At 41.6% G+C, this 288,358-nt stretch overlaps 1 protein-coding gene across 3 annotated transcripts; it reads right to left on the bottom strand.

Moving 5' to 3' along the window:
• Positions 1-57,460: 57,460 nt before the first annotated feature.
• On the bottom strand, positions 57,461-180,114 carry CHST15 (carbohydrate sulfotransferase 15). 3 transcript variants are annotated; one of them, XM_061635730.1, is made up of 8 exons: positions 179,633-180,114; positions 96,219-97,215; positions 92,747-93,086; positions 82,705-82,842; positions 75,051-75,207; positions 61,904-62,060; positions 60,563-60,710; positions 57,461-58,010 (listed from the first exon to the last, which is right to left on the bottom strand). In XM_061635730.1, the coding sequence occupies exons 2-8, from the start codon at positions 96,759-96,761 to the stop codon at positions 57,820-57,822; spliced, it is 1,674 nt and encodes a 557-aa protein (XP_061491714.1). In that variant the 5' UTR covers positions 96,762-97,215; positions 179,633-180,114; the 3' UTR covers positions 57,461-57,819. The 3 variants fall into 3 exon arrangements, with proteins under 3 accessions (XP_061491714.1, XP_061491715.1, XP_061491716.1); XM_061635731.1 differs by lacking the exon at positions 179,633-180,114 and adding an exon at positions 179,422-179,607; XM_061635732.1 differs by lacking the exon at positions 179,633-180,114 and adding an exon at positions 101,567-101,672.
• Between the last annotated feature and the right edge of the window lie 108,244 nt (positions 180,115-288,358).

Raw genomic sequence — 288,358 nt, 5'->3', positions numbered from 1 at the left:
TGATTATTTGGTTTATAACAGATGCTATTGGAGGTCGCTGAGTCATAGGGTTGCCGTAAGACGTAATCGACTTGAAGGCATATAACAACATTTGGTTGAAGACTTTGGTCTTTAATGCAGCGAGTGAAAATACGGGAGATCAAACAGTACATTGAAATAGGGCTTCAACTTTGTGTATGACAAAAATATTGCCGTCCTGGGCTCCTGCTGGGAGGAAGGGCAGGATATAAATCAAATAATAAATAAATAAAAATATTGGGAATGATCCAGCCTAAGTGAACTATCTTTAGCTCCTATCAATTCCACGAGATAATTAATCAGGAGCTTGAATCTCTCCCACTGAAGTCAATGGAAACTCAGAGCACTTCATTTTGACTGGATTATGCCATGATATTATTTTAGTAGTGTTTACTTTCAGGGTATGAGAGCGTCTTGTCAGAAACATGGAGTTGCCATCACAAATGGCAGCCCCATGCCATGCCATATTCTCCTCCCTCACCATCCCTATAATGTGTACTTCAACTTAACCTGTGTGCCATCATCATTATGCTGAGCATTTGCTTGCTTACCGTCATTGGCTTGCCAAAGCAGCAAAGCACAGAGGTCAATGACATCCAGACACAGGGTACATTGAACAGCACAACTGGAGAGGACACACTAAAGGTGGGGCTGAAAATGTTGGCTCTGGCTGGAGGTTTATGATCATGTGTATTGTACTCCAACACTCAACTATCTCTGCACCCGAACTCCCATTGGTAACTTGTCAAAGTGGGTGTAACCAAAGTGGAAAAGTGGGCATTTTTGAAAAGACACGTCTTGAGGAGGAGGGGGTCAGAAAAAACGTTTGGCATCACAGTAGCAAAGCAAGGAACTTAAGGAAGCGATCAGAAATAATGTTTTTCAAAAAATAAATGGAAATTTTGGAGAGACCTTGAAAGGGCTACAAAAACCCTTTTGGCATCATGGCACCACAGTGGGCAAATCATAGCAGCAGTAAATAAAAAATTCAAAACTAAAAACAATCATATAAGAACATAGGAAGCTGGTCCATCTAACTCAGTATTGTTGATGCTGACTGCCAATGGCTTTCCAGGGTTTCAGATAGGGAGTCTCTCCTAGCCCTACCTGGAGATGCTGAGGATTGAACCTTGGCAGATGCTCTACCACTGAGCTACAGTCCTTCCCCTGAATGATAAATGATAATCTGAGAGGTGCAGGGGGGGACAAAAAGTATTTGGGGTCAGATATGGGCCATGGGCTAGCCACCATGGCATTACAAGGCACAGATATATAGTTAACATAATGTTTAGCTTGACTCTCACTTTCTAGCTCTAGTTTTAGCTCATCTCTCCCCTATGTTTTCCATAGTGACTTGAAGTTTCAGAGGCAGCGGGTCTGGAAATAAATTCTAGGGATGTACAACTTTTAAGAATTCTGAAACGATAATGTAGTTTGTGGGAAATGTCTCCCCAGGAAGAGCAATTATGTATTGCAGAGGTGGCTAACTGGGACCTGCAGACTATATATGGCCCTCAGAAGGTTTTGTGGCCCCCAAAAGCCCTCTAAAAGGAGAAGCTTCTTTTTATTTTATTGTTTGTAATTCTTAAAATTAATTTATTTATACCCATACCATGACCCCCCCCTGCATCAGCTTGCTTGAAAGAGACTAGTGAGCTATTCACACATTCCCATTGTCATGTCTACTTTGGCCTCTACTGTTTGTGGAAAGACAGTATGCTTTATGCAAAATATAAAAGATTGCATTTCCTATAATCAGACTTTCAGAAAATATTACTTAGCATCTGGAACTGCATATTTCTAGCAACCCCTAGTCTAGACAAAATCCTAGAAATCTCTTCATAGGCCAAACGTTTTGGATCACAATCCAAAATATGTCAAAATTCTTCTCTTATTTGGCTGGTTGGATATCTGACAGGCCTTTTTTCAAGGGATTTATTTTCTATAGCTCACTTAGGAAATGCAATGGCCAAAACAAGTTCTCTGCTTCCAGTAACTTTTTATAGTACTGGATATATTTTTCATAGCTGAAGCTCAAAAAGTATTGAAACCCTACGTCTGTCTGAGATTAAAATTCGGTATAGAAAATGGGGCACACTCACTTAAGAAAAATCTGGCAAATCTGATTCGTGTTAGCGACTTGGAGTGCATGCAATTCAACTCACATTTACACCAGGCTGAGGGACGTTGGATGCAGCAGATCTCCAGCTAAGCAGGCTGGGTCCTGGTTCAAGCTGGGCTACACCAGCCTAAATCCCTCAGCTTGGCTCAGCCAGGGCTTAACCAGGCCAGCTCAGCTCAGGTAGGACCCAGCTGGCTCAGCTAAGACTGGCACAAGTAGAGCCGGCATAAGCCAGCGTAAGGCCTGTAAAAGGGGCATGTCAGGGGCATGTCAGAAGAGAGGCCAAGGTTAGGGAACTTAGGCCACATCAAACTCATCCTTGGAGCGCACCTGCAGGTCTCAATGCAGGCGAAAGTTAAGCCAGGTAAAAGGTTGATCTAAGAAAATAAATACAATAGAAGTCAATTAAGAGGACTTACTTTCTGGTCCCTGTGTGCAGCTCCCAGCTGAGTCAACATTCAGCCGACCCAGAAGCTCCTGAATAGCAATTGGATACAGTGGAACTTTACTCCAGCTTCTCTTGCTCCAGCACAACTTACACTGGCTTCCCCTGAGTTGGATTGCTCTGACCGAGAAGTTCTGATTTGATTACTAAGGCTACAAACCAATACACACTTATCTGGGAGTAAGTTGCATTGAACCCAATGGAGCTTACGTCTGAGTAGACTTGTACTGATTGTGTGGTAGGAGCATGTTGTGTCCCCTTTAGCAATGGGAATAACACAGTCAGACACAGGTTTATGGGTGAAGTAGGGCCACAACTTTATTGATTAGAGCAAGTAAAGCGGGGTTGGCATGGTAGTAGGGCAAGGGTCCACTTCATTCCAGCAGCCCAGCATGCTGGAGGAATGCTGAAGCAACCAACAAGCAGATGGGAATACCCTTCAGAGTTGGCCCGCTTTAGACCCAAGTGCGGTGTGAACCAGAGCTTGGAAAAGTTATGTTTTTGAACTACAACTCCCATCAGCCCAAGCCAGTGGCCATATTGGCTGGGGCTGATGGGAGCTGTAGTTCAAAAAAGTAACTTTTCCAAGCTCTGGTGTGAACCCAAGGCACCTGTGGTCCTGCTGACCAACCAGTGGGAAGGGTTGTGAGCTGGATGAGGCAGAGCCCCTCCCGAGCTAGGGGTGTGGCCATCGTGTACCCCACTGGACTCCTTATGTGAGTCCCCCTTATGATTGATCCTGCCCAATGCCATTTCTGCCACAAGGGAGGGGAGCTATGCTTCCCGACCCGCCACCAACTCCATTCACTTGCTGAAACCAAGCCCATAGTCCTTTGGTGAGATTGCCAAGCCAGGCATCATTTCCCTTCATGGAAAGATGAATTCCATCCATGCGATAAAACTCAGGGCACGAGCGCCTGATGAGCGGGTGACAAACAATGAGGCCCCCATTTGCTATGGCTCTGCTGACATGGCAGCAGGTAGCCTTGATGCTCCCCAGCTCATGCACATTTCTCCACTGGAGCTTTGGAAGCCAGGCTGACCACCCCAATGACATGGATGGGTACCTTTCAACCAAATGGGTAAGGTCAGATATTGCAGACTAGTTCAAGTCGACACCCATCCGGGTGCAGAGGTCATTCTCCCCCAGGTGTATGAGCAGCAAGTCAGGAGGACTGTAGCGACGGAACTGTTGATCCAACAAGGGTCGAAACTGTTCCCACCTCATACCACGTCTGGATATCCAGTGCACTCTTGCCCAGGATGACACACTGAGCTGTTCAGACCATAGAGTGGATCTAGCATGATGCTCAACCTAATGAATTATGCTGTGACCAAAGATCCACACCCTTTTTAGGCCTGAAAAAGATCATAGGTTACTCGCAGCTTTGGGTCCTGCTTCTGGGTGGATATAGGCCTAAAGGCATGAGATCTCCAGCGCCCAATGGCCTTGATCCGAGTTGTATTCAAGCCCCACTCTGCTGCTGAAGTGGCAGCCCCAATCCTAAAGGAATGTGTGCCAAACTCCTTCTCTGGGAAGCCTGCCTTTGACAGACATAGCCTGAGCACCCCTGCAAACTGGTGCCTTGTGAGGGGAGATCCATCCTTATGAATAAAGAACTGCCCCGAGTTTGGAGGCCAAAGGCGGAGATAAACCTTGGTGTCATGAAATGGGCAAGGCCTCCCTTTTGGAGCAGGCCTGAGTGAAAAGGAAGAACCCTTTGCCATTTGGTCTGTTTTTGATTTGCAAATGGTCACTGACAGCTTGGACTCTGAAACCACAACATCATCCCATTGAAGGGATACAGCTGAGGTATCTCCCTTAGCTGGCACCATGAACTCCCCGACCCTCAGGGCCCCAAAGAAAGTTAGTGGGAATGCTGCCTTGAACAGCACAGCTTCATAGCTGGACCAGCATACCATGTGTAGTTGTTCCAGTAAGCAAGAGAGAATGTCATATGTGATGGGGTGTCGGGAGTCCTTCCTAGGTGGATCCCTTCTCTGCCATCCTTCAATGGTTCTCCGTGCCCTAGCAGAGTTGCAGGGGTCTGGGGAACCTAGTGCCATGGAAAAGAGGGAAATGGTGGCTAAATGGTATGTCACGGTCCTGGGGGCACGTCCTTGATCCCTCAGATGGGATAGGTAACTGAGGACTATAGCTTCAGATGCTGGCCAAGGTTTTAGGGATCCCTGCACTTTGGTGAAATTAACAAGTGCTTCCGCTGCTGTTGTGTATGAATGGAAAGTGGAATGTGCAACAGAATCTAATACTCCCTGGGTGATGTTATTGTCCCAATCTCCCACAGGGCTTCCAGGAATCGCTCTGGTTCCATGTCGGCCAACGGGGCGAGGGCTCAAAATCTGTCTTCCTGAAAGTGAGACAAGGCATCTGTGATGTTGTTGTCTACACCTGGAACATTACGTGCTAAGAAGGATATGTTATCCTCCAGACACAAAAAGACAAATTCTCAAACCAAGGTCATTTCCCTCTCAGAGCGAGATGACTACTTATTAATGACCCTGACCACTGCCTGATTGTCACACCAAAATCTGACCCTGTTATTCCCGAAATGTTATTTCTACAGGGACACTGCTACCACTATGGGAAAGAGTTCGAGATACGCAAGATCCCTGGTAAATCCTCAAGCCACCCAATTGCTAGGCCAGTGCTTGGTGCACTAATGGCCTTTGAATTGTACCCCCAAACCCAAGCTTCCTGAAGCATCAGATTGAACCTGAAGGTCTGTGCCCGCCTGCCAAAAGGACATCCCATTGTATTACCTGAGAAAGCGGACCCAGGCATGCAGGTCCTGCTTTATGGGTTTTGTGAGGCATATATGGTGGTGTGGTGAGGGGACCCCAGCTGTGGCGTGGGCAAGCCTTGCACAGAATGCTCGCCCCAACCTAATGACCCTGCATGCAAAATTTAAATGCCCGAGCAACAGCTGCAAATCTCAGCTCCTGCACTTTGGCTTTGCTAGCATCTCCTGCAAGAGGTTTTGCAGGTTAGCTAACATGTTGGGGGAGACTAGAGGTGGCTGCAATGGAGTCCAGCTGAATGCCTAACTATGTGAGCATGGATTTGGGCCCTTCTGTTTTGTCGGGAGCCAGAGGGACCCCGAGGCAATCGGCCAGCCTCTGGAATGTACGCAGTAGTTCGCAGCACTCCTCAGTACCAGAAGAGCCTGCAAATAGAAAATCATCCAGGTAGTGGGTGACGTGGCAGCTCCCTGATTCCTGGCAAACAACCCATTCCAGGAAAGTGCTGAAGGATTCAAATGCTGCACAGGCAATGGAGCAACCCATGTGCATAGCCTTGTCTACATATCAGCATTCACCAGACTGGAACCCAAGGAGGCTAATATCCTGGGGGTGTACCAGAAGGAGACGGAAGGCTGATTGTATATCACACTTGGCCATTAGTGCCCCTGGCCCTCATTCCCTCACTATCTGCACTGCTCGGTCAGAAGATGCATAGCGTACCGAATATAACTCAGGTGCAATTGACTCATTGACTGAGGCACCCCTCGGAAAGACAAATTATGGATGAGTCGGAATTCCCCTGGCATCTTCTTGGGAGCCATTCCCAGTGGGGAGACTCAGAGGTCCTCTAGAGGGGGTGAAGTGAAGGGCTCTGCCACTCTACCTGCTGCACATTCCTTTGTGATTTTGTTGGCTGCAATTTCTGGGAATTTGAGGACAGACTTTTGATTGGGAGCCATGGTAGCCCCCTGGCAACCCGAGGCTGGAATGCGGAAACCTTGTAGAAATCCCTCCCAGATGTACATGCTGCCTTATGATCTGGATAACTGTCAAGGTAGGTATGGATAGCCCAGGGGTGAATCGGGGCAGTGGCCAAAGCCAAGGGGCCAACTCCCGGTTTCAGGTATCCATTACTGGGAAGGGGGGCTGCAGGGTGGAGGTGTCCCTCTTATTCCCAGCAGCCGGTTGGTGAAAGCTACGAAAGGGACCCTGCCCCACCCTAGGGCTGGGGCATGATATCCTGGGATGTGGCCCCGAGCAGGATTCCCAGTCATGAGCATACCTGCATCTGGACCTGTTGCATCTGCCCTGGTTGAATTCCCAACATATTTTTTTGGACCATTCCCTTCAGGGAAGTCGGGGACCTTTCCTAGCTTTGCTTGAGTCAGGCCTTCCCCCGCTCACCTCCTGAATCTTGATTTGTTGCAAATCAAGTTCCACCCCATGCTTATTGCTGGCTGCTTTGCTACGGAATTTCTTATCATAGGTGATTGCTGCATGGTCACCGGCCTTAGCCCTGGCCATATAAACATATAAATGGTTGGATACATGCCAGCCTCGCTCAGGGTAGGCTACCTGTACAACCCTCATGTAAATTAGGTATCCCTGTGCCCAGTTGTCAAAAGTCCTCTCAACATGTCTTCTACATCCCCTCTTGTGCTTGGAGTCAGAGTGATCCTTCTCAGATCTAAGGAGAGAGAAAATGTCCACATAGCGGCAATCCAGGATCTTTTTCCTGACTCTGTGGGAAAGATGTTCACCTGGGGGGTCATCTCAGTCCTTAAATGGTGGACAATGCATCCCTTGGGATGGGGTGTCCACATTACACCCCCAGACCTCCCCTGGGGAGGCTGTGGTTCTGGTCAATTCCTTGCTTCTGTGCCATGCCCACCCCGGGAGCCCTGGTATAGAACCTCTGGATCTCCAGTCTGTAAGTCCCTTGTGTGGTGCATCCTCTTCCAAGGAAGAAGACTTGCCTGATGATCCCTCAGTCAGATTCTGATCCATCTCTACAGCCTCTCCTGCAGCAATGGTACCTGGATCGGGATGAGGATCTGTGCCATCCTGGCTCCTTCAGAGTTGGCCCCGGTGTTTCTGGGGTGTTGGGGGAATGGCTGCTGCCTGCTGCCCTGCTCTGGTCACCCCAGTGGATTCCCCAACCCCCATGGGGGTTGGCTGATGTTGACAGCTCTCTGCCCGCAACTGCATCACCACCTCTCTCATCTCCTGCATAGCCTGCCAGAGGGCTGCATTGTCTAGTATGTTATCCAGTGCGGCGGGTGCTTGAGAGGCAGCAGTAGCTTGCCTACCTCTCCTGCCGTTGACACCCTTCTTACGCGGAGGTGACAGGGAAGGCTTGCGGGCTGCAGTGGTGTGTTTTTTGGGGGGCATGGCAGCTTGAAGAAAGCTGCAGGACTAACATGTTAATTCAAAGCATGAACTGAGAACCCTGGTGCTCACAGGCGATGCACGGCTTTAGTACCGACATCAGCCCAACTCTCACGATATTGTGAATGGAAATAGGGTTGGGACGGGTCTATACAGCCAATGAGTACAACCCCCTGTTCAATGCAGGAATCCATGTAAAATTATGACAATACATGTAACAGCATAATAATGCTAATACTAATACTAATAATACTACTAATAATAAGGAAAGCAGTCATGTTGCTGTAGTTCATCACGGGAGATCATACCAGCGCTGCCCTGGTGATGATTAGATGATAGATACTGATAAGCATAATGTGGCTCAGCACTCTAGTACCTAGAGTTTTCAGTGCTACTACCAGTGGTGTGCTGGTAAATGTTTAACAACCGGCTCTCTGGGAAAAACAATCCAGGCTGGATTTAGAAAGGGAAGAGGCACCAGAGATCATATTGCAAGCATACACTGGATAATGGAATGGACCAAGGTATTTATTTATTTATTTATTTATTTCATTTTTAAACCGCCCATAGCGAGTGGCTCTCTGGGCGGTGTACAAAAAGATTAAAATACAGAATATCACAATAAAATCAACCTACCAACAGTAAACATAAACAGCAAACAAAAAAGATTTAAAATTATAACATTAAATGCTTAAAATGCCTGGGAGCATAGCCAGGTCTTAACCTGGCGCCGAAAAGATAGAAGCGTCGGTGCCAGGCGTACTTCTTCGGGGAGGCTGTTCCACAGTTCTGGGGTCACTACAGAAAAGGCCCTAGATTAAGTAACTGTCCTCCGGGCTTCCTGATGGGTTGGTACCCGGAGGAGGACCTTAGATGCTGAGCGAAGTGACCGGGTTGGTTCATAGTGGGAGAGGCGTTCCACAAGATACTGCAGTCCCACGCCGTGTAAGGCTTTATAGGTCAAAACCAGCACCTTGAATATGGCTCGGAAACAAATGCGTAGCCAGTGTAAACGGGCCAGAACAGTGTTATATGCGCTGACCGGCTGGTCCTCGTCAGCAGTCTGGCTGCTGCGTTTTGCACTAGCTGAAGCTTCCAAACTGTCTTCAAGGGCAGCCCTATGTAGAGCGCATTACAGTAATCCAACCTAGAAGTTACCAGAGCATGAACAACTGAGGCGAGGTCATCCCTGTCCAGATAGGGGCGTAGCTGGGCTACCAACCGAAGGTGGTAGAATGCATTCCTTGCCACCGAGGCCACTTGCGCCTCAAGAGACAAGGAAGGATCGAAAAGAACGCCAAGACTACGAACCTGTTCCTTCAAGGGGAGTGTAACCCCATCTAGAACAGGGTAAACATCCACCATCTGGGCAGGGAAGGCATTCACCAACAGTGCCTCAGTCTTGTCTGGATTGAGTCTCAGTTTATTAGCTCTCATCCAGTCCATTATCGCGGTCAGGCAGTGATTCAGCACATCCACAGACTCACCTGTAGAAGATGAAAAGGAGAAATAGAGCTGCGTGTCATCAGCGTACTGGTGGCAACGCACTCCAAAACTCCTGATGACGGCACCCAGAGGCTGCATGTAGATGTTAAAAAGCATGGGGGACAGAACCGACCCCTGAGGGACTCCACAATGGAGAGTCCAAGGTGTCGAGCAATGTTCCCCAAGTACTACCTTCTGGCGACGATCCGCCAAGTAGGAGCGGAACTACTGCCAGGCAGTGCCTCCAACTCCCAACTCTGCGAGTCTCCCCAGAAGGATACCATGGTCAATGGTATCAAACGCCGCTGAGAGATCAAGGAGAATCAACAGAGTCACACTCCCTCTGTCCCTCTCCCAACAGAGGTCATCATACAGGGCGGCCAAGGCTATTTCAGTGCCAAAACCAGGCCTAAAACCGGATTGAAATGGATCCAGATAATCGGTCTCATCCAAGAGCACCTGGAGCTGACCGGCGACCACCCGCTCCAGAACCTTGCCCAAAAAGGGGACATTCGCCACCGGTCTATAATTGTTCAAGTTATCTGGGTCTAAGGAAGGTTTCCTTAAAAGAGGTCTCACTACTGCCTCCTTGAGACTACTAGGGACTACTCCCTCACTCAAGGAGGCATTTACCACTTCCTTGGCCCAGCCGGTGGTACTAGTCCTGCTAGCCTTCACTAGCCAAGATGGACAAGGATCTAGAGCAGACGTGGTCGCCCGCACCAATCCAAGCACCTTGTCCACTTCCTCAAGCTGCACCAACTGAAACTCATCCAATAATGAAAGACAAGACCGTGCTCTGGACACTTCAATGGATTCATCTGTCATAACATCGGAGTCTAGGTCCCTACGGATGCATGCGATTTTATTTTGGAAGTGCCCTGCGATGTCGTTACAGCGAGCTTCAGATGTTTCAATGGTATCTTGAGGACCAGAACGTAAAAGTCCTCGTACAACCCTAAAAAGCTCTGCAGGGCGGCAGAGAGATGTCCTGATAGAGGCAGCGAAGTGGGACTTCTTCGCCGCCCTTACCGCTTTTATATACGACTTAGTGGAGGCACTTACCAAAGCATAACTGCATCCGTCTGGAGTTCGTCTCCATCTGCACTCCAGCCTCCTTCTCTCTTGCTTCATCACTCTCAGCTCCGGGGTATACCACGGAGCTGTATGAGCTCTGCATCGAAGAGGTCGCGCGGGAGCGAACGTGTCGATAGCCCGGGCCATCTCCGTATTCCACAGTTCGACCAAGGCCTCGACAGAAGCGCCAGTACTATCAGCTGGAAAAACTCCCAGAGCCCTCTGAAAACCAATAGGATCCATAAGCCTCCGAGAGCGGACCAACTTAATAGGTCCCCCACCCTTGCAGAGGGAAAGAGTCGTCATAAGTCTAAAACTCAGCAGGCGGTGATCTGTCCATGACAATGGAGTAGATGAAAAACACCCCACCTCCAGATCACCATCTCCATGACCAGTGGCGAAGATCAAATCAAGAGTGTGACCCGACACATGCGTTGGGCCAGTAACAAATTGAGACAGCCCCATGGTTGTCATGGAGGCCATGAAGTCCTGAGCCGCCCCAGATAAGACAGTCTCGGCATGAATGTTGATATCCCCCAACACTACAAGTTTGGGGGACCTCAACAATACCTCCAAGACTATCTCTGTCAGCTCAGCTAGGGAAGCTGTTGGGATTCCCAGTCTGTCTCCTTGGCCCAGCACAAGGTGGAGGCACTCTAGACCAGTCGCCATCTGGACAGGATGCCTAGTGAGAGAGAAAGTACTCCTATAGACCACAGCGACCCCGCCTCCCTGACCCTCAGATCTACCATAGTGCTGCACCGTATACCCAGGTGGACAAAGCTGAGAGCAACTCCTCCCTGCTCACCCACCCAGGTCTCAGTTATACATGCCAGGTCGGCACCCTCGTCCACAATTAAACCGTGGACAAGGGAGGTTTTATTATATACCAACCTGGCATTCAAAAGCAGCACCTGGAGATCTAAGGGCTGGCTGATAGAACAACCAGCAGTTCTGTGGCCTTGAGGAGAACCGGAACAAGGCACAGACACAACTTGTCTGGGGCGAGTTCCCCTTACCTGGCATGTTCTCCTCCTAGCGCCATACCTCCCATAACCCGTCACTACGCTAATTGGGGGCCCCGAAAGCCCCCCCGTTAAATACAAAGTATGCTCTCCCAGGCACATATTTAAAAATACTTAAACACAACAGGCACATTCACACAACAACACATGAAATGCACATAAATACATACAAACACATCCACACAATCTCATTCACGCACACAACAAACAAACAAACAAACAATTAAAATGCACCCAAACAACAGCAATAGCAGCCGGTATTAAAAATACTCCTCCGCATCAAGCTTCGTCCATAAGTAATGTCTTCAAATAAAGTTGTAAAATATCTGCCCGCAACCCAATAAGCAAACAAGTAAGCAAGCCAGAAGGACAGGACAGGTATTTCAGAAGAAAATCACACTGTGCTTTATAGATTACAGCAAAGACTTTGATTGTGTAGATCACAAAAAACTATGGAACGGTTTTAAAAGAAATGGGGGTACCACAGTATCTGATTGTTCTGATGCACAACCTATACTCTGGACAAGAGGCTAGTGTAAGGACAGAATACGGAGAAACCAATTGGTTCCCCACTGGAAAGGGTGTGAGACAGGGGTGTATTTTATCATCCTATTTGTTTAATCTATATGCAGAACACATCATATGGAAAGCGGGATTGGCCCAAGATGAAGGAGGTGTGAAAACTGAGGGAGAAATATCAGTAATTTAAGATATGTAGATGATATCATACTCTTAGCAGAAACCAGTAATGATCTGAAACAAATGCTGATGAAAGTTAAAGAGGAAAGCACAAAAGCAGGACTACAGCTGAACGTCAAGAAGACTAAAGGAATGATAACAGAAGATTTATGTAACTTCAAAGTTGATAATGAGGGCATTGAACTTGTCAAGGATTATCAATACCTTGGCACAGTCATTAAGCAATATCGAGACAATAGTCAAGAAATCGGAAGAAGGCTAGGACTGGGGAGGGCAGTCATGAGAGAACTAGCAAAGGTCCTGAAATGCAAAGATGTATCACTGAACACTAAAGTCAGGATCATTCAGACCATGGTATTCCCAATCTCTATGTGTGGATGTGAAAGTTGGACAGTGAAAAAATAAGATAAAAGAAAAAAACTCATTTGAAATGTGATGTTGGACTGCTTTGTGCATACCATGGACTGCAAAAAAGACCAATAATTGGGTGTTAGATTAAACCAGAACTGCCACTAGAAACTAAAATGATGAAACTGAGGTTGTCATACTTTGGACGCATAATGAGAAGACATGATTCACTAGAAAAGACAATAATGCTGGGGAAAACAAAAGGGAGTAGAAAAAGAGGAAGACCAAACAAGACATGGGTTGATTCCCTAAAGGAAGCCACAGACCTGAACTTACAAGATCTGAACAGGGTGGTTTATAACAGATGCTATTGGAGGTCGCTGATTCATAGGGTTGCCATTAGTCGTAATCGACTTGAAGGCGCATAACAACAACAAATTTCTGAACTCTCATACCAAACGGTGGTTGCCTTAAACCAGTCTTTCCCAACTACTGGGCCACCAGATTGTTGGACCACAATTCCCATCTTTCCTGACCATGGGCAATGCTGGCTGAGGCTGATGGGAGTTGTGATCCAACAATATCTGGTGGCCCACTAGTTGGGAAAGGTTGCCTTAGAACCACTCTGCAGTCTTCCTCAGTGTTTTTTAGCCATACGAGGAGCCTAAAATTAGAGCATTACATTAGAAAATTGGCCATGATGTGAATCACTCAAAACTAAAAGATAGAGCAAAAAAGAAATAAATGATTGCAAGATAACAAATTAAATATGCCCTTTCTTTTTAATCATTGACATTAGGCAAGTGCCTTCGTTATATTCTTTTTGGCGCCTGCTTAAAACTTTTTTGTTTAGGCAAACCTATCCAGATGCATACATGCTGATGTTTGTCTTTTTTTTTTGTCTGTTGCTGTTTTTAATTCATTTAAAAATGTTTTTAAGTGTTTTTAACTGTTTTATTGATACCTTTAATGTGTTTTGTAAAACTCTTAGAGGTTTCTTACAATCCAGCAGTATATAAAATTTTAATTAATAAATAAATATATTCATCAGGATGGAAGTTTTCAATAACTATCAGGGTTTAATTACACAGATATAAAATAACAGAACACAAAGAGAAATTTGTTAAGTCTCAAAAATTAATTGAGGTATGCTTGACATATATAACCTGGAGACTTGGTTTTTTTAAAAAAAATGAGTAATAATTCTGCCACTAGCATAGGATATTGACATTACTTCTTGTAGTTCTCCATTTCCCTTTCTCTAGCAACTCAGTCCAATAAGAGGAAATGCACATGCAAATGCATGCTACATGCACATTTTCCATCAATCATAAAAGTCCAATAATGAAGCAGTCAGGCTATGCTTGGTACCACTTATCATCCATTTAGAGTGGAGGGGGAGGGAAAGACTAAATCTAGACTTCCATTATGTCCTCTTCTCTGAACTGATGTTCAACACTATTTAACATAATAGCTTGTATCAAATGTATTAAGTCATGGTCCCATCAGTGCAAAGATTTTTGCTTGAGCGATAGGATAGGACATCCCCCCTCTCCTTCCCCCATGCACCCTCTAAATTTGTTGTAGGGGTTTCCCCAACCCTCCAGAACACATTTGAGAAAGGGGGATATGCAGAGGGTTGAGGCGGGAGTCTTGTTGTGCAAATGGAAATCCTTGCATTAACAAGATGTGTTAACTGAATACCACCCAATATGATGGCTTCTGAAATGGGCTTCTAAGCCAAGGGAAACACACCCATTTCATCCTATTAGTACTGGAATTATTTTTCTTGTACTGTTTCTAGAGAAGGGGTGGCCAGTATGGTGCCCTCCAGGTGGTGTAGACTACATCTCCCATAATCCCTGACAATTGGCCATGCTGGTTGGGGCTCATGGGAGTTTTAGTCCAAAACAATGAAAAGGCACCGTGTTGGCTAGCCCTGTTGACAGACCCTAGGGGGACTGTCAAAATTACTGTTTTCAAACAATTGCCAGTGTCAATTAAATAGTTAGAAACCAGAACCATTAGTTCTAGAAACCTGCCCTTTAAAAAAAAATACTCTCAGATTATCAAGATTATTTTAACAGCAGCTAGATTTTGCTCTCTAGTTCTGGCAATATTCCACAATCCCAGCACAATTGCAATCCATGCACATTTCCACTGCATTTGGCCCATAATGGTTAAAAAAAGAGTCCTGGATAGCACAACATGACAAAGTACATGAAAATAATTGCTGCCATCTCAAAATGAATAATGCTAATCACTATAATTATATTTCTTAAAACTACACTGAGCTGTGTCATTTGTAGCCCTGCCCCAAAAAAGACAGAAAACAAATTTGGTGTTGGGGTAGGTCAGCTATTACAGGAATTGCTTGTTTCATTATTTCCCAGTTTTCTTGTGCTGTTGACAGAAACAGAGCGAGGAGGGCGGACAGGGAGGCGAAAGAGCTGGGGTGGGGGGCAGAAGGACAAGTCCGAAGTTCACCCCTGCAAGCTGGAAAGGGTAACACACACACACACACACATCATCATCATCACTTACCTCCACAGCTCTTTACTTCCATTCTGCAGCTGCTTTCTCCTCCAGCTGGTAGCATTTTTCCCTCTCTCTCTACTTCCTTCCTCGTGCCTCCTAACACAGAGCACGAGGAAAGAGTGACGCTGCCCAGCAACAGATCATGGAAGTTACTTTTTTGAACTACAACTCCCATCAGCCCCAGCCAGCATGGCCACTGGATTGGGCTGATGGGAGTTGCAATTCAAACAAGTAACTTTTCCAAGCTCTGCCCAGAAGCCTATGCTTCTGGCACATGTCTTTTGTCCACCAATCAGAGGAGCAGAAGACTTCCCCTGTTAACAACCGGCTCGCAAAATTCTCGAAACTTTAACAATCGGCTCTCGCGAGCCCGTACGAGCTGGCTCCAGCACACCACTGGCTACTACCCTTCTAATAACAATCACAACCACCACCATTATAGCAACAATAAAATTACCAATAGTAGTAGCAGTAGCAGTAGTGGCAGCAGTAATAATGATAATGACAATAATAGTGGTAGTAATTTTAGGAGTAGCTGTAAGAAACTTTGTCTGTCTTGCACAAAGTTGGCCCAGGATGGAGAAACCCTGCAAGGTCTGTCTTGCAGGCTGGTGGCCAGCATGTGGCTGAAGAAGGAGAGGGCCTGACCACTTAAAGTGACATTTTTGTTGTTTGTTTGTTTTAAATGGGCCATTGCCTCCCCAAATGCTCTAGGGGGAAGCCTGTCTCTGCCTGCAGAGCATTTGGAGCCTTCTGCATGTAAAGGATGTTCCAGGTAAAGCTGGAAGGGGAGGGGAGGGTGACTGCCTAAAAGGAGGGGGGGTTAGGGGCTGGGTTGCTGCTTCCCCCTCCCAGTGCTCCAAGGAAAGAGCCCATCCGGGGTGTGTGATGGCCCCAATCCCCAGGTTCAGGATGAAGTTCCATAACAACCCCTACCTCGCTTGCTGGCTTTCCAGAGCACATCTCTGGGTGCCAGCTCCTGAAGGGAAGAAGCCATGGAGTGGCTGCCATAAAGCCCTTTACCATACTGGCCTTGCTCTCTACGTGGCTCTCCAACAGTCTGATCCAGCAATCTCCTTCCTCCAAACCCAACACACGAAGAAAGAAGCCAACTCTCAGGAGACTGGGGCCTTTAAAGGCCCGGGTCTGGCTCCACCCCTTGGCTGCTCTTGTGAGACTGCCCAGGATTGTGGGTGATCTCGCAAGAGCTGGGCCATGGATGGGAGGATTCTAACTCCTCCCTCCCATTGCTGCTCAGGGCGTGCGCCACCCCACAATTAGCACCCCTTGAGGAGGCTTGAGGCTTGGCTTGCAGCCAAATCATTCTTATGCCAATGTGCTTTAGGAGGTCCTATGGTGGACTTTTTTTTTAATCTCTGAAAAGCACAGCAAGAAAGAACTTAACAAAAAAAATCAGAGAAGGCTGCCAATGTTGATGCATTCATCAGGCAAGATAGTCAGTGATCTCTAAATCAGTCTGCTTCTGTTCATCTGTGGAGGGGGGAACACATCAATAATCAACATGCAAAACAAATCAGGGATAACAAGTGAAGCTAAGGCAGAGCAGCTACAGCTGATAACTAAAGGTATTTGCCTTTGAGAGACTATATAATCTTCTTCCTGTTTCTTGAACAGTAGGACCTTCTAACAATGGTGCAGCATGAGAGGGAGAAGAGGCACTAGTGCCATTTGTTGTTCTTTGTAAAGCATTCTGGGGAACCATGCTACAGCCAAAACAAAACTAAAGGAACTACTGCTTTTTGGAGGGTCTTCAGAGACCACATATTATCTTCTGAGGGCCATATTTGACTTGTGAGTTATAGGTTAGCCACCTCTGCTTTAAACCTTTGCAATAGCAGTTACAGGGGTGTGTGATTGGGTGATTTTCTTCAGTGAAAATGGCAGGGAGAAAGAGTTAAATTCTGCCTCTCGCATCCCATTGCCCTGTTCCAGAATCCCATCCCTAATTTGTAAAAGTTTGCAAAAGTTTAAGGAGACTAGTAAGGATGGAAGGATCTGTCAGTTTCAATTCTGTCTGTTTCTCATTTTTCCAGTCTTAAATTCTCCACATTTCTGCAGGAATGTGCAATTTTAAAAAAAAATTGGCTATGGGGAGGTATATAAATGTGATAAATAAATAAATAAATGCCACAGGACTCTTTATGGGGTTTTTAAAACTGAAATAAGTGGACAGACAAGTAAATAACAAACATGTGAAAGAAAACAAGTTCAACAGGAAAAAAACAAAGAGAAATCAAATAGGTATTTTGCCCAACCCAAACTCCCTAGGTTCACCAAGACTTTCTTGTTACAGCACATTTATCCAGGATTATTTTGTGATAGTACTCACCATGGTGTGGAATATGCACTCTTCTTTTTTTGTTGCCTATAGCAGCCATTTTGTGCTGGGACTTATGGCACTTTTATCAATATATTAATAGTGGCACCTCATTTTTTACCAAAAAATCACTGCATTTATCCCACAAAATCGCACCATTACAAATTATGTGTATGACTTAACATGTCTTTTTAGTTCTTTTTCTGTCCCAAAGTTTGAAGGAAGCATCCAACATATCTGCTGCAGTTCCATGAGCCTTTGTATAGTCTCTGAACAAGTCCCAAGTGGCATAATAGACCATGCTTTTAGCCTTGCCTTTAGCTAGCCTTAGGTTAAATGTCAATTTCTCAGCTATAGAAAGGTGCCATGGCCTCCATAACCGTGGTTCAAATGTTAACTGGTCTGCCACCTTCCCATTCCTAGCTACCTCCATCTGTGCAGCTGCTAGCATAATTGAAAGTGGAAGGTTTTTCTCTATTTGACTAATGAACAAAAGTTGCAGGACAGTTTTCTGAGAAGTCAGATTTTTATCCCTGTGTTGCAACAATGGTGTAGCTGTGAAGAATTGTTTGTGCAGCACCTGTCTGAACCAATACAGAAGGGCAACTATCTTCTGTAAACAGACCACCACATGATGCATTCCTGGAAGACAAGAAGAAAGCAGGAATCAAAAAGACAGCTGCTGATATTTGGATTTGCTTCTCATTTTCTGTGGATTTTGCTCTCTCAGACCTTATCACTTTCCCTCAAATGTTACCCCTTTGTCTCTCTGATGCCATTTATATGGCTGCAACAATCTGAACTTTTTCTTCTTCTTTTTGTTAGAGGCACCAGTCTCCCAAGGCTATATTAACTTTTTATGAGGTTTGTATTCCTGTGGGGGTAAAACAATTCCACATTTCACCTTTAAAGCAAAAGTTTGAAAAACAGAAACTTATAAACAGAAGTCACATTTCAAGTTTTGGCCACCCTTGCTATGTCTTCAACCGAAGTGTGTCATGAAAATATTTTCTTTGCAAGCTGTCTGATGTCGACAATTGTGCCTCTGCCCAAAACATAGCTCCTATGACATCTGTTTGCTTATCAGGCATTCTAGCAGCAGGTGCTGAGCTCTGACCCCAGGTCTTTTACCTGGTTTATCTGTGCTTCATGGTTTTAAACTTCGTATGGTTTTTTAAACTGTATATTTGTTTTTAATGTTCAATGTTTTTAATTTTTGTAAACTGCCCAGAGAGCTTTGGCTATGGGGCAGTATATAAATGCAATAAATAAATAAGTTTGGGATGTGGAGACCAAGTCAAATCTATATACATTGGCCTGGCTGAGACATAGTTTATTGGTCCAAGAACAAACTGTGTACCCTCATGCACCTCCTTGCCCCTACCCTTCTCTCCTCACCTGATTTCAAGGAAGATAGTATGGTTTGTTAAGCTACAGTTTCCTGTGATGTCTGAACCAGGAAACTGTGGTTTATGCACTATAAACCAGGTTATTAAACCAGGATCTGCTCCTGGAAGATCTAGACAATAGTCCCAGCTATATCCCAGAGAGTCAGTGGCAGCAGATACACTTGGTAGTTCTGACTTTCTTATGTTAAGGCAGAGATGTAGACCCATTCCCTTGGAAGTAATCTGTCACAGGAGAGATGCCACATCGGTGAAATGAGAGCCAAAAGTGAGCAGCTTGCATCTTTGCAGGATTGCATAGCAGTCAGTCTCTCAGTCTCTCTCTCTCTCGCTCTCTCTCTCTCTCTCTCTCGCTCTCTCTCTCTCTCTCTCTCTCTCGCTCTCTCTCTCGCTCTCGCTCTCGCTCTCTCTCTCGCTCTCTCTCTCGCTCTCTCTCGTGTCTTCTACCCCCTTACTTAACACAGGCTGGAACTGATTGCTTGTAGAGGGTTGACCTTTCTTCTTCCATTGCTCTATCCATTTCCATTTTCCCCTTCCCCATCTTTCTCCATGCTTCTCCAATCCCGCAGTTCACAGCAATTTCTTTTTTATCCAGTCTTACTGTGTTGCATCTACATCTCTCCTACCTCTCTCTCTCACACACACATATATAACACAAAAGAGGTCTGGGCAGTGAGAGTGAACCTGCAGTGTCCAGAGGGCTGCATGAAATTTATTATTATTAGTAGTAGTAGTAGTAGTATTTATTTATTTATTTATTACATGTCTATACCGCCCCATAGCCAAAGCTCTCTGAGCGGTTTACAACAAAAAAATCAATATACAATATATAATATACAATTCAGAATTAAAAGGAAAAACAATGCACCACATTTTAAATAAACATAAGTAAACAATAAATCTCAATAATATACATAACAGAATAAATAAAACAAACTAAACATAGCAATTATAACAGTATCTACAACATATTCTCCATTGTCCCATTGTGCTTCTCCCAACCTAGCCCCATCTTCCATAACCAACTATATACATTTCTTCCATTGTCTTCTTTCTCCGAAACAACCCCAAAATAACACCAAGTACAACACTAAGTGCACACTTAGCATCGCACTTGGTGCAATGCCGAGGTGCGTGCCGAGACACTGCCTCAGGCAGCTCTTCCCCTTCATATACCTGGAGCAGAAGACACAAAATGAAGGCAGGGTAGGTAAGTGGCAACAGCTGCAACAGCACCCAGAGACCTTCCAAGCACACACATATACCCAACTTCAGGCAGCTTTTTCCCTTCTTATACCTGGAGCAGAAGACACAAAATTAGATTGTGGGCAACAGGTCCCCCAGCACTGCACTAGAGCAAGCACATAATGTATTAGTTTTAGCCATTGCTACTTTGTGGGACCTTGATTATTCATGCTGGCAGGAACTGTGTTATATCTTCTTGTGCAGGCGGCTTGACTCCAGTAGTTCTCAGTTAATCACATTGGATCTATACGATGACATGAATCTCATCATGCAATCAGAGAGGTTTCATAGGTCTTTGTAGGTCATGATGCACTGCTAGTTGATCTATCAAAGATCCTACAGAGAGGTAAATTACCCCTGCCAAATGTTACTTCTGTGTAAGGTTGTTATAAAGCTGAACTAGACATCACACAAGTGGTGCCATGCTGCAAATGGAAAAAGCTTATTATTGGGGGGGGGAATGAAGGTAGAATTCAAATTGACAGCTGGAAATAAGCACCTCTTTTGCCTGCATGTGATAAACATCTTCTTCCATGATAATGCCTACAAGATGATATTATATACATGTTTGAAAGGTAGATTTCTTTGATAAAAATTTGGTATGTTTCACTGAAATTGAAAGCTCCCACATGCAGACCAGATGAACTAGAAATAGCAATCCGGGAAATATTATTTCTCTAAAAATAACACATGACTCATTCTGGGATTGCTATTTCAAGTCTCAAACCCCAAATATTTCTACATTCATTTTGGTTGTTGTTCATGCCATATTGGTTCTGTAGCCTGTGTACAGTACATTGTCATAACAGCAAAACACATGTTCCTAAAGTTTTGCATCTCTCAAATAAATACATTTTGAAAAGGTAAAGACGTGTGAACTGCAATATATTTTACTTTCCATATCAATTAGGGGAGTGTGTGTGTGTGAGAGAGAGAGAGATTGTGCTCACCTTATTGTCCGAATCAGACAAGAACAGAGAGGGAATATGAAAGGTAGAAGTTTGGACTCTGGGAAGGGAATCTCACAACACTTACTTCTTTCTGTCCACTCACCTGTTCACCATTCCTACTCCTCTCTACCAACAACAACAACCACCGCACCCCTCCTCTCCCCCCAGTCCAACTGCTTCAACTGTCACTTTCCCAACATTCTGATTTCCTTGGCAACAGTTGCCATGACTGCCCAGAACTGTCTCAACTACTTACATTTTTACTTATCCCCCATTTTCCCCAGCCTTATGAAATACATTAAAACCCAAACATAAACATTAAACAAATCTCATCTAAAAACATGAATATGCATACATTATCTGGCACAGGGTGCTTCTAGGTGTGGACTTAATATTGTAAGCAGGTTGTTCAAATATCATAAATGGGTAATTAGCAACACATTAGATTTTCACATTAGATTTTCCCCAGGAAGGTTAAGTCCAGATTAAACGGGGAAGATGCAGGCTGGCATCTTGATGCCAATGATGTCACGTGGGCCCTGCAAAAAAACTTGCATGCATGAGGTGCACCCACCCCACAATAAACCCCCAGGAAGACATAAAAAAGTTTGGCTTAACAAAAGGTTCCCAGGTTTTTTTAAAAAATTCAGCAATTTCTGAGCTCAACGAGAGAGCTATTGATTAACACATTTTCCATACCTATCTATGTCTGATTTTGTAAGCCTGACGTTTTGCTGTCTGGATGTGTTTTGCTCATTAGCTTTAGGTCAGTGCTAAGGATGTCTCCAAGATAACACAGCGTACTTTCAAATGAGAAAACCTAAAAAAAAAAAAAACCAGATTCTGTCTCCTGACCCTTGGAAGAAAATTAGAAGTGTATCATGACAACATGGGCCTAAGCAGAAATAAGAATTCAGCAATCTCTTTTAGAGGTAATTGTTTCTTTCCACTGCTGTAAGCTGTAGACCATTAGTAAATTATGAATTTGGTTCCTTGGGCATATGGTAAACACAGCAGCATTAGTAAAGAAGCTTCTTAAAGTAGTACAGCAGTCCTGAGGCCAGGTGAGCAGTACAAGGTTAACTTTGTTGTTTAGATACCATGAAGAGAAAACTGTTAATGCCTGCTTTTGCCTATGAAATCCAATACTAAATTAAAACCTGTTTATCACAAAGATGCTGCAGCTAGCTATAGCACTCTAAAATCCCAAATACATATATTTCCTTGAGATGGTTCAAATTTCTTACTTTCCCATTATGCTGTCAATGCTATGGAACAATTCATAGACCAGAAAGGTTCCTGAAGATTGCTAGGCACAATCTCTTCCCTAAGGCAGATTCTGCCATACATTCTTGGACATTGCCATCCCACCTCATGACCAGCATTGTGTATTAGAAAGTGGAAGCTAGGAAGGTTCCCTATAGCAGGGAGGCATGCTTGATTCAGATGTGTTATTCAATGACAGTAGTGGCTGAATGTTATGTTGCAACTACTATTGAATTCTAACACAGATTTTGTGTCCGTATTTTTTTTGTGGTTGTCAAGGGGTATCCATAACACATGGACAGTCTGCTGTGGCCCTTTTTGAGTCATTAGGAATGAGCTCTTTAAGCCAGCAGTCTTGCCTGGGTGACCAAATAGGTTCCAAATAGGAACCGGACTCGTGTTAGGGATTCCCAGAGTCTTGACAGATAATCCTCACTGAGGGGAAATGACTTGAACCATTAAATAAATTCTCCAAAGGATGGGGAAAGCAGAACTCTTTCATGGGACTACAGAGAATCCTCTTTGGGACATTATTGTCTGTTTCAAGTTAACTTTCCACAGAAAAGCAAAACTGCACCAGACTTGCCATCACCTCATAACAACAGTTGAACACATCTATACCACTGTTTAATTAAAACACACACACACACACCCCAGCACTCTTTAAGAACTCAGCCACAAACAGAGAAAAAAATAGAATGGGTTCTATCCAATGAAGTCACTCCATTTGTGCAAGTTTCCCCTCCCTCTCCTACCCCTATGTCCTCCACAGATCTGATCTGAAGGTTCCCCCAACCTTCCAAAGCAGAGTTTGGGGGGGGCAGAGCACATAAGGAGGGGGAAGGTCCATTGTGCAAGCAGAAGCCCTTGCATAAATGACACAACTTCATTGAATACAATCCAATATGCCTTTGTGATAGTTGGGGGGGGATACAAGGCACCAGCCCAAGAGGTCATTTTGTGAGTCCCTTAGCTAGTTCACTGAGTCCAAACTTTACTTAATATTCCCCCAAAATAACCTGCCAACACTACTTACTGAGATATAGAAAGCACTATTAGGACCCTCTTTCCATATGCTTAATTGTGTATATCAAAGCTAGCACAAGGGCTGAGACCTGTTATTCCTAGATTTGACCCAGACCAAAGCACATTAATTAATATAAGAATCAATACATATATTTAAACAGCTGTAAACACAATACCTACAGGGCAACACTTACAACAAACCCTTCAAAGGAGAGTTAAGCAAAACTGCTGATAACTGTTATGCAGCAGCTTGCTGTTTTTCTCATGTTTTACCATGTTTTGATTGCAATTTAATATAGACTGTACAAAGGTCATGTCTGTGTGAATAAATTGCACCCATTAACTACTTTTAGTTCCCTTTCTTTAACCTCCCTGTTTCTGGCTCTCTAATTTGAACTTACAGTCTGACATGGCAGTATGGCATGGGAAGGTTCTGTAAACCAAACCAGCAGCAACACTGTCTCCCACTATTTCTGGGACCAATGCCGTGATTGGTAATTATGATACTTTGTCCCTCCCAATAGCCTTCCCTTTCTCCTGCCTGTGCACAAGAAACACCAGGGCCAATGGGTCTTGAGAGAGCATGCCACATTGAGAAGCACAAATCCCTCTGTCTTTCATACAAGTCCTACTTCAACTGCACACACTTTGTTCTAGAGAAAGGCCTGGGCCAGCAACTCACTGCTCAGAATGTTGCTTGTTCTGCTCTAACAACAACAGATTGGCACCAACAAATCTCATAATATCTATATAACAGCAAGAACTACATCCTTATAACCTATAGAAATAAGTTTCCATAAATATCCGCAAGCATGATCTACAATTTAGTCTAATTTTTCCACTCATGTTAATGGCACTGCAGCCTGCCCAGGCTGGGCTGCCCTGGATCTCCAGGACCCGGCAAAGTATACCCTATGCTTGGGCCATGGATGCGGGAGGAGGTGAGACTAACATTCCCACATGCCATAGTTCTGATCAAATCACCCTGGAAGAGCTGTTTTCAGTTGCAGAGGAGTCACACACACCCATTCCCCACACCGTGACATCAGCGCAAATTAGCTACTCCCTGTGACGGTTTAGGAGGCAAAGATTATGTTTTGAGTCATAGATCTACCATATAACGTCTAGATTGGCCCAGCAGTGTGGTTCAACAACAGAGAAGTGTCCCTTGTTATAATACTTGTCTCCCATCCTGCTGCCAACCTATTGTGTTGATTCCTCCTGCCTGCACATAGGAAGTATGCTCAGAAACTAAGGAACTCTGGGACTTAGAATCATAGAGTTGGAAGGGGCCCATAAGACCATCAAGTCCAACCCCCTGCTTATTGCAGGAATCCAAATTAAAGCATACCTGACAGGTTACAGCTGTCTCTTGAATGCCTCCAGTGTTGAAGAGTCCACCACCTCCCTAGGTAATTGGTTCCATTGTCATACCGCTATACAGTTAGGATATTTTTCCTGATGTTCAGTTGAAAACTGGCTTCCTGTAACTTGAACCCATTATTCTATGTCCTGCACTCTGGGATGACTAGAAGAGATCCTGGCCCTCCTCTATATGGAAACCTTTCAAGTACTTAAAGAGTGCTATTATATCTCCTCTCAGACTTCTCAAGGCTAAACATACTCAGTTCTTTCAGTCTCTCCTCACAGGGCTTTATTTCCAGTCCCCTGATCATTGCTGTTCCAGTTTGTCTGCATCCTTCTTAAAGTGTGGTGTCCAGAACTGGATGCACTACTCAAGATGAAGCCTAATCAATACCAAATAGAGAGGAACCAATACTTCACGCAATTTGGAAACTATACTTTTCTTAATGCAGCCTAAAATGCAGCCTAAAATAGCATTTGCTTTTTTTTTGCAACAACATCGCACTGTTCAGCTTGTGATTAACAACAATCCCAAGATCCTTCTAGCATGTAGTATTGCTGAGCCAAGTATCCCCCATCTTATAACTGTGCATTTGCTTTCTTTTTCCTAGATGTAGAACTTTGCACTTATCCCTGTGAAATTTAATTCTGTTTTCAGCCAAATGCTCCAGCGTATCAAGATCACTTGGAATTTTGTTTCTGTCTTCCAAGGTATTAGCTACCCCTCCCAATTTTGTAGCATCTGCAAATTTGATAAGCTTTCCCTGCACCTCCTCATCCAAGTTATTAATAAAAATCTTGACGAGCACTGGGCCCAGGACCAAGCCCTGTGGTACCCGCTCATTATCTCCCCCCAGTTTGAGAAGCAACCATTGATAAGCACTCTTTAAGTATGATTCTGTAGCTCTTGGGAGAGGATATCACATAGGCAGGCATAGATCTGTCATAGTTTCTTATAAAAGCACACTTTCTTTCTTTTTCTTTCTTTCTTTCTTTCTTTCTTTCTTTCTTTCTTTCTTTCTTTCTTTCGTTCGTTCGTTCGTTCGTTCGTTCGTTCGTTCGTTCGTTCGTTCGTTCGTTATAGATAAGACCTGGGATTGCCATTTACTGCTTAGAAAGTTGTTTGTTTGAAAGTTGAACTGCATTGATTGGCTTCAGCAAGTTGCTGGAAGGGTCGCATACCCCCTATAGACAGACAGGAATAAATCCACAGAAACATCCTCAAGGATAATCTGCAGTTCAGCCTTAACTTTTTCGTCATACATATGAATTTACAATCCAGACTGGACCCCCATTGCTGGATCTCCAAACCTGCATAAAGAATTCCACCAACTCACTTACCCTGTTCTCTGGCACTGTGATTCTGAAAGAATTTTAAAACAACAGCAACTCAAGGTTCCAGGTGTGAACACTCTATCTCCTTCAACTGCCACAGGAGGATTGCATCCCCTTATATGTGATATAGAGTAGGGATGGGTGAGGATTTTGATTCAGTTCACATTTCAAGCAGAAGTTATCAAATTCTCAATTTCCAAAACAATATGAGAACCGAAACATAGCCATCCTTCAAGATTTACACTTATTGGAATTTGGGGATGCAATTCGCCAACTGAACAACATTTACAAAAATGCATGTAATAGGGTAAAGTGTGCATAAAAATGAATACATGAGTGAAAATAACATGCAAAAAGGTATGACATGATGAGAAATAAGCTTGCAAAAATGTGTACCTTTGTCAAAACTGCCTACAAAAATGTGTTTATTTTGAGAAATTCACACTAAAATGGTGGAGAATTTTCATGAGGATTTTAAAAAAAATTCACAGATCATTGTAGAAATGTAGAGAACTGAATTTAACATTGGAAAAATAAGAAACTGAGAGTACTGAAACAATGGGTGAATAATTATTAAAGTAGTATTTGCTGCCAAACCTGTGTGGTGAGCCACAATATACATTGAAATTGGTTGCAAATTGAGTCTGCACAAACTTCTCTTAAAAATAGTTAGCTCAGTCAGCTTTGAGTTAATTCAGGAGGTCCATCCATCTTCCTGTGATGAAGTGGTCACTGCCAACTGCTATGAGAGGAAGTCTGGACAGCTATGACTTTATGATAATAATATTTCCTGGTGCTGGGAGAACAAAGCACCAAGCATTCTGTCTACCCTACTGAGGGAGAGACTTCTCTGAGGTGGGTGAAGACTGGGATGGGGAGGAGTAACATGGCAACAGAAATGCATGTTGTCCTGTCATGCCCATGTTTTCTGACCTCTGATAAGGAATGTGGCAGCAAGTGACAGCAACTTCAGGAAGGCAATTAAAGTGTGTGAAATGCATATACCTAGCTTGCTGAGGATATCAATCCCCTGGATTTGCCTGATTTTATCCCCAGTCTCTGAATATCAAGAAAATATTATCCCACGATTCTTTAAATCCTAAGAAATGGGCCTCAATTTTCTCTTACATTCCAGCTTTGGAAGTGTGCTTACCCTTTCTTTTTTTTAATCTAGGCTTCAGAAGGCTTTGTAGTTATCCTGTCTAATCCTCTGCAGTGAGGACAGCACCTCTGTAGTCTACATGACATGCAGGTAATATCACACAGGGATGAGTGGGAACAATACCAGGTCCCAATCAAGATCCTTTTTTTAAAAAATTGTTGTTCAAGAAATGAAGCCAGGCCGACTTTCCCAGGAGGATCCCTCCGCCTGTGCAGCTCTGAGACGGGCTCCCGTCTTAGATGAAACTTTTTCAGCTTTTAATTCAGTCAGAAGGGTCTTTTCTGACTGGGGATAATTTCTTCCAGATAAGGAAGAAACGTGAGATTTCCCACATAGCTTTGTCGTGATAGTTGGAGTCTGGAATTCGTCAGAATTGTCTGCGAAAGAAAGGCTTCCAGCTGCCCAGACAGAGCGAGGATTTCTATGCTAGCTCAGCTGAATAAGTGACCCGTTTTTTTTTCTTTAAAGAACAATGGACAAACAGGCAAGCATCCTCCTGTCTATGCTTATCATTTTCTTATCTATACAGCTAAAGAGATTTGTCAAAGGAACAGCAATTAAGATAACCTAGGTGTGTTAAGACTTTTCTTCTTTACTCACGGAACTAAGGGGGAAGAAAATAAAAATAGCCTATCTTTCTTTTATTGCAAAAAGCTGATATGGAAAATAGCATTTTAAAGATTACAACGGATGAGGGATTTCTGATTGGAATCTTTTTGATTTATAAGGTTTTTGTGTAATATATGCATGGGACTATTTTTCCTGATCTACTTTTTTTTTTTGACGAATCTGCTCATTCTCTCTGCTACTAGTTATTTGGACGCTGTGAACTAAAGCTGTTTTTGCACTTCTGGGCATATAAGTGATAAGGGCTGTCTAGCGTGTGACGTCAGTTGGTTGGAAAGATTAACTCCTTTGTAACTGGATAAAGAAATAAACTGCTCTTTGCTTGGGACATTGAAAATTGAAGGAGTTTTGTTCCTTTGGCTTTAAGAATGACAATTAAGAAGATCATGGATGTACAAGAAGGGACTTTATCTTTAGACATGTTTCAGAAAATAATGAATGAGATTAAGTCAATAAAACAAGAACTGAGAAATAATAGACAAGCGTGGAAAATTGAATTTCACGAAATGAGACAGGAGCTGAAAGAAATTCAGGATTCTATGAGAAAGGAGAATAAAGATAGATCTGGAAAACCAAAAAAAGATGAAAGAGAAATTAAAGGCAAGGTTCAAACTTTGGAGATTGGATTAAATATGGACATGAAAAAAGATTTGGATTTCCTGGCTCTGACGGATCCTGGAGACAAATATTACAGTTTGGAACTCAGCGCTGTCCCTGAAGGAATTGAAGAGACTGGAGATAAAGATATTATCGGTTCAAAAAAATTCCTGGACTGGAAGGATTTGATGAAACTTGAAATGGAGAAAGTTAACAGAATTAATCCCTGTTTTGTGTCAATGGAAAAATCTTCAAGAGATGTACTAGTGTATCATGTGGAAAAGAGGAACAGAGATGCGGCTTTGCAGCAATATTTCAGTGATACGTTCGGATTTGATGGCAAGAAAATATCTGTGATGGAGGAAATTCCTATCAGACTTTTATTATATGACTATGACAGCAAGATTTTTGGATGCGTGGAGATGGAAGATGGAAGATGGACCTAATACGGATAAAGACAGAAGAGCGATTTGAAATTATTGGACTTAGTAGACTTGATGAGTTGGATTAATTGACATGTTTATTTAGAAAAAAAAGAATTGATTGACATATATCTCAAGGATTGGAAACTTCTCTTTGACTTTTTGTGGAAGATTAAAATGATATGATGTTAATGAGATTTGAAACCAATTAAGATAACTGCTAGAGGAAGGTGATTTTATAATCTATTAAGAGATAGGTTTGTTATATATTATAGATTTATAGCTGAACTATGACAAATCGGAAGTCAATATTTCTATATATTTTTTTCTCTTCTTTTTATTGTATTAGTTATTGATTTGTGTTTTTTTCTTTTTGTATTGTTTTGGTTTTGAAAATTTGAATAAAAATTAATTGAAAAAAAAAAGAAAAGAAATGAAGCCAGGCCACATGTGACTAAAGCTTAAACAAGAGAAATTGTTCAGACACTTCTAAACACCATTTCTAATCTGCCAGATCACTTTTAAAGTAAGGGGTTTGAGATCTTTGCTTAAAGAAAATCATAAATTATTATTATTAGATTTATTAGTCACTTGATACCTGAAGGTCCCCAAGCAACTTATACAATGTTAAAACAAATCAAATAAAACACACTATGAAAACATACCAATAAACAACAAACAAATTGAATGGCTGCAGGTTACCCCAGAAATGTACATATTGGATATTCCTGATCCTTTTCAGAACAGATGGCAATCCTATGCATTCAGAAAATGGTATGCCAACATCTGTTGCACTGGTGGAAAACCTACAGCTTCCATGCAGGCTTTCAGATGCTGTAGTTCATCCCAACCTGTCCCTGGAAATACTTTCTTTTCCATGTTGTCCGTGTGCATGTAAGATGTGAGAGAGATGGGGAGGGGAGAGGAGATGCTATGGAGTGAGGTCAAGAAAATAGCCTTCCAGTGCCAGAAGGTGGGGAGAGCCCAGACACAGAGAAGGGTGGGAGGGGAAAAACAGAATTGGATAGAGCCAAAACAGACAGAATAAATCAAGGGAGGAAGTCCTTGGCAAGCAATCAGCTCTGCCCTGTGCTTATGGAATGGGGAAGGGGACATGAAACAGATGGAGGTGAGAAATAGAAGGAAAGCTAAAATGGATGGAGAGATGGAGGGGTGTGCAGAGAAAGAGAGAGAGAGAGAGAGAGAGAGAGAGAGAGAGAAAAGTAATCAAGCCTGCAAACTCCACCCATAGTCAGCTATGGTCCCACCCACTTCCAGAATGTGTCCCCAAAGAAAATGCAACGGGGTAAAAAGGTTTCCCACCCCTAAGCCATTACTTGGAGAAACTATGTAGTCATTACATCTCGTCGACTTGGAATTAAATTTAGAATAAAACAAACATGTTGGCAATAGTATTATTCCAAAATTTTAAAAGCCATTCAATTTTAAAGAAGCATAGAGGCACATAATCATTCATGATTCAAAAAACATGGAAACTGCAAGTGAAGGTCTTAACTTTCATGCCATGTGAGTGTTAAACATGTTCTATAAATAGTCATAAGCATTTTCTAACTTACAACTTCATCTCCATTCACCCACATTTTGCTTTGTTCTTTCAGTCCATTCTCTTCCTTTGCAAGTTTGGGGCAAAACTGAAGATGTGATTGTTATACCACTGACCCCAACTAAAAGAGAGAGGAAAAAACAGATTGTTCTCTGCCCTTTCAAAAACTTGAGCGAGTTGCATTGTTTTCAACAGTTGCTGTCAGAAAGTAAAGGAACTAAGTGAATTCTCCTGGGTAGACAATTCAAAAATTTGGGTGCCACCACAGAAAAGGCTCTGTCCCTAGCACCACCTGCCTTACTTCAGATGGTGGCATCTCCTAGAGCAGGGCATCTCATGAAGAACTTAGCATATGAATAGGCTTATATCGGACAAAGAGGCTGTCAGGGATTCTCCTGGTTCCTCAGCCGCACTTCACATAAAACAGGCTTCTGTAACCCACACTGCCACCAATTCACCGAGAATACTTTAAACCCTCTTAGTAGTGTGTATGGAAGGCTTTACGCATGAGATGACACCACCAGTGACAGTCAGCATATATCTTGAACTGTGTTGTAGGTTTATTAAAGAGAATAGGGTTGCTTATTTGGGGACTTTACAGGTGCTTGCTGACAGGTTCTAAAGTTTCCAGAGATGCTGTTGCTGACACCAGCCCCCAAGTGGCTCTCCTCACATGCCAATTTCCCTAAACCTCCACCCGGCCAATTAATTCCACAACCCAGTCCAGCTACTGGGGCCACTCTGCCTCTGAGCCCCCAAAGCTCCTCTGATTGCTCTCCTGGCTGTGGGACAGTTTAGCCAGTGTTATCGCCCCACAGGTGTCACTTCCCTCTAGCAAGACCTGACTCCCTTCTGATCTTCACAGACCACTATTAGTGACACCCTGGGTAATTATAGATAGGCCTTGGTCTTTCCCTCAACTATTCTCATCAACTAGGGTTGCCATATTGCCCGGTTAGCTGGGTTTTACCCGGATTCTTTGCATGCCACCCGGCGCCCGGTTAGCCCATTAGGTGGCCTGGATTCTCAGATTTAATTTAAAAAAAAAAGTTTCTAGGTGGTCCGGTTCTCGAGATATAAGTAAGATTTCAATAAGAAATCAGGGTTGTGATTGATAAGGAATTATAGAGCCAAAATGTAGAGTCAAATTGATTAAGTAGATTCTGACTTATGGAGACCCTATGAACAGTGTTTTCGTGGTAAACGGTATTCAGAGGTGGATTACCGTTGCCTCCCTCTGAGGCTGAGAGGCAGTGACTGGCCCAAGGTTCAGAAATGTGCTTTTTCCTGCTTTTCTGAACATCTCACAGATTGAATAAGTAAGCTTTCAGTCTTTTTCTCTCTTGTGTGTAGGAGTCAGACAGGTTTAAATTTTGAAGGGGGCAGTATTTTGCAAACTTCCCAAATTGAAGCTTTAATCCAGTGCTTGCCTTTCCAGAGTAAGCATAACCAGAGTCAACCCCATTGAATTCAACAGGACTTCATTTTGAGTAGACATAGTTAGGATTGTGCTGTAAATTGAGGGGACTTTTGAGTAAACATAGGAAAGAATTGTGTTTGTGTTGTATATCTTTGCCTCTCCCTCCAATCCTATCTTTAAAGCAATTAGGCAGGGCTCACTTAGGTATCACTGTTTTTATTATGTAGGAAACTAATACTGATTTTTTTTAATGTTCCACAATGATCAACTGGTTTTGACAATAAACTATTATATTGGGTGTATGTATTTTTACACCTCCAGCATGTGTGAGTATATGGGAATCTTTCCAACAACCCTGTGAGGTAGGGTTGCAGTCTGGAAACCAAGGCAGCTCACAATAAGAAATAAATCCCTTTAAAATCCGATAACCATAAAAACAAGTATAAACAGTTGCAAAACAGCTTAAAGTGGCATGATTCTGAATTTTGGGTTGCGTGAATTAAGTTGCTTATCTCTTGAGGTTGCAGTTCTGTCCCTGTTGGAGTAAGCCCCACTGAATACACTGGGACTTGCTTCTGAATAAATAAAGATAGGATTGCACTAAATATCTTTACAGGTTGTGTAAATAATACATATATTTGATAGTCATGCTTATACAAATATTTCTTCATTTTTCATATTTTTGGTTTTTGGTTAGGAATCATGACTGGTTATGAGATGCTTAGTTCTCTGCCTTAGTTGTAGGGATCTTGTTGCGGTTGGTATGGTACTGCATTTAAGAAATCATCACTGTCTTTTGTACTTTTTCTATTTGCATTTTATTTACCTTTATTGTCACTCCCTTTCATCCATAGAAGCAACAACAGTGGTTCCATGCGCTGCTCCACTCAACCTTCTTAAACCCACTGGTGATGCAACTTGTTTGTTTCTTGTCCAAGAATGGTAAAAGAGAATTCACATACTGGGCAGCATGGCTGCAATTGTTGTTGTTCCCAAGCTGCTGTCTATGAAGGTAGACCAAATCATATGTGCTTTCTCTGTCAATTATGTTCACTGGAATTGGGTTGGCTGATAAAGTGAGTTTATAGCAGCCCACAGGGGAGACAGAAAAAGGTACAGAATCTTCTTACTCATTACTCAGACCTCTTTCTGAAGTGAAGGGTCAAATCTGTAAAGAAATTTGGATGTTAAAAGGTAGGGGCAGGGCATTCCAGGCAGGGGGTTGCCAACCCTACTTGGATATGGATATCTTTGCAGAGGGTCCCTAGTCAAGCTTTACCAACAACACAATCCAAACCATATCTAGTGAGAAGTAAGTCCTATTGAGTTTTATGGGGCTTAGTCCCTTAGTAAGTGTGTTTAGAATTGCAGCTGTTCGGGGGCATCCATCTTTACTCCTGAGTGCTCCCATCTAACATCTCCACAACACTAGGCTCCTTTCTTCCTACAATGGCCTTCTGGTGACTGGCCCGGCCTGCCCTGACCTGAAGGCACTTAAACCCTTTTTGCCAGAAGTGCATTGGCTAGATTAAATGTTCCCTACCCAGGCTCTCTCTTTTAGCTAAGATTTCTATCTTAATTTCCAATCTATCTGATTGTTTTTGTATGAATTGTATGTGTCAAACAACTGTGGTTGATGCTTAATGTATCATGCTTAATGGACCTGCCCCATGGCATCACTTGGACCCATCCCATGACATTACTTGGGCCTGCCCCCAAAATCTCAGGGTTTGGGATGCTTCTGACCTGGCAACCCTACACAGAGGTCATATAACATTTTTAACACAAACACATAGATAGATAGCATTTCTCCACAGAGGCCCTTTAGATGGCATGGTGGTCTGAGGTTGCCTCAGGCTTTAAAGGTCAGTGCCAGCACTCTGAATTTCACCCAGAAACCAACACAAAGGCGATGAAGATTTTTCAGTACCCAAATTACATGTTCAGAATGGTGGGTTCCTGTGAACAACCTCTCTGCTGCTTTTGGGGAAACTCTTTGCAGTTTTCAAAGGCTTTCCAATGGCAGTCCTGTGTAAAGTGCATTGCAATAGTTCAATACGGAATCAAAATAAAATGTGGCCATCACTGCCATATAGCATGCCAGTGGGAAAGGGATCTCTTTGCTGGTCAGTTTGTCAGTTGGGCTGTAAAGGCAAGAGAAGGGCTGTAGCTCAATGGGAGAGCATGTGCTTTGCATGCAGGAAGTTGCAGGTTCAGTTCCCAAAATCTCCAGCTACGGTTGTGGGAGACTCTAGTGTGAACTCCTGGAGAGCTGCAGTCAATATAGAACTTGATGGATCAATGGTCTGACTAGTAGAAGGCAGGTTCCTATGTTCCTCATTTTAATCATTCCCTACATACATTCACTCACATACTTTCTGTTGCATGAACTCTCTCTCTCTCTTTTACACACTCTAAAAATATATATTCCTGGATGTATCCTGCCCTCTTGTGGTATTCTCATCTTAAAGGCTGTATACGGATGCATTTTAGAAAACACTGGCTATTCTTTTTCCTCCAAAAGCTCCAGTCCAAATTTCCCCTGCCTTTGACAGATCAATTGACTAGCAATCCAGCACTGATACAATAGCTTGTTTTGTCATAGAGTCATATTCTCCATGTTTGGAAACTCATACATCCCTAACAAAATTATAGAATAGTACAGCTGGAAGGAGCCTATAAGGCCATTAAGTCCAACCCTCTGCTCAATGCTGGGATCCAACTTAAAGCATACCCAACAGATGGCTGCCCAGCTGCCTCTTGAATGCCTCCAGTGTTGGAGAGCCCACCACCTCCCTAGGTAATTGGTTCCATTGTCATACTGCTCTAACAGTTAGGAAGTTTGTCCTGTTGTTCAGTTGAAAACTGGCTTCCTGTAACTTGAGCCCATTATTCCGTGTCCTGCATTCTGGAATGACTGTGAAGAGATCCTTGCCCTCCTCTGTGTGGCAGCCTTGCAAATACCTAAAGTCTAGTTCCCTGATCATCCTTGTTGCCTTCCTCTGAATCTGTTCCAGTTTGTCTGCATCCTTCTTAAATTATAGTGTCCATAACTGGATGCAGTACTCAAGATGAGGCCTAACCAGTGCCAAATAGAGGGGAAGTAGTACTTCATGCAATTTGGAAACTATACTTCTGTTAATGCAGCCTAAAATAGCATTTGCCTTTTTTGCAGCCACATTGCACTGTTGGCTCATATTCAGCTTGTGATCAACAACACTCCCAAGATCCTTCTCGCATGTAGTATTGCTGAGCCAAGTATCCCGTCTTATAACTGGCATTTGCTGTCTCTTTCCTAGGTGTAGAACTTTGCACTTATCCCTGTGAAATTTCATTCTGTTGTTTTCAGCTGAATGCTCCAGCCTATCAAGATCACTTTGAATTTTGTTTCCTTCCCAATTTTGTATCATCTGTAAATTTGATATGCATTCCCTGCACCTCTTTATCGAAGTCATTAATAAAAATGTTGAAGAGCACTGGACCTAGGACAAAGCCCTGCAGTACCCCACTGATTACTTCCCCCCAGTTTGAGAAGGAACCATTGATAAGCACCCTTTGAGTGTGATTCTATAGCCATCTGTGTTTCCTTCTGATAGTTGTTCGATCCAGCCCACATTTAGCTTTTTAATCAGAATATTTTGGGGCACTTTGTCAAAAGCTTTGCTGAAGTCAAGGTATATTATGTCCACAGCATTCCCATAGTCTACCAGGGAGATTACCCAATCAAAAAATGAGATAAATTTAGTCTGGCAGGATTTGATCTTGATAAATCCATGTTGGCTTCCAGTAATCACTGCATTGTTTCCAAGGTGCTACAGACTGACTTTTATAATCTGCTCCAGAATTTTCCCAGGGATTGTTGTCAGGCTGACTGCTCTGAAGCTCCCAAGTTCCTTCTTTTTGCCCCTTTTGAAGATAGGGACAACATTAGTCCTCCTCCAGTCATCTAGCACTTAACACATCCTTCACAATTTCATAAAGATAATAGACAGTGGTTCTGAAAATTCTTCAGCCAATATCTTCATTACTATAGCATGTAATTCATCGGGCTCTAGAGATTTGAATTCGTTCCAAATAATTAGGTATTTCTTGACCATTTGTCTATCAATATAAAGCTACAATCCTGCTCCTTCAACTTGTACTTCACATTTGCCAGGAATGTCACACACCTTCTTTTGGAGAAGACTGAGCCAAAGTAGGAATTGAACACTTCTTCCTTTTCTTTATCATCTGTTATCATTTTGCCATCCTCATTAAGTAAATGACCCACCATTTCTTTTCTTTGCCTTTTACTATGGATGTACCTGAAGAAAGCTTCTTTGTTGCTTTTAGCATCCCTCACTAGCCTCAGATCATTCTCAGCTTTAGCCTTCCTGACACCATTCTTGCAATTCTGTGCTTCGTATCTGTAGTCTTCCTTTGTGGCCTGGCCTTACTTCCACTTCCTGTATTTATTTATTTATTACACTTATATACCGCCCCATAGCCAAAGCTCTCTAGGTGGTTTACAGCAATTAAAAACAATAAAAACAAATATACAAATTTTAAAACACAAAAAACAATTTAAAAACACAATTTAAAAAAATTAAAAACAATTTGTGTGTCCTTTTTTGTTTTCAGGTCACATCTAAGCTTTTTGTGAAGCCACATTGGCTTCTGCTTTTTTTTGTTGTTGGATTTGTTTGCAATTGTGCCTTTAGAATTTCTTTTTTTTAGAAATTCGCACTCATCTTACTCCTTTTCTCATTAGTGTTGCTTGCTATGGGATCTTACTGTTTTGAGTTTATTAAAATCAGCTTTCCTGAAGTCCAGGTATACATATGGCAACGCTCAGCTTTTGCTTCCTTAAAATCAAGAACTTAAGTAAATCATGGTCAGTTTCCCCCAGAGTTCCCATAACTGCCACTTCATCTGCTAAGTCATTTCTGTTGGTTAGAATCAAATCAAAGATAGCTGATTCTCTAATTCCTTCCTCCACCTTTGTAGGAGAAAGTTATTAGCAACAATAGTCAGGAATTTCTCGGAGGGGCTGTGTTTGGCAAAATTGGCCTCTCAACAAATATTGGAGTAATTGAAATCTCCTTTACTACTAACATCATGTCTCCTTGAAACACTGGCAATTTGCTTTTCAAAAATTTCATCCTTGTCTTCTTCTTGATTGGGTGGTCGGTAGTAGATTCCAACCACCATGTTCCTTTTATTCCTTGCCCATTTATTTTAATGCAGATACTCTCAGTGGGACTACCAAGATCATCTTTTACCTGTGCTTCAGGTGGGCTGTCCATCTTCATGTTCTTACATCTGAATTTTGTCCAGGTTTTCTTTAGAGCCATAACCAACTGTTTTTGAGGTCAAAAACTGTTCCAGGAAGGCAGGGAGTGAACTTTTGACATCAAAGGGTCAGCCTATCAGTGCCATACACAACTGGCTTATGTTGAAAGCAGGAAGAACCAGTTTCCTAGGTTTGGTCCTAAAAGGAAGACTATAGCCCTCTTTAAGGGGCCCATTCATGTGATTAAAGAACTGCTCCAGGAAGGGTGGGGGTGAACTTGTGATATCACAGGGGTCAGCCAATCAGTGCCATGAACAACTGGCTTACGTTGAAGTCAGTTTGGTCCTAAAGGGAAGACTATGGCCCTCTTTATGGGACTCACATGTGGTTAAAGAACTGCAGAGGGGGGTAACGGCAGCTATATGCATGGAGGAGTCTGTCTGCAGGAGTGTGAGCTCTGCTACTAATTGGGAACCCACTCACATGGACAAAATCATCTGTGCATCCAGTTGTTTGCATGGGGCCTCCTGTCAGGTGTTCAATTTGTGCATGAAAGACAGGGGCCATATGATCATTAATCATGGGATCAGAACCCCTGAAGAGGGGTGTTACATTTGTGCAAAATATGGCAAGTGTGATTTCTCAGTGGGATAAATGACTCAACATTATGTATGTCGTGCCTAGCCTAAACGTAAAAGAAGTACCACTTTTGTCCTAATAATAGAGTTGTACTATTCCCATGCTTGCAGAATGGGAATAGCAAATATCCTCCTCTATTTCTGCAATAGCATTTCTCTTCTTAATCTTGGTAGACCTGCCTTTTTATTTGTTTCACCCCCTTGACCAAAAATAAGACAGTATCACAGATAAAACCAATGAATAAAATAGAGCATCCAAAAATACATTCTGTATAACAGTAGTTATTTTTGAATTTCACTCAGTAGGCAACCAGATTGTGGAATGTGACTCAGAATAGATTTGCTATTGTTTCTGTCCTGTTTCTCCCATCACTGCTGGGTGACTTACATTCTCCTCTTACCTGCAAGACCTAGGAGCTGACCGATATGTCAGAAAGCAAAGTTTCCAAGAGAGCAGGGGAGCTGTCCAGCTGTAGAGTCACAGGAAGGTGAGCCAGATGAGGTGTTGCACCAACAACTTATATGCACCAGTTGCATCAGCACCTTCTGCCCACCACTTAACCCTGCTGCCCAACCCCTTTCTGGAGCATGAGCAGGGCCCTAACCCAGACCATGTATTATTGCCTGTAACTTCCTGCTTCCAAATAAGCCTCTTGGAAGAGAAGCTTCATACTGCCAGATGAGTCTTGTCCCTTGTGGTCTAGGCCTCCACTCGAACCCATGCTGATCTCTACACCCAGGACCCGGGGATAATTTTAAAGAGCCTGGGGTGGTATGAGTGGGACTCTTCATACAAGCAAACATACAAGCATGACCACAGTTCCAGGACAAGTTCCAGTCAGGCAAAGCTGATAAGGAATAGGGCCATCGTGGAAGAGAGGGTGTGGCCTGATTAGGATATGGTCTGAGGAGAATCTTGAGAACCAGACAGAAAGGCTTGGAGGGCCACTTTTTGTCCCCAGGCCTGAAATTCCCCATTCATGGGATATGCTATGACAGTTTTGCTATCATCAGAGAAATGTTGGTAGTAGTTCATGTATCTCCTTCTTTCATATAATCTCCTTCTTCTCACTATTCCCATCCACCCCCACCCCCAAAAATCAGTTTTCTACCAAATGGATCAGTATCTGCAGACTTTCAAAAGTTTGTAAAGAAATCCCATTTACTGCAACATATAACTAGCCTTGGAAATATTTGCACTAAAGAGAATCCTATTTTTTTTATAAAATACAACTCAGAAGTAGTAAAATCATGTGCAATGTTGTCTCCTCCCCACAGATTCAGAAACGTTAGGAGAAAGTTACCTTTTGGTACCACCCATCTACTGAAATATGGAGGAGGGTATTCCTTCAAAACTCAGCAGAGTTAAGATTCTCCTCAAAGTAAACTTAGCATAGCCCAGTAGATAGCTTCCCAAGGAATGTTACCCTTCCATATCAGATTGTTGGTTAATATAGGCCAAAGAGAATGGGTCTTTTTGTATAAACAATATGCCCCTGAAGTGTTGCTTAAATTCCAGTATAGCAGCATGCCATCAATATAGTTCCCAGCAAACCCTGCAATGTGATTGATTGAGCAGTTTTGTAACACCAAGCGTTTAATCTGGTTTGATCTGTTCACGTAAGCATAGCCTTGGAAATTTGTTGACTGGCATATGATTTAATTTAAGCAGGAAATCAAATAGACAAGATGAGCTTCTCACTTCTGGGAGCACTGCAGAGTCACTTCTCAACATAATCAGCGTGATTTGAGTGCTGTCCTTCTGTGGCCTTGTTGCTGCAGATGCCTATGCAGAGCCCTTCCTCACCCTGATCTTTATGTGCAGAACAGGATGGGCTCTGGCCATACTTGACTTTTAAATAAAAAGCCCAACAACATCAAATACTAGTTCTTATCAAATAGGATCAGATACCAAATATCAAATGTCAACAAGCAAACCCTGTCAGCATTTTTTTTAAAAAAAAGCCAGGTAACGATTATAAAAGGACTTTAGGTTATGTATGAGTTTAAGAGAATACTAGAGAATAGCTGTTTGGTATCCCCATGGTCCTTATCAGAGAAACTAGAAAGCAGTAGCTCAGGCCACAACTACATCAGACCTTTATTCCACTTTAAACAGCCACGGCTTCCCGCAAAGAATCCTGAGAAGTGTAGTTTGTGAAGGGTGCTGACAGCTGCTAGGAGACCATTATTTCCCTCACAGAGCTCAACTTCCCAGAATTTTCTGGGAAGACGGGCTAACTGTTAAACAACTCTGGCCACTGGAGCACTGTCAGGGTAATAGGAGATTCCTAATAACACCCAGCACCCTTCACAAACTACACTTCCCAGGATTCTTTGGGGAAAGCCACGGCTATTTAAAGTGGAATAAAGGTCTGGTGTGGATGTGGCCTCAGCCTTGGCATATTCTACAACCTATACCGTGCTCCTTTTCTCCTTCTTCCCTGCATTAATGAAATATCACAGTCCCTCATAACCCGCAAACTCTTTTGGACTCTGTTATCTCTTCCCTGCACTGAAAAGGATCTCCTTCCCCCGCCCCATCCCTCTGTTCCCCATTATCACAGCATTGCTACAGGGGATTGCTACAGAATCCAGGGAAGCGTGCAAACTGAATTCCAGATTGCCAGTATTGATAAGCTTTTTGGTAAGATTTCCACCCTGGGACCTTTGGTCAAAGGGCTGATTATAAGTCCTTTTAATAAATAAATAAATAATAAATATTTAGCTAGTGAGCATGGAAGCCATAAGGGGTTTTTCTACTTGGCCAGCAAATTGCAGGCAAAGAGTTGGGCCCCACATATTCTCAGCAGACCACAGAGTTATCAAAATAGGAACAAGCTAAAAGGGCAATACAAGATAAATCCAGCCTTTCATACAAAGTATACTATGAGTAGGGGTGGGGTTCGCTGCATGGTGCCGATCCGCATGCATTTTGATAGTCCATCATTTCTTAATCGGTCCGTCCTTTTTTTGTTTCCGCTTTCTCTAGCGCTTGACAATTCAATCTGCTGCATACTTTTTTGGGTGATTCAATTCGCAGGGTTTTTTTTCCTGGGTTGCAAAAATTACATAATTGTTTTTGTAGATTCTTATGTAAATGACATCATTCCACACAGTTTTTTGGCGGCAGGCAGGCAGATGGTGGCTTCACCCCACCACACTGCACAGACACTGTCTGTCACAGTCAGTCACACAGTGACACACACACATTTAGCACAGAGAGAGCAAGAGCAAGAAAGAGAGACAGCCCTTGGTTAGCTCAGGACAGCAGCAACAAAAGAGGGGAGGGGCAGGGCGAGGTGGGTAGTGTGGGTCAGTCTCATCATCGTAATGTTTCTCATGCAAGAGATTCAGAATGCTCTGAGATACCTTGTTTGAAAAACATGACATTGCAGGATGATTTGACAATTAACATTGAAGACATATATAGCCAATTTTTTTTTGCATTATATTGCGATAACGTTTTTTTTTTTTTTTTGTAATATATAATGGACAAATGGAAATCCTGTGGCTGACACAACATCTTAATTGTGAAAAAAAATAAGTAAAATAGGGGGAGGATTAAAAAAATTATTGTAGATTGCAGTCACAGCTGCAAAATCTGTGCTGATTACAGCTGCGGCCTGCCGCAAGAGATCGGTGCCACTCTGAAGGGACAGCAAACTAGAGGATTCATTGGGATCTGGTACCAGGTTCGATTTTGTTGGATGTTGTCTCCCATCCCTAACTATGAGCCAAAATATAAGAGAAAAAAGGAGGAATTCCCCACCCTACCCTCCTTGGGTCTCTCAGGTCCAACTCACACAGGTACAACTTTCACAGAAGCACCAATGCAACATAGAGCTGCAGCCTCTCAGGACACCATAAACATAGAACTGCAGCCAATCAGGGCACCCCAAACATAGAACTGCAGCCAATCAGGGCACCCTGCTGAGCATATCTGTGTAACACATGCATTTGCAAACACCTGTTTGTCAGATTTGGGCTATACATTTTAAGTGTTGTCAGAGATCAAGATCTCCTACCTGAGTTTTTTCCCTAGAATGTAGGAGGTCAGCAGCATTACTATCCTCAAATTTCCAAGGGGGTAAGAAGGCCACTATCTCAAGCAAACTGGGTCTATAACAGAGCCTTGTTTTGATAAATAACAGGGGCAGTTCTACTTATTTTTAGCCCTTTTATTATAAATAGCTATTTTCTTGTATATTAATAAAGAGGATGGAGAAACAACCTTTAACAGCTGTATGGCAGACAGAAATTCAGTAGATCAAGACTTTTCTAGTATGGAAATACAATTATGGGAAATGCTTCACCATGACTTCTGTCTAATTTTATTATGTCACACCCCCATGGCAGCCATTTTGTGACTGGTATCCCCACTACTCCCAAAATTTGAAATGTGGCATCTGGTCCAAAAAGATTGGCAACCCCATCTTAATATATCTTTGGTGCATGCCTTAAAATGGTAATGTGCAAAACATGCCCCTTGCTCACTTTTTTTAAAAAAAGAAACACTCATTTTAAAACACACAGCATATCTAACACCAGTAAGTATTTTTTAAAAATGAAGAACAAAGCAATTTTCAGAATCTGAGAAAACAGCAAGAACTTTTCTGAATACAGGAAGAACGTGGCTTTTACTTGCAACATAAAAGTGTTTTGTATGGTAGAGCTTTGTGATGCCATTAGTAACATGTGCTTAACATTTACCATGGCAACTGCTACTTTGGTAACAAGGAGCAAGCTGAGATCTCCTAGAGTCTAGCACACATTTCCATCAATTTCCTGATGCCCATAATGTGTAACCAAGGGCTAACGGCATTCTGTACCATACACAAAGAAGAAAAATCAGTTAAGGAGAATAAGGAAACTGCAAAATGTGCTTCTAACACATGTTCTGTGCTTGTTTGCCATGTGTAAAAACTTCAGAGTTGGGGGGCAATACCAAAACAACCCAGCCTTTCAAACAATAGCGTCAAAGAGAGATGGAATCTGAAAGCCTCATTGACTCAGGAGAAATGCATTCAGAATGACATAAATTACATTTATTTCTTTAATTCGCCTCAGCAAAATGACTGCCCTTTCCAATTCAAGCCATAAGTTAAAAGACAAATGGTGTGGTTTTGCTATTATTTATTATGATTTATCTTTGGTAGCTTGCTTCCCTGTCTAATCATTATGTACCACTGTCGTATACAAGGATTCCCAAATAATTGTGTATTTGTACTCCTGGCTGTTCTCCTCAAGCAGCTTTAAGGCATCTGCAAAAGACAATGCCAGTTAAAATATTTATTTTCTCCCAAAGTGCTTCCAGGGACTTCTCTTCCCCTCTTGCAAATACCCACACACACACATCTTCCAAAGAGCTGGAACATTTTGAAGGCTGAGTGTGCAGGCTTCCTGGGGTTTATGCCAAGGGGATGCTGTGTATGTCTGGAGGAGGAGGGAAGATGTTGGTGCAGCCGGCTATGCTGGCAGACATCCTCCACCTGGGTGCAGCTGGGAACTTCACTGTCACTGGACACAGCTGAGCTTGGCTGGCGCAGCCAAGGCCAGCACAGCGAAGGCCAGCACAAGGCCTGAGAAAGGGGCATTCCAAGGGTATGTCAGGGGCAGAACCAAGGGGAGGGAGACTTATGCTGCATCCTGACCCCATTCCGCTCCTTGCTGCAGCCTCCATTCTTGGTAGACACTACACTGGGAAAAAAGGTTCTGGAAAGAAAATGTATTTCATTTCCTTCTGCCAAGCCCTGCTAGCGCAGCAAGCATACTCCCCTCCCGGGGTCCTGAACTGCAGTAGGGTGTTGCGGCCCCTTATGCCACCTTCTCTTCCATAAGCTCCACTCCTGCTGGCCTCCTGCATGTTCTGCCCAAGAGAGTCCTTCAAATGGAGTTGTTCCTCAAAGGGCCACCTGCTCTCCTTGCCCACTGTGGAAGACAGGCTTTAGCACAGCCTTTCCCCAGCCTTTTGTCCTCCAGATGTTTTGAACTACAGCTTCTATCAAGCCCACCCAGCAGGGCCAATGACCAGAGATTATGGGAATAGTAGGCCAACAGCATCTAGAGGGCACCAGGTTGGGAAGGCTGCTTTAGAGCAGGGTTAGCCAATGTGGTGCCCTCCAGGGAAGGGGTATAGCTCTGAGGTCAGAGCATATGCTTTGAGTGCAAAAAGGTCCTAGGTTCAATAGAATTTAGCGTTATAAAGTTGTGTTGGTTTTTCTGTGTTATGTTGATGATTATTTTATGCATATTTGTTGTAAACAGTTTTAGTTTTATCTTATCAATAATGTTATTATATACACCACTTTGATTTGTGATTATATGGTTTATAACTATTTATAAATAAGTAAAAATAAAAATTAATTATTGGCATCCCCAGGTAGGGCTGTAAACGACTCCTGCCTGACACAGTAGAGAGCTGTTGCCAGGACAGTGTCAACGGATGTTCCATTGGCCTGACTTACTATAAGGCAGTTTCCTATGTTCAGATGCTGTTGGACTACACCTCACATCATCTCTGACCATTGACCGTGCTAGCTGGGGCCGACAGGGGTTGTAGTCCAAAACATCTGAAGGGCACCACATTGGCTACCCCTCCCATAGAAAATCTCCAGAAAGCCTTTGCAAAGCTATATTAGTCTTTATATGTGGTGGAAATAAGATTACACTTACAGGTAATGAAAAAGAAGGCAGGCACTTTACCTTCTTCTTTCTCAACTCTTTTTACAGGGCTGGCAGGACTGGGAAGCCCAGAGGGTCATATCCAATGAAGTCATCCTGTTTGCACAAGGACTTCCTGTTTGCACAAGGACAATGGAACTTCCCCTCCCTCCCCTTCCAACAGCCCTTTGGAGCAGTTTTGGGTAAGCCTGGGGGTGCACAGGGAGATGAGAGAGAAGGGAAGTTCCCTTGGTCACATGCAAGTCCTTGCACAAATGGGTCAGTTTCATTGGATACAACCCAAAGGCTTTTTCAGGCATGTCCTTTGTGGAGCTAGGTTGAATTTTCTCACAAAAGCCTGTTCTAATACATTTTCTTAAAAGTTTTCTTTTTTCAGGATCTCCCTGAAATGTTGGAGAGCTCAGCCTCCTTGGGGAATACACGTCCAAATCTCCAACTCATAATTCCATTGCCCACATATAGGGTGAAGAATTTTGGATACAACTTTCTCAGAACAGAATTTTCTGAAAATTTTCTTTGTTGTCCGCCACTACTGTTGAAAAATTCCACCACCCCTACAAATAGGCTGAGGGATTTTGGGAAGCCATTTTTTGCTTAGTGCTACAACAGAAGAAGCTTGAAGAAGTGGTTTTGCATGAGGTAGCTAAGCATGTAGCAGGTTGTCTGTGGTCAGCTTTCTTACAACACAATTCTGTGTATGTCTATTCAAAATTAAATCCCATTTGGTTCAGTGAGACTTACTCCCAGCTAAGTGTGCTAAAATCACAGTCTCTCCCTCTCTCTCTCTCTGTTACATGTATGCACACATTAAGGATGTAAAGATCTGTTGCTTTTGGCTCTCTTCATTTCTCATTTTTCCAGTCTTAAATTCAGTTCTCCACATTTCTGCAGCAATTTGTGATTCTTTTTTTCAAAAAACCCTCATGAGAACTCTCAAGCACTTTAGTGAGAATTTCTCCTAATAAATACATTTTTGTAGGAAGTTTTGACTAATGTATGCATTTTTGCAAGCCATTTCTTGTCATATAATGCATTTTTTATGTCATTTTCACTCATATATTTCTTCTAACATATGCATTTTTGTAAACATTGCTTGATTGGAGAACTGCATCGCAAAATTGAAATAAGTGCAAATTTTGAAGGATGGCTGTGTTTTGGTTCTCTTGTTTCAGAAAGTGCAAATTTGATAGAGTTGGCTTGAAATGTGTACTGAATCAAATTTCTCACCCATCCCTAGCACACATACACACCTACAATAAAGAACATCTAGTGCTACAGGGTCTGCTTTATAACTGAATGACTTTTCCCACACTGACTTCAATACATTTCTAACCGGTACATAGAAAAAACTGTAGCTCTGAGTTGAAAACAGCAACCTTTCCAGTTGGTGAAAAAGAAAGCAATAGTGTCCTCTAGTGGTGTACCAATATATCCTTAGTAATTCAATCTCTGACAATACTCAAGTTAGAGTTTCCTAATTAGTTCTGTAGAAGATAGCAGGATTCTGTAGTCCTCACAACATTGTACCTTGTGTAAGGTATTCAGGCACTCTTCCCACCTGTGATTCTCAACAACTGGCGTTCAGAGGCATACTGCCTCCAACAGTGGAAGTAGAACATCATGCAACGGTCCATGATCCTTTCAGTAGGGTCAACTAAAAAGTCCCAAAGGAATGACACAAGCTTCTGAGTTCACCAGAACTATTTTTCAGGCAGGATGTTAAGCAATTCTTAAGCAAAAGAAAAGAAAAAACAGATGGTTAAGAGGGAAATAAAGATGCTGCTGAGAATGTGCTGCACAAGTTTGAAGTTTATACTAGCCTTAATGTGGGATAGAAGAGGTGTTATGCAGACAAACTACGTTAGTCCATGTTTAATGCAAAGAAATCTCAGGCTGCAGCAAGGCATGCTGGGATTAAGGAGCAGTAGCTGTTTCCCCTCTCAAAATATAAAAGCCTGCAGCGATTTGGTTCCATCGCTAGCTTTATTCAGAGCTCGGTAGAGAACAGAAGTAAAGAAAAATGTGGTTATGTTTACATTAGCAAAGCTAAAGATCAATTTTCAGTGATGCACTACTAGGTGCAGAGTCTATCAAAGCTAATTTAGGTACCAGTGGACATACGGTATGTTTGTTTTCTCCCTCTGAGGTGAAGCTCCATCAATAGACAATAGACTGAAAGGTCATCTTCCTGCCCTTCTAGAATGGCTACTCTTGTATTCTAAACGTGACCACATTGTGTAGTGATTTATTTTTATTTATTCACTGCATTTGTATACCAGCCTTCCTCAAAACTGAGCTGAGGGCAATGTACAACAAGGGTTAAAGCAAAAATATACAGTCATATGTGCAGGTATAGTGCAGAAATTGCACTTTTTCAAGTGCCACACAATGTTCATTCCACACTGAACCTTCAGTGTGGCATTACCTATGTTCTGCAACTCCCTGCCCATTAAAGCTTGGGACCAGGATACCTGAACGATCATCTTATCTTATATACCCAATTGATCACCGTGCTCTGTAGGTGAGGGCCTCCTGCAGGTACCATCTCATCAGGAGATCCATTCCACACAAGAAATAGACCTTTAGTGTTGTGGCACTGACAATTTGGAATTCCCTCCCCTTAAATATTAGATGAGCACCATCTCTGTTGTTTTTAAGCACCTTTTGAAGATCTTCCTCTTTCAACAAGCCTTTTAAGTAGAGACTTCATCCCAGTCTGCGTCTGTGTTGGAATTGCTTTTAAAGATGTTTTTAAGATGCTTTATTTTTAAGATGCTTTTTAATTTTTTTGTTGTTAAGATGTTTAAGATGTTTTTAGTGTTTTGTCGCTTGTTTGCTGCCCAGGGCTCTTTCTGGAGGAAGGGTGGGATATAAATTTAATTTATAACAACAATAAACGTGTCTTCACTGCATTGTTTTCAGCACCTGCTAAAAGCGTTTTGTTTAGGCAAGCCTACCAAAGACATGCAATTTTAACATATAATTTTATTATGCATATTTGTACTAAACTGCTGGTTTTGTTTATATTTTGATCTTAAAATATATCAACTTGTTTTTAGTGTTTGATTTATCGGTGCTTTATATTGTTTTCTCTGAAACAGCTTAGAGGTTTTTGTTGATTAAGCAATATATATAAATCTTGTTAAATCAATAGATAGATGCCTATAGTTCACTTCATGTTTTATTCTGAATCCCTAACAGTTTCTATAATGTCACAGCTGTCTTTCTCTTTGCCTTGTTAGTATTAGGAGCAAGTATCCTCCCTACCTATGACATATGCGTGGTTTCAGGGGTTACTGAAGCACAGTACACTGTCCCTGCTGTATGCCGCTAGCAGCACTTTTTGTGACGTTCACAGAGAAATTGGAGCAGATTGCATCCACTGTCAGCTTCTGAATGGTTGCATCTTTATCTCCCCCCCCCAGATGTGTTTGTTTATCATACCTTAATACTGGGATTTCCAAATGTGCCTTTCAGGTATTTCTTCTAATTAAAGCCTGCCTGGTTGCACCAGGGTCCCACACAAAATAACAGATGTCCTATATTTGCACCGAACAATCCAATGCCATAGATTTGTAAAAAGCTCTTTGTTGTTGTTTCAGATTCTGATCTTGTACTCTGCAGGATCCCAATGGCTTCTAGCAGCTTTCAGCTCAGCAGTCTATTAAACCCCCACCAAGTTGACTTGTGTATGAATCATTGTAAGCACCATTATGTTGATACAGCACAGGGACAAGGCAGCGATTTCATAAAATGTTAATGTTTCAAAGGCAAAGACAAGCCTGGATAGGGTCTATAGGATCCTGTCACTACTGAAAATAATGATTACCATCAGCCTAGGGCAGGGAAGGTTCACACCCAAGAGCCATATTTGAAACTTAGTTACTTATCATCATCAGAAGAGGCCACAGCAAGATTGCAACTTTTTGTTAATGCATTAGGGAAATGACACAAGACATCTCTTGCGAGCTTAGTCCTCCAGTCAAATGGGAGGATAAAGGGGACTGATCTTGCCAAGCCAAATTTATGCTTCCTTTTATACATTATCAGGGGCTCATATTGCATCTGTTCATTCATTTTAAATATTTCTAGGCCACCTTTCATAGAAAAACCCTTCCAAGGCAGCTGACATATCAAATAAAACAAAGCCTAACATAACACTGCAACATCCTGTTCAATACATCACATCTATTTAAAACAGGAGTTTAGAACATCTCCTAACCCAGCCCAACACTCTTATAAAGCTAATTACACCACAGGGAAACCATTTTAAACTGGGTATGCAGACTCCTCTTCAGATCATCACATCTTCAGTGTGAAGGTCTGAGGAGTTTCTAAGGCTGAACACACACTATGCATTTAAAGCACCCCCTCCCTAGAATCCTGGGAACTGTAGTTTATCCCTCACAGAGCTACAATTTCAGCAGCATTAATAAACTACACTTCCCAGGATTCTTGGTGGGGGTTGCTTTAAATGTGTGGTGTGTACGCAGCCTTGGTGTGTTCAGTCAAGTGCACTTTAAACCATGCATACCAGTGATGGTGGCAGCAGTAACAGTGGATTTATAGTAGAGATGCTCAGTCCATATTTTTAAGTGAACCGACCAGATTCACACTTCCCAGACTAAGACACACATTAGGATGCAGTTTGATTTTTGCATTCCTCTGAATTTTGTGGTGCAGTTCTCAGTTCAAAAAAGTAACAAATGCATACAAATGAGCTTATTTTGTGAAAAAATGCATTTAAATATATTGCACATTTTTGTACTTTAAAAAATTAGGAGATTGAAGCTGGGATAGGGCAGAATTGATGTTGGAATGAACCCATGTAAAACTGGCATGGATAGTTATGCTTTTATTTTTGTACTTCTCCAAATTTGGTGATATAGTTCTCAGCTCAAAAATGTGCCAAAATGCCTAGGAATGAACAAATGTGAAATTGGCATGGAGCAGGAAAGGACTGATCTGTTCACCCTTCATTAACATGCTGTCCTTTTTCTCAACAGCTTTTAGAATAAGAGAATTATGTTTTTAAAATAATGATGAGAACACAGATTCAAATTGAGATCTTCTTGTCTAGCCTCCTTATCTTATATCTAAGGCAGTCCCAACAGACAGGAGACTCTTCTTGTAGTATTCTCTGAAAACCTCCCTTTGCTTGTGCCGTTCTGTAGCCTTTTGTTTGTTCACCGCCCTGAGAGCTATTTCGCTAAGGGCGGTATATAAATTGAAATAATAAAATAAATAAATAAATAAATACACCCCTTTGAGCTTAAACACACCACTTCTCACTCCATCTCAATTGTTAGCACTCTTCTTTCTGAGATCTTTTTAAATATTTGAAAAGAGCTAGCAGCATATATTGTCCCTCTGATATCTCCTTTTCTCTATGCCATATCTGCACAACATATGGTCCTCTGAGCTGAATGTGGCATACTAACCGTGTACTGCAGGCCCCCACATAGTTGCTCAACTTTCTGTCTCTGTGGACCCTGGAAGTACATAGCTAGGATACTGCCTGTGGCCTCAGACTGTGTTGTACAGGCCTGCTCTAAACGTATCTAGTTCCTTCATCCTTTACTCATAGGAGTTTCCTTGGTGACCCCTTGCTAACACCCTAACCCTGCACAGAAACTTTTCTAATTTTACATTGCAGTACCGCTCTTGAACTACAGTGGCCAGAAAATCTAGCTACAGTCTCTGGACCCCAAAAAAGTTCTACTGATTTTTAACCCGTCAACATCTATGACCCTAAAGAAAGGGCTCTTTCATAAATTGTCTGTTCAAACAGTGAACAGATTTACAGGCTTGTATCTGATTGGCATAGCAATCCAAACCTCTCTTATGCCAAGCTGTGAGGGGGTAGGGGTGAAGAGGAGGAGGAGATTGGGAGGCTGACTGGCAAGAATCAGAAGAAAGCACAGAAATAGGATGCTCTGAGGGAAGTGGTGGGATAGGGCTGAACCTGTCCAAGATCTGCTGAATCCCAAGCTGTTCTCTTTGCTGTTGTATGACATCATTGGCATCGATCACTGTGCCACACTGGAGCTGCCACAGTGATCAGGTCCAGATCAGGCCTGGTCACCCTGTCCCCCCCCCTCGTGCCGCAACTTTCTGTCATGGCCACCATAAGCAGCAGGCCTGCAGATATGGCAGTGGCTCCATCACTTTCCAAAGCCCTGCTGGTGGGGGATGGGAAATTGGATTGTGCTCTGTCATAGTCTGAATAGACGTATTGCTGTCAATGAAATCAAGTCCATATATCTCAGTAGATATAGTCTGTGTGTGAGTTAGTTGGATGCTACCCCCAAAACATAAGCTCATATGATTCATGGCAATTCAGCAATTTTCAGAACTCCTGGCAGTAATGAAGATTAGCCCTTTTTTGTAATAAAAAATGTACTTCTATTCAATTCTAGTCCAGATTTCTATTAAGTGACAAAGGTTTGCACAGGAATGAATCAAAATAGCAACCTCCTTTCCACCGGACAGATCTAAGCTGGCTTGAAATAATGTCAGAAAGTAGGAAAAGGTTTCCAAACAATAATACAGGCAAGCAAATTCACTGTAAACAACATTGCTCCCCATGTTGAACACAAGATGGCACCACAGCGTAAGCTTTTCCTCTTTTGAATCTAATATTTCAAAGGCCTTGCAAAAAGAAAGCACTTTCATTGGGGACAGGCATTGTTCAGGGTAACATTAAACACATGTCCATGCTCAATCTGCATGAGGTATCTAATGTAAATTGCTTTCCAGCGAAGAGTTTAGTGTCTTCTTATACACATACAAATTGCCTCTGGCTTAGTTGGGAAACTTGATTAATTCTTGGCAAGGTGACAGATGCAAAGCTGAAGGAACTTCTTTGTTTATCTTGAGATTATTAGGTTGAAGAAAGACATGCCTGAGCACTGGGATCATCAGCCAACAATGCCTTGTTTTCTACATAAATATAAAAGTCTGTTTGTCTTGGTTCAAGGCTAATTTTTATTTATTTTTTGTATGATTAGACTTTGTTTCTTCTTCCAACTCTCCCAAAGGTCATGGATTTAGGGCGGGGGGGGGGACTTTACTAAAAACATATTTTGTATCGAAGGCACATAATAGAGGTTAAAGGATGTTTTGAAATCCACTCTTTTCTTAATAACTCTAAAACCAGGATATCAATGGCTTTCCTTTCATTCCTGTAACTGAAGGCGAATTAGTAGAACTAAATGATGAGCCATAATTAATTTGTATTTTGACAAATTATGAAACTTGACCACTACCCTGGCAACAGCACAAAACCTTCATCCAAGAAATGCTCATCTATTAAACCAAAGTCCTATTCTGAATGATAATGCTGCTAGATTATCTTGGATTTATTTGACTAGTCTCAGTCCCCCCCAAAATTGCAATGCTCTGTAGGTTACTTGCTATCTCCTTACTGTTGAGAACAGTGGGGTGAAAGCTCTGTGGCATGTGAGATGAGGATGATCTTTGAAAATAAAAAAATAGTAAAGAATTATCATGGGACAGACTATAAGGAGAATATTTTTAAGAACTTGTGGGGAGATGTTCTTTTATCAGATATAATCTATTAACAAAATAAAAGCTAGCAGGCTGTGCGTCAGAACCTTCTCAGTGGTGCCTCACATGTTGGTGAATAACCTCCTAAAGAAGCACACCAGGCAACTTCACTACTTAGGGTTGTAGTCAACAACGTCCGAATCAGAGTACACCCACTGAAATTAATGGACCTGAGTTAGTCATGTTTATTAACTTCAATGGATCCACTCTTTGTAAGAATACCACTCTTTGTTCTGGCATGCTGTTAAAACCTTTTACTCAAGAGTTTGTTCATCAGTGGTGGAAATATTTCTCTTGCCACTGTTTCTTATCTGCTATGATGTTTACCTTATTATTATTAATTATTATTGCTGGTTTGATTGTATTTTGCCTTGAGTATCTTCTTTTTACAGAAATGTTCTGAATTATATATCAGTGTCACAGGCAGAGCAATCCTAAACCCTGATCTGTGCTACTGGGTAGGTAGGTATCTAGGATACAACAGAGATTTCCATCCACCAGGTTTCCCTAAACTCTGCCAGTAGAGGGAGCCCCTGGAATAGATTGAGGAGAGGAAGAGCTAGGAAGGACAAGGATCTGCTCAACCCTAATCCAGCCCAGCAGACAGAGATCTCTGCTTCATCAGCCTGTAGCTGGCAAAGCAAAAATCAAGAAATATACGGAGAGGGAGTGGCTTCTGCCCTGGGTGGCAAGAGCAGCAGGACTTCAGATGTGGCAGCGGCTCCACCATTCTGTTTAGACCAGCTGCTCTCCAGTCCCTTAGGATTGCTTCCTATAAAACTATACCCCTAAGCATATATATATACACATTGAATATCAGTTAACTTCTGCTTCCAAGTAAGAATTCATCTATTCTAGACAATATATTCACCATGAGAAGTGACATCCTACACTTAACAATGGTGCATCATAGAACTCATTCTGCATGGGGCCCATCAAGTTTCTCAGCCTCTAATCCATTTTGATGGCCTTCTCTATGAGAGGTGAGGAAGTTCACTACATGTTGGGCTAAGCCATGATGCTAGATGGCATGGATTTGGGGAGAGAGAAATGGCTAAGTTTAAGGCAGACCAGAGCCTAATGTCCAAACTGCACGTTACATAAAGCACGCTATTTAAACATTCCATTAGCACCTGCCACTACACTTTCTTAACAAAAGCAGGAGGGCCATGGCAGTTTGGGGAGGGGGCTCAACCTTCTTTTCCCTGCCACCATTTCCCCACCCACCTCCAAAATCTCCCTTTTTTCCAAGGTGCTATTTGCTCCCAAAGGTGCCAGATGATGTACATAGCACCTTTCAGGGAACTTTGTTCTTGTGGAAAATGTGGAGGAGGGAGGGTTAACCCCCTTATCCCCACATGCCACAACCCCAGTCTAGACCTGAATCCCCCCTTGCTTAAGAATGAGAACAGACAAGACCTAGCCGTGTGTTGCATGAGTACTTAATGTAACATGTAGCTTGGCCCTAGGATAGCACTCTAATGTCCTGGCACTGAGGAACCTGTGGGATCTGCAAAGAATTACCCCACCATTTCCCAATAACTTTGTTCACAACCGCACTCCAAGAAATATTACTTGTCTGCTTTTGTCTCTCCCTCAGGCGTGGTCTGCATGATCTTAGGTATCTTTTTACTACACGTTTCATTCCTGGGTTTCTAAGCAATAATCATGAAGAAAAGAGGTCTTTCAAAGGGGTCACCAGTCAGGAATTGTAGGAGAGAAAATGGAAGTAAAACAATCAGAAGATCTCAATAGGGGTGTGCGGATGAGAGAGGGAAGAAGATGGGAGGGAGATATTGAAAGATGGCTTCAAGAACAAATATCTGTGACGATGAACTCAGAGCATCCTAACTCCCTCCAGAGCCCTGCAGGGATATTTTCCTTTGGGATTTATGATGATAATGTTTTTTTGCAGCACATGATATGCTTTTTTCTATGCCTGCTTAGCAACAATACCTTTGTGTGTTAAAATTGATCTTCCAAATCTCCTTGCTTTAATGTTTTGTATGCTACAGTTTATTTCAGTTTTGGAATCAGTATCTTTTTTTGGGGGGGGGGACCAGTTCTCTATCTCTTATGTTTCTGAACTTTCATGTACTGTATGAAACTGGGCTTCCAAATAATTGGCTTGGGTTGACCTTCTTAGTGCTCCTGGAGACATGAAACACCTGCAGGGGGAGTGTGCATATTTCTAGCATGTTCACTGGTGCTGGAAAGCAGCTGAGGATCATTCTTCCTCACCACACTCTTTCCCATCTCCTTGAAAACCATGTGGGTGCCCCACAAGGAACAGCTTAAGGAAAAAGATTCCAGTGAGGGGAATTTTTTCTCACACTGGAATCATTAACTAGAACACCAGGGAGACTGCACATTGCTACCTCTTCATCTTCTCAGTGTGACATAAGGCTTGTTATACAGGGCACAGATACAAGTTGTATCTACACAGAAGAAAGTAAGAGCCCTGCTGGATCAGCCAAAGGCCCATCTAGTCCAGCGCTCTGTTCTTACAGAGGTCAGCCAAGTGGCCATGGGAAGCCTACAAGCAGAACCTGAGCACAACAGCACTCTTCCCACCTGTGATTCCTAGCAACCAGAATCTTCCATGAATTTGTCTAATCCTCTTTTCAAGTCATCCAAGTTGGTGGCCATCACTACTTCTTGTGGGAGCAAATTCCATAGTTTAGCTATGCACTGTGTGAAGAAGTTCTTTCATCTGCCTTGAATCTTCCAAATTCAGCTTCAGTGGATTTCCCGGAGTGAGAGGAAGAAAAACGCCTATCCACTTTTTCTGCACCATGTATAATAGTATACAACTCTGTCATGTTCCCTGTAGTGTACAAGTATTTATGTGGAAGAGTATTCACTTGATTTGTATACCTCCACTGTTATGTACACTCACTGAACGTTACATGTGTGTAAGTCAACTGTGTACACAGGTACACAGCTTGTACATTCATTGAATGTAATGTGCAAACATGACAATTCAGCTGGTCAAATGGGAGTTAGAACTGAATACTGTACCTGTATTGACATGTTTATCTGGATTTTCCCTTGGCTACACCAGGTCTAGTGACAACCCCAGTGTATCCATGCTGGAACCCCTAGCAACTGGTCCAGCTTTGTTGAAAGCAATGGATCCACTTCTCAATTGGTTAGACTATCCCACCAAAAAGTGAAAAACTGCTCCTTGCTTGCTGCTAATAACACCAAAATCATCTGTCCAATTTTTTTTACAGAACTATCTCATGTTTGTGTGTGGTTGAATTTCAACTCCCATCAACCCATCCCACCATGGCTAATGGTCAGAGATGATGGGAGCTGTTGTCCAACAAAATCTGGAAGACCCTACAATCATTCTTGTGGCAACATGCATTGAGTTTATGGATGAGGGAGGCACTCCAGATGTTGCTGAACTACAACTCCCATCATTCCTGGCCATTCACCATGCTTGGGGGGTTTATGGGAGTTGTAGGTCAACAACATCTGGAGAGCCAAAGGTTCCCCACACTTGCTATAGACTGTGACATCTTCAGTAGATTCCTGCAACTGTTACGTCTATTGGTGCCTTTCATGAGTAGCTAAGTTGAAGGCCTCATCAAGATCAACACTGAGATTAATGGGCAGAGACCTCATTGCTAGGCAGACTGTTATTATTTTCTCTTTTTCTGCAGCTATTAATGATGTGGCTGTTAGGGAAGCACAGAATTTTAACTAGTTAATTTCAACATTGATCCTTGATTGTGTAGACCAGAGGTACCTAGCATGCAGACTTTATCTGGGCCCCTAAGTGATTTTGGTGGCCTTCAAAACCTCCAAGAATTTGATGGCTGTGGTGGCAAAAAAAAAAAAAGGTAACAAACCACTCTGCAGTTGCCTGGAGTAGTGTGTAATCCCCAGAGGTTTTCAGGGGTTCAGCATTTATGGTTGGGGAGCCAGTAGCAGAGGCAGCATGAGCATCACTGGTCTGCTGCCTGTTGCTACTGCATTCACAGCAGTTTGCATCAAATACACTCCTCAGCAAGCACTCTGCCCCTTCCAGGGGAAAGTTTTGCTTTACTGTGATCTGTGATGAGCTCTTTCCAGCACCACTTTGAGTCCTCCCTGGACAAAGCTCCTCTTTCTCATGCAGTTTTTTTTACTAGTAGCCATTGATAGCCTACCTTGTCATTATGTTTTTCTCAAACAAAATGTCTCCCCCTTCTTGCCTCTCTGAAGATCTCCACCTCTGAAATCAAGCTCACAGACTGCCCGCTTTGGGATCAGCCTCCTTATGTGAATGCACAGAGAGAGCTTTGCACTGAACTGGGGAAAAGAAGGAAGGGGGGGAAGGCAGAGAAAAAATGAAGTAGATGGGTGGATAGTGGCGGGGGGGCAAAGGAATTTGCCCAAGTGGGATGGACAGAGAGAATGGGGGGCTTCAAATAGCAGAAGCATGCTAAACAGAAGCCTAATTCTAAATCTGGGTAGAACACATTGTAGGCATTTTAACACATGGAGGGAGAGAGATCTGGAATAAAGCAAAATGAAGTGATTGGATGTGTGAAAGCCTTTTGCAAGGACTCCTAAGAAGCAGACGTATTTGTCTTTTTGTGATTTAAAACTGCATAACTCACTTTCTGACCTATATAACAGGGATCACATCATAACTGCCACCTTTAATTTGACTATAAGGATTTGAGCAGTCTGAAGACAGCATCTAGGCGAGATAATGTAAGTACCTTGTCTGAGCTCTGTGATGAATTCCTTGGACTCTAAGCACCAACTTGGTTGGAAAGATTCAAGGAGTTAATCAAAGAACCCATTGATCAAGGACTGGATGACAAGGGAAGCCAGCTCCCTGTGTGTGTGCATACAGTGTGTTTGCCGCCCTGAGCTCCTTTGGAAGGAAGGGCAAGATATACATTAAATAAATAAATATGTGTTGTACGTGTGGTGAATGTGTGGTCTGTGTGTGCCTGCACAAGCAAGAGTGAATGCATGCCTGCTGGCCACAACCATTTTGTCCATGAACATCTCCTTGCATGTGGCATGTGGCCCTTGTATTGAAAAGGGTTAGCCACACCTAGTCTAGACTTTGGGTTGTTCAGTGTAAGAATTAATCATTAGGATTTTAGGCTGTTTAATAGAATATCATAATTATTCCATTATAATGTTGCTGTTTTAATCAAACTCCCTGTGCTTTCTGTAGCCTTTAGATGAGACCTATTTTGGATATAGTTAAAATCAGCATGTAAATAAATCAAACTGAAAAGCCAAACTAAAGCTTTCCCTCTCTTCTTTTATTCTGTATTATTGTAAGCTTGTCCTGAATTGATCGTCTTCTTACATTAGTGTGATAGTCTTGTGTCAGTTCTCTTTCCAAATAATATCTTAGAGGAAGCCATCGTTGAAAAAATTCTTCTCTTGATCACTGTTACAGTGGATGGATTAATTTTGCTCTGGGCCTACTACTAAACAATAATCCATTAACAAGTCACTTCATTTTGATTTTCTCCTTTAAGTTACACAGCTGAGGCAGATTTAATAGGTTTATCATGGGCAAAGATTGCATAGTAAAGAGCTTGCTGAAATTAAAAACAGACTTCTGAATGAAAATCAATTAACTTTTAATGGTTTAAAAGCTATTTTGAATAGTTTCAAAAGAATGCAAGACATATCTTAAAAATGATAATGATTTTGCATTTTTAGGTGACTAGAGCTAATTTCTGTATTGTATTAGCTTTAAAATGATGTTTAAAAAACCATAACCAGAGAATGTAAGATTGCTTCGTATCAAATCTATTTGCACACTGTCTTTTGCTGAGAGAGAGAAAAGTTACAAAAGAGATTGACAGAGCTGTATGTTCTTCTATGGCAAATCTGATATCATTTCTTTGACATATTGTATGCTTAAACATGGGGATAAAGATTTAACTGCAATAGGCTTTCTTGATTTCAGAACGGGCAATTACTTGCACCTGAAAACAGTTTAAAAAAAAAAAAAACCAAGAAAACCTAAGCACTGCATTTGTGGGACTAGAACCGATCAGGACTTTTTCCATAAAAAAGCTTCATCAGAAAGAACTTGAGCCAATTTTGTGTTAAAAGGCTGATAGAAATCTCGTAAAATTTCCTTTGTGACTGGTAACATAGGACCCAAATTGCGATCTTCAGGCCTTCTAGTGTTTGATGCTGGACTTTTGGTAATTAAAGCTTCTTCTTTTTCACTTAGAGCACCTGTAGTAAAAAGGTAACCACAAAATATGCATGTATAACTTTTTGTTATGCATTTCCCAAACATTACTAAGTTAAACAACGTGAAATGAACAAATGTTGTTTTGGACATTACAAGGAAGCATAATTTCATTGCAATGTCTGAAGTAGATCCCATACCATCCTCCCTTCAGTTAGGACCAAACTACACAACATGAAATGTGTGTAAGCATTCAACGCACATTATTTTTGTTTTTTAATTGTTGTCCTTTTGTTCTTTGCAGCTGATGGGGAGAAGCAAGATACGGCCCTGTGGCATGTAGGGAAGGAGTTTAGTCTTTTCTGTGCATGCTGTGTTCCACCAAAAATCCCCCTTGAAGCTTCTATTAGTCCATTGGTGCCAACAAAAGCTTCTCTGCTAGAGCTAATATAGCAACTTTGGAGAGGGGGCATAAAAAGAGCGCTGCAGGACCAGGCCAAAGGCCCATCTAGTCTAGCATCCTGTTCTCACAGTTGCCAACCAGATGCCAATGGAAAGCCTGCAAGAAGGACCTCCCACAGCATTCTTCCTATTTGTGATTCCCAGAAACTAGCAGAGGAATACTGTTTCCAACAGTAAAGGTGGAGCATAGCCATCATAGCCAGTAGCCATGGATAGCCTTACTCTATGAAGTTCTCATTAAGTGCCTTTTTCAGTACACATACATCATGTGACAAAAGGGTTAACTCTCCCCTTCTCTTTCACTATGGTCCTGGTTATATTCACTTCCTTCCTTCCCCTCATATCCATTATTAAAGAAGAAAAATAATGCACATTAAGCGCTTGCATGTATTTAATAATTACATGTAGTTTGTCTTTTAGGAGCATGAACTTACTGCAAAGGGAATGTGTGTGAAAAAAGGAAGATTGTAGCTTCTATTTCACCCGCAATTTGTATTGTGCAAGCCATCCTAAGTAAATATGTATGAAGAAAAGAACACAATGTAAGAAAAGCTCCCTGCTGGTGCTGGATCAGGCCAGATATCCTTCTGGTTCTAATTCCCACAGGGGTTGCAACTTTAATGCTACTCCAGGTTATGTTCTATGGTATTTAGACAGTTTTTAAATATTTAAAAGTCAATTGCATTTAAAACATAAGATGATTCCGTCCCCCATGTATCACTTAGTCATTTTGCATCATAAGCAGCATGAATTATTTATTTATTTTTTAAAAGTCTAAACCAACCTTCATCCAAACAGAATCAATCTTCATTGCTGATTGTTTTCTCAAAACAATTTATGGAGGTATAAAATAATCATGACTGAACAATTTCTAAATGTTTATCCTCTTATGATAGAGTTACCTGTCAGTCACTCATAGACAGAGGTCCAGCACACATCATGCAAAGATTATTTTCAAATACATTATGCTACAACTTTTTAATAATCTAAAGCAGGGGTGGGGAACAGGATCTGGATGGCAGACCAAATCCTGAGCTTCCCCACCCCCTGCTGTGGGGCACTTTGACAGGTGGGTGAAGCTGAATGCAAGCCCCCCTTGTAACAGGGATGAGCTCCACTTGGGAGCTCGCAAGCAGAGCAAATCCCAGCACAGCTTGCATCTGATGCCAAATTTAAAATGTGCCAGATGCAAGGTCCATTTGCAGAGGAACAATCAGGAGCACACTTCAGTGCTCCCATTTATTCATTTGTAGCTGCAACTTTACCTGACCCACACCTGACATCAGGAGGTGTGGGGTAGATGGGCATGGCTGAGGAAAGATGGCCTCATGGGCCTAATTTGGCCAGTTGACAGAGGTTCCCCATGCCTGATTCCCATGTATAATGTAAAGGTTCATCTTCCATGCAGCAGCTTATATTGGTCTATATCCACAACCCACACAGAGCTGATTCACAGAAGGCTATTTCTTATATAGAAAATCACTAAATTGCTCCCATGTAGAAGAAAACAAGTCTGCAGCCATAACTTGTAGCAACTGCAGTGTAGGTCAGTACATTTGTCATTTTTTACATTGTACATCCTATTTTCTTAAACTGCAAGCCTACAAATTAATATCTGTCTAGAAAAACGTGCAAAGTGACCTATTTTAAATTAAATTAAAAATAGCATACCTATTCGTTGACAGACAACAAATAGCTCAATTTAAGTAACTTATTAAATTTCTTTAAAAGTTTGAATATATGTGATATTAGTAAATGCTAATATTAATATTTCTGAATTAAATAAAAGGCTAACAAATTATACTCTGCTTACATATTCCCAACAGGCAAAGGATACATCCAGGCAACTCATTTACATGGTTTCCATTTTTGAAGCTGAATCAGCCAGTGTATGGCAACTGAATTGGTCAAAAGACCAAATTTAAAGCCATGAGCACAGAAATGTGCCACTACAACTTTCTCCCAGCATACCAAGGTGAAACAACTCTATCCCTTCTTTGCTGTCATCTGTGTCTTTATACTAACTTAAGGATAGATATTGGACTGTCTGATAGTGGGAATTGAAGGGAAATCTTAGAAAATATGTCGGTGTCATCAAATGTACTTAACTCAGAAGAGTCAGAAAATTTCCTACCTAAATCCAGAAACTGGAACACCATGTGCATAGTAAACTTAACATTGGATGCATGATCCTCCAAGCGGAGAACTAATATTTGATCTTTATTAAAAACTGTCAGCCAGTCCAGGAGGAAAACAGCATACAGACCAACTTGTAGCCTTACCTAAAAGAATAAGGAAAAAACACAACCAAAATAAATTCTGGTTTAAAACTATTTTTTAAAAACATACAAATATGTTAATATTAATTATGCAACTTATATACATCCTTCTCCACTTCAGTCATCCTTATTGCCCTCCTTCCCAGTCTTAAATATTGTCCATCATGATGCTTTGTTGGTTTTTCATGAGGTGTTTCCCAACTCTGAGTTACATTGATGACATTTTAGAAAAGGGATAAATGCTTACTATGTTATTAGATTTATTCCAGGAACATAGCTCAAGGGTCACTATTTTGGTGCCTGCAGGCCTAAATGTGCCAGCAAAGGCTTTCCCTGACGTCTACAGCATCCTATCCCCCCCATCCCTCCCATCACTGAAATCAGGCTAGGGAAGATAAACTCTTCCCTCCCCCTGAATTAGGCTTGAATTAGGCAATAGCTGCTTGCCCCCCAACAGATGGTATTCACATTGGCTTTGATACTGGAGACAGCATGTAGCCACCATGAATAGTATCCTCCGTGAATTTGCCTAATCCCATTTTAAAACATCCAAGTAAGTGGCCATCCCCATATCTTGTGGTAGTGAATTTCATAACTTAACTGTGCACTGTGTAAAGGACATTCTTTTGTCTGTCCAGAATCTTACACCCTTCAGCTTCATTGGATTCCTGGTTGTAGACTAGTATTATGAGAAAGGAAGAAAAATGTGTATCTATCCACTTTTTTCTGCACCTTGCATAATTCTAAATGCCTCTAGCATGTTCCCCTTCCCTTGTCTTTTTAACCAACTAAAGAAGACCCAGAATAAACATTCTGCATAGGAGAGGAAAGGGCTTCCCAATTGGCTGTATCAATTCATGCTCTAGTTGGGTGCTCATTTGATTGAATGCTCCCTTCTTACAAAAAGAAATTCAAAAATCCGCAACTTAGACAATTAGGTGTCAGAGACAGCTTTCTTCTTGATATATATCTTCTATGTGGAAAGTTTTTTTTAAGGGAGAAGTACTCAATCACATGAACGAACAAGCCCAAACACAAGTTTACTACAATCGCAAAAATTAGAATTAGGCCTTGTTTTTGTTTTGTTTTTAAATTTCATAATATATTTATTTGTTACACATTCTGATATATGATAATACTAGCTTCTTATTCCATTGACTAAGCATCATAGTAAGTGTGAATTGAAATGTACATACTGGCATGGCATTATTAAGAGTGTTGTTGTAGATACAGGTTCTCAAGGAGTAATCTACCAGGCAATTTTCAAAGAGCTGCAGTGATTCAGCCACTTTTTCATGGAAGTCTTCTACAGATTTGTTAGAATTTGCAAAATAAAGATAATCAGAATACAATCTGTGAATGAAAAAACAGGAACAACTGAAACATAACTACAGCCAAGCAATGCCTAACAACAACCACCACCAGCAGCTACTGTCTCAACAAGCAACACCTGCTTTACACTTGTCCTTTTTTTTCTTTTCTTCCAGCAGAACTTTGATGGCTCGGATGTCATAGGAAGATAGTGAGAATCACTGGCAACTTGGGGGCATCAGACAGACAGGCTTCATCCCAGAGAAAATTAAATTGCCAGGCTGGTCCAAGTTGCCTAGTTAGGAAAGGGATCCTATATATACCTTACACTAGTGGGGTCTATTTCCCAAACCATCTTCCCACCATCTTGTTTTTCCCACCAGAACATCTCTGACAGATGAGGAAAGGCTCAAAGAATAAAGATCTAATAATACCATTACTTTTGTTCTTTGTTCACTCATCATTCTCATCTCTCCAACTATCTGTCACAATCTCATGTGACTCAAATTTGGGCCCAGTACTGCTTTCTGTATACTGTCTTCCTTGCTGCCATATTAATTCTAGTAGTTTTTTCTACCACCTTTTTATCGATGACTCCAGAATAATTACCCTAGTCTCACAACCATTCTCATTAACCTTGCTTGCTCCTTAGGCACTCCTTTCTTCAGCTCTCCATCTTCTCTGTTCTTTACCTCAAGCCTCCTTTACCTTTAAATGCCCTTCCTTCAGGGCCTTCTTTTTTATTTCAGTGTCTGCTCCTGACTCTTCCTCCAGCCACCTTTCCTCCGGTCTTACTGTATTCCTTCCTGCTGCAGCCCCTTCCCTGACCTGTAAAGTTACTTCTATCCCTGGTATCTATATGAAGCAATTGGAATTGATATGCACTTTAGTTCCGCCTGTTGTTAACATTTATTTTAAAATATGTATTAAGGATAACACCTTCTAGCAGCTTCAAGCGTTTTACCTTGAAAATGTATTTTTCCTTTCTTGTGATGAATTAAAAACTCAGATTATTTTCATGGTAAGAAGGAAAAGAGACTTTAGCAGAGATGTCAGAACAGGCAGAGGTGGGACAAGTAGTCTGACTGTGTGGTATGTTAGAACAACCACCCAGCCATGTAATGTGAATTACAAATTGAAAGTTCTGTCTGTCAGTGTAATGCACATAAACAGAAAAAATGTGCCACTCCCAGCTTATATTTCACTGACAATACACAAACATGGAATATTTGGCTGTGCTTAATATTTTGCTGCCTTAGGCAGCTGCCTGTTTTACTGTGCATGAAATGGTTGGCTGTGAAACTGGAATATATTAGAAAACCAGGATGGATGGAGCCAGCTGATTTCATTAAATGCAGCACTTTGAATCATAAACAATTTCCCCCCACAGTCCCTGGAAATTGTATGCATATAAGAAGATTAGAGCACACTAATATCACATTATCACAAGAGATCAAGAAAGCTAAGTGTGCAATGTTTGCCTCAAGTAACAGTAGAGGCTAATAGCTCTTGCTAGCTAGGCCACAGATAGGAGAGAAGGTGGCTGGGAAAGTGAGTAAGGAGGATAGTTTACATATGCAGTGTATTTCATTTCAATAGCTCTCCCTTGCCAACACCATTTAACCACATTCTCTAGATCAGAATGGGAAACCTGTGGGTCTCCAGATGTTGCTGAACTACTCGTATCCCTGACTGTTAATCATTCTGACTGGGGCTGATGGGAGTTGGAGTCTTAACAACATGTGGAAGACAACAGGTTCTCCACCCCTGCTCTAGATTGTAGGAATCTTAAGGCTTTAAAAGAAGGTAAACAATAAATTGCTATCAAAAATATACACCATAAAATAGAAAGAATGACAGCAAAAAATAGGCACATTCTGAGCACATTAACTTTGGTTTAGTTGGGAATAGTGATGGTCAAGAGGGTATATCAAGTTGATATATAACATCACAACTGAACATAGGGCCAACCGTTTGGTAATTTATAGATCAATGTCAACATTTTTAAATGAAGCAAGTGATCAGTTATCATTAGGAACTTTAAGAACTGCTGAGTTCTTAAAAGATTTTGTTTTTTATTTTGTCTTTTTTCCTTATGTATTTAAGCTTCCAATTTTAACATGATTGCATTGACCCAGTGGCTTCTTGGGTGTGAATGCAGGGATTGGGGGGGGGAGTTGCTGTGGTCTACAGAACTTCCATCTCTGTCACCAGGAAACAACTCTGTTTGGAGTTGGCTGTGAGGGCCTGCACCTGGTGTCAGGCCAAGGAGACAGTAAACTACGGTTGCTGCTGGTGTACTGCCCACCCTGCTGCCCAGCAGCTTCTCTGACTGAGCTGGCGGAGGCCATCTCGGCTGTGGTGTTGGAGGAGCCTAGAATGATAGTGCTGGGTGATTTCAATGTCCGTGCTGAGGCTGCCTCTAGTGTTCTAGCTCAGGACTTCATGGCGTCCATGATGACCATGGGGTTGTCTCAAGTTGTCACTGGCCCGACACATAGAGCAGGGCACACCCTCGACTTGGTTTTTGCTCCAGATGGAGGAAGGGGTGGTCTGGAGATGGGTGGTGGTGGATGTCACCCCATTGTCATGGTCAAACCACTTCCTGGTGAAGTTTAGACTTATGGCCCCGATCCTTCACTGCAGGGGTGGTGGACAGATTAAGATGGTCCGCCCCCGGAGCCTAATGGAATCCACAGGATTCCTGAATGCCCTGGGGGAGTTTCCAGTAGGTAGAGCAGGTGACCCTGTTGAAGCCCTTGTCACATATAGAACAGCGAGGCATATTGGGCTCTTGAGACAGTTGCCCCTGGGCGCCCTCTCCGGCATTGTGGAGCCTGGCTTGTACACCAGTGAGCTAAGGTCAATGAAACAGGCTGGACGACGGCTAGAGCGCAACTGGCGAAACACATGCTGTGAGGCTAATCAGGCACGGGTAAAACATCATAACTGTGCCTACTGTGTGGCAGTGAGGGCGGTGAAGAAGGCCCACTTCTCTGCCTCCATCACATCCTCAAGTAGCCGTCCAGTGGAGCTTTTCCATATTGTCAGGAGTCTGTTGACATCAACTCCAGAAAATTGAGTTTTAGACCCTTCTGAAGCCCATTGTGAATTGTTTGGAAGGCACTTTGAGGGTAAAGTTGTTTGCCTCCGTAACAGTCTTGATGCCCCCTCCACATCTACTGTAGTCCTCAATGAGGTGTCCAGTGCAATGTCTGCTGCAGCTTCTTGGGAACGGTTTCAGTTGATGCGGCCTGATGACGTAGACAATGTGCTTGTGATGATGTAGCCAGCAATGTGTCCTCTTGACCCTTGCCCTTCTTGGCTTATTAAAGCTTGCTGAGGGGGGTTGACCGAGTGGATCCAGAGTGTGGTCAATGCATCATTGCGGAGGGAATGGCTCCAGCCACCTTGAAAGAGGCAGTGATCTGACCACTCCTGAAAAAGCCCACCCTGGACCCATTGGTTTGTGACAACTACCGACCGGTTGCAAATACCCCCTTTTTAGGGAAGGTGATTGAGAGGGTTGTGGCGCAGCAATTGCAAGTACTCTTGGATGAAACAGATTATCTTGACCCATCCCAGTCTGGGTTCAGGCCTGGTTATGGGACTGAATCAGCCTTGGTTGCCCTGATGGATGACCTTTATCAGGAGGACAGGGGGAGTGTGACCCTGTTATTTTTACTCAGCAGCTTTTGATAACATTGACTATGGTATCCTTCTGGGCCGACTTGGTGAGATGGGTATTGGAGGACTGTTCCAGTCCTATCTCTAGGGTTGTTCTCAGAGAATAGCATTGGGGGACTGTCTTTTGCCCCCCTGGCAGTTGTGCTGTGGGGTGCCACAGGGTACCATCTTGTCCCCCATGCTGTTTAACATCTATATGAAGCCCTTGGGAGCGGTCATCAGGAAATTTGGGTGAGGTGTCAGCAATATGCTGATGATACCCAGCTCTATTTCTCCATAACATCTGGATTGGGAGAGGCCATGCAAGCCCTGGACCAGTGCCTGGACTTGGTGGTGGGCTGGATGAGGGCCAATAAACTGAGTCTGAATCCTAGCAAGATGCACGGTGGGTTGGTGGTTCCCGAGTTCAGATGATTGGTCAGTTGCCTGCTTTGGATCAGGTCATACTCCCTCTGAAAGAGCACGTTTGTAGTCTGAGGGAGCTCCTGGATCCATCTTTGTCACAAGAGGCCCAGGTGACCTCAGTGGCTAGGAGTGCCTTTTACCAGCTTCGGCTGGTAAGACAGCTACGGCCTTTTCTGGACAGGGATAGCCTGACCACTGTTGTCCATGCACTGGTTACCTCCAGGCTAGATTACTGTAATGCGCTGTATGTGAGGCTGCCCTTGAGGTTGGTCCAGCTGGTGTAAAATGTGGTAGCGAGACTGCTCACTGGAGCAGGGCATCGCCAACATGTCACCCCGCTGCTGAAAGAATTGCACTGGCTGCCCATTTGCTTCTGGGCCAAGTTCAAGGTTCTAGTTTTGGTGTACAAAGCCCTATACAGCTTGGGACCAGGATACCTGAAAGACCCTTACCCCTTACATACCCAGTCGATCACTGCAGTCTGCAGGTGAGGGCTTCCTGCAGATACCATCTTATCAGGAGGTCCATTCTACACAACATAGGAAATGGACCTTTAGTGTGGTGGCGCCTACCTTGTGTTATTCCCTCCCCTTAAATATTAGGCAGGCGCCATCTCTGTTATCTTTTCAGAGCCTATTGAAGACTTTCCTCTTTCAACAAGCCTTTTAAGTTAAGACCTATCCCAGTCTGCGTCTCTGTTGGAATTGATTTTAATATGGTTTTTAAAAAAACCTTTTTTCCCCTAAACAATATTTTTAACCCTTTTGTTTAAGATGTTTTAAAAGCTTTTTTAAAGAATGTTTTTAAGCTTGTTTTGTTTTAATGTATTTTAAGGTCTGTTTTTATGATGTTTTAAATTGTTTTTACTGATTTTCTTTGCCACCCTGAGCTACTGCTGGGAGGATGGGCAGGATATAAATTAAATAATAAATAAATAATAAGTGCTTTAAGTTTCCCATTTTCCTGAATGGTGGGAACATGTCAGATCACACATGCTTTTATACATACTAACAATGTTTTCTGTAAGAAATTATGGGGAAAGCAGCTTAAAAACACAAAAGCAACCATCAAAATTAACACAAGACAGACCTAAAATTGACAATTAAAACAATAAAATGCAAGCATCAAACCATCCTTACAGTGCAATTCTATACATCTCTACTTAGAAGTAAGTCCCATAAAGTTCAAAGGGGCCTACTCCAACCTAAGTTGGTATTAGATTACAGCTTTACAGGGACAAAAGAAGAAAGAAGAAAGCACAAATAAACGCCAAATGTAATACCTTGTTATATGCTTGTGCCAGCCATACAAGTTTTTTAATAATGAATTATATCATATTAAATCACCATTCCCAAAATTGGAATTCTAGCCTGCTAGCCAAGATAGCAAGAAAAGTGAAAACAAATGTCCCTGAATATAAATAGACATAAACAAACAACACAATGCACTATAATATGTATCTAATCCAAAACAGAATCAGACTGTGAAATTTTGTTAGAATTATACAGCCACGAGAGTGGCTGTTTACTATAGTCAGCATGGATTTTTCGCATTCCACAATGTTAAATTGAAAATAACCCCCATGCCATTCTGATGCTTTCCATAAGCTCATTTCAAAACAAAATCTTACAGAATTTATAGTACTGAACTCAGAAACGCTTGCTTAACAACCTTCTAAATTTTCATGGCAATACACAAAACAGTCAGAGAGAATCGAGAGTTCAAAGCGTAAAAAGACAGGGGGAAAACACCCCTTTTCTTTCTGTCAGAGTTCTCATAATTTGTGGAAATTAATTAAAAATCAGCCATGTTCACAGAGAATCTGCAATCCTATTACTGACCTTGTCCCATACTCTGATCTTCATCTTCTGCAGTTTAAAAGTTAAAAAAATGCCTGGCTGATTTTTAATTAATTTAAGAAATCTTGGCTTGAACTAAATGATAAAGCTGGGCATGCTCAGTAAGAACCAACTGTCAGTGTTCTAAAAGCCAGACTCACAGCTGCTTGGCTTGGCTAATCAGGGGGCCACACCCATACCAGACCTTTATTTCACTTTAGACAATCATGGCTTCCTCCAAAGAATCCTGGGAAGTGTCATTTGTGAAGAATGCTGAGAGGAGACTCCTACTTCCCTGACAGAGCTATAGTAGCCACAGTGGTTCAACAGTCAGCTATTCTGATTGAATCTCTGTGATGGTATCTCTTAGCAATGCTCAGCACCCTTCACTAACTACACTTCCCAGGATTCTTTGGGGGAAGCCATGACTGTCTAAAGTGAAATCACTAATAGGCAAAAAACCTTGCGGTTTACGAATGTACCTATAGCCAACAGACATTTCAGGGAAATTGGTCACCTATAGTGAATGCACCAGGGTAATAGGAGACCTGACCTCCTCTCTGAGCTAGTGTACTACCCTACAAATTTGTCAAAATGCAAATACAATTTGGGTTTCACTATAGCTGCCCAATTTCCTTTTTAAAATTTGATAGAAATATCTGTTGGCTATAGGTACATTCTTAAACTGCAAGGCATTTTACCTATTTGTGAATTAAACTCTAATCTTATAAGAAAAGGAGCCAACTTTCTATAATTTCATAACAATGAAGTTACCCCATAGAGCTCAGGTTTGTTAAATTAGGACTGCAACTAAAGCTAGTCACAGTTGTGATGACTATTGTGCAATGGTAATATTTACCATTACACCTAAACACAAAACAGGTCACATTTTGCTTTATAACAATGGGCATTTCTCGATCAATTGAGATCTGCCATTCCTTTTGGCTAGGATTAATTTCACATAGTTTACAGGGAAAGCAATGCTGGATATCAGTGCCCAACTTTTCCAGACCTAGAACCCATCTTTAACCCCAATCCAATTTAGAAAAACTAAAAGTCCTTTCTCCTCCCCTACAATTTCTCTCAAAAGAAACTTTAAAAGAATTAATGAAAGAAAATAGTGATGGTAATGTTGGTACAACCTGCCTTAGATTAGGATTCAACCACTATGTGGGTCTTGACCCCACCAGTGAAATAATTATGTTGAGTATGACAATCAGGGCCAATTTAGGGGTGGATGAGCTGGGTGGTCACCTAGGGCTCCAAGCTGAGGGGGACACCAAGCTGAGCTTAAGGGGATGCCAAGGTGAGCTTGGTGGCTGTATGTTTTTTAATGTACTGTGTGCAGTAAAGTAGCATGGCAAAAAGTGTCTGTAACCTTGTTTTCAAGGTTCTACAGGTAATTTGGTTACTAACTACAAGAATGATTTTCCTTCAATTAGCTTCAAATTATGTTTATTTTTCAATTTCCACTTTGATGTCATTTGTGCTAAGTAAAAATCAGTTGAACACAGCACTTAGCACTTCAAATACTATAAACACCGTAAGTACATGGTTACTACAGCCATATATGTTGGGGTACTGGTAATTTTCAACATTATAAAAAAGCAGCAAGGGAAGCAGACTGAAGAAGCTGGGAGACTGTAGTATATCGCAATACCGTCCCATTAAGGCTAACTATACCACTCCAACAGAGGACCTACTTCTTGTAGCTAAGAAGGGAGTGTTGAAACGCAGGGAGGAGAGCTTGCAGCAGAGCCATTGTGTGTACATCTGAACATAATAAAGAATATAGGTATATAATTCCATGAGAGCCAACCTTTGAGAGCCACCCACACCACATGACAGACTTCATTGGGATCCTAGAACTGGAGCAGAAGTGCACTGAAAGCAGAGTAGTTGAGAGGAGAGAAGGAACAGGGAAGGCATTAAGGAGAGATTCTGTGGCAGAGAAGACAGCCTGTTATTTTCACCAGAAAGAACTCCAGGCTCATCAGGGAAAGAGTTCAAGTAGTGAGTAAGCGAATGATACCTAAAATTTCTTGGCTAGGTGCCAGTGGAGAATAATTTACTGTGGCAGTTACCACAGGGAAAAGTGTAGGAGTGGTGTGAGGCCAGGTCTTAAGGGAGGAATCCTTCTTGAGGGACTAATGGAGAAAGCCAGCAGCAGGCCACAAGAAGACGACCTGTGAGAGTGAGCTCCAGGAAGCAGAAAGCTGTGCCAGAAACTTCCAAGCTTTGGAATTTGGAGGAGGTATTCAGGAGAAGCACAACCTAATCCCTATTCCCTTCCACATGTAAGAAAAAAATCAAGCACATCTATCATTCTGCTTGATCCCAGGGCAAGGAGGAGCTGCGGTGAGAATTTTCAGGTGTAGTCCATGCATGCAATAATTCTTCCATGTGCCCCCCCGCTTTGTACCCACATGAATGGGTCTTTAAGTGGACAGCAGCAGGGGCCCCAATACCACATCTTCACCAGACCCCAAATTCCCTCCTGGTGGCCCTGCAAAACTGACTATGGGGAGGGGCTGAAGGCACTCCTCACCCAAGGTGCAATTTATCCTAGGGATAGCCCTGAATCCAATATTTACAATTCAGAAGTATTGTGCTGGATTTATCCATTGTGAGAGTAACAACAATTTATCATAATGGAAACTGTTTCCACTGCACCTGAACAAAATCTGATTTCCAGATTCAGGGGCATATTATGATGTAAGGCATACAAGCAGTAAACAGCTGGTGAATATTAGAGTCACACTGCAGAGCATTTCTAGATCATTTACAGAATAAAGCCCCTTCACCCAGCTCTCTTCCATACAATTACCATCTGTTAACATTCAGAGGCCACAAAATATATTTATCAAATCAGCTGTGCGTTGTTTGACATGCAGGGTGGCAAGAGGTGATTTGGGCAATGGGGAGCTATACTGTTGACAGCTCTTATCCTATGCAGTGTTTACGAGAACAAAATTTGAATAAGAAAAACATTCACATCAGGGGGGTAGTGTGTTTATCATATCTCTATTTTCCCAAAAAATATGAAGGAGGGAAGAGTTTTTAAAAGCCACTAATATTCTGATATTTGACTTCTATATGTGGGGCCATAACACAGGAAATGCTGATGGCATGGGAAACTGATGTAACACAAACAATGGGGGGAAATCTACCACCCATGCATTCTTCCATTGTGGAAAAATGACTAAATTGGAGAGAGGCAGATCCCATAAACACAGATCAATGAGCTAAGGCAAATAGTCCATGAGCCTGATCAGATATTATTTCCTACCCTACACCCAACCAGTACTGTACCTGCTTTTCTCCTTACATCAGGGGAAAAATGAATAAACCAGAATATTGTACATTATTTGAATACAGCATGTTCCTTGAGCCTAAAAAACTTCTTTAAAGGAATTTAATCTCACAGAATCAGGAGACATTTTATCTTCAATAAAGGTGTGATGGGACAGTTTAAGATTTATAACACCTCTTGGGTTAGGAAAAGATCGTATGGTTCTGCATAAATCCAGAGCCTATTTCTGAGCAGGTTAGAAAACAGCTGTGAACAGATCCTTACAAAAGGGATAAATGTTATCATTTCCCTACAAAAATAATCACAGTGATAGATTCCAGAATTTACTACTCTCAACCAGTGGTGCAGTTAGATAATTACAGACTATGGACTTAATGGTTTTATACCCTGACCCCCTTCTCTTTAGATGGCAATGTATATTACTTTACTTACTTTAAAATGTAGTAGACCAGCCCTTCTATGATTAGGGGCTCTCTTTCTCATTCTAGTGAGTTGGATCCTTGAGTCCTATGTTAGAGGTACACAGTCAGCTCCAGCTTGAATATTATTTAAGTTTTGCAAGCATTTTCACTGACTACTCATGAAAGCTTGGGGGCTTTTGTGAGTGCTTGAAAAAATGTTCACAAAAATCCAATATACCCACTGAAATCAATAGAGACATGATGCCTCCATGTGATTGAAGTCTACTGAATATTCCAAAGTGGTACATAGGGGACAAAAAGTGACCCATGCTTGAGCCTCCTATCCCAAGTGTGCAGTGGTGTGTTGCTTCACTAACACTAACACTTCACTAACACTAGCTGTTTGAGGGCATGAGGCAGTTTAATATGTCTATTGAAATCAGTAATGTCTCAAGTTAAATCCCTGGCATCTCTATGCAGTGCTGGGAGAGACTCCTGTTTGAAATCCTGGAGAGCTGCTATCAGTCATTGTCAACAATACTGAACTCGATGGACCAATGGCCTATATGTTCATATGTTTCAATGATTTCAACAGGTAGATTTAAACCTGCTGCATTCTCCCAAATAGATGGCAGGAGGTCAACAAGCAACGCACTGTTTCAGAACCTTGGGACTATGCCTTGGGAACTGAAGCCTGAACTCTTTATCTAGGGCTGCAAAAGGCAGCTGGCACAGCAGAATCTTTGGGAAGAAGGAACAGAATTGAGGCAGGGGGCTTGCTCAGTGTGGTCAGTCATTTGAGCACAGATGTTTGGCTCATAGAGACAAACATTTATTTGCAGCAACAGAATGAGCTTCCTCCTGCAATGGCAGTGCGATTGCAGCAGTGAGCCCTGTTGCAGTGGAAGGAAAGCCTGCTTGCTTTGTTTAACATATAAAAAAGGGGGACATGTGCCATAAGGGTAGAAAAGAAGAGCACATATTATTCTGGGGGGAAGGGATATAATAAAATATAAAAATAGGGGCTTAAAATGGCAGGAGATTGGTATGGGTAAGAGGTGGTCTTGCACTATATTTTTCTTATTAAAGGATTACACAAATGCCTATGCAGTACTGTGGCAGGAATGCAGGAGGCATGAAAATCAAAGATGATAGGACCAAAAGAAGGAACCACAATCACAAATACTCCTTAGAGTGTATAAGCCAACATCTAAAGATATAGCTGAGGATTACAGGGGGTACTTTTCTTCATCATCCTTGCCTGGGGCCTGCAGTCTCAGAAGTATATGTTGCCAGCCTCTGCCTACAACTTACACAAAAGAATAAAAAATGAAAAGAATTGAACGTGTCTTTAGTAGAGTGAGGAAACTTACAAACTTCTTGGAAACGAATGTTATCACTTCAAGATAAGAATAAGCAAAAACCACTGGAATAACAGGTGGTGGTAATAACAATTTTAACTGTCTGGCCTTCCTTATATGCCGAATGTCCTCTACAGCTTCACCTCTTTCTGCTCTAACAGTAAACAAAGAAGGGTGACAGTCATAGAATCCACTCCTAATCATTATATACTTGTGAGATATGGTTGTGTGACATTTCAGAACCTTGGGACTATGTTTCAAGATTTGTTCTAATTTATTCCATACTAATTATAAATAAGTGTGAGGAAAATTACGTCTCCGATCAGATCTTACTTTCTGAACTGTATGGCAGTTGGGAATATCAGGTCTTAGTATAAAAGGAATTTTAGGGCTAGCATTCAAGATTGCTGCTAAATACTAATCCCCAAATGGGCTTGTAGTCTAGGTTTGCTGCCTCAGCAACAATTCATGCCATCGACAGACCTCAAGGGCTCTGGTGATGGCGGGCCTTTGCAGCCATGTCAGGGGGACCTTTTCAAAGCCCCCCTTTTCAATGGTGGCGTGGCCATGCACACCGCATCGCACAGGGGATGGGACAGGGGGGCTATTTAAGCCCTGCTCCGCCCTCCCTCAGCCTCTTTCTTTGTGCGACACCCACTCACCCTCCCTTAGGGCAGTACAAGTTTAACTGGTCACCTCGGGGCCAGGTAGGAATATTTAGCTCATCAGCCTTCATTTGCTGACAAGTTTTTTGCCTACCCTGTACTGTTCTTCTGATTCAGCTGACTGGCTCATCCTTATTTGGCTATTCCAGCTTAATTTGATTTGGCTGATTTGTTGCCTGGCCAAGTACTTTAATCCTGTAAATAGGTTAATTTGGTCACCCCTTAGGCACCCTTTAAGGTGATAGGTGGGATCTGATGCCTGCCTTCTGGGCTGTGAGGCCTGTTGGCAAGATAAGGCTCACCTTTGCGGCTAACTTGTAACACCCATTCACAGCGGTGCAGCCCTGGGGTGGGGGGTGGAGTAGGAAGGCCTCCCTAATCACCCTGTGGGGATGGGGCCTGGAGAAGGGGATTGGGCTTGGGCCACCCCCTTTTCCATGGCAGGGTGTCCTCACCTGATTGAGTAAGTTAGGTTCTGCACTTTTCTCTGCAGATCATTTATTATACAATCAAGCACTTAATTGCTTAATTTAAATAAACGTGGCCCTTGATTTACCCACACTTCACCGTGTCTTGCCTCTTCATTTCCCGGCTATGGGCTGCAATGTCTATTCTTTTCTTCTTCTTAAAGACTGTACTTCACAGGTCAGTGGTGCCTATATATAACTTGTTTTCATCATATACCAGAGTTTGGTTGGAGTTGGCTCCAGGTTTTAATGTGGCATTGTGGGGGCCCATAACACTGGCTTTCCTAGTAGCAGTGACAGATAGATACAAGCCACCATTTTATATTTACCACCATGCTCTTGATGCCTTGGGCATCGTGGTAATTTTAAATGGCTTCTACTGGATACGATTCATCAATTTCCTATCTTGCTCCAATTCCCCTTCTGCAATTCTACAACATATTATTGTAGGAAATTAAAAATGGTGGCTCACAGACACAGTTACTAATGATGGGGGCCTCAGGAAAGTATCAGCACTGGTGGGCTTTGCCAGGATACAACCTTGAGCAAGAGCACGAGGTGCTAATATTGAGCCTGGATGTGGTAATGTTAATAGCAGATTACTAATATCTGTCCTTTTACAGAAGGCGAGATTTCTTTTGAATACAGCCCCACATAATGAGGTCTGAGCTTAAGCATACCCTGGAGTTCTTTACCTACGGTTATATTAAAAATAAGGTGTTTTGTTTTTAAAACAATGAATTCAATGAGGTGGTGACTGTGTTTATTGGGGAGGGGTAGAGAATTATGCTGCTCTTGACTAACAAATTTCCAAGGCAGCTGACTACTATCCACAAAAATAAGAATAAAAAAAATATGACATTTCTTTGATAGTTTGTAAATATTGGTTGCTAACCTTTCAACAGGATCCCTAAGCATAATAATCAGCTTTGCATTTGGCTGGAAGGCATGGATAAAGTCCTGTATTAAAAATGGAGGCTCTCCTTCTGTACTGTTGTCATAGAAGAAAATCCAAGCGTTGTTATCCCACATTGTTGAAGCACTTGCCTCTCCTAGGAATGACAAAAGCTGCATGTTACCATCACTCCAGATCATTCTAAGCATTGTTATACAGGCTTTGCAGGACTAGAACATTAAATGAAATATAATGATAGGTAACATCTACTGGGGCACAAAATTATAGTTAACCATTTATTTAAAACATTTAAAGTCTACCTAATATTTTTTTTAAAATGGGAAGGGCTACAGCTTAGTGGTAGAGCATCTGATTTGCATGCAGGTACCAGGTTCAATCTCCAGCATCTCTAGGTAGAGCTGGGAAAGATTCCCTGCCTGAAACTCTGGAGAGCTGCTGCCAGTCACTGTAGACAATACTGAGCTAGATGGACTAATAGTGTAACCCAGTACAAGACAGCTTCCTATGTTAAAAAATCTCTTAAGTATTGTACAACATAAAAACAGAAAAACAATAGTATAAAAATAAACAAACAGGAATTGAGGGAATGCATACAGGGTTGGGGAAAGCCTGGGGAAATAGAAATGTCTTTACATAAGTTTATTCTAGAGACTTTTATATGAATGCCCTCAAATGTTAGGTCTGAGAATATGTTTAACTTAGAATATGTGGATTTACATTCCACTAGTTTTAGATTGTAACACACTTACCAGGAGACAAGCCCCACTGAATACAGTAGGACTTGCTATTGAATAAACATGCATAGGGTTGCACTATAAGACTGCCATCCTCACTACGTATGCTGGAGAAATCTCTCCTAGTTTCGACTTCTTTTATTTATTCAACTAATAGGCAAAAACCTTATGGTTTAAGAATGTACCTATAGCCAACAGATATTTCTCTGAAACTTTAAAAAGCAGGGAAATTGGGCAGCTATAGTGAATGCACCAAGGGAGCAGGAGACCTGACCTCCTCTCTGACATATTGTACTGCCCTACAAATTTGTCAAAATGCAAACACAGTTTGGGTTGGTCTTTCACAGTTCTATGCACTTCCTGTGCAGCTTGGAAGAATTTGGTAATGTGCCTCTGAGCATATGGTGAGTGGTGGCAACACCTGCCATCTTCAAAGAATTACATTTTTGGATGTTTGTTGGTGTTCTTCTTACTTTGCTTCTGTTCTGTGTTACTACTGTTTCTACAAAGAATCTAATCTAGAAAATTATATTTCTCTCATTCATCCTAGAAATCTGTGTCCAATTTATTTTTATTAATTTCAAAGCCGTTTTATTAGTCGATGTCATATGATGGTGAAGATAGCCTTTTGTGATTCAAACTGGAGATTATGCTCTATTTCTATATTGGGCACAGTAACAGTTGAATCTGAAATTGCAGTTTGATGTAAAACCAGACTGATTACAATATTTTGCTACTTAAGCCATGAATCCAGCTGTTGGAAAAAACAAACTTGGCCTGCCGAAGATATATGTTCTCAGCCTGCTCTGCTTAAACTACTCTACTTAAGGAAAGGTGGGCATGGCCAGTTAAAAACATAGAACACACCTAGAATTTTGCTAGAATATATTTCATCACCCACTGTTTTATCTTGTGCAAACTGAGACAGACCTCATGTCCACTGGAAACTATTCTGCAGAACAGTCAGTGCCATTATTCCACAACTGTTTTTGCAGCTTTTTTTTAGGATCGCAAAGTGTTGCTGTAGTTCACATGTTCACAGAAACAGAAGCAAAAGAGAATGATTTACTATAGGAAACTTCACTAAAATTGCAAAGTAAATCAAACATATTTTAAGTGACTATCTGAAAGATATCAACTGTTTTAATATTGTTGCTTCCTCCCTGCTAAAACAAGATCAGCATGGCACATGTCTTGTTTCTGTTATTTGGGCTGACTGCAGGTGTTACTACCACTCACCATATGCTCAGAGGCACATGTTACCAAATTCTTCCAGGCTACACAGCAAGTGGATTGGACTGTGAAAGACCAACCCAAATTGTGCTTGCATTTTGACAAATTTGTAGGGCAGTACAATATCTCAGAGAGGAGGTCAAGTCTCCTACTCCCCTGGTGCATTCACTATAGCTGCCCAATTTCCCTGGTTTTTAAAGTTTCATAGAAATATCTGTTGGCTAAGCTACATTCTTAAACCACAAGGTTTTTTGCCTATTTGTGAATTTCCCTGCTTTTTAATCCGGGAGGTAAGAAATGGGATCCTGTGCAAGTTTGCTGAGAATGGATTGATCATTTGTATGCTTATTGAGTTCAGTGGGATTTACTCCTGTGCAATCATGCTTAGGATAGGTGAAACTGACCACAGGGGGAGGGGAGGGGAGGGATAGGAGCAGGCAGGAGGGGGAGGGCAGGTTTGATCATTTGCATGTTTATTGAGTTCAGTGGGATTTACTCCCATGCAATCATGCTTAGGATAGATAAAACTGACCATGGGGAGGGAAGACTGGAATGGGCAGGGGAGAAGGAAGAAGGAAGAGGGGATGAGAGGAAGGGAGGAGGAAGGGAGAGGAGAGGGAAGGAGGGGAAAGGCAGGTCTGATCATTTGCATGCTTGTTGAGTTCAATGGGATTTACTCCTGTGCAATCATGGCTAGGATAGGTAAAACTGACCATGGGGGGGGGAGTAGAGGGAAGGAAGAAGGAAGGAGAGGGGAGCAGAAGGAGTGGGAGGGGGAAGGAGGGGATTGGAAGGGGAGTGGAGGGATGAAAGAAGGGGGAGGTAAGGGGCAAAAGGGAGGTGATGGGAAGGAGGGGAGGGTGGGTTTCATCATTTGCATGCTTATTGAGTTCAATGGGATTTATTCCCGTGCAATCATGCTTGAAAATGAAATGGACTGCCTTCACGTATATTCTAACTTATGGCAGCTCTATGAATAGAGTTTTCATGGTACGTGGTATTCAGAGGTAGTTTACCATTGTCTTTCTCTGAGGCTGAGAGGCAGGGACTGGCCCAAGATCACGCAGTGAGCTTCATGGCTGTGTGGGGATTTGAACCCTGGTCTCCCAGGTCATAGTCTAGGATAGGTAAAACTGACCATGGGGAGGGGGAGGGCAGAGGAAGAAGGGGATTTGAAGGGGATGAGGGAGGGGAAAGGAGGTGTGAAGGGAGAGGGAAGGGGTAAGAGGGAGGGCAGGTTTGATCATTTGCATGCTTTGTGAGTTCAGTGGGATTTACTCCTCTGCAATCATGCTTAGGATAGGTGAAACTGACATGGGGGAGGGGGAGGAAAGGGGAGAGGAGGGCAGGAAGGGGGGAGGAGATTGGGTGGGTGCTCACTGGGCAGAGGGGAAGCCCCTTTCTTTCCAAAAGAAAAGCATTGTGAACAGTATCATTGTTTTTCAGGGTTTCCCCACCTTTTTATTCTACAGCAGGCACATGTAGGCTCTCACCCAAATTTAAACCAAAGCTGTCCCTGGCCACATCCACACCAACCCTTTATTTCACTTTACACAGTCATGGCTTCTCCCAAAGAATCCTAGGAAGTGTAGTTTGTGAAGGGTGCTGAGAGTTGCTAGGAGATGCCCTGTTCCCCTCACAGAGCTTCAGTAAGAGTGGCTGACTGTTGAACCACTCTGGCCACTGTAGCTCTGTCAGGGGAATAGGAGCCTCCTGCCAGCACCCTTCGTAAACTACACTTCCCAGGATTCCTTGGAGGAAGCCATGACTGTCTGAAGTGAAATAAAGGTTTGGTGTGTTTGTGGTCCTGATTAGCCAAGCAGCTATTAGTCTGGCTTTTAGAACACTGACAGTTGGCTCTTACTGAGCATGCCCAGCATTATCATTGAGTTCAAGCCAAGATTTCTTAAATTAATTAAAAATCAGCCAGGCATTTTTGTAACTTTTAAACTGCAGAAGATGAAGGTCAGAATATGGGGCAAGGTCAGTAATAGGATTACAGGTACTCTGTGAACATAGCTGATTTCTAATTAATTTCAACAGATTATGAGCTCTGACTGAAAAAAGTCCAAAAGGGGTCTGTCTGGTTTCTCTCTCTCTCTCTCTTTTTACACTTTGAACTTCCGATTCCTCTGACTGTTTTGTGTATCACCATGAAAATTTAGAGGGTTGTTAAGCAAGTGTTTCTGAGTTCAGTACTATACATTGTGGAATGTGAAAAATCCATGCTGGCTGTAGTATACATCCACTAACCTGGCTGTATAATAAGCATGAATAGGGATGACGAAGGAAGCAGTTTTAAATGGATTTATATATGGAATTTGGTGCTTCCAACATGATTGAGCATTGCCCTCACTGGACCACCACTACTGTCTGAACCACTTGTACAGTCAGTTTTTCTTTTAAAAAGCCCAACTAATGCAACCTTACACGTAAAAAGATACATATATTGCTTTTTAAAAAATGTGGTTTTAAATTTGTATATTTGTTTTTAATGTTTTTAATTGTTGCAAACCACCCAAAGAGCTTCGGCTATGGGGCAGTATACAAATGCAATAAATAAATAAATAAAATGGACATGACCCATGTGGTACTATATTTCTGCAGCATAATGTTTTAAGTATTCTTATACTTATGATTTTTATACTTCTTATTTATATTTTTGCATTGTTGTATTTGTTTTATGTGCTAGTTACTTTAGGAAACCTGGAGGGTGCATGTATATAATATTATACATACAAATAATGCATACAACATATAATTGTTTATAAAAAAACTTGCTTCTCATTGAGATCAAGGAACAAGACAGAATATTTTCAAAAAATTGTGCAGATAAGTCTGATATCAAGATTTTCAGAAAATCCATCCCAAAACATGAGCCACAGCCCTTCTTACATCTACTGTATAGAGCCAAAATTTGTTACACTTGCTAAAACAAATAAAATACTTATGCCCTTCCTCTAGCTGTGTCAAATGGACTCTATACACTAAATTCTCTGCTCCTCAAGAGAGACTATATCAATGAAAATTACTTTTTGGCACATCTATCTGCTGCAGCACACAATGATGGGGGAATCAGTAACTCAGTTCTTCTAATCACTTATAGAAATTAAGGATACATAAATAGATAAAGGACAGAAGGGTTACAACAGTATAGCACCTCTGAGTCTAACCAGAATTTGTGCTGACTATGTTAGCACAGGGTGTGGCTGGACGTTAAGATTCCAGATGGTATTTCCTTAATTAGCATAGCCCCCATCTGAGATTGGCATTTTCACTGCTTATTTTGTCATAGGTTATATTTAGCAGTCAAATCTTCAAAATAGATTGACTAATTAATTCTGCTCTCCACTAGCTCCCTTGAAAATTTCTTCACTATGGCAGCCAAAAATATATTTCCAACTGCTTTTATCATCTCTCTCCCCATCACAATTCTGATTTAATATTTGTGAGGAGGCCATGTTCAGCCCATGATAAAGTAACCTCTGCTACATTTATATATCAAATGACAACAGCACAGTCCAAAATATACCAATTTTTCACAGAAGCTAAAAGCACATAGCATATGATTAAACTGTCTACTTCCATTGGTTGGCTGTAGAATGTCCTTATCCTGAGATTAATGAAATAAAATCATGTTGTGCTTTCATAAAACATTCTAGTGAATTTATCATAATAATAAACATAAATAAATAAACCCTGTCTAGAATGCCTGGAGCTACAAGGGTAGTATCTTATGAAGTGCTTCTGCAATTTCCATGGCTTCATCTGGCAATATAATTATAACCCAATAAAGATTTGATTCAGAGATGTCTTTGATTGGAAAATTACATTCCCTGGTAAAGTTAGAGGGATGTTTATAGTTTTAATTATATCTACGCTTTTTAATCATCTGAAGTTTAATAACACGGCTCCCAAAGCTAATCTGTGATTTTCATGTATCCTACAGATGCATTCTTGACAAAATTGTATTTTTAACAAGGTAATAAAAAAGTTCAACATAATGAGCATATTAATTCAGATTATTTCCTGTAAACTTGATAGAAAAGGCACTGTAAACATTTTCCTTAACAAACGTTCACTTTCCTGCAAAGCTGTAATAGAAGGCAATTGTTCCAAAAAAAGAGAAAAACTTGAGAATTAATTTGAATTATTTATTTAGTATTATGTATACAATTTAGATATGCTGCCCTTCCTCTCGAAGAAGGCCAGAGCACTGAAGATATCAATAATAAAACATTTTATAAAAACACACAGAAATTTCAGCAGGTATAGCCAGGGCCAGCGCCAAAGGATGGCCTGGTCGGGTCCTGGCCGAGGGCCCTTGTGGCCTAGAGGGGCCTCTTCTGCAATCCACAGCAGGGGGCCTGCCACAGATCACAGGTAGGGAGCTTCCAGGCTGCCTGCCTGTTTGCTCGCTCGACCTACCTCTCTCTCCTGTTTTCTGCTGCTGTGCGTGCAGAGCTGCCATCAACCAAGACGGTGATGGAGGCTTCCTTAAGGGGGTAAAGCCCCTACTACCATCTTGGTTGATCGCAAGCATGTGTGCACGCATAGCATACTGCACATGACTGCCATCAACCAAGATGGCAGTGGGGGCATTAGCCCATTAGAGAAGCCTCCGGCACCATCTTGGTTGATGGCGGCCCTGCACACGCAGCTCACACAGCAGCAGGAGACAAGAGCGAGGTAGGTGGAATAGGCAGGAGCTGCACACATGGGACAGGTTGGTGCCCAAGGGCCCAGTCATGCCTGGCGCCAGCCCTGGGTATAGCTTGCATTTAGAGCTTGGAAAAGTTACTTTTTTGAACTACAACTCCCATCAGCCCAATCCAGTGGTCATGCTGGCTGGGGCTGATGGGAGTTGTAGTTCAAAAAAGTAACTTTTCCAAGCTCTGCTTGCATTCAAGCTACACCTGCTGAAATTTCCTCTTCTAGACAACTTTTAAAGGTGCAGGAATTCTGTCCTCTTTTGTAGGCCACCCTACACTGAAAACATCCTAAGGAAAACAAAAGAGCTAAGGTCCCATATGTCTTTGAGAATGCCTTAGCCCATTTGTTCTTCCATGCCCATTAAGAGCATTAGAAGATTACTTGCTTACTGCACATTCTGTCATTTGCTAAGGATACCAGAGTGCGTAGAGCAGTACATATAGCGAGTGAATGCATCTAGGCTCCACCAGCATGTGAACAAAGCCTTTTGCCAGATTCTGCTAAGCACGTTTGATTTTATTATTGTATTTCTTAGTAGTTATTTTATGATTTTAGATGAACTGCATGTTGCAATGAATACTAAATATATTTGACAGGTGACTAATAAGTGCTATAAATAAATAACTAAACAATAGTGCATATTTAAACAGAATCTATTTACATTGAAAAGCAAAGTACACAATTTAAAGAATTATAATGTTCTTGTTTTCAGGCAGATTTTTTTCAACTTTTCATTACTAGTTGAAAACACACTTTCATGATGCTGAAAAGCTTGCATTCCATTTTGCCAACAAAAGTTGTTCTAATAAAATGCTATTGCTTTATCCACATTTTTGCTATCTCATACATAGCTTACACATTGCTAAGATACAGAGGAGATGAGTGAACTTAGTACAGATAACTACAAATATTGTTACATCAACATATACCCCCATAAGCAGTAGTTTCTGTACCAATAATTATGTTGTTAGAGCCTTTTGCAGTGTCTCCCTGCAGCACACTCTGAATCTGATGAGCAGCCAAGTCAAACAGATCCAGGTAATCTTCCACAGGATAGCGATCATGAAATCCATCCCTCAGACGAATTATCCCTGAAAGCAAAAATAACAAAGTAAGCTTGGAAACAAAGTCTACTGATCTGCATTTTGGAATGATGGAAGAGCCTGTTTAAAGAGCATAATCATAACAGGATATAATAATTATTAAATTATACTGATAGCTCAGTAAGGAAAGAACACAAAGAACTATTTTCTTACATGGTAGCTGAAGCAGGAATATTGCTTACAAGGAAATAGAGGTACACCTAATATTAATGAATAGATAGATAACATTTTGGAATTCACTTTAATGTTTAAGCCGACATATTTTTGAAGTCAAAAGAACCAGGACAAAGGCAACATGGGTTTGTAGCAAATTCAATCCCATTGCTCAAGTGTTGCCAAAAGAACTTTTTTTCTCCCAAAGATATAGTCCTGGTTTGAGATGTTCTCAATTTTAAAGAACTGGTTTTCCCCCCATTATCAATCTTATATTGTTATTCTACTTCATATGCATTGTATTTCATGAACGTTTCAAGTTCCTTTTCACTTCTTTGTACAATTAATGATAGTAATAATAAAATATTTAAAAACCAAAATAAATAAAATAATCAGCATATGATTTTAAAAAGAGCCTAAATGAAAGGTTGCATAATAAATTTCTACATTATCCATTTCATGTAGTAAATTTGGTGTAGTCAACATGTATATAATCATGCATGGAACATGAATATGTGTGTACAAATAAAAAACAGAAAACTGTATATTTATTACAGGTGAGGGTGCAAATATTTATATCCTGGCCAAATAGTAACAGAAACCGCCTTGATACTTGCAGCTCTTAGCAAAATATCTAAACAGTGTAACCTTGACCACAGTGTCAAGATAAATAATGGAGTGCATGGAGGTTGCATTATAGAACCAAGCCAGTAACCCACAAAAGGCACAAGGAAGATCCAATACAATATTTTATTGGAATATTCCAATAAAATGAATTTTTTCTTCCTAGAGGATGGTTGTTTTGTTAGGCAAAAAAGGGTAAGAAAAACATGAGCCAAGGAATGTCTGCCTAGCATCTTCTGTACTAAGCACAGTCTGTCACTGTAGAAATGAATGAAACCTTAATAGGCACCCTCTCTGATATGTTTGTGGCACCTCCTGAAGACCTTCCTCTTTCAACAAGCCTTTTAAGTAGAGATCTTATCCCAGTCTACGTCTATGTTGGAATTGCTATTTAAGGTGTTTTTAAAGATGTTTTTTAAAGCTGTTTTGTTTTAATATGTTTTAAAGTCTTTTGTTTTTAAGAAGTTTTGGGGCGATTTCAGTGTTTTTGTTTGCCGCCCTTTTTCTCCGCTGTTTTTTGCGGTTTGCCATTAATCATGATGGTGGCCGAGGTTTCCCTAAGGGGCTGAAGCCTCTGCTGCCATCTTGGTTGATGGCACGCATGCGTGCTACACACGCGCATTGCTGCCATCAACCAAGATGGTGGCAGAGGCTTCAGCCCCTTAGGGAAACCTTGGCCGCCATCTTGATTGATGGTAAACCTGCGCACGCATATTGCTGAAGAGGAGAAGGGCGGCCCAAACACCAATCAGCCTAGGGGCCCTCCTCAGCTTAATCCGGCCCTGGCTGAATTCCAAATATATGCAACATTTGGAAGCATACCTACTTATTATATAACTTGGAATTCTGCATAAGCAAGCAATGGAAAAAGTGGATGTTAACATGACTCTGTCTAACAGTTATGGTATGCTAACATACAAAGGTGCAGATGAAGTGCTGCTGTATACAACACTAAATGAGTCCAACACTGTGCTCCATTTATGCCAAGTAGCTCTGTAGGGAGCTAGATCTCTGCTGCTATAAGAAAAGAAGTGACTTAGTTGAAATATTTTAGCCATGTGCCACCCATATACATACCTTTGTGTGTGCTCACAGAAAATGATAGCTCCCTCTATATGACAAAACCCTTAAGCATCCTCTTCTTATCCTTTGGGAATGGTGTGATTAAAGGCTGCTTTGTGGGTACCCTTACATATTGTTACATGTGATTTGTTAGTATGCCTACATTCTGCTCCACTCACCCCAATCAAAGCAGCATGCATAGTGTTCTCAGACATCTTTCCATCCAACTGGCCAAGCCAAGAGTTGCTCATCCTGAGAAATGTACCTGGTACTTTCAGACTCTTCTAAAACACAATTGTTTGCATATAGCCTCAAAACATGGATTTTTAAAAAAAGAATTAAATTCTATAAATTCAGAAGTTGTTTTATTGGACCAAGTACAGAATTTATATGAGAGACAAAGTACTGAGGATGTGGTTGAAATAACACCACATACAAATTAAAATCCCATTGAAGTTGGTCCAGCTCAATTTTACTGAGTTACGGCCTCAGTTACCTTAGCAAAGGAAAACAGCTATACCAGTTTAGTTCATTTCACTCTCATTTACTTCATGAGCACTTGAAGGAATTATCAAAGATGACCTAAATCTGAAAAGTTTGCTATTCAAACCAACTTGGTGACAAATGAAGATCTGTTATGTGTTCCTTTTAGGGCTCTCTTTGAAGGGGGAAATGCCCAATTGAATCTATGCCCATTGCAAAAATATATTTCTGTGTGGTATAATCTTCAGTCTATTGGGGCACAGGGGTGGCCTATCCAGACTAAGCAGAACCAGGCTGAGCAAAGAAAAGGGGGAAAGCTCTGTTCAATAACAAACCTAATAAAAATGTATTCTCTACTGCTTTGAAATGTCATGATTTTAAGCTTTGCAACTTTTAAAAGCAACCCCCCCCAAAACACCACCCTTGCTTCCTGATTTCTAAACCTGTCAGAAGAATGATAGCAGGGACAGTGTCAGCATCTGTGGGCAGCTGCCCACCAAGATTCCAGGTGCTGACGCTGGTCCTGCTTTTAGACAATAATTGTAATTGCGCCCAACATTCACTCTTGCCAACTGGCAGTCAAGCAAGGTAGATATTAGATACCGTTGTCACTATGTCCTTGAGTGAGCTTACCATCAGATGAGAACTAGTACTAAGTCTCTACACCTTTCAAACATGGCCAATACAGATTGTGGAATCAAGTTCCATTATGCAGCATTATGCAGCTGAAGCATCTGGACAGTCTAAGCATACATGTCTGTCCCATGCAAGTGGCACCTTTCCTCCAAGAGAAAGCCCATGCAGTCTGCCCCAACCTTGCGGTTGCACCATTCATATGCAGTTGCCAGCCATATGCCCAGCATTAGCATTCCACACTGTTAAGCAGTTGCCAATGGCATGGACCCTCAGGAAGGCTCACTGATGACCCTAACACTAATCTAAAATGCCAGCTCCAGTTCTGGGCAAAGGAAAACCAGCGGCTGTCCAGCACTGCAGCCTAGGCAGCTGAGGCTAGCACTCAGCATTTCAGTCCAATAAAATAGCATTACTCCTACAATGAGGCCAAAGAGTAATGTGGGGGGGGGATTAAAATAGTGAGGACTAGAAACAGCACTTGCTGGCTGGACAGACTTCTTTTTTGCTGCTTTTTTTGCATGTGCCTGACACTCAAAGCTAAGGGGAGGGAGACCCAAATGGCACTGGTCAAGCCATATGGGATTGGCTAAATAGAAAAGCAGCTCTCATGTTCCTGCAACTGAGTGTAAAGGTCACCTAGTTCTATTTCAAGGTATTGCTATTAGTTCAAATTCAATATCTTGCTAAGAGCATATAAAGCCCTGAACAACTTCAGATTTAAGTACAGAGTATCTTCCTTGTTAGCAGCAAACTCATTTTTACAATCAAAACACGATGCCCTAACCATTGTCCCATTCTTGGAGGAAGTTAGGAGAATAGCGGCATGAGACTAGGGATGGGCAAGGATTTCACTGGAATTGAAAATAAAACCAGACTCCCCAACAATCTGCATATTCAAATCTCTGTGAAACAGTACAGAATGCTATGAGCTTCCGCAGCTTTTTCCAACACTGGATATTAAACTGCATTGGGTGTGGGTGTGTATGCTGGGGGTATGGGGAGGAGGGGGGATAGAAAAGAGTTTTTTCCCCATCTCTCTTCTTCTCCTCACTTCTGGACCTGGCTTTTCAATTTCCTCAGCCCACTTCACCCCTCAAGCATCCTGAACTGAACTGGGCTTCTGCAGCAATCCCCCCACCTCCCTCACTCTCAACTCAGGAGCTCCTTGCCCAAATCTAGCCTATTTTATCAATATTTTCTTTCAAATTATCAGTATTTTCTTTCAAAATATTGATAATTCAAAAGAAAATATTGATACAGAAAAAGAAAGCCTCCTCCTCCATTATTTCATTGGAAAGGAAAGCAGCTTTCAGTGCCCCACCCACCCAATCAGTTTCTGCCCTTCAAAAATATTAATATTTTCTTTCAAAATATCAATAAATGAAAAAATCAGTATTTTTTAATATCAATGTTTTTAAAGGGGGAAATAGATTGGTAAAAGCAGGAGCTAGGGAACAAAGGATGAACACAAATCAATACCGTCTGTTAGGTTGGCGGAATGCTTTTGAAGTGGCACCAGCCCACAGATCCCATTCTTACATGAGACAGGATTTTTTTATGGAACTCCTTTCCATAAAATTCTGTTTCTGATTCTGTTTCGATTTGTAATTGAGCAGAGCAGAGGGAGCTGTGTCAGTTGGTCCAGAGGAGATACTAGCGAGCCAGCTCTTAGAGACAGTGAACAGGGACAGCTAACAGGAGTTTTGCAGAGGAGTTTGGTGGGGGAGTTCGGCAGGGGAAGTTCCTAAAAAAAAAATCCCCTTGTACAGCGCACCACATACCAGTGGGACTCTCCTATTTACTCTGAAGGAGGACAGGACAAACCACAGGTCATTCCAATACAAGTAGAAAGAAAGAAAGAAAGAAAGAAAGAAAGAAAGAAAGAAAGAAAGAAAGAAAGAAAGAAAGAAAGAAAGAAAGAAAGAAAGAAAGAAAGAAAGAAAGAAAGAAAGAAAGAAAGAAAGAAAAGGCAGTAGAGACTATGGGAGGGAAGGACACTCCAGTGGTGGTGACCTGCAAAGTGTGTGCAATGTTTGTTTTCTTGCCTGAGAACAACATAGAATACAAGTGCAACAAGTGCAAGCTGGTGGCGCTGTTGGAAGAAAAATTGAGGGGCCTGGAACAGCAGGTGGCGACACTGAAGAGTATAAGAGAAGATGAAGAGTTCTTAGATAGAACTCTGGAACAATAACAGCAAAGAGAACTACAGGAGCTGGAAGAACAACAGCATGCTGAGGCAGAAGAGGAGACTGTTGTAGAGAGCAACAGCAAAGTGGAGGAAACTCTGTGGGAAAGTGTGACAGGAGCAGAAGAGCTTGAAGACACCCTTCACCGGTGGAACTATGGAACCGCTTCCAGGCACTTGATGAGACTGGAGGACAGCCTGCAGGGGAAGAATTAAAAGAGACCCCATGCAACAGCGAGCAAGAGGCTTAAGCTCAGTCAAGCAGACACAATGAAACCACGCCCCACAGCAAGGAGAAGAAAAGAGTAGTAGTAGTGGGAGACTCCCTACTGCGTGGGATTGAAACCCAAGTATGCCAAGAAGATCCATGGATTCACCAGGTATGCTGCTTCCCTGGAGGGCAGATTAGAGATGTGACGGAAGGGTTGCCATCGCTCACAAAGCCCAGTGACAAATACCCCTTTCTGTGCATCCATGTGGGAATGAATTATACTGCCAAGCGGAGCTACAAAGAAATCATGTCAGACTTTGAAGCTCTGGGAAGGAAACTCAAGGACTTTGGGGCCCAGATAGTTTTCTTGTCCATCCTTCTGGTACTCAGAAGAGGAGTGGAAAGGGAAAGAAAAATACTCTGGGTGAATGACTGGCTACAAAAGTGGTGCCGAGGCAAGAGATTTAGATTCTGGGACCATGGGTATGCTTCCTGGAAAATGGACTGCTGGCAAGTGATGGGTTGCAGCTCACAAGAACTGGGAAGAATGTGTGGCCACAGCATGGAGAATTTCATCAGGAGGACTTTAAACTGAATCCTATGGAGAAGGGAGATGTAAACATGGTGGTAACGACAAACAAAGGCTTGTGCACAGTAAGAGGAATTGAGGGAATGGCTCTAATGGGGCCCAGTAATAGTCTTCATAAAAATGTACGAAGGAAGCCAGGCTGTGAATCGCATGGTCTTTGATGTCTGTATACTAATGCCCAGAGTATGGGAAACAAACAGGATGAACTTGAACTCTTAATACAGGAGTGTAAATATGACTTCATAGGTATAACTGAAACTTGGTGGGATGACTCCCATGACTGGAATACACCACTTGAAGGATATAACTTGTTCAAAAAGAACAGAAGGAATAGAAAGGGAGGTGGAGTCGCATTATATGTTAAAAATATATATATCCTTGCACAGAAATACAGGAGAATGAGCTTAGTAGCTCTGCCAAGAGTATCTGGATTAAAATTAATGGGGCAAGTAATAAAAGGAACATGGTAGTTGAAGTCTACTACCTACCACCAATCACGGAGAAGAAGAGGATGAAACTTTTGCAAAGCAAATTGCCAATGTTTCATGGAGGCATGATATAGTAGTAATGGGGAACTTCAATTACCCCAGTATCTGTTGGGAGACAAATTCTGCCAAACACAGCCCCTCTAAGAAATTCCTGACTTGTGTGGGAGATAACTTTCTCCTACAGAAAGTGGAGGAAGCAACTAGAGGATCAGCTATACTTGACTTGATTCTAACCAACAGAGATGACTTGGTGGATGAAGTGGCAGTTATGGGAACTCTGGGGGAAAGTGACCACGCTATACTAGAATTTTTGATTTCAAAGAAAGCAAAAGCTGAGAGCAAAAGCGGAGACCAGCCATACCTATATCCTGGACTTTAGGAAAGCCAATTTTTATTAGCACAATGGCAAGTAAGGTTCCATGGCAAGCAACCCTAATGAGAAAAGCAGACCAAGATGGGTGGGAGTTTCTAAAAGAGGAAATTCTAAAGGCATAATGGCAAAAAAAGAGGGGAGACAGCAAAAGAAGCCAATGTGGCTTCACAGAAAACTTAGAGATGACCTGAAAACAAACTAAAAGAAAAGAAATGATGGTACACCTACTCAATGAGGAGGGTAAAATGGTAACAGATGACAAAGAAAAGGCCGAAGTGCTTAATTCCTACTTTGGCTCAGTCTTCTCCCAAAATAGGGCCTATGACCATCCTGGGAAATGTGAAATTGAAGGTGCAGGATTGCAGCTTGAGGTTGATAGACAAATGGTCAAGGAATACCTAATCACTTTGAACAAGTTCAAATCTGCAGGGCCTGATTAAGGGCATCCTAGAGTATTGAAGGAACTGGTTGAACTGCTGGAACTGCTATCTATTTTATTTGCGAAATCGTGGAGGATGGGCAAAGGGCCAGATGACTGGAGGAGGGCATGTGTTGTCCCTATCTTCAAAAAGGGCAGAAAGGAGGAACCAGGGAACTACAAATCAGTCAGCCTGACATCGATCCCTTTGAAAATTCCAGAGCAAATGATAAAGCGGTCCATCTGTAAGCACCTTGAAAACAATGCAGTGATTACTAGAAGCCAACATGGATTTATCAAGAACAAATCCTGCCAAACTATCTCATTTTTTGATTGGGTAACCTCCCTGGTAGACTGTGGAAATGCTGTGGACATGATATATCTCGACTTCAGCAAAGCTTTGGACAAAGTGCCCCATGATATTCTGATTAGCAAGCTAGCTGAATGTGGGCTGGATGGAACAACTATCAGGTGGATCCACAGTTGTCTACAGAATCATATGCAGAGAGTTCTTATCAATGGTTCCTTCTCAAACTGGGGGGAGGTAATGAGCAGGGTACTGCAGGGCTGTCCTAGTTCAACATTTTTATTAATGACTTGGATGAGGAGGTGCAGGGAATGCTTATCAAATTTGCAAATGATATAAAATTGAGAGGAGTAGCTAATACCTTGAAAGACAGAAAGAAAATTCAAAGGGATCTTGATAGGCTGGGGCATTAAGCTGAAGACAACAGAAAGAAATTGAACAGGGATAAGTGGAAAGTTCTACACCTAGGAAAAAGAAACTAAATGCACAGTTGTAGGATAGGGGATACTTGGCTCAGCAATACTACATGCAAGAAGATCTTGGGATTGTTGCTGATCACAAGCTGAATATGAGCCAACAGTGTGATGTGGCTGCAAAAAAGGCAAATGCTATTTTAGGCTGCATTCACAGAAGTATAGTTTCCAAATTGTGTGATATATTGGTTCCCCTCTATTCAGCACTGGTTAGGCCTTTATCTTGAGTACTGCATCCAGTTCTGGACACCACACTTTAAGAAGGATGCAGACAAACTGGAACAGGTTCAGAGAAGGGCAACAAGGATTATCAGGGGACTGGAAACAAAGCCCTATGAGGAGAGACTGAAAGAACTGGGCATGTTTAGCCTGGAGAAGAGAAGACTGAGGGGAGATATGATAGCACTCTTCAAGTACTTGAAACATAGAAGAGGGCCAGGATCTGTTCTTGATCATTCCAGAGTGCAGGACACGGAATAATGGGCTCAAGTTACTGGAAGTCAGATTTCAGCTGAACATTAGGAAAACGCCCTGACTGTTAGAGCGGTACAACAATGCAACTAATTACCTAGGGAGGTGGTGGGCTCTCCAACACTGGAGGCATACAAGAGGCAGCTGGACAGCCACCTATGGGGAATGCTTTAACTTGGATTCCTGCATTGAGCAGGGAGTTGGATTTGATGGCCTTATAGGCCCCTTCCAACTCTGATTCCTTCCCAGGGGATATTTAGTTTGCTCTCACAATTGACATAGTTAAAAGGCAGCTGAAAAATGTTCTAGTTTATCCAGACATTTGGTCTGTGATTTGTTTTAGGTTGGGGTATGGCCCCCTTTGGGTATTTATTATTGGTGCTCATGTGTATTTTTAGTGTAATGTATTAATTTCCTGATTGTATCTATTTTAGATGGCTGTTTTAATGATTTACTAAGTGAAGCTATCCTGTGCTCCGGATCAGAAGAAAGTTGGTCTATAAAAACTCCTAACAAATAAATATTTACAAGTAGTTTCAATGTTATTTTGCAAATGTTGCTGTATTCTAGAAGTGTTTTAAAGGAATTGGAACTCTGCTGTTTAAGCACTCAGAAGCTTGGGCACAGGTGAGGTGGCACCTGAAATCCCAACTCAGTCATAAAGTTCCCTGGCTGACTTTGGCCAGCCATTATCTCCCAGCCTAACCTACTTTGCATTAGTGTTGTAATTGGAAAATCAGGAAATACAATAATATATGCTACCCTGAAGGGATAGAATGGTGTAAATGCAACTTTAAAAACCAGGGTGCAATGCTCAACAGTTATACAATACGGGTTTACTACGAAGTGTTGCCTGAAACTCAATTTTTGTACCAACTCCTTTACTTAAATGGTAGCAGGTTTTGTGAAAGAACTACATAACAATCAGGTTTGTACAGACATCTTCTTATACCCAACAAACAAATAATGCTACCCCTACTTGGTACTTTTCTGCGTTTCTAGTTGTTGGCTGCTTTGGCTCTATTAATTTTAATATAAAATTCTGCATAAAACATCTTGTTTAATGGAATTGATATGTATACAACTTTGGGAGCAGTAGCTGACAAGCAACCTAGACATTCGATAAATCAATTAATTAATACTGGGGCAGGCTGTTTATACCAATACAATCCAGCTGATAGGTTTTATCCATATTAGGCTGCTGATTTAAGGGCTTGTTATGTGCACTTCCAATGAGTATCCAAGGCAACCCGCAACAGATTCAAACAATGAAGCCAGATCTCTTGATTTCCAGCATTAAGTTTATTGGTTTCTGGGGACTGAGAAATTGAAAAATGAAGAGATACTGCTTCCAAGGGAAAGTTAAGAATTCATTTCAGCAAACACAACTCTGAAATGGAAGATAGTGTGTTTACTTACCAAACCGCTTTCTTGTCCACCAGTGAGGCTCTTTAATTGCTGAGAATCTCACATCAGGATGTAACCTGAGCCTATCATAAAGGTCTGTTGTTCCACACTTTGGCTGGCCTATGATGTAAAAGTGGGGAAGACAGCGAAGCCGATAGTGTTTGTCCTTGTAGTGATACAAATGGTTCCAAAACACCTTTCTAAGGTAATCAAATATTGCCCGAAAACGTTTAGAATACAATGCATAAGAGTTTGTAGCATAAGGATCTCTAGTAGTATTTCCTTTGTATTCTTCGTACCAACAGGGATTCTTGCTGTTTGGAAGAAACTTGTCAGGAATTACTGAGAACATCTGCAATACAGAGAATAAAGGCTTTAGTTAAAGCAGAAAACAAAAACAGAACAAAACAAGGTAGCATTTCCAGTTATAATAATCCTATTGTTTACATATTCCAGTCATTTTAATGCTTAGCTATCCTATGCTGCTTCACAGATATAAGACCAGAGAATATGTAGAGCTGGCAGAGAAGATGATTATATTTGCATACTCCTGGTTTTAAACACAGAAAATATTGATAGTTACCTAACCTAAATACTTATAATAGTTATCTAAACCTGAATACTGAGTCAATACAAGCTTCCATATAGACAACTGCATCTTCAGATATTAATTCCTAAATCAGATGGAATTCATCTAGGGGTCACCAACCCAGCAGCCATGGGCACCATAGTGCCCACAAAGGCCTTCTTTGCCAGTAGGATGAACCATAAGTCTCAGATTCCTAGATTTCATTTTTGTAAAAAGTTTCTAGCAACTTTAGAACCTGATACTGTATATGAGGCTGTTGTGCGCCTCCCCAATCTCTGAGTGGTGAGATTTCCGGGGTCCCTGCGCTCCTCCAGGGTTTGGTTTCCTTTGGGAAGAAGGTCAGCGGAGACTGAGGTGTCTTTATGAAATATGGTTTATTTATTTACACACATTCCAACCTGAGCTTAGGATGGAGGGGGTTCAAGGCATCAGCAGTCCAATATCCAGTTTTTCCATCAGTGTTACAAGAGGCATCCTATAGCCATGATGCAGAGAGCCAGCCTCTCTGCCTGCCTCCAGTCTCCAAGCATTCTCCAGACACAACTAACACCACAAGCTTCTGCTGGGCTCCAGGAAAGGGGGGGATGCTCTCCTGAAGAGTTTCAATGACAAAAGGGTCTTCCTGGCCCATTCACCATTGCTGGGCAACTGATAGGCCCATTATCTTACCTGGCCATTCTATTTGTTTAACAAAGGAGAGACTCATCTGACAAGCAGAGTGAGTTCCTCATTCCCAGGCATAGGATTCCAAATCAGGGGCTGGAAAGGGGACTCTCAGGGATCATCCATTCCAATCTCCATGCTCATAACAGAGGCAAAATGTGCAGACACAATCTTTGTGTGTGTGTGTGTGTGTGTGTCTGCTCCACCCTTTTAGCATTTTACTCCCTCCCCCCGGAAAAATTCCTACAGATGCTCATATGTATGCATGTGAGAGAGAAGCACTCCAAAGAGGAGGGGGGATAGAGGTGTGTGTGTGTGTGAGAGAGAGAGAGAGAGAGAAAGGGAGTGTATGTATTTGTTGTCTGTGAGAGGGAGAAGAATGTGTGAGACAAGTGTGTATGAATGTGTGGTCTGTGTGGCCTGTGTGAGGGAGGAGATTCACTTGGGCAGAGGGAGAGATGTGTATGAGAAATGGGTATGTGTGAGTGAGGGAGAGATGCACATGAGCCTGTGCTCTGTATGTGTGCAAAGGAGTGGATGTGGTGTGGCCATCTTGTATATTTTTCCTGGTGCTGGGGAATGCTCCCTGTTGTTATGAGACAGCAACAGCATCAATTTGTGCTGGTGAGAATCAGTATTATTTGATCTCCAAAATCAGGACCAGCAGGACATCAATGACTTCTCATGGCAATCATGAAGTTATCTGTGGGTGGGGGGAGCAATTACTATACTCTCTGTAATGTTGTGTTATGCGACACTCCCATGTCTGCCTGTTTGTCTCATGCCATGTCTGAAAGCCTGGAGAGCCATTGCCCATCTATGCAGACAATACTGAGATACATGGACCAACAGTCTGACTCAGTATAAGGCAGCTGCCTGCTTGACAGCAGCTTTCTAGGATTTCAACTACTAAGCAAGCATTCATAGTAACACTAGCTCAATGCTTATCTAAGTGAAATAAATTGATAAGGATTGAGCTACTGTTTTTGATATCACAAATTATGGATATAGTGCAACAGGGTACAATCACTCCAAAGAAAAGATCTCAACTCTATATTGTGAACACAGGAAAATCGGATATTAAAATGCAAGTCCAATGAAATGTGCAAGTCCAATTAGATTAAGAGATATGGAAGATGATCATGAGAGGAATAATAATTAGGAAACACTGGTTTAAATAAAGATGAAATATGCATATCAAATTAATGTTCAGGTTTAAAATGTAAAATTGTAACACGTTCATTGTTGAGAAACATCGATTTCTGATTGTTAAACAGAAGTGTTCTATCTTACTGAAACATTTGAGAATTATTTCAAAGTCATAAAAGTCTTAGGGATAGAGACTGTGCTTCAAAGTGTTCATATAACTCTTTACGTTTGTTCCCAACCAATACTTTGCTGTTCCTGCTGTTCTCAAACACTCCCAAACATCCATTAACACTATATTTTTCTGAGCATCTATAAACTCCATTGTGGCAATTCTACATAAGGAACTGCTTAGAAGAACTAGCCTAGCCTAGATGAAGTATCCCTAGAACTTTGCTTGCTCATTCATTTCAGAACTGATTTAGCAACAGCAATAACAACCATATTTTCTATACACTCATGAAGTGATCAGGAAGGATGTGGTGATAAACCAGTTTTCGTGCCTGGGATTCTTACTATGGCTTATATATACAACTGTTGGAAATCAAAGTCACCTACTTTCAAGGCCTAATCCGACCAGCAGAATGTCCATATCACCCAGCTAGCTGCCTAACTCACTCTGTGATCTGGCAATCCCATATTCTCCAAAGGAAAAGTAGAGAACACCATAAGGGCTTTTCTTAGGCCTCAACATGTATGTTTTAGTCAACCTTCAGCTGACATGCTAGTATAGAGAGCAGTAAGACACTATACAGACTATATATTGTTCTCACTCACAGCATCTACTATTGAATAGTATCAGAAGCATGAATGAAGAGAGGCAACTATACCATTGATCGGGTGTCCATCATCTTCCCTTGCTCCTTTTGAGAGGAAGGACAGGCTATACACTTAATAAGTAAATAAATAAAATGACAGTGAACTTTAACTGAAATGTGTCAGCCTTCATTTCCCAGTCAGTGCTGACTTATAAGTGGGTTGACTTACTGGTATCATTGCATAAGTGTAGAGAAGTTATTTAAAAATGTAATGGTCAAAGCTAGCTTTTTTTAATGAAGCAAAAGGTTCTGCCTCTTTTATACTCACATGCATCTCTTGTTTCTTCAAATCCTCTAAATCTGGAAGATGTCTGGTTATGAACTCAATGTTTGTAGCAATTGTATCAATAATTAATTTAATGCTTGGATAATCCTTTGAATATGAAATATTCATTTTAGATGTTTGGTAATGGTCTTTCATATCACAGAGGCTTTCATTGTCCATTAAGTCTGAATTGTTAGTAAAAGCTCCATAATGGAGTGCTGGCTGCATCAGCAAGAGGCCATGTTTAGCTCCAGTCAGTATATATGATGCTGTCACTAGCATCATTATTAATACTCCAAAAATTAAACTGCATAGTTTCCCTTTTTTCAAGCAAAACAATCCAGTCCAGCTTTCACTGTGATCAGTCCTCACTTCTAACACTGCAAGCAAGTTCATCTGTTTGCTATCCACGTGCAACAGAACTTTATTTTCTCCTCTGCACAGAGAACACCTTTGACTATTGTGACTTGGCTGTCGGCACTTGAAACACCGTCTGTGCAAGTCATTTGGTAACAATGCCATGCAACACTGAATGCAATGCTTCATAGTATTACCACTAAAGTATTGGTACAAGAAGCCATTTCAAATGGATTAAAGTCATTTTTACAAGCAATCAAGTATTCTTGAGTGATCAGGTTGTTTTTAAAAAATTACTAATCAAAATAGGTAGCAACTACTGAAACTGATATGGTAGTGTTATACCTGATCTGGACATACAGAATATTATTTTTATCCCCTTAAAAAGCCTAAAGAACTAGCTCAGGTTTTTCCCATTGAACAAAATGAGAATGGGATTTCACTGTACAGAGTGAAGAGACACAAAAAACAAAATAAGCTCATTGTCCTTGGATTTCATCACAAGTAAAGACACTGAAGTATGTGAGAAAGTAGATTCCTCTTGAGAATTAAATATATTCCTGTAAAATGTAGATTCCAAGATAGAGAAATGGTTCAGAGATCTTCATCTTTATAATCATTTTGGAGTATTCTGTTGTATAGCCTAAAAGAAAACAAACAGAAAATGTGAATAAAGATACATGTTATTTGATTAAACCAAAGTGTTAATCACTTTATTAAGCAACTGACTACTGAAAAGTTAAGCCTGGTTGTTAATTCTTTGCTAAACTGAGTAGGAAGGGGTATAGAAAATTCTGAGTACTGGGAATAAGCCTTGATGATTTGAAAAGTTTTGGACAAGGTGCTTGAAGGACTAACTACCTGCATGAACTTGCTCTTCTTCAGGTGACATCTGCTCACAGGGCCTTGTAGGCTTGATATCTTAATTCTGTCACTCCCTCCATTGCCCATTCATTAGCCCCCCCTCAGATGATTTTTTTAGAAAACAAATTAAATTGTTGCATTTTGCTTTGTTTTTAATAGGGTCTGTTCCATGTTTCGGTACTGAATTTGTTGTATGCATTTATCTGCTTATTTTTTTATTGATGGTTTTGTGTTGTTGTTAGCCATCTAAGAAAACCTTGTGAGTAAAAGGCAGGATATAAATATCTGAGATAAAGAGATGGAGAAACGAGAAACACAGAAGGAAAAGGTGGTAAGAGCGTGAGCAGCCAAATTTATAGCAGAGTTTGCTGAGGACTGTGGTACAGATTGCAAGAAGTATGTATCTAAGCAATTATCTGAGCAAGATAACCCAGTGGGGCATTTTTAACACCAATCCTACTGGGCCTGCTGGTGAAGGGCAGGTAATCTAATCATCAGCATCATCAGGACAACAGAGGGATAATTAGTAACAATTTTATAAACTAGAATACCTCTGGAGAGGAAGTAATTGAATGTCTCTTCTTCTCAAGATCTATAAAGAATATTCAGTACTACCACCCCCTAAAACACATTAAACTATTGCAGATAAAATGTAATAGAGTGAAGGTAACATATTTCAAGAATTCAAGAGGAAATGGGAATCTGGCCTTATCAGAGCAGTACATTATCTTTTCTCTAATGTGGAATTCAGGAAGAACCACTTGGGCTTTTAGGGATTCATAGCGTTGGGGTTTTTCTCTTCCCCAAGCCATGAAACAAAGTCATGGGACTCTAACACCTCACTATGTGCACAGAGCCAACAACACATTTCTTTGGAACAGAGCCTAAACTAATATTAAATTAAAATGTTTACCACAATTAGCTTTCAATGGGATAGCAAAGCCTCTGATTCCATTTTGACATTTTTAAAAATATCTAAACCATCACATATCTATTGATGTCACAGTGAATTTCAATATATATATGATTTAACACAACTAACATTACCTGTGCTACAAGAAAAAATATAAACAAAAAAATCACTGTAACAGAAAATTAAGACATGTAAATTAAACCAAGCACTGTTCCTGCTTAGGGATGCTGTGCTCTACGATTTCATTTAGTCAACATTTATTTAGCAAACAACTGATCTGCAAGTCCCTGATGAATACACAGATTGTAAAACAGTTATAGTTCAATTTTCACAGTTCTCAATTTTGTGATATAGTTCTTGGATCAATCAATATACCAAAAGGTACATAAAATGCCTATTTTAGTTTAAAATGTATATAAATGTGTATTTAATGTCAAAATGAATAGAAAATGTGTATTCAGGATACTTATGTACAGAAATGCATATTGGGTGTTGGTGGGGGGAAATCATTCAAAAATGTGAATTTTCACACACTTTCTAAAAATTCAGAATGATGTAGAAATAGGATGGACTAGAGTTATGAACAGGCTTATGAATGCCAAATTGAAGCACCAGAAGTAGATGTCCATCCATTCCTTCTTTTGACCCACAGAAATAAATGTAAAATTTTGCTCAAACAGTTTTTTACCGCAGACAGGGTTCCCTCTGCTGGCTACAGAGCTTGACAAGAACAAAAAACGCTTTCTACTAGAGCAAAAAAAATGCCCTGCCTAAATTGCATGTTTGATGACACAGAACGTTTTGTTAAACAACTAAGCAAATTGTACCAACACCAAACTGTTTATCCGCTTTTTGTTGAAATGCTGAATATTCTCTGGACCCAGAAGATCTTAATAACAAACACCTGGTCATAAATCTCCCATTCCTTGGGAAGGTGATTGAGAGGGTGGTGGCCTCTCAACTCCAGACATCCTTGGAAGAAATTATCTGGACCCATTCCAGTCTGGATTCACCCCCGTTCATGGGCCTGAATCAGTTTTGGTCACTCTGACAGATTACCTTTATCAGGAGAGAGGCAGGAGTACAATCCTGTTGATTTACCTTGATCTCTCAGCAGCTATCAGTGTCATTGACCATGATATTCTCCTGGAGTGGCTTCAGGGAATGGAAATAGAGAACACTGTTTTACATTGATTTTTCTCTTATCTTCAAGGCCATTTCCAGAGAATGGCATTGGGTGATGATTTGTCAGCCCCTTGGCAGCTTGACTGCAGGGTTCTATAGGGTTCAGTTCTGTCCCCAATACTATTTAATATCTATATGAAGCCATTGGAAGTGGTCATTGGGAGATGTGAAGTAAACTGTCAGCAGTACGATCATGTCACACAATTCCATTTCTCTGTAACATCTGAGCCAGGAGAGGCCATGTAGGTTCTGAGTCAGTCTTTAGTTGCAGTGGTGGGGTGGATAAGGGCCAATAACCTGAAGCTCAACCCTGACAAGGTGGAGACTTTGTAAATTACAGTCCCCTTGTCTGGGAATTGGGGAGTTGGCATGTTCTTGATGGGATTACACTCAACGTGTTACAATTTTACATTTTAAACCTGAACATCAAAGACTGGGAGTACTCTTCAAACCATCTATGCCCATGGAACCTCAAGTGACATCCACAGCTAAGAGTGCCTTTTACTAGTTTTGGGTGGTTCACCTTCTTTTGGACAGGGATAGCCTGGCTACTATAGTTCATATATTGGTAATTTCAAGGCTAGATGTTATAATTCACTCTAGGTTGACCCATCTTTGGGTCTGGTTCAGAAGCTGCAGTCAGTACAGAATGCTACAACAACACTGCTTGTGGGAACAGCTCACCATAGAATCATAGAATGATAGAGTTGGAAGGGGCCTTGTAGGCCATCGAGTCCAACCCCCTGCTCACAGCAGGAAATCCACAGCTAGAGCATCTCCCCCAGATAGCTGTCCAGCCTCTGCTTGCAGACATCCAGCGAAGGGGATCCCACCACCTCCCTAGGCAGTCGGTTCCATTGCCGAACTGCCCTTACTGTCAAGAAGTTCCTTCTAACGTCCAATCTGAACCTACGCTCCTGCAACTTAAAACCATTAGACCTAGTCCTACCCTCTGGGGCAGCAGAGAACAAATCTGTACCCTCCTCTATGTGACAGCCCTTCAGGTACTTAAAGAGTGCAATCATGTCACCCCTCAGCCTTCTCTTCACCAGACTGAACATGCCAAGTTCCTTCAACATTTCCTCATAAGGCTTGTTCTCCATACCGGCTATCATCCTTGTCGCCCTCTTCAGAACCTGCTCCAACTTGTCTGTATCTTTCTTAAAATGAGGCACCCAGAACTGAACGCAGTATTCCAGATGAGGCCTGACTAATGCAGAATATAGTGGGATTATTACTTCCCTCGACCTGGAAACTATAGCTCTGTTTATGCAGCCCAAAACCGCATTTGCCTTTTTTGCCGCAGCATCACACTGCTGGGTCATGTTCAACTTGCAATCCACTACAATTCCAAGGTCCTTCTCACACGCACTACTGCTAAGCCGGGTATTTCCCATCCTGTACCCATGCATTTTGTTTTTGTGGCCTAAATGCAGAATCTTGCATTTGTCTTTATTGAATTTCATTTTATTAATTTCAGCCCAATTTTCTAGTCTATCCAGGTCCCTTTGGATTTTATTCCTGTCTTCCATTGTGTTAGCTATCCCTCCCAGCTTCGTATCATCCGCAAACTTCATAAGGCTTCCCTCCACCCCGTCATCTAAGTCATTGATAAAAATGTTGAAGAGTATTGGCCCCAGGACAGAACCCTGTGGCAATCCACTCAAAACCTCCTTCCAGTCCAAAGCAGAGCCACCGACGACAACTCTTTGAGTACGGTTTTCCAACCAGTTGTGAATCCCCCTGACAGTATTTCCATCTAGTCCGCATTTGACCAGTTTGCTAATCAAAAGGTCGTGGGGACTTTGTCAAACGCTTTGCTGAAATCTAGATAGATGACATCTACAGCATTTCCACCATCTACTAAGCTAGCGACCCGATCAAAAACAGAGATGAGGTTAGTTTGACAGGATTTTTTCTTGACAAACCCATGCTGGCTCCTACTAATCACAGCATTGTCAACTAGATAGTTGCCAATGGACTCTTTTATTATCTGTTCTAATATCTTTCCCGGTATTGAAGTCAGACTGACCGGCTGTAATTCCCCGGATCTTCTTTTTTACCCCTTTTAAAGAGCGGGACGACGTTTGCCCATCTCCAATCCTCCGGCACTTCTCCCGTTCTCCAGGATTTCTCAAAGATGATGGCAAGAGGTTCCGAGAGTACATCCGCAAGTTCCTTCAATACTCTGGGATGCAGTTCATCAGGCCCTGGAGATTTGAACTCATTTAGGTTAACTAGGTATTTCCTGACTATCTCCTTATCAATCTCGAACTGCAATCCCGACCCCTTACTGAGATTGCTACTGATGCAAGGTTGTACAATGTTCCCTTTTTGGGAGAAAACGGAGGCAAAATAGGCGTTGAGCAGTTCTGCCTTTTCCTTGTTATCTGTCAACATTTTGCCATCCTCACTGAGCAGCAGTCCCACCGTTTCCTTGGTCTTTCTCTTGCTTCGAACATATCTGAAAACCCCCTTTTTGTTGTTCCTCGCTTCCCTCGCCAGCCTCAGCTCATTCTGGGTTTTAGCTTTCCTTATGCTATTCTTGCAAGCCCGAGCGGCTCGTCGGTACTCTTCCTTGGTGATGCGTCCTTCCTTCCATTCTTTATACATGCTCTTTTTTATTTATCAACATATAACATTGGTGCTGAATACTCTGCACTGAATTCCAAAACATTACTAAGACACAACTGAAAGATTGCCTGTTCCCTTATACTCCTGTCTGAATGTTGAGGGCATCAGGGGATGCCCTTTTCACTGTGGCACAATTCTCTGAGATACATTATGTGCCACTCTCACTTTGGAATGTCCTCACCTCTTATGTGTGAGCAGCACCAATGCTAATGGAGTTTCAATATGAGGTAAAAGAAGTAGCTATTCACCCAAGCATTTAGTTAGAGAGATGCTATTCAATTGGCTGATGAAATTACATTGTTAGTATATTGTCCATTTTTATGTTGAGTTTTATTTCAATTAAATATTGTTTTAGTGTATTTTAATGTTTCTTGCTCTGGAATTGTGTGGACAATGAAAAACAAGTTATACATAATTTAATTAAAAAATAATCACTCCTTGGAGAGAGCTGTCCAATAGCTTTCCAAAGTTGGCAAGGCACTGCTCAGAGAAGCTCCTGGACTCTGGGACTAAAAGTAATGTACAGTTCCTGAACTTGTATGACCAATATCAGTGAAATCCCCAGTCTAAGCTTAGGCAGATTCCATTTATTTGCTATTTGTAAACCTTCTTTCAAGGCTGCATTATTCTGATTCTGAACTATTGTCCTGATTCCATAGTAGTTAGAATAGGGTTTGATTAATTGGTCAGAGGAAATTAGATAGGATTCAATATGGTTCACACAATACATTTTATTAGATACAGTATTTTATCACATCTGTGTTTATAGGCATATTTTAGTTTAGCACAAAGTTTTGCAGGCTGGAATTTGTCAAAGAAGACAAAGAGCATAGCATGTAAGTAACCCTGATTCATAATAGGATTGCCATTGGAAACAATGTACATTCCAGTTGTAACTTTGTAAATCTAGCAGATTATATAAAATAAGACAAAAGTAAGATATGAAACTTAACCCCATGAAGTCTCCTTACAAATATATCAAACTGAACCTTCATCTACGAACTGCTTCTCTAAGCTTACAACACTCTCTAATAGTTCTTATGAAAACTAGCTGAAATCCTAAGGGCTTAACAGTGCCTACAGGCATAAGTATTGTATGTTCAAAAAATGTCCATAGTGAAAAATCAGCAAATAACAGAAAGTGAATTTCCTGCATTGGATCTCTTCTTGCACTGAGCACCCACTTGTGTCCAAGTAGAATTAGAAAACCCAGAAGGAGCCTTCAAAAACATACTCTCTCACTCTGGTTTTAAGAACATAACATAAGAACATAAGAAGAGCCTGCTGGATCAGGCCAGTGGCCCATCTAGTCCAGCATCCTGTTCTCACAGTGGCCAACCAGGTGCCTGGGGGAAGCCCGCAAGCAGGACCCGAGTGCAAGAACACTCTCCCCTCCTGAGGCTTCCGGCAACTGGTTTTCAGAAGCATGCTGCCTCTGACTAGGGTGGCAGAGCACAGCCATCATGGCTAGTAGCCATTGATAGCCCTGTCCTCCATGAATTGGTCTAATCTTCTTTTAAAGCCATCCAAGCTGGTGGCCATTACTGCATCTTGTGGGAGCAAATTCCATAGTTTAACTATGCGCTGAGTAAAGAAGTACTTCCTTTTGTCTGTCCTGAATCTTCCAACATTCAGCTTCTTTGAATGTCCACGAGTTCTAGTATGATGAGAGAGGGAGAAGAACTTTTCTCTATCCACTTTCTCAATGCCATGCATAATTTTATACACTTCTATCATGTCTCCTCTGACCCGCCTTTTCTCTAAACTAAAAAGCCCCAAATGCTGCAACCTTTCCTCGTAAGGGAGTAGCTCCATCCCCTTGATCATTCTGGTTGCCCACTTCTGAACCTTTTCCAACTCTATAATATCCTTTTTGAGATGAGGCGACCAGAACTGTACACAGTATTCCAAATGCGGACGCACCATAGATTTATACAACGGCATTATGATATCGGCTGTTTTATTTTCAATACCTTTCCTAATTATTGCTAGCATGGAATTTGCCTTTTTCACAGCTGCCACACACTGGGTCGGCATTTTCATCGTGCTGTCCACTACAACCCCGAGGTCTCTCTCCTGGTCGGTCACCGCCAGTTCAGACCCCATGAGCGTATATGTGAAATTAAGTTTTTTTGCTCCAATATGCATAATTTTACACTTGTTTATATTGAATTGCATTTGCCATTTTTCCGCCCATTCACTCAGTTTGGAGAGGTCTTTTTGGAGCTCTTTGCAATCCCTTTTTGTTTTAACAACCCTGAACAATTTAGTGTCGTCAGCAAACTTGGCCACTTCACTGCTCACTCCTAATTCTAGATCATTAATGAACAAGTTGAAAAGTACAGGTTTTGAAAGGAAATTCTGGGGAACAATACAAAAAAGCATTAATTAATGTTATAATGCTGCTGTATAAATAAAAACCCTTATATAAAAACTCCTGAAAGTAAGCAATATTTGAATAGGATTATTCACATTAGTAAAAGACACAAAATGATGATTTTAATGGTTCTACAGGTTTTTAACAAAGATATAAGAGAAGTGAAGGAAAAGAGAATGGCAAAAATAGTAAGTGCTCTTCATTATGATTGTATAATATGAATGCAAGATATCTTAATAAGTAGGATGAACTATTTAAATAAACAAGATGACAATTATTACAATGGAGTTTTAAATTTTACAAGGGTTTATTTCATTGCAATGTATAAGTATTTTACAAGGGTTTATTTCACTGTGATCACTCACCGTACACTTGACACTACACTTGATCTTAGCCAAAAGTGATTACTCTCCCAGAATAACTATGAAATACTACTAATCTGCTATAGAAAACAAGAAGAAATAACTAGCCCTCAAAAGTCAGCTATTTCAAAATCAGATGCAAACTAATTTAAAGTGTTGTGAATAGCTGTTACACGCATTCTACAACATGGTGTCTGGGCATACATCACTTGCATTTTTAAAGTTAAAGCTCACGTTAAAGCAAATAAACCTTACATAGCAAACTCTACAGAAACCTTCAGTGGTCTGAGAATAGGGGTAGAGGGGGAATCCATTTTAACTGGATATATACATGGCATTTGACAGTGCTGAGCCAAATGAGCATTGCCCACATCAGACCATTTTTTGCATTGAGTCTTAGCCACTTGTGCAGTTTTTTTTAAAATAGCCGGACAAATTATACCCAAAATTATACACAAAAATGATGTACATTATACATATAAGACATATAAAAGGGGCCAAGCTCCATGTGGTACAAAAGTTCTGCAAAATAATTTTAGAAATGTTAATACAACAGTATTTTTATACAACTGCATGCATTCTATTTGTTTGTGCACTGGTTACTTCAGGAAACCTGAAGTGTATACGCATATAATATTATACACATAAGAATGTATTATAGTATATATAACAATGCATATAATATGATATTTTTAGTGGAACCAAATAAAAGTAGCTCTCTCCTCTGAGATCAAGGAGCTAGTCAGGAACTAGAAAAAAATCTGTAAAGATCACATCAAGATTTTTTTAAAAGTCCATTACCGCCTGAGAATAATTCAGTTAGTAGTTGTAGAGTGGCCCACTTGGTGCTTTTTTTTAATGTAGGAACTTCTTCCAACAAAGACTATCCACAAAGGAGGTGGCACTTAAAACAAAACAACCCCCACTAAACCAGTTGTGACTTTTTCCCTATTGTACAGACCTCTCCTTCTGTCATAATTGCCTGGATTTCATTTAAATGAATTCATTTGATTCATTTAAACCTGCCAACCTCCATTTGTTCTATTACTTCTAACGTTTTCACCTTTCCCACTATTAGCCACTTGTCCACTGTGATGTCTCCAGTTTCCTATGAGGAACTCATATCTCACCCAAGTAGCCAAATATATTATGTTATGTCAAATAAGCAAAGTGAGGTAGCAGAGTAAATAGGATTCAAAAAACTTATTTGCATACTACCCTAGGAATGGTTAGTTCTTCAAGTCTTCCCCATACATTGGCCCTTTGTGGCCAGTCCTGACAGGATACTCTTTTAATCCCAAAGAACATTCAAATAAACTCTCTTAGCAGATCAAAAGGGAGAGTTCTGTTTTCCAGTTGTCAATGTGTTCCACCATATGATAAATTCCTTTTTCCTCTGGTTTCTTTTGTTCTGAAAGAACATATAGTTGACTCTTTTGAAATGGTGCAAACAAATTTTTGAAAAAATATGCACAGCCTTCCATTTGTTTGCTCACCATGATGAATGTGCTTCCATCCTTTGAAAAGTATGACAAACCTCATCCTCCTTCCCAACTTTGGAACTGAAGAACAGGCAGGATTCATCCTGGCGGTTGTGCTTCAAAATTTGAAGGTTGGGAGAAAAGGGAGGGGGCTTCCTTGGAACTGTGCTGCCAAGGCGCCTAGAGTGCCTCAGCCAAACCGATAAATTTCTTGCCACCCTTTCCTTCAAGAAAAAAATGGCAGGGCATTTCCTTGGCAGCACAGCACACTTAACCACACAGTGACCAAAGCAGCAATCCCAGCCATTCTTTCCAGTTCTGGAGAAGGAAGCAAGGGGTTGACCTTCATCTTGTGCAGACTTCTCTATCCTTCTAATAATTTAGATACAGAAATGGCTCCATTTTCATCATCACTCCAAGGAAACAATTCATTTCTGTGGTAACTAGGTGGTACAATATTGAGACTTGTTTTTTTCTTGAAGAATTTGCCTCCACAATTTAGAATCCACACTCCAAGTTTTGTGGTATGGGAAGAAGAGAGACATTCAAAATGGGGCTACAATCTTGTCTAGAATAGTTGCTCATTACAAATATTTGTGTCTCACTTTATCAGTCCAAGATTGTTCAAAGAACCTTAACATTTTTAAATAGTTTAAAACAGCAGTAAACACACAAAAAGCTCCACAATTGTAAAGACCAAAAGATACACTAAAGGGCATGGTGAAATATTTATTTAGTTTCTATCCCAACCTTCCCCTCAAAGGGAGGAAAAAGACCTTCAGCTGGGAACCAAAAATACAGCAGCGTTAACGCAGGGAAGCCCCTCTGGGGTTCTGCTGCAGCAGAAAGGCCTTTCCCTCTTCAGCACTTAACAAACGCTGGAGAAATCAAAGGGGCATTTGAGGATGATCTTACTACTTAAGCAACTTTATGAAAGTGGTCTTTGAGGTACAGTAGGGCTCTGCTTTTCGATGTTTTGTTAATACGGCGCCAGTGGGGTGATTAGCTGGAGGGGGCCTGGAGCTCCCTGCACTCCAGCTGATCGTGCTGGAGGAGGGGAAGATCAGCTGTAGCGTGCTACAGCTGATCTTCTCCTCTTCTGGCGCGATCAGACTTCCCCGCTCGAGCTGATTGCGCCGGAGGAGGGGAAGATCAGCTGTAGCATGCTATGGTGGTCAGACTTGCTGATCGTGCCAGAGAAGGGGGATATCAGCTGCAGCATGCTACAGTTGATCTTATCCTCCTCGGGGGCAGTCAGACTCGCTCACTCCAGCTGATCAGCTAGCAACTTCCTATTGTTGTTGTATATGTAAAATGCCAGTAGATAACTGATTGACTTTGGAGTGGAATACAAGTAACTGCAGTCATGTATGCATTCTAACCCTGATCCATCATCCTGCTCTCATTATCCCATTATTGTGATGCTGTGTAAAACACTTTGTTAATAGGAGATTTGAATTTCTCTTCAAGGACCATAAATGGAACAGTTTTGTTACACATCCCATTATTTAAGCCAGACAAAGCTAGTATTACTGATGCTAATTCTTATTCTTCCAAAAAAAGATCTGTCAAAACTATATTACAGAATGCAGCACTATGAATCCTGCACAAGGGTTCCAAATTTATTGTTACACTTATGGCACGTTATATGAAAATAAAATGTTTAGGAATTTATCGGAACTCTAGCAGTATTTATATTTGACTATACATATAATCCTCCTTTAGGATTCACACCTTAACACGGTGAGGGGGTTTGAGAGTGTCAAAGAAGCTGAGATCAATGCCTAGCAGGGTCGCCCAAGGCAGAATGGTCAAAGCTGAGACACCAGACTAAGATGCATCCAAACTCACAGGAAGGCAATATTAAACCACCTCTGAATACCTCTTACCATGAAAACCCTATGAACAGAGCATCCAAAATGCAACACGAGATAGTGCTGGAAGATGAGACCTCCAAGTCAGATGGCACTCAGCAAGCTACTGGGGAAGAACAATGGACAAGTACAAGTAGCGCTGTGACTAATGACGTAACCGGGTCAAGGCGGAATGGAAGCCCAGATGCTGATGTGCACAGATGCGAAAGGAGAGTCCAGAGTTGTACAACGTACACAGTATGAACATGGAATATGAGAAGCATGAACCACAGAAAGTTAGAAATTGTCAAGCAAGAAATGAAACGCATCAACATTACAATACTTGGTGTGAGTGAATTAAAATGGATGGGAATGGGACATTTTCATTCAGACTACAAAATATTTTATGCACGAAATGAGCAATTAAGAAGAAATGGGGTTGTTTTAATAGTGAAAAGTGATGTAGAAAAAGCAATTAGGAGACAATGCAAGGTCTGAGTGACATTAATGAGATTAAATAGGAAACCTATTAACATAACCATCATCCAAGTCTATGCTGCAACGGCAAACACAGAAGAAAAGGAATTGGAGAGATTTTATGGAGAAGTACAGGAAGAAATTGATCACACACCAAAATAAGATATTCTGATAATCATGGGGGACTGGAATGCAAAAGTAGGGATCAGAGAAGAACAAGAAATTGTGGGGAAATGGGGCTTAGGAGACAGAAATGAAGCAGGAGACTTATTGAATTATGTGAAGACAATAATTTGTTTCTTGCGAACACATTTTTTGAGCAACTGAAAAGACTGTACACGTGGACATCCCTAAAGGCAATAATAGAGCGACTAGTACGTAGGGACAAAGAGAACTATTACAATAGTTATTGTATAGAAATAGAAGAGGACAACAAAAAGGGAAGAACAAGAGCCGTATTTCAAAAGATTAGAGAAATTACAGGGAAATTTAAAACAATAGTAGGGATATTGAATAATCAACAGGGGAACACACTGACTGACTGAGATGAAATAAAAGAAAGATGGAAACAATACAATGAAGAACTATATAAAAGAGATGCAAGGATAACAGTTTCATTCACAGGGGAAATCGTATGATGAAGAACCAGAAATTTTAGAATGTGAGGTGAAAGTTGCTCTTACAATACTTGGAAGAAACACATCATCAGGAACAGATGGCATACCAATAGAATTGCTACAAGTTACTGAGACTGAATCTGTCCAAATATTTACAAAGTTTCTCAACAAATATGGAAAACTAAACAATGGCCCACAGACTGGAAGCGTTCAATATATATTCCAATTCCAAAGAAAGGAGATCCCAGGGAATGCAGTAATTATCCAACTCTTGCCTTAATATCCCATGCCAGTAAAGTAATGCTCAAGATTCTACTACAAAGGCTGTTACCATATATGGAGCGACTTAGAAAAGGAAGAGGTACCAGTAATCATATTGCAAACATAAGTTGGATGATGGAGCGGACCAAGGAATTTTAGAAGAAAATCACCCCATGCTTTATAGATTACAGCAGTGTTTCCCAAACTTTTTTTATTTTTTTGTTGCTGGACTACAACTTCCATCAGCCCCAGCCAGCATGGCCAATGGTCAGGAATTATGGGAACTGTAGTCCAACAACAAAAAAATAAAAAAAGTTTGGGAAACACTGGATTACAGCAAAGCCTTTGACTGTGTAGATCATGAAAAACTATGGAATGCTTGAAAAGAAATGGGAGTGCCACAGCATCTGATTGTCCTCATGCACAACCTATACTCTGGACAAGAGGCTACTGTAAGGACAGAATATGGAGAAACCGATTGGTTCCCCATCGAAAAGGGTGTGAGACAGGGATGTATTTTATTACCCTACTTGTTTAATGTACATGCAGAACATATATGAAAAGTGGGATTGGACTAAGATGAAGGAGGTGTGAAAATTGGAAGGAGAAATATCAATAATTTAAGATATGCAGATACCATACTCTTAGCAGAAACAAGTAATGATTTGAAATGAATGCTACTGAAAGTTAAACAGGAAAGCACAGAAGCAGGACTACAGCTGAACATCAAGAAGACTAAAGTAATGACAACAGAAGATTTATGTTACTTTAAAGTTGAAAATGAGAGCATTGAATTTGTCAAGGATCATCAAAACCCTGAGGCATTCATTAACCAAAATGGAGACAACAGTCAAGAAATTAGAAGAAGGCTAGGACTGGGGAGGGCAGCTAGGAAAGAACTAGAAAAGACCCTCAAATGCAAAGATGTATCACTGAATACTAAAATCAGGATCATTCAGACCATGGTATTCCCAATCTCTATGTATGGATGTGAAAGTTGGACAGTGAAAAAAGTGGATCAGAGAAAAATCAACTAAGGTGTTGGAGTAGAGCTTTGCAGATACCATGGACCACCAAAAAGACAAATAAAACCAGTACTAACATTAGAAGCTAAAATGATGAAACTGAGGTTATCATACTTTGGACACATAATGAGAAGACATGATTCACTAGAAAACACAATAGTGCTGGGGAAAACAGAAGGGAGTAGAAAAAGAGGAAGACCAAAGAAGAGATGGATTGAGTCCATAAAGGAAGCCACAGTCCTGAACTTACAAGATCTGAATATGGTGATTTATAACAGATACTATTGGAGGTCACTGATTCATAGGGTCGCCATAAGTCGAAATCGACTTGAAGGCACATAACAACAACAGTCATACAATCTGAATGGGCATGCAATGCAGTGATGACAGATGGCACTTCCTAATATAGATATACATCTGAATCTCTTTAACTGGATTAGAGTAATTTAACAGGGAAGCAATACATGCCAAAATCCATGTTAATGCCTACAATAGCCTTCATCAACTCAGTGCTCTCCAAATTTTGAACTACAACAATCAGTCTAGCCAGTTGGGGTTGATGGGAGATGTAGTCCAAAACGTCTGAAGGCCACCAGGTTGGTAAAGGCTGATCTAGAAACATCTAGATGTTGGCTACTGTGTAATGCCAGAACAGATGGACTTGGGGATGATCCAGCAAGACTGTTCTTATTAGGCATATCCTTTTGACTAGTCAGTGGGAAAAGTGTGCATTCAATGGCACCACACGACCTCCTCCAGCTCCTTTAGCCCTGTAGCTACATTACTATGCCATTGCTATGTATTTATGAGATACTACATTTATTTTTCTCCTCAATAACTCTCAGAAGAATCAGCCATTCTTAATTAGCTCAACTGATGCCCTTTGCCATATTTCAAATATACTGTTTGTCAATAGTTTGTTAACTGTCCTAAACAAGGATTCCAAATTTTATTCATACTTTATTGTCCGATGTGTCAAATCAGAAACATATGTGCAATTAAGATTCCAGTCTGTGGTACTAATACTACATATTGTTGTACAGAGGTTCCTTAAGTAATGTAGTAGGCATTAGTTGTTCTCTTGGAGTAGCAACTGTTCCCTATTTATTAATATTTTACTTTCAAGAGCTACTATGAATTCAGCATGATAATAAATTTACAAAAAGGATATCAGTAACTAAGTGAAAAGGTTTCTCACAGCTATATTAGAATATTAATAATGAATTATTATTTCAAGTTTTCAACTGAAACTGATCCCAAGAAGTTGCAGAAGATGTGGTACTAGACACCTCACTGGGGACTTCAGTAGATGAGGATGGGGCATCAAGATTGCTACAGAGGACAGCAACTTTACCCCCAAAGTGCCTTGCAAACAATTCACAGTAGGCCATATAAGGAAAGGTGTTCTGATACTACTACTCCCTTTGAACTTTATATTTGGTGGACTACAAATCCATATTATTGTAGCAATTTCATCATACAATAAATACATCCCAAGCCATAATATGCAAAGGACACTAGCATTAGTCCTTGAACAGTAGGGGTTCATGTGCCAGTGAGAAACTGGGAGTCCTGGTATTATTATTAAAAAGGCTGTTTTTTGGGAAAAAATTCCAAATTCCTATCTTAGATGCAGAGAGTGATATAGCACTGCTCTGCCAATACTTTCTATACACTGTAAATTATGGTTAAACTTTAATGCACTAGGAACAAATAAGACTGATATTTAACATACCTGACAACATATGATTGAATATGAGAGTAATTTCACTCACAATAGTACATGTACAATGCATACATGAAGCACTTGTGAAATATGTTCCAGGTGACCAAGCTGAGTGAAATTTCTCAGAAGGCGTATTTCGCAGAAAAACAGATTTTGTTTTCTTTTTCTCATAACCCTTCCCCTTTTCCCCACAAAAAGAATGCCACTTTGAAGAATTCTGTCAGCATACTTGGATAAGCTACCACCTCCATCCCCCTGCCAATGACCTGGAATGACTCTAGGTTTGGGGCATTGTAGAGCACGCAAAAATGTGACCAAACTACCAACACAGGTGCTGCTGTTGCCACCTGAAGCAGCAGCAGCAGATTAAAAAAACCGGGGGGAGGGAGAAAAAAAAACTGTGCTACTGATAACGGTGAGCCTCACACCTGAAAAACTATTAGAAAATTTCTCCTCTCTGAAGAAATTTGGTGATATAGTCCCTCCAATTTATCTGCCCAAAAATAATGTGGAGAATTTCAAGAGGCCATTTGCAAACAGCTCTAGACCGAACCTTATGAGGCATCATGTTCTGTTGTCCACCAGCAAAATGGTTGCCAAGTGTTTTGGGGGCCTTCCAAGATGCTGTATGTTACAGAAGACCTCTCTGATGGCCCTGATCACTGTATTCCACATATACCCCACTCATAAGTACCCTACATAGTTGTCAGGAATCCACCAATTCAAGCAGCTTGACAAATCACAGATACTTTTGCCTATGTGTGTTTCTACTAGGCAAAAAGCAGCCAACACAGTTTGAAAGAGTTTAAGTGTTGTGCATGTTGCAGCTTCCATGATTCAACTGCATGAACAATTAAGTGAACTGTAAGTACAAAGCAGAGATGTTGTGGATGGGATGGACTGTTCAATAATCAGTTGAATGTTTAACATACACAATTTCTCTGATTAACCTTTTGTTAATAAACTTCGCATGAACTTGTAGCTATTTACTTCTGAGCAATCAACTGTCTGCAAAAAAAAGGAAATCAGTTATATGAGAAATCACTCCCCTTCATGACTGCACCACAAAAAAGGCTTGAGTAATTGTTTTGAAAGCCCATATGACAAGTTATGCAGGTCAGTGACCTTCTCCAGCTAACGTACTTCCTCACTCTGCCAATATAACAATTCTCACGACTCAACCTACCGGGGGGGGGGGATTTGTAACATGTCTGTGAGTTTCATAAAGGCAAAAGTAACAGTTAGTGGGGTTTTAAGAGGGTTTTTAAAAAGAACAGTCAGGAAAAATATATATACAACCTACATAACAGTTGTTCAAATATAAACTTGCCATCATAGTTAAGTTTTACAAATGCTACAAAACACAGCAATTTTGCTTAAATAATGTTTTTATGGATTGCACTGTAAGTTATTACATTTGTCCTAAAAGATTCAATCCAAATATGTTCAAATTCATCACTGCTGTATTTAGACAGAAAAGGAAGCCATCTGTGTAAATCAGCATAGCTTTATAGCTATCAAAAGGAAAACCAGCTATTTAAATCTGCTACGCTGGATCATTGTTGCTAAAGGTATTCCTTTTACTATTGACTACTCTAGTATGCCACAAACTCTTCCTCAACTGTGCTTCTATAGAATCTGTTCCTCTGTTTCTAGGCTTTATTTTCAAAATAAAAATATACATCCTACCGGGATATATAAAAGGAGTGGTTTTAGTGGCACACTCAAAGCTAGATTAATTTGAGATTCTGCTTGAATTTTTCTAACAAATCGCAGGGTCACCTCTGACCCAGAATGCTACATAATTTTACTCTGATTCAGGGGGAGTTCACATTACATGTCTCTTACAAAATAGATTGAGAACTAAGCTTACTGACTTGGCATCAAAGATACAGCCATTTTAAAAAACGTAAGCATAAAAATATGCATATTGTTGTACATATTAATCTCTGACATTTTTCAGCTTATACATTCATTTATTATTTATTTATTTATTTTATATCATGCCCTTCCTCCCAGAAGGAGTCCAGGGCAGCAAACAAAAACACCAAAAGCACTTTAAAACATCTTAAAAACAAAAGACTTTAAAACATATTAAAACACAACATGGCCAGTGCAATTCTTTCAGCAGCAGGGTGACATGTTGGCGATATCCTGCCCCAGTCAGCAGTCTCACAGCTGCATTTTGCACCAGCTGCAGCTTCCGGACCAACCTCAAGGGCAGCCCCACATAGAGCGCATTACAGTAATCCAGCCTGGAGTTTACCAGTGTGTGGACAACAGTGGTCAGGCTATCCCGGTCCAGAAACGGCTGCAGCTGTCTCACCAGCCGAAGCTGGTAAAAGGCACTCCTAGCCACGGAGGTCATCTGGGCCTCCAGTGACAAAGATGGATCCAGGAGCACCTCCAGACTACCAATCTGCCCTTTCAGAGGGACTATGACCCCATCCAAAGCAGGAAATTGACCAATTATCCAAACTTGGCAACCACCAACCCACAACACCTCCATCCTGCTAGGATTCAGTCAGTTTATTGGCCCTCATCCAGCCCACCACTGAGTCAGGCACTGGTCTAGGGCTTGCATGGCCTCTCCTGATTCAGTTACAGAGAAACAGAGCTGAGTATCATCAGCGTACTGTGGACACCTCACCTCAAATCTTCTGATGATCGCTCCCAAGAGCTTCATATAGATGTTCAGCAGTATTGGGGACAAGATGATACCCTGAGGCACCCCACAGCACATTCATTAAAGGAAAGCACACAAATGGCACATATTGTTAAAAATGTTCAAAATTATGTGTGTTTGAAAATGTATATATAAGACCCACTCTTGCAGCCACACTGAGCAATCTTCCCAAGCATCCCATGCTATCATGGAGATCACACACCAAAATGAGATGTTGGGGTTAAAAACACATTCCATCTGCAATCTCATAAAGACAGTTTGAATATATTGCTGCAACTATTCATAACAACTTGTACATTTCTACAGCATAAACTTTGTGTCTGTTTAAATGGTGCTGAAAGCTTGAAATACTTCAGTCCTTTTTCAATGGGAACTAAATAAACCACACGCTTAAATGTTATAATATGCTGTTTATGGGAACTAATTTTCTCTCCCTTCTCATTGAAGTATTCAGCTGATACAGAATGACAGCTAGAAAATGTACAGAGACCAACTGAAAACAAATTATGATACAAATTATACCAAAGTAATTTGCATATTCATGAGTTTAGTGCTACTGAGGGTTGTACTGCTTTTTTAGACAAAGCTAGCATAATTTTATTTTGAAATGTAACAGAATGATAGAGATCTCTCTCAAAAGCCAGATTAAACTGAAATGGAGAGAAATGACACAATTGATCCAATTACCACTAAGAAGTTGTAGTACTAGCAGACGATACCATACTACTAGCAGAAACTAGTAATGATTTGAAAGGAATGCTGATGAAAGTTAAAGAGGAAAGCACAAAAGCAGGACTACAGCTGAACGTCAAAAAGACTAAAGTAATGACAACAGAAGATTTATGCAACTTTACAGTTGACAATGAGGACATTGAACTTGTCAAGGATTATCAATACCTTGGCATTGTCATTAACCAAAATGGAGACAATAGTCAAGAAATCAGAAGAAGGCTAGGACTGGGGAGGGCAGCTGTGAGAGAACTAAAAAAGGTCCTCAAATGTAAAGATGTATGAGAACATAAGAACATAAGAAGAGCCTGCTGGATCAGGCCAGTGGCCCATCTAGTCCAGCATCCTGTTCTCACAGTGGCCAACCAGGTGCCTGGGGGAAGCCCGCAAGCAGGACCCGAGTGCAAGAACACTCTCCCCTCCTGAGGATTCCGGCAACTGGTTTTCAGAAGCATGCTGCCTCTGACTAGGGTGGCAGAGCACAGCCATCATGGCTAGTAGCCATTGATAGCCCTGTCCTCCATGAATTGGTCTAATCTTCTTTTAAAGCCATCCAAGCTGGTGGCCATTACCGCATCTTGTGGGAGCAAATTCCACAGTTTAACTATGCGCTGAGCAAAGAAGTACTTCCTTTTGTCTGTCCTGAATCTTCCAACATTCAGCTTCTTTGAATGTCCACGAGTTCTAGTATGATGAGGGAGAAGAACTTTTCTCTATCCACTTTCTCAATGCCATGCATAATTTTATACACTTCTATCATGTCTCCTCTGACCCGCCTTTTCTCTAAACTAAAAAGCCCCAAATGCTGCAACCTTTCCTCGTAAGGGAGTCGCTCCATCCCCTTGATCATTCTGGTTGCCCACTTCTGAACCTTTTCCAACTCTATAATATCCTTTTTCAGATGAGGCGACCAGAACTGTACACAGTATTCCAAATGCGGCCGCACCATAGATTTATTCAACGGCATTATGATATCGGCTGTTTTATTTTCAATACCTTTCCTAATTATCGCTAGCATGGAATTTGCCTTTTTCACAGCTGCCGCACACAGGGTTGACATTTTCATTGTGCTGTCCACTACAACCCCAAGGTCTCTCTCCTGGTCAGTCACCGCCAGTTCAGACCCCATGAGCGTATATGTGAAATTCAGATTGTTTGCTCCAATATGCATAATTTTACACTTGTTTATATTGAATTGCATTTGCCATTTTTCCACCCATTCACTCAGTTTGGAGAGGTCTTTTTGGAGCTCTTCGCAATCCCTTTTTGTTTTAACAACCCTGAACAATTTAGTGTCATCAGCAAACTTGGCCACTTCACTGCTCACTCCTAATTCTAGGTCATTAATGAACAAGTTGAAAAGTACAGGTCCCAATACCGATCCTTGAGGGACTCCACTTTCAACAGCCCTCCATTGGGAGAACTGTCCGTTTATTCCTACTCTCTGCTTTCTGCTTCTCAACCAATTCCTTATCCACAAGAGGACCTCTCCTCTTATTCCATGACTGCTAAGTTTCCTCAGAAGCCTTTGGTGAGGTACCTTGTCAAAAGCTTTTTGAAAGTCTAAGTACACTATGTCCACTGGATCACCTCTATCTATATGCTTGTTGACACTCTCAAAGAATTCTAATAGGTTACTGAGACAGCACTTTCCCTTGCAGAAGCCATGCTGGCTCTGCTTCAGCAAGGCTTGTTCTTCCATGTGCTTAGTTAATCTAGCTTTAATCATACTTTCTACCAGTTTTCCAGGGACAGAAGTTAAGCTAACTGGCCTGTAATTTCCGGGATCCCCTCTGGATCCCTTTTTGAATATTGGCGTTACATTTGCTACTTTCCAGTCCTCAGGCACGGAGGAGGACCCGAGGGACAAGTTACATATTTTAGTAAGCAGATCAGCAATTTCACATTTGAAATTTCACATTTGAGAACTCTCGGGTGGATGCCTTCCGGGCCTGGTGATTTGTCAGTTTTTATATTGTCCATTAAGCCTAGAACTTCCTCTCTCGTTACCACTATTTGTCTCAGTTCCTCAGAATCCCTTCCTGCAAATGTTAGTTCAGGTTCAGGGATCTGCCCTATATCTTCCACTGTGAAGACAGATGCAAAGAATTCATTTAGCTTCTCTGCAATCTCCTTATCGTTCTTTAGTACACCTTTGACTCCCTTATCATCCAAGGGTCCAATCGCCTCCCTAGATGGTCTCCTGCTTTGAATGTATTTACAGAATTTTTTATTGTTGGTTTTTATGTTCTTAGCAATGTGCTCCTCAAATTCTTTTTTAGCATCCGTATTGTCTTCTTGCATTTCTTTTGCCAGAGTTTGTGTTCCTTTTTATTTTCTTCATTCGGACAAGACTTCCATTTTCTAAAGGAAGACTTTTTGCCTCTAAGAGCTTCCTTGACTTTGCTCGTTAACCATACTGGCATCTTCTTGGCCCTGGTGGTACCTTTTCTGATCTGTGGTAAGCACTCCAGTTGAACTTCTAATATAGTGTTTTTAAACAACTTCCAAGCATTTTTGAGTGATGTGACCCTCTGGACTTTGTTTTTTAAACATATAGCTTGCACTGCCAATGTGCCTCTTCTGGATCAGCAAATACAAAGTTATATTTCTTTGTATATGCTCTAGAACAATGGTTCCCAGACTTTTTTTCCCCCATGGACCACTTGAAAATCACTGATGGTCTTGGTGGAGCTCTTAATGATTTTTCTGCTTGTTGTCACAATTGTAATGTGCTGTGCTAGATGCTGTGTTATTTTTAATTGTATTTTATATATTGTATTCTTGTATTTTATTCTTACATATTTTATTTTCTTGTAAATTGTATTTTATTGTATTAGTTTGCATTCCATAGAATTCAAATAGTAATACAATAAAATAGTAGTAATAAAAGAGGCAATAAAAATACAGTTAAAATCAATATGAATATTTAATATGGATATGCCGTGGACCACCTGAATGAAGCCTAGGGACCACAATTTGGGAGTCCCTGTTCTAGAAATCAGCTGGTTTTTGTTATTTGGTTTGAGACTGGAATCTGATATTCTACATAATCCAACGCAAGCTTCAGTCTCTAACAGGAGCTGTAAGAGTTTTTCAGCATCTGCTAGTTGTAAAATAAATGTAAATGTCTACTAGGAAGATCTTGAGGTCATTGAAATTTAAAAATTCAGACCTATACCTGAAATCTGGCAAACCAGTTCAGAGGGTGTCATTATTGTTTTTAAAAAATCTGTTAGTATTTTTAAACATGGATGACTGACTAGCCTTCACCTAAAACTGCATAGTAATCTCTTGATTCCTGTTGCAAATCTTTCCTCTATATCTTCATATACTTAAAAGAAATCTGCAACTAATTTTATAATGCGCAACTACAGTTACATCCGTTTTGGTTAATAACAAAGGTCCTTATTTGAGGTGACAAGGGATTAACTATTAGCCTTCTCTGCCTCTTACCCCAAAATCTTATGCATGCTGAAATGCAAGAGTAGTCTATATATATAAAACACTGATATTGCATGCAAGACTCTCCCAAAGAATATCATGCATATTAACGAGAGACAGTATTTTCAAGCAGAAAAATGTAAATGTACTACCTTCAAGTCAATTTAAACTTGAAGGCGGCCCTATGAATAGGGTTTTCATGGTATCAACTAAATCGAGGTGTGAAACTGGAGGAATGCTTGAGCTGTGCAACCAGTCCATTTCATCTCCGTTTCCTGTGTCTTGCATGCATGTAGACCTGAAAACGCAAAAGTGTCTAATGCTCCTCTTCAATTTTAAGGCATGCCTTAGACTTATTCATTCTGCTCTCTCCTCTTGCAGCTTGCCTGTTTCCAGACTTTTTTTTTTTTTTCAATAATTTTTATTCAGATTTTCATAAAACATACAAGACAAAATCATAAAACATTCAAAGACAAAAAACAAAATCAAAAATAGTTAAACAAAAAGAAAAAAAGAAAAAAAGAAACAAAAATAAAAAATAAAGAGTAAAATATTGACTTCCCATTTGTCAAAGATCAAATCAGTTATAAGTCTATAATATATAACAATCCTGTCTCTTAAGTCATATTATAAAATCACTTTCCTCCAGTAGTTATCTTACTTAATCATCAAATCTCATAAACATTACTTTATTCTTTCCACAAAAAGTCAAAGAGAGGTTTCAATTCTTTAAGAAATATATCTATCAATTTTTTTTTCCAGATAAGCATATCGATTAATCCATCTCATTACTAATTATGATAATCTTATTGTCATAACCATAGTCAAAATAAACATTTCAATTAATCCATCACATCAGAATCTGTTAGGTTCAATAATTTCAGTAGCCATTGTTCTATTATCTCTATTAGTTCCATTTTCCATCTTCCATCTTCAGTAGTCTTGTTAAGTCCAGTAATTTCAATATCCAATCTTCCATTATCAGTATTCCATAATAATCTTGCTGTCAAAGCCATAGTCATATAGTAAGAGTCTGATGGGAATTACCTCTATCCCAAATATTTTCTTGCCATCCATTCTGAATAGGTTGCTGAAATACTGCTGTAAAATCATATCTCTGTTCTTTTTTTCAAAATACACTGGGTCATCTCTTAAAAGTTTTTCCATTGTCACATGGCTGCAGTTAATTCCATAGATTTTCTCTATATTGGGCTCCATCACATCATTCCAGTCCAGAAGATTATCCATGCCATTGATAACTTTATCTCTAGAATCTTCATTCATTTCTTCAGAGATGACATTGAGTTCCAAACAATAGATTTTATTTCTAAAGTCCATAGACTCCAAATCTTGTTCCTGTTCCACGTTGGTTCCAATCTCCGGGATCTCCTCTCTCACAGGGACCCCTATTCCAGTCTCCAGGGTCTCCTCTCTCACAGGGACCCCTGTTCCAATCTCCGGGGTCTCCTCTCTCACAGGGACCCCTTCCAGGGTCACCTCTCTCACAGGGACCCTTATATCTTTAATCTCCTGCTTCATTTTACTCAATTCAATTTTCGTTATCTCAATCTCATCCATTATTTTCTGAAACATAGTTATTTCCAGATTTTCAGCCACTTTCTTAATTGCCATTTTAAAAGAAAAATATAGGAAAACCACTTCTTATTTCAGCAACAATTGGGTTAATACTCCAAACTTGGTGACATCACAGTATAAACAGAGCAGACAGCCTTATCTCTCCAATAGTTAAGTAAACAAAATGCAGTTCCCAGGATCGAAACAATTAATGGCAATCGTCAAGAAACAGATTCGTCAAAATAAAATAGACCAAAAAGAGAGTAGTCTCAAAACAGTATAATATTTTTCAAAATAAAAATCTGGAATAGAAATCCCTCTTCTGTGTATATCTTTAGAATGCAAATCCAGGACAGCTTTTTGCAACAAAAACAGAGATAAGCTATTAATTAGTGCGTAGCAGAGAGAAGTTATGGCTCCCCAGTGAGATGTCAAAAACCGATCAATCTGGCAAATCTCTTTTAAACAGCAACAATTTAAGTCAAGTAAAAGAAAAATATAGAAAGAAGGGTGCTTGCCTGTTAGTGCGTTCTCTCTTAGAAGATAAGATGAACGTTCGCTTTTCCAGATAGAGCTTGTTGTTAAAAATCCGTCCCACCTTCGTCGGCTGGACCTCGTCCCATAAATTAATGAGATCTGGTCGTCCCAACAAAAATAGGCTTTGAGGTTAATCTCTTCGTTTCTCCCTACCCGGGAGAAGTTTAATCAGTCAAAAAAAAAGAAAAAACTGACTGATATATCTGAATAAGCTTCTTTTGAGGCAGGAGCCCGTCTCAAAAGCAGGCACAGGCTAAGTCACCCTTCCCGGAAGTCGCCTGTTTCCAGACTTAGATGAGACTGAGAGTAAACTTTATTTTGTCTATGATAATCGTCCAGTGGTTCTAACAGTTTTTTCCTTTGACATGTATATTTAATAGGACATAATTTGCAGGTGATTGTGATACTGTAATATGTGCTACATTACAAAAACAATCTCTGGGAAATTGAATAATAAGAACCCCCTGAAAATTGTCTATTACAAATTAAGGAATAGATGTATCACTGAACACCAAAGTCAGGATCATTCAGACCATGGTATTTCCGATCTCTATGTATGGATGTGAAAAAAGCGGATAAGAGAAAAATCAACGCATTTGAAATGTGGTGTTGGAGAAGAGCTTTGCGCATACCATGGACTGTGAAAAAGACAAATAATTGGGTGTTAGAACAAATTAAACCAGAACTATCACTAGAAGCTAAAATGATGAAACTGAGGTTATCATACTTTGGACACATAATGACAAGACATGATTCATTAGAAAAGATAATAATGCTGGGGAAAACAGAAGGGAGCAGAAAAAGAGGAAGGCCAAACAAGAGATGGATTGATTCCATAAAGGAAGCCACAGACCTGAACTTCCAAGATCTGAACAGGGTAGTTCATGACAGATGCTCTTTGAGGTGACTGATTCATAGAGTCGCCATAAGTCGTAGTCGACTTGGAGGCACATAACAACAACAACAAAGTCATTTTTATGATTACTTTTATTACTTGTATAATATTTTATGTTTTATTGTACTTGTATGTGAAACCAGCACGATGGTCTCTTTCTTGTGAACACACAGGATTGAGGGTTCTTACTTTCTCCCGTTTGCCTATTGGCTATTCAAAGTCCTTACATGTCAGACATCATGTTCACCTAGGCTTACATATTTATTTATTTATTTAAAATATTTCTATCCCACCCTTCTACCCTATAATAGGGCAGTCAGGGCGGCTTACAAAAATAAAATCAGACGTGTACATAATAAAATTGTAAGCAGTAAAACCACAAAAAACATTAAAATAAATTAAAATAGATAAAATACAATTAAAATACATAAAATACAATATATATATATATGCACACATATATACATATATATAGGGAATGGTACTAAAGGGACTACAAAGGTAAAATTTAGCATAGAAGACATAAAATCAGTGTCAGGCTCTACCTTCAGTCCCTCCCAAAGGCTCTCCAGAACAAGAAAGTTTTCAGAAGTCTCCGGAAAACCAACAGGGAGGGAGCAGAGCAAACTTCTTGGGGTAGGATATTCCAGAGCTTGGGGGCCACCGTTGAAAAAGCTCTCTCCCGCATGCCTGTCAATCTAATATCTTTCACTCCATGCACGCAGAGGAGAGCAGAGGCAGATGATCTTAAATCCCAGACAGGTACATATGGGTATAAGCGGGTACATTGGTGTAAGGCCGTTTAGGGCTTTAAAGGTCAGAACCAGCACTTTGAATTGGGCCTGGAAACAAATTTGGAGCCAGTGGAGTCAATAAAGCACAGGGGTAAAGCACATAGTTTCAGAACAGCAGCCATATGAACAGGCAGGCTAATGGTCAGCGGTCCCACCCACATATCTGTGGGCCTTGGGAGACAACAGGAAAATAAATAGGAAGCTGACAGCAGAATATCCTTATCATGTTCTATTTATTCATGTCTTATATACTACCACTATTAAATGCCTTGGCCAACATATCAGAATCAGAAATCAGAAATCCATATCAGAACCAGGTATATTGCAGTATACAATCAATATATTAAGTGTAGAAACTTTCAACTTTGAAGTATGAAATCTTCATGGCAAAGCATCTATTAGGCTAAAATTGCACAACAGTGAGTCCAAGCTCAAAGTCTTACTAAGACAGAGTTGCAAAGTAGCTGGAAATATAGAAACATACAATAATACTTCTCACCATCATATGGTATGGATGGGACACATGCTTCTTGTTTTGACTGGTTAAAAAAGCACTGGTAGCTTACTGTCTAAAATCTCCTCCATTTATAAGGGTATTCCAAGGTTATCTCTTGGTGTCACAGCTGTTTGAGCTCCATCCCTAACCACCATCTCTGAGAACAACTAGCTAAACTAGCAGGGAGGTATCTCTCACTGTCCTCTGCCTGGACTGTACGTTATCTTATATTTACGGAACAATGTGAGTGTTGGCTGCCTGCCCAGAAATTGGGGGGGGGGGACACAGAAGGGACACATCTCCTTTTACTTTAGCTGCACATGCTAAGAAGGAAAACCTCAGACTTTAAAATCTCATACATAAGGACTAATATATACATTTTCAGGACTCTTAGAGGTCAGTCTGCAAATATTTTTTATAAATAAATATATATTTATCCAGGTTTTTGGTGGTTAAGTTATCCCCTTACTGTGGTGCTCACCTTTTACAGAGATTTGTCCTTACTGTATTATAGGAGCAGCATTTTTAGGAATTTTGTATTGTATGTCATTTTGAATTTGGCTTTTATTAATTTTATCTGTTTAAACTTTGTTCTGTTAAGCTGCTTTGAAACATTTCTTTTTTGTATAAATCAACTAGCAAATGATACCTTTCAAAAGAATATGGCTGCCATCTATGTGTGTGTACTTGTCATTTTTTATGTTTGGATCTTCCTCCAAATAACTCATGGTTGCATAACTACAATTTTTCATTCAAAGCAATCTTGTGAGACAAATAAGGATAATGGTCCAAGATCAATTAGCAAGATTTATGGCTGAGCAGAGTCTCACATCCAGGTTTCCCCAATCCTAATCCAACATTTTACCAGTATCCTAGCTGTGGCTATCTTAGCTCTTTTCACTCCTTATGCAACAGTTAAATTTCACTAAAATGTGTATTGTACATATATAGCCACATAAAACATGCCATACCATATAAACATCCCATGTTATCATTTAGGCCTGATTGGTCTGATTCCAAACAGTTATTGGTTTCATCCACCATAAGGATATTGCTGAAGCTATAATTCCAATGGAAATTCTGCCCTTCACAGTCATAACGATTAGGAGTAGCTCACATGAAACAGAATAACCTATTGGGAGCTTTCCTACCTTTACTCCATGCCAATGACAGCTACTAGTGGGAATGGGAACAAGGATCACTTAGGGCACAATCCAACTTGCATTTACATTAGGCTGAGGGGAATTGGATACGGCGGATCTCCAGCTGAGCTGGCTGGATCCTGGCTCAGCTGGGCTATGCCAGCATAAATCCCTCAGCCTGGCTCAGCCAGGGCCCAGCCAGCTCAGCTGAGACCAGCAAAAGCAGAGCCGGCATAAACTGGCATAAGGCCCAAAAGAGGGGCATACTGCGGGCATGTCAGGCAAGGGACTGAGGTAAGGGGACTTGCGCCACATCCAACTCGTGTTCAGAGCACTCCTGCAGGTCCCAATCCAGGCAAAGGTTTTGGTGGGGAAAAGGCAGGTCTAAGAAAATAATTGCCGTAGAAATAAATGGAGAAGGCTTACTCCCTGGTAGGGATACTTAGGAGAGCAGGCTTTTTCTTTCTGGTCCCTGCTCACAGCTGAGCCAGTGTTCAGCCAGCCAGCTCATGAGTGGCAATTGGATGTGGTAGAACTTTGCACAAGCTTCTCTTGCTCCAGCACAACTTACATCTGAGTTGGATTGCTCTGTTAGTGAGCACTGCTAGATGTCATATCAGGGAGGGCAAGGCGAACTACAGAAATACACGTTTCTAGGGTGGCAAGTTGCCACCCTGGGCTCCTTTGGGAGGAAGGATGAGATATAAACGAACAAACGAACGAACTGACAGATAGACAGACAGAAGCCAGGGCACTTATCATAATTTGGACCACTTAATTCCTGCCATCTGGTGAAGAAAGAAAGAAAGAAAGAAAGAAAGAAAGAAAGAAAGAAAGAAAGAAAGAAAGAAAGAAAGAAAGAAAGAAAGAAGCATTATTCAGTGGAAGAACTAGCTCTCTCAATCCACCATACCGTTTCTATTAAGATGTATACTTTTCAGTGGAATAAAAAAAAATTAAATGCAAGAGTTAAGGCAAGGGAATGCAAACTTACAGTATCTGATACCTGGATTCTGTTTTAAACTAAGTTTCTGCTGTTTAATTTCAGTGTTTTTGAAGTCTTAAATTATGATACATGCGCACGCTGTAGTAAAGTGTTTCCTGGTGATATGCACTATTAAATTAAAAGAATCACTTATACATGTGTAACATCATTGTTTTGCTATGATAGAGTGGATTTTCAAAAAATGCCTCCATGGCTCTCTTTTGCCCTGAATCAATGGTGCAAACAAGATTTTTCCAAAAACTCCCAAGACCAAAAACTGGCCTCATTTCCAGCTCTGTGCTCCTAGCAAGGCCTGGGAGATCAGGGCATGTCTGCTGCCTGGGACTCAAGTCCAGGCCACCATTTGACAAGGGTAGCTAACATGGCCATGACTTACACTTACATGCCGTGCGTGGTCACATGGGAGGCAGAGCAGTGGAGCTGATTCAAGCTTGCGCAGCCCATGATCCTCCCTCTTTGGCTTGCAACAGCTGCTGCAGGTCTCCATTGCTGGAGCGCGTTGGACGGTTGCATCGTGGCTTCCTTGCTGGGGTCTGGCAATCAGCTATTTTGGCCTTGGTTATTGGGAGGGGGCTGAGCAGCATCCAGCCCCCACCTTGATCAGCTGGGCAATGGTCCGCCCCCCCCGGGGGAAGCCAAACAGCTGTTCCGTGGCCCGAGTGCTATGACGGCCCCCTGCGAGTGCTGGTGGCATGATTTGCCGCCCAACAGCCATGCTTACTGGACATTTGCGGCCCATGTGGGGCACCAGCAGGCCTTTTGGGCGTGGCTGCAGCAAGCATAACGGTCACCATTTTGAGCTTCAGCGCCATTTTGTTTAGCGTTTTGTGCCATTTTTGGCTGTTGCAGGAAGTGGGGGGGCAGTCTGGGACAAGTGGGTGGGCTGCTCTGGGTTAAGGCAAGGCCAGCATGGGCTCTTGCTCATTAGGCCGGGGTCCCATCTGGGGTGACAGTGCCCTTTAAGCCCCCCTTTTTTACATATTTGGCTGGGTATGCCTCCGAAGAAGGGATTGGGGGGTAAAGGTAGGGCTCCCACGGGCCCCTTAAATGTTCTCCTCCAGCTGCTACATTGGAGGTGGTGGAGGAGGAGGAGGAGCAGCCGTTGGTTGCAATCCTAACCAGCCTGGAGGGACTTGAACATCATAATACACAGGCCAAGATGCTATCACAATCTTTGGCTAGGCAGCCAACTAGGCAGACCAAAGTGGGTAAGAAAGATGTCAATCAGGGGGCTAACCAAAGTGCTTTGGCCTTAATTTTAGCCAGGCTGGATGCGCTAGAAGCAGGACCTAGCAGGGTTACTCCGGCTCCAGTGAGGGGTGAGGCAAGTGTTCAGCCACCTTCAGAGCAACTGCCTATGGCAGAGCCAGCCTCAACCATATTGCCAAGTGAGCCTGCCTATTCAGCTCAGCAGTGAAGCCGGCCTGGGTGGGGGATTTCTCCTTGGGGTTTAGTAAGTTGTTTTGGCTAATTTGGCGTACCTAAAGTCTAATGGGATTGTTTGTATTCTGGTCATAGTTGGTCATATTGGCAGGAAGGTACTGGAAGGAACCTGGTAAGGACAGCTAGGTGGCCCCTTTAGGCCCCTTTGGGGGTGATGAGCTCTATGGCTTGGGAGTAGGATATGGGCTGCTTTTGGGGTCAACTTACCTCATCCACCTGGAGTTGTATGGCCCCGGGGGGGTGATGTGAGAAGACCCCCCTACTCACCCTCTGGGTGGGGCAGTGGTAGGGGGTAAGTGGAATGGATTGTTCTTGCCCTGGCAAGGGTGGTCGTCCTATAGCTGTAATTAGGCAATTCAGTTATAACCTGGCTCCTGCACCTATGTTTTACCTCTGCAAGTTATTTTAGGGGTTTAGTTTAAAGTTTAATAAAGTGGTCCTTAGGTCAACCCAGAGATCATGTCTGTGTGCTTATTTCAACCCTCGGCTGCAAATTCCCAGTACTAAGTAGTCAAGCAAAGTATTATAGATGAGGCATTATTATTATTATTATTACTCCCTTTCCTACCTGTCAAGTTTTTAAGTTCCTGTACACTTCTCAAGTCTTTGCACAGAGTTCCTAAAGATAGCTAAAGGAGATTGTTTATAGAAACTGGCACAAAAGATAACATTTCCCCTTACTTTACTCATTTTAGTGTGTAAGATGATATATTTCCTTTTATCTGAACACAAAGGCTTTATGCTTGATCTATACCTGGGTTTTGACCAGGAGGAAGAAAACCCCATGTCCTTGATATTTCCATCTAACTAAATGATTGTTTTAAATGTTATGCTCACATGTAGAAGTGAGAGGGTCTACGTCATAGCTGGTGTGTAACATGGGCTGGGAAGAGGGGAACATAGGGAATTTTTTCTGGAAAGATTTGTGGAACTTATATTCCTGCATGTAGATCTATATTCACTGTCATGAATGAAAATTGCAAAAGGGTTTGTTTTCTGAAAGTACATGTGTTTGTAAGCGCTTCTATGGATCTATCCCTATAATATTCTACCTTTTCTATATTACTTCCCGGTCTTGGTTATTTACCTGCTTGCTGCCTGTTGGCTTTTGTATTCCTAAATCTAATTCTATTACTTTCTCCCTTTCTTGCTTCCTCTCCTGCTTCTTCTGTGATCCCCTATACCATTTTAGACCAGGATTTGAAAATCACCAACCCTGGCTCTGTTCTATAAATATTCCAGATGCCAGAGCATTGGTGCCATGTTTTGCATTCATGTTCCAGTTCCATGATTAAATCTTTATTTAAGATGTGCCATCTTTGTGACACAGGGCTATACCCTCCAAAATACAGAGTGATTTTGCTTATCTGCATTAGCCATTAAGAAAAGAAAAACAGTGGGTGGCATTAATTATGAAATTTAAAAATTCAGTTGAAGAGACAGAGTTACCCTGCATTAGTCTCACAATAAATCATGCAATTGTTAGGAAGAAAGATGAGGATACAGCTAACTAGGGATTTTTAACCTAGATTGGCTGTATATAATGTGAGTTAATGAGCTGGATATCTAAACCAATAACTGGAAAAATAAGGTAGCATTTGATCTTAGGCTCATGTATTTTCACAAAAATATCTGTGGAACATATGAGTCCATAGTTTCCATCAGCTCTTGAAGTGCTCAAGTAATTTTGAGTTGACCACGATAAAGACACTGAAACATGATATGTTTCTTATATTTTTTCTTCCTAACAAAGTCCAAACATAACTTGCACTTAATATGCCACTGGAGAGAGAATATATGAATGCATAAAACAAAAAAAAATACCATTTCCCAGCAGCATCACTGCTAAAATGAAAGAACCATAAGAAGATAACTATTCACTTCTATTTTTAGTGGATTTTGCACGTACAAAGAATTGGAACATGGAAAAGTATTATACTACAGCATATTTTCTGGGAATAGATTATTATTATCTAAAATTTATTCGACGCCTATCTGGCAGGACAACCTGTCACTCTAGGCGACTTACAAAGGGATAAAAATACAAAAACAACATCAAAATAAAATCAACAGGTACATAATAAAAATACTGTTCACATAAGACCCCAAAAATCAGACCACCCCCTTAGCCACCTAACTGTGGCATGTTCATTTATCTGACTGTACAAAAAGCCATGTCTTCAACTGCCTCCGAAAACCCAAAAGTGAAGGGGCTAAGCGAGTATCAACTGGTAAGGTGTTCCATAGCATGGGAGCTACAATGGAGAAGGCTTTAGATCTAGTACCACTTAATCTGGCCGCTCTGATAGATGGAACCACAAAAAGTCTCGTGGCTGAGGACCTCGTACGCCCATCTGCTCCAAGAAGAGAGAGTTTGTTCTTCAAATAGATTGGACCAGCATCAAAAAAGGACTTATAAGTTAAAGCTAGTATTTTAAACTTCACCCGCAACACTATCGGGAGCCAATGAAGTTCCCGAAGGATTGGGGTGATGTGTTCTCTCCTATGGCAGCCCTTAATGAGTCGTGCCGCCGCATTCTGGACAAGCTGAAGCCTACGCAAGGTTCCCAAAGGGAGATCAGCATATAAAGCATTACAGTAGTCCAGACGGGAGAGAACCAAGGCACTGACTACAGTTGGTAAAAGATGCTTTGGGAGGTAGGGGCAGATTTTGCGAATGAGGGACAGGTGGTAGAGTACAGTCCGACAAACTGCCGCTATCTGAGCCTCCATCGTCAGTTGGGAGTCCAAGATGACACCCAAACTACGGACTTGGTCACTCAAGGGAACAGAAACTTGGTTGAAGGTCACTTGAGTTATTCCTAGTTTGGACTGATCACCTACCAAGAGGATCTCAGTTTTATCAGAATTTAGCCGCAGTTTATTCTTAAACATCCATTCCCCTATTAGTTCCAGCCCTTTAGTCAGTTGTGTTGCAGCAGCCTGTGGGGAAGATTTAAAAGACAAGTAGATTTGGGTATCATCTGCATACTGATGAAATTGCAGACCCATACTACGAATAAAGTCACCCAATGGTTTGATGTAAATGTTAAAGAGCATTGGGGCAAGAATCGAGCCTTGTGGCACGCCACAATCTAGCGGCCACGATTCCGAGATCTCATCCCCCAATGCTACTGTTTGGGTTCTCCCGCTACGATAAGAGCGGAACCAATGCAGGACATCTCCTTGGATGCCCATGGTCATTAAACGATCTAGAAGAATGTTGTGATCGACCGTATCAAAGGCTGCTGACAGATTGAGAAGAGCGAGGAAAGTATATTCTCCTCTATCTAAGGCTCTTCTCAGATCATCAACCAGTGCGACCAGGGCCGACTCAACCCCATGCTTTGGTCTAAACCCTGACTGAAGGATGTCTAAGTATCTACCTTCATCCAGATGTGATTGCAATTGAATAGCCACTGCACGCTCAATCGCCTTCCCCAGAAAAGGAAGATTTGAGATCGGTCGGTAGTTATTCAAGACCAGAGGGTCCAGGGCCGGTTTTTTTAAGATAGGAGTTACCACAGCTGGCAACAAACCCTCTTCCAAGGAGACATTAACTATGTCCTTAATCCTGTCCCCCAATACGAGCTTGGCATCCATCACCAGCCAAGATGGACAAGGATCTGATAGGCAGGAAGAAGGGTTAAGAGAACCAAGAACACTGTGGATATCTGCAAGAGATAGAGGTTGAAAATGGTCCCAAATAACGGCCACATCCAAATGTAAAGGTGGATCAGGATCCGCGGCCGATGGTATACAAGTGGGGATGGAGTCTTTTATCTTGCTGACCTTGTCCGCAAAATGCTTTGCCAGGTCATTACAACTGGCCTTTATCGATGTCGCTGGACCAGTGCCTATGGGTCCCGCTAAGCTTCGAACCACTTGGAACAATTTTCTGGAGCAGTCTTTAGCCGCCATAATTGAGTCCATAAAAAAGGCCCTTTTAGCAGCTCTTAGCTACTTACGATAGATCAACAAAGCTTCCTTCAGTTGTAGACGCAATAGGGGGTCGTGCGACTTCCGCCAAGAACATTCTAGTTGCCTTGCCGACTGGCGAAGACTCCGCAGAGGTGCATTAAACCAAGGAGAGGACCAGGTGCGATTTAGTGGAAGCGGGCATCTAGGAGCTAAGCGATCCAGAGCTTTCATAATCTCTACGTTCCAGCCATCCACAAATGACACTACAGAGGACTCGGCGCTGCCGATCAGTGAGTCCCCAAGCTCACGAATAAGCCCTTCTGGAGTCATCAGTCGCCTGGGGCGAGAAAGCCGCAGCGACCCTTTAGTTTCATGAGGGGGCAGATGAACCCCAATGTCCACCTTTAAAAGTTAGTGGTCCGTCCAAGAGATCGGTGTCAGCTGTACCTTCTCCATTGACGTCTTGAAACCCTCTACTGTAGACACAAAGATCAAATCCAGAACATGTCCAGCTACATGAGTAGGCCCCGTCTGGATAGAAAAGAGCTCCCAGTCCGCCATTGTGGTCAGAAAATCCCTTTCCACACCTAGAGAGGGAGCCTCCGCGTGCACATTAAAATCACCAAAAACTGTAAGATTTGGGGAATGTGAGCGGGCTTCCAAAACTGCTTCTAATACTTCTGTTAAAGATTCCAGAGCACATCGAGGTGGACGATAAACCAGAAGAAAACCCAGTTTATTATCTAGGCTACTTTTACAATACAGACAATCAATGAACTTAAACTTTTGTAAAGGATGTCTAGTCAGACATAGAGATCCTCGAAAAATGAGTGCCACTCCTCCCCCTCTGCCACCAGTTCTTGATTGAAAAATAAAGGAAAAGTCTGACGGACACATGGCTAATATAGTGGGGGTGGCGGCATCATCAAGCCAGGTCTCCGTTACATCCGCTTGTTCAGATAAAATTAGATCATAAATCAGGTGAGTCTTTTGTGAAACTGATCTAGCATTGAGCAACAAAATTCAAAGGCTAGTAATCCTGCAGGATTTAGCTTCAGCATAGATTGGAGGTGGGTTCTTCAACTCAAGGGGTCTTAGATAACACCCTCTTGCGGCAGTCCGATGGTGTGAATAAGATTTAGGTTTCCTCCCATAAAATGTAATCTGAGTGGGGATATAACAACCCTCAGCAACCCCCGACTTGCTCTTTGACAGGCACATGAAATGAATAAATGAACAAATTGCTAGAAGGCAAAACGATAAACAGGCTTTAAACAGCCCAGGAAAGCAGAGTGGTGGATCCTTTAAATTGAAATCTACTTTGTCTGCTCAATGGAGCTGTAGCAGACACAGATTGTATTGATTTTAATGGAACTTGCTTCCAAGTAAAAAAGCTTCACTTTGTAGGCCATTCACCTTTGACACATGCCACAGAAAAACCTTTCCTGGCAATTACATGGGAAAACTGATGGCACATTAATGGAAGAGGCCCATATAGATCCTTGCCCTTTATCCATAAGTATTTGGAGCAAGAAACGAACACTAAACTGAAATGGAAGTTCTCCTTAAGGGAAAGTAAGTTTTATTCATTTATTTATTGCCTAAATTCATGCAAGAATGTTAGATTGGCATGATTCTGACAGCACCTTATTTTAGAAACATGCAAAGCAGGTATAATGAAACAAGCTCTTCATCAATAACTTGCTGAGATGAAAGCATACACTGTGACTATGTGCGTAGAAGACTAATTAACTCCAAGGGTAATGAACAGCATACAGGAAAACACCCAATGTGAAGCCAGGGTATACATAACTTTAAACTACTTGAGAGGTAGACTCTGCAATCCAAGATGTGGTTATGCTTGCCCAGAGTCAAGATAGATTATTACGTTAATGATACAATTATAGTAGGTTTACACAAGCATGTTAGTAACAGAATAAATCAGACACCAAGAAATCATTTCTACTAGGCTGTTGAAAGAGTCATTGCCATGTCTTACCCAAGCTATATAACACAGAATAGAGTTTGAGGTCAACCTGCTGCTACAGTTCGGTATAGCTGCAGAAAGATAAGGCACTGGAATAATGCCGTTAACCGATGAACCATGTGCAGCATAATTTTAAACATGTTTACTCAAAAGTAATCTCAACTGATTTCTTTGTGATGGATCCTTGTGTGGGTACTTGCTCCCTGAATAATAATAGAAAAAAAGGCAGCTGCACAATAGATATGGCTCATATGAGCTATAAAAGGCAAGTTCCCAGTCTGGGTTGCAACCACGGCATGGAAAAAGGCTACAAAATCTTTTCTCTCTCTTCACACTGATTCTTCCCACCCATGTCACCAAAAGCTGGTGTTTGCCCTTGAACTGTATATATTCTGCAAACAACAGCTTTGGAGGCAAGCAGCAGCTCAGGGGAAGGAAAGCAACAGTGTGGGGTCCTACATAAAAGTTCAGTTTGGAAGTGGGAAGTGCACAGCTGCTTTTTATAAAGAAAAAGACAAGGGGAACTCCCTTGTAGCTGAATCCTACATTATTTGCATTATGAGTTAGCATAGTTGTAGTCCTCCAGAGGTGCAGCTGTAGTATATAAATCCTAGATTTAGCTGCAACACTTAATTCTTGCACCTAGATTAACAATCACTAAAAACTGAGGAAATCAATAGTCATTTGATGAATGGCTGAGAAATGCATAGAATATTTTGATAGTATCTAAGAAAGCACCTTACAAGCATTTGAGGAAAAGAAAAATAAACAAATATTTTTGTAATTGGATTACGTTTATTACATACAGGGACAGCAGATGTAACAATTAGGAGCTGAAATCTATATATTAGCTTTGTAAGTGATATAGTGATATAATAACACAAACATGGTACTGGTGATATTTGTGATTTGACATTTTAATATTAGTTTGCACAATCCCTTGTGTATTTTTTTTTACTTTGCTATAAAAGTTTAAGTTCTGGTACTGAAGGCATTCCCTAATTTGTAAAAAAAAAATTAAAATCTGGGGGGCCCACCCCCAATTTCAATCCTGAGCACATGGAAAACCTTGACTTACATACATTCATATGTAATTAGCATTCTGTTTGTCTGTAATGCAATAAAACTTAGATGAACGCTGAGATACTGGAATGACATTTGGTAAACACCTTCAGGACAAAATTACATATCTGAAATTCAATCACCAACTTAGACCCTACATGCATTTTTGAAGTGGTGGGGGGATTTAAAAAAAGAACATAACACCAGACATGTCTTGGATATCAGAATTAAAATGTGGAGTCCATGCTCAAGACCCCATTTTGTATTTCAAGTGTACAAATTCCACTTGAACACATTAAACTGCCTTATACAAAGTCAGACCACTGATCCATCTAGTTCCACGTAGGAATGGGTGAGACTTTCGCTAAAATCAATGCTGGCAGCGGAGTCCCCGATAGTTCACACATTCTCTATCTTTGTGGACTGATCCTGAATGCTGACAGTTTCTGCAGCTTTTCCTGACACCAGATTTTGTGTCCTTGCTTTGCTAACAAGAAACTGACCAGGCTGCTCTTTGCAAAAGACACCAAAAGCAGAAGACAGCAGAAAACAAACATGCAACAGAACCACCTGCCAGTTTGACAGAATGAGACTGAACCAACACCAACAAGCGGATCCCATCCCTAGTACAGTTTTGTGTATTGTGACTGGCAGTGACTCTCCAGGGTTTCAAACAAGAGTCTTTCTCAGTCCCGGATTGAATCTGGGAAACTGTTCATACAAAGCATGTGCTCTACCATTGAACCACAGCCTGTTCCCTATTCTGTACCCATATTTCAGACAAAACAAAGCACAGAGCATCATCTCTTTGAATAGTGAGTCATCAAAATAAAAGATGGTATTTTCAAGACTCATGACAACTATTAACTCCAGCACAAACTCCAACCCATTTTAATCAGGGACAGAAAAGATGTCAGATGCAGCACAAAGCAAGATCTCACTTAAAATCACAGTGGGCCATTCACACAACTGGATAAGCTAAACAAACTTTGCCTATAGCTCATAGTTAGTAAGGATAGAGCTTAACCACAAGCTAGGGTCTGGACAACACATGAAGCCAAACCTTAGCTTAGTTCAGTGTAGCATGGGAGTAAAAAAGACTATGGGAAAGCAAAGCAGCTGTAGACTTCTTCCAGTAGCCTGCATGCTTATGCAGTGCCGGTAAGCCATAGTTCAGCTTACCATGACATGCGAACCAGGCCAAAGAAAGAAGGTAAATCTGTTTATGATATAATTCCGACCTCCCATCATCGGGAACACGTTTCTAGGGTGCTGGACATCAACACCGTCCGGGAGCTGCGCTGCAAGATGCCAGCCCTTCCTTGGAAGAAGGCTGTGAGGACCTTGCGTCAGGGTGAGTTGCTGCCACCATTATTACCATCATGGGCATGGAGGCATGCGGGCCCAGACCTCGGACGCTGACTTTCCAGGACACGGAGGAGGCCGAGTTGCTGGGCGCCGACACCCAGGGCTCTGAGTCTGAGGTCTGAGTTTGAGTTTGCCGACTTAACTTTGCCCAGCTAGACTCGGATGCCGCCTGAAGTGGGGGGTGATGTGGGAGATGGCGGCAGCAGCGGAGAAGGAGGTTCTGCGCAAGGCACCCCTGGAGTCCCCAGAAGGCAATGGGGTTGCCCTCTGTCGCCTCACTGGGGCAGCTGGATGCCCAAGAAAATCAGGACATTCCCCTCCCAACAACAAACATATGAAACTATAGACGTGGTTGCAAATGCAATTCAGCTGGCTTTGAGAAGACTGGAATTTAACACAGAAAATGCAGTTACTTGTACCACGGATAAAGATTCAGAGCTACTTTGTGTATCGTTATTTAACTTTTGCAAATTGTATTTTGTATTGTTTTATTGATGCATTTTTATATTGTATTTTATATTTGTGTTTTTTGTAAGCCGCCTTGAGGGCCTTTGGCCAAAAGGCGAGGTATAAATAAACTAATTATTATCATCATCATCATCATCCATAGTCACTTGCCCCACACATGTATTTCCAAAGGCAGAGAAATGAAGCATGGAAATTATATTGCAGTATGATACATGTTTGATATGATACAGAGCCTGAGATATTACCATGAAAGCTGGTAGGCACATTCAGGACAAAGGTTTCTTTAACCTGCACCTCCTTCCATGAGGTAACACACAACTGTTTTTAAGAGGACTATCAAACACTGTCACTACAATTCTTGGAAGGCCAAAAACAAAAGGCTTGTTTAGCACTCGCTGTTTCATCAGATGTAAACCCTCTGCATGAGTAATGTCATTTACATGTGCCTAATTAAATGTGTTTGTCTTTATGAAAGAATATTATGAATTAAATCTGGACTTGTCATGATTTGAAGCATAAGCAAGATGACTTTACTAAACAACAAAAGCTATTTTTTTTAAAAAATATATCTTTTGACCTCTCCACATATAGTGCAGCTGGAAAGAAGCCAGAGGAAAAGCTTCACTAATTCTACACAGTTTTTTATGAGCTAGAAAGATTCTGGCTTGTTCTTATACTGAAAAGAAAAATTCCCACCACAGCACATCGGCCATTAATAACCAAACCAAGGCAAGCTCATTAATATGTTTTTCAAATGTTTTATCCTGTGTTTAACCATTTCACTCTTATTAAAGCAGAAAAAAACCATTTATATCCATACAGGGTTGCCAAGCTCCGCCACCCCCATGAGCCTTTTCTAGAATTTTGAGTGATGCAGCAAAGAGAAACATACAATACTAATTCTCTAGGAGCTGCACTGGCTGCCTATGTGCAACCAGGCCCAATTCAGCTCCCTCCCTGTGATCTGTGGCAGGGTCACAGAAGGGGAGCGCTACTACCCCACCCTAACGAGGGGGCCTTCAATTGAATATTGTTCTTAGGGTGAACTGTGTGTATTCTACAATTTTGTGAAAGACAGTGCAGAATGTGATTCTGGAATTCATCTTCCTGAGAATCTCAGTTTTTTTAAAAAAATGTTTTATTGAGTTTTCCAGTAACAGATATCAATAGGTAACAAATAATCTACCTCCCCTCATCCTCTCTCCCCAACAAGATGGACAAAAAAGTAAGCAATATTAAATGATAGCACCAGCCCAAAGTTGTTCATGCATCAGTGGTGGAGTCTAATTCTGTCTATTTTCAGTCGCAAAGTTTAGAAACAGATACCAAATTTCCAACTATACTTCTGTGATCATACAAAGATTTTACGTACTTTGTTAATTTTTCCATTAATGCAACAGTCCATACTCTTCGTTTCCAGATTTCTATATTTATATTGTCCAGTGATTTTCCAGTGTTGCGTTATAACTTGTCTGGCAGCAACTAAGAGGAAAGTTATTCGTTCTTTGTGTAAAAGATCTTCTTGATTTTCATTGAAAAGACTCAATAAAGCTAACTGTGGAGAACTAGCAACCGCTTGTCATGTTATAATACTTATTTCATCAAAAACAACATTCCAAAATTGAGTCAAAGCATCACATGTCCACCACATATGAAATACAGTGGGATCAGATGCCATCTGTGTAAAATTCTCAGTGTATTTTCACAAATTTTTGCTGAGGCTGACATCAATGGCTTCTTAGCCCATATGTTGCACCAATCACCCTGATTAATTTCACTTCTGAAATTGGATTCACATTTGAGTTTCAATGAATCAAGATTAGAAGTATTTATTTATTTTATTATTTGATTTATATCCCACCCTTCCTCCCAGCAGGAACCCAGGGCAGCAAACAAAAGCACTAAAAGCACTTTAACCATCATAAAAACAGACTTCAAAATACATTAAAACAAAACATCTTTAAAAACATTTTTAAAAATTTTCAAGATTTTTTTAAAAAAGGTTAAAAACATTGGGTTTTTTTAAAAAAAAAGTTTAAAAAACATATTAAAAAGCAATTCCAACACAGAAGCAGACTGGGATAAGGTCTCGACTTAAAAGGCTTGTCGAAAGAGGAAAGTATAAGTATCACTAAGTATTTTATATAGTATGGATAACTTTTTATTGGTGTATGAAGATGTGTTTTGGATTAATTGTTACAACGGAGTTAAGGTGTGTGTGGCTTGGGTAAGAATGGAGTTTGTGGAAATAAAGTGTTTTACTTGATGCACCTGAAGCCATTGGAGTCTTTTCATACCAAATGTAGCTATTCTTTGTTCCGCTGTAAAAGGGGACCAATCTTCATATAGATCTCACATCCTGAATGGTCCAACTGTTTTCCATTTGTGAAATGCTCAATGTCTGTCTTGATCCACAAAAAATGGATGGAACACAAATGGGATCATAGTTGATATTGGTGGTGCCAGTCTCGTTATCCAAGATTTCCACACCCCAAAATCACCTCCTGCAAAAGGATTGCTAAGTCCCTTAAGCAGTGAAGATTTATGGGCCAGAAAGGGTAATGCTGAAAATCAACAGTGATCTTTTTTATCATATTCCATGCAAAGCCAAGAGTAAATGCTGGGATCCCGAACCATTTTCACTGTATTGTGGAGATGTGTGGCATCATGATACCATTGGAAGTTTGATATGCCAATGCCCCCTAGATTTGAGGATCTATAAAGTACAGATAAGCTCAATCTGGGGCGTTTCCCCTTATGTATAAAGGAAATGATGGACTTTTGCCATGAAAAAAACAGTCATAAGGGTATGTGTATAAGGAAAACTTGAAATAAGAAAAGGAATTTGGGAATTGCCATCATTTTGATGATCACCACCCTTCCCAGCCAGGATAGGTTCTCCAAGGACCATCTCTTGAAATCATTTTTAACTCTTTAAGTAAAGGACCAAAATTCAATCTGTATAGTCTTGACCAATGTTTTGGTATCATTATTCCCAGATATTTAAAATATTTAAGACATAATTTGAAACCAGTCAACGGATGTAATCAGAGTTGAGCTGCTGGTGAAACATTCATGCATAGCATCTCAGATTTGTTATTTATAGTTAAGCCTGTCACCATACCATAGTCTTTAATCACTGATGGCCTCCAACAATGAGGATTCCTGGTTGGAGACCATCAGGCTGATAACATCAGTGAAGAGATTCAACTTATGAGATACCCCATGCCTTTTAATTCCACAAATATTATCATTTCTTCTAAGGGACTCAGCTAAAGGTTCCATAGTTAATGCGAAGAGTAAGGGCAACTAGCCCAGCCTAGTGCCCCCTTGCATCTGAAAACAGTCTGAGTCCTGGCTGTTTATATCTGAATATAATTTCTGTAGAAGTGAATCCTGATCCAAAATTCAATTTAAGCAGTATGGGAAAACATAAAACCCCAATGTGCCTTGTCAAAAGCTTTATATGGTGTCCAGGCTCCCATGCGCCCCCTCCTATGCAGAGCTCATACAGCTCCATGGTATACCTTGGAGATGAGAGCGATGAAGCAAGAGAGGAGGAGGCTTGAGTGCAGATGGAGGCGAACTCCCGATGAATGCAATTACACCTTGGTAAGTGCTTGTTCTAAGCAGTATATAGTAGCGGTGAGGGCAGCAAAAAAGAGATATTTTGCTGATACTATTAAGTCATCACTCTCCCGCCCAGCGGAGCTCTTTAAAATTGTGCGAGGGCTTTTACATTCTGGCCCTCGGGATATATAGATTCATCTGTAGCCCGCTGTGATGAGTTCGCCGAGCACTTCCAAGATAAGATCGCATGCATTCGCCGGGACTTAGACTCCAATGTTATAGCAGTTGGACCTAATGAAGTATCCAGATCACGGTCTTGTCCTCATTTATTGGATGAGTTTCAGTCTGTGCAGCTTGAGGATGTTGACAGGATCCTTGGACTGGTGCGGGCGACCACGTCTGTACTGGATCCTTGCCCCTCTTGGCTGGTGAAAGCTGGCAGGACCGGAACCGCCAGCTGGGCCAAGGAGGTAATAAATGCCTCTTTAAGAGAGGGAGTGGTCCCTGACTGCCTAAAAGAGGAGGTGGTGAGACCACTCCTGAAGAAACCCTCCTTGGACCCAGACAACTTGAACAACTATAGACCTGTGGTGAATGTTCCGTTCCTGGGCAAGATCCTGGAGCGGGTGGTTGCCGGCCAGCTCCAGGGGCTCTTGGATGACACTGATTATCTTGATCCATTTCAATCCGGTTTTAGGCCCAGTTTTGGCACTGAAACAGCCTTGGTCGCCCTGTATGATGACCTCTGTCGGGAGAGGGACAGGGGGAGTGTGACTCTGTTGATTCTCCTTGATCTCTCAGCTGCTTTTGATACCATCGACCATGGTATCCTTCTGGGAAGACTCACGGAGTTGGGAGTTGGGGGTACTGCTTGGCAGTGGCTCCGCTCCTACTTGGTGGGTCGTCACCAGAAGGTAGTGCTTGGGGAACATTGTTCGACACCCTGGACTCTCCATTGTGGAGTCCCGCAGGGATCGGTACTGTCCCCCATGCTTTTTAACATCTACATGAAGCCGCTGGGTGCGGTCATCAGGAGTTTTGGGGTGCATTGTCATCAGTATGCTGATGACACGCAACTCTATTTCTCCTTTTCATCCTCTTCAGGTGAGGCTGTTAACGTGCTAAACCGTTGCCTGGCCGCGATAATGGACTGGATGGGGGCTAACAAACTGAAGCTCAATCCTGACAAGACCGAGACGCTGTTGGTGAGTGCCTTCACTGCCCAGATGGAGAATGTTCATCCTGTTCTTGATGGGGTTACACTCCCCTTGAAGGAACAGGTTCGTAGCTTGGGAGTTCTTTTCGATCCTTCCTTGTCTCTCAAGACCCAGGTGCCCTCGGTGGCACGGAATGCTTTCTACCATCTTCGACTGGTAGCCCAGCTACGTCCCTATCTGGACAGTGACGACCTCGCCTCAGTTGTTCACGCTCTGGTAACTTCTAGGCTGGACTACTGCAATGCGCTCTACGTTGGGCTGCCCTTGAAGATAGTTCGGAAACTACAGCTAGTCCAGAATGCAGCAGCCAGATTACTGACGCGGACCAGAAGGTCTGCTCATATAATACCTGTTCTGGCTCGTCTGCACTGGCTTCCTATTTGTTTCCGGGCTAAATTCAAAGTGCTGGTTTTGACCTATAAAGCCCTACACGGCATGGGACCGTAATACCTGGTGGAACGCCTCTCCCAATATGAACCTACCCGTACACTGCGCTCAACATCTAAGGCCCTCCTCCGGGTGCCATCCCATCGAGAAGCCCGGAGGGTTGTGACTAGAACTAGGGCCTTTTTGGTAGTGGCCCCCGAACTGTGGAATAGTCTCCCCGATGAGGTACGCCTGGCGCCGACGCTGCTATCCTTTCAGCGCCAGGTGAAAACCTTTTTATACTCCCAGGCATTTTAAAGTGTATTTTAAATTGTATTTTATAGTGTATTTTATCAGTATTTTCATTATTGTTGTATTTTGACGTTGTTGGTTCTTTGTTATTGTTTGTTTTGATCTTTGATTTTGTTATACTTATTGTATTTATATATTGTGCTTGTTTTATCTCTTATGTACACCGCCCAGAGAGCCTTTTTGGCTTAGGGCGGTATATAAATTAAATTAAATAAATAAATAAATACAACACAAGGAACTCCAGATAGTTTATCATAGTGAATGACATTAAGCAGTTTTCTTATGGGATCTGAAATATGTCTGCTTCTTACAAAAGCAGTCTGATCTTTATTTATCAGTGTTGGTAAAAAAGCAGCTAGCCGATCAGCCAGGATACCAGTAAATATTTTGGCATCCTGTCCAATCAGCGATATGGGGTGATGAGATTCCAGGTTTTCAGGGTCTTTGCCTGGTTTGATTAAAACAACAATTTGGGACAACTTCCAAGATTGAGGTATGTCTTCCACCCTAAAGGTTTGCACTGAACAATTGTAGAAGATGAGAAGAAAGTGTATCTATGTATTTTAACAAAATATACCTGTCAAGTCATCAAGTCGCAGAGCTTTTAGAGGTTTAATTTGTTTAATGACTTGTGCCAATTCCTCTTTCGAGATTGGAGCTGATAGAAACTGCTTTTGATCAATGTTTAATCCTCTTAGGTCTTCAGAATGTAAATATTCTTGTATTTTTGTCAAATCCACCTTTTGTGAGGTGTAGAATCCAATATCTGACCCTCTTTTTCAATTTTCAGTGTATTAATCTCATTCCTGATTGACCATTTTCTTAATTTATGAGCCAAAAGTCTTGAATGTTTGTAGCCAAATTCAAAGTATTTTGTAGAGAAGCTGAAATCTTTCCCACCTCTAGCACTCACAATTCAGTCCTTTTATGTGTGAGCTCACTATAAATTCTGGCAGAACCTGTCCTTTTATGTTTTGCTTCTAAATCAGATATTTCTTTCAAGAACAGATTCTTGATTGTATCTCTTTCCCTCTTCAAATAGCTATATTCACTAAAAAAAAAATCCCTCATTACCGTCTTCAGGATGTCCCATAAAAGGACATCATTGTGGGTGTAAAACTCCTTGATCTTGATTTTTAATCTGTCTACTATTTCAGTGTGTTGCATAAATACTGGATTTAGTCTCCATGAACACTGTCTCACAGGTTCAGGTTTGAATTGTAATTTAGTCAATACCTGACCATGTCTGAGGTCAAGATTGGGCCTATACCAGAATTCATAACAAGTCCAGAAAGTGTCTTGCTGCATAGCAAGTAATCTATGCATGAGTAGGATGTGTGGCATCTAGAGAAAAAAGAAATCCACTTACATGGGGTACAATAGGTGCTATGCATCCACTAGATCATAATCATGCAACAGAGCCATGAAATTGCCAGGTTTATTAGTATTTGACTTCTTTGCATGGCCCCTCCTGTCTTTCCTCAGGTCAAGAACCCAGTTCAGATCCCTACCAGTTATTCTCTCCTTCCTGAAATCCTTGTAAATTATGAAGTGTGGTTTGTAAGAAATTTTCTTGACCAGAATTTGGGCAGTATATGGATCCAACTGTAACCATTCTGTCAAATAGTAGGCCTTTTATGAACATAAAATGACCCCCAGGTCCTTGGGAAACCCTATTACTTGAAATTGGAGGTGCAGTTAGACCCAGATGCTCATCCCCTAGCTTTATATGTTGCTGGTGCAGAGTACCAGATGCCTATAGTGCCATTTATTAATGGGTGAAAACCTAACTTGTGTTTCTGATGCATTTCTTGTAAAATAACCCAAATATGGCCTCTCTCTTTTCAATGTCCCCATACTCTCCTGTGGTTAACTATATTCCCAAGTCCATTTACATTCCATGAACAGATATTAACACTAATTTGTTTTCATGAGAAAATATAGCAATGTAACCCTTAATGGAAATCTTAAGTCTGAGCAATGAATATTATTTGGTACAGAAAAGACTGTCCATCTGTTCCAACCCTTAAACTCCCCCCTCAACTTCACACCCCATAACCAATAAAGCATAAAAATTCAGAACAAATTAGCAGAACTTCCCCACAGGAACACGAACAGTTAGACTCCTTCGCAGCAGTGAACCATATATGGGGAAGGATATAAAAGGATGTTGTTTCCCTTTATATCCTCCCCCACAACCGTTCATATATATATATTTCAAAGTGAAATATTTGTTATGTCTGCCAATTTTGTGGATAGATCTTTCATCTCCATTTTCAGGGGATGTATGCATTTCTCTAAAAGCTCTTGTTTAAATTGATTGAGGAGCTCCATAATGGGTTCACAGTCCTCTTTAGAAAGACACACAGATTTTCTAGTCATATTGGAACCTAACTCTTCGTCATCCCTGTGCTCTTCAGCAGCTTCACAGACACCAAGATTATGTTTATGGATACACTCTATAGCTCTGGGAATTATCCCCTATTTGAAGAAGCACAGTGTCTGAGGTTTCTCTCGCTGGTAGTAATTAGTTTATCATTTTAATGATCTGTTGGGTTTGGAGCTAAAGGGCTATTCTGCCATCTTGGGTGATGATGTCACCACCCCCACTTTGTTATCTTGAAACAGCCCTGTCCATAATCTTTGCCATGTCCTGCCAACCTGTTCCTTCAAAAAAACTCCACCCTTTCTCTCTTGCTGCCCTATATACTTGGATTTGCCTCCCAAAACACATGTATACCACCTCATACTCCCCTGAAATCTTTCATCAAAATCCTTTTTTTAATGAAGCTCTTGGCACAACCACTTAAGTTCTATGGTCTACTGTAAATTGTCTTGATGCTAATCCTAAACACATGAAACTGAAATAACTGCAGATTGCTTCACTGCTTACCACTGTCTCTACTTTTTCCCTTTCCTTTGTTGGACTTTAGATTATAAATTCCTCTTCTTCTTGTACTCTGCAATGTGACATGCACAAGAATAGTGCTAGATGATAAAATAACACTAGTATATTAGGTGATCTGAAGATGCAGAACTTTATGACATCTTATACTCACAAATAAGGATTAATTGATAATGAAAAGATGGAATGTAGTCAGGATGAAATCAGTCAAGAGATGACTGAATTTATGACCCTAGGGAAGGCAAGAAAGGGCAAGACAAAGAATTTATGACACTGAGGAAGGCCAGAAAGCCAAAAGTGAACTTTAAGAAAGCTAATTTAACTAACCTATGAAAGTGGCAAGGAAGATTTAATATGAATCAAATTTAAAAGGTAAAGTTCTTTTATTTACTTCCTGAAAGAGATTCATCTGAAGTCACAAGGGAGAACAACTGCATCTGAAAATAAGAGAAAGCCTACCTGAGATTCATGTTGTTTTAATATCCAAACATAAACTCTGTAATAACTAGAAAGATGGAGATGGCAACACAACCACACAGAGACAAAATTTAAAAGGTAAAGGCAGAATATAAAATATAATTGGCAAGGGGCACAAAGAACAACAAAAAGGGATTTGTAAAACATTTAAAAAGTGAGCAACTAAACACAGTGGTTATCATGGAAATCCATAGTTTATTGTGAAAAGAACAGCAGAAAATCTCAGGCTTATGCGCTCACCTCTCTTCTTTCAGCACAGCCATAAGAAGGAGTTCAGAAACTTTCACTTCTATTTTTGCTTTCCCACACCTCATTGTACCATCTGAGCCAACAAACTATGGTTAATGCTAACCATGATTTGTTTGCAACAAGCCAACTTAAAACAAGCTGTGGCTTGTTTAAACAAGTAAACATCAATCACAGTTTGAAGTTTGGTCAACACACCAAACTGTGGTTAATTGAAATCAGAAGTGAAACTTTCCAATTATGCTTACAGCTGCACCAAACGAGAGAGGTAGAGGAGCATGCAAGTTCAGTGATAAATCTGATGATAAACCATGGTTTAGTGTGACTGCCAAATATGGCCAGTGTGGGGCCTGTAATTATTATGTTTACTACTACACTCTTGGTAACGTAAGTGGTTGCAGTAGCCTCAATCACATTAGTCCTGGTTTCTGTATATTAGCAAAGGTTGAAGCTTACCACACCCTGGAGAAACAATGAGAGACTGAAGTGCCCTCAGGCCTAGTCAGTCACCAGAACGCCACTGTAGGAAGAAGGCAGCTGAGTGTTGTGGAGATGTTATGCGGGAGCACTCAGAAGTAAAGATGGTTGCTCCTGAAGGCTTCCATTCTAAACACACTTACTAAATGACTAAGCCCCATAGAACTCAACAAGACTTACATCTGAGTAGATATGGTTAGGATTGTGACAGCCAACCCACTTCCAGTGAGTAATAACTAACTGACAGAGAGAAAACGCACACGGTTTGATCTACCTTCATAGGCAGCAGCTTGGAAACAACAGCAGTTGAAGCCACACTTCCCAGTATGTGAACTCTCTTTTACCACTATTAGGCAAGAAACAAACCGTCATGCAACCAACAAAGTGCGTTGAAGGGGATTGAGCTGAGAGCATGGAACCACTGTTGTTGCTTCTATGGATGTAAGGAAGTGAGGTTAAAGGTAAATGAAATACAAATAGAAAAAGAAAAAAACAATGATGATATCCTAAATGCAATACCATACCAACCACAACAAGATTCCTGTGAGTAAGGCAGAAAACTCAGCATCCCACAGTCAGTCAGGATTCCTAGCCAAAAACCAAGCTAAAAAAATCCTGGCAGCCAGTCAGCCAAGGTCAGAGAAATCCCCAAATAGCACAACCTGACCCGGGGGCTGCAGTGAGTGTAGAATGCTGCAGCATGATTGGTGACATGAGTGAGATCCTATCAGCACATAATACCTCTGCTCTGAAATCTGCACTGGTTGTCGGTTTGCTACCAAGCCAAGCTCAAGGTGTGCTTTCCATGTTACAGGTTCTCCATAGTACTTGTTCTGCTCTTGTAAGAAATCTGTTCTTTAGTGCGGCAGCACCTACACTTTGGAACTGCCTGCCTATTGACATTAGGCAAGTGCCTTCATTGTAGCTTTTTAAGCACCTGCTAAAAACATATTTTGTTTAGGCAAGCCAACCCAGGTATGTAGAAGCTATTGTGGTTTTCATCTGTTTTTAACTGATTGTTGGTTTTATTATTTTGAATGATTTTATATACCTGTTTTTAACTGGTTTTATTGTTTTAATTCCTTCTGTAAACCACTTTGATATTTTTTACAATAAAGTGGTATATAAATGTTGTAAGTAAAATACATAAGTTTCGGAGTCACTGTGGCCCTTTGGTCTCTTTTCTCTTTTAGGAACAAAGGAATCTGCCTTATACCAACTAAGACCATCTGGTACCATCTAGCTCAGTACTGATGACATGGATTAGCATTGGCTTTCCAGGATTCCAGTTAATAATCTTTTCCAGAGACTGAATTTTGGACCTTTGCATGCAAAGCATGTGCCCTACCACTGAGCTACAGCCCTCCCCATTTTAAAAAAAAGTATCTTTAAAAAAAATTCAATTCACCAATGAATGCACAGCATACCTAGGGCAGATCCGCACCATGCATTCAACATACATTTGAAGCACATGGATCCCACCACAGAATAATGGAAACTAGTTTGTTAAGAGTGGTGGGAACTATAGCTGTGAGGGGGAAGCTACACTTGTAATGAATAATCAAATATTGGGGATTTTTAATCTTTGATTCACCTCAGTGAACCAGAGTTTGGGAAAAAACTGCAACAGCAAAGATTCCTGGGAAACAGCCTCTCTGTGACCTCTGAGTAGCTACATATCTTGAAAGCCTAAGGGTATAGACTTACTGACTCCTATGAAAATGTGGGGAATCAGGTGCTCCTTTCAAGCAAAGCAACAGTTTGCATTAGGTTTCTGATCATCTTAACCTTTAGGAGAACACAAGATAATGATTATCTGAAACATCAGGAATTAACAGCAGGGAGATTGCAGCTATTATCTGGGAATTCATCGGGGAATGGTTTTTGGAAAAAAACAGATTCCTTGACCAGTACCCCCAAACAGAGCTTGGAAGTAACTCATTACAAACGACGAGTTACTTGTAATTTATTACTTTTTTGCGTAACGAGTGGGTAACTTCGTTACATTTTGCTTGTAACAGAACGAGTGGTAATTTCATTACTTTTCAGCTGTAACTGTAACGTTTCCAGCATTACATTTGGACATTACTTGGGGGAGAAACAGGGGAAGTTTGTTCCTATGATTGGTGGACAAAAGACATGTGCCTCACACTGGGCTTCTGCACAGTGTTGCTCTTTCCTCGTGCTCTGTGTTAGGAGAGCACCTCCCTAAAGAAGCTTCGTATAGCCAGCAGGCCAAAGGCTGTATACATGCTTGTTTGTACCACATTACATTTCTCCACATAGTCCTATGCCTGGACATGATTAGGAAATATTGCATGGGGCATGTGTGTGTGCATGTGTATTTGTGTGAGAGAGAATGTATCTTGCACATATGAATCAACTCTTTTTTACACAGATAGATATAAAAGGAGAGAAGTATATCCTTAAGCATTATGAAAATTGCTCCATTTTTTTTAAAAAACAAACCTTCACTATTGTATACTTAGCTGAAGCTACTACTGTGAACAATGTCATTCTCATTGTTACTTAACCATCCACTTCTACAGAGCTACCTTCAAAACTAATACTTGTAATAATTATAGTCCCAAGTACCTCTATTATTCTGCTTTATATAAACTGGATCCAGGCAGCCCTTGAGAGACTACTTCCCTAAAATCCTTACAGAGCATACAATTTCCCAAGCAATTTAACTTGCACATTTCCCAAGGCTCCAAATATGTTTCTCTTTTTTTAAAAATAAAGAATGCGAAGAGAAAGATTTAATACACTGTGGGATTGCTTCTGTTTTCAGGGCAAATGAGTTTAGAAGTCTTTCTAGGTGTTGTGGGAGAATCTCTGGCCCACAGGCCAAATTTGGCCACTGAGGCCATTCCTCACAAACTGTGCCCATATGCCACGCACCTGCTGTTATATGTGACATCAGGTGTGGGGGAGGTGCTGCTGTGGCTACAAAGATGCAGTTGGGAGCTTAAAGTGACCTCCCAATTGTCCCTTTGATGAAGTAAGGCATGCTCCAGCAGCACATCACGTCATTCCTCCATTTTTGCAGTGGTTTCATGCAAACCATTCCCATCGCCCTGTCAATGAGGTCAAGCCTGCTAGAAAATCTGCACAACCAAGTTCCCCATTCATTTGTGTACCTGAACCTGCAGAAAGCAGGTGCAAACTCACCCCCATCAGTTGGTAAGCTTTGTAAGCCTTATGCTTGGCATTTCCCAAGTGCTGAGCATAAGGCTGGCAAAGTCATTTGTGCTGTGGTTCCCAAGCATCCAACAACCAGCTGGTTGTTGGACCCTTGGGAAGCGGTGTGCAAGGAACTCTCACAGGTGGGTGGGATAACCCATATGTCAATCATCTGACAGCAAAATGATGTCAAATGACTGTCAGGTAGATTGCTCACCCACCTGTCAAAGATGGCCTGCAGGGGTGAGGGCAGATAAAGATCTGGCTCATCAGGCCACAAAGGTTCCCCACTTTGGTCTAGGGTCTTATATTTCTCTAATCACAAACACTTATTTTAACCTAAACGTGTGTCCCGTCCAGATCTAAGGAATGCAGGCACGCACAGTTCAGTAAGGTTTTCTCTTTTTATTAAAGTTACAGTTATATCAAAAGCTTTTCGACTCATTCACCTAACTATGCTTTCTAAGAACTATTTCACTGACTAGTGCTGACTAAGCAAGCCTCTGGTTACAGACGCTGACTCAGCACCCCCTCCTTATTAATGCCCCCTTAAATCGGTTTCACTTTCACGCACAAACAATGGCTCCTCCTAACCATCACCAGCTGTTGTTCTTCACTTCTCTGAATTCTGTGAGAGTGGGGGGAAAGGGGCTGGACCTCAACTTCTCCCTCTGAATGAGGGGGGCTAGCTGACTGGATAGGTGTGGTAAACTGCTGAGCCCTTCACTAGGTTCCTTTCTTCCTGCAATGGCCTTCTGGTGACTGGGCTGGCCTGAGGGCACTTAAATCCTTCTTGCCATAAGCAAGATTAAATGTTAGGCTAGGTTAAATGTTCCCTACCCAGGCTCCATCTTTTAGCTTAGATTTCTATCTTAATTTCCAATCAGATAAATGTTTTTGCTTGAATTGTATGCTCCAAGCAACTGTGGTTGATGCTTAATGTATCATGCTTAATGACATCACTTGGGCCCACCCCTGAAATCTCAGGGCTTGGGATGCTTCTGGCCTGGCAACCTTAGTAGTGGTTCTGGGCTTTGAGGGGGGGGTCTTAGATCCCTTACTTTTTTGGGAGCAGGGTCCCAATGTCCCCAGCATCCTATGAGCCAATCAGCATGAAAGGGGAGTGTATTAGCCACTGAGAAGAATCTTCTTACATGGTTCCTTGTTCTTTTCTGCTGATTGGAGTCAATCAGAGTGAAAGGAGGTGAGCCAGCTAATGAGAAGACTCGTCTCAGTAGCTAACACACTCTTCTTGCATACGAATTGGGTCCTATGGACCTCTGTTGTTCTAGGAGAAGGTGCATGTGGGAAGGATTGAGAAGTGTGGAGATGACAATGGAGACCTAGTAAGTGAATGATGGGATGTGGCCATTGGTGGCATGGTGTGACTATCATGAAGGGACCCTGCACTTTGAACTTGTCACTACACTACTGTTTGTGTCACTGGTGTGCAGTATCCATTCATGCAAGTAAGTCCTCATCCAGCTACTCATATACATGCAGAAACCTGCTTCTTCATATATTTGCCACATAACTGGATTAAGAGGGATGTCTTTGGCATCGTCATAGCAAGGATGGGGAAGGAACAGAGTGTACATTCATCTGATATCCTAGAAATGTGATGTTTTGTACTGGTGGCTTTATAGATATATTTTAGTATTTGCAAACATTATCTGTCTGCCTTTTGAGAGATATCTTCACCAATATGTTTACTTTTCACATCCTGTTTTGCAGTAATTATCTACTTAAAAATCTAAATGCATTACTATGTGTAAAAGACTGGTAGTGTTGATTATGCAGAGAAAAAACAAAGGCAACAGCTCAGAGGCAAGGACTTCTGTCATTCTTACAAATATCCTTGCTACAAATGAAATGAGAGTCACTTTGAGAGGAAAGGAATAAGGAGGCAGAAAACAATCGGTGGGATTGAATATACAACTTTAATAAAGAAACATGGCATAATACACCAGATACAGCACTGGCACAAGACATTATGATGCCTGGGCACTCCCCAGCATTACACATATAGAAGCTAACTGGTGTCAGACTAGTAACGGGAGACCGTCCTCCTTTAGGCAGGGGAATGCTGAGCAGCCCTGTCCTCCAAGACCTTGTCACCACTCCCTGTCCCCCAGTATCTGCTCCCTGAGGTAGTGCCAGCCCTGACTCTCTACGAAAACTGGTACATGAAGGAGTGATTGTAATCTATCCTGCTAAATTCCAAGGGAGATGGGCATTAACTGCTAGTTAAGATGTCCCTCTGGTACAACTCATCACCCTGAAACTACACTAGACAAATTACTCATTCTACTTGTGGGGAGAGGCAGGTATTTCCACTGAAGCAACCTGTAACTCTTCTGTTTGGGCCATACTTTTATTACCATAAACAGCAGCCTCATTCACGGGGTGTTCTAACCCTGTGAGTAGAGATGTGAAGGCCTGGGAAAAAATGGAAAAATTGGGTGAGGGAATCCATTTAAAAATAATTCTAGTTTTATTCCAGAAAAAAATGGAAACACCCAGGGAGAAAAAGCAAAAATTGAAGAAAAAACCCATTCCCCACAAAAAAATTATCCCCCCCCGGCATTCACATCTCTACCTGTGAGTGTATTGCTTCGTAGCCAGACCCTCCGGCCTGCACTAGGACCCCCCCCATTCTTCAACTAACCCGATACAGTGGTCCAAGATCCTGTCCCTCTTTCCTCCTTAAAACATGTTCAGTTCCCTATGCTGATTACAAAGTCCCTTCCCTACTATCAACGAGAAAGTTATTTAAGAAATGTGTCCACAGTTATGTTTCCTGTTCTTTCCTTCTAAAAATGAACTAAATTGTCCAAAGGCTGAACAATAAATAGACCTTCCTGTTATAAGTACTTTTCAAAATAAAGCCCATCTCTGAAAGCAAATGCCAGAATATCAAAGTCATCAGGATTTACAGTCAAAAGTGTGAAAGCAGATTTTATATCAATAAAATTCTGTCATAAGATATCCTGGGCATAAAAATATGCACCAGATACTAATTTCAAATACTTGGCCGTATGGAATCATAAACCCAGTTATCAAGCTGTTTTTTAAGAACATCACATTGTTCCTCTTGGGATCATAACTCACTCAGAGAGGCTAGCTCTTGCTTCCCTGTGCAAAGGCATTGTTGCCTCAGTCATCTCCTTTTATTCCTGGTTATTTCATGCCTATTGCCCTTTGTTGTTTCTATCATCCTGCCATGTTTTTCAAGATTTTGTTTTAATATATTTTAATGTCTGTTTTAATGATGTTTTAGAGTGTTTTGGTGTTTTTGTTTGCCGCCCTGGGCTCCTACTGGGAGGAAGGGTGGGATATAAATGTAATAAATAATAATAATCCCCTAAAATAAGATGAACTAGGGTGAGTCCCAATGAAACCTGCACACTCATGCTCAAATCTACAAAATGCTTCCCCATATCTTAGTCTGTTGTATTTTCTTTGTTTTCATGTTGATTGAATTTTATATTGTTACTCTTTTTTTAATGTAAACCACTCCAGTCTTTCCTTGATGATGGTTGGTATGTACCATTAGAAGTCTATTGCTCAACATCATGAAATGATATATGAGCCAAAGGAGAGAACCACCCAAAGGCCTAGAATGGCTGCTTAGAACTGCAGTCCACTACATCAGAATTGGTTTTCTTCATATAGAAGCAGAACTCCTGATATGCCTGCATGCCTCCCTCAACTGATGGTTAGAAAAGGCAGGAATCAGATTTGTATAGGTTTCATTCTTGTCATTTTTCCCCAGTCTTGCAAGACCCCAGGGCTAGACTATGGATTTTGCTAGACATAGTGAAGCCATCCAAAGCTACCTTTTCTTCTCTCTCAGCAATCTCCCACTCTCCTCACAGGCGACACTACAGTTGAGGAGGGGTGTGTTTACCTTGCATGGGGGGGGGGGGTTAACAGCCAGTTCTGGAGCACTATGCCTATATATTAATGTGCCATTCTTTAGTGCTGTCACAGGCAGGTCTAAATTATATGCATATGTTTTCCACTGTTTATAGTCACCACAGCAGATCATAAAAGGTGAAAAGCTGACAAGGAGAATTATTAAAAGAAAAGTGATGAGAAAAAAATGAGAATGTCAAGAGTGATAAGTCAGCAACCACAGGTGCCATTTAGTGAATCCATTTTTAAATCTGATTTATAAACTATAGCTGTGTTGAAGGAATTGGCACTTTGAGGATAGAGACTGGCAACTGCCAGAAAGGGAAGACCAATCTCCATCATGGGCTGAGGAAGTTCCAGCTGCTCAGCCCTTCTCCCTTGCTTCAGTAGACTCTGCTACCTAGCAGGCAGAACAGTTGAAAGGACTGTATGAAGGAAATCTAAAGTTGAAAGCAGGAATAATCCTGGAACCGCAGGGACACCATGATTGTGTCATTTCTGTTTCTGATTTCAGACATGAATTTTATTTTTAATGTTAGAATGTTTTGTAAGTTGCTACGTTAATTTTTAGGAGCTCTAAAGTGGGACATAAGTATTCTACATGGACAAAAAACTTGTGAAAAACACTGGATTGGATCCAGATTGGCCATTCCACAATGAAGGGCTCCTGCTGCTTAGTGTTTTTGGAGATCCAGCAAAGGCTCCCCATTGGAAGAAACACTTCACCAATTGCTCCTTGTGGTACCTCTCTTTTTAAAAAAACATATATTTCTCCCCTTTCTACTGTCATAGGACCCATGGCAATGTACATGTGGATTCCAGGTGGTTACCCATCCAGGCACTGACCAGACCCAGACCTGCTTCACTTCAGGAAGGTGGCTGCCTTCAGACCATGCCCTGCAATTTATATAACTGTGGAGAGCTCTCAAGACCGTTTTGTGTTTATTAATGTGCGACAAAATGCATGTGAGCCCAGTTTGAGGTAAGCAGGCGGACTAGTAATATTTATGGACTATTAAGCAGAGCTTGGAAAAGTTACTTTTTTGAACTACAACTCCCATCAGCCCCAGCCAGCATGGCCCCTGGATTGGGCTGATGGGAGTTGTCGTTCAAAAAAGTAACTTTTCCAAGCTCTGATAGTAAGTACACATTTATTTGGAAACCTTAATTAAAACATTAATTAGTTTAAAAAGTTAGCTAAACAGAATTTCTAAACATAAATGGAAATAAAATTTACTATTAGTAAATAGTAAACACTATTTCTGTTAAATTTTGAACATATTACATGCCAAGTCTTAGCCATGCAACTCCAATTAAAGTCAAATGGAGATATGCAACAATAATCCTGATGACATCACTGAGTTTAGAAGTTTAATTAATCTAATACCATTTTCATATTTTCAGAATACTATTATCTTTTCTGAGAACCTTCCTACATACACAGCACCTCTAATTTTCATGCTGATACCACTAGCACAATATTGTTAACAAAATTGCTGTTCCTGGTGAAGTTTAGACTTATGGCTCCGATCCTTCCCTGCAGGGGTGGTGGACAGATTAAGATGGTCCGCCCCCGGAGCCTGATGGAATCCACAGGATTCCTGAATGCCCTGGGGGAGTTCCCAGTAGGTAGAGCAGGTGACCCTGTAGAAGCCCTTGCCACGCTGTGGAACAACGAAGCGTGTTGGGCCCTTGACATGGTTGCCCCCAAGCACCCTCTCCGGCATTGTGGAGCCCGGCTTGCACCTTGGTACACCAGTGAGCTAAAGGCAATGAAACAGGCTGGATGACGGCTAGAGCGCAAGTGGAGAAAGACGTGCTGCGAGGCTGATCGGGCACGAGTAAAACATCCTAACCATGCCTACTGTGTGGCGGTGAGGGCGGCGAAAAAGGCCCACTTCTCTGCCTCCACTGCATCCTCAAGTAGCCATCCAGTGGAGCTTTTCTGCATCGTCAGGGGTCTGTTGACATCAACTCCAGGAAATGGAGTTTTAGACCCTTCAGAGGCCCACTGTGAATTGTTTGCAAGGCACTTTGAGGGTAAAGTTGTTCACCTCCATAGCAGTCTTGATGCCCCCTCCACATCTACTGTAGTCCCCAATGAAGTGTCCAGTGCAACGTCTGCTGCAACATCTTGGGAACAGTTTCAGTTGATGTGGCCTGATGACGTAGACAAGGTGCTTGCGATGATGCGGCCAGCAACGTGTCCTCTTGACCCTTGACCTTCTTGGCTTATTAAAGCTTGCCGAGGGGGTCTGACCAAGTGGATCCAGGGTATGGTCAACGCAGGAGGGAGTGGTTCCAGCTGCCTTGAAAGAGGCGGTGATCCAACCACTCCTGAAAAAGCTCACCTTGGACCCCTTGGTTTGTGACAACTACCAACTGGTTGCAAATACTCCCTTTTTAGGGAAGGTGATTGAGAGGGTTGTGGCGCAGCAATTGCAAGTACTCTTGGATGAATCAGATTATCTTGACCCATCCCAGTCTGGGTTCAGGCCTGGTTATGGGACTGAATCGGCCTTGGTCGCCCTGATGGATGACCTTTATTGGGACAGGGGGAGTGCGACCCTGTTATTCTTAGTTGATCTCTCAGCGGCTTTTGATACCCTTGGAGATGGTATCCTTCTGGGCCGACTTGGTGAGATGGGTATTGGAGGCACTGTTTTACAGTGGTTCTGATCCTATCTCCAGGGTTGCTGTCAGAGAAAAACATGGGGTGAGTGTCTTTCGCCCCCCCGGCAGTTGTGCCGCAGGGTACCATCTTGTCCCCCATGCTGTTTAACATCTATATGAAGCCCTTGGGAGCATTCATCAGGAGATTTGGGGTGAGGTGTCATGAGTATGCTGATGATACCCAGCTCTATGTCTCCGTAACAACTGAATCAGGAGAGGCCGTGCAAGCCCTGGACCGCTACCTGGACTCGGTGGTGGGCTGGATGAGGGCCAATAAACTGAGTCTGAATCCTAGCAAGATGGAGGCACGGTGGGTTAGTGGTTCCCGAGTTCAGATTGGTCAGTTGCCTGATTTGGGTGAGGTTGTACTCCCTCTGAAAGAGCAGGTCCGTAGTCTGGGTGTGCTCCTGGATCCATCTTTGTCGCTAGAGGCCCAGGTGACCTCCATGGCTAGGAGTGCCTTTTACCAGCTTCGGCTGGTAAGACAGCTGCGGCCGTTTCTGGACTGGGATAGCCTGACCACTGTTGTCCACGCACTGGTAACCTCCAGGGTGGATTACTGTAATGTGCTTTATGTGGGGCTGCCCTTGAGGTTGGTCCGGAAGCTGCAGCTGGTGGAAAATGCAGCAGCAAGACTGCTCACTGGGGCAGGGTATTGCCAATATGTAACCCGCTGCTGAAAGAATTGCACTGGCTGCCCATTTGCTACCGGGCCAAGTTCAAGGTTCTAGTTTTGGTGTACAAAGCCCTATACAGCTCGGGACAAGGATACCTGAAAGACAGTCTTACTCCTTATATACCTGTTGGCTATTAAACCGAGGAAGCAGAGGTTAAATTTCCACAAGTGAGCTACGTGGATTAGAAGCGAAAGTTGGCAGAGCTCGAGCCATCTTCAAGGAAACGTTGCTATGCAACCTAGGCTCGGGCAGCTGGCCTTATCTATATAGAGGGCCAGCAGACACTTGCAGAGTGTGGGGGTCGAGGAGTTTGTATAGAGAGAGCTTGTGATATATTGTCAGTAAAGTAACTCTTAAAACTTATTGCTTGTCCGGCTCATTGCTTCAACTGGCATCTAGCCTGTCACTATACTGTTCTGCATCCGGGGCATCTGCTTGCGCCAGACACAACATCCAACAATACCCAGTCGATCACTGCGCTCTGCAGGTGAGGGCCTCCTGCAGATACCATCTTATCAGGAGGTTCATTCTGCACAATATAGGAAACGGACCTTTAGTGTGGTGGCACCTACTCTGTGGAATTCCCTCCCCTTGAATATTAGGCAGGCACCATCTCTGCTATCTTTTCAGCGCCTTTTGAAGACTTTCCTCTTTCAACAAGCCTTTTAAGTTGAGACCTATCCCAGTCTGCATCTGTGTTAGAACTGCTTGTTAATATGTGGTTTTTTATAATATGTTTTAACCCCTTGTTTTAAATGTTTTTAATGTTGTTTTGTTTTAATGTATTTCAAGGTCTGTTTTTATGATGTTTTAAAGTGTTTTTAGCATTTCTGTTTGCCGCCCTGGGCTCCTGCTGGGAGGAAGGGCGGGATATAAATCAAATAATAAATAATAAATAAATAAAATGTGAATTATTATGGGAACATAATTATGTGGCTGTTTTCAGTTACTTCATCTGGAAATTCCAGTACTTGCCAAATCATATACCCCTAATAAAACTGCAATCTTGAACTCAGGTACCAAAGCCAAGCATTTTTAAATAGTAGACAAGTGAGGGTCTGCAACAAAATGTTGCAATGTAGAATGCTTCTGGTTCAGGCTTCAAGCCACTCCATTCCATCCCGATTCCCTCACATTTTTGTTCCCTCATAGCATGCTCAGACTTCACTGGACTGACCAGGGGGAGGAGTGTCTTCACGGGAACCTGTTTTCTGTTTTTGGTTTGTTGTTGTTCTTGTGGGACCAGCATGGGGTGCCATGAACACACTTGTACTCTCAACTACCTTAAATTCTTTAATTTCTACAGTGATGTCAGCTCCCTCTTTCATCCCTGGAGACAAAAAAAAGCTTCTTATTTGAAACAGGAAGTTACCTCTCCAGAATGATACAATTCTTTCTACTCTTACATGTATGTCTCTGCCCTCCTGATCTAGCCGGTTCATTCTATCCTCCCTCCCACCAAGATGTCAGTTATTTACCCTCTCAGTGTCTCAACAACCCATTCCACTGAGTTATCAGAGGGCTTATTTGGGGTCAATTTGTCTCTTGGTATCTTTCCTGCAAATTTTTTTATGCTTGTGCATATCTCGGAGTTACCTCAAGTCTGCTGGTATGTCTTTCCTGTGGTGCAGTTTTGGCTACAAAGGCATAAGCATGGGAAGACTCAAATTAGAATTTGTATACAAATTAGATTAAAATAGTTAGAACAACAGACCTCGCCAACAATAATAATGGCACTAAACTATGAGCAGATTTGTGATTCAAATCTTACCTCAGTCATGAACTCACTGGGCAGCAGTAATAATAGGCTATTGTATAGGTTACCATAGGCCATTTTATGCAAATCAATTATTTCCTGTACTATTTAAGACAGCAGTAACTAACATGGTGCCCTAGAAATGTTGTTGGACCACAGCTCCCATCAGCCCCAGCCAACATAGCCAATAGCCAGGGATGATGGGAGTTGTAGTCCACAACTTCTAGAGGACACCAAGTTGGCTTCCCCTGATTTAAGGCTATAGGCAGGAGTTACACATCTAAATATACCCTAAATCAATCTTGTATGTTCACCAAAAATCAGCATGCACTGGATCTAGCAGGGCTTAACCCTTTCCCCTGACATACTCATTTTCTAGAGGATGCCACTGGTGTGACATATAACCAAATCAGTCCTATCCATGATTGCTTCTTTCAAGCTTAGCAAGAATAGCATGGACAAAACATGTTGCAGTAGTTCCTATACTCTAGCTCAGGAATAGCCAGTTTAGCACCCTCAACTCCATCTCCCATTATTGCTAACCAAAGCCCATGCTCACTGGGGCTGATGGCAGCTCGAGTCCAATGACATCTGAAGGACATCACATTGGCTTTCCCTTCTCTATCTGTTAGTGCAGAACCAGGCCTGAATTCCAGCATTCTTATATAACGTTGGATTCAAACAAAGTTAGTTGAAGTTAGGTCCCAATAAAATCACTAGGACAAGTTAGCATTGCTTTAAATGGAAACTAAGTGTGACTACTTTAGTCTGGATCTAGCCCATAAACTACATTTAAACCAGTTGTATTTTCATATTTGTTTTAAAGAAACTACCTTTGCAATGAGCTCTATAGGGTTACCTTGAAAAAAGATTTATCCAGATTCTGGGAAAAAAACATTAAACTACAGATTTTATGAAAGTTTTATGAAATGAACAAAGCCAATTTTCTAAACATGTCATGCTTATGGATTTCAAATTTCTGGGTTTGCACAGACTTCAGACTCTATGGCTTATACCCTCTCTAATGGCCAATGGTGTGTGAAATCTGTGTATCCTTCAAAATATACATCTTCTTTCCCTTGTTAGTACTCATTGGATTTCAGCAATACCAATATTTTACATACTTTCTGATGTCTTTAAATGTTTGAAACTGTACAATATTGACTGTTACTCATCCCAGATACATTATTGTTCTTTCAAAATACAACAGGGAAAGGAACCCCGGCTTAATGGAACCGCCCAGAGAGCCATAGGCTAGGGGCGGTATAGAAATGGAATGAAATAAATAAATAAATATGTGCTTTGCATGAAGATCAATACTTGGCATCTGCAGTTAAAAGAATAAGAGAACAGATGTTGGGAAAGACCCCTGCCTGAGCCCTGGAGAACTGCTGCCTGTCAAAAGGGTGTATAAATATTCTGACCTGGTAGAAGATAACTTCATATGTACCTAATAGGTAAAAAATCTTGGTTTAATGGGAAAGTGCATGATTTCACAACTCGAGATTCTGTAGATTTTATTAAATGATTCTACAACCTACTTGCATGCAAATTTCTTTTTTAAATGTGTAGCTTTTCATTAAACAGTAATTATTTTGATAATCTTAACTGCCTAATACAAACACACTTGAATCTTGATTCAATATTATTAAGATATTTCAAAGTGATGCTTAAAATGATGTGTTTTGCCTATATATTTATCTTTTTCACATAACATAAAAGGGAATCAAATTAAACAAGAAAAAAATCTCAAGGGTGAATATACAAATGAACACAAAATATTTTTAAAATACATTCTTGAATGCTTTTGTCATTTATAACACAATGTTCCAGAGCTGGAGGAAAAAGGCCTGAAAAACTGGGAAATTATTGTGCCCACTTAAAAGGCCACCATTAAATAACTGTTAAATCCTAGCTGAAACTTTTTATACATTTCATTATATAATGCCAGAGTAAGATATCCCCAAATTGTAGCTTGTGCCATCCAAAAAGTATACATTATTTAGTGAGAACACTTTGATATGCTAAAACTGTTTTGAATAATTGTGAATGAGTGGCTGTGGAGGAGACTTCCATGGAGTATATTTCAATCATAAAATTACTTAAATTTAACAAAACTGTATTGCAGTGACATTAAGCTAAAAGCTACTCATAAAACATCGAGAAACCTAAAAAAACTAGTCAGTTACAACAGACTACTCTTACACTTTTATTATCTTAAAGACATGCATTTATTTACACAGAAGCAGCCAGTGAGGTGGGACAGCCACTGAGTGGCTATTTAAAAGGGGGGGAAAGCCCCATGCACTTAGCAGCAACCTTGAGCCAGCCAAGGCTGGGGGCAGATTATGCTCCCTATATACAACTGATGAAGGATCAGTGGCCCTCCAGATTTTGCTGGAATACAACTCCCATCACCCTGGGCCTTTGGTCATGCTGGCTGGGACTGATGGGAGCTAGAGTCTGATGACATCTGAAAGGTCACAGGTCCCCCAACCCTGATATAGACCTACTACTGATGAAGATCATTGTCCTACACCTCTTAAGGTTGCTGCTAGTTATTCAAAAGCAGTGCACTTGTGTCATCCTGCATTAAGCCATCTTTTGCTTGAGCAATCTCTAACAGATGCTCATCAGAAAGGGTTCAGGTTCTGCTGCCTCGCAGTCACTACTTGATCATGGCCAGTGATGTTTACTGCCCCACCTTATCAACCATCACTGAATCCATGCCGTTTCTGAGACACATTGTATGGATATAAATTCATCACACAGAATCTGCATACAGACTGTCTGAAGACTTTAGTTCTCAATCATCAGAAATTAGCTAAAGCAGAAGATGGACTTTTTGCCCCCAATAAGAATCCCACAACAGTTTGTAGGCACATATCTATACACTATTTAAGTCGTGCCTGGGAAATGGCAACAGGTATAAAAATCTCTTTAAGAAAATAACCAGCTCTGATGACTGAAGAAAAGAAAGGCATATGGACAGCAATGAGGCAGAAAAAATGGCATTTTAAGTGTTAGTGCTATCATTGGCGATCACTTGTGGCTGAGTAAGATTTGTCTTCCAAGATAAGGTCTTTAACAGTGGGCTCGTAAGTGACTGTGGAGGCTCCACAGCCTCCCACAGTGAGGACATAGGTTTCCAGATGGAAGATGGTCACGCTGAGGATTTGTTTGATGTGCCTTCCACTTAGCTCGTTTGTCCCGTTAGCCCTGTATTCGTGCTGCTTCGAAAAAACCACGTGGAACAGTGATAAGTATTTACATTAACAATTATGCAATTTTTTCCCATCACCAGAAAAAAAAAGTGATCGAATCACCAAAAAACACACAGCAGATCAAATCAGCCAGTGCCAGAGCAGGCAAGAACAAAAAAAGGGTGGATTGGGATCGAACGACAAACTATTGGAATGCAAGCAGATGAGAAGTAGAGCAAAAGCCACTCCTATCTCTAAGCAGTCGCAATTTCTTTTTATTATTACAGATCTTGTGCAATTCTATTAAATCAGAATGTTATAAAGATATATTTTTTACAAAACGAAGAAGCAAACTACAGCTTAATCTTGTAAACTAACTGAGTGAGGTGTAGAGGAGTGATTGTGGGGAGGTTATCCAGGATATTTTCTGCCAAGCTCCAGCCAGCAGTGTGGATGTCTAGCAGAGGAATAGCAATGAAAATATTGAGTGAAATAATGCGAGTGTGTGGATCCTCACATGCCATTCACACAAACAGAAGAACTGAATCTGAACTATCCATTTGCATGAGAACGCCTCCATCATGGACAACACTCTTGTCTCTATGAGATATAATGCTACAGTATAAGCAGCCTGCAAGGTTCTGGATTATGCTCCTATAAAGGCTCTATAACTTGAGGCTGAACCAAACACTCATGAAATTACTGGTTCTCCCAAATTGAGATGTTCCATTTCAGCTCCATCTAAAAAACGAGGGACAATTTCAGGAGGTTTAGGGCCCAAAACATTTCAGGGCTTACTGGGGAGGCTTCCTCTTTCCTACAACTGTTAAGAAACTGTGCCTGTATTTTTTTGAAAAAAATAGTTGTAACTGTTATCACCAGTGTCAATTCTTCTGCATTTCCTCAATGCAAACCAATATATGCATATTGTTGTTATGTGCCTTCAAGTCGATTATGACTTATGAATCAGTGACCTCCAAGAGCATCTGTCATGAACCGCTGTGTTCAGATCTTGTAAGTTCAGGTCTGTGGCTTCCTTTATGGAATCAAGCCATCTCTTGTTTGGCCTTCCTCTTTTTCTACTCCCTTCTGTTTTTCCCAGCATTATTGTCTTTTCTAGTGAATCATGTCTTCTCATTATGTGTCCAAAGTATAACCTCAGTTTCATCATTTTAGCTTCTAGTGATAGTTCTGGTTTAATTTGTTCTAACACCCAATCATTTGTATTTTTCGCAGTCCATGGTATGCACAAAGCTCTCCTCCACATTTCAAATGAGTTGATCTTTCTCTTATCCGCTTTTTTCACTGTCCAACTTTCACATCCATACATAGAGATCAGGAATACCATGGTCTGAATGATCCTGACTTCAGTGTTCCATGATACATCTTTGCATTTGAGGACCTTTTCTAGTTCTCTCATAGCTGCCCTCCCCAGTCCTAGCCTTCTTCTGATTTCTTGACTATTGCCTCCATTTTGGTTAACGAGTGTGCTGAGGTATTGATAATCCTTGACAAGTTCAATGTCCTCGTCAACTTTAAAGTTACATAAATCTTCTGTTGTCATTACTTTTGTCTTTTTGATGTTCAGCTGTAGTCCTGCTTTTGTGCTTTCCTCTTTAACTTTCATCAGCATTCCTTTCAAATCATTACTGGTTTCTGCTAGTAGTATGGTATCGGCATATCTTAAATTATTGATATTTGTCTCTCCAGTTTTCACACCTCCTTCATCTTGGTCCAATCCCACTTTCCGTACGATATGTTCTGCACATAGATTAAACAAATAGGGTGATAAAACACACCCCTGTCTCACACCCTTTCCGATGGGGAACCAACTGGTTTCTCCATATTCTGTCCTTACAGTAGCCTCTTGTCCACAGTATAGGTTGCGCATCAGGACAATCAGATGCTGTGGCACCCCCATTTCTTTTCAAGCATGCCACAGTTTTTCATCATCTACACGGTCAAAGGCTTTGCTGTAATCTATAAAGCACAGGGTGGTTTTCTTCTGAAATTCCTTGGTCTGTTCCATTATCCAATGTATGTTTGCGATATGATCTCTGGTGTCTCTTCTAAATCCAGCTTGGACGTCTGGCATTTCTCGCTCCATATATGGTAAGAGACTTTGTTGTAGAATTTTGAGCATTACTTTACTTGCATGGAATATTAAGGCAATAGTTCTATAATTACTGCATTCCCTGGGATCCCCTTTCTTTGGAATTGGGATGTATATCGAATGCTTCCAGTCTGTGGGCCATTGTTTAGTTTTCCATATTTCTTGACAAATTTTTGTCAAAATTTGGACAGATTCAGTCTCAGTATCTTGTAGCAATTCTATTGGTATGCTATCTGTTCCTGGTGATTTGTTTCTTCCAAATATTTTAAGAGCAGCTTTCACCTCACATTCTAAAATTTCTGGTTCTTCATCATACGGTTCCTCCATGAATGAATCTGTCATCCTGGCATCTCTTTTATAGAGTTCTTCAGTGTATTGCTTCCATCTTTCTTTTATTTCATCTCAGTCAGTCAGTGTGTTCCTCAGTTGATTATTCAGCATCCCTACTCTTGGTTTAAAATTCCCTTTCATTTCTCTAATCTTTTGGAGTTGGGGTCTGGTTCTACCCTTTTTGTTGTCCTCTTCTATTTCTATACAATAACTATTGTAATAGTTCTCTTTGTCCCTATGTACTAGTCGCTGTATTGTTGCATTTAGGGTTCTAACTGTGTTTCTATTCCTCTTGCTTTTGCTTTCCTTCTCTCTTTAACCATTTTAAGAGCTTCTTCAGTCATCCATTGAGGTCTTTCTCTCTTTTTAACTAGAGGTATTGTCTTTTTGCATTCTTCCCTGATAATGTCTCTGACTTCACTCCATAGTTCTTTTGGTTCTCTGTCAACTAAGTTGAAAGCCTCAAATCTGTTCCTTATTTGATCTTCATATTCTTCTGGGATGTTATTTAAATTGTATTTTGGCGTTATGATTGCTTTGTTGTTCTTCTTTAGCTTTACTCTGAATTTCGATATGACCAGTTCATGATCTATACCGCAGTATGCTCCTGGTCTTGTTTTTGCATCTTCTGCTACCAATTATATAATCAATTTGATTCCTATATTGACCATTTGGTGATGTCCACGTGTACAGTCGTTTTTTCAGTTGCTCAAAAAATGTGTTCGCAAGAAACAAATTATTATTCAATAAATCTTTCTCCTCCTTCATTTTTATCTCCTAAGCCCCATTTCCCCACAATTCCTAGTGCTACTCTGTTCCCTACTTTTGCATTCCAGTCCTCCATGATTATCATCACATCTTGTTTTGGTGTGTGATCAATTTTCTCCTGTACTTCTGCATAAAATCTCTCCAATTCCTGCATAGATAGATTGTTCCCTGGATGCTTTTCAAGTGGCAGCTGTCCCAGATGTATCACACCTTTTGGAAGATGCACAGATTTGTCTATGCATTTATTTAGGGTTTAAAGCCTACAATGGACAAGCTTAGGCAACAGATTTGTCTATGCACAGATTTGTCTATGCATTTTTTTAGGGTTTAAAGCCTACAATGGACAAGCTTAGGCAACAGTTGAGCAGACAGCTCGCTATACCCAGTATCAGTGAAAGTTTTCCTCTCTGGCTCTTAAGAGTCAGGTTAATACAGAAAAAAAAATATTCAAAACCCATTGGATGCCTGCTCACTTCTGCACCTTAGACCTGACATACAATAGCTGCATATTTGGTACTGTGAGAACATGTCTATACCATATGCTTTGGGGATGGGGCGTAACACCACCACTCTGGAAAGATGCTCCACTTATATATGCATGGTTCTCAGTCTGAAGATGACCCAAAGTTCCACCCCAATAGAAATGGCTGGACCCTTCAGATATGGGGGCTAAGCAAAAATCAAGCAACCTGGTTTCAATGGGTAGTGATAGTTGCCAAGAGGCTGATCTTGCAAAAATGGAAGGTCCAGACAGGATCAGACACAGATTGCCAGTCTCATGACCTCTTGAAAGAGACTTATATAGCTAGAGAAAATCAGAATAAGGGCTCCTTTGGGAGGATGGGTGGGGACAACAACAATAATAATAAAGTGTCAGGGCTTCCTTGACTCTTTGATGATTTAGGTGTGTAAATCCTCTGATTACCTGGAGTAGCTGTGGAGAATCTAGGAAAATATCTCTCTGCTTTATTTTCCCCATCATCCTTCTATCTTTCATTCAATTTTTTTAACCTGTAATGTGAAATGATATTTATTTAATAAAATTTATATGCCACTTGATTGTAAATAGAATCTATGAGATGTTTACAAAAAAAACCTACAATTTTTAGTAAAAGACAGAGTTGAAAACCAGAATTCATAAAATTTGAAAAATGGTTACTGTCTACAATGAACTAAAAACAAATTAAACACACATATTGACCTACATGTCTGTAGAAGTCACGTCAAATGGGGTAGCACAGTTTCATAAGCAAGGATTAGATGGGTTGGGGAAGAGGAAGATTGCATTTATTCTGCACCAAATGGTTTGGAATACACATTCTTTTATTGGTCTGATATATTTCTTGAAAGATTGGATCATTGTGCTAAAAACAACAGAATGAAATTTAACAGGGATAAGTGCAAAGTCCTACAGCTAGGAAAAAGAAACAAAGCACATAGTTATAAGATGGGGGATGCTTGGAATTGTTGTTGATCACAAGATGAACATGAGCCAACAGTGCAATGTGGCTGCAAAAAAGGCAAATGCTATTTTAGGCTGCATTAATAGACATTTAGTTACCAAATCACTTGAAGTACTAGTTCCCCTCTATTCAGCACTGGTTAGGCCTCAACTTGAGAACTACATCCAGTTCTGGATACCACACTTTAAGAAAGATGCAGACAAACTGGAACGGGTTCAGAGGGGGGCAACGAGGATGATCAGGGGACTAGAAACAAAGTCCTATGAAGAGAAACTGAAATAACTGAGCATGTTTAACCTTGAGAATAGGATGGGAGATATGATTGCACTCTTCAAATACTTGAAAGGTTGTCAAACAGAGGAGGGCCAGGATCGCTTCTTGATCGTCCCAGAGTGCAGGACACGGAATAACGGGCTCAAGTTCAGGAAAACAGCTCTGCTCCAGTCATCTGGCACATCACCCATCCTCCATGGTTTCACAAAGATAATAGACAATGGTTCCAAACATTATTCAGCCAGTTCCTTCAATACTCTAGGATGCAGTTCATCAGGCCCTACAGATATGAACTCATTCAAAGTGATTAGGTATTCCTTGACCATTTGTCTATCAGTCTAAAGCTGCAATCCTGCTCCTTCAACTTCACACTTGTCAGGAGGGTCATAGACCCTATTTTGGGAGAAGACTGAGCCAAAGTAGGAATTGAGCACTTCTGCCTTTTGTCATCTGTTATCATTTTGCCATCCTCACTGAGTAGCTGTACCACCATTTCTTTCTCTGTCTTTTAGTATGGATATACCTGAAGAAAACTTTTTGTTGCTTTTGGCATCTCTCACTAACCTCAGCTGATTCTCAGCTTTAGCTTTCCTGACGCCATCCCTGCAATTCCATGCTACCTGTCTATACTCTTCCTTTGTGGCCTGGCCTTCCTTCCATTTTCTGTATGTGTTCTTTTTTGTTTTCAGGTCATCTCTAAGTTTTTTGTGAAGCCACACTGGCTTCTTCTGCAGTCTTCCCACTTTTATCCTTGAAATTGTTTGCCTATGTGCCTTTAGAATTTCCTTTTTTAGCAACTCCCACCTATTTTGGATTCCTTTTCTCTTTATCATTGCTTGCCATGGAACCTTACTTACCAACTGTTCTGAGTTTATTAAAATTGGCTTTCCTGAAGTCCAGGGTATGTGTTTGACTACTCTCAGCTTTTACTTCCTTTAAAATCAAGAACACAAGTACAGTGTGGTCACTTTCCCCCAGAGTTCCCATAACTGCCACTTCATCCGCCAAGCCATCTCTATTGGTTAGAATGAAGTCAAGGATAGCTGATCCTCTAGTTGCTTCTTCCACTTTCTGTAGGAAAAAGTTATCTCCAACATAACTCAAGAATTTCTAGGAGGAGCCATGTTTGGCAGAATTTGTCTCTCAGCAGATATCGGGATGCATAAGAACATAAGAAGAGCCTGCTGGATCAGGCGAGTGGCCCATCTAGTCCAGCATCCTGTTCTCACAGTGAGCAACCAGATGCCTGGGGGAAGCCCGCAAGCAGGACCTGAGTGCAGGAACACTCTCCCCTCCTGAGGCTTCCGGCAACTGGTTTTCAGAAGCATACTGCCTCTGACTAGGGTGGCAGAGCACAGCCATCATGGCTAGTAATTGAAATCCCCCATCATGTCCCCTCAAAACATTGACAATTTGCTTTGCAAAAGTTTCATCCTCATCTTCTCCTTGATTGGGTGGTTGGTAGTAGACTCCAACCACCATGTTCCTTTTATTTCTTGCCCCATTTATTTTAATTGGTGGAGCTACCAAGCTCATCATCCTGTTATTTCTGTGCAGGGATGTATATTTTTTAACATACAGCACAACTCTGTATCCATTTCTATTCCTTCTGTTTGTTTTGAACAAGTTCAACTCCTTCAATCACTGTATTCCAGTCATGGGAGTCTTCCCACCAAGTTTCAGTTATACCTATCAAGTCATATTTCCTCTCCTGTATTAAGAGTTCAAGTTCATCATGTTTGTTTCCCATACTCTGGGCATTAGTACACAGTTGCCATTTTTTAAAATATTACAAGTCATAAGATAGGAGAGATGTGCTAATAATTTTCAAGAAATATTTCTTAATAGTAATCCCCAGCATTTTATGTTGGACATAAGCACATAAGAAGAGCCTGTTGGATCAAGACAGTGGTCCATATGGTCCAGATCCTGTTCTCACCCTGGCCAATGAGAAACTTATGGAAAGCCTGAAAGCAGAACCCCTCATGCAGCCTCCAGCAACTGGTATTCAGAAGCATATTGCTTCTGACAGTGGAGGCAGAGCAATAGCCATCATGACCTGTATCTACTGATAGCCTTATCCTCCATGTCTGATCCACTTTTAAAGCTATCCAAGTTGGTGGCCATCACTGCCTTTTCCTCTTGAAGTCCATAATAATAGTATCATGCATCCTAGCCCTGAAACTCACAGGAAATTATCATCTGACACAAGTTAATCTTGACATAATAGCTGTATGACACTAAAGATGTTCTGTTCAGTTGTTAGTTGTGTTTTATAGACTGTCTAAATTCTTTGGGTTTGGGTGTTTTGTTTTGTGTTTTGTGCTTTCTGTTTAAGAAGTTTGAACTTACGTTGTAAACTGCTTAGGGTTTTGTTTAAATATGTGGTATAGAAATTGTCCAAATAATAATGATGACGACTGGCAAAAAAGGCATAACCCAAACTGTTGGTGTGAAAACCACAGCATCTGGCAAGCCTGTGCAACAAATACAGCTTATGTCCTGTCATATTAAGTGTGTGTCTGGAACACCACTATCAACATATCCAGGAATGTAATTGATGAACTTCAGTGTCTCTATTGAATGCTAGCAGGCTGCCTATGTTGCTCATGTAATTAATCAGATAGAGCTCTCCCCACCACTCCTTTTCGCCTATTTTTCTTTGATTGCCTGTTATAGTTGAGAAAGGTTCTTCAACTGCTAAATGCTTACATATACCAAAAGAAACAATGCAGACAGTCATAACAGGACTCAGGATGGCCTTCACAGACCATAACATGGTACAAGTACAGAATAGCTCAATTAAACTTGCAGGAAGGGCTGAATGGTACCAAGAAGAATAACAGCTCTGGAAAATGACCAAAACTTAAGATCAAGGGAGGCCTTATTGTCACCTACTGGCAACTTTTTCTTTACCAAGCAGAAAATCAAAGTTAATTGCAAAATTATTATTTATGAACCTCAGGATCCTTGTTACATCATTCAGCATTTTGGACACTGAATGCCCATATAAGCATACAAGCTCCTAGAAAAACACCACACTCTTTTTTTATAACACAAACATGGCTAAGGACATCAGAAGTAGATAAACCTTTTAGATAAATATTAGACATATGTAGTTCCTTCAGTCATCAGCCAACTGAAAAGATGTAAAATGACAGTCATAATATTTCTTACTTTCCACACATATATTGTGTTCAACGTGATATAAAAATGCATGTAACAAAATACTAATGGTCTTTTTCTTTTAAAGATGTACCCACAGCCAATAGGGAGCACACTGTGAGCTTTCTTTCTTCTTAAAATAAAAACGTTACGTATTTAGCACTCCTAGAAAGTTATGAAGCAAAATGTGCAGGTACCCTTCTAAGCAATCTCTGTGAGATGAGACAGCATAGCTGCTACTGACATTCAGTGTTTTTAGCCAATGAGTGAAGTCAGAGCTGTGATTGATGAGGGCATTGTTTCGATACCAGGCAATAGGAATCTCTGTGGTCCTAAACAGCTGCTGTTTCCCCATCACATTTAATGCACTTTTTCTCTTCCTTTTCTAGTCCTTGGAATCTCTGTAGTTTGCCCTTCCTTTTTTCCTAGCTACCAGGAATTCCTAGCTACCGGGAATTCCTGTGTTGGATTCATCTGAGATCAGGTACTACACAGAAGTTATTTTCTGCAAATACTCATTTTTTCATTCATTCATTAAGAATTTGCTGTATAGTTAACTTACAGTTCAATTGTATACAAGTCCACTCTGAGAAGTGAAAGTTTCTTTGTTTTTAATGGAGCTTACTTCCAGGTACTGTGTACAGGATTACAGGCTAGGCTTTGGTTTAGATTTGGTATTGGGAAAAAGCAGAGTTACTGTGCCTTTAACAGCTGTGTTATGCAAAATTTCAACAGGTTAAGCCATGCAGAAATTCAATACAAAATTTCCAGTAAGGAAATTCTGTACAATTATGGAGAAGCTTCACCTGTTCACATTCCATCTGTCACACATTTTATTACACGTGACCACTGATTTATTTTTGCCCCCCTCTGCTGTATCTGCATATACAAATTTGTGTCGTCTTTTGCAAGTGGGTCAGAGGTCCCAATCCACATACAGTATATTGGGACCAAAATTTAGTTGGCACCCCTGTCTGCGGCCAACATAGAAGCCCAGAGTGCTCCATTTGTTTTCAAGTGTTCTACACACAACAGAGGTTCCTTCCACAGCAGTTGCCAGAGAAGGAGGCATGCTGAACAGGAAGAGATGCTAGTAGACATACGGCTAACATGTAGGAAGGGATGTTGCTAACATAGAGAGCGATAGAAAAGCAAGCGTGCTGACCAAAAGAATCACTGCCCTGGGTTCCTGGTCAACATACATTATTTTCTGTCACTCTGCAGAGAGGGAAAGCTCTTTCCATGCTGAATGGTACATAAGAAACTGGTGTTTATGTGTGTGAGCAAAACTGGGGTGGATAGCTTGAGGTGAGCTGTGCTGCTTCCTGCCCCAATATTGCTTGCAGAAATAGAGCAGGGCTGTTGGTCTGTTTGAGCAGCCCTACTCAATTTCTCAACAACACAAGAAATAAGTTCCCACAATAACTTCACTTAAGTTACTAACCTATGAAAACTTGCCTATAAATATTTAGGTGAATTTAAAAACTACTTCTTTGAAGGAAAAAGACCCTCTTACCTGAGACCACAAAGCAGTGTTGTTTTTTTCCAAAAAACTTCTGTAGTCTTTAAAATGTATTTTTAAAAAACAAAAAATTACTCAAAGGGAGAAAATTAGAGAAAATAGGAATATTTGTTCTTTATTTTTGCTGTAACGTCAAATAAATGCAAAGGCACATTGAGAAAAATCATGATCACAATGGCACAGGAGTTTCTGCTGCTTTCTCTTCACAGAACATAACTACCCAAAGAAAAAGAAAAACTATTATTGTCCAGACTGCCTCCATTAATTTGAGTTTGCTACAACTCAGGGCACAGCTAGGGCTAAGTCTAATAAAATGTTAAGTAACAGGTAGCCAGTCTAAGCATTAGTAAAATGCCTATTTAATCACTCAAATTCATTCAAATGAATCATAGAATAGTAGAGTTGGAAGGGGCCTATGAGGCCATCAAGTCCAACCCCCTGCTCAATGCAGGAATCCAAATCAAAGCATTCCCAACAGATGGCTGTCCAGCTGCCTCTTGAGTGCCTCCAGTGTCGGAAAGCCCACTACCTCTCTAAGTAATTGGCTCTATTGACGCATGGTTCTAACAGTTAGGAAGTTTTTCCTGATGTTCAGCTGAAATCTGGCTTCTTGCAACTCGAGCTCATTATTCCGTCCTGCACTCTGGGACGATTGAGAAGAGATCCCAGCCCTCCTCTGTGTGACAACCTTTTGTGTACTTGAAGAGTGCTATCATATCTCCCCTCAATCTTCTCTTCTCAAAGCTAAGCATGGCCAGTTCTTTCAGTCTCTCCTCATAGGGCTTGGTTTCCAGTTCCATTATCATCTTTGTTGCCCTCCTCTGAGCCTGTTCCAGTTTGTCTGCATCCTTCTTGAAGTGCGGAGAACAGAACTGGACGCAGTACTCAAGATGAGTCCTAACCAGTGCTGACTGGAGGGGAACTAATACTTCATGCAATCTGGAAACTATACTCCTGTTAATGCAGCCTAATATAGCATTTGCCTTTTTTGCAGCTACATCACACTGTTGGCTCATATTCAGCTTGTGATCAACGACAATTCCAAGATCCTTCTCATATGTCGTATTGCTGAGCAAAGTATCCCCCATCTTATAACTGTGCATTTGGTTTCTTCTTCCTAAGTGTAGAACTTTGCATTTATCCCTGTTGAATTTCATTCTGTTGTTTCAGCCCAATGCTCCAGCCTATCAAGGTCCCTTTGAATTTTGTTTCTGTCTTCCATGGTATTAGCTGTGCCCCCCAATTTTGTATCAGCTGCAAATTTGATAAGCATGTTCTGTACCTCATCCAAGTCGTTAATAAAAATGTTGAAGAGCACTGGGCCCAGGACCAAGCCCTATGGTACACCGCTCATTACTTCTGCCCAATTTGAGAAGGAATCATTGATAAGCACTTTTTGAATACGATTCTGGAGCCAACTGTGAATCCACCTGATAGTTGTTCCATCCAGCCCACATTTAGCTAGCTTGCTAATCAGAGTATCATGGGGCACTTTGTCAAAAGTTTTGCTGAAATCGAGATATATTATGTCCACAGCATTGCCACTGTCTACAAGGGAGGTTACCCGATCAAAAATGAGGTAAGATTAGTTTGGCAGGATTTGTTCTTCATAAATCCATGTTGGCTCCTAGTAATCACTGCATTGTTTTCAAAGTGCTTACAGACTGACTGCTTTATAATCTGCTCCAGAGTTTTTCTAGGGATTGTTAGACTGACTGGCCTGTAGTTCCCCAGGTCCTCCTTTTTCCCTTTTTGAAGACAGGGACAACATTAGCTCTCCTCCAGTCATCCGGCACTTCACCACTTCTCCATGATTTTGCAAAGATAATAGACAGCGGTTCTGCGAGTTGTTCAGCCAGTTCCTTCAATACTCTAGGATGCAGTTTATCAGGCCCTGCCGATTTCAACTCGTTCAAAGTGATTAGGTATTCCTTGACCATTTGTCTATCAAGCTCAAGCTCCAATCCTGCCCCTTCTATTCCATGTTTCCCGGGAGGGTCATAGACCCTTTTTTGGGGAGAAGACTGAGCCAAAGTAGGAATTGAGCACTTCTGTCTTTTCTTTGTCATCTGTTACCATTTTGCCATCCTCATTGAGTAGCTGTGCCACCATTTCTTTTCTCTGTCTTTTAGAATGAACGTACCTGAAGAAAGCTGTTTTGTTGCTCTTAGCATCTCTCAATAACCTTCTCAGCTTTAGCCTTCCTGATGCCATCCCTGCAATTCCGTGATACCTGCCTGTACTCTTCCTTTGTGGCCTAGCCTTCTTTCCACTTCCTGTATGTGTCCTTTTTTGCTTTCATGTCATCTCTAAGCTTTTTGTGAAGCCCCATTGGCTTCTTCTGCTGTTTCCCCCCTTTTTTCTTTGTTGGAATTGCTTGCCATTGCGCTTTTTGAATTACCTTTTTTAGGAACTCCCACTCACCTCTGTGCAAAACTCTGTGCAAAAGCAGTTTATGAACTATTTCCCAGTGAGAGGCAAAATCCTATCCCAGATTCACTTTTCATTGCAGAATTTACATAGAAATAGACCTGTATTGTCACCTGTTCCCATTTCAGTCGCTTACCATTTACAGTTTTCTTTCTGGAAAGCACCGGGACACAAAATACACAAGAAATCTATTTATTTTTGCCACTGGGCTGCTTTTTTGAGCCAGACAATTTAAAATATTGGAGTTAAAATGTTCCCTGTGTTTATTCAAACAAAAACTGATCAAGGGGGAGCAAAGTTAAGAACCCTTCTTCTGACACCACACACATGAATTTGTTTTGGAAGGTTTTAATATCCCAAGATACATTGGAATTTGGTTTTTGGTAGTAAAATGTTCCAAAATCCATTTGTGTAAGGTCCCCCCCAGTGTTGTATGAGAGCAACTGCAGATGCAACAAATGCAAATAGCTTATTAGAATTCAAACTTTTCCTTATGACTCACCCTCAGAGCAAGGAAGTGGTAAGGAGAACGAGGTGAGTGGTCCTTCCAAAGATTAAGATTATACTGAAACCACATGCAATCTGCTGAGTTATTTTAGTATTTATCAGCAGAAACCCTTGTACAATAAAGCAGGAAGCTTCTCTCACAAAAGTATTCACTTGAAAAGTGATGAGAGTTCAATGAACACTAAACTCAGCATGTCCAATGGATTTTTTGTCAGTGCAAGGATTTCTGCTTCCACAATGGAACTTTCCCCCCATCTCTTTCCCCTGCCTGTTCCCTGCACCCTCCCCAAATCAGCTCCGGAGACTTGGGGAAACCCATGGAACAGATTTTGGGGGTGCATGAGGAGAGAGGGAGCTCCATTGCACAAGTAGAAATCCTTGCACTGATGGAATGATTTCCTTTGTGCTAATTTGGATACAACTCACTGTTAATAAAAAATACCATATTAAATTTCCTTTGTAGGAAAGCCTCTGTAAAAGCTGTGCCCTTAACATGGTGTCAGGGCTGCAGTTATACCCTTCTAGTTATCAAACAAAATCCTGAAGCTTGCCATGCCGCCTACATCTATTTCTGTGTCGCTGAATCCCATGCAAAGATGGAAACTGCAATCTAAACATAGAGGAGGTATTCAACAAAACCTGTTTGTGTCAAAAAGGTGATTGAAAGGATTGAGTGGTTCTTTACATTCCAAGCTTCAATATGCCTTTATTTGTTAAAATAACAAAATAATGATGTATGCAGTGTGTGTGAAAATTATCTCTGTTTATGCCTACCCAAGAACAGTTCTGGTATGTAGAACTTTAAAATAACAGTAATTTATTAAGCAGTAACTTTGTGGCTCAAGACCCCAATATCTTCTGGAACATCTCTGCTGATATGAACCTACCCAGACCCTTACATCTTCCTCTGAGGCCCTTCTCCAGGTCCCCCCTCTAAGGCTCAGAAGGTGATGACAAAGGAGAGGGCCTTTTCAGTTGTGGCTCCCCATCTGCGAAATATGCTCCCTAGTAAGGTATGCCTGGCGCCTTCATTGTCATCTTTTCAGTGCTAGGTAAATATGTACCTTTTGTTCCAGGCATTTGATAAATCGAGACGATGTTTGTTTTAATATGCTGCCAAACCCTCCTGCGGCTGCATGGGGGTGCTATTGCTATTGTTGTGTTGTTATTTATTCTTATATTTTTATAGTGTGTTTTATTTTTGTTTTAACATTGTGTAAGTTGCTTGGGGGCCTTTAAGTATAAAGTTAATAATAATAATAATAATAATTTTATTATTTTAATAATAAAATAAAATAAAAAAACAACTCCAACTCTCAAACTACATGTGTGACTGTAAAGGCTAGAACCTGTATCATGAGAGGGAAAGAACAAAAGCCAACCAGCCAAACCAACACCGCCTTTTTATTAACTCCACTGCCAACAACAAGCAGGTATCTTTCTGTTTCTCTGTCTGCCTCTACTGAACAGCCCTTTAACCTTCTGACCCAAGTGCTCCCAATAGAGTCATATGGCATGGGGTAAATAACAAGGCCTCGGACCAATTTTTCCCCTAAAGTATGCTTTTATGTAAGGATTTAGTAAGACAATAAATTAAATAGCTTTGGAGAAAATGATTTTACAAAAAACTAATTTTATAGTTTGAAATAAATACATCAAGCAATACCTGTGCTAGAATGCTCTCTAACCAAGTCAATATTTATGAATTTGCATCCCTCAGTTCAGCTTCTGGGTCCCTTTGTGATCTCAGAAGGTCCCTGGCTTCTTTCTGCTGCAGTGCCCTACTGTGCCCTTTAACATTTTCCAGAGTCCCAGCTCTCTTAAAGTGTTTCAGTCCTATCTCACTCTTGAAGCTCTTCAGCTCTAGTTCTCCAAATTTCTAACTCCACAGTCTTGATTACCCTATTTCCTAAGTCAACTTATATACAATATTTTCACTCCCGGTTCCAGCTGTTTAGCCAATTTTCTGTTTTCCCTTAAATGTCAGGTTCCTAGGGTGAACCTTTGACTCTCCTGTGCAAAACATTCCTATGTAAAAAAAAGCCTATGTAAAAAAAAACCCTGGCCAAAATGTGCCCTTCTGCTTTTAACCTTCCTGTGAACTTTTCAGCCATCTCTGTATGAGGGCTTTTAAAGCAAAAAATAACCATTTTCCACCAAAAACCCAACACAAAATGGCTGTAAGACCTATTCCTTCACAAACTGCTATAGAAAGTTTTTTTAAAAACCCTGCCTATTACTATCTAAAATAAGGGTGGCCAACGTGGTGACCTCCAGATTTTATTGAACTACGACTCCTATGGTTCCTGACCATTGCCTATACTGAGAGTATACTGAGAGATGGAGTCCATCAGCATCTGGAGGACATCATTGTCCTGTCCAAACTGAACTCGGACACGAATTGAGAGGTGTGTTTTTGTTTAGTAGTTTTAATAGAGAGCTTCAGTTCAGAGCGCTTCATGAATCAGCTTACAGTTTACACAGGATTCAGCATCGTTACTAGGATTAACAAGGCACAACTACACTGCACTAAGACGTTGTTGCAGCAACGAGACATGTCTTCTTACCGACCTTACATAAGAATGGGCAGGCACCGTATTTGCATGGACCAAGTGTCACTGTGGACAGTGTGTGCGCAGATGAGTGCTCCTCCTCAGAGGGACAGTGAGGGCTTATTGAGATTGCCGGTGCCACAGCCTATGAGACCAAGGCGCAGGAGGCTGAATTGCCTCAGCGAGGTCCTTCCCAACAGGAGGAGAGGAGCTGTGTGGTGGTGACACTGGAGCAAGCGAACGAAGGGGGTGAAAGGTAGGCAGAGAATCATCTTCCTGATTGGGTTGGGCTTCCCCGTTGGTAACTGTATCTGTAGGGGTGGAGCCGTCACTGGCTACAATGCAGGAACTCTCAGACTCCAGCGCGCCTATAGACACATCACTGGTGCTTTCTTCCCATTCAAAGTCTGACTCTTCCTAATTCTCTCCATCCCATACCCTATTCACGGGGCTCATGACAATCATGTTCCCTACCCTGACCTAATATATAGGTTATTAAATTATGACAGTTGCTGTTCCAAATACAAATATTCCCATATGAAACAAAGGTTGATCAATCCAAACAGTAGTGCTTTTTAACATTTGTTTGGGACAGCCATCCACATCTCTTGGTTTGCTAATAATTTCATGAAGTAAGAGGAACAAAAGGAATCCAGTCCTCTCAAATTTCAAAGTATCTGTCATTACAGAGCAACAGAAAAGTTAGTAAGCTAAGAAGTGAGAAGTTGCACTTAGAAGAAAATGTAACAGTATTAGTTGAACAATATACTCCAGGAATCAAATAAAAGCTAAGACTGAAAGTAAAGATTTATAAAATGGTTCCATTGATCATGAAGGAAGATTAATAATAAGTAATTCTGAACACCATATCATGAATCATAGCATTATATAGCATTAAAGAAGCACTCCCTGTAGTTCTTGAATGAACTGTTGTACTATAATTGATTACAGGCAACAAAAGGAAATTACCTGTAAATGTGTTTGCTGCCTTAAAGCCCAAGCCATTAAATAGATATTTGCTTTGTTTCAATAATTATGATACTCTTAGGAATCTGTAGAATTTGGTTTTCTATGACAGTTTTAAAATAAAAATATTTTTTCAAGAAAGGAAAGCAGTTCTTTTTTTAAAAAAAGGAAACATGTTATGTGGGGGGAGGAAATTATGGGACTGCCAAGAAAAATAATCATTTCACTAAGTTTAACAACTTTCTCAAGTACTATTTACATTTGGAACACAAATGGCAGATTGGATTCAGTAATCTTTCTATAAAAGCAGCAATGCTACAAAATTAGCTAATAACCTAATGGCATGAGCCTTTCTCCAAGTATGTGGCTAGAGAAGCAGAGGGAATCTTCTCCCTCCTGCCACTTCTGAGCTCTGCACTCCTTTGTCTACAGCAAAGCAGCATGTCGCCAGTGACAGAACCATATGCAGAAACACAGCTCTGCCCAAATTCTGCTGATGTAGAAAGACCACCTATAGACACATTCGTAAACCCAAACACATGTGTATTTATATACAGATTGATCCATATCCATGGGCATTTCCATATCCATGCTCTACAGGTGCCTCGGAACTACTTGTTTGCTCAAACGACATTTTAAGAATGATTATTATATCGGATATCACTAGAAGCTAAAATAATGAAACTGAGGTTGTCATACTTTGGACACATAATGAGAAGACATGATTCATTAGAAAAGGTAATAATGCTGGGGGAAACAGAAAAGAGTAGAAAAAGAGGAAGGCCAAACAAGAGATGGATTGATTCCATAAAGGAAGCCACAGACCTGAACAGGGTGGTTCATGACAGATGCTCTTGGAGGTCGCTGATTCATAGGGTCGCCATAAGTCACAGTCGACTTGGAGGCACATAACAACAAATTATATCGGATAGGCTTATTAAAGCTGGTATTTGTTTAAAAACTACAATGATCTAACAAAAACTTCATCCATAAACAAATGAAGCACTATACATCCTTGAGGGAATAAAATACAAATGCCCCTGGGTCAGTATAAAGTAAATGCTATCAATTAGCAATATAGAATGTGCTATGCATGTTATAATGTACGTATCACAATCAAATATGCATAGCTTTCTGAAGCAATGGGGACTTATACAATCCTGATTGAATGTCTGCTACTGCATTGACAGAATGCCGCTTCTGTGTCCTTAATGATTTTGCACAGGTACGATTGACCATACCACACTCCCCTATATAGAATTCCTATAAGTAACCATGGCTGCAGCATGCCAGCTCAGCATTTGTAAGTGTCAGTACAAATATCTCAATCAAAACTATGCTTCTGGGGACTTTTCATATGAGTGCATTATATCTCTGGCCCCATCGCTTATCACCATGCTAGTCTAATATACCTTGCAAGCCTGAAGAGAATGCATTGTTTTTCTCAGCCCTACAGTCTGCCTTGGCTATTGCTGGTGCTAAGTAGATGTCAGTACAGCTATCAGTGGTGACAAGTGGGCAGGAAAAGAAAGGTAGAAAGAACCAGTAAATCATTATGGAGTTCTGGGAACATAACTCATCCATGCTGCTCACTGAGTACGGTACCCTCAATAACCTGCATATGTTTGGGTTAGTATGATACAATGATTATTCTAACCACTTTGACTTTCTGAGATGCATCATTCAGTAATTGCAATCTCTGTAGCCTGCTGTCATCATGGTATATGTTAGAGGGAACCCAAATTAAAATCCCTGCTCAGCCAAGAAGCTCACTGGGATAGCCTACGGCAACTCACTGTCGCTCAGACTTACCTATGGCAAAAGGCTGTTAAGAAAAGAAAATGCTGGCTAATCCCATGCAGACTGCCTTGAGCTCCTTGGAACAAGAGCAGAATCGGCAGCGAAATTTGGGCGGGGGGGACACAAAAGAAGCAAAATATATTTCTAGGTGGGCAAAATATACTAGGGGGCGCAAGCTCGTTGTTTGGGGGGCGCTTGCTCCCCCGGCTACGCCCCTGAAAATAAAATTAACATGGGTCAAGTTTTGTTTTGTTGCTTTTTACTCTACACCTGTGTGCCTGCGTGTCCTGCCAAGAGAGCACAGAGACAATAGTGACGGCTTCAGAGGTGCCCGTTATGTTTTCAACCACTCTTCCTCATGCCCACTTGGTCACGTTCAGCTCCGCGGCCACAATGCGTTCCTCTGTACCTCCTCGGCTCTAGAGAGGGGCAGCGCTTGGTGCCACCTTCCCAAGCATGTCCTACGCCTGCGCACGGAGACTGAGACAGACACAAGCACACGCGCCCCCGCGCGCGCACCGCCCCCCCCCCCATGACTTGCTCAGCACAACTTCTTCCCACAAAGTGAAGAGAAGAGAGCCTGGGTGGAGCCCCAGTCGGGGCGGACGCGAGAGCTCTGGTCTGCACCTCTAGGCTCGCCACCACTGACCTTGGGGCGCTTCCCTGGTGCCGACCGCTTAGCAATGCGGGTCCGAAACAATGCACTGGGCACGTGCAACGGCCTTCTCCCCTTAACTTCTTCCCTCCGCGGCTCACGAGTCACAAAACGCACCTCTCTCCGCGCCAGTCCCTGAGTCCTGCTGCCTCCCGCAGCTCCCGCCTGGGGCTACCGCGCGCGCGGCGCCCTCCGCTCCACTTACCCCGCTTGCTTTCTTTTCCCCTTCTCCTCACACTTTCCTGCCCAGGGGCTGGGATGGGGACGGTCGAGTTTCCTTCTCAGTCAGCTCAGCCAAGCCTCGGCTCCGACTCGCGGCGGTGCTGTCGTGCCTCCAGACGCTCGTTTGTTCCGAAGCCCGGCTCTGCGCCACACACACCGGGCAGCTGGGAGGGGCGGGGAGAGAAAGCGGGAGGGGGGTGAGAGGGAGGCGTGGTGCCTCTCTGACCTGCCGCCTCCCTCAGCAAACTGGCGAAGCAAATTGTCTGGCGTTACGGTGAGAGTGGAGGCGACGGCCGCGGCTGGTGCTGCTTTTCCTTACTCTCTTTCGGGGCTGAATGAAAGAATGAAGCCGTTTCAGCCAGTCACCGGCAGCGTCGATTGCCACGAGCCAAGACAGCCCAACCCAAAGCTGCGGGCTGGTACTTTCCGAGCCCGCTGCAGCTGCTCTCGAGTCCCCAAAGGGCAGGGAATGAGCATCCGCAAGGCCCCAGCCCAGGCTAAAAATAAAGAAGTTTGATTAAAGTTCCTTGGCGCTTTCCAGAGCATGGGTCGCAGCAGCTGCCAAACCTAAATGTGGAACCCTTGCGACAGCACCGCGAAGAAAACTAGTTACTCTGGGGCTAGGCTAGCTAGCCCCTTTATCCAGAGCCTTCCATGTCCCCAGAGAACACTGTGGAAATGCAGGCTCTTAGAAAGCAAAGAAAGCACACGTTTCCCCATATGGAAATGTGCTGCTCAGAGCCACAGCCTATCAAGAGTTTCTGGTGCCACATACCTCTTTCAAACGTGTGCAAGATATTAGCTACATGCTGTGTAACATAAAATGCTGCTGCCCTTCCTTTCAGCCACTTCCATACATCAGCACTAGTTACAATGTCAAAATTTTGTAATGGGTTTTATTATCTTTGCCTAAGGACAACTGCTTCACCTGTCACATGGGAAAGTACTTTCTGGGTAGGATTTGGCATGCAACCCATGCCTGGGCCATCGCATGCCACAATTATGCACTCATACAGATGTTGCTGAATGGCCACACACCAAAATTCACGTAAGTGCTGTTGTCACACTCAGCGATCTAAATGCAGGGTGGAAGCACATTTTTATGCAGAAATGCTTGTTCAGTGCATTAGCCAGTTGTGCAGGAAATGGTATCAGGTAGAATATGTACATCATATCCAACACTTAAGTTGTGCAACACTTACACTGTGCAGTAATGGGTCTCGCCCTGGAAGGAACAGATAAAGTAAGACTATTTATTTAACCAAATATATCACAAACTTCATCCTGTGGATTTGGGATGGTAATGATACGGGGGGTTGGGGGGGAAACTTTATTACCCGCCCTTCATTCCAAAGTCCCAGGACAGATTGCAACAGTTTAAAATACACCCTTAAAAAGCATTAAGAACAACTTAAAATCACAACATCACAAAAAATAGGGTGAATCCTAAAAGTTTACATCTCAGGCCAGGTTAATTATCTTACTCAGCCTATCCCTATTGGACCACCAAAAGACAGTTTGAATTGAAATGTCGTGCACTACTTTTGGAATATCTGTGTCTTGGGCAAATCTCCATGGCAAGAGAAATCTTAAAATGAGTGGTAGCTTCTGATAAGCTTATTAAAGAAAAATAATGTCCATGAAGATTGCCTTTAACTCGCACTGCTGAGTAATCTTATTCAGGACAAAAATATATATTTCAAAACAAATGTGGGAGTACCTATGCTGTGTTTGCCTTGCAATTCTAATGCAGGGCAGAGGGCATTTGGAGGCACAAATTAGCAAGGGAGGATTCTTGACCATTTCCTCCCACTGATTTTTCCCTACAAATGCCCCCTAGCCATTTTTAACTTAACCTTTTCACTCCCCATTTCAAGAATAGAAATATGTTTGAGTTGGGGGAAACAACCTGATTGGCATTTGCAGGGGAGAACTGACAGGCTTGGATAGGATCAAACACACCCTGCCTACCAAATCTTCCCTACAAATGCCCTTTGCCCATTGATGTGGCCTCAGATAGCAGAGGATGGAGAAAAATACATTGGCTAGGATAACATTTAAACCCTTCCATACTCTACTTCTGCAATTAATGGTAATGATTTTTTTGAACTGAGAGTGTGACACACACAATCACCTCTCATTTAGGAATAAAGCAATGAAGACTACTTCACACATGGTGATTTTCCTGCAGAGATATTTCACCTATGCAGGGAGAAGTATAGATCATGAAGTATCATGAACTGCCAAATGTCTATACAACTGGCAAAAAGTATGTGTGGTAGAAAATACATGATGCTATGCATGTTTTTTCCTACATGGAAGTTACATCCATGTAAACAAAACACTGAGAAGAAACGAAGTGGGCATAATGAAAGGGGATTGTGTTAGTTTATAATTCCTTCTCTCCTGCTATTTGAATCTGCATCTGAACAGATGCCATGCAGCTTCCAAAGACGGTTCATACTAGACAACTAAAAATCCCATATGATCTCAATATTCTATCCAATTTGGTCAACACCCCTCATCATGGCAGTTTTTAAAAATCTGTTTATGCATTCAATCCTATGTGGATAAGAGTAACATCTCACACAGCTGATTCTTATTCAGTGCTGTTTTAATGCTCTTTTTCCATATTCCACCGTCACATATTATCATGTGATAATTCAGGCTGTTTATGTGAACACAGCTATTAGATAAGAAATTTCGATCACGATACAAACTTATCAAAATATGTGCTTATTTCCCCCCCTCCATTTCTGATGGTCAGTCTTTGAGTGCCATTGTTTAGCTTATGTAGCCAAGATGGCACCACCTGAGCACAAGAAAGGGGAATCAGCAGGCTTGAGAAAACCCCAAGATTTGCAGGAGTGTAAAATATCCTTAGAAAAAAAGCCTTAAAGTGGAGGGACCCTAAAAAAGGAATCTTAATGAGTGGACACTGAACATTCTGTGGCTGGGAAATGGAAAACTGGGGGCAGAGGGAATAGAAGGGGTGAAATGGGGTGGCTTGAATCTTGAAAAGCACACACTGGCATATTGTTGCAGGTCCCATTTTTCGTTTATTAACAACCATCTCAACATCTTATATTAATTAGCCCAAGGTATATATTAATAACTGCTGTAAACCACATCCACTATTTTTAATATAACTTATTAAGGCATTTGTTTACCTATTTTAACTGTGAAAGGGAAAATTTAAAATTCCTGTTGCTTTCTTGTGTGCCATTTATTTTCTTTACTGGCTATTATTATTATTATTGTCTTTATTTATACCCCACCATTTTCCCAAAACTGGAACTCATGGCTGCTTCCAGATAAAAATACATATAATTAAAAACATACAAAATCTACATTAAAATAAGACTAAACTATTTCCAATATTAAAACCATACACACATATAGCTAAAAGAGTTCAAACTAGCTTAAAAATAATATAATAGACATTAGCAATGCAGCACCCTTCATGCCCTATCCTTAGCCTTCAATTCCAAAGGCTTGTTGGAATAGGAAGGTCTTTGCTTGTCGGTGGAAGGACTGCAAGGAGGGGGTCATTCTTACCTCCCTAGGAAGGGAATTCCAAAGCCTAGGGGCAGCCACCGAGAAGGCCCTCTCACGCGTCCCCACTAGTCGTACTTGAGAAGATGTGGGTATTGCGAGAAGGGTCTCTCCTGAGGATCTCAGGGCCCCGGCAGGCTCATACAGGGAGATACGGTATGATAAATAGCCTGGACCTAAGCCGTATAGGGCTTTATAGGTCATCACCAGCACTTTGAATTGTGTCTGGAAACAGACTGGCAACCAGTGGAGCTTGTTTAACAGGGGGGTAGTATGGTCCCTGTAACCAGCCCCAGTTAGCATCCTGGCTGCAGCACATTGCACCAATTGAAGTTTCCGAACAGTCTTCAGAGGCAGCCCCACGTAGAGCGCATTACAGTAATCTAAATGGGATGTAACTAAGGCATGTGTCACCGTGGGCAGATCAGACGGCTCAAGGAACGGGTGCAGTTGGCGCACTAATCTTAACTGTGCAAAAGCACTCCTGGCCACTGCAGAAACCTGGGACTCCAAATTTAACGCTGAGTCCAGGAACACACCCAAACTGCGAACCTGTGTCTTCAGGGGGAGTGTAACCCCATCCAGCACAGGCTGTATCCCTATTCCCTGATTCACCTTACGACTGACCAGGAGCACCTCTGTCTTGTCTGGATTAAGCTTCAATTTGTTCACCCACATCCAGTCCACCACTGACGCCAGACACTGGTTTAAAACCGAGACAGCTTCCTTGGCATTAGGCGGAAAGGAGAAATAGAGTTGGGTGTCATCAACATACTGATGGCACTGAATCCCGAACCCATGGACAACCTCTCCCAGGGGTTTAATGTAGATGTTAAATAGCATAGGGGACAAAACTGAGTCCTGAGGGACCCCACAGGCCAACAGCCAAGGAGTCCAACAGGAATCCCCCAGCACCACTTTCTGGGTTCGTCCCTCCAGGAAGGAATGGAGCCACTGCAAAACAGTGCCCCCAAGTCCCATCCCATCAAGGCGGCCCAGAAGAATACCATGGTCGATGGTATCAAAAGCCGCTGAGAGGTCCAGCAGAATCAACAGGGACACTCTAGTCTCCGTCTCATTCGTTTCATCACCGCCAGCTCCTTGGTAAACCAAGGGGCTGTTTTGGCTCCATTTCATGAGAGGGGATGCTCAGGGGTGATCGTGTCCACCGCCCTGGCCATTTCCCCATTCCAGAGGTCAACCAGAGCTTCAACAGTTAATGGGCCAGTGGGGAAGGACTAGGACTCAGGAGAAGACTACTCTGGGGTCTTGAGATAAGGGATCTCACCCTGAAATTTGAGACATGTGTATAACCCCCCTACATCTCAGATATGTTGGGGCTGGCACTGCTGGGAATTACAAAGAATACTTGTTGCCTGTTGCAGATCCTTCTAAATTTGCATGCCATAAACTTTGTTGCTGATTTCAGTTCCAAAGAACTGCAGTGCCTCTCTTTTGCAGTGCCTCTCTTTTGCAGGGGTGCAGGTGGAAAAAAATAAATTTTGAAATATGGCAGTGTCTTGATTTTTGATATTTTGTACATGCTGTGACTTATTACTTCTTATTTTCCTTGTTTGTTTGTGACACCATTTTCTCTTCCTTCGAAGATTTGATATTGCTGGCTTCCTTAATGGTCTTTTTTTAAAAAAGCATCTTGTTGCTTCAGATTCTGCAACAAGAAGCCATAAAACCTGCTCTTCTTGATGAAGATGAAGGTTAACACTTGGGCAGAGCTTGGAAGATTACTTTTAAAAAGTAATAAATTACAGTTACAATTACTTGACCAAAACAGTAGTAATTACTGTTACAATTGCAATTGCTCTGAAAGTAACTGAATACTTTACTTTTTCTCAAAAGTAATCACTACAGTTACATTTCAGTTACTTTAAAAAAAAACGCCCACAAGGTGCTGGCCTTGGCTGCTGCACATCTAAGTAGCCTAAAACAATATTAAAAATAAACACACACACAGGGGGTAGTAGAATAATTTTTTTATCCATAAGATTAACAGAATGGCACAACAGAATCTCACTGATACCCCAACGCTTGAAATCAAATTTTATACTTGAAATGCTGCTTTTATAATACATTCTCACGATGCTGCTCACTCAGAACTCAACAAAACCACATATTAGTTGCTAATTAAGATTGTACATCCGGTCAGCTTGAATGATGACTCACAAGTCCCCCCCCCCTTTTTCCCCCATAGTAAATTGTGGCATACTTCACCTGTTTGGGCAATTTGTCCTAGAAGCTTATAGGCGGCAAATGAACTTTGGAGCCTTTGCCTTGTAAAATAATCTAATGTGGTCTGATGACAGCAGGCCTTGTTCTTCCAAGAAAGACTTCAGGGTTCTGTGGTACATGATGGGTCCTGCCACTGAGAAGGGTTTTTGAACTAGATGTCTCTTTCAAGCCCCCATATCCCCCATTACTACACTTCTATTAATCACTTCCTCTTTAACCCAATCAGTTACTACTAATGACTGTGCACTTTTCCTGTAAGTTAAAATCACCTCATGGCTCATGCCTTTTCCATGGCAAGTAGGAGGGGCAGGGGGTGGGAGAAGGAGAGTAGCACTATTTGCTAAAAGCAGCTAGGGAGAAGCAGGAGCAAACTTAAGGAAAGCGGAGGGGGGCAGGGAGAGAGAGGAGATGCACATCAAACCTTTGAATGAGGAGAAACAAAACAGAGAGAAAGAAAGATGGGGAGAAAAGAAAAGGGGAAAGAGAAGGCCAAGTGAAGAGCTGAGGCAGAAAGAGAGAAAACTTTAGGGCAATTGTACTTAGGAAATATTTAAAAAGGAACGCCTCTGAGTATTATAGAGTGTCTGCACCTCACTTGAGGTCAGCTACACATATTACATAGCAAAAGCATATGTCCTCCTCCGCTCTACATACTGTGGGAAGATATGATTTGAAAGACGGAGCGAGACGGAGCGAGCAGCTGGGTCATGCCCGCGGCTCGCAGCTCGCGGAAAGTTTGTTGGCTCGTTTATTTGGTTGGGAGGCTGGATGGGTGCAGTGGCTGGAAGGGTTCTCGCCGCCGCTGCTGTTATTGCTGCTATTGTTGTCATCTCGAGACAGCTGGCTTTGTAAAGGAAAGAGACCTCGTTGGCCTCACCGACCCTTTGTTATCATTGTGGCATATGAAAGGAGAGCATTGCCGCCCAGGGAAGACGGATCTGCTGCTGCTGCTGCTGCTGCTGCTGTTGGATTATCGCCTTTCCCTGTGGGATTCTTGCTGTGTACGACTATCTTGCAGGACTGGGCCCAGTTGGCAGAGACTGATCTCTACCATCTGTCCCTCCTGAGGGATATATAAATCGATTGGAGGGACATATAGATTTGGAACATCTAGTGCCGCAAGAAGAGGAGAATATCATCGCACAGGGAAGGAGAGTCCTATGGCTGTTACAGCTGCTGTTGGATTACCATCTTCACCCCATCTTTTTTGAGGGGGTTGTTTTAAGAACAGGGGTCTGCCTAAGTGGTAGAAGCCTACACTGGGGCATGTGTCAATCAAAGTGGAGTGATGAGAGAAGGGTGGAAGGCCAGTGTATATCGAGGCTGGGCAGCAGATGCTGGAGGAGAGCTAGAGGCAGGTCATGTCAGGTGAGAGGAACTAGGGAGAGATGTAGAATATCTGTCCGTTGTTCCAGACCTGCCCGGAGCCAACAGATAGCTGGTGGATGCCTGACTCCAGACTCTGGCCTTCGAGTACTGCTGTGCAATGCCAGGTCTGTTGTTCAAAAAACATCACTCATCCATGATATGATATTGGATGAGGGCGCAGACCTGGCATGTATTAAGGAAACCTGGCTGGATGTGGCTGCTGCTCCTATTCTAGCGGCCATGTGCCCGGCTGGGTTCTCGTATGCACAGCAGCCGAGGGTCGGTAGTCGGGGAGGAGGAGTGGCGGTTATTTACCGAGGGTCCTTGCTTCTCACCAGACCTCCTCTCTGTGAGACCAAGGTGGTTGATTGCATGTACTGGAGGTTGGGCCCAAAGGGCAGTCTAGGGATTCTGCTCATGTACCGTCCACCCCGCTGCACGGCAGACTCCCTGGCCGAGGTGCTAGAGGTAGTCTCGGATGTGCAAGTGCAGTCCCCAAACCTTCTGGTGTTGGGGGACTTCAATGTACATTCGGAGACCAACCTCACCGGGGCACCTCGGGACTTCCTGGAAACCATGGCTTCCTGGGAGCTGTGCCTTATTTTAACGGGGCCCACCCATGTAGCAGGTCATGCACTGGACCTGGTGTTTGTCTCGGGAGAGGAGGGGAGTGATCTGAAAATTGCGGGTACTTCCATCACCCCCTTGTCATGGTCAGATCACTATCTGGTGAGAATAGATGTCTCGATGCCACGAACCCTCCGTGGGGGTGGAGGACCTATTAAGATGGTCCATCCCAGACGTCTGATGGATCCTGATGGATTCCTGAATGTGCTTGGGGATTCATTGGAGCATGCACACGGCCACTCGGCTGAGGCCCTAGTGGAGGAGTGGAATACCGCGATCGCTGGGGCATTAGACCGGGTGGGTCCAAAACGCCCTCTCCCCCGGAATAGAGCTCAGACGGCACCGTGGTTCACCCTACGGTTGCGAGTCCTGAAGCAGGAGGTGAGATGGCTAGAGCACCGGTGGTGGAAATCTCGCTCTGAAGATGACCGAACACATGTTAGAGCGGCTGCAACAGCCTATCATGTGGCAATAAGGGCAACAAAGAAAGATTTTTTTGCTGCCTCTATTGCATCTGCAGAGTGCTGTCCCAGGAGACTGTTCCAAGTGGTCCGAAGCCTGGTCGGTCCAGTTGCTCCGGAACCAATGGAACATGATAAGGTCTCCTGTGACGAGTTTGCTAAGCACTTTGCGGAGAAAATTGATCGTATTAAGAGTGCTATACTATACACTGTGGACACAGTGAGTGAGCCAGAGGTGACCAATGGGGCTCCGGTGTTGTGGGATCGGTTCCAGCTTCTTCCATCCGATGAAGTGGACAAGATGCTTTCAACCTTAAAGCCAACCACCTGCTTACTCGATCCCTGCCCATCATGGCTCATTATGAGCTGCAAAGATAGACTGGGTGAGAGGATCAAGATGGTGGTAAATACATCACTTCAAGAGGGAGTAATGCCATCAGCACTCAAGGAGGCAATAATAAAACCAATCTTAAAAAAGCCCTCCTTGGATCCTCAAGATCTGAACAACTTTCGCCCAGTCTCAAATTTACCATTCATAGGCAAGGCGGTTGAACGGGTGGTGTCAAAACAGTTGCAGGCACACTTGGAGGAAGCGGATTATCTAGATCCATTTCAATCAGGCTTCAGGCCTGGACATGGGACTGAAACAGCCTTGGTCGCCTTGGTGGATGATATGAGGAGGGCATGGGATAGGGGCGAATGCACCTTCCTTGTCCTCCTTGATCTCTCAGCGGCTTTTGATACCGTTGACCACGCTATCCTCTTGGACTGCCTAAAGGGGTTGGGTATAGGGGGCACTGTATGGCAGTGGTTCCATTCCTTCCTCCTCGGTAGGTACCAAAGAGTAGCATTGGAGGAGGAGGTTTCGGATCCTTGGCCTCTCACTTGTGGGGTCCCACAGGATTCTATCCTCTCCCCGATGCTGTTTAACATCTATATAAAGCTGCTGGTGGCAATCATCAGGAGATTTGGGCTGCAGTGTCATCAGTATGCGGATGACATGCAGCTCTATCTCTCATTTAAATCTTCACCAAGGTTGGCTGTGGAAACCCTCTCCAAGTGTCTGGAGTCGGTGAGTGGCTGGATGGGAAGGAATAAACTGAAGCTGAATCCGGATAAGACCGAGGTACTGTTTGTGGGAGACAAGGGAAGGTTAGGGGATGTGGACCTGGTGCTCAATGGGGTACGTTTGCCCCTGACAGACCAGGTCCGCAGCCTGGGGGTCATTTTGGACTCCCAGCTGTCCATGGAGGCTCAAGTCTCAGCTGTGAGCCGGAGGGCGCTGTATCAACTCCATCTGATATGGAGGCTGCGCCCCTACCTTCCCAACCATCTGCTCCCACCGGTGGTACATGCCTTGGTCACCTCTCGCCTAGACTACTGTAATGCACTCTACGTGGGGTTACCCTTGAAAACGGTCCGGAAGCTGCAACTGGTACAGAATGCGGCGGCTCGTCTGATTAAGGGCAGCCGCCGGCAAGATCACATCACTCCTGTGTTGAAGGAGTTGCACTGGTTACCGGTTGTTTACCGAACCCAATTCAAGGTGTTGGATTTGATCTTTAAAACCCTATACGGTTTTGGCCCAGTCTATCTGAAGGAGCGCCTCCAGCATCGTCAGGGATGCCGCTCAACAAGATCAGCCTCAGAAGACCTTCTCTCGATCCCACCGGTAAAAACAGTGAGACTGGTGAGGACTAGAGAGAGGGCTTTCTCAATAGTGGCCCCCACCCTATGGAACTCTCTCCCAAATGATCTCCGTCATGCCCCTTCTGAGATGACCTTCCGCCGGACTTTGAAGACCTGGCTCTTCAGGAAAGCTTTTAGGATGGGTTAGGCTTTTGTTATGTTTTAAATTTTAATGCTTAATGTACTGTTTTTATCTTGTACGTCGCCCAGAGTGGCTGGTCAACCAGCCAGATGGGCGACTAATAAATTGAATAATAATAATAATAATAATAATAATAAATCTTATTTCCCTGGCACAGGTACCTGCAACCATACATATGCATAGACATAAGTAGCCCTAAAATAAAGCAAAGTAGTTGCCTAGGGCAGTGAATTTAGGCATCACTAAAGATAGCTGAGAAGAAAATAGGTCTAAAGCAAAGGCAGATCTCTTGCAAGATCCCACTGAAGTTAATGATATTTGTGCAGGAGAAGTTTCCAGTCGTTTTCTAGAAGGAGATGGGAAGGGGGAGAGTTTTACATGAAAGGTTATGCCTCATTAAAGGGATCCATATTTTTCTTCAACTGGTTCTGACAGAAGTGAACGTAGTTTTCTTTCTCTCACACTTCCTTTACCATTTTGTGCCATTCATTCATTCACCAAAATGAGCTTATTTTTTCTGCTAATTTCTTTTAGCTGAAATCAAACCTGCACACACCCCCATCCAGTCCCAATGATCCTAGAGCCCAGCTGTTTCACCATTCTGTCTTGTGGCTCACCCCACTGTTCAGAACAGTTTTGCCTAAAATATAATAGGATATACATGGGTGCAATGGCACCATTTCATGATCTTTTAAAATTTTCCAATAAAAATCTGAGCCTGCTTATGGAAAGCTTAGTATTGGATGAGGAACAAAACTGAACTGATAAGAAAAGCAAGTGTCCTGGCGAGGATACCTTTTTATTCTCAAGGCAAGTCTGGGGCATTTTGGGTGCATTCATGCCTTGTTGTGAGGAAATTACAGAAGCTTGTACTTTCAGCTATTTTACAGCCCGATCCAATCTTAAGTGATTGAAGGTAATCCAATTTATTCTAAGTGGTGTTAAATTGACTCAGATCCTAGTATTCACTTAAAATGGGTTGCAGTTTAAGCTGTTGGCATCATTCTTTCATGAGGTTTGAAACTCTTCCTGCTTTATTGCTAGATGATAAAACAGGGCAGGATTTGATTCTTTAGAAATGCTGCTTGACGCTGCTCATCTAGCTCAATGGTAATGTCTTTTTTTCTTTTGGCGGTTTGTGCTTTTATGTTGCACATTTTGCCTGGGATCTTTGCCCATCATTGCACTCCCCACAATTACAAACATCCAAATGGAATGTAAAGTAGACATCAGTGTGCTGTTCTGTCATTGTACACCAACAAATGAAGTTTGCATGTGTGTTTGTTAAGAGTTCAGTTCTGTTTGCTCAGGTATAAAATTTGACTCTCCTGTAAATGCACAGCTATAGATGGCAATGCACATGTCTTCAGTGTATTTTGTTTGCTTCCCCCCCCCGAATCATTAAAGTTATCAAGACAAAGGATCATTGTTGGACTTTTTCCCTCCCACCCTTAGGATACCAACTATGATGTATCCTCATCTTTAAATGTGGGTATGCCACAAATCACACACAAAGTGGAGGGCAGGGGGAAATTTAAGCAGCAAATGTTACATGAATCACAGGGCCTAGATACATAGGAAGCTGCCATATACAGAGTCAATGGCTGCTAGCCACAATAGCTTTATTCTGCCTTCACTGTTGAAAGCAGTATGTTTCTGAATATCAATAGCTGGGAATCACAGGTGCGGAGAGTGCTGTTGCACCCAAGTGCTGCTTGAAACCTTCCCATGGGCACCTAGTTGGCCACTGTGAGAACAGAATTCTGGACTAGATGGGCCTTTGGCCTGAACCAGCAGGGCTATTTGTACGTTCTTAGGCCATGGGTCCATCTAGCTCAGTACTGTCTACACTGACTGGCAGTAGCTCTCTATGTTGGGATATTTCCAGCCTTACCGGGAGATGCTGGGGACTGAACCTGGAGTCTTCTGAATGTAAAGCAGATGCTCTTACCACTGAGCTATGGTACTTCCTCCCCTGCTCATAGCTTACCTCCCTGTGGCAGGTCCCTCATCTAGCATTTGTCCATCTGGCTTCTGTTATCACAAATAAGTCCAACTCAGAAAAAAAAATAGGACAAAACAAAAAGAGGGGGCAATTTCTGGTGCTCAATGAAGCAAAATGCTTTATTGTAGGTCTACACATTTCTAAGTTAAGAACTCCTTCAGGAGCTATTGACAGAAACAATGGACCACAATAGTACCGTGATTCTTAAAAATACAAGTTACATACATACTATAGGAAGTTTACAAAAATGTTCCAAAAATCTTTTACAACTAAAATCTAGCCATCCTGAACATTTAAACATATCAGGCTTTTAAATTTCAAAATAAGAACGGGGGGGGGAGGAAACATTTGCCAGGTACTAAAATCAAACCTTAGGCATTAAATGTAACAAATCTTACATTTTTCTAAGTAGTACACAGCCTAACATTTGCCAAATGAACAGAAAAAACTGCCTGAAATGAAGGTAGGTACATGGTGGGGCATGGTGAAGGTTCTGCAGCCCTCCCCCCACCAAGGCAGACCTATATGTAATGAGAGGTCAAATCACACCTAGAGTTTGGTCCTTGAGAGATCCATTCATATAATGCTGGAACCACTCTGAAATGTAAATCAGCATAGGAGCAGCTTTGCAATTCCACTGCTGAAATGTGAGTGACAATATGTAAACCAAGCTCTATATCAGGCTTTAAACAGTTGGGAGGCAGAAACAATTGCTGATCTATTGCCAATCACCCAGCGAATGAGAGGTGGGGTGGTGGTGGGCAGCAGGAGGTGTGGCGGTGGTGGCGGGGGAATGAGTGGCAGGGAATGAGAGGTGGGTTGGGGGCGGCAGGAGGTGCGGCGGCTTGGGAACAAGAGGAAGGGTGATGCTGGGGGGCGGCAGGAGATGTGGTGGCGGCAGCAGCGGCGGTGGCAGCGGGGGAATGAGAGTCGGGGTGGTGGGGCCACAGGAGGTGCAGCGGCAGCGGGGGAATGAGAGGCAGGGTGGTGGGGGTGGCAGGAGGAGCAGCAGCAGCGGTGGGGGAACGAGAGGCAGGGTAGTGCTGGGGGCAGCACGAGGTGTGGTGGTGGTGATGGCGGTGGCAGCGGCAGTGGCAGCGGAGGAACAAGATGCAGGGGGCGGTAGGAGGTGTGGCGGTGGGGGAATGAGAGGCAGGGTGGTACTGGGGGCAGCAGGAGGTGTGGTGGCAGCGGCAGTGGGCGAACGAGAGGTGGGGTGGGGGCAGCAGGAGGTGCGGGGGTGGGGGCAGCAGGAGGTGCGGCGGTGGGGGAACAGGAGGTTCGGCGGTGGGGGCAGCAGAACATGCTGTGGGGACAGCGTGGGACACAAGCAGTGGGGGGGGTGGCATTCCCTCTGGTATATCTGTGTGCCATTTGAGATCGGATCCATATTACAAGGGCTATTAAGACGAAGACCAAAAAAACTTGACATATTAGAATCACCACAATGGCATGCATTAAAAGGTTTAAACCTCCTTTGGCACCTCCTCCCCAGCCAAACAGGGAATCCCACCATTTATGTGCCCCTATCTGTTTGATCTTGGCTGCTATATTGGTAATTGTATGGCGCTCGTGTTTTATCTGGAGTGTAGCTTGCTCTCCCATTTGTTTAACTGCTTCTAATTATTTCTGTAACATAGGATGAGAAAGTAACTTCTGAAGATCAGCTAGGCCATACCGTAATACAATGGGTTTGAGGTATTGAAACAAATCTGGATTAACTAATATTCTCTGGATGGTCCATACAGGGACTTTAAATGAAAAATCACATCCTACTATTTCCTCAATACTACAAAAGCATCTATTGATATATCTTAGCATAGGTTGTATATAATACTTATCAATAACAGCATAATCACAAAACGTTCTAAGGCAAACACACCCATGTCCAGAATATACAATGGTTGAGCTTGATTCATTTCTTAGCATGAAAGAGCAATACAATACATTAATCATTCTGAGAGAAAAGCAATCTTGATGGGATTCCAAACTATCATCTTCACAAACAAATCCTATCTTCTTATGATGTTGACAACCTTTCACATTAATGGTTACCCATCTTGCATGCTTAATTATGGCCCACTGGTGAACTTCCTGGGCATAAAGAACTAAATCTTGATCTACAGTGAATCCCAATGGAATTACAGGATATACAGTAATGATTTCAGATGCTTCTACCATTACAATAGACAATCTTAATGCATGATTTTCCTTATCATGTGTGGCATTGACAAGGCTCCACCAGTCTTCCAATTTTCTTTCTCCCTTGGACACTTGATGTCGAATTAGGGACTTAATTTCCTTGGGTATAAACCCACTATCTGTCATGTGAATAAGTTCCAAAGCCACTGTATGGGCCCAATTCTGCATTTGGGTGCATGTAATGGCCAAGGAAATTGTTGTAAGGACTATATGGTGTTTATCATGTCATGGTAATCTTTTTCCATTCTCTGTTCCCACATTGGAAGTAAACTGGCTATGATTTGGGGAGTTTCAGCAGTCTTTTCCAGAGCCCTATTGATAGGTTCTGTCATCTTACTTATTTCTTCAGTGGTATAATGTAATTTGTTGGCTAATATTTCAATATTGGTAGCATCCAGAAAAGCAGCTCCAGTACCCAGCCACCCTGACAAATCCCGCTTATTTCTCTTCCCATTCTCCCCTTCCCATAATTTAACCCAATTATCCCATCCCTTATTACTCATCTCTAAATATGATCCACAAACAGGGAATTCCTTTGCAATGTTTAATTTCTCAAATGAGACTACCACTTCCTTAAGTGCAGTCCCTGGTTTTATCAATAATTGCTGGGGGTGGTTCAATTTAATCACGTGATATCCAACAAGATCATAACCTATTGAATTAAAAGGAATATGATATTGTCCGTAATGGCAGTACTTTTCCTGGATAGATTACTGATTACTTTACTTTTACTCAAAAGTAATGGCTACAATTACATTTTAGTTTCTTTTTTTTAAAAAAAATTGCCTACAAGGTGCTGGCCTTGGCTGCTGCACATTTAAATAGCCTAAAACAACATTAAAAATAAGCGCACACACACACAGAGGGTAGTAGATTTCCCCCCCTTAAGATTAACAGCATGGCATAACAGAATCTCACATCCCCTCGCCACACCCCCAGCAATGATGATACCCCAACACACATATTTTTTGTATATATATATATTGCCTCCAGCTCTTTTCTTCTTCCACTCCTGTCAATTTTTAAACAATTGTTTTCTCCACCCCGTCTCGCTCTCCGCCTCCTCCCTTGGTGCCTCCTAAGCACCCATAGAGCATGAAGAAAGAACAACACTACACAGAAACCCAATTTGAAGCACATGATTTTTATTCACAAATCAGTGGAGCTGAAAACTTCCCCTGCTCCCCCCCAAGTAATGTGCAAAAGTAATGCTGGAAACATTACAATTAATCCTCAAAAGTAATGAAGTTACTATTTGTTCTGTTACCAACAAAATGTAATGAAGTTACCCACTCATTACTCAAAAAAGTAATAAATTACAAGTAATTCGTTACTTGTAACTAGTTACTTCCAAGCTCTGCACTTGGGGTGGTATGAAATGAAAGTCAATGAAATTCACTAAACAAATTAACTATCAACGATGATCCAGAAAAGAACGACAAAGCTGATTAATTTCAGAAATCTTTGGCTGAGAAAGCAGCGGAGAATCAGGTTTCTTAATCATGTACATTTACGTAACCTCCCTAAAACTGAACCAACGTCAATTTCCCATTTGTCCTCCAGATTTGAGGCTTATAATTCTTTTCTTTTCCCCTCATAAACAAGTTGCAAAGGTCAGGATGATGACTATTTATGAAGGGGAAATGCCACCATAAGATAGATTTTCCTGACACTCTTGCAAGGTTGAGTTTTCTTCAGTATGTTATGTTGTGGGATTTCTGTCTGAATAGGATAGTTATTCTGGGTTTTGCCTTGAAAAATGTTGGATCACAGATTGGACAAAGGACTGTTAATGACAGGGGTGGGGGTTGAAGAGTCCTCAATGGAAGCTCATGGTTAGGAAAATAGTTGGAGATTTTTCTTGAATTATTTGAATTGGAGAGGATACTGGGTCAACCTTTCCCCACCAGCACAGCCACAACTAAATGAGGGGGGCTGATTGAGAGAGAGAGAGAGAGAGAGAGAGAGAGAGAGAGTTAGGGGTGGGTGTGAAATTTCATTCAGTTCACATTTAAAGCTGAATTGATCAAATCTACACTTTTCAAAACAACATGAGAACTGAAACACAGACATCCTTTGAAATTTGCATGTATCCGAATTTTTCAATGCAGTTCTCCAACTAAGCAATCTTTGCAAAACTCCATATATTAGGGGAAAGTGTGCATAAAAATGAATATATTCATGAAAATAATATACAAAAAGTGCATGAAATTTGGAGAATGTGCTCAGTAGGAGAAATTCTCACTAAAATGCTGGAGAATTTTCATGAAGATTTTTTTTAAAAAAAATTGCAAATTGTTGCAGAAATTTGGAGAATTGAATTTATGATTGGAAAAAAAATGAGAAACTTGAGAGAGCCAAAACTGCCAGATACTTCCAACCTGTGTGTGTGTGAGTGAGTGAGTGAGAGAGAAAGGCTAAAAGCATCTCCAGACTCACTATTTTATAGTTCAAGTTCATTCAATTAAAGTGGATTGCAGCGCTCTGTCATCCCAGCACAACAAATCAACTTTAAACAACAAAAAAGTTTGTTTGCACTGGGATGAATGGATGATTCATATAGCACAGGGTGGGGAACACTTTTTAGTACCAGGGAGCAGATCTCTTGTGTGGACCCAACCTGCAGACCAACTTTGACAGGTGGGTGGGGCCCTATACCTGTCAATCACATGATATCACTATGACATTGCATGATTGATCAGGCAGCAGTGACGAAACAGATGCTTGTTTTGCAGAACTCTTTGAAGCAGTCTTTCTCCCTTAAAACACTTGTTTTAAGGCAAACTGTTTGAAGCAGTCACAAGAAGTCTTTAAAGAGGGGGAGACTGCCTCAAACAGTGCTTGCTTGGATCACTCTTCACATCAGCTGATGCAGTGGTGGCAATCCTGCTTAGCGCAGAGTTTGGGTGTGCAAGAGAGCTGTTGTGCACCCAAGCCCAGTGCTAAGCAGGATTGCTCTCGAAATCAATCCGGCTTAGTGCTGGGTTGCTGTTTTGCACAGCGCTTTAAGAACATAAGAAGAGCCTGCTGGATCAGGCCAGTGGCCCATCTAGTCCAGCATCCTGTTCTCACAGTGGCCAACCAGGTGCCTGGGGGAAGCCCGCAAGCAGGACCCGAGTGCAAGAACACTCTCCCCTCCTGAGGCTTCCAGCAACTGGTTTTCAGAAACATGCTGCCTCTGACTAGGGTGGCAGAGCACAGCCTTTGAAGGCTTCTGACAACCAGCTGGTTGTTGAGTGCTTTGAGAGCTGCACAAAGTGGGCTTTGGGCCAGCCCCACCCTTTGGAGCAAACCCTACCCTATATGAAACATCCTTGTTTTTTATCATTTATTTTATAACAGGGGTGGGGATTATCTAGGCCAGCTTTTCCCAACTAGTGGGCCACCAGATGTTGTTAGACCACAACTCCCATCAGCCTCAGCCAGCATTGCCAATGGTCAGGAAAGATGGGAATTGTGGTCCAACAACATCTGGTGGCTCACTAGTTGGGAAAGGCTGATCTAGGCTGTGGGCCAAATGAGGCCCTCCAGGCTACTCTTATCTGGCCCTCAGGACTCTCCCCCAGGGCTAAGCTCCTCACCAGCTAAACTCCTTGAGTGTTTTTGCCTGTTTTAGATGTTTCCTTTAAATGTGCTTATGCTTTCTGCTTAAATTGATGGAGAGATAGGGTGGTGGAGTAGTAACCTCTGGAATAGTCCCTTCTGTACAAAGATAAAAGTCATAACTGTTGCTCCACTTCCTTTTACCTCTGGCCTCACTTTCCACTAGCATGAGGTCCCTGTAACATTGGCCACAAGGGAATGCAGCCATTGGGATAAAAAATGTCCCCCACTCCAAGTTTATGGTGTGCCCTTTCCTAGTATCAGTGCAGAGCAGGAGTGGGCTATAAATCTTTTAAATAATAATTAAACAAATCACTGCTGAGCTGCACCTACAATTTTGAGATTATAGGAGGTTCTGATGATGTCTTCCCAGCGGTTGCCATTGGCTATGGACTGCCTGTGATGTCACAAAAGCACATGACAGTTGAATGGCCAATTCAACTAACCAATGACCAATGGAAAAGCCTTTGTCTCTTGGCTAACAGAGCATGGACAGTGGGCAAAGTTGTGACATTCAGCCCTGGGTGGCCTCTTTGGAGGCAAATTGGCAGATGGAAGGAGGTAATCATCCAGCAGAGGGATGCTGTGGAACAATGGGAAGACACGTTTACTTGCTGAGTGGAATTGCAGCTGATATCTGGTCAAAAGCTCGCAATGGATATCTCATGATGGATTTAGCAGAAGCTGGCAGATGTTGTTCGGTGAAAGCCAGTGGAATTCACATTCAGAAGCCAGTGGATGCCACAAGGATGAAGCGGGCTGATGTTGCTACAAATTGCTACAGAAATGTGGAGAACCAAATTCAAGACTGGAAAAATGAGAAACTGAGAGAACTGAAATTGACAGATCCTTCCATCCCTGGGCATGGGTCCCATCTGCACTATACAATCATGTTTGATTTTCATTTCCTTTTCTCTCTCCCCCTCCCTCCCCAAAATCTTGTGCAAAAGCTTATACCTCATTGGAGAAGTAAATATTTCCAACGCAATTAGTCAACAGAATTATTGCAGTTGTAGCCAGTCTCACACTCAGGGCCGATTCTAAGGGGCGATGATGTTGGGCACTGGACCGAGGGCCCAGGAGCTACAGGAGCCCCTGAGGGGCCTCTGTGGGGCCCTCCGCTCCCCTTCTGTGATCCGCACCCCCCCACACCCCACTTACCTGTCAGATGGCTTTTTAGCATTGCCCTTAATGAAGATGGCGGCCGCAGCTTCCCTAAGGTACTGAAGCCGCTGCCGCCATCTTAGTTGATGGCAGAGATGTGTGCGCGTAGCACGCACGTGTGCCATCAACAAAGATGGTGGCAGAGGCTTCATTCCCCTTAGGGAAACCGCGGCCACCATTTTCATTAAGGCAATGGTAAAGACTAGACAGGTAGGGGGGCCAGTACCTTGCACTGAACGCAGAGGCTACTTAAAATCATTACAGACTATGCAATATAAGAGGCAGAAAATGGGAAGACAGGCAAACTGGCTCTTTCAATCAGCTCATGCAATTGCAGACCTACAGCTCTTCTGTTAATTTATTCTTGAAAGGGTAAATAGGGAGATTCTTCTGGTTGAAGATATACTAATACATAGATGATTATTACGGTGATGACAACAATGATTATATTAAAATTCTATTTATTTATGAATTAAATTTATATCCTACCTTTCCTCCCAGAAGGAGCCCAGGATGACAAACAAAAACACTCTAAAACATCTTAAAAACAAAACATTAAATCAAAACATTAAAAAAAACATTTTAAAAAGCAATTCCAACACAGACACAGATTGGGATAAGGTCTCTACTTAAAAGGCTTGCTGAAAGTGTAAAGTTGTCCCAAAGAAGCCCAGGGCAGCAAACACAATACAATCAAAAAGTTAAATAAAATAAAAATATTTTGAACACATTTAAAAATGATTAAGAACATCTAAGAACATTTTAAAACACTATGAATATTTAAAAACATTTAAGAACAGTCACATACTCTCACAGCTAATCATTTCAAGGTTGTACAGAACAGTATCTTTTAGTCATCAAATGCCTGGATGAACAGGAATGTTCTTAAATTCCTCCTGAATGTTAATAATGAGAAAGATAGATGCACCTCACCAGGGAAGACATTCCGCAAATGGGGTACTGTCACTGAAAAGACCCATCATAGGTCAGTGCCAACTGGGTAGCACTAAGCTGTGGCACCACCAACTGGGCCTCCTCTGCTGATCATAGGGCCTGAAATGACTGATGTTGGGGAAGGCACCTTTTTAGGGAGTTGTGTCCCAAACCATTTAGGGCTCTGTACACTAGTACCAGCACCTTGAATTGGGTCTGGTAGCTCACTGGCAGACTGTACAGCACTTTGAGGACACATGGTCCCATTGGATTGCCCCACTCACCAACTAGCAGCCACATTCTACACTAGCTGCAGCTTCCAGACTGCCTTCAATTTATATAAATTAATTTATATAAATTATTAATTTATATAAATTAATTTATATAAATTAAATTAATTAATTAAATAAATAAATAAATTCAAGGGTAGCCCCACTTACAGTACATTGCAGTAGTCCAGGCAGGAGGTCACCACAGCATGGGTGCTCTTAGACACAGAGGTCACTTGGGACCCCAATGACAGGTTGGAATCTAGGAGTACTCCCAGACAATGAACCTCTTATTTCAGGAGAAGTGCAATGTCTCCCAGAACAGATATGCCACCTAATTCCTGGACACGGTAATTGTCCACCCATAGCACCTGTCTTATCAGGATTCAGCTTCAGTTTATTGACCCCCATCCTGCCCAACACAGCTTCCAGGCACTGGTCCAACACCTGTATAGCTTCTCCTGATTCAGTTGGAATGGAAATACAGAGTTGTGTGTCATCACAGCTCTATCCCAAATACACAGATGACAGCTGCCAATGCATATAGATGTTGAATAGCATAGGAGACAGAATGGACCCTTGTGGGATCAAACAGCTCAAAAGCCATGGGGCCAAGCAAGAGTCTTCTAGTTCTACTTTCTGGTAACGACCTTGCACAAAGGAGCAGAACCACCATAATACAATGCCTCCAAACCCCATCTCCCTAAGTCATTCCAGAAGGACACCATGGCCAATGGTGTTGAAAGTCACTGAAAGATCAAGGAGAACAAAGAGGGTTGCTCTTCCCCATCTCTCTCCCAATAAAGATCATCAATCAGGCTAACCATTTCAGTGGTAAAACCAAGCCTGAAATCAGACTGAAATGGGTCAACATCATCTGCTTGCTCCAGGCATAACTCCAGGTGGCTGGCCAGTGGCCACCACCTTCTCAATCATATATTAAAGACTGGGCAGTACTGGTCTAAAACATCTGGATCCAGGGAGGAGCTCTTCAAAATGTTAAAAACAATTCTGCTGCAGTGTTATAATGGCAATGTACGCACTGCATGATGCATGCAGCACAGTCCAAAGCATTTCCCTTTCAGCTGAGTGCAACATACAGTACAAATCCTTTATGCTCAATAGGGCTTATTCTCGGGTAAGCATGTATCGGACTGCAGCTTTCGTTTCTAGCTGGGATAGCCAACATGGCCCTCCAACTTTTGTGGAACTTCAATTCCCATTAGTCCAAGCCAATGGCGACCAATGGTCAGAGATCTTGAGAGTTATAGTCTGACAACATCTGGAGAGCACAATATCAGCTCCTCCTCTAATGTATTTATGCTATAGTGTTCATGTGCATGCATTTCCATGCATGTTTGTTAGAGACAAGATGCATCTACCAACACTCAGATTTTACCACTGTAGATCCAGGAGAGGAAGCTAAAGCCTGAAAAATAGCCCTTTTTAAAAAGGCAGCTCCAAAATCCCCATCCAAAATAAGTATGGTGAGGTACCAAGGACAGTTACCCAAGAATCAAGATTGTCTTCTCTTTTTTAAAAAAAAGAATCATATGAGAGCCTAAGGCTGTCACTGTCCAGAAGTGATATCTACCAGCGAAGAACAAACCTCTCTCTTTCTGTTGATGTTCCTGCTCTTTTATTAAAACACATAGTTGTAGGCCATTTGTGGACCCTGGCCAGCCATGTGCACATCAAGAGACATTTTTTCCATAAGTCTGGAAGAAGGAAGCGAATGGCTTGGACTGTTGCCTGCTGCTGCACTGTCTCCAGTTGAAGCTCTGTGAACTCTGCCTGCCTGCAAATAGGAACAGGAAGGGGTAAAAAAAAAAAGCAGAGAAAATCAGCTCATGTTAATGACCCCTCCTTGCCCCAAAGTGATTTCTATATGAACAATTCCTAAAAATGGTTTAGCTAAAAACATTTTATAAATTGTTATTAATCAGAGAGGAACAGTGTGAATAGAATTTTGTTTGTCTGCTAAACCCTTCACATGCAGCAACTTTGTTACACCCAAGTAAGCATGGTGATTTAAAAAAAAATAGTCTGAGGAAAATTATGCTGCCAATTTTCCAGCTGCACATGTGTAAGGATAGAATGACCCCTTGTAAATGCTGCATGTTCAGCAACACTGTCCTTGATTATTCAAATATTGCTTGCAATGGGTTTGAATTATTTCCTAAACAGGTGTTTCCTCACACTTCCAGCAGGAAGACTTGCAATGGATTTAACTGAATGGAACCAGTTTGTATTCACTAATAGGCAAAAAACCTTGCGGTTTAAGAATGTACCTATAGCCCACAGATATTTCTACCAAACTTTAAAAAGCAGGGAAACTGGGCAGCTATAGTGAATGCACCAGGGGAGCAGGAGACCTGACCTCCTCTCTGAGATATTGGACTGCCCTACAAATTGGTCAAAATGCAAACACCATTTGGATTGGTCTTTCACAGTCCAATCCACTTGCTGTGTAGCTTGGAAGAATTTGGTAACATGTGCCTCTGAGCATATGGTGAGTGGTGGCAACACCTGCCATCTCCAAAGATGGAGAATTATATTTTTGTATGTTTGTTGGTGTTCTTCTTACTTTGCTTCTTTCCTGTGTTACTAATGTTTCTACAGAGAATCTAAACTAGAAAATTTCATTTCCCTCATTATTCATCCTAGAAATCTGTGTCAAATTTATTTTTATTAATTTCAAAGCCTTTTTATTGGTCAATGTCATATGATGGTGAAGATAGCCTTTTTTTTGTTTCAAACTGGAGGTTATGGTCTATTTCTATTTTGGATGCATTAACAGTTGGACCTGAAACTGCAGTTTAATGTAAAATCAGACTGATTACAATATGCTGTTACTTTAGCAATGACTCTAGTTGTTGAAAAAAAGAGGATGCATGTTTTCAGCCTGCTATGTTTAAACCACTTTATTTAAGGCAAGGTGTTCACGATCAATTAAAAACATAGAGCACACCTAGAATTTTGCTAGAATATATTTCACCTCCCGCTGTTTTATCTTGTGCAAATTGAAACACTTCTGAGGTCCACTGGAGACTATTTTGCAGAAGTTAGTGCCATTATTCCACAATTATGTTTGGAGTTTTTTTAGTATAAATTTTGCAAAGTGTTGCTATACTTCACATATTCATAGAAACAAAAGCAAAAGAAAATGATTTCCTATAGAAAACTTCACTAAAATTGCAAAGTAAATCAGACATATTTAAAGTGACCATCTGAACTATATCAACTGTCTTAATAATGTTGCTTCCTCCCGGCTAAAACAAGATCAGCACAGGACATATCTTCTTTCTATTATTTGGGCTGATTACAGGTGTTGCCACCACTCACCATATGCTCAGAGGCACATGTTACCAAATTCTTCCAAGCTACACAGCAAGTGGATTGGACTGTGAAAGACCAACCCAAATTGTGTTTGCATTTTGACAACTTTGTAGGGCAGTCCAATATCTCAGAGAGGAGTTCTGGTCTCCTGCTCCCCTGGTGCATTCACTATAGCTGCCCAATTTCCCTGCTTTTTAAAGTTTGGTAGAAATAGCTGTGGGCTATAGGTACATTCTTAAACCGCAAGGTTTTTTGCCTGTTAGTGAATTTCCCTGCTCTTTAATCCAGGAGGTAAGAAATGGGATCCTGTGCAAGTTTGCTGAGAATGGATTGATCATTTGCATGCTTATTGAGTTCAGTGGGATTTACACACACACCCCAGGCAATCATGCTTAGGATAGGTGAAACTGACCACAGGGGATGGAGAAGGGAGGAGGGGGAGGAGGGAGGGGTGGAAAGGCAGAGGGGCGGACTGGGATGGGAGCAGGCAGGAGGGGGAGGGGAGAAGAAGGACAGATGTGGTCATTTGCATATTTATTGAGTTCAGTGGGATTTACTCCCGTGCAATCATGCTTAGGATAGGTAAAACTGACTGGGGTGAGGGACGGAGGGCTGGAGTGTGCAGGGAAGGCAGAAGAAGTAAGAGGGAAGGAGAAAGGGAGAGGAAAGGGGAAGGAGGGAAAAGGCAGATCTGATCATTTGTATGATTATTGAGTTGAATCGGATATACTCCTATGCAATCATGATTAGGATAGGTAAAACTGACCAGGCTGGGCCTGCCAACCAAGACGTCTTCTGTATCTTTCACAGTTGGGCAGGGGGAAGGGACAATTCTACCTTGTGGCTTTTTCCATTACATTGTTGCAAGAACACCTGCACTTGGCTGACTTTCTCTTCTCCTAAAGATACAGGATCAGTCTCAGGACCTGAACCTGGCAACCCTACCTCCCACCCAAATTTAAAACAAAGCTGTCCCTGGCCACATCCACACCAGGCCTCTATTACACTTTGGACAATCATTATTTATTTATCTATTTATTTAGTGTATTTATATACCACCCCATAGCCGAAGCTCTCTGGGCGGTTTACAATAACTAAAAACATTAAAAACAAATATACAAATTTAAAAACACATCTTTAAAAAACAATTTAAAACAATTTATCATGGCTTCTCTCAAAGCCATGGTTCAAAGCCAATCATGGCTTATCTCAAAGAATCCTGGGAAGTGTAGTTAGTGAAGGATGCTGAGAGTTGCTAGGAGATGCCCTGTTCCTCTCACAAACCTTTAATCAGAGTGGCTGACTGTTAAATCATTTTCTCAGGGGAATAGGAGTCTCCTCTCAGCGCCCTTCACAAACTACACTTCCCAGGATTCTTTGAGGGAAGCCATGACTGTCTCAAGTGAAATCAAGTCTGGTGTGGGTGTGGCCCTCTGATTAGCCAAGCCCAGCAGCTGTGAGGCTTTTAGAACACTAACAGTTGGTCCTTACTGAGCATGCCCTGCGTTATAATAGGCTTCTAGCCAAAATTTCTTAAATTAATTAAAAATCAACCAGGCATTTTTTTAACTTTTAAACTGCAGTAGATGAAGGTCAGAGTATGGGGCAAGGTCAGTATTAGGATTACAGGTACTCTGTGAACATGGCTGATTTTTAATGAATTTCAACAGATTATGAGAACTCACAGAAAAAAGTGCAAAAGGGCTCTGAGGTTTTTCTGTCTCTTTTTAGACTTTGAACTCTCAATTCTCTCTGTTTTGTGTATCGCCATGAAAATCGACAGGGTTGTTAAGCAAGCATTTCTGAGTTCAGAACTATAAGTTTTGTAAGGTTTTGTTTTGAAATGAGCTTATGGGAAGCCTCAGAATGGCATGGGGGGATATTTTCCATTTAACATTGCGGAATGTGGAAAATCCCCGCTGACTATAGTATATAGCCACTCTCGTGGCTGTATAATAAAAGAAGGACTCTCTCAGTGCAAAAAGATGGCTGTGCCACTAACCTTGTCATGTCTGTCTGTAATGACTACCCAAAGCTTTGATGTCTCCACTCTACACGGGACAGATAGGGGGGAAAATTCAGCTTTGGAAAAATATACCACAGCAACACCCAATATTTGTCTAAGTAATGCGGCTGGAAGGACACATGTGGTGCACATGTACACACACACTTTTTTAAGGCAATACAGAATTCGAGAGATGCAGCTGTTTACCAAACATTTTGCAGAATAACAGATTCCACTCACTCGTGCAGCCTTTAGATTTCCTCATAAATATATGTGAATGTATTTAATCTTGAGCCACAGGTAAGGAGGTATTGTAGGCCACTGGGCCATTTTGTGTGCACTTTAGTACCCAGCATAATTTGTTCTTCCTTGTGCATTTATTATTCCTCCCCATCTCCTGAATACAAAATGCAGCCTTTAAAATTTGATCAGAGTTGTATTATGAGTTGTCCTTGAATCATTCATCCACCACTGACCTTCTGCCACTTACCTATCTTTCCTTAACCCATTCGGTTTATGCTTGTTCAAGTCATAACCGTGTGATGCATTTTATATATTACTTGTTACCATGGCAATGTTGGTGTGTGTGTAACTTTTCCTGTCTCTTTTTCTGTAGTTTAACTGCTGTTAATACACTCTTCCATCAATTTCTGTGAGGGTCTAAACATTTAAGATGTACAAATTGTCCCAATAATCAAAAGACCTCTAAGTTAGGTCTCAGCAAAATGAATATTCTGTTCCTCAGGTTTGATGCTTTTCATAAGCCACTTTCTAAGGCCAGTCATACTCATGGGCTGTACAATAGTGCCTCTTCAACATATTTTCCACTATCTTTCCTTAGAGCCTAACAATGCACAGCAACAAGTGTGTAGAGCTGCATGTGTGCCTATGGGTTATAACAAATGCTGGCTTCATGCCAGCATAAAGTACTGCCACTCATGCAAGGCAAGGCAGCCAATTTTTGGTGACTCTTGAACCTACTGCAGTCCCTTCATGCTATTGTATATCCCATACTGCTCAGCGGACCCACAGGCTGCAGTGGGCAAGGGGCAGATCATCAAAAATTGGGTATCCCACCTTGCTTGAACAGAACTGCTTTCCGTCAGCATAAAGGCACAATTGGATACAACTTTATATTTCTAAGACAGAGAGAGAGACTGGTTCTGTTACAAATACCACTCAAAAGCAAGCCACAGTCTCAACTTCTATGTAAAAGAAGCAGAGCCCCTTTCTGAAGCTGTGATGCACTACCATGTTCAGTCAGATTCCATGATGGACAAAATGGAGGGAAACTGCCAGATATCAGAAATGTATGAACTCCTTAACTGAAAAAAAATCTAAGTGTATAAAATAAAGTAAAATAATTCTCAATATTATACAGGAAAAAATCAGCAAAAAATGTCATCACAGGAAGTTTCAAAGTCAAAGAGGTGGTTTGAACCTCATCCTATAAAACTCATGGACAGACTTCTTATTGCATAGATATGTTTGTAACATAATATTATAATATCATACTGGAAGAGAGGAATTCTTTTCATTGCAAAAATATAAAGCCAGTATATTTAGTGGTGGAGGTGATGGTGGTCATGACCTGGGCCATTTTGGATATTTTTGTGTGTGTCCTTTTATTAAGGACAAGACCATCCCCATTCCAGACTATCATATTATTGTTTGGGGTGAATGGTGGTGGGCATGTGTATATTTTCATGTATTCCTCTTCACATATAAAATGGAGAGTGGAGGTCTTATTTTAACAGAGAAATGAGTGTATGGCAGAGGAGCCCTGAATCCTTCCCCTTCCTTTGCCTTATCTCCTACTTAGTCCATTCCTCCAGACACTTTTTTCTGCTCCCAGCTCACTTCCTGCATTGACGCCAGGAAGGCAGAAATGTGCTTGAAGCAACTGTGTGTGAAGAGAGGGCATGGCAAGTGGAAAATTCCCTTGCCCTCTCATATGTGTTCCTAAGATTCTCCCACTTTGAATGCAAAAGGTGGTAGACACATAAACAATGGCCTGCATCATATGTAACCCTGTCCTTCAGAATAGCATGTTCACCAAAGAGCAGCTTTGATCTAAATAGTTTCGTTTTGCAACAGTTCCTTGAATGCAATTTCAAAGATACATTTATTGAATATCTATTAATTTGTGACACATATTTTCAACCATGTATTCATTTTTTCATATCTCTCCAAGTTGTAATGAAATGCATTGCTTAAAAATATTAATAGAAACACAGGAAACTAGACTGATAAGTTCAACTCTGTTGACAGAAAACTGCAAAATGTGATTGGAATAGAATTCAGGAGTGTTTGGGGGTTTGCCTCTGATTGTGGGATAATAGATTAAACTATAAATGCTTACTGTTTGTTGTTGCACAGATAGGTGTGTTTGCTATCTTTCTATCAATATGCTGGAAATATTGTCATTGCCATATTGATATGTGTTGTGTATGATTTCCTCATATTGATAACGTGCCTGTGAAAGGCTCTGGGTTCAAATCAAAGATACTGATGAATTTCATATTTCCTTGGTTCAGAAGACAAACCTCAGTGACTTAAAACCCTCCTAAACTCTGGCATCTGGAGCACTGCTGCAGCAGCAAAACAGGCAACGGTAGTCCTGGAAACACAGTTTCCTAGGTCTACTGACATTCTGTGGTTATCAGCTGCTCTGGGATAACCACATTAGAGCTGTAGCAGTGCTCTGGGAGATGGAGGGGAGTGAGGAAGAGATCTCCTTTCTTTTCTGCCTCCTGACTTGGCCACTTGAGGGGGAAAAATCTACAGTAGATGGAGTGTACGGAGAGGTAGTTTGTTTGGAGACTCACTGGGGGAGCTTGGCAGTCAGACTGGACCCTGTGGCTCTACTAGTGATATCATTTGGGGCATGACATATAATTGGGCCCAGAATAAACTGAACTCTTTCTTGATAGGACAGGAACAGCTCAGTTGCTCAGGCTAATTACAAATCAAACTGGCAGATGGGTTCAAATTCTGGACAAGTGCTGCCTAGAGAGATTGGGTGACTGTAACTCAGACTGGCTTGTTGATCTAGGCTGGGTATGATTCTTGAGTGCAAGACTTCCTGATCCAAATCCCAGACAAACCCTGCCTAGTGGAAGGATGCCTATCCTTTTAAGGGGGAGGACCCCTAGCTCTACATGCAGAAGGTTCCAGGCTCAATCTCTGGCACCTCCTGGGAAAGCCATTACTGCTCAGGGTAGAAAGTACTGGGGCAGATGGACCATTGGCCTGACACAGTATAACACAGTTTCATGTATTATTAGTGACTGAAAGAGCAAGGGAGAACTGAAGGGCTTCTGCACAGTGGCTAATTTCTTGCTGAATCAGGCAGCCTGGTATAAATCCAGTTTCTATAGTTCCTCAACCTAGCATGAGAAATGGCAACTGTTGAATAGAACTTTGAATGCAGGGATAACCTGCCTAATAGATGGATGGGATATGTAAACCAGATATTAAGCAACCAGCCTCTCCTGCTCCTATTCAGGCAAGCTAGACATTTGGTCATTCAGGGGAGGAGGAGGAGGAAATCAGAGCTGTGGTTGCTAAGCAACCACAGGATCTGCTTGCAAATTACCCTCAATCCACAGTAAGCTTCCCTTCTCCCAGTGGCATCACTAGGGTTGGTGTCACCCAGTGCGGTAACTCATGGTGTCACCCCCCATGGACCTCCTCTCATACCAGACCTAGGGTGCCAAGGGGCGGGGCGGCTCTGGGTTAGGGTTGTCATATTCCAGTTCCACAAATCCGGGCAGGCTAATTTGCATATTATGCAAATTATTTGCATATTCATATTTGGATTGTCCAGTTGTTTTGTTTTTGTGCCTAGGAATTACCACCAAAAACTGGGGAAAGATGTGAGAAATCTTTTTTTTAAAAAACTTAACATTTTCAGCCTTAAATGCCTAGACTCTAGTTTCCAACACTATTGAATGTTGATTGATTGATTAAGATGATTTATATCCTGCCCTTCTGCTGTTAAAAACAGAGCTCAGGACAGCTTACAAATATAATAAAAACAATAAAAATGCACAATCAATATAAAAACATAATAAAAACACAAAATAGCAACAAACATAAAGTAAGTCAGGGCAGCAGTACGGTTAACCATTACATATACAATATATTTCAGAGATGTGGTGGGTGGAGAAAAACAAGCCAAAATGTTAGGAAAAGGAGTCTTTCGTGCCACATGCTCAGTTCTAAATACTGTTGCAGCAAGTTTTACAAGTTCCTCCAGTATTCCACTGGTGCAGGCACTCAGACATTCAAAGTATCTGTATGTTTCTTAGGTTTTATAAAAACAGAGCTTTGCTTAACTCAAAATTTCTTCTCCCTTTGATCAACCACATCTACACAGGTTTCACCTCCATACTCAAAATGAAACTGGGCCTGGAAGTGTGCAACAACCCCACACATACCTTGCTAATTAGATTACCAATGCCAGGATGTCTGTCTTATCGACTACTCTCCTGCTCTCCCCCCCCCCACTGGGCATCATGAAAGACCCAGTCCTGGGCTCAGAAAGAAAATAAATATCTGGTCCTCTTCAAAGTACTGATAAGCCTCTTGTTTTAATTAAAATAATAATTATAAGTTCTTGCTGTTATCACTAATGGGAGTTAATTATCTTGCATATGCTGCTGTTGCTTCTATGGCCGTAACGGAGTGAGGTTAAAGATAAGTGAAATGCAAATAGGAAAAAAACAACACAAAAGGCAGTAACACTTTCCTAAATGTAATACCATACCAACCACAACAAGATTCCTATGAGTAAGGCAGAAAACTAAGCATCTCACAACCAGTCAGGATTCCTAACCAAAAACCAAAAATAGGATAAATGAAGAAATATTTATATAAGCATGACTATCAAATATATTTATTATTTACACAAACTGTAAAGATATTTATAGTGCAATCCTAGGTTTTTTATTCAGAAGCAAGTGCCAGTGTATTCAGTGGGGCTTACTCAAACAGGGACAGAACTGCAACCTCAAGTGATAAGCAACTTCATTCACACAACCCAAAATTCTGAATCATGCCACTTTGTGCTGTTTTGCAACTGTTTATACTTGTTTTTAGGGTTATTGGATTTTAAATGGCTTTATTTCTTGTTGCAAGCTGCCTTGGTTTCCAACCCTACCTCACAGAGTTGTTGGAAAGACTACACACCACACACACGCACACACACACACACACACACATACACACACTGCAGATGTATAAATACATACAGCCCATATAATAGTTTATTGTCAAACCAGTTGGTCATTGCAGAAAAATCAGAATTAGTTTTTAAAAAATCAGTATTAGTGCAGAATAAAAGCTGTAATACCTAAGTAAGCCCTGTCTACTTGCTTTAAAATAGGACTGGAGGGGGGGGGGGACAGAAAAAGAACACAAACACAATTCTTTCTTACATTCACTCCAAAGTCCCATTAATTTTCAGCTCATTCATAACCATGTCTACTCAAAAGTAAATCCTATTGAATTCAATGGGATTTACTCTGGACATATGGGATTAGCAATGTTTTTACCCCCACAAAAGCAAGTATTGGGAAGGTTTTCAAAACACTGCCCAGGATATGACTCCTACACACAAGAGGGGAAAAAACTGAAATGTATATACTTACCCAATTTATGAGATTTTCAGATAAACGGGGGGGGGAACCACAATTTTCTGGCTTTGCAATGAGGTTTACTAGACACTGCCATAGGTCAACCAAACACTTCACTGATTGGCTGCAATCCTAAATGGGCGGGGTTAAAGCTACGAAGTGCTATACAGTAGTTTAAAAAAAGATTTAATGGGGGTGGGGGTAGGCCTGATGTTTTTATGTATATCTCCAGAACCGGACCACCTAGAAACTTAATTTTTTAAAAAATTAAAGCTGAGAATCCGGGCCAGCTAAGGGGCTAAACAGGCGCCGGGTGGCATGCAAAGAATCCGGGTAAAACCCAGCTAACTGGGCAATATGGCAACCCTACTCTGGGTGACACCCCCCTCTCATGGTGTCACCCTGGTGCGGTCCACACTCCCCGCACCTGGCTAGTGACGCTGCTGCCTTCTCCTCTGGACTTGGCCAATGGTCAACCAGGCCTAGTTCATCCACAGCCCCCCTGAGCAATGTAGAGCCGGAACATTAATAGTGGAAATAGTAAGATGGAGGTCTGTCTTCACAGGGTAAAGAAAACATATTTCTTTCTATACCTCCTCCGCCCGCCCCCCCACCACCAATAGTTCAGTGTGTTCCTTTGTGGCTGCCTTGTGTTTCAAAAGGCAAGTTAGGTACAAAGTAAGATTGAAGGCGGGGCTCTTCACAGGATGTCTCACATGACTCCTTCCTGTTTTGTGCATTGGATGTCTGGTGTGCATTGCCTGACCTTTTCTTACCTAGAAAGGTTGTCCAATGTTGACATGACTTTTGAAGGGCAGAAGGGCGTCTAGAAACTCACCAGAAATTCAAAATAATGGGGCAGAATCTAGAAACTGGCTTATATAGTGACAGAAGTTTGTTTTCTCCTATAGTTACATAGCTGAAGGAATTTTTGCAGTTGTTGCCTTTTTCTACCCCTACCTAAAAATCTGTTCTTGCTGACATTTACTCTTCCATATTAGAGATACAGGAACTTTGCTGGCTAAAGCTCTGTCTCTGAGTTGATTTGAAATGTTCTTGCAAGGTGTTTTGTGGAGGCTTGACAGTGCAGATCATAGGGTCAAACCAGCTATTATGATGCCACGAAACACCCATTTTAGGTATTATCTTCCTTAGCCAGCCACCACTGATTTCTTCACAGAAGCTGGGACTTCAAATTTCTGGTTGTGTTCAACTGAAACTCAGGGTTTCCAGATGTGAAGAAGAAGGCAGGGCCCTTGCACCTTTTCAACCTGTAGTTGTGTAGAAGGAGTTTTAGGGGCTCTTGCTTTCTCCATCCCTGGATGGACCATCTTCCACATCACAGTGGTGAAGAACCAATTAGGTTCTTCTGTAGGTTTATTGAATCCAGTGCATTCCTGAATGCCTTTGTGGAGTTTCCATTTGGCATGGGTGGTGCTCCTGTCAAAGTCCTGTTCTTACTATGGAACAGTGAGATAGAGCAGGTGGTTGATAGGATCACTCCCAAGCATCAGCCCCTGCAGTGCAGAGCCCGCCTAGCTTCCTGCTTTACACAGTGAGTTGAACCAATGAAGCAGGCAGGAAGATGAGTTGAATGAAGTGGCAAAATGTGCCTGAATATGAGTAAGAGCTCATGATTGAGCCCTCTCTATGTTGGTGATGGTGGCTAATTTAATTAATTAAATAAATAAATAAATATTTCTCTGCCACCATGGTAACCTCAGGAAGTCATTTAGCAAAGCTATTGTGGATGGTTTGGAGTCTCTTTCCCAATGGGAGAATTTGCTGCATATTTTGAAGAGAAAATTACTCATATCCATTCTGATCTAGATACTGCAGTTGAGGCCACCTCCTTGCATGTGTGCAGAATACTGTTCAGTCCAATCAATTTGAGTTTCAGATGTTACATCCTGATAATTTGACAAGGTGCTTGGAATGGTTTGGCTGACCTCATGACTGATTATATCTAGCAGAAGGAGATTGGCTGTGCATCCAAGAGGTAACTGATGCCTCTGTGAGAATATGTGGTTCTGGCCACTTTTGAAAATGGTCTTCTTGGACCCAGATGCAAATATCCCCTTTTTGGACAAACATGGCAGTCCAATTCCAGGTGGTATTGGAGGAGCCATATTATCTAGACCATTTCAATCCAGCTTCGGGCCTGGTTTCAGCACAGAAAACAGCCCTGCTGGGTTGCCCTGCTGGATGACCTCTGTTGGAAGAGAGACAGGGGTACTGCATCCCTGTTGATTCACCTTGACTTCTTGGCAGATTTTGATACCATCAAGCATGATATTGGCTTTTTGTATTGAGAGCTGATGGTACAGTATTGCAGTGGTTCTTTCTAGGGTTGTTTCTAGAGAATTGCACTGGAGGACTTCTACTGAAAACCTTGGCATATGTGCAGTGGAGCTGGAGTGAAGTGTCACCAGTATGCTGATGACATCCACATCTACTTATCCTTGTCCTTAAAGTCAGGTGGTACTGCAGAATTGCAGAACTGGTGTCTAGAATTGTTAATGGTCTAGATGAGAATCAATAAACTGAAATTTAATACTAACAAGATGGAGGTCATGGGTGAAGAAGGCCCTCTAGTTCAGGAATATGGTATTCAACCAGTTCTGCTTGAAAGAACAGGTTCTCAGCTTGGGGGTAGTCTTTGATCCAGCCTTGTCTTTAGTGGATCAGGTGACCTCTGTAGCCATGGAGTGTCTTTCACCAACTTTGGCTGCTACACCAGCTACAATCTCTCCTGGCCAGAGATAAGCACCTGACCAATACTTGGAGCACTGTTCCTATTGAAATCGGACAGGTACCTTCAATGCTGATATTTTGTCATCCATTGAAAACATTTCTATACCACTAAGCATTTTTAGATAATTAATTTTAGTAATTAATTAATTTATTGTACACCACCATCATATTTTATAAGTGGCAGTTTATATCATCTGGCCATGGTTATCCATGCTCTGGTAACATGCCATCTGGATTACTACAAAGCATGATATTATGCAGGACCGCCTCTGAAAACTTGGCTCCATCCATTGGTTACTGGGAGAGATCTATGACAAACTCTCCCCCTCCCTCACAGGGAAAAAATCCCCACTTGGCTCTGACTACCAGTAGTTCAGGGACTGGGGAACTGAAGGGCAGCATATTTTAATCCCTGCCACCATACAAGGGTCTAATGGCCACTGGGAGGTTTCATCCCCTACCTCCTAGGAAGAACATCATAGCAGAGAAGAGACCATCCATTGGCCAGAGAAGGAGAAGCTGAAGAAGTCTGTCTCCAGCAGCACCACCCAGCAGAAAGCTCTAACTGAAAGCTGCAGGGCAGCACACTCTGTTCTCTGCCATTGGCCCAAGGGCGTCCCTGCCTTGCAGGAACATTATAACAACCTGGCCCCATCCATCATCCAAAGAAGAAGCAGGCACAGTGAACTTTCTTCTTCCCTATAAAAAAGAACACTGATATGAACTTTGTAACTAGTGCCTGAGTTCCTTTTTTCCCTCTTCCCTCCCAATCCTGTTCCCTTTTTGTTATATCTTTTAAGTTGTCAGCTAGAGGACAGGGGGCATATTTGTACTGATTGTTGCAAGCTGCTGTGGGGACCTTTTTCTGCTGAATAGAAGGGTAAAAATTTAAATAAATAAAATGGTTTGGAATCAATCAGTACAGAACACAGAGAGCAGTACTGCTCATAGGGATCATATCTCACCAGTCTTAAAACAACCTTATTGGCTGCCTATTCACTTCCAGTTCCAACAAAAAGTACTGTTGCTAATCAATATGGAATGAGATGTTCCTTCTTTAGGAATGGGGAACCTGTGGCCCTTCAGATGTTCCTGGACTACATCTTCCATCATCCGTGTTCACTTGCCATGCTGGGTTGGGTGGATGGGAGTTGAAGTCCAGTAACATCGGTAAGCCCACAGATTCTCCATTCCTAAAGAAGGAACATCTCATTCCATACATGTATGGTATCTGGAGAAGAACATGAGGTTCATGGTCTTCTACAAATACCACCTCCTTAGAGATGAAGTTAGTCACAATAATGGTTAGGGTTTTTCTTTCTTTGTTTATTAGTGGCACCCCAGTTTTGGAATGTCCTCCCTGGAGAGGTAAGCCTGGTGGTAACTTTCCTCTCTTTTTCAGCAACGGGCAAAAATGTGTTTGTTTATTCAGGCATTTTAAAACACTTTTACCAACTTAAGTTTTTGAAATGCTCTGACTTTTGATTGCATTGTATCTGCTGTTTGTCTTATATGTATTGTATTACTGGTTTAACTTTTGTAAACCTCCTTGAAATCCTTGAGGAAAGGCAATATATACTTTCAATACAAATAAAAAATAGACAAACAGGAGCCCTCCTTTGTATCAAAGCATCCTATGCAAAAGAAAAAAAAGTGCCCTGCAGTGGGAAGTGGCCAAATTCTCATTTGTATCAATGAACAAATAATCCATTTACAAAGCACTCCAATGTGTGTGTATGCAGAATTAAGATCTACTGAGTTCATTTGGAGTTATTCCCAGGTAGTGCTTTACTCATTTTCAACTCTTATTAGTTCTAACATCTTTATAACCTTATCATTCATACATTAACACATTGGTATCTCACCTTATATTTTTGTGGGAGAATCAAGGCGGCTGCTAATTCAATAACTAGTGATTTAAGAAGTAGTATCTGAAGAAGCACGGAAACAGTTTTTACAATCTGGAATAGCTGTCATAGTGTTACACTGTTTTTGGCATTTGCAGCGTATTTTACTGTCTGTTGTGATTTGTCCTGTATTTTTGTATCTGTAGCATATTTCACTATCATTTTGACCATTTGTAACATTTGCTTGCATTGTATCTCAGTTACATGCTCTATTGCCTCTTGTCTTATTTGCACATTCATTCATCTACTGGTAGTGTCTTCTCCCCCCTTTTTCTAGTTGTTTTGTGGAACCTTCTCCTTTTTGTCAGTTCAGTTTCCTTCTGACTCCATTATAATCAGATGAATAATGCTATGGATGTATGGAAGCACTAGGGTTGCCAACTGCTTGAGGAGGCCATAGATACACAGAATATATAAGCACAACTCCAGAACCTCCAAAGCTATGATTGCCTGCTCTCATCCTTTTCATTTATTTTATTTGGTTGTCCTCATGCTCAGGATCACAGGTTTTCTAGAGTGCTTTGAAGATTACAATATTAAAGTACCGAGACACATACAGAAGATGGCATGCATACAATTTTCCTGTTCCAGTACAGTGATTCTTTTTAGCTATTCAGTAATTATGGCTTGCAGTGTTGCGTGGGTGGTGTTCAAATCAAAGATGACATGACCCTTCTACACTGATACCAGCTTACTATCTGTTTAAGTTATCGTATGAGTCCTACTTGTTATTCTTTACCAAGAAACATGCATAGTGCTCTGTTCCCAGTAATATATTCACCCTTCAGTGCAACCATTATTAACATTGCCATGCCAGGCACCTTTCAGAAAGAATTTTCCATCCCATAAGGGAAATGTCCCACTTGCTTCCATCGGTGACCATGTATTAAATGTGCTATCATCATAGTGTCATGACTTCTTTTTTATATTATTAGAACACTCTATCTCAACTTCAAATACCTGATGCTTTTAGATATCAAAAATTCATTATACATCATCCTGGTAAACTAATGCCACCTTTAACTTGTATGAGCCAATCTCCTACTTATTTATTTAGGGATGTCTATACCACTCTTCACCAAACTGTCAAAAGACAGCTTACAAATTTAAAAGATTATAAATACATAACATAAAACATTTTTTTAAAAATGGGCAGAGCAACCCAAACCTGCAGCTCGGTTACAGCTGTGCAGCCCGGCCACTCATGGGAGCAGCAGAGGAATTGGGGGGGGGGACATGCAGATTGGGCCTGATTCTGGCATCTGCTGCAGCCTCCACATGATCAGCTCTGAATTTAACCCTATGCTGGCTAGTGCCAGCTATGAGAGTGGGTTGGAATTCAGCAGATACCAAACCAGCTCATACATTCAGCAGACAAAAGAGAGGGGCTTCACTGGCAGGAGGCCAACTAAACTGGCAGAAGCAGATAGAGAGATGCTTCCAGTCACTCCAAATCCTCATTCCCCAGTGTAAGGGGGATTGGACTGCAATATAAAACAGCAAACTGAAATAATAACAATATCAGCAAACAGTAACGTTTCCAGCAATTACAGAATTCCATACTACCTGTATTCCACATCACACTTCTCCACCAAAGGCCTTGCAAAAGAGGTATGCCTTTCTCTATCTCCAAAATGAAAGCAATGATGGAACAAGATACAGCTCCGTGGGAAGGTTTTTCCAGAGTTTCAGAGCTATCCACATGGAAAATCATTTGAATGTTATGAATAAATCTAATAAAGTTACATTAGACTAGGTTTATTTGTTTGTTTACTATTTGCATACCAGCTTTCATCAGTGATTTCAAGGTGTCTTACAAAAATTAAAACTAAACAACTAAAATAACAATACACAATCCAAACAATATAGCCAATAAATAAAAGAACAATTGAATTCAAAATATTCGAGGTATGACACGTTTTTGTTTTTTTAAAAAAAGGTTTTGCCTGACACCTAGAAGACAGCAATATTGGCAGCAGATGTATCTTCTACTGAAAAGGTTCTCTTCCTTGTAGATGTAATCCTAACCACTAATGGAGATAGAATTTGGAGGAGGACATCAGCTGATTGCTTTAGTACAGGTGTGGATAATCTGTAGCCTTCCAGATGTTGTTGGGCTACAACTCCCATCATTCCTGACCACTGATCTCGCTGATGGAAGTTTCAGAAAGACCACAGTTAGCCATCTGTCTTACTGTGTGGGCAGGCTGATATGGGAGAAGGCCCTTGTCCAAGTACTTCCAAGCCCATTGGTCCATCTACTGGTCCAGTACTGTCAACTGCAGCCTATCCCAACCTGTTTTGGCCTACAATTGCCATCAGGTCCAGCCACCATGGTCAATGTTCAAGGATGATGGAAGGTGTAATGCAAAACATCTGGAGAGTACCAGGTTTCAGAAAGCTGGTCTGCTCTGACCAACAGCAGGTTGCCATGGTCTCAGGCAGAGATCATTCCCACCTTTGCTACTTCAGACATTTTCCATTGGAGATGCTAGACTGTGAGCATGGAATCTTCTTTATGAAACACATGTACTCTGCCACTGAGCTATTCCTCCCCCCCCCCATGGTGAAGTAGTTTGTCTTCTTTGATATCAGGTCATTCTGTGCTCTTTCTGGGAGGAAGGACAGAATATAAATTTAATAAAGAAAGAAAATAAGAAAGAAAATAGTAACCACCATATTAATTTGAGGTGTTACCAAAGTAAATAAGGTTAATAAACAATTTGATTCTGTGGTTAGTATCTTGCCTGTTGCATCCCTTTTTTGTGACAAAGCCAAGCCAAGAAAACTTCATACACTTATGGTGAAGCTATAGCAACCTGTAATTTTAAATGTTAGTAAATTCTATTGATTGCCTCCTATAAGAACCACAATGTATCCAGACTGTATGTACAGAATTATAATGGATTATTGTTTATCCAGTTAAATTAATACCTTAAAAATTGCTGTGAATGTTCATGATGTACTTCTGTCTCTAAGGACAATTGCTGTTCAGAGATATCTAAAATAATTTGCTTACATAAAAATTTCAAATAATTTTTATATTACCTTCTTACAGAAAACCTGATATCAGGGATTGTGCTAGGATTTATTTTTAAAAGTTGGATGCTCTCACATGCAAAATGGGTAGAATTTCCCCAGCTTTTATTTGTTTATTTAGAAATATTATAGCTTGCTCTTCATCCCAAAAGCAAACCCAGGGTAGGAATGGAAAAATCTGTCAATTTTGGTTCTCTCAGTTTCCCATTTTTCCAATATTAAATTTAGCTCTCAATATTTCTTCATCAATTTGCCAAAGAAAGGTTTTATAAAAAAAAATCCTCATGAAAATTCTCCAGCATTTTAGTGTAAATTTCTCCAAAAAACACATATGCAGTTTTAACTAATATACACATTTTTGCAAACAATTTCTCCTAATATAGTGCATTTTGGTATATTATTTTCACAAATATATTCATTTTTATGCACACTTTCCCCTAAACATTTTTTGTAAACATTGCTTGGCTGGAAAACTGCACTGCAAAATCCAGATAAGTGCAAATTTAGAAGGATGGCTGTTTTTCAGTTATATTGTTTTGGTAAGTATGAATTTAATAGATTTGGCTTTAAATGCCCCATCCATATCCCAGGGTAAGGTACAATAAAATAGGGTTAAAACCAAAAGTATTAATAATAAATCATAAAATCAGGAGCAGGTAAAAACAACAGCAGAAGTAATAACAATAACAATGCTACAACCTGGCCAACATCAGTATCCTGTAAAGCAGGGGAGAGGAACCTCAGGCCGAGTGACCAAATGTGTCTATATTTGACCTTCAGGACTATCCCTAAGCCACCCCCTCCCACAGGCCACACCCTCCTTGAGGGCTTTTGCCTGGCTCCAATGTGTCCTTGAACTGTGATAATCCTTCTTGCTTGCTTGGAAGGAAGATGGAGGGGTGTGTGTGTGTGTGTGTGTGTGTTTCAGAGAGAGAGAGAGAGAGAGAGAGAGAGTGCATGCATCTGTGCATGCATGACTAAAGTGTAACCTTCAATACACAGGTCAGAATCATATCCATTGTTCTGCCACTTCTGTCTCTGGCACCACTCACCCATCGTCATGGAAGGTCACCCATGAGAGAATATGGCCCTCAGTCTGAAAAAAGTTTCCACCCTACTAGATAGTCTTGCTCAAATAAGTTTTTTTTACATGCACACAATGTCACAATGACCATTTTTCAGTGAACCTGAATTTGCATTTTCCCTTTAAGAATTCCGTCAGCTTAATTTCATTTTTGACACTAATATATTAAAGGAATTGCTTATAGGTAATGGAATTATTCTACAGAGAACTTGGTCCAAAGGTATTTATTTTATTTTACACATGAAACCATGTCATATTGATACCTGTATTGTTTTCATAGCTACCAAAATTGTCTTTACCTGAATTTTCACATGCAGTATGTACACTGAAGACGGGGGTAAAAATGCCACAAAATCTATTTGAATATGAACAGCTCTCCCCACACTGAATTTTCTTCTGTATCAAGGTTACTTCTGACTTTATTAATATACATTTTCATTTACACTATTGCAAAGTCATTAATGTGATAAGAGTCTTACTATCGTTTTCAAGAATGTATATTCACTGAAAGCATGCACACAGCAAATTGTTAAGATGATTGAACATTGCAAAGTACAATGCAAAGAAGCCTTTAGGAAAAATAATATGGATTTCTCATTCTTTTCAACAGCTTCAGAGGAGCCAAGCAAGATATCACTGAAGAGTTGAATTTGTCAGAATTTGCAAGTGTTCCACATGTTCAAGCTGCCCGTAAAAAAGACCTGAATAGAGGGGGGGAATCCTTTTCTGGAAGACAATCACTTCCTTAACTTTCAGGGAACTTTTTTCCTGCAGTTTTATTTAATTTAAAGGGCCACTGCCTGCTTACATATAAGAGAATGTGTGGGAATGAAGAGTCCATAAAGCATTTATACAAATAAAGTTGCACCTTATTCATTCTGCAGTTCCAAAATGAGATTGGCTCCCCTCCATTTTTAATCACATTCAAGATTGGTGCAACTAACAGGGAGAGTGAGCAGCAGATGTTGGGCATCATTAAATGTGGTAAATTGCCAGTTATATAATTTATTATAATAATTTACCATATTTTGGATTTTGTGATGCAGGCACTAACATATCCAGTCAGCCTTGGTTATATTGGAGATACAGCTTGCAAATTTATCAAAATAAATGATTTAAATGATCCATAGAACTCAAGTTCTAACAGATGGAGTGGTGATGTTGTATAACTTTGGACATGGTAATTTCAGCATACAAAATGTTTTGTAACTCAACCACATTATCAGGTAGGTCATTATTTTTCTATTTCACAGAGAGAAAGTTGGGGGGAAACAGATTTAAAATGCTCTATCAAGGTTAACTTCAGTTTACCTAAAGGAAACATTTTTTGGCTGTTATAACTGCTAGCACCTCACATGACAAAGGGTATATCAAGCTACATCATACAATGCCCGATACTTGCTTGAGATATTTTGCTGGGTATACAGACTGCTTTCATATGCTGTGGGATTGTCCTCCTCCCCCTCTCCCCTAATTTTGGACAGGTCATTCTCCCCCAGGTGTATGAGCAGCAAGTCAGAAGGGCCATAGTGTTGTTGATCCAACAAACGTCGAAACTGTTCCCACCTCATACTACGTCTGGATATCCAGCGCACTCTCACCCAGGATGACACACCGAGCTGTTCAGACCATAGAGTGGATCTAGCATGATGCTGGGCCCAATGAACAATGCTGTGACCAAAGATCACACCATTTTAGGCCTGAAAAAGATCATAGGTTACTGGCAGCTTTGGGTCTTGCTTGTGAGCAAATATAGCTTCTAAAGGCATGAGATCTCCAACGCCCAATGGCCTTGATCTGAGTAGCATTCAAGCCCCACTCTGCTGCTGAAGTGGCAGCCCCAATCCTAAAGGAATGTGTGCCAAACTCCTTCTCTGGGAAGCCTGCCTTTGACAGGCATAGCCTGAGCACCCCTGCAAACTGGTGCCTTGTGAGGGGAGATCCATCCTTATGAATAAAGAATTGCCCTGAGTTTGGAGGCCAGAGGCGGAGATAAACCTTGGTGTCATGAAATGGGCAAGGCCTCCCTTTGGAGAAGGCCTGAGTGAAAAGGAAGAACCCTTTGCCATTTGGTCTGTTTTTGATTTCCAAATGGTCACTGACAGCTTGGACTTGGAAACCACGACGTCATCCCACTGAAGGGATCCAGCTGAGGTATCTCCCTTAGCTGGCACCGTGAACTCCCCCACCCTCAGGGCCCCAAAGAAAGCTAGTGTGAACACTGCCTTGAACATTGCAGCTTCATAGCTGGACCAGCATACCATGTGTAGTTGTTCCAGTATGCAGTCGTTCCAGTATTCAGTGGTTCTCCGTGCCCTAGCCAAGTTGCAGGAGTCTGGGTAACCCAGTGCCATGGAAAAGAGGGAAATGGTGGCTAAATGGGATGTCATGGTCCCGTGGGCCCGTCCTTGATCTCTCAGATGAGATAGGTAACTGAGGACTATAGCTCCAGATGCTGGCCAAGGTTTTAGGGATCCCTGCACTTTAGTGAAATTAACAAATCTGCTGTTGTGTATGAGCGGAAAGTGGAATGTGCAACAGAATCTAATACTCCCTGGGTGATGTTATTGTCCCAATCTCCCACAGGGCTTCCGGGAATGGCTCTGGTTCCATGTTGGCCAAGGGGGCGAGGGCTTGAAATCTGTCTTCCTGGAAGCGAGACAAGGCATCTGTGATGTTGTTGTCTACACATGGAACATGACGTGCTAAGAAGGATATGTTATCCTCCAGACACAAAAAGACAAATTCTCGAACCAAGGTCATTACCCTCTCAGAGCGAGATGACTACTTATTAATGACCCTGACCACTGCCTGATTGTCACACCAAAATCTGACCCTCTTATTCCCGAAATGTTATTTCTACAGGGACACTGCTACCACTATGGGAAAGAGTTCGAGAAACGTGAGATCCCTGGTAAATCCTGAAGCCACTCAATTGCTAGGCCGGCGCTTGGCGCACTAATGGCCTTTGAAGTGTACCCCCAAACCCAAGCTTCCTGAAGCATCAGATTGAACCTGAAGGTCTGTGCCCACCTCCAGGCTGTCCTGCCAAAAGGATATCCCATTGTATTGCCTGAAGAAGCGGACCCAGACCCACAGGTCCTGCTTTATGGGTATTGTGAGTCATATATGGTGATGTGGTGAGGAGACCCCAGCTGTGGCACTTTGGCTTTGCTAGCATCTCCTGCAAGAGGTTTTGCAGGTTAGCTAACTTGTCAGGGGGGAGACTAGAGGTGGCTGCAATGGAGTCCAGCTGAATGCCTAAGTATGTGAGTATGGATTTGGGCCCTTCGATTTTGTCAGGAGCCAGAGGGACCCCGAGGCGATCGGCCAGCCTCTGGAATGTACGCAGTAGTTCACAGCACTCCTCAGTACCAGAAGAGCCTGCAAATAGAAAATCATCCAGGTAGTGGGTGACCTGGCAGCTCCCTGATTCCTGGCAAACAACCCATTCCAGGAAAGTGCTGAAGGATTCAAATGCTGCACAGGCAATGGAGCAACCCATGTGCATAGCCTTGTCTACATATCAGCATTCACCAGACTGGAACCCAAGGAGGCTAATATCCTGGGGGTGTACCAGAAGGAGACAGAAGGCTGATTGTATATCACACTTGGCCATGAGTGCCCCTGGCCCTCATTCCCTCACTATCTGCACTGCCTGGTCAAAAGATGTACAGGGTACCAAACATAACTCGGTTGGAATTGACTCATTGACTGAGGCACCCCTCGGGAAAGACAAATTATGGATGACTCAGAATTCCCCTGGCGTCTTCTTGGGAACCGCTCCCAGTGGGGAGACTTGGAGGTCCTCTACAGGGGGGTGAAGTGAAGGGGTCTGCCACCATTCCTTTGTGATTTTGTGGGCTGCAATTTCTGGGATTTCAAGGACAGACTTTTGATTGGGAGCCATAGTAGCCCCCCGGCAACCTGAGGCTGGAATGTGGAAACCTTGTGTAGATCCCAGCGAGAGCTGGGCCATGGATGGGAGGATTCTAACTCCTCCCTCCCATTGCTGCCTGGGGCGTGCTCCACCCCACAATTAGCGCCCTTTGAGGAGGCTTGAGGCTTGCCTTAAACTATAGGGCAAGGGAGAGATCCCTAATTACTGCTCCCTAGAACAAAGACTCAACACATGTGGCACAGGATTTATTGAACAGCATCCAGAAGGAGATCTTGAAAAGGGACAGACATATGCATTCATTAGCCACAAACAGCCAAAAAGTGGGGAAATGGCCACAATCAGAAAGGCAGGACTGGAACATTGCCTTTAAACGCACTTGACAGAAAATTCCCTAAACCCATTAGCCTAAAGCTAAGCATTCCAGAATGTCATTCCATAGTGCTTAGAGGAAGAAATGGGGATAGACTTGGCAAATCTTTTGGAAGTAAATGCTTCCTAGATCCTAAATGGGACATCAGATTAAAATTATTCAAACAATGCCCTACATATATTTGTCTAGTTCTGTTTTAAAGTGAATGATGCCTTTTGTTCTTCAGATATATTTTTATTTTTTACATCTATTTTATGGGCATCTGTGACATTGTCCCTGATAATGAATGATGAACAAAGAGTACATCTATGACATGACTGGCTGTTGATGTACAGTTTCAATAGAGTATACTTCTACTAATGCAGCTCAGTCCAAAGCATAGTTAAGCCTGTATACCTGTGCTTTCAGTTAGGCCAAATCAGTTTAAAGATGCTGGCTGCGATGTGTGGACTAGACCAGTGGTTCCCAACCTTTATGAGCACGGGACCCCCTTTATAAGCTGAATTTTTTTTGTGACCCCCTCCCCCCAGGGAGGCAGGCTGGCTGCCAGGAAGGAAGGGGGAAAGCAGCCTTTCTTTGCAGCCTTGCTTCTTTTTGCTTCACAAAAACCCCTCCCCTCTCATTCTAAGTAAGGGTGTTGTCAGTAGCAGCAGTGCAAGGAGACAGGAATCAGTGATAGTAATCCCCTCTTCTTCCTGGTAGCTCCACCCTCAGCCTCCTTTGGCATCTGCCATGTATTTTATAGGCAGATGCCTGCCCTTAGTGCTCCTGAAAGTCACTCTGGTGCTTCAGCAAAAGGCCTCCCCTCTTGTTTGGAGCAAGGGGGAGGCGTCATCTGCAGCGGCAGTGAAAAGCACACAGTGTCGAGGAAGTGAAGACTTTAAAAAAAATAAAAAAATAATTCATTTCTTTACTGTTCACGGCCCCCTCTGGATTACTTTGCGGGGGCCCTGGGGGTCCCGGCCCCCAGGTTGGGAACGACTGGACTAGACTATAAGAAAGTGTCTTTATAGCAGTAGTGTGGGAATTGCTTTCATCCCACAGCACAGCTATTCAAATGCTCCTATACCAATTGCTCAGGTCTTTCCCATGCAATCATTGCCCAGCAAACAGGATCCAGGGAATGTGGTGCTGGGCATTTCCAATGTGACCACAGCACTGTGGGATGAAGCCAAGGAAAAGTGCTTCCTGCACCACTGCTGCAACATTAAAAGGGTCCCCAAAACTGTCCCAGTGATATAAGAAATTCAATGGCTTTCTGCTTATTTCAAATCTTCATTGTTACAGTTCCAAAACCAAGCAGGTGCAGTTTCCTTTTCTATACTGTAACAAAAGACAGATCTATTTTAAAAGGTGTAGGCCTAAAGTTGTTCACTCATGAATGGCCACAATGAACCACTTGCAAATGAGCAGTTTCAAACACTGCAACATTTCAGCTCAGTTAAAAAAAAAAAAGCAGCATCTTGGATCGTTATTCTTATTATTAATTAATTTTTTACTTTTGCCTGCAAATAGCCAACCATCATGTCACATGTTTCCATAATTTGTTGTATTCATCTCTTTTGAAGCTTTAAGGCAGAGAAGTGGGATTGCTTTTTAATTTGCAAACTTTTTTAAAAAAAATCAAAGACAATCTAAAATATATTACTTTCTCTAAATTCCTTTTTAAGTGATACTATTGCATTTTTAAACTATTTTAATGCAGGACCATCTTCATTGAAATGCTGATTCACATTTAAATGACAGTAAGCATAGGACAGATGGGTAATGTGAATGAAGAATATAAAATGCTTATATTGTATATATCTCAGATGGCTTTGCATTTTGCTAGCCTTCTGGATTCATTTAGGCTGCATATTATTCTTTTGGTTTTCATCCTTGCCTGTAAAACCAATCTTTTGTAAACATTCTTTTCAGCCAAAAATATAAAACTAAAATGGAACTAGCCTACAGGCTTAGGGGACTAAACTACATTTGATTGTCACATGCATCTGTACATCAGGGTTTTTGAAAATGCAAATTGCATCAGCTGGTAGGGCTGATGATTAATAGGACCAGAGAAGGGATGGGGAAGGAATTTAACTCTGTTGATTCCTCCACTGAGTCATAGAATTGTACAGTTGGAAAAGAACTCAAAGCTAGTATTTGCACTGGGCAGAAATCCCTGATTGTTAACCCTAGTTTACTCAGCAGATGCTGGTTCATTAAATGGGGCACCATCCACCAGGCTCATTCTGCCCTCAACCAGACCCCAGCTACTTCCTCCTCATTATTCTCAGTGCCCCCCCTTCTACAACTCAGCAGAGAGGAGGATGGGATCAAAACCAGAATTAGTTGGCTCTGTCTATCATTGGTTGTAGCTCTCCTTGTAATTTGCTCTGGCTCCACCTACTGTTGGTCTTCCTGCCTTCTGCCCTACCAGTCCCAACAGGCCCCAGCCATCACTGAATTTACCCATGCACAAAATAGTACGAAGGCCAACTGAAATGCAATTATATGAAGGCAGCTCATTGTGGCAAACCATTTTGTGGGCTGAACCAAAAATAGCATTGTTTCTTTCCTACTGGTGTATCCTGCAAAGAAAAGCCTAAGTCTGAGCGGCTTTTATCAGACTTTTTGTATCCCCATAATGGCCTGTGGCATCCAAGATTACTAAACCATGTTTTGGACTAGGAAACTTGCTTAGGAAAGCAAAGTGATGTCAGTATGCCTCTATATTACCTACTATTGTTGATGTTATCTTGTGTGTATCTGGGATGGAAATGTATACAGTGTAAATGTGTGTATTCATAACACCTTTTTTGTCATAGTCAAACAATGGCTGATTAAGAGCCCAGGTTAGCCTTCAACCAGGGAGACATGGGTTCAGTTCCCTTTTTGGACCTAAAGCTAACTGGGTGGCTTTGGGCCAGTTATTTTCTCTTAGGCCACCCCACCTCACAGTATTATTATGAGGATAAAGAGACACAATGTATGCTGCCCTGAGACAATTAAAGAAAGGTCAGTGTAAAAAACAGGGTTGATAGACCGAGAAACAACATATATTCCAGGTGAAAGTTTTGTCTTATCAAATTCAGCTTGTGCAGAATTTAGTGCAAAATTATAAGAATGCCTCCTGTGTTGGAAGTACAGCAGCAGGGACTATTCAGTCAATAACTTAAGGAATTAATACTGTTATTGGTCTGACTTACCACATACTCCAGTTGGCTGGAGGTTCTAGTAGTCATTTGGGAGTTAGCTGCCAGTGAGGAAGACAGTTCAAATCTGACAGTTTGTGGAGCTGGAGGGAAAGTATAGCTCTGAAGGAATTTTTCCCTTGCGTAGACCTGACTTCAGAAAGACAAAGCTCTAGGTATATTTCTCCTCATATTATGTGCTGTGTTTTGTTCAGTTTACCCTCAGTAAAGTATTTTTGGTTTCTTTTCTCTCTGTAGACTCCATCTGTTTTATTCCAGTCACTCTGCTAACACACTGGACATCTACTGGATAAAGAATTTGGTCCTTCACCCCAAAGAGTTGCCTGAATGTGAGTATGAGGAAGCAAAACCATGTTCAAAACAGCATATCCATAGCCTCACTAAAGACAAAGTAGGCATAAGTGTTGTATGCTTTATATCAATAGCAGTTGGGCTACCCTGATGCCTAATCCTGTAGTTACTGATAGGGCATATTTTAATCTTCCCATACGTGTAATTTTGATTTGCTAGTTGTGGCGTGTATATACATGCTGGTTAGCAACACAGAGCATGCTATAAAATCAATCCTCTTTTCCCACTCAAAGTGTATTATGATAGAAATGATGTTCTATAAATGTGGAGTAAACAGCTTTTTCCCATGTTGTCTTGTACAATAAGTAATTTCCCAATATTTGGAAAAACAAAATTGTTTTGCTCAGGCATGTCCAGAGCTTGAAGATGCTGACAAACATAATTTGTGGGGTTTGTTCTTGATGTTCTCAAATATTTCTGACTGTGCCTGGAATAAAGAAACCATGAAGCATTCTTCCATACAAGACACAGTTCAGTGAACTTTTCAGAGGCTACTTGCTCTTTGCCTTCATTACTGCATATTTAGAGCTGAGCCAAAATGTCTCAGAAAAGAATTTTCTTTTTTGCCTCCCTAACTATAGAAGAATTCCACCACCCCACAGAATGTTGTGGGAAGTGTCCATACATGCATGGCATTTCACCTACTGCACATAGGATGGAGAATTTCAGGGTTTTTTAAAATCAGCCCAGTGCTCCTTCTGAACTTTCAGAAGCCTGACAGTATTCCAGATCCGGGAGGGGGGGGGACAAATTGTTTCTGGAGACATTTTTCTATCCCAAACTAAATCCCAATGTATCTCAGGAAAGTAAAATGTGCCAAAGTCATGTGTTCTGTGTCAGAAGAATGGCACTTAATTAAACAATCATGACACCAGACCAGATCCCAGTAGGGTTGAATGGAGCAGTGAAGCTACCACTTCATCTGCAGCGCTGTTGCCCACAGCAGCCAAGATAGAAGGTGGGTTTTTTTCCTTTTTTCTTCTGTGTTTCCCCCCCTACTTTTTCCTGTGGCAGTTCCAGGGTGTAATACCTTTTCACATGCAGTATCTGGCTATAGCAGTGGGACAAACAGTCCAGGACACTAGGGTTTGAAAGTCGAACAAAGATATTATGATTTATAAAAGCTTAACTATAATGTAAAAAAATAAGTTTGTCTACAGATTAGTTATATAACAATATTTAGTTCTGATAACTGTGCTGCTTTAAAGATGTTCAATTTACTGTAATAATGTTACTGTTGCTTTAAAGAAGTGTCTATCTCTAATAATTAAACCATGAACCAATTACTCTGTTTAGCTGCACCCTAGTTAAATTACTGGCTTTTGAGAGTACTTTACCTGAAGTCTTCTGTCTGGCTAGGTTCTCTTTCCTACAGTTACCTTACAAACTACTTACATCTTTACCAGAACTTTGGTCTCCAATCAGAGACTTGCTGGTTCTCCAGGTTAACTGTCAACCGCTGACACATTTGTTCAGCTCTTCCAAAGAACAGCTCCCAAACAAACTATCCAACTGACTGATTCTTAAACATTGCTGACCCTACCCTTTTATTTTGTCCAGTCAGAACTCTCCAGTCAATTACCAGGTTATTATTGGAATTAAAAAACTTCATTGGCCTATAACTATGGACCAGTAACTTTGAATGGAATGTCTACAAAAGAGCCTATCACATTCTGACCTAGATTCCACTGAATCGTATAAAAGCTGAATACTATGATCAACTGTCATAACTAAAACTTCACAAGTTAGATAGGCATTTCTTCAGCAACTGCTTCTTGGCAGACTGCCAACTGAATCCCAATAAACTGTCTCTCTCTTGCTTCAAGTAGGACAAAAATATGCCTTTCTTTTCACACAGTTTACTATCTACCATCTAAACCAGGGATTGCCAACTTTTTGGGGACAATGGGTACATTTTGAGAAATTGCCATGGGCATCAGTAGGGATGGAAGGATCTGTCAATTTTGATTCTCTCAGTTTCTCATTTTTCAAACCTTAAATTCAGTTCTCTACATTTCTACAGTAATTTGCAATTTTTAAAAAGAATCCTCATGAAAATTCTTCAGCATTTTAGTGTGAATATCTCCTAATAAATACATTTGTGTATGCAATTTTGACTAATGCACACATTTTTGCAAGCAATAATGCATTTTTGTATGTTATTTTCACCAATATATTAATTTTGTGCACACTTTCTTCTAATACATTTTTGTAAACATTGCTTACTTGGAGAATTACATCACAAAATTCAGATAGGTGGTATTTTCAAAGGATGGCTGTGTTTTGGTTCTCATATTGTTTTAGAAATTGAAAATTTGATAAACTGAATAGTACTTACATCCCTAGGTACCAGTCACAAACTGGTGGCAGTGGAAGTGTGGCTTAACACAAAATAGCTACCATGGGTATGTGGCATAATACAAAATGGCTGCCACATTTAAAAGAGCAGGAAAAAAGAGCACCACAAAATGGTGTGGCCATGCCCCCCCATGAAAGAAAGGCACCTATGTCAGCCGCTGCTGCACTCATAGAGAGAAGGTTGTTGCACTTCTCCTCTGCTGTGAACAGAAGGGAGGGTAAGTGTGCAGTCATGGAATTCAGTGTAAGGTGGGCATGTTTAAGGAGGTTCTTTCAATGTAGGAGAGGTCTAGCCAGTGCAAATAGGAAGTGAGCAGGAAGAACAGTGTGTCATGCATTGTGGATTTTTTGAGGTTATATGTGTTGAAACCTTTCACGGGCACAACTGAATGTGCTGGCATGCATAATGTTGCCCGCGGGTGCCCTGTTCATGATCAAAACAAGATTTAGTACATAATATTCTTACAACTTTATCCTTATAAAGATGCAGTTTTTTCATATGTGCCACTAAAAGTATTTTGTAACAAAGGGTGGTATTCAATGCTAGTCCTACTCTGAGTGGACCCATGGAATTTAATAGCCATAACTAATGTAGGTCTGTATTCTGGTTTCTCTTCAGATTGTATAACACTTACGTCCATTAATTTCAATGGGTCTTTTCTGAGTAGGACATAGTTGACTATAAGCCAAAATCTTAATTTAAAAATGAATGCCTTCTTACAGCCTAGAAATCACCTTCTTTCTTTTTGCAGTTATGTACTGTTTACTGACATTTTTATTGTCACACAACATTTCATCCCTATGGAATAATGTTATTTCAAAATTCAGACCACATTAGTTAAGTCGTCATATCTATTTCACCAAAAAAGGCAGATTCAGATGTGTACCCTCAAATGGACACAAGTATTGGGTGAATTCTAGCACTGGCTAGCAAAAATTGTGGCAAAAATAGCACTGAACCATACATTAAAATCAGCTTTGGAGGCTCTGCTTATACGGATGTCAATTAGGTTGATGAGCATGAGATAGAGGGTCTTCTTGATAGTGGCCCCTCAATGGTGGAACTCCCTTCCAGCTGAACTGTGCATGGCTCCTACAATACAAGCCTTCAAGATGGCCTTAAAAACTCACCTGTTGAAGATGACCTCTTCCTAAAGGCCTTAGGGCTGCTGTTTTTGTTTTTGTTTAGATTTCTGCTTTATGGTTTATGAAAATCTTTATGTAATGTTTCTGGCTTTTTTTTGAACCTGCTGTTTTAAAACTTTTTAAAAAATCTATTTTTTATTTTGTCATATAAGCTGGCTTGTGAGGGCTGTGTCCTAGCAGGCAGCCCAAAAAGACTTAGTTAAATAAATGAAAGGGAAGGCAAGATGGTCCTGTGACTTGTTGTCCAGCTTCCTTCCCCCCAACTCCTTTCCAACAGTCTGATCAGCTGTTCCATACTAGAGTCTGCAACTTGTGCCATCCACATCTGTCAACACTACCATTTTATAGTGTGCTGCTTCTCACCACTCATACCTTGACCCGCATCTCACTTTTTACTTGCTCTTTCCACTCTTATTCCTGAACAAGAAAGGTTCTGAGAAAGCCCCTTTTATCTACTGTTGCAGCAATATTGCTTTCCTAGCCTACTCCAGAACTGAGTCCAGGATTAAATAAAGTAGTATATGAGTTCTGGTGTCTGTATTTATGCAAAGGCTCAGTATAGATAGGTAGATAATTTATTATTTTTAGCCAATGGCCATTACAATGTAAGTATCAATACAAAACATTTGGTAAAACATACAAGTAAAACATTTATGTGACATTAGGAATCTATCCCATGATGCATAGATAAAACCCTGAGTTTTCAAAAACTAATTAAAATAATTGTAGAAATGTTGATATTTATTTCATTTTTCATATATTAAGATTAAAATGTGCTCAGGTGAATCTCCCTTTGTTGGTAGGACTTGTGTGTTTTAGGAGTGCCATTGTTATCTTCGCGGCAGCTAATGCAAACAGGGCTACCTGTAGGTGACGAATTTGTCTTTGTCTGCCAGGAGCCATCTTACCCTAAGGTCATCTGACTGCCCTTCTAATAAAGACTGAAAGGGAATTATGAACTTCAGCCTTGGTGAGTCGTATAGAACTCTATGTAATATATAGTGCTCCATGCCTTCTATTTGACCTGACCCACATATGTACAGTCGATCTTCTAGTGGTTTTTTTGAATATCTGCCAACCAGATGTTCAGTGGGCATCAATTTGAATCTGAGTCGGGTAAAGGCACTTCTTATGGGGAAAAAGGTTAACTCCCGCAGATAGGAGGCCCTTTCATGATCTAGCTTAATTTTGCCAAACCGGATGGCCAATTTACATTTTTTTAGATATTCAAGGTCTTTCTGGTCATCTTTGACGTAGACAAGGTCCCTGATCATGCTTTCAGATATGTCCTGGGTTAACATGGCAGGGGAGAGCAAAGGCTCAGTAGTTATTTTTTTTATTTCATTTCTAGTAATCATTACCCTGAAACCAGTTAATGGATATGTCAGCATTTGCCTGTTACACTGTTTTTTTCACTCCTATGATATATATACTTACCCTTTGGCTGTTGAAATGCTTGCCGATAGACAACAGTGGTTTTTAACATTACTAATATCTTCCATAATGCCTATTCATATAAAGTGTCTTCAAAAGGCATTAGTAACCATGGTAGTGTGCTAACAGTAATATAGCTACTGTCGAAATGGCTGTAAAGCTAGAGCAAGGCTGCTTTCACTCATGGGACTTATTGCGTTAGTTTAACAGATTAAAATGGTAGCGCTTCTGTCCCGATTTCTAAAATTCCTTTCACACTGCAGTACCTGATATACTGGCATGTTGCACAAATGTCTTTCACACTGCTGCAACTGGAGACACCAGAATCAAGTGAAAAAGGCAAGAAAAACAGCAAGAAAGCAAAAACTCCAAAAAGAGTCAGAAACAAAGCATTGAGGAAAAGGGGGGAAAAGGGTCACTTTAAGAATACAAGCTGCTGCGGCTCAGGTTAAAAAAGACTGAGGAGAGAAGGAGGGTTTAAAAAACAATAGAAAAGGACTTTAAAAGCCTCATGTCTGAAAACAACCAAGGGAAACCAGCTGGAATAAACTGAACACAGAGAAAAAAGGCAGGTACGATCTTTTAGCAGCTGCAGGCTTCATGGGGGGAGGAAGAGGTGGGAAAGAACGGGACTTCCACAGCACAGATCAGAGGTAAAAGAAAAACAATGTAAGGAGGACTCACCAAAGGCAAACAAAGGCAAATAGGGAACAGACACGGGCAGGAACAAGTTTTAAAAAATAGAAAACAGAAAAATAGTGAGGCTAGAGAGAGGAAGGTTAAATGCCTGTCATGTGACAGGCTGCTGGTACAAATCTCCTGCAATCTTCCAGGTGCCTAGCTTTGCAAATGGATTCTTTCTGGTATTACTTATCATAGAAATTAGCACTAAACATGCACTACATTCCAGTGAATTTCTGGAACTAGTTAGTATGTCGTGTGAAAGGTCAAATATAATGTGCAAATTACCATGTAAGAAATCATCAGAATAATGGAATAAAGTGCAGTGTGAAAGCAGCCTAAGAGGTTATTCTTTTAAATGGGCACAATTTATTCTTATCACTGTGTTGCCGACACAAATTAGTTTGCATCCTCCATGTCAATTGGCTAGGAATAGCACATATTGTGCTAGTATATCCAACCATCCTTTTTTATTTACAAAATTTATTAATAGTTTGTATTAGAAATGACAAAGGGGGGTGTCAGGCTTATTCAAAGCTTAATGTAAGGGGGGGAATTTCACCTGCAAAGTTACTCTTCAATGGGCAACAGTGTATCAACATCCTAAGAAAGGATATTTGTTTGTTCAAAAGACAGGAGGCCAAAAGCAAAAGTGGTATGGATATCAGTAAATCCAAAATCTTTTCTGGGCTATAAGAGCTCACAAAATCCACAGTTTTTGTCTTACCATTAATCCCCATGCTACAAGAATATAATTTAAAAGAACATGAACATCTGCAAATATCAAGGATTTCAACAATACAAAATTGATACTGACAACAACTTCAGACCAAAATGAATATATCACTTACTGGACAAGCCCACATCATATGCCTCAATGCGGCGTTTTCAGCATTACACCTCCAACATCTATCTATATTAGACAGTGCCTTCCTATACAAATGTTGTAGAGTCCGATATAATCAAAATCATGTCATTTGAACCTGTTGGTCCAGGTCCTATCCTCTGGACAAATTTGCTTCATTATCTATGTGGCAGCCCTCCAAATATTTGAATATGGACAAGATGTTGCTTCTTAATGGTCTCTGCCCCAGACTAAACATACCCTTTTCTATTAACTTTTCCTGATAAAATTTAGTCTCCAAGCACCTCACCATCTTTGTCTTCATCCTCTGGACATTCTCCATCCAATTTGTTGATATCCTTAAACTGTGTTGCCCAGAACTCAACAGAGTATTCCAAATGAAGTATGACCAAAATGTATCAATTCCTTTATATTAAAAATGTCAAAACAATATATAAAAAAGGAAGAAATGCTGGAAATTTAGTGATCTGGCCACTATATTAATGTTGATACAGCTTAGATTTGTATTAGGCTGCAATCTGCAACACACTTTCTTGGGAGTAAGTCCCACTTAACTCAGTGGAGCTTACTTCTGAGTAGACATGTATGAGATTGCAGCCTTAGTGTTTTTAGTCATCACATCACTTCTGACTCGTGTTTAGCTTTTGGTCTACTAAAATCTATTGGAATTAAAATTGGGGAGGGACTTTAGAAAATACTTGGATGGTAGATATCTATGACAGAGATAGAGGACAGAGAAGAGCAAATCTATTTCCAATCTGTGCTCAGTCTGTAATCTTATACTATAGCAATACTTTTTTCACTAAAATGCTATCAGATTATCGCCTTTTTCAGAGATGTCAGACTCTCTGAATTAAATTGATCTGCTGATCCCTTGTATGCGCTTCTAGCTTCAGCTCACATCAATTCCTCCAAGTTTATAACTCTATTTTTTATTACTTAAAATTCAAATTTAATAAATCAGTGTTAAAACAGGGTCTTATTTTCTTGTCGGGGGATCCAGATTCTTACATTTCAAGAAATTTTACATTTATTTTAATTTACTTTTTGTTTGAACAAATGATAATTTGGATTTGAAATGCACAAATTCACAAAGTAGTAAGACAATTTCAGTGGCATAAATCAAATAAGTAATATCTCTCAATCCAAATCCATGTTATGTGGATTTATTAAAATGATCAAAATTGGTATTTTCTTCAAATATTTACTTCACCCCCATTTATAACTGAATCTGAAATGAACTCTTAGAAATTGAAATGGTTTGGATCCAGATTTTGCCCCTGGCTTGGCAAAGATATTTACATTTTTAGGTCTGGGGAACCATTCTGCATAACTGATATTGGAACATCACCTCCAGCCACCTTTCTATCTAGTGCTTATGAAAAATCAATCTTCTGGATGGGATCTATAATGTGCAATGAAGGATGTACTCAACACCCACATTGTTTCTTTAATGGTGCAGACTTATGTGCCCAAAGCAAACAAAATCCACTCCAGTATTAAGTATTCACAAGTAGTTTACAGTCATAAAGCCTTAAACAGAGTCATCTGAACATGCAGTCTATTGCCAAAAGATGGTAAACCTTGCAGAGCATTGTCTGCTGGAGAGGTTGTGGCTATACCGGTGCTTTTAGTTTCTGTCTAATAAATTAGATGTTTTAATGACTTTACTGGGGCTCATCATTTCTTCCTATGCCAAAGGATCTATGAATTTAATGAGCACAGATATCTTATTGTTATCCAGGCACTTATTGGAGGGAGAGAATCTACAGTTTGAATCTGATTTCATCATGGGCAAATAGTGACACCACTCTGCTATAATTTCATGCTGTGTGGACTCATCAAACATAGAGAAGCAATTTATAAAGATGGAAAGTGGATGATAGATGCACAAAGGCATTAAGGTTGGATTTATTCAAAAGGCCACTGATTGTCATCTGCTACCACTGACTGACATTTGCGAGCTTTGCCACATAATTACTGATTGCAAATCAGACAAAGGTAAACCCTTGGCTGTCCAAGGGATAATTTTGGCACTTTAAAAGTTATCAGCACATCTAGTCTTCAGTCCTGGCAACGTGCAGACATCTCTGCAACAGTAAATAGTTATGTCTGAGCACGGACTTATATATACATATAACAGAATTCTGTTAACAGAATAGAGATACATATGCAAACATGAAATATGGCAACTGAAACTTTGACATGGTATCTTCTGTACCTGAATATAAACTGTAAAGCAAAAAGCAGCCCCTGGTGCTGGATGAGATCATCAGCTTGAGTAAATCACACCCCAAATTGTTATATTAAAGGGAAATCCCAATGGCAAAGCAAAGCATATTATTGTTTTTTTTATTTAGTCCCTAGACAAAAATCCTTCAATACCGATACTTTATCCAAAGTTCAACAGACACATTTTAACTTTTTACAGAGTACTGTAAAACCAAAATACCATACACATGTTATACATTCTTACTGAACAGGGCATTTTGTGTGTGTCTATGTGAAGTGATGCACAACTGTGAACCATCCAAGCTAACCACACACAATAACTGCCATGTGGGCAGAGCAATCCAACTCAGGGGAAGCCAGTGTAAGTTGTGCTGGAACAACAGAAGCTGGAGTAAAGTTCCACCACATCCAGTTGACATTTGGGAGCCTCTGGAGTTGGGCGCAGGGACCAGAAAGTAAAACCTGCTCTTCCAAATACTTCTACTGGGAGGAAGCCCTCTCCATTGACTTCTGCTGCAATTATCCTCTTAGAACAACCTTTTTTCTGTCATAACTTTTGCCTGGATTGGGACCTGCAGAAGTGCTCCGAACATGAGTTGAATGTGGCCTAAGTCCCCTCACCTCAGCCCCTCCCCTTTTTGGGGCTTTACACCGGCTTACTCAGGCTCCATTTGTGCCAGTCTCAGCTGAGATGTCTGGGTCACAGATGAACCAGGCTGAGGGACCTACGCTGGCATAGCCCAGCTGAGCCAGGACCCAGCTGGCTCAGCTGGAGATCTGCTGGATCCAATTCCCCTTAGTCCAGTGTAAATGCAAGTTGGATTGTGCCCTAAAGTAGGAAAGAAAAGGAAGCAATCAGGAATGGAGATGGAGAGCTGTAGGAGGGACCAGCATGAGAGCAGGAGAAGGCATCTAGAGTGACTGGGAAGAAGTGGAGGAATTCAGACTCCTTGGCCTCCTGTTCTGGGGGAACCCCTGCATATGAGTTTCTTCTCCCCCTGCCTTCAAGTTAGAATTGAGAAAAACAGAAACTAAACTAGCCATGCTATGATGATGATGATGATGATTCAGTTTTTTACCCAACATTCACCATATGGTCATAGGGCAGGCTACAACAATATAAAAATACAATATTACAATCAGTCAAAACAATTTACAATAGAAAATTGTGTGGGTCCTAATGCATGTATGTATGTATATATATGTTAAGTTGTGCAGTTAATGTGCACAATAACCAGCCATTGTGCATTTCACCAGGCACATTAACCTTACATGAAGAGGGATTAGTGGACATTTCCCAATCAATATACATAATCTCCAACAGGCCTTGGGAAATGTGCTTAAATCGCCTGAATCTTGTAGGTTCTCTGGTTATTATGCATAATTTCAAACAGGCCTTGGGGAATGTGCATATCTTGGCTAAATTTTGTACATTCTCCAGCCATTATGCATAATCCCCAACAGGCCTTGGGGAATGTACATATTTCGACTGCATTTGTACATTCTCCAGGAAGTATGCACATTCTCCAATCAATATGCATAGTTTCCAAGAAACATGCCTTTTTTCTGTCTCTTTTCAGCAGTTTGCAGTCTGTGTGCTCTCAGGATGCTTCTGGCCCACTACCTAATCTTACATGACACACAACATACCCTCCCACTAATCAGCAGAGCAGCAGGAAGAGGGGAGCCTCCATGTAAAGATTTAACATTTTTGTGCAATCCAGCCCCCTTTTCATCTGTTCCTCAATCAGTGGAGCAACACAAAAGGGGGTTGCATGGAGAGGAAAGTTTTAAACCTTCCCTCCCTGTCCACAATTCTGATGGAAATTGCTCTGCCCATCTAGCAGCTATTAAGCCAAGGAAAAAGCTTAATTGCAGCATGGTGTCAGTCATCATGGGATTTGCAAGGGAGGGAAAATTTAACCAGTTGAGGAAGGGTTACCCTACAGGAAAAAGTGGGCTGAGAGAGAACCACTGTTAACTACAAATTCCTGCCTCAAGCTGAAAGTCCACGGTTAAGTCTTTATTCTCATGTAACAAGCCAAGAACACCAGGTCATTAAAGAAGGCGTCAGTTTTAAAAACCTATAAGTCTATATTGAAATGTAGTTTTGAGTTCATTAAACATATACACCTTTTGTCCTTCATTTTATTAGGGGAAAATGATTCCAATATAAAAGGGATTAATGAGTTAATTTCTGAGTTAAGGAGGTAGAAAAGTCAATTCTGGCAATCATATTGTGGCAGGTTATACTATTTCATATAATTAAGTTCTTGGTCTTCTGAAACAAAGTCCTCATGACTGGCCTTGAATAAGAGATTGGCATCTTTTAAATAAATTGGGAGAGGCTGGAAACTTATACCTGAACTCTTAAAATGCTTGAAAAATATGTGGTTTTTTTCTCTTTTCTGTTTTATTTTTATCTTCTTCCATATCCCATTATCTGCCTGCACTCTATTTTCTGTTTATTATTTCCCTTATGAAGGACAGAGATTGAGTCAGCAGTTAAACGTATTTCAGTTTCCTAAAAGTTTGCTATAAATAAAATAGTATTCTTTCACTATCCCATCCTCCTATTTTTGATATTGTGTCATTTGTGACCAGTGGATTATCTTTCATTGAATCTCAGACAAAATTTATATATATAGCCTACAATGATTAAAATAATGATAAAAATAAAACTTGTGTGAACTGATTTTATGGGCCCTGCACTATTTGACCATTTGTGTCCCTAGCTTGTATCCAATGCAGCTCTAAATAAGCGTCCTGTCTGCGCAAGGATTTCCACTTGCACAATGGGACTTCCCCCCCGCTCCGCCACAATCTGTTCTGAGTTTTCCCCCAACATTCCAGAACAGACTTAGGGAGGGTGTGGGGCACGCATGAGGAGAGAAGAGAGGGGAAATCCCATTGCCCTGCATTGGGTACAAGCACCTATATCTGTCTCCCAGAAAGTTTTAAATGTTTTTGATGAACTGCAGCACAAGCTGATTAGTAATTTATATGGCAAACCTAAACATACTTACTAGAGAGTAAATCCCATTGAATGTAGCATGTTCAACTAAACACGCATAGGGTAGGATTGTGCTGTTATGCACTCTTAAGAACATCGGTTTAGCCGTTAGTGTGGGGTTGCCAGGTCTCCAGTTTTCAACCAGAGACTCTAGATTTTGGGGTTTCTCGCTGGGTGAGTCACCCTAATCTCTGGACTCTCAGCTTTCATTTTTAAAAATTAAGTTTCTAGGTAGTCTGGTTCAAGAGATATGCACCAAAACAGCACACACACACCCAACTTCTGTTAAATGAGCTTGTAGCTGGTTGCTCTAATGCCCCCCTTTCAGGTTTGCAGCCAATAAGTGAAGTCAGGGTTGTGATTGACAAGGGATTTGTTGGCCTCCAGGCTATAAGTAGAACCCATTGCAAGGCCAGAAAATGATTGTCTTTTCCTGCTTGTCTGAAAATCTCATAAAATGAATAAGTTTATAGGTTTCAGCAGTAGCAAAAGTTCCTTTCTCTCTCTGTGTAGGAGATGTAGAACAAAAAAAAATCACAGCAGGATCTTGGTAGGGAATTGTTTACTGTAAACAATTTCAGTTATGATTATAATAAAAGTGTACATGCAGAGATTTTTAAATTACTTGCAAAAATAGCATATTATACATTTTATCTTTCAAATAATCTTTGAACAGAAATTTAAAATAAGTGAACATGCAGTTTAGGATTACAATGTGTTATACTTTTCTAATTATGAAGAGTCATACGTTTAAATTTTCCTGGGTTGTTGAAGAGGACAGCTTATTCGTCTAATTCATAGCTTGTTTTGAAAACCTTCCCAATAGCCTATACTTAGTTTTCTGGAAGTAAAGCTACAATACTAATCCCATATCCCAGGAGTAAACCCCATTGAATTCAATAGGACTTACTTTTGAGTAGTCATGTTTATGGTTCTGCTCTAAATCAATGGGACTTTTGAGTGAACATAGCAAAGTTTGTGTTGTAAATCTTTCTGTCCCCCACCAATCCATTTTTAAAGCAATTAGGCAGGGCTTACCTAAGCATCACTGCTTTTATTTTGTAGGAAACTAATACTGATTTCATTTTATTTAAAAAAATGTTCTGCAATGACCAACTGGTTTTGATAATAAACTATTAAATGGGGTATATGTATCTTTACATCTCCAGTGTGTGTGTGTGTATGGAATCCCTGTGAGGTAGTGTTGGAAACCACGGCAACTCACAAGAAGAAATAAATCCATTTAAAATCCAATCACCATAAAACAAATATAAAACAGTTGCACGACAGCTTAAAGTGGCACAATTCTGAATTTTGGGTTGCGTGAGTGAAGTTCCTTACCATTTGAAGTTGCAGTCCTGTGCATGCTTCCTGTTTGAGTAAGCCCCACTGAATACATTGGGACTTTCTTCTGAGTAAACATGCATAGGATTGCATTATAAATAAATAAATAAATATCTATACAAGTTGGGTAAGTAATAAACATCTTTGACATCCATGCTTATATAAATATTTCTTCATACTACGTCCCGATAAATATCTGATTTCACACTATTGTTGTATATTATTATTTCCTCTATATTTAAGTGTAGCCTTCTTCCTTGGGGTGGTCATGGTCCCCCCATGTTGTTTTCACTCTGAGAGGCAGATTGAGAGATGGTGACTAGCCCAAGGTCACCCAGTAAACCTTTTAGCTGATTTCCATTTTAAAAAATTAATTAAAATTAATTTGCATATCATTTACCTCTGACCTTACTCCATTACATCCATAAAAGCAACAGTGTTTCCATATGCTCAATTCAACCCCCTTAAACCCACTCATGATTAACCTTGTTGTTTGCATGATGGTTTGTTTCTTGCCCAATAGTGGTAAAATAGAATTCACATACTGAGAAGAGTGGCTTCAAGTGCTATTGTTCCCAAGGTACTGGCTGTGAAGGTAGACCAAACCATGTGTGTTTTCTCTCTGTCAATTATTACTGAGTGGAATTGGGTTGGCTGTCAAAGTGAGTTTATAGAAGCCCACAGGGTTGGCAGACAGAGGTAGAGAATCTTCTTATTTCTTATTCATTTCTCAAACCTCTCTCAGCAGTGAAGGATCAAGTCTGTAAAGAATTTTGGAGCAGGCACATTAAAAGGCAAGCAGGGCATTCCAGGGGGTGGCCAACCCAGCTTGGATATTGATATCTTTGCAGAGGATCCCGAGCCAAGCTTTACCAACAGCACAATCCAAACCATATCTATTCCCTAAGAAAGTCTTATTGAGTTCTATGGGGTTTAGTCCTTTAGTAAGTGTGTTTAGAATTGCAGCCGTCAGGGGCATCCATCTTTACTCCTGAATGCACCCATCTAACATCTCCTTTTTGTAAGATGAGTGCTCCCATCAAACATCTCCCTTCCAAGACTAGACTCCCTTTTTCCTACAATAGCCTTCTGGCTAGGCGGCAGATCCTGGAGAGGTGTGGGTGGCAGGCCATGCCAGTTTAGGGGAACAAGGGATAGATGCATAATACCCATCCCCTGTTCCAGGCCTGTCCATAACCAGAAGATAACTGGGGGATGCAAGACTCCATCCAACCTCCAATTGCTGTTGTGTAATGCCAGGTCTGTGGTACCAAAAACAACAATCATCCATGATATGATTCTGGATGAGAACCCAGACCTGGTGTGTATTACGGAGACCTGGCTGGATGAGGCCTCAGCTCCTATACTTGAGGCCATGTGTCCGCCCGGTTTCCGATATGCACAGCAGCCGAGGGTTGGTAGGCGGGGAGGGGGAGTGGCAGTCATCTACCGGGGGTCCTTGGTTTTCTCCAGACCCCCTCTCCATGAGACCAAGTTTGTTGACTGCATGTACTGGAGGTTGGGCCCAAAGGGCAGTTTAGGGATTCTACTTGTGTACCGCCCACCCCGCTGCACAGCAGACTCCCTGACCGAGGTGCTCGAGGTGGTCTCGGATGTACGGATGCTTTCCCCCAACCTATTGGTTTTGGGGGATTTCAACGTGCACGCCGAGACCGCCCTCACTGGAGCACCTCAAGATTTCATGGAAACCATGACTTCCTGGGAACTGCACCTTAGTAATATAGGGCCTACCCATGTAGCCGGTCATGCTCTTGACCTTGTATTTGTCTCGGGAGGGGAGGAAAGTGCTCTGAAAATGGGGGTTGTTTCTTCTAACCCCGTGTCATGGTCAGATCACTATCTGGTGAATATAGACCTCTTAATGCTGCACACCCTCTGCAGGGGACAAAGACCTATTAGGATGGTCCGCCCCAGACGCCTGATGGATCCTAAGGATTCCTGAATGCGCTGGGAGATTTGGAGCCGGCTGAAGGTCGCCCAGTCGAAACCCTGGTGAAGGAGTGGAACAGGGAGATCACTAGGGCGGTAGACCAGGTGGCTCCGAAATGTCCTCTCCCCCTGAATAGAACTCAGATAGCACCCTGGTACACACCACGGTTGCGGGGTCTGAGACAGGAGGTGAGATGACTTGAGCTCCGGTGGCAGAAATCTCGCACTGAAGACGATCGAACACTGGTTAGAACAGCAATAGCTGCCTACCAAGTGGCAACAAAGGCAACAAAGAGGGACTTCTTTGTTGCCTCTATTGCATCGGCAGAGTGTTGTCCCAGGAGGTTGTTCCAAGTGGTCCGAAGCCTGGTCGGTCCAGTAGCTCAGGAACCCATGGAGCAATCTAAAGCCTCCTGTGACACATTTGCTAAACACTTTGCTGATAAAATCGAGTGCCTGAAGAGCACGATTCCGTACGCCGTGGACACAGGAAGTGAGCCGCAGGCGGCCAGTGGCACTCTGGTCCGGTGGGATCGGTTTCAGCTTCTTCCTTCTGAGGAAGTGGACAAGGTGCTCTCTACTATGAAGCCAGCCACGTGTCTGCTGGATCCTTGCCCTTCATGGCTCATTATGAGCTGCAAAGAGAGGCTGAGCGAATGGATCCAGGCAATGGTAAATGCATCCTTGGAAGAGGGGGCAATGCCATTAGCCTTCAAGGAGGCAATAATAAAGCCCATCTTGAAAAAGTCCTCCTTGGATCCTCAAGAATTGAATAACTTTCGCCCAGTCTCTAATTTACCATTCTTGGGCAATGTGATTGAGCAAGTGGTGGCCAAACAGTTACAGACACACTTGGATGAAGCAGATTATCTAGATCCATTCCAATCAGGCTTCAGGACAGGACATGGAACTGAAACAGCCTTGGTCGTCCTGGTAGATGATATGAGAAGGGCACTGGATAGGGGAGAACATACCTTTCTTGTCCTCCTGGATCTCTCAGCGGCTTTTGATACCGTTGACCACAGTATCCTTTTAGATCGCCTGGAGGGATTGGGAATAGGGGGCACTGTTTTACAGTGGCTCCGTTCCTATCTCTCAGACAGATGTCAACGGGTGGCATTGGGGGATGAGGTATCAGACCCTTGGCCTCTCAATTGTGGAGTGCCACAAGGTTCTATCCTCTCCCCCATGCTATTCAACATCTATGTAAAGCTGCTGGGGGCCATCATTAGGAGATTTGGGCTGCAGTGTCACCAATATGCGGATGACACTCAGCTCTATCTCTTTTTTAAGTCCTCGCCAGAGTTGGCTGTGGAGACCATGTCCAAGTGCCTGGAGTCCGTAAGTGGATGGATGGGAAGGAATAGGCTGAAGCTGTACCCCGACAAGACCGAGGTGTTGCTCGTGGGAGACAAGGGAAGGTTGGGAGATATAGACCTGGTGTTCAATGGGGTAAGATTACCCCTGAAAGACCAGGTCCGCAGCCTCGGGGTCATTCTTGACTCCCAGCTGTCCATGGAGGCTCAGGTTTCAGCAGTGAGCCGGGCAACTTGGTATCAATTACACCTGATACGAAGGCTGCAACCCTACCTTCCTGTCTATTTGCTCCCACGGGTGATACATGCCCTGGTTTCCTCCCGCTTAGACTACTGTAATGCGCTCTACGTGGGGTTACCCTTGAAAACGGTCCGGAAACTACAGCTGGTACATAATGCGGTGGCACGTTTGAGCAAGAACAGCCGTCGCCGTGATCATATTACCCGAGTGTTAATAGACCTACACTGGCTACCAGTTGTTTACCGGGCCCAATTCAAGGTGTTGGTGTTGACCTTTAAAGCCCTATACGGTTTCGGCCCAGTTTATCTGAAGGAGCGCCTCCAGCATCACCAATCATGCCGCCTGACAAGATCAGCCACACAAGACCTTCTCTCAGTCCCACCAGTTAAACTAGCTAGACTGGTGCAGTCCAGAGAGAGGGCATTTTCGATCGTGGCTCCCACCCTCTGGAACTCCCTTCCTTTTGATCTTCGCCATGCCCCCTCCCTGACAAGTTTCCGCCGGACATTGAAGACCTGGCTGTCCAGGCAGGCCTATGGGATTTCTGGGGTGGGTTAGTCTTTTAATTGCTGTTATTAATTGGGGTTTAGATTAATTATTGATTACGGTCCTTCTTGGTTTTATATGTATTTTATGGTATTATGTACGTCGCCTAGAGTGGCCGTTCACTCGGCCAGATAGGCGACTCAAAAATAAAATTTATTATTATTATTATTATGGTGACTGGCCTGGTCTGAGGGCAATTAAACCCTTCTCACCAGAAGCAAGTATGCTAGATTAAATGTTCCCTACCCAGGCTCCCTCATACGGAAAGCGGGTTTGGATCAAGATAAAGGAGGTGTGAAAATTGGAGGGAGAAATATCAATAATTTAAGATATGTAGATGATACCATACTACTAGCGGAAACTCGTAATGATCTGAAATGAATGCTGATGAAAATTAAAGAGGAAAGTACAAAAGCAGGACTACAGCTGAACATCAAGAAGACTAAAGTAACGACAACAGAAGATTTACGTAACTTTACAGTTGACAATGAGGACATTGAGCTAGTCAAGGATTATCAATACCTTGGCACAGTCATTAACTAAAATGGAGACAATAGTCAAGAAATTAGAAGAAGGGTAGGTCTGGGAGGGCAGCTATGAGAGAACTAGAAAAGATCCTCAAATGCAAAGATGTACCACTGAACACCAAAGTGAGGATCAGACCATGGTATTCCCAATCTCTATGTATGGATGTGAAAGTTGGACAGTGAAAAAAGTGGATAAAAGAAGAATCAACTCATTTGAAATGTGGTGTTGGAGGAGAGTTTTGCAGATACCATGAACCACAAAAAAGACACATAATTGGGTGTTAGAACAAATTAAACCAGAACTGTCACTAGAGGCTAAAAAGATGAAACTGAGGTTATTATACTTTGGACATATAATGAGAAGACATGATTCACTAGAAAAGACAATAATGCTGGGGGGGAAAGAAGGGAATAGAAAAAGAGGAAGACCAAACAAAAGATGGATTGACTCCATAAAGGAAGCTACAGACCTGAACTTACAAGGTCTGAACAGGGTAGTTTACAACAGATGCTACTGGAGGTTGCTGATTCATAGGGTCGCCATAAGTCATAATTAACTTGAAGGCACATAACACACACACAACCCAGGCTCCCTAAACAGGTGAGAAGGAATGGTCCTGTCACTTTAGCTGGACTTGGGAACATCCTCATATAGCTAAGATTTCTATCTTAATTTCCAATCAGAGAATTTTTTTTAGTGGTATGTTCCAAGCAACTGTGGTTGATGCTTAATGACATCACTAGGCTTGACCCTGCGACATCACTAGGGCTCGACCATGTGACATCACTAGGGCCCACCCCTGAAATCTCACCATTTGGGATGTTACTGACCTGGCAACAGTAGTGTGGTGTAGCGGTTAAAGTTTTGGATTTGGATCTGGTAAATTTAGGTTCATGTTCCCACTCAGCCATGAAACTCGCTGGATGACTTTTGGCCAATCACTATCTCTCAACTTAACCTGCTTCACAATGTTATTCTGAGGATAAAATGGAGGCAGGAAAAGCAACATGTGCTGACTTTTGCTCATTTGAAGAAAGACAGGGGGTTAATCTACATGATGATTTACTGTGTATTTGGTGCTACTCACATCTCCTTTAATTCTGCAGGATTCACATGTTACCAGTAAACAGAAGCTATCACGCACTGAAAATCTGTACTAACTCAATGCAATGTTAATGCAGAAAAGGAAGAAAAAAAAGTCTTCACTCCCTTTCTCTAGTGCTTGCAGGCATTTTGCTCTGATGCTTTTAGGTGGGCGTGTCAATCATTCCTCTCTCCACACCCACTCCTCCTCCTCCCTTCATTCATTTTATTTCCTGTAGGCTAACAAGCAACTTCCAGTTACTCTCTTGCATTCTTCTGGCCTTTTTTGTGTTGCTGCAAATGGTGCCTTTATTTTCTCTCCCCCCCCCCTTGTATGCAAAAGCATAGTACTGCTCAAAGATTTGTATTTCATCTGTATCCTACCAGGGAAAACATAGATATTTGCACTTCTGGGTTTCTTTAAAAGGAACCTACTGCAGCTGGTAGAACATACTGACCATGCTTGATCACCTTAGCAACCAGAGGAAGTGGAAATGTATATAATTAGAGGGCAGGGGCACAAGGAAAAAGCAAGACTTATCCTCCCCAGAAGAAAGCCTGCTTGTGTGAATGGGAAAAAGCGATTGGCAACTAACATTGATAAGGAACTGCTGACAATGCAAATAAAAAGCAAAGGTAAAACCAGTGTATTTTCTATAGAGAAATGCTCCCATGTAGATGAGCCCAGGGTGTAGAAGTAGCAAACAAATATAGTTTTTAATAAGCATTCAAAATCAGTGCGAAGATAGAGAGGATCCACATTGTGACACACCATATATATGTGTACTGTATCATAATACAAGAGGTAAGTCCACATCCCTATTGAAGTGACTATCTTGTGTGAAGCAGATGGTGTCGGTAGATGACAGCGGTACATTGTGCTAAATTAATTTGGTGTAACTATATTCTTTTGCAGATGATGTAATGTTTAATAAAGTTGTGATCCAATTCAAATCCAAATGCTGCCTCTTATCTATCTTCTGTGGCATGGAGCCAAATATAACACCCTACAATGGCTATTGCCAGCTCAAAAACAGGATAGTTCCAGAGGAAGCTACTTAAGTAGTTGTATCCTACTGACAAGTGTAAGTGCATTGCAATTGCATTATCAGCATGGTATGAATGAATCTTCTGTGGCTTAAAGTCTCAACATTAATGCATAATGTTCTGTGCATCATTTTAAAAATTAAGGAGGCTGCTGCAACTTCCTGCCCAGTGTGGTGCTCCTTTCTATTTGTTGGAAGAGAATGAGATGTGTCCCATTGTTTTTAGCTTCTCTCTGCTCTTTTGTTCCACTTATTCATGAGGGCATCATTCTTTTATAAGGAAAAGATTGTGTGTGTAATATATCTATTTTGCAGAAGTTATTTTGTTTCTGCAAACACACATATACAGTGTGCTTCTGAATTCCAGTTGTGGGGGCAGTGCTCTTGTGCTCAGTTCCTGCTTGCAGGCTTCCCATGGGCATCTGGCTGGCCACTGTGAGATCAGAATGCTGGACTAGATGGGTCACATTCTTATGATTAATCCTGTATTCCCAGCATAATTGCAATGAGAATACCCACAGGAGTTGGGTTTAGAAAAAACATCCAAAAGCGTCACATAGTGAGAGCTTTTTTTTAACTACTGGATCTAATCCAAAGTGATATTATTGACAGGCGCCACTTCCAGCCATTATTTTTGTGTTGGGTATAATTTGTTTTCCCTGCCGTGCTCATGAGAATCACTGATGGGAATTGACTTCTATAAAAGTGGCTGTGCTAGGTCAGACATTGCTTTGCCTATGCAGCTGTATATCCATGGGGTTTCGTACATGGAGGATTTTATACCATCTTAACTGGGCAATAGTGTTTGTTTGTGTGTTTAATCTGGAAGGTGAGTGTTCTAGGAGACTGGTTTTGATCTGGGCTGTTAAAAAAATGACAAGTTCAGGTTGCCATACAGTGGAGTGTATGACACCCCTTTCCCAGTATGTTTCACATCCAGAAATAAATTCCTCACTCTCTTTGGTTTCTGAATATACCTCACAGAAATTAAAGGAAGCTTCTTCTGGTAAAACCATAGAAACATGATCCTGTAAGTTAAATCAGATGACATGATTGAGTAAAATGTTGTTCTAAGGGTCTGTAAAAAAAAAAATCCGTTGCAGATGTTTTTTATTTCCATCTACCATACATTAAAAGACTTATCCTGTGCTGCTGAAAAGTAAGTGGTTTCTATTGATGTGGTTTCTTTCAGTTAACATAAAAAGAAATCAAAAGCATCCATCAATGTTTATCTGATATCTCTAATCTGTGGATTGCTGCAGGCTGTAGAGATGTGCCCTTTGCATTCCAGAAGCAAAAGGATCTCAGCTCAGAATGCAAATAGTGGTTTCTTCCTTTCTTTTAATCATTTATAAGGTTAACTCAGCAAAATACCTGAAATAGTTTGAAGATGCAGAGTCAATGCAGCCTAGTAATTCAAACCAGTTTCCAAACCACCCAACCTGGTACCACAAGCCTGAAAAAGCCACAACATTATGACTCACAGGAAGCTAATTAATTACAGGCCAACTGCCTCAAGTACTTCATGACTCCCAAGTTCTCCACGGGCAATTTGGCCATCCTGTGCACAGCCTACTAGTGAGTTCTCTGCTTTCAGGTTCACAAAGCTGTATTGCAAGTTGAAACCTATGAGAAAATTGCAGTGAATGTCGGGAGGATAGGGACACTTCTAGACAGCTGTCCACTGAGCATTCATTCTCATTTGTTTGCTGGGAGATTTGATGATATTACCTCAAAGCAAGTGTTATCCCACAGCAGGGATGGAAAGATCTGGTAGTTTTGGTTCTTTCCATTTCTCATTTTTTTCCAATCTTAAATTCAGTTCTCCACATTTCTGCAGCAATTTGCTATTTTTTTTAAAAAATCCTCATGATTTTAGTGCAAATTTCTCTTAATAAACACATTTTTATAGGCATTGACTACTGTACACATTTTTGCAAGCCATTTCTCGCCATATAATGCACTTTTGTATGTTATTTTCACTCATATATTCATTTTTATGCATGTTTTCCCTTATATATGCATGTACATAAACATTATTTGGTTGACAAACTGCATTGCAAAATTTATTCAAGTGTGAATATCAAAGGATCATGTTGTTGTTGTTATGTGCCTCCAAGTCGATTACGACTTATGGCAACCTTATGAATTAGCGACCTCCAAAAGCATCTGTCATGAACCACCCTGTTCAGATCTTGTAAGTTCAGGTCTGTGGCTTCCTTTATGGAATCAATCATCTCTTGTTTGGCCTTCCTCTTTTTCTACTCCCTTCTGTTTTTCCCAGCATTATTATCTTTTTTAATGAATCATGTCTTCTCATTATATGTCCAAAGTATGATAACCTCAGTTTCATCATTTTAGCTTCTAGTGACAGTTCTGGTTTAATTTGTTCTAACACCCAATTGTTTGTCTTTTTCTCAGTCCATGGTATCCGCAAAGCTCTCCTCCAACGCCACATTTCAAATGAGTTTTTTTCTCTTATCCGCTTTTTTCACAGTCCATCTTTCACATCCATACACAGAAATTGGTAATACCATGGTCTGAATGATCCTGACTTTAGTGTTCAGTGATACATCTTTGCATTTGAGGACCTTTTCTAGTTCTCTCACAGCTGCCCTCCCCAGTCCTAGCCTTCTTCTGATTTCTTGACTATTTTCTCCATTTTGGTTAATGACTATGCCAATGTATTGATAATCCTTGACAAGTTCAGTGTCCTCCTTCTCAACTTTAAACTTACATGAATCTTCTGTTGTCATTACTTTAGTCTTTTTGACGTTCAACTGTAGTCCTGCTTTTGTGCTTTCCTCTTTAACTTTCATCAGCATTCATTTGAAATCATTACTGGTTTCTGCTAGTAGTATGGTATCGTCTCAATATCTTAAATTATTGATATTTCTCCCTCCAATTTTCACACCTCCTTCATCTTGGTCCAATCCTGCTTTCCGTATGATATGTTCTGTGTATAGATTAAATAAATAGGGTGACAAAATACACCCCTGTCTCACACCCTTTCCGATGGGGAACCAATCGGTTTCTCCATATTCTGTCCCTACAGTAGCCTCTTGTCCAGAGTATAGGTTGCGCATCAGGACAATCAGATGCTGTGGCACCCCCATTTCTTTTAAAGCATTCCATAGTTTTGCATGATCTACACAGTCAAAGGCTTTGCTGTAATAATCATAGAAACGTAGAGTTGGAAGGGACCTATAAGGCTATTGAACCAACCCCCTGCTCAATGCAGAAAGGCTGTGTTTCTGTTCTCATATTGTTCCAGAAAGTGTGGATTTGATAGATTTGGCTTGAAATGTGAACTGAATCAAATTTCAAATATCCCACACCTTCCAATGCATTTCTCATCACTTTTGTTATCACAAAGAATCCAATCTTTTGGGGAACCAGATTGGTTGTGCAAGAGCTTCAAATCAGCTTTAACTGTGAAAACAGAATTTTCCAGTATTGATTGAATCTCACCCCAAAATAGTGACAGTCTGGAAGTGGCCTGGGAGAAAATGAGATGAAGAAGCTATCACCATTATCCAAACTTCCATATTATTTGTGAAATGTGCCAAACTCTACTGAGTCAAATTTGTGTATTATGCAATCTCCAAGTGATCCTCTTAGGAAACGGATGTAAAAATGCTGATTCATGCAGACATGCTTCTCTGCTACACATGTGGCAGACCAGTATGCATCCCAAGTGATTGCATAGGGCCCACCATGATGTTTGAGTTAACCAATACTGAAAAACAGCTTCCTAGATTACTAAATGAGCCTCCCCTCCATAAATCTCTGAAGAAACTGGATGTGCTTTAGGTAGTTTCCTTCTCTATTTCACTCCAACTCCATCCTTACATTTTAAAATGAAAGGTGCCAAGACTGATTCCTGACTGGAAGCCATATCTCAGATATTCCTAGTCCCTAAAGCAGAAGGTAAGAAAACAGCATTCATTTATTTATTCATTCATTCTATTTATCAGTCACCCAGTAACAAGATACAAAATAAAACAAATTAAAAATCACAATAAAACAATGAAGCAGTAAATATATAGAAAAACTATAAAAACAAAACAAAGGAGAGATTAGAGAGTGAAACATCACAGCAACAATCACCTAATGCACACAGCCAAGAGGATAAATTACACATAGTTAAAACAAGCATACTAGAACCACAGCACAATGCACGAACCCCACACATATTCAGGGGCACCCACATTTGTTAGCAGTTCTAGCTCAAATTGATTTTCTTCTGAATTCATTTTGATCTGAACATGATCTAGCCATCTAATCTGAAGGATATGTTGTGTTTTTCTGAATGAAATCTGACTGGTAAATGAGCTGCCATAGGCTCTGTTCTGGTACTTATATACTCTTGTAGAATAGCAACTATCTGGGAGAACCAAGAGTGGGGGAGACCCCATTAGGCACTGGCATATTACATAATTTTCAATAATTGGTTCCTAGGATGGATACCTAAAGAGTCAGTGTAGTGTAGTGGTTAAGGTGTTGGACTACAACCTGGGAGGCCAGGGTTCAAATCCCCACACAGCCATGAAATTCACTGGGTGACCTCTCAGCCTTAGAGGAAGGCAATGGTAAACCCCCTCGGAATACTGCTTATCATGAAAACCCTATTCATAGGGTCGCCCATAAGTCAGAATCGACTTGAAGGCAGTCCATTTCCATTTTGGATGGAATACAATTTCCAGCCTCAAGTAAAGTTCTGCTCTCTCATTCACAGACAGATGGCATTATTAACTGGTGGCTGCCTAGCAAAGTTGAGAATCAGGGTGGGATAGTTCAGCAAATGCATGCAATCTGATATATGAGGTGCGGTAGCAGGATGAAGGGTCTAGAAGGTGACTATAAATAGCCTGTTTGAAGTGGTAGATGAGAGAAGTGAAGAAGAAGTTGATACAGCTGGAGCAAGGAGCTAAAGCAATTATTCTAGTAGCAATGTTTCAAGCAGGCATAAGGGGCAGGACAGAAGTAGCTGACAGAAGGCAGAAATGATGGAGTTGCACTGAGAAAATCAAAGCTCAGAAATGAAGCCTTAATATTCTGGTCAGAAAGGAAAGGGCGTATTGTAGTAAGACTATTGTCCTCATTTACTAAGAAAAAATGGTTTCTTGTTCCGTAAGTATTTCCCTTGATGAGTTTCCAACGGCTTATTAGATGGTCAGAGATGCAGCAGTATGATCGTACTTGTATTTCTGTGGGGACATTCCCAAGCTGATTCCACCATATGCCTGAGCTTCATACTCCTGGACATTTCAACAAGAAGCAGGACATTATATATTTTTTTTCTTGAATAAATGTAAGGAACCAAATCATGCCCCCCTCCTTGGAAGCTTCTAAAACAACTGCTAAAGATAGCACCTCCCCCCCCAATTCAATTCAAGTACTGCCTTTTTGGTGAAATGGTAAGAGAATATTCACTACCACAAGTGGTAGTGATGACCACCAGATTGTATGGCTTTAAAAGGGGATTAGGCAAATGCATGGAGGATAAGGCTCTCAATGGCTACTAGTCATTATAGGACTTGGAATGAATTCGTTCCGATTAAATAATTCATGGAATTAATTCAAAAATCTCTGAATCACACCTGAAAGTAGTTTCTGGGAGAACTGAATGTGAATTAAGGATCTTTTGTGATGGGACTTGGGGCAATTTTAATTCACCTATATTCTAATTTTAATTCAATAATTGATGTATAGGAGTTGCATAACACATAACACTGTGTTTTATTGTGATGATTGCATTTATCATTTTTTACCTATCTGAAAAGTGATGCTGCTGTTTAAGCTTAAAGATAATAAAATAATTGTTCACATTGCACTGTGTGTATGTCTTAATGTTTTCTTAAGTACATTTTAATATCTAATATTAAATTTAATGTCTAATATCCCATTTCTGGGCAAGGTAATAGAGCGTGTGGTGGCCTCCCAGCTACAGGGATTCCTGGATGAAATGGATTATCTAGATCCATTTCAGTCTGGTTTCAGACCTGGTTATGGGATGGAGACGGCTTTGGTTGCCTTGGTAGATGACCTGTGCAGAGAACTGGACAGGGGGAGTGTGTCCCTGTTGGTTCTGTTGGACCTCTCAGCGGCTTTCGATACCATCGACCATGGTATCCTTCTGGGTCGCCTTGCCGGGATGGGACTTGGGGGCACCATTTTACGATGGCTCCGTTCCTTCCTGGAGGGGCGAACCCAGAAGGTGGTGCTGGGGGATTCCTGTTCAACTCCTTGGCCATTGGCCTGTGGGGTCCCTCAGGGTTCAGTTTTGTCCCCCATGCTATTTAATATCTACATGAAACCACTGGGAGAGGTTGTCTGGAGGTTTGGGGTTCAGTGCCATCAGTATGCAGATGACACTCACCTCTACTTCTCCTTTCCACCTAATTCCAAGGAAACTGTCTCTGTTCTAAACCAGTGTCTGATAGCAGTGGTGGACTGGATGAGGGTGAACAAGCTGAAGCTTAATCCAGACAAGACAGAGGTGCTTGTGATGATCCTGTATTAGTATAAATAGGGTAAGTGCTGTTTGTTTAGAAGATACTTGGTAAGTGGAGTGAAAGAGGAGGGGGAGTGAGTGGGCAGTAGAATGCTGGATGATTGGCTGAATGTTTAAAAGGGCTGACAGTATAAAAGTAAGAATGTCAGGTAAATCTAGGTGGATGTGGTGTGGATGTGGTGTGGACGTTGGTGGACGTTGGTGGACGTTGGTGGACTTGAGAGGGTTGTTTTGGTGGGTTTTGAGAGGAGATTGTGTGGAGAGTTGGTGGATGTGAGGAGAGGGTGGAGTTCGGATTAATACTAAGACCAGTACCTCAGGAATAGATGTAACCATATGCTTAAGTGCCTTTTAAAGAAATCTTGTTATATCTGTTATATAATAAAATACTTATTTGGTTTACCAAAGGCCTGATCCTTGGCTGGGGTTTCACAGACCAGAAGGGAGGGTGAGGTAAAATACCAAGGCTGAAGAATAACAAATGGTGGCAGCGGGGAAGGGTAGAATAACACCACAAGCAGTCTGAGTAAATCAAAGGGATTGGGACAGCTTAAGCACGCAGTCACAGAGGTAACCTAATTGAGGGAGACTCAGGCAGAGTCTCTGGGAATACTGGTTATAGGACGTGACTGGTGGTGCTGCCTAGCAGGGGGATCTGTTGAGATCTGTGCTAGAGCGGGGAGAGAAACCATATAAAAGGACAGTCCGGACTGGTGGGGTCCCTGGTGGTGCCTAGAGACAGGCAGCAACCACGCGCAGGTAGGAACCTGACAGGGAGATCCAGGGAAGGGCGTCACATGTGGTGGCAGTAGCGGTGGGATACGAACAACAGAGAATCCAGATACGAACACAGGAGAATACGTCACAGGTGTTGGCTGTAGCAGTGAGATACGAATACTAGACAATCCCTACCAGTGGTGTGGCAAACAGAAATAACAAAACAAGATTACTTGTGAGAGTGACTGGCAAAGAGTGTGTGGCAAAGAGTGAGTGAACTCAAACACCATGGCTGAATATATAAAAATGAAAAGAGAGGAGCTGGTGGAGAAGTGCGTAACATTCAATTTACCTCACGAGGGTAAAGGGGTAGATGCACTTATAGGATTTGCAACTGCCCAGCAAAAACAACCTGTCAGGAAAGAGACCCCAGAAGGATATTTAAGCAACCCCGCTTATATAGAGTACTTGAGAGAGAAGTTAAGATGGGAAGCTGAGAGATTGAGGATGGAAGCTGATGGGAAAGACAAGCAGAGGGAGTTGGAAGCTGAGAGATTGAGGATGGAAGCTGATGGGAAAGATAAACAGCGAGAGTTGGAAACTGAGAGATTGCGGATGGAAACTGAGAGAATGAGAGTGGATGCGGAATTACAGGCAGAAAAGGTAAAATTTGAAAGAGAGAAGTTTCATTCTGATGAGACAAGGAAAGACACAGATGGAGCAAAAATAAAAATTACTCCAAAGGACTTTGCTGTCTATGAGCCTGGTCAAGATCCTCAAATTTATCTCACAACCTTTGAAAAGGCAGCTCAGTTGTGGGGGCTACCTGAAGATAAATACATGCGGTATTTATCAAACCTGATCAAAGGGGAATTGGCTGAGGTATACCAATATTTCCCCTCAGACAAGCCCGTCACCTATGCTGAGTTTAAAGAGGCAGTCTACAAAAGATTCAGACTGGGGCCTGATTATTTTAGAAAGCTTTTCAGAAACTGCCAGATACAGACAGGGAGGTCTTTCGTGGAGCTAGGGGCAAAACTGATGGACATATTTGGGAAATGGCTGACAAGTGCAAAAGCTCAGTCTGTGGAGGAGGTGAAAAACCTCATGATATTGGATCAGTTGTACCATCAGTTACCACCAGAAATAAGGCTCCTGGTCAAAGACCATTCCCCTACATCTGTGCAGGAGGCCGCAGAGATGGTGGATCACTTCACCTCCAATAGAACTGGCTGGGTGGGGAAAACATCAAGAGAGTTTAAACCCAGACCATATAATGCTGGCAGAAGGGATGTGGTACCACAGCGAGTGAGTCCTCCATTAAAATCTGAAGGGCACAGGACACCCCAGAGTGGATCTGTGTACCCTAAAACAGAGGAGAAATTATGCTACAAATGTGGTAGACCGGGGCACCTACGTTTTCAATGTGAGGTTGCCAACCCCATTAGTAATCCTGCTCAGACAAGGGCAGTGAAAACAGAGCCCAAGGCTTTAGAAACAGCGAAAAATGTTCAGTTTTGCCAGATAAACTGGACAGAAGTAACAGACCTTGATTCAAGTCTGAGAGAGGAAGTGAGTGTACAAGGGGCAAATTATTGGGCATTGCTTGACACTGGTGCCGCTCAGACGTTACTGAGGCCAAATTTAATAAAATCTGAAGAAATATTACCTCAGGAAACGGTGAATATCCAAGGAGTGAGGAGTCAACCAGAAAGCTTGCCTGTGGCCCTGGTGAAAATGGTGTGGAGAGGCCGAGAGGGCAAATATAAAGTAGGCATTAATGCCCAACAACAAGAACCAGTGATATTGGGAAGAGATGTTATGGGAGCCCAAGGGAAAATATATGTGGTGACCAGACAGCAACTTGGCAGAGAAAAAGAAGCCATGTTAAGGGGGCTTGAAGGAAACAGGGTGGAATCTGTTTCCGAACCTCAGATCCCCATAGCAACCGTTGGTAGGCCTGCTGAAGGAGACAAACTGTATCAACTGGTCTCTGGGGAAGAGACAGAGCAATTCAGAGAAGAATTGAATAAGGATACCAGTTTGAATCAAATAAAGGAGCAAGCCCTGACCCAACAGATTCCTTTCACTGACAAACTGAGGAATCAAGTTGTGTGCGAGAATGGGATTTTATATAGACTGTGGATGCCTGCTGAGAGAAAGGATGAATGTGAACCAGTGAAGCAATTGATAGTACCTAGCAAATACAGAACCAGATTGCTAGAGGTAGCCCACGATGTCCCATGTGCAGGACATCTGGGAATAAAAAAGACCAAGAGGAGATTGGCTGCACACTATTATTGGCCAAACATCTCCAAAGATGTAAAACAACATTGTCTATCTTGTGGTATATGCCAAAAGGTGGGAAAAAGTGGAGTAAAGACTAAGGCACCCTTAAAGCCCCTTCCTATAATTGGACAACCCTTTTATAGAGTGGGAATAGATTTGGTGGGCCCTTTTTCCAAACCCACAAGGCATGGCAAGAAATATCTAGTGGTGGTGGTGGATTTTGCCACCAGGTACCCAGACGCAGAAGCACTAAGATCTGTAGAAGCCCCCATAGTGGCAGAGGCTTTATTAAAAATCTTTATGAGGCTGGGTTTTCCTCATGAAGTGCTGACGGATCAAGGCAGTGTATTCATGGGAGAAGTGATGCAATGTATGTGGAAATGTTGTGGTCTAAAACATCTAAAGACCACTACTTACCATCCCGCCACTAATGGGTTAACAGAGAGATTCAATGGCGTTTTGAAGGGCATGATCAGAAGCTATGTTCAAGATCACCCACAAGACTGGGATGAACGGTTGGGATGCTTCTTATTTGCATACAGAGAAGTCCCTCAGGAGTCAACAGGCTTCTCACCCTTTGAACTCATGTTCACTAGAAAAGTGAGGGGACCTTTGGAACTATTAAAAAATTCATGGGAAGGAACCCTGGGAGAGTACAAAACATCTGTAGTAGATTTTGTATTGGAATTCCGCAATAAATTAACATCAATGATGGAGGTGGTGAAAAAGAATTTGAGTCAAGCACAGCAGAAGCAAAGTTACTGGTATGACAGAACAGCCAGGGAACGTGTGTATGATGTGGGAGATATGGTTATGGTGTTCATACCCAGGAAACATGACAAATTACAGGCTAACTGGGAAGGACCATATACCATCAGAGAAAGGCTTGACACAGTGACGTATGCAATCACCACAGACCAATTAAACAAAAGCAAAGTGGTTCATGTAAATATGTTAAAGCCTTACCATACCAGGGATGCACAGGTGTTGCAAGTTACCTTATTCCCTGAGGGAAGTGGGCCTGAACTTCCGGATTTGGTACAGGAAAGCAAAGACAAAGGAGGGGTAGATCAAGTGGAATGGTCAGAAAAGGTGAAGGAGGAAGTAAAAGAAGAGATTCTGAGAGTTTTGAAAACTTATAGGAATCTCTTTAGAAATAAACCTGGCCGAACCAGTATAGCCAAACATTCCATTAATACTGGAGATCATGCCCCAGTCAGATCTGTACTGTGCTGTGTGAATGGGAAAGTTGTGAGTGAAGTAATCTGTGTAGGACATAAGGTGGGGAGTGGGAAAATCACCCCCTTATGGAGCAAGGTAGAGGCAGTGCAATCGTGGCCTATCCCCTTGCATGAATTGACAAAGAAAAAGTGTTCTGAGCGTGTGGTATGGACGGATGAATGTCAGAAGGCTTTTGATCTGCTGAAGCAAGCCTTGTGCCAAGGACCCATATTAATAGCACCAGACTATGAGCAACCATTCATCGTGGCTACAGATGCGTCAGACCTCGCGCTGGGAGTCGTCTTGCTGCAGGAGAGAGAAGGCACCAGACATCCAGTGGCGTATCTGAGTCGCAAGCTAACGCTGAGGGAGAAAAACTATTCGTCGGTCCAGAAGGAGTGCCTAGCGGTCATGTGGGGACTGAATAAGTTGCGCCCATACGTGTGGGGACGAAGATTCACAATAACAACGGATCATCGGGCCTTGTTATGGTTGCAGACTATGAAAAACCATAACACTATGCTGCAGAGGTGGTCCTGGGCCCTACAGGACTATCAAGTGGACTTCCAGTTCATAAAAGGCAAGGACAATGTACTGGCCGATGGACTTTCCAGGCAAGTGGCTGGGACTGCAGTGACGTGACCAGACGGAGGAACAAAGACATTTTCCCCATAGAAACTTTTACTTGTTAACGCGACATATAAATCCTGGAACAGGAATAATACTCTGCTGTTGTTTAAGGGGGGGGAAATGTGATGATCCTGTATTAGTGTAAATAGGGTAAGTGCTGTTTGTTTAGAAGATACTTGGTAAGTGGAGTGAAAGAGGAGGGGGAGTGAATGGGCAGTAGAATGCTGGATGATTGGCTGAATGTTTAAAAGGGCTGACAGTATAAAAGGAAGAATGTCAGGTAAATCTAGGTGGATGTGGTGTGGATGTGGTGTGGACGTTGGTGGACGTTGGTGGACTTGGGAGGGTTGTTTTGGTGGGTTTTGAGAGGAGATTGTGTGGAGAGTTGGTGGATGTGAGGAGAGGGTGGAGTTCAGATTAATACTAAGACCAGTACCTCAGGAATAGATGTAACCATATGCTTAAGTGCCTTTTAAAGAAATCTTGTTATATCTGTTATATAATAAAATACTTATTTGGTTTACCAAAGGCCTGATCCTTGGCTGGGGTTTCACAGACCAGAAGGGAGGGTGAGGTAAAATACCAAGGCTGAAGGATAACAAATGGTGGCAGCGGGGAAGGGTAGAATAACACCACAAGCAGTCTGAGTAAATCAAAGGGATTGGGACAGCTTAAGCACGCAGTCACAGAGGTAACCTAATTGAGGGAGACTCAGGCAGAGTCTCTGGGAATACTGGTTATAGGACGTGACTGGTGGTGCTGCCTAGCAGGGGGATCTGTTGAGATCTGTGCTAGAGCGGGGAGAGAAACCATATAAAAGGACAGTCCGGACTGGTGGAGTCCCTGGTGGTGCCTAGAGACAGGCAGTAACCACGCACAGGTAGGAACCTGACAGGGAGAGCCAGGGAAGGGCGTCACAGTGCTCCTAGTCAGTCGAAAGGCGGATCAGGGAATAGGGGTTCAGCCTGTGCTGGATGGGGTTACACTCCCCCTGAAGATGCAGGTTCGCAGTTTGGGTGTGCTCCTGGACTCAGCCTTAAACCTGGAGGCCCAGGTTTCTGCAGTGGCCAGGAATGCTTTTGTACAGTTAAGACTAGTGCGCCAACTGCACCCGTTCCTGGAGTCGTCTGATCTGGCTATGGTGTCACATGCCTTAGTTACATCCCGCTTAGACTACTGTAACGCGCTCTATGTGGGGCTGCCTTTGAAGACTGTTCGGAAACTTCAGTTGGTGCAACTAGCTGCAGCCAGAATGTTAACTGGGGCTAGTTACAGGGACCATACAACACCCCTGCTGCAACAGCTCCACTGGCTGCCAGTCTGTTTCCGGACACAATTCAAAGTGCTGGTTATGACCTATAAGGTCCTATATGGCTTAGGTCCAGGCTATTTATCAGACCATACCTCCCTATATGAACTTGCCCGGGCCCTGAGATCTTCAGGAGAGACCCTTCTCACGATCCCAACACCTTCACAAGTGTGACTGGTGGGGACACGAGATAGGGCCTTTTCGGTGGCTGCCCCTAGGCTCTGGAACTCCCTCCCTAGGGAGGCAAGAACGGCCTCCTCTGTGCAGTCCTTCCACCGACAGCTAAAGACTTTTTTCTTCCAGCAGGACTTTGGAACCGAAGGCTTTAAGGGCAGTGACTGAAGAGGATGCTGTATGTTATTGTTTTACTTGTATACACCTAAACTAGGTTGCGGTATTTTAAGTGTATATCTAATTGGTTTTAACATCTTAATATTTTAATCCTGTTTTAATGCTGATTTTATATGTTTACATGTTTTATATGTTTATAGGTTCTTAATGATATGTACTTATTTTTATCTGGAAACCGCCTTGAGTTCCAGTTTGGAAAAAGGGTGGGGTATTAATAATAATAATAATAATAATAATAATAATAATAATAATAATAATTTTATACTTAAGCAGAGCAGCTTATACAATTATGAAGTCTGTGGGGAAAATGCCAAGGACCATATGAATGGATTGTGAATTGAACTGGAATGGAATTTGTTCCTTTTCCAAGGGGCAAACTTAAACTGGAACTGAATCCTATTTGGACAGGTTGAACTGAAACTAAAACTAATTCTTTATTAAAATGACCTTTCCAAGCACAGGCCATGATAGCTATATTACCTCCAGTATCAGAGGCAGTATGCCTCCAAATATACCAGTTGCTGGGGACTGGAAGTGGGAGTGCACTGTTGTGCTCCTGTCCTGCCTGTGGCCTTCCCAGAGGCATCTGGCCACTGTGAGAACAGGATGCTGGACTAGAGAGTTCTTTGGTCTGATCCAGCAGGGCTCTTTATTATGTTCTTACATTCCTTTTGTTAGACCTTGTGGGGACACTCCCAGAACATTCTCAGGTTGCTTCCTCTATGTGCCTGCTTTTCAAATTCCTGATGAATGCAACAGGACAGAGGAAATTGTGATCCTATTGGCAGTCTCTGTGGTGATTAGGGTTGCCAGGTCAGAAACATCCCAAAACCTGAGATTTTAGGGGTGGGCCCAAGTGATGTCACAGGGCGGGCCCGAGTGATGTCATGGAGCGGGCCCAAGTGATGTCACAGGGTGGGCCCAAGTGATGTCATTAACTTTCTTATGGAGTTGTAGCTGTGAACTTTTCTTGTTTTTTAGTGTTTTTAACTTTCAAGCAAATAAGGAACTGGGAACTAGGAACCAACTTCAGCATCATGACAACATAACCAATTATCAGGGATAATGGAAATTAGTCCTACAACATCTGGAGGGCACCACGTTGGCTATCCCTGATCTGTAAAGCCCCGCAAGTACCTTTGTTGTTTGTTACAATACATACAAGAAAATAAGAAGTACCTGCTGGATCCAACCAGTGGCCCATCTAGCTTTGCATCCTGTTCTCACAGTGGCCAATCAGATGCCCTAAAGGGAAGCCCATAAGCAGGACCTGAGTGCACAAGCAGCACACTCCTCACTTGTATTCCCAGCAACTGATATTCAGAAGCATACTGTCTCTGACAGTGGAAGTAGAACATAGACATCATTGCTAGGTGCCACTGATAGCTTTATCCTCCATGAATTTGTCTAACCCTCTTTTAAAGCCATCCAAGTTGGTGCCCATCACTGCTTCTTGTGGTAGTAATTCTATAGTTTCACTACATGCTGGGCAAGACCACATTTTTAATTGCAGGAGAAGGGATAACATTTATGCTGGTGGATTACTTTTGATATGTGCATTTTCTGTTTACTGTTAAACATTCTTCCTTAAAAAAAATAATGAACAGCTGTCAGCCCTGCAGCAAGCAGCCTCCCTGCTTTCCTTGCTTATAAAGCCCAGCTGAGGACATCATGGGGTTTCCGTGAAGTGCAAGCACCTGGAAAGACTGAGAAGTGTAGACCCATGGGGAGATGATTTGAAAAATAAAAGAAAGAACGCTCACCAACACTCCTTGGCCACCTCAAAAGTCTGATAAGTGTAACAAAAACTCTATATTCCATCCATGAGAAGGTGACTGCATTTTTTAGATCCTTTTGATATTTTTAATCAAATTTTGTTTCCCATGAATTAATTGGTAATTATTTAAAAATGTGGAAAAAAATTGGCACAGCACTAATCTATGTTCAGAGATATCGAAGGCATTCATACTCAGTGGTCAGGCTGATATTCCCTTGTTAGTGTTCTTGCTTAGATACGGGTGGCACAACTTTCTAGTGGCCTATGTCTGTTTAGAATACCATCACTCACCTTGTATGCCAGTTCTTCCCCCCCCCATTCCCCAAACTTAGAAATGAGGGGGGAGGAAGAGCTAAAATAGCATGAATGGACTTGTAAAAGTTGTGAACTGTTTCCAACTCTCTAGAGCAGGAGTGGGTAGAAAGTACAGCTGAGTCTACCAGACGTCTGGCTAACTTTCAGTAGCCAGCAAGGATTTCTGATTCCAAACTAACAACAAAATGACACCTCACCCCCAGGTGCCCTACATTATACTAGTGAAACAGAAAGAAACCCTCTTAATATAACCAGGAGTGGGGTTTTGTGTGAAGGAACTGTGAGTTGCTAAACATCACAAGTGGGGAGAGTGCTGTGGCACTTGGGTATTGCTTACAGGCTTCCCGTAGGCATCTGGTTGGCCACTGTGAAAACAGAATGCATGACTAGATGGGCCACTGGTCTGATCCAGCAAGGCTCACCTAATGTTCTTATGTCCCTCTTTATTCACCTATCTCCCAAACTGAAAAGTGCCAACAGTTATAACCTTTGCACATGGGAGAATTGCTCTAGCCCCTTGATAATTTTGGCTAACTTTAGTTGCTGTTTTCCCTTCTCCTCCCAGCCCCTCTCATATTTTATTAAATCTGTGAAAATATGGGAAATGGATAGAAGGAGCTTGCTTCTGTAACAGCTGGCTATGAGCTTTTATGGGTTGGACAGGGACAAAATTGGGAGTAGAGAGGATGGGTGGAGCTAGTGATAGCTAGAGGGTTTATGAACAGGGTTTCATTCCCAAAATTCTTCTCCATCCTTAAGAAAAAATGTTCTTACTGAATTATGGGGGGAAGGTTCAGATGTAGTGTACTTTCTTTGTGAAGATAAATTTGTTTTTGACATAAGGATGAAAAATTGCAAAATCGCCAGTGAGGTCAGATATTTACAAGTTTCTATTTTAGTAGCTAGATCAAGAGGCACTTCACTTGCTCTCTCTGTAGTTTTTCATTCTAAAGATAACTTCAGTTAGAGGAGAGAAAGCTCATTTAAATACATTTCTTGGGGGAAAATGAATAACCTCCTGTGCAGAATTGCCTTTTGGGCACAAATCACTTTCTTTTCTTCCAAGGTGACTTCTTTAGAAAGTTTAATTAAATTTCCATTTGGATATTGACAATTCTTCTGTGCCACCATACCTATAGTTGAATGATGTGTGATTACGCAATTTCCTGGATTATAATTGGCATATATTCCCATTTGCTTTCTCTCATCATTCCTCAAAATTGTCTTATTGCTTCTCGATTACCAGTTACAATATTAGTGTATGATGCAATGAAGCCCATTTTCAATTGAACTGAATCATCAAAGGCTTCCATCAATATAAATTAGAATCTCAGAGACAGGAACTCATGAGATATGAATGGACTGGCCAACCACATGAAAACCCACAGATTAATATAATGGTTTGCTATTGTCTGATCAGTCCATAACTTAATTGTGGATACTGAAGGACAAAAGATGTACACAGCCAACTATTTTGGAGGAAGAGTGATGGAGAGAACTAGTGAGTGGGCCTTTCCAGTCTCAGAGTTCAGCTGGAGAGAGAAAGTGGTCATTGTAGTGGAAATATAATTTTCAAAGTGATCAATATTTCAGAACATGTGAGATGTTCAGAACATGTGGTACAATGGAAGATTCAGGACAGACAAAAGAAAGCACTTCATCACACAGTGCGTAGTTAAATTATGGAATTTGCTCCCACAAGAAGTAGTGATGGCCATCAACTTGGCTTTAAAAGAAGATTAGACAAACTCATGGAGGATAAGTCCTGGCTCTCTCTGAGCAGTTTGATTCAGACCAGGAGTGGGAGGCACTTGAGAACAAGAATTTAGAATGGGAGGAAGGGAGATATGGGTTATGCAGCCCTCCCCCCGGCCTCCCGATGCACCCAGATCTTCTGGTGAGATGAAAGTGCAAGGAGCTGCTCCTTCCCTGTCCATGGAGGACGAGGAGAACTCAGGGGCGTGGCATGTTCTGACAGAGTGGGAGGATTCAGAGGAGGATCCAGGGAGACAGAGTGCATCAGGACAAAAGAGGGGACAACTCCCTAGACAGAGCACCTGCCTGCAGACCAGGAATTCCCACAGAGGCAGGGATTCTCATAAGTAGCTGGGCATTCTCTGCCTCTGCTTAAAAGCTTTGTGGGTAGGCGGAGAAGAGGGTTGCCAGGCTCAGGTCCTGAGAATGATTCTGTAACTTTAAGAGAAGAGAAAATTCAGCCAAGTGCAGGTTTTCTTGCAACACTGTAATGGGAAAAACCACAAGGTGAAATTCTCCCTTCCCCCTGCACAACTTTTGAAGATACAAAAGTGTCTTCTTGATGATTTAACCATCTATAGGAGGAACAGAAGAGATCTGCAAAGCACTCCAAGTTGTGAACCAACAATGGAGGAGACTACTGAGACTGCACCTGCAGCTCCATCTGAGGTAGACCTATCAAATACTCAAGACAACAAAAGTGGAACAGTTGTAGAACAAAATGCCAGTGAAATGCCAGAGAGATTTTGGATTCTGAGTTACCTGTTACTACATCGAGAGGCAGAGTGATCAGAAAACCAATTTGATATAGACAATAGTTTCTATCTTTTTTAAAATAAAGGGAAGATGTAAAGTGAGTAGGAACTCAAGTGATTTAGAAATAGTTGTATGGAGGAATCAGTTGTGGATGAGACCAGCAAGTAAAGAAGCTAAGACTTATCTGCCCCAGTTTCAGTTTTATATATATACTGTTCTGTAGCAATACATTGTTAAGTAAAGTTTCTTCTTTCCAATCCAGTATTTGTGGTTCATTTATAATCTTGCAATTATTACACTGTTAAGGCACAATTGGGGAATCTGTGAGCGGTGGGCTGCAGGTAGGCCTAGCTGCTCTGTGTGGTCACCAAGTCTCCGGGAGACGGGAGCCATCAGGACGGTGGTAGGGAAAGATAGTTGTTCCTATTCTGTTAATAGCAGTGTGGGGACAGCAGTTTTTTGTGCACATTAGAAGCACCAGTGCCCTCCAGATGCTGTTGGACTATAATTACCATCACCCCTGATTATTGGCCATGCTGACTATGGTTGATGGGAATTGTAGTGCAACATCTGCAGGGTGCCACATTGGCTACCCCTGGTGTGTGTGAATGACTCTGCCCACTCAGTTCTCTCAGGCTGTTTTAATGACAGTGGTGAAACAGATTGTTGTCAATGGCCATTTAAACAATTACCAGGTGAAGGCCAAATTTTCACAAGGAGCATTACATGTATATGTTTCAGATGGTCATTTGGCTATCTTCCAGAGATCTTGTAGCATAGCGATCCTGACTGCCTGCCCAAATGACACAATTCTTTCCTCTTGGAAAACTACAGGTGTCACATACCAGGTAGAGGTGTGTGACAAGATGGTTGCTTCTATCCATCAAAAGGGGAATGGGACAATAGGGTTGCCAGGTACATGGCCTCAGACTGATCCTGTATCTTTAGGAGAAGAGAAAGTCAACCAAGTGCAGGTGTTCTTGCAACCCTGTAATGAGAAAAACCACAAGGTGGAATTTTCCCTTCCCTCTGCAGAACTTTTAAAAATACAGAAGACCTCTTGGAGGCTGGGCCTGGCAACCGAGAGGTCTTCTGTATCTTTAAAAGTTGTGCAGAGGGAAGGGAGAATTCCACCTTGTGGTTTTTCTCATTACAGTGTTGCAAGAACACCTGCACTTGGCTGACTTTCTCTTCTCCTAAAGATACAGAATCAGTCTCAGGCCCTGAACCTGGCAACCCTATATCTCACACTATACACAGTTTCTTTTCATATGCAAAACTCTTAAGATCAAAGGCAAAATCTCTGATGTACAGGTTTGAAAACAGCTGTCCGCATTGTTTTGGCTTTGGAGTCTAATCATCTCAGAGCAAATTACGACTCCTAATTATGAAACTAAGCTGTCCAGTTTCATTTTTCCTTCCCCTTCCCTCTTTTGGTTTTTTATATCTATTCACACCAAAGTAAAAGACAGCTCCTAAATTGATAGCGGTAACTCTGAATTTGTAATATATATTCAAATGCCATCACAGCAATTTTTCATTCAACATGACAGAAATTGGCCTCACTGTACAGGGGTTATCAACCAGGGCTGACCGATGTAGAGGGGCAGCACTGTGCACCTGGTCCCATGTCAGCTGTGGCATTGTGCTTACTGGGAGGGAGAAGGTGGCAAGGCAACAAGGAGGTTGGGGTAATGCGAGTGCAGTGGCAGAGTCGATCTGGGGCTCCCACCACTGCACTCACACCACAGCAACCTTCCCACTGCCCCATCCCTCTCCCTCCCAGGAAGCTCAGTCATGTAGCTGATTGGAAAGCCAGGTGTGCAGCACTGCCCATCCCCACTGGCCATCACTGTTGTTAAAGTGGTGCCCAAGGGCACAGTGGTATCCTTGAACTCTTTCTTTGTCACCAACAAAGGCTCTGGAGCTTCCCCTCCCTACTGTCCCTTTGGCCATGAAGTGGTGAGGATGATTACCCTTTTCTCCCTTGAAAGGTACATAGAGCTGAAGGAGGAGGAGTGATGCTCTTTCTCACTTTCAGCTCTATGTACTTTTCAAGGCTCAGATTAATTCAGCTGGATTTTACTTTTATTCTGATCCCTTGGGAAAGTGTGGGCTTTTTCTCTCTTTTGTCCCATTTTAGGATTGGAGGCTGATCCAGAAGAGGGTCAAAATAAATGACCAGAATGTTCTCATGGGTCTGATTCCAAAATAGGATATAATATGTGGAATTGGCCTCCTCTAGGATGCACACCTTAAAATGGTGAGGGGGTTTGAGAGTGTCAAAGAAACTGAGAGCAATGCCATCAGGAGTCTAGACCAAGAGGCTAGACTCCTAGCAGGGGCACCCAAGGCGGAATGGTTAAAGCTGAGACACCAGACTAATATGCATCCAGACTTAGAGGAAGGCAATGGTAAACCACCTCTGAATATCTCTTACCATGAAAACCCTATGAATGTCGTTTCTGTTAAGGGGCGTTTTTTGCCTCCACCCAAAATGTAGGAGAAGGCTCGGGAACGATCTCGAAGCTTCTAAAGTGTGCCACGTGAGATCAAAGGGGCCAATCAGGTTTGGGATTGAGCGGAGTATTTAAAGCCGCTCCTTCCCTTAGTGTTTGCCTTTTTTGCCTCGCAGCACCCTCCCTCCCACCCTCGTCAGTATGGGCTCTGCTAGTCGCCATAATGGGGCTGAGTAGGAATTTTTTGGGGGGGATCCTGATTTCAGAATCCCTTTGGTTTTGCCTACTCCATACTGCTTGGGTTTAATTCAATTGGCTTGTTGGGATGGGTTGTGGTGTTTTAGCTTGGCTGGCATGGAATTCGGGCAGGTGAAGTATATTGGGTTATTTTGAGGCGGTTAAGGTATACAGGTAAGGGGCACTCCCCAGGGAACCATCAAAGCTTAATGCCTGGTGGCGAACTGAGGAGTGTCCTTGTGGGACCTGCTTGCGCATCATGGTGAATGCCTGTACGGCGGGGCCATGGTGCGGAGGTTGGAACCACAGCTGACTTCAGCAGCAAGGAGGGAGGTTTTCCCCCACGTCCTTGACTATGGAGTTAAGGTCTGAAGAGAGTTATTTGCCTTTAGAAGGCGTGGGAGTATTCCCACATATATAGGTGGCCTCACCTGCCCAAAGCAATTTAATCTGATGAATTGGCTTATCTGCATTTGATGTAGAATGTTATATTTAATAAATATAACATTATTCCAACTTGTGCCACGAGTCTTCTTGGGTGTGGGGGCAACAGTGTATCCAAAATGCAACATGACATAATGCTGAAAGATGAGACCCCCAGGTCAGATGGCACTCAGCAAGCTACTGGGGAAGAACAATGGACAACTACGAGTAGCGTTGCAATTAATAACGCCATTGGCTCAAAATTGAATGGAAACCCAGAAGCTGATGTGCACAGATGCGAAAGGAGAGTCCGGAGTTCTACAATGTCAACAATAGGGACATGGAATGTGAGAAGCATGAACCACGGAAAGTTAGAAACTGTTAAGCAAGAAATGGAAAGCACCAACATTACAATAATTGGCATGGGTGAATTAAAATAGATGGGAATGGGACATTTTCAGTCAGGCAACTACAAAATATTTTATGCAGGAAATGAGAAATTAAGAAGAAATTGGGTTGCTTTAATAGTGAGAAGTGATGTAGCAAAAGCAATTAGGAGCTACAACACAAGGTCTGAGTGAGTGATATCAATGATATTTAATGGGAAACCTATGAACATAACCATCATCCAAGACTATGCTGTAATGGCAACACAGAAGAAGAGGAATTGGAGAGATTTTACACAGAAGTACAGGAAGAAATTGATAACACCCAAACCAGATGTTATGATAATCATGGGAGACTGGAATTCAAAAGTAGGGAACACAGAAGAATTAGAAATTATGGGGAAATGGGGCTTAGGAGATAGAAATGAAGCAGGAGAAAGACTTAATGAATTCTGTGAAGCCAATAATTTGTTTCTTGCAAACACATTTATTGAGCAACCAAATAGATGACTGCATATGTGGACATCACCAAATGGTCAATATAGGAATCAAATTGATTATATAATTGGTATCAGTAGATGGAGAAGTTCCATACTTTCTGTGAAAACAAGACCAGGAGCAGACTGTGGTACAGATCATGAACTGGTAATATTGAAAATCAGAGTAAAGCTAAAGAACAACAAAGCAATCAGAATGCCAAAATGCAATTTAAATAACATCCCAGAAGAATATAAAGATCAAATAAGGAACAGATCTGTGGCTTTAAACTTAGTTGATAGACAACCAGAAGAACTATGGACTGAAGTCAGAGACATTATCAGAGAAGAATGCAAAAAACCCACAAACCTCTAGTTAAAAAGAGAGAAAGACCTCAATGGATGACTGACAAAATTCCTAAAATGGTTAAAGAGAGAAGGAAAGCAAAAGGAGACAGAAACACAGTCAGAACCCTAAATGCAATAATACAGCAACTAGTACATAGGGACAAAGAAATATTGCAATAGGTATTGTATAGAAATAGAAGAGGACAACAAAAAACTTAGAAGAGCCCTATTCCAAAAGATTAGAGATATTAAAGGGAAATGTATACCAAGAGTAGGGATGTTGAATAATCAACAGGGAAACACACTGACTGACCGAGATGAAATAAAAGGAAGATGGAAGCAATACACTGAAGAACTCTATAAAAGAGATGCAAGGATGACAGATTCTTTCATGGAGAAACTGTATGATGAATAACCAGAAATTTTACAATATGAGGTGAAAGCTGTTCTTAAAATACTCAGAAGAAACAAATCACCAGGAACAGATGGCTTACCAACAGAGTTGCTACAAGTTAGTGAGACTGAATCTGTCCAAATTTTGACAAAAATATGTCAACAAATATGGAAAAGAAAACAACGGCCCAGAGACTGGAAGTGTTCAATACACAGCCCAATGCCAAAGGAAGGGGATCCCAGGGAATGCAGTAATTATCAAACTATTAGCTTAATATCCCATGCAAGTAAAGTAATGCTCAAGATTCTACAACAAAGGCTCTTACCATACATGGAGCAAGAAATGCCAGATATCCAAGCTGGATTTAGAAAGGGAAGAGATACCAGAGATCATACTGCAAGCATATGTTGGATAATGGAACGGACCAAGGAATTTCAGAAGAAAATCACACTGTGCTTTATAGATTACAGCAAAGCCTTTGATTGTGTAGATCATGAAAAACTATGGAATGCTTTAAAAGAATTGGGGGTGCCACAGCATCTGATTGTCCTGATGTGCAACCTATACTCTGGACAAGAGGCTACTGTAAGGACAAAATATGGAGAAACCGATTGGTTCCCCACTGGAAAGGATGGGTGTATTTTATCATCCTATTTGTTTAATCTATATGCAGAACATATCATATGGAAAGTGGGACTGGACCAAGATGAAGGAGGTGTGAAAACTGGAGGGAGAAATATCAATATTTTAAGATATGCAGACGATACCATACTACTAGTGGAAACTAGTAATGATTTAAAATGAATGCTGATGAAAGTTAAAGAGGAAAGTACAAAAGCAGGACTACAACTGAAGGACAAGAAGACTAAAGTAATGACAACAGAAGATTTATGTAACTTTAAAGTTGACAACGAGGACATTGAACTTGTCAAGGATTATCAATACATTGGCACAGTCATTAACCAAAATGGAGACAATAGTCAAGAAATCAGAAGAAGGCTAAGACTGGTGAGGGCAGCTATGAGAGAACTAGAAAAGGTCCTTAAATGCAAATATGTGTCACTGAATACTAAAGTCAGGATCATTCAGACCATGGTATTCCTGATCTCTATGTATGGATGTGAAGGCTGGACAGTGAAAAAAGTGGATCAGAGAAAAATCAACTCATTTGAAATGTGGTGTGGGAGGGACTTCCGGGAAGGGTGACTTAGCCTGTGCCTGCTTTTGAGACGGGCTCCTGCCTCAAAAGAAGCTTATTCAGATATATCAGTCAGTTTTTTCTTTTTTTTTTGACTGATTAAACTTCTCCCGGGTAGGGAGAAACGAAGAGATTAACCTCAAAGCCTATTTTTGTTGGGACGACCAGATCTCATTAATTTATGGGACGAGGTCCAGCCGACGAAAGTGGGACGGATTTTCAACAGCAAGCTCTATCTGATAAAGCGAACGTTCACCTTATCTTCTAAGAGAGAACGCACTAACAGGCAAGCACCCTTCTTTCTATATTTTTCTTTTACTTGACTTAAATTGTTGCTGTTTAAAAGAGATTTGCCAGATTGATCAGTTTTTGACATCTCACTGGGGAGCCATAACTTCTCTCTGCTACGCACTAATTAATAGCTTATCTCTGTTTTTGTTGCAAAAAGCTGTCCTGGATTTGCATTCTAAAGATATACACAGAAGAGGGATTTCTATTCCAGATTTTTATTTTGAAAAATATTATACTGTTTTGAGACTACTCTCTTTTTGGTCTATTTTATTTTGACGAATCTGTTTCTTGACGATTGCCATTAATTGTTTCGATCCTGGGAACTGCATTTTGTTTACTTAACTATTGGAGAGATAAGGCTGTCTGCTCTGTTTATACTGTGATGTCACCAAGTTTGGAGTATTAACCCAATTGTTGCTGAAATAAGAAGTGGTTTTCCTATATTTTTCTTTTAAAATGGCAATTAAGAAAGTGGCTGAAAATCTGGAAATAACTATGTTTCAGAAAATAATGGATGAGATTGAGATAATGAAAATTGAATTGAGTAAAATGAAGCAGGAGATTAAAGATATAAGGGTCCCTGTGAGAGAGGTGACCCTGGAAGGGGTCCCTGTGAGAGAGGAGACCCCGGAGATTGGAACAGGGGTCCCTGTGAGAGAGGTGACCCTGGAGACTGGAATAGGGGTCCCTGTGAGAGAGGAGATCCCGGAGATTGGAACCAACGTGGAACAGGAACAAGATTTGGAGTCTATGGACTTTAGAAATAAAATCTATTGTTTGGAACTCAATGTTATCTCTGAAGAAATGAATGAAGATTCTAGAGATAAAGTTATCAATGGCATGGATAATCTTCTGGACTGGAATGATGTGATGGAGCCCAATATAGAGAAAATCTATGGAATTAACTGCAGCCATGTGACAATGGAAAAACTTTTAAGAGATGACCCAGTGTATTTTGAAAAAAAGAACAGAGATATGATTTTACAGCAGTATTTCAGCAACCTATTCAGAATGGATGGCAAGAAAATATTTGGGATAGAGGTAATCCCCATCAGACTCTTACTATATGACTATGGCTTTGACAGCAAGATTATTATGGAATACTGATAATGGAAGATTGGATATTGAAATTACTGGACTTAACAAGACTACTGAAGATGGAAGATGGAAAATGGAACTAATAGAGATAATAGAACAATGGCTACTGAAATTATTGAACCTAACAGATTCTGATGTGATGGATTAATTGAAATGTTTATTTTGACTATGGTTATGACAATAAGATTATCATAATTAGTAATGAGATGGATTAATCGATATGCTTATCTGGAAAAAAAAATTGATAGATATATTTCTTAAAGAATTGAAACCTCTCTTTGACTTTTTGTGGAAAGAATAAAGTAATGTTTATGAGATTTGATGATTAAGTAAGATAACTACTGGAGGAAAGTGATTTTATAATATGACTTAAGAGACAGGATTGTTATATATTATAGACTTATAACTGATTTGATCTTTGACAAATGGGAAGTCAATATTTTACTCTTTATTTTTTATTTTTGTTTTTTTTTCTTTTTTTCTTTTTGTTTAACTATTTTTGATTTTGTTTTTTGTCTTTGAATGTTTTATGATTTTGTCTTGTATGTTTTATGAAAATCTGAATAAAAATTATTGGAAAAAAAAAAAAAAGAAATGTGGTGTGGGAGGAGAGCTTTGCACATACCATTGACGGCAAAAAAGACAAATAATTGGGTGTTAGAACAAATTAAACCAGAAGGTAAAGTGATGAAACTGAGATTATCATACTTTGGACACATCATGAGATGACATGATTCTCTAGAAAAGACAATAATGCTGGGAAAAACAGAAGAGAATAGAAAAAGAGGAAGACCAAACAAGAGATGGCTTGATTCCATAAAGGAAGCCACAGACCTGAACTTACAAGATCTGAACAGGGTGGTTTATAACAGATGCTATTGGAGGTGGCTGATTCATAGGATCGTCATAAGCAGAAATCAACTTGAGGCACATAACAACAACAACAATGTGGAATTGGTAAGGGGGGGGAAGCAAATGCAGGCACAATTTTTTTATGACAGAGTTCTTATAATGACCATTACAAGATGTGAAACCATAATTTTTAAGTGGATTTTCATAGTATGTTATGTATTAACCATGGCTAAATTTAAAATCTTCACAGTGCAAAACCATGGTTTTGTCATCAATTCTATCAGTCTTTTTACAAAAGAACAAGAAGTTAAAACTGCCTTTCCCTATTCACACCCATATTGTTTGTATGTTTAAAAGAAAAAAATATGGTTAGCATGTTTAAGAGTTATGTATATACTAGACCTTAATTTATAAGAGCATGGGAGTGCTTCTGTAATTGAGTAACAAAAACAAGGCTCCATGATTGTAAGCCTTTTATAGTTAAAAAAGACATGTTGGGCAGTACCTCAAACCTTAGTACACCCCACAATGACACATGTGCCCTACTTTGTAAACCCCTAATCCCACCACACTGCAAACCCCCGAATACCTGACCCATACACACAAAACGTCTGCCCCACTTTGGACCCCACAGACCTCAGCCTACACTGAAATTCTTTCTACACATTCAAACCTGTTCATACAGCCCCACACGCACAGTGGACTACACACACCACAAAACATTGAACCCCCCTCCACAAACCCAGCCACTCCTTCCTTCCCATCAAAATGTGGACATGAAAGACAAAGGAAACATTTGGGTGCATGGAAGTTGTAAACAGCACAATTTGTGACACTGCACAACTTTATTGCTGATCATAGGGTATATCTATTAAGGCTTCAGCTGTAACAGTTTCCCAGTTTTGTAGAGCTTGAGCCAACATGAAATAGTTTTAACTTTGATCTTAAACCAGCAGGTTTTTTAATCATTGAATTCATTATTGAACAGTGCAGAATCCTTAGCTAAAGGACAAAAGCTGCAGTTCCATGCTAATGCTTGTTTGACAAGTGTCTGATGCTGAACTGGTGACTACCACCAATGCTTTACTATTGAGAAAGAAAGGTGCAAGAGAACATAAGCACACCTGGGCACCATTCTGTCAGAGCTACTATCTAATCCCAGATGTACAACTACTCAGAGATGAAAGAAAAGACTCTTCTCTGGTTCCTGGGCTGAGTAACAACATTAAAACCTTGAACTACAGTAGACCCTCGCTATAAAGCAGCTTGCTGTACTGCACATTTGCAAATACCATGGATATGATTATGTCCAAGAGTACAAGACTGTATACAATAGCATGGGTTTTGTTGTAACACAGAACTCCTACAACGTGGGTGCATCCTTTGCCCCTCGATCCCCATGTTATAACAAGGTTCCACTGTATTTGAGAACAGAATAGAGTATGTCTCTGAGATCACTGTAATCAAGCCCCATGAACCAGAAATTCTCATTTGGGGGGCCAATATCTTTATTGCAAAATTCAAAGAAGTGTGAAATCCAAAACATAATTACATTCCAGTCCATGTATAAGTCTGGGTGGTGCATATTAGATCAATTCACTTAAAAATGCAGGCTGAATAAAATTCTCTTCCACCCCTATTTCCATCTGAGCTTCTCCACCTAAGTATTTGATCCCTCCATTCAGCAAGAGTCATTATCCATTGCTGCATATGAAGTGCTTAAATTTTTCCTCCTTTCGAAGTAGTGAGTTTGATCATACCCAATAATATTTGAATATTAGACAGGCACCATCTCTGCTATCTTTTCGGCACCTTTTGAAGACTTTCCTCTTTCAACAAGCCTTTTAGGTTGAGACCTGTTCCAGTCAGCATCTGTGTTAGAATTGCTTAATATGTTTTTTAATAATGTTTTAACCCTTTTTTAAAGTTTTTTTTTAAATGTTTTTAATGCTGTTATGTTTTAATGTATTTTAAGTTCTGTTTTTATGATGTTTTAAAGTGTTTTTAGCGTTTTGTTTGCCGCCCTGGGCTCCTGCTGGGAGGAAGGGTGGGATACAAATTAATTAATTAATTAATTAAATAAATAAAATATTCACAGAAAGTGTTTGTTTCAAGTGATCGTGGCCATTTCCTCCTCACTTGAAGCAGATGTCAATCTAGTTTCTCACACTATACGCAGGATGGAAGATCATGGCTTATGAATTAGGGTGACACCCAGTAGAATGGAAAAGCAGCAATACTTTGAGACTGTTTCAGTTTGGTAGGTAAAGGAACTACTCAAATAGGAGAGAGTGTGACAAAAATATACAGTGAAAGTGGTGTGTGTGCAGGGGGTGGATGCCATGTAAGTTCAACCATCAGGGAAACAGGGTTATTGCTGAAGCATGGACCCTAAAGACTGAATTGACTGAGGGTCACAGCAAAGAAGTCCTAGAGTACTGCATGCTACAAAAATTCGACTCTCAACTTTATTGAGATGATTAGAGTTCTGAGGTCAAAGCACCAGACAAGTTCTCCCCGATAGTCTGCAGTATTCCTGAGTATATATTTGTAGTATTGCACTATGAATCAAACAATTTTCTGCCATCTTCATAAGTTTAAAGGCACGAAGACTAGTATGATAAACTCAATTTGCAAATGTAAATAGAATTTACAAGTGTAACAGTGGTTCAACCTTTGTTGTTGCTTCAGCAGCTAAACAGGTCTGATGTCATCTCATACCTTTCTTGTGAGTAAAAGGAAACATCAGATTTTTTTTTTATTTGCTTACCTAAAACACTTTTGTGGCTTCTACAGAATAATCTTGGCTAGATATAGGTCATCTTGTTACCTAGTTCTAAATACTGATATGCTCTGGAACCAACAGTGAGCATGCACACTTATAAACAGGAATTGGCCACATTTCCTTTCTCCTGGAATATAAACTCATACAAACACATCTTCTTGTATGCATAATGTGTGTAAGAGAGACATATGATATTTATTCTGAGACTTAATTATTTAGTTACTAGGGCCAGGAAACAAAGTACAGAAAGCTTCCATATGTGCACAGGAGCTTCGGAGACTCACTTTTGAATCTAAGCTCACACCACCTGACAGTTTTTTTCTCCAGTCTTGAGCAGCATACAATGGCCACAATGAGGACTAAACCAGACATTACTTTAATTGCATGGCTAGTAGCTATTTGCGAGTGAAGGGGCGAAATAAGACAAGGACACATCAGCTGGGTTGAACAAGGGCCACTTTATTAAATTATACAAAAACCCAATTTAAAGTGACCTGCAGAGGGAAACCTAGGTGTGGAACTACCTATAAGCAAGCATCTTGCCACACAGCTCACGGGCAACCAGCCCCTGCTGGGGACCAGGGCAAGCCCCCTCTGCTTACCTCTTCCCCTGGCCACACCCAGTAGGTGAGTAGGGGGGCCTTCTCAGGTCACCATCCCCCGGGGCTGCACAACCCTTGGGTGGATGAGTTAAGTTGGCCCCAAAAGCAGCCCATATCCTGTCCTCAAGCCGCAAAGCTCTGACAGACAGGCCTCTGGAACCGCCAATCACCTCCAAAGGTGCCTAAGGGGGCCACCGAGCTGTCCTTACCTATTTCCCTTTCCGCACCTTCCCGCACCAGTGCCCTAATTATAAACTGCCCTTTTAGGGCAATTAAACTTCGACCATAGCAAATTAGCCAAACTAACGTATTAATCACAACGCCCCCTAACCCGATTCCATCCCACTCTCACAGTGTGGAGTAGGCAAAAAACCTGCCCGCCAACAAGGGTGGGCAGGATAAAAATTCCTACTCAGCCCCGAAGCAACCATCAAACACACCATAAATAGAGGGAGGGCGGGATGGGCGTCGCTTGCAGAAAGAGGAGGTAGGAGGGGCGGCCTGGCCTTAAATAGGCCCATGGCCCCTCCCCTCCCTGCCGCACGTCATGCGTGCATAATGCTACGATGCGTGATGTTGCCCTTAAGCAAAATGGCGGCGGCAGCATCACTCCCTCCTCACAACCAGGCCTCGCCTATCCACGCTGAGCAGGTAAGTGAGGCCTCATATCTGTGGATTTTCTCTCTAATACCAGGTGTGGGGTGGGGCCATTTTCATTGGGACCACACACGTGAGGACAGAGGTTTAACCCCTCTCTCCCCAGCCACACACAGCAATCTTGGGGCCAAAGAAATGATCCGGTATAAATGTATACATATGAATGCAGAATCTACACAAGGTTGATGCAAAATAAATTCTGCTATGTCCCTCCATGCTACATGAGGGAAGTTGACTAAGAATGTGATCTAGACTGCCATCAATGTGGCATCCAACTCTGCTTTGTCATCTGAATAGATGAAGCAGTGGAATTTTGACTGGATGCCTGGAGATGGTAAATGGGTGGAATGCGGGCTAATAAACTGACTCTTTAGAGAAGATGGAGATTAAGTTCTCCATCTTTACTGGTGCTTTACTGTGCCACCTTCTGCTTTAGTTCTTGCTTTCCTTTTACAGCTGCTTTATTTTAATTTTATACTGTTTGAATTTTTGTGCAAGCTACCATGGAAATCTTTGGACCCAAATGTGGGATAGGCCTCATTACTTAATGAATTAATTAGCTTGCTGTTGTAGTGGTAGCAATAGTGATTCCATCTGGAAAAAAATTGTGGAATGGAAAGGGGCCTGAAGCCTACCAAGCTGAATGATTTCTACCAGTTTTCTCAACCTGGGCCCTCCAGATGTTTTGGACTTCCTTCAGCCCGAGCCAGCATAGGCAATCATCAGGCATGATGGTAGTTGTAGTCGAAAACATGTGGAAGGTACCAAGTGAGGGAAAGCTCATCTGCACCAAAGGAGGGTCCTCTACAGAGACTCTACAGAATTCTTTACCACCACATTTTAATGCCTGTAAAATGTTATATTATCTTTAGTGTATATGTGTTTAAGATGTTGTATATATGTTTGTATCTCTCTCTCTCTCTCTCTCTCTCTGTGTGTGTGTGTGTGTGTGTGTGTGTGTGTGTGTGTGTGTGTGTGTGAGAGAGAGAGAGAGAGAGAGAGAGAGAGAGAGAGAGAGAGTAGGGATGAGATCCATTGGCCGATGCTGGTTCAAAAGCATTCCGTTGACATAACAGGCTGGTATCAATGTGAATTCATTCTTTATCTGCTGTTTTTATCCCTTACAAAAAGATTGATATTAATATTGATAATTTGAAAGGAAATATCTGTTTTGAAAGGAAATAGTGATAATATTAGTGTTCTTAATATCAATGTTTTAGAGACAGATTTTTGAAAATAGCCATGGAAAATCGCTTCATAAAAATCTGATCTGCAACAATAAAGAATAAGTGAATTAATGGAAAATCTAGTACTAAATACAAATTGGGCAGAATTCTAGCACAGCCATAATACAAACACACACAGAGAGTGGGTTGAGGCAGTCATGTGAACAATGAAGGAAGCCTGCAAGAGAAGCAAACGAAGCCCTATTCAAGTATTCTGTGCACTGCGTAAGAGCTGAATCTGGAGAGGAGAGTGGGAGCACACACAAGCCATGCCTTCTACATCCCCCCACATGTCAGCACAGGGAGGAAAAGGTTAATGTGTTTCTCCCCCCCCGCCCCATTCCACATGCTGTCGTCCTAATCTGAATCAGGTCCTGCAAAGTGGCTGCTTCTGAGAAAAAGTGGCAAGGGTCGAGGATGCTTTTGTAGTGCCTGTGTAATATGGTTTATACATTGGCCCTTGCTACCCTCTTCCCTCTTTTCATCTTTGTTGATGTCTGGCCTACTTTATAATGAGCACTGGGTGCCAGGGATTAGCAGAAGATATAATGTATCTAGCAAGAGGCCCCACCATCAAGCTGAGTGAAGTGGCCATCTGCTTGGAAGTTGTTAAAGGGGAGCAAATTGTTGGTTATTTTATTACTTAAAGTACTTTGACTTCCATGAAGAGGCACTTGTGGGATCTTTACACTCAAGGAGAGGCAATTGTTGCAGGTGCCAAAACACATCCTTGGGGCTATGTGCCAGAAGTGTGCTGCCCAGTGGGGTGGAGCTGCAACAGTAGCCTCCAGCAGCTGTGTTGCTGTTTGCCAGGAGGAGGAGGCAGCAGTGAGTTTGGGGCTGCACATCAACAGGATACCTGGTTGTCTCTGCCAGTGTGTCCATGTAATCCCAACCTTACCCCTGCCCCTGCCCCTGCCAGTAAGCAGCAGTGACACCACTACTAAAAGGCAATTGCTGTGTTTCCACCCAGCAAGCAAGCTACTTCTGCTATGCACCTTGCCTTGGTGGGATGTGGGTAAATGCCATTTGGAATTCTGTCTCAGGCATCAAAATGTTTTGGGCCAACCCTGCTTATTTTACAAGTCTAACATGATATCATTCTGCGTATCCAAAAATGGGGGGGGGGATTCACATTTATATGAGCTGTCTTTTTGTTTGAAAAAAAAAGTCTGGTTCCATATGATGGTATGGAGCAGCAAGTCATTTTGCATAGTCCTCCCAAAGAACTATACAGCCTACAATTTCCTTTCACTTCTGCAACCTGGTTTTACTTACTATGCCAATGAAATATCATTTAAGAGTAGATTACATTTTCAGCCTGTGGCCATTGGCAATCCTAATCCATACAGGTCTCAAAGGACTGGGAGGGTCTGCAGTAATGTTTGTTTATTATAAAGGATTTAATGTATTATAAAGGTCTTTTAAAAAACAGTCAGAAAATCAGGTCTGACCTTAGTAAGGTTAAATCATACATATGTTGCAATGTTTCAAAACATGTTGCAGAGAGTCACTGGCTTCTCGCTCTCTCACCAGCCTCTTTAGGGAACTAGCTTAAACAGAACTGACAAAACACAGATTCCTTTTTCTCAGTCACTCAGATTTTCACAGTGGTATTGATTTTTTTTTTTTAATCAGTATAAATGAAATATTTTTTAAAAAAAATGAAGAAAGCAACCTTTTTCTGTTCAGTTAGATAAGATTAACTATATACAATTCTCCTCTTCATTGAATCAAACACAATTAGAAGATGTTTGATTATATACCAGGTTTTCAAACTAGAGTGGAGCTTTATAAGTATATCACCAAATCAGATGTATTTGGCTGTGAGCCAAGAAAAGGAAAAGTATATGCATTTTTAACAGATGAAGCTTGGAAAGTCTATAATAGGAGTTCAACAGCTGAGAGCGGTGGTATGATATTAGTTATTCAGGGGGAGTCTGCAAGTTTCCCCCTTTTTTCCCAAACATTTCAACATGGAAAGAACTGACCATGAGCAGCAATGTGGCATGGGAGAGGTTTCAAAAGAGGTAAAGCTTTGTCTATCAACCTAAAGACACTGGCTTGCATTCTAAGTTTACTTAGTCCTAAAGATTGGATTGGTGGGAGAATCAAAGGCAGGCAAATCTCCACCCAGGGCTGGCGCTGGTGTGTTCGGCGCCCCCTGCAAATTATAAATTGGCGCCCTTACATTTTATAATTTTTTTTGTTCATTTTTTCAATTCAAATGTTATAAAAAATGTAACAAGGCAAATAAGGACAAATAAGAAAATCGTTATAGAGTAGGAAAATGTTTTGTGTGAACAGTAACATAAATAAAGTAAAAAGAAAACGACCTTTTTGTATTGCCTTTATTTAGCAAAAAGATACATAGTTACACGAATTTAGCCTTACGTGCTTTCATGTTTGCGAACTTATGAATTAGTTCACTAATGTTTAATTGGGAAAACAAATCATTTTCATTTGCAATCATAGCTAGGTTTACAAGTCCATCTTGTGAAATACTTGACCGTAAATAATTTTTAATTATTTTTAATCTAGGAAACGATCTCTCGCCACTTGCCATGCTCACTGGAAGTGTCAGTAAAATTCTTAGTGCGAGACTCATATTTGGGAATGTCAGATGGTTGGTCTGAATGAATTTTAGATTTTCATAAGGATTATGAAATTGACACAATTCAGATTTAAACAGATCTTTAAAGGCAATCGGCTTAAGGGTTCTTGAACACTCTCCTTTAGAAACTTTAAAAGAAGAAGGGGGAGTGGAGAGAGACAGAAAGGAGGAAGAAGAAGGCTTTCTTACTCCTAAAGAAAGGGCTAGGGTGGAGTCACGTTTTATACCCTCCTATGCCCAACACCGCAATTCTGTACAGTCAGGGAGTAAGGCCCATTGAACGAAGTGGCTCTGCCTACTAAGTCAACATACGAAGGAGCACTCTGACAACCGCTCAGGAGGAAAAAAATGTAACCATTCACACAAACAAAATACAGAAGGTGAGGAGGGGGGCATTGTCTGATCTAAGCGTGTCAAAGAAAAATGCCAGAGGGGTCAGTTCAGCAGAATGGACCTCTGGAGGGCGAAGAGAGAAAAGTCCTGGCAAGAAGAAAGAGCAACCACAGGAAAGGTTAAGATTCTGGTGGGAGTAGACCCACCACCACTACCCCTGGGCAGAAGAAGCAGGCGACACGCATGTCATTGCACGTGGGAACCGCGGTTATTTGCGGGTGGGGTGAAGAAGAGAAACCTTCCCTCGATTACTCACCAATGCCATATTTCTCTCACTTAGTAGGGATCCAGCGGGCGATGCCAGGACGCAGAGGATTCCCCCCCACCCCTCTCTCTTGGCGTTACCCAGCCAGCAGGCATCTCCGCAACTCACCCCCCTCCGGCCTCAGAGGCTCCCAGCTCCCCCACCATACTCAAAGGGTCAGATCCAGACCACAGCATTCCCCCCTTTTCCTTTGAGAGTTGATTCTCTGGCAGCTGCAGGGCACCGCTGATGGGGAACTTTCCGACCTAATCCGCTTCTGCAGCCACCGGAGAACCACCACCAGCAGCAGATCCAGTGCCGCTCCTGCAGCTGCTGGGAGGAATCACCTGCCCCGCCTTTGCCTTACCCGGGACGGGGATGGGCTTGCAGCTACTTACTGGGCAACGGGCCAACTCACCTCCAGCGCCCCTCAAGTGTTGCGCCCTCCTGCTATGCTTACCTTGCTTACAGTGTTACGCCGGCCCTGTCTCCACCTCCAGCATCCTACTGTGCTCCCAGCAGCATGGCAGAAGTGGAAGACAAAGCTATCAATGGCTATTAGTGTACAAGGATGGGGTAAAGAGCCCCTCAAATGAACCAAGCCAAAAAAAAAGAGGGGAAACTCTGGTACCCATTTCTTCAAGAAATCTTTACTGTAGCTCATGAACAAGTGAGTTTTCTCTTCCCTTTTTTTCCTCCTTGTTTTATCCATGGCTACTAGCCAAGATGGCTAAGATCTACTTCCACTGTTGGAGGCGATATGCCTCTGAATACCAGTTGCTGGTGAACACAAGTGGGGAGAGTGTTGCTGTGCTCAGGTCCTGCTTGTCGATTGCCTGTAGGCATCCAGTTTGGTCACCTTGAGAACAGGATGCTGGATTAGATGGGCCTTGGGCCTGATCTAGCAGGGCTCTGTGTTCTTAGGGTACTTCCAGACTGTCACTATTTAGGGGTGCGTTTGGGGGCCACCCTTGTTCTGCAGAATAGCATTCCTGTTGAGATATGACAGGTGCCCACTATCGGCACTTTCCGGAAACAATTGAAGACATTTTTGTTCCAAGGGGCTTTCCCAGCTGGATGAATGGGTCCCTGCCATGGGTGTCTGTATTGTATTGGTTTGGTTTGGTTTAAATATATCTGCCTTTTTGTGAGAATCTTAAACTATTTCTTGCTGTTTTTATTGTCCATCACCTTGAGACACTTGTGTAGAAGGCAATTAATAATATTAATCATATCCTTGCAAATTCAGGCTGCTCAAATAAGGCTGATTTGGAGCTCTTGCAAAGCAAGCCCCCAAAAGATCAGACTTTTTGCCATAAGGAAAGAGACCAGAAAATGCACCAGAAAGTGAAGGATAACACTTGCTTTGACACAATATCATCTAATCTCCCCACAAAGAAATTAGATTGAATGTTCACTCAGCAGATCATCTGGAAGTGACCTTATGTTTCTTAATTAAAAGCAGAGTGGTGGTCTTGCACTCTTTGCTCCTTTTCCAGGGAATATTAATTCCCTTAGTGATTTCCATTTGGAACAAAAGGAGAGAATTCACTTTGCCTACTCCAGGACCAGTGTAGTTGGCTGCCCTGGGCTCCTGCTGGGAGAAAGGGTGGGATATAAATCAAATAATAAAAAATGAATAAAATAAATAAATAGTTCCATGCCTGGTTGTGTGTGTGTGTCAGAGGTCTGGGATCCTTTGGATTCACACTTCCCCCAATCTACCCCAGCATGCCCATGATGATGTCCCTTTCACCTCCATGGATGACAGGACTTCAACATCAGTGGAGCTAGGGCTGCAAAACTTTCCATGATGGGTCTCCACCTCTGAAAGCGGGCTGTTTCCCCTCCCTCGGAGAGGGGTTCTGGTTTGTCACAAGGATCCTGGGATTGCAGGATTAAGGAAATTCATAAGAATGGAAGTATCCCCACCCCTTCCTCCCCATAGCAGCCACCCCTATGGAGGGCCCTCCCAAACAATATGGGGTGAGGTGTAGGCAGAATGCTTGGGGGAGGAGGAAATGGGAAAATTTCCTTTCATGAACTTCCTTAAGTTAACTTAGAGTTCTATCCAAAATAGTGCTAAGGAACAAGTCCTAACAGCACAAAGATTTCCACTTATGCAACATGATTTCCCTCCCTTCCTCCCCCTGTGCACCCCCTAAAACTATTCTAGGGGTTCCCCCAAGATTCTGGAAGAAATTTGGAGTGTGCAAGAGGGGGAGGAGAGGGAGGAAATCCTGTGGCACAAGTGAAAATACTTTGCTGATGGAACATGTTACTTGGATACCGCCCATAAGATCCAAGAACAATTTTGGGCAATTCCCCATCTTCCCCCCCCCCCAGCAGCTCACCTTGCCCATCTCATATTGTTCAGGAAGGCCTCACTACTCTCTAGATAAGCCTTTCAGGGGAACAGCTGGCTGCACAGGGGAACAGGAGCTGAGGAACTTCCATTCAATGCACTTTCTCAAGTAACCTTAGCTTAGTATCCAACATGTCATGGTTGTCTTGTACATTGTTATATAATTCTGCTCCAGGATTTAAAGAAAATATTAGAAAATAAGGACTCCTTATTGCCTTTCACAAATCATTGTAACAGTTCTAAAGCCATGGTGTGACTTTGTTTCCTGGCATTACAAAAGGCAACACATCAAATCCACAGGCAGTTTGACTTTCCAAGAGAATACACTGTCTGATGAAAAATGGATCAGTTGTCATTCTGCCCCACCACACACACAAATACAATTGATAAAACTATTTGTATTTTACAAAGGATATTTTCATTTTGAGGATTAAAAGTAAAATGCCAGAAGGTTTTTTTTATAATCTCAGAAAAAATGCTTACATTTCAAACTTTTTTTTCCAGTAGCAGCAGTGTGAAAAGATGAAGGCACCTGTTAACATATTGATTGCTTTTTAGCATCATTTTAAATTAGCTTTCTGTTCCCCTTCATATGCTTTTTCCATTACATTTAAATAAATTAAAGTTCAATTATCTGGAAGACCTGTGCTGAGCACGCTTTAGGAGGGAGGGTGAACTGATCAGACAAACAACCACTATGAACATTTCACCAGGATGTCGGCACGTGGGTCTTGGAAGGAAGTGATTGCTTCAGCAACCTAAACTTGCTGCTTCATATATAGGCACGATTTCTGCTAGTCTGTTGCAGCAACAGCGCCAGACTATTTTCAGAAATAACCACTGATTGCAAAAGGACTATCTTTTCACGCTTCCTTATGAGAGTCACACATTTTGGAATGGCTCATCAGTTTGGAAAGATTCTGTGTTGTTACATAGGAACTGAATTCAGTCAGCAAAGAAGTAGAAGGCATAAACAGGAAGATGTGCTTCCTGTAAGACTACATTGATTCTAAGGATGGCAACTTGTCTCTCTTTTCCGGGTGGTAATTACTACTGGAGGAGGAGAACATTCAACATCTCAATTCTCATTAACTAAATGGAGTCTTAGTGGAAACAGTGTATTGGAGTTTTACCTAGGATCATGGATTTTAAGAAATAAAATACTCCAGGGACCTAAGACAGATCTTGTTGATTCTCTCCCTCTTACATACTGCTGAGCAGGGGGAAAATGATAATTAAAGTAACACTGGAGGCTGTACGCTCTTGGTTATATTTACAGGTTTAGAAGACAGATTACAAACTGAAGCCATGTTTGCATAAATGTCTATTAAGAGTTTTTGATATGCACCATTTCAAAACTTTGCACATTTTAAGTGATACCCAGGAGAAGGGTTCTTGCAATTCAGGCCAGTTCCTGTTTGTCCTTTTGTGTTACTGCCAACTTAGTTCACCTGTCTCTCTTTAAGACACATCTGCACTACAAACTTATATCAGATGCATACTACCATAGCAATGTAATTCTATGCATGTCAATTCCAAAGTAAACACTGAGTTCAGTGGAACATTCCCTGGTGTGAAGGAATTGGATTTTACTGTCCAGGACTGCTTGTGTATCTTATGGGGATGCATATCGTTACGTGTTTGTTCATCAGGGATTATAGGGTTAACATAGGAACAAAGGGCTACTTTCATGCAAGAAATCCTACTGAGAGCCTGGTGAGTTTAGGGATTGTTTATACTAGGGCAAATGGGCTTAATTTTGTTATTTTCCTCAAGAGGAGAATACACTGATTTTCTATATTTTTTTCTGTACGGCTTACCTTTCCTCAAGTCTCATATTTTCTTTCTGTTTTAGTAAATTCCTCATTTGTTCATAACCCTGGTGTGGTCTCTCTTTATTTTCACTGCCCATGTCTAAAGCCATAATACTGCACTATCTGAAGAAGCTTCAACAATTTCTTAATTTGTATAATTTATTTTGCATTTTTACTATTCTACATAATTTATTCTGGTTTTGCTAGTTGCCAGGAAGACCAAAGTATACTACAATGAATATTGCATTGCTGCTCCTAATAGTCAAAATACTTTTTCAACTACTTTTCTGTCCAGAGTGCTTTAACAATCAATCCCTCTTCCCATGGACCTCTGGGAATTGGAGTTCTGTGAGGGGAACACGGGTCTCTTAATAACTCTCAGCACCCTTAACAAACTGCAGTTCTCAGGATTCCTTGGAGAAAGCCATGACTGTTCAAAGTGGTATGATATTGCTTTAAATGTCTAGTGCAGATGGAGCTCTACAAATGAGAGTTGGTTGGTGGGAAGGCTTCCTGTGACTGCCAATCATACCTGCAAGTGGTCTCACCAAGTAATTTTATCCCCTCCTGCCACCAAGCTGGGCTCCAAATCAGAAGTAACCCTGACTTAAGGAAAACAAAAAGGGTGTAGTAGGCTTTTGCAGGTGGCCCCTAAAGACCCTCTCAGGTGTTAAGAATTGGCAGAGGGGCCTTCTTGGTTGTTTCTCCACCTTTGGGGTTTGGGGCATCAGGTTGAGATGGGGCATTCACTGTGGCAGCCCCTAAGCTGTGGAATTCCCTCGGTGCAGAGGTGCATCTGGCACCTTCATTATATAGGGCGGTATCCAACAAAGTAGTTCTGCCATCCCAAGGGCTTTTGGCTGTGCAATGGAACTTCTCCTTCCCCCCACCTCAATCTCTTCAGGTTGTCTTCTGGAGCAGATTTGGGGAGGGGAAGAGGAGAGGGCTGTGCAAGTGGAAATTCTTTCCCCAGCAGAACTGCTTTGTTGGATACTGGCCATATCTTTTGTCACATGCTGAAAATGCACCTTTTTACCTTGGAGTTTGATGTGATGTTCCTATATTAATGTATATATGGTAAGTGTTGGTTGTTTAGAAGATACATGGTAAGTGGAGTGAAAGAGGGGGAGTGAATGGGCAGTAGAATGCGAGATGATTGGCTGAGTGTTTAAAATGGCTGAATGTATAAAAGGAAGAGTGAGAGTGGAATCAGGGGGGGAGAAGAGAACTGAGTGAGTTGCTTGGTGGGGTTTAGAGAGTTGTTTGCCAGGAGGGAGGTGGAGTTCGGATTAGTATTGAGTAAAACCATATGCTTATGTGCCTTAAGAAGAAATCTTGTTAATCTTGTTAGCTTTGTTATCTGTAATAAATACTTAATTTGGTTTACCAAAGGCCTGATCCTTGGCTGGGGTTTCACAGACCAGAAGGGAGGGTAAGGTAATGACCAAGGCTGAAGGGGAACTGTAACAAATGGTGGCAGCGGTGAAGAGAATAACAATACCAGTATTCAGAGTCTCTGGGAATACTAGTATTGGGACGTTACTGGTGGTTGCCTAGCAGGGGGATCTGTTGAGATCTGTGCTAGAGCGGGGAGAGAAACCATAAGAGAGAGCGGTCCGGACTGGTGGAGTCCCTGGTGGTGCCTAGTGACAGGCAGTAACCACGAGCAGGTAGGAACCTGACAGGGAGAGCCAGGGAAGGGCGTCACATGTGGTGGCAGTAGCGGTGGGATACGAACAACAGAGAATCCAGATACGAACCAAAGAGAGTCCCAAAGACACGTGGTGACAAAGGAGACTACGTCACAGGTGTTGGCTGTAGCAGTGAGATACGAATACTAGACAATCCCTAATAGTTGTGTGGCAAACAGAAATAACAAAACAAGATTACTTGTGAGAGTGACTGGCAAAGAGTGTGTGGCAAAGAGTGAGTGAACTCAAACACCATGGCTGAATAGATAAAAATGAAAAGAGAGGAGCTGGTAGAGAAGTACATAACATTCAATTTACCTCACGAGGGTAAAGGGGTAGATGAATTGAGGGTAGCACTTACAGGATTTGCAACTGCCCAGCAAAAACAACCGGTCAGGGAAGAGACCCCAGAAGGATATTTAAGCAATCCCGCTTATATAGAGTACTTGAGAGAGAAGTTGAAGATGGAAACTGAGAGATTGAGGATGGAAGGTGCAGAGAAGGAAAAACAGAGAGAGTTGGAAGCTGAGAGATTGAGGATGGAGGCTGAGGAAAAAGACAAGCAGCGGGAGTTGGAAACTGAGAGACTGAGGATGGAAACTGAGAGAATGAGAGTGGATGCGGAGATACAAGGGGAAAGATTAAAATTGGAAAGAGAGAAGTTTCATTCTGATGAAACAAGAAAGGACAGAGATGGAGCAAAAATAAAAATTACTCCAAAGGACTTTGCTGTCTATGAGCCTGGTCAAGATCCTCAAATTTACCTCAGCACCTTTGAAAAAGCAGCTCAGTTGTGGGGGCTACCTGAAGATAAATACATGCAGTATTTATCAAACCTGATTAAAGGGGAATTGGCTGAGGTATACCAATATTTCCCCTCAGACA

This window comes from Rhineura floridana, chromosome 7 (genome assembly GCF_030035675.1).
Source record: "Rhineura floridana isolate rRhiFlo1 chromosome 7, rRhiFlo1.hap2, whole genome shotgun sequence".
NCBI classification, from domain to species: domain Eukaryota; kingdom Metazoa; phylum Chordata; class Lepidosauria; order Squamata; family Rhineuridae; genus Rhineura; species Rhineura floridana.
The sequence above is the reverse complement of the archived record's forward strand: the minus strand, read 5'-3'. Positions and strand labels throughout refer to the sequence as shown.

Bases quoted from the DNA above. Each gene is read 5' to 3' on its own strand.
- CHST15 (XM_061635730.1), bottom strand. From the start codon at position 96,761: ATGAAGCATTGCATTCAGTGTTGCATGGCATTGTTACCAAATGACTTG. The intron at 93,087-96,218 runs GTGAGTATAAAA...TCTGTATTGCAG, and splicing joins TGAAGAAACAAGAGATGCAT to ATGTTCTCAGTAATTCCTGA. The intron at 60,711-61,903 runs GTATGTACATTT...TTATTCTTTTAG, and splicing joins CTCTTAATAATGCCATGCCA to GTAAGGCTACAAGTTGGTCT.